Raw genomic sequence first — 288,358 nt, forward strand, 5'->3', positions numbered from 1 at the left:
TAAAGCTAAATGCACATCATTAACAAAATAAATAGGATAGTAAATATGTACAAGTAAAATAGAGTAATAAATCTGTACAAACATATAAACAGGTGCTGTGGGGAGGGGAAGGAGGTAGGGTGGGGGGGATGGGGAGGAGGAGAGGAAAAAGGGGGCTCAGTCAGGGAAGTCCTCCTGGAGGAGGTGAGCTCTCAGTAGGGCTTTGAAGGGAGGAAGAGAGCTATCCTGGTGGATGTGCAGAGGGAGGGCATTCCAGGCCTTGGGGAGGACGTGGGCCGGGGGTCGATGGTGGGACAGGTGAGAACGAGGTACAGTGAGGAGGTTAGTGGCAGAGGAGTGGAGGGTGTGGGCTGGGCTGTTGAAGGAGAGAAGGGAGGTGAGGTAGGACGGAGCGAGGTGATGGAGAGCCTTGAAGCCGAGAGTGAGGAGTTTTTTCTTGATGCATAGGTTGACTGTTATCCACTGGAGATTTTTGAGGAGGGGAGTAACATGCCCAGAGTGTTTCTGCACAAAGATGATCCAGGCAGTAGCATGAAGTATAGACTAAAGTGGGGAGAGTCAGGAGGAGGGGAGATCAGAGAGGAGGTAAGATGAGAGATTGAACCAGCAAGGTAGCGGTTTGGATGGAGATGAAAGGGTGGATCTTGGCGATGTTGCAGAGGTGAGACCCACAGGTTTTGGTAATGGATTGGATGTGGGGGGTGAACGAGAGAGTGGAGTCGAGGATGACACCAAGGTTCTGGGCTTGTGAGACGGGAAGGATGGTAGTGCTGTCTACAGTGACAGGAAAGTCAGGGAGAGGGCAGGGTTAGGGAGGGAAGGTAAGGAGTTCAGTCTTGGACATATTGAGTTTTAGATGGCAGGCAGACATCCAGATGGAGATGTCCTTAAGGCAGGAGGAGACCCAAGCCTGAAGGGAGGGAGAGAGAGAAGGGGCAGAGAGGTAGATTTGGGTGTCATCTGCGTAGAGATGATAGTTGAAGACATGGGAGCAAATGAGTTCACCAAGGGAGTGAGTGTAGATACAGAACAGAAGAGGACCAAGAACTGACCCTTGAGGAATCCCTACAGTAAGGGGATGGGAAGGGGAGGAGGAACCCACAAAGGAGACTGAGAATGAATGGCCGGAGAGTTAAGAGGAGAACCAGGAGAGGATGCAGTCTGTGAAGCCAAGGTTGAATAGAGTGTTGAGGAGAAGGTGGTGGTCCACAGTGTCGAAGGCAGCTGAGAGTTCGAGGAAGATTAGGATAGAGTAGGAGCCGCTGGATTTGGCAAGAAGGAGGTCATTGGTGACCTTCGAGAGGGCAGTTTTGGTGGAGTGTAGGGGATGGAAGCCAGATTGGAGGGGATCAAGGAGAGAGTTGGCATTGAGGAATTCGAGGCAGCGGGTGTAGACGACACATTCAAGGAGTTTGGAAAGGAATGGTAGGAGGGAGATAGGACGATAACTAGAAGGGGAAGTGGGGTCAAGAGAGGGTTTTTTTAGGATGGGGGAGACATGGACATGTTTGAAGGCAGAGGGGAAGGAACCAGTGGAGAGTGAGCGGTTGAAGATGGAAGTTAAGGAGGGGAGGAGGGAAGGGGAGAGAGATTTCATAAGATGAGTGGGAACGGGGTCAGAAGCACAGGTGGCTGGAGTAGCACTTGAGAGGAGGGAGGAGATCTCATCTGAAGATACTGCTGGGAAGGATGGGAGAGTAGCAGAGAGGGTTGAGAGCAGTGGGGTTGGAGAAGGGGGAGGAGTGACTTTGGGGAGCTCAGACCTGATGGAGTTAATTTTACTAATGAAGTAGGAGGCCAGATTGTTGGGAGTGAGGGAAGGAGGATGGGGAGGAACAGGAGGCCTGAGAAGTGAGTTAAATGTACAGAAGAGCTGACGGGGATGATGGGCATGGGTGTCAATAAGGGAGGAGAAATAGTTTTGTCTGGCAGAGGAGAGAGCAGAGTTAAGGCAGGAAAGGATAAACTTGAAGTGAACAACGTTGGCTTGGTGTTTAGACTTTTGCCAGCAGTGTTCAGCAGCTCGAGCATAAGAGCGAAGGAGGCAGTGGCAGTGATCCAAGGCTGTGGGTTAGCGGTATGAGAGCGGCGAAGGGAAAGGGGAGCGAGCGAGTCAAGCTGAGTAGAGAGGGTAGAGTTGAGAGCAGTAATCTGATCATCAAGATTGGGTAGAGAGGAAAGGGAGGTGAGGTGATGCCAATCCAAGTGTATATGAGACATAGAAAGGAGTGGGAGAAGAGGAAATGGGGCTTAGTCAGGGAAGACCTCTTGTAAAGGCTTTGAAGGAGAGGAGAGAGACTTTCTGTTGAATATGAAAAGGGAAGGCATTCCAAGCCAGAGGCAGGATGAGGGTGAGAGGTCAGAGGAGAGGTAGACAAGATAGAAGTACAGGAAGTAGGTTGGCATTAGAAGAGTGAAGTGTGCAGGCTGTGTTATTGTAGGAAATAAGGGAGGTAGGGTAGGAGGGTGGAAGGTGATTGAATGCTTTAAACTTGATGTTAAGAAGTTTCTGTCTGTGGAGGTGGATGGGAAAGCACTGGACGTTCTTGAGGAGCAGGGAAACAAGGACTGAATGGTTTTATAAAAATCCTTGAGAGCAGAATTCACATCTACCAACACTATTGTATTGTACTGTATTGTACAATCCCAAGCGCTTAGTCCAGGGTTCCGTACACAGTAAGTAATCACAGTAAGTAATCAATAAATACCCTTCATTAATTGATAGATAAGAATAAAGTCCTATTGATAGGAGGAAGAACTGAACTGTCCACAGATGGAGGAGGAGTAACGTAGTTCACTTAAGAAATTCCACTGGCAATATATTTCTAATGTAGCAGGGGGCTTTGAGTATGATGGTACTCACAAATACATTTCCTGGAGTCTGAGAGTATGTAAACTTCTATTTTTTCAAAGAAATTGATAAGTTGGCAGTTTAGATGTATGTGTCCTTTAAAAATTCCATTGTACTGTTGGAAAGTTAACATGGAGAAAGGGGCAATAAACATAGAGAAGGTCACTTGCAGTCTTGACTGCAAAAGGAAAATGTTTTGTTTTTTAGAAAGATGCAGGATTCAGAGACAAACTGAATGTGCAATATGAATCATGGAGCAGAAAAAATAATGATTGAACTCTTTATCCCCATGAGGTCTTTCTTCTGGAAAATACTCAGATACAGATTAACAAACAGGGCTAAGAGTTCAGCCCTAGAGAGTAGATTGACTCTTCAAATCTGCTCCCCTGTTGATCTTGCCAAAATGGTCACTGCCTGGGGCATTGTGAAAAATGTGCTCTAAAAGATCTGCTCAAAATAGCTACCCTGGGGAAGCCTGTGCCAACTTGTCTGGTTCTTCCAGGGAAATGGGCAGCACAAGAGAAGAGTCTGCCAGTCCCAGACTTCATTGGCATCATTTTGAAGTGACATTATGCTGCCAGTCTTACATATTTTTTTTTCTTTCACTGAAATATTAAAGTTCAATAATCATAGTACTGCTGGTTGAGTCTGTTGGAAATGTCTTGGCTAAGACATTCTTAAGAAAGATTATTTCAAAGATCAAGTCCCAGTCGACTTCTTCCTCCCTGATTCTAGATTTTATCTCTGGGAGTGGGAGTGTTCAAAGGCACAAAAGACAGTCAACAATCATCTATTGTGGTCATTCACATCATTTCCTCCCAGAGCCAAAATTCAAAGTCATTGTCCAATGTGGCCTTTTTCTTAAAGTAAATTATCATCTTTTTAACACTTCCTACATCCTGATCAGAAATACTAATTCAAAGGTGACTGAGTTCATTGTGGGCAGGGATTGTCACTCTTTATCTCTGTATTGTACTTTCCCAAGTGGTTATTATAGTGCTCTGCATACAATAAGCACTTAATAAATATGATTCAATGAATACATGACTAAGAAGAATAAATAGCCATTTAATCAATCAGTCAAGGGCATTTGAGTGCTTAATGTGTGCCAAGCAGTGTACTAAACCCTTGGGAGTGTGTAGTACAACAGAGTTGGTAGACATGTTCCCTGCCCACTAGGAGGTTATAGTGTAGAGGGGGAGACAGACATTAAAATAAATTATGGATATGTTGATAAGTGCTATGAGGCCGAGGACAAGTTGAATATCACATGTTTGGAGGGTACAGATCCAAATGCCTAGAGAATAGGGGAAATGAGGACTTAGTTGGGGCAGGCCTCTTGGATATGGTGTTAAGATGTTTACGAGTAAAGTTTTCAATAAAAAATACTTAATGGAGCCAGGAGGAAAAATTTAGTGGCCCTCCAAGGGCATCATTACTTAATAACTGTGGATTTTCTGATTATGATTCATCTTTTCTGAATGATGTGTTCATTCTAATCTTAGAAACATATATGGAAAGCTTCTATTGTCTATCATCATTATTGGGTAGGGAATACACAATAACGTATGCAGGCTGTGTACAGAGTACTGTATTATACTAACCTCTTGGGGGTATACAATAAAGTGGAAGAAGTGTCTTTCCTTGAGATGCTTACATCAATTCTTCTAAAAATGTCCTAATCATGCCTAGGTTTAATTTCATATAAGTCAGTTCTAAATGTGCTTTGGAATCTTGGTCTGCACAGGTCTCATTCCCTAGGAAGGAATCTCAGGATTTACTTTCACTGTGCTGAAAAGCCTGGCCTGTTTCTAAAAATTACAGTACTTGTTAAATGCTTACTATGTGCCAGGCACTGGGCATTGAATTAAGCACTGGACAAGTTAATCAGATTGGGCAAAGTCCTGCAATCGTATTTATTGAGTGCTTACTGTGTACAGGGCACCATACTAAGTGCTTGGGAAAGTACACCACAATAATATAGCACACAATTTTCCTGCCCACAGAAAGCCCACACGGGATTCATGGTCCAAGTAGGAGGCAGAACAGATATTTAATCACAATGTACAGATGAAGAAATTGAGGTACAGAGAAAGTAAGTGAAGCGACTTGTCCAAGGCCACATTGTAGGCAATTGGCAGAGCCTGGATTAGTACTCAGGTCCTCTGACTACCAGGCCCATGCTCTGAAGCCACACAGCTTTTAAGACAGAAATGGCCTTTATCTCTCACTAATAAGATTACTGAGCTTCCTTTAAAATGTCCTTAAAGTTGAAATAAATTAAAATCCATTTTGTTCATTTGTCCACTGATATATTAAAGAATTTTAATAGCAACAAGAACATGACCTTACCATGCCTAAATCTCTACACATCTGCCTCAGTCACCCAGTTGCCTTTTTACAACCTTAATTAGCTTTTCATCTTTTATTTCCATGGTGCTGAAAAAAGAATACCCAGATTATAAATCACTAGAATTCCTCTTAGTGCAAATATGCTAAGCATTGTCCCACTTGTTCATATGAAGTGGTAGCAAAATATGCTTCTTTTAGTGAGAAATACCGTTTTACACACACTAAATCCCTATTGTGTCATTAGCAGATACAATTTATTCCAGTGTTACACAGCCTTCTCCTTTCCCTCAGTGGTCCCTAATTAACTTCAGTGAAACCTTTTTCTCCAAATCCTTATCCCTACTGTTCCAAGAAATGCTCTCATTCTCTCCTGGTCTTCTTTCTAATTTTTGAATTCCAAGCACTGTATTCACCATCTCTTCTCTACAATCATTTGCCAAAACTACTTCTCATTTTATTTGATTCAGAAAAGGCTAGGAAGCTAAGGTGTGTAAATTATGGGATGTTAGTATACTCTCCATAAACAGGAAAGCATGGATCATCTCCAAAGGGGGAAGAAGTTGACTCAAATGAGTAATTTCTAGAAGGACAAGTTCAAGGGCAGATTGAATATTTCCCCCCCACCCCAATTCCTCTCCCAAACTGCATCACCTATGCACTGTCAGCACCTACCTAAGCAGAGGTATTAACCACATCCACTACCTCCACAGCACTTGTATATGTATCTTTGGATTCTTCATTTTCCCTAACTGAAACAGTATATTATAAGCTACATGAGGGCAGGGCTCATGTTTACTCACTTTATTGAATCAATCAATATTGAGCTCTTGTTATGTGTAGAGCACTGTACTAAGTGCTTGAGAGAGTACAATACAACAGTATCACAGAGTTGATAGGCTCATCCTCTGCCCATAACGAGTTTACAGCCTAGAGTGGTAGAGAGACAATTATGGATATGTACAAAAGGACTGTGGGGCTGAAGGAGGGGTGTGAATAAAGGAAGCAAATCAGGGCGATGCAGAAGGAAGAAGGAGAAAAGGAAATGAGGACTTAGTCAAGGAAGGCCTCTTGGAGGAGATGTGCCTTCAGTAAGTCTTTGAAGGTTGGGAGATTAATTGTCAGATATGAAGAGGGAGGGTGTTCCAAGTCAGGGGCAGGACGTGGGCAAGAAGTCGGTGATAGACAAGATCAAGTTACAGTGAGTAGAGAAGTGAAGTATGTGGGGTGGGTTGTAGTAGGAGAGCAGTGAGGTGAGGTAGGAGGGGATGAGGTGATCGAGGGCTTTAAAGTCGATAGTAAGGAGTTTCTGTTTGATGAAGAGGTGGATGGGTAACCACTGGAGGTTCTTGAGGAGTGGGGTAACATGGACTGACTGAACGTTTTTGTAGAAAAATGATCTGGACAGCCATGTGAAGCATGGACTTGAGTGGGAAGAACAGGAGGCAGGGAGGTCAGCAAGGAGGCTGAAACAGTAATCAAGGCAGGATAGGATAAGTGATTCAAATAACTTGATTGCTTGATCAGTTTGGAGGGAGAGGAAAGACAGATTTTAGTGTTGTTGTGAAGGTTGAACTGACAGGATTTAGTGAAGGATGGAAGGTTGAATGAATGGGATGAGTCAAGGCTAATACCAAGGTTATGGGCTCCAGAAACAGGAAGGATTGTGGTGCAGTCTAAGTGATGGGAAAATTATAGGGAGGACAGGGTTTGAGTGGGAAAATGAGGAGTTCTGTTTTGTCCATGTAAGTTTGAGGTGTCAGTAGAAATCCAAGTAGAGAGGTCTTGAATGCAGGATGAAATTTAGATTTGGGAACCACCTACAGAAAAGCAGTAGGTGGAGCCATGGTAGTGAATGAGTTTTCCAAATGAGTGAGTGTAGATGGAGAAAAGAAGTGGACCCAAAACTAAACCTTGAGGGACTCCCACAGTTAGGGGGCGGGAGGCAGAGGAGGATCCCGCAAAACAGGCTGACAGCAAGTGGTCAGAGAGATAAGAAGAGAACCAGGAGTGGACAGTGTCAGTGAAGCTGAGGTTAGATAATGTTTCCAGGAGAAAGGGGTGGCTGACAATGTCAAAGGCAGCTGAGAGGTTGAGGAGGATTAGGATGGAGTAGAGGCCAATGGATTTGACAAGAAGGAGATCATTTGTGGTCTTTGAGAGGGCAGTTTTCGTAGAGTGAAGGGGACGAAAACCAAATTTGAAGTGATCAAAGGGAGAATTGGAGGAGAGAAACTAGAGAGAGCAGTTGTAGGCAACTCGCTCAAAGAGGTTGGATAGGAATGGTAGGAGGGAGATGGGGTGATAACTGGAGGGAGCCAAGTGGTCAAAGGGAGGGTTTTGGTTTTTTTTAGGATAGGAGAGAGAGAGACATGAGCATGTTTGAAAGCAGTGGGGAAGAAGCCACTGGAAAGAGATCAGTTCAAATTGTTGGTCAGGGAGGGGAAAAGAGAAATGAAAACTGCTTTGGTAAGATGCAAAGAGATGAGGTCAGAGGCACAGGTGGAGGGGATGGATTTTGAGAAAAGGAAGGTGCTCTTCTGTTGAGATACTGCCGGGAAAGATGGGAGAGTTGATAAAGGGGCAGGGAGGAGGAAGGAACTGGAGAGGAGCAGGGAAGATTTTAGAGAGATCACACCTGATAGTTTCAATTTTCTCAATAAAGTATGTGACTAGGTCATTAGGGGCAAGAGATGGGAGAAGCTGGCGAGCAGGTGGCGAGGAGGAAGGAGTTAAATTTCTGGAGAAACCATTGAGTACAATGGGAATGGATGTCAATAAGGATGAAGAAATAATTTTGCCAGCCAGAGGAGAGGGCAGAGTTGAAGCACACAAAGATGAACTTGAAGTGGAAGAGGTCAGCCTGATGCCTAGATTTCCACCAGCAGCCCTCTATGGCACATGCACAAGGGCAAAGAAAGCAGACTGTGGCAATGATCCAGCGCTGTTGGTTAGTGGTATAAGATTGATGAAGGGATAAGTGAGTGAGTGAGTTGAGTTCAATTTAGAGGATCATGCTGAGGGAATCAATTTGGTCATCAAGGGAAGGTAGTTAGGGTGTGGAGGTCAACCCTCTCTTAACCCCACCTCACCTTCTAGTTATCACCCCATCTCCCTCCTACCATTCATTTCCAAACTCCTTGAACAAGTCGTCTACACGTGCTGCCTTGAATTCCTCAACACCAACTCTCTCCTCGACCCCCTCCAGTCTGGCTTCTGTCCCCTACATTCCACAGAAACCGCCCTCTCAAAGGTCACCAATGACCTCCTGCTTGCCAGAACCAATGGCTCATACTCTATCCTAATCCTCCTCGACCTCTCAGCTGCCTTCAACACTGCGGACCACTCCCTTCTCCTCAACACGCTATCCAACCTTGGCTTCACAGACTCCGTCCGCTCCTGGTTCGCCTCTTATCTCTCCGGTTGTTCATTCTCAGTCTCTTTTGCAGAATCCTCCTCCCCCTCCCATCCCCTTACTGTGGGGGTTTCTCAAGGTTCAGTTCTTGGTCCCCTTCTGTTCTCTATCTAAACTCCCTCCCTTGGTGACCTCATTTGCTCCCACGGCTTCTACTATCATCTCTACGCTGATGACACCCAAATCTACATCTCTGCCCCTGCTCACTCCCCCTCCCTTCAGGCTCGCATCTACTCCTGCCTTCAGGACATCTCCATCTGGATGTCTGCCAGCCACCTAAAACTCAACATGTCCAAGACTGAACTCCTTGTCTTCCCTCCCTAACCCTGCCCTCTCCCTGACTTTCCCGTCACTGTTGACGACACTACCATCCGTCCCGTCTCACAGGCCCGCAACCTTGGTGTCATCCTCGACTCTGCTCTCTCGTTCACCCCTCACATCCAAGCCGTCACCAAAACCTGCCAGTCTCAGCTCCGCAACAATGCCAAGATCCACCCTATCCTCTCTATCCAAACTGCTACCCTGCTTGTTCAAGCTTTCATCCTATCCTGTCTGGACTACTGTATCAGCCTCCTCTCCGATCACCCATCCTCTTGTCTCTCCCCACTTCAATCCATACTTCACGCCACTGCCCGGATTGTCTTTGTCCAGAAACGCTCTGGGCATGTTACTCTCCTCCTCAAAAATCTCCAGTGGCTACCAATCAACCTGCGCTTCAGGCAGAAACTCCTCACCCTCGGCTTCAAGGCTCTCCATCACCTCGCCCCCTCCTACCTCACCTCCCTTCTCTCCTTCTACAGCCCAGCCCGCACCCTCCGCTCTTCTGCTGTTAATCTCCTCACTGTGCCTCGTTCTTGCCTGTCCCGCCGTCGACCCCCGGCCCACGTCATCCCCCTGGCATGGAATGCCCTCCCTCCCAACATCCGCCAAGCTAGCTCTCTTCCTCCCTTCAAGGCCCTACTGAGAGCTCACCTCCTCCAGGAGGCCTTCCCAGACTGAGCCCCCTCCTTCCTCTCCCCCTCGTCCCCCTCTCCAACCCCACCGTCTTACCTCCTTCCCTTTCCCACAGCACCTGTATATATGTATATATGTTTGTACATATTTATTACTTTATTTATTTTACTTGTACATATCTATTCTATTCATTTTGTTTTGTTTTGTTCTCTGTCTCCCCCTTCTAGACTGTGAGCCCAGTGTTGGGTAGGGACCTTCTCTATATGTTGCCAACTTGTACTTCCCAAGCACTTAGTACAGTGCTCTGCACACAGTAAGTGCTCAATAAATACGATTGATTGATTGATTGATTGATTGAGGCAAAATGAGACATGATGATGAGAAAATTGGGTGGGGTCAAAAGATTGGAGGTGTTTGTGGGGGAACAGGATATATTTTCAGGGAGGAGGTGTGTGGGAGAGAAGGCAGGTGAGGAGGTTGTTGTCAGATAGAGGGATTTCAGAGTTTGTGAGGGTAGAATTTGTGCAGTGGTTAGAGATAATGAGCTCATGTGTGTGTCCAAGTTGTTGAGTCCAAGTTAGTGAGTGGGCAAGCGGGGCTGGAGTACAAAGTCAGTGGAATTGAAGAGTGATAGAAAGTGGGCAGCAGAAGGGTAGTCAGGAACCAAAATGGTTCGGAGAGTTGGACATGGGGCCTGCTGAGTAGTAGTTGATTGTTTCTAGAATCTGGAATGGGTAGTAGAGTTGGATGATGTGGACTTTGAAGAAAGGGAAAGAAAGGGAAGGGGGAGGTGGAATGTGAGAAAGCAGCACTGGGGAGTGAGAAGGAAATTGAGGCCTCCCCGTATTCCAGTGAGTCTGGGCGAGTGGGTGAGGATGAGGCCCCTTCTAATAATAATAAAAATGATGGCATTTGTTAAGTGCTTATTATGTGCCAAGCACCGTTCTAAGCGCTGGGGTAGATACAAGGTAATTAGGTTGTCCCACGTGGGGCTCACAGTCTTAATCTCCATTTTAGAGATGAGGGAACTGAGGTCCAGAGAAGTTAAGTGACTTGCCCAAGGTCACACAGCTGATAAGTGGCGGAGTGGAATTAGAACCCATGACCTCTGACTTCCGAGCTCATGCTCTTTCCACTAAACCACACTGCAGCAGGGGAGACCATGTAATCTGGGGAGATCAAGGTTTCTGTCATGCTGAGGAGGAGGAGTGATTGGGTCAGGAACAGGTCAAGGATGAAGTATAGCTTCCCCATGAAGGAGCAGGGGTTCCACAGGCCACACTTGGCTGAGGCTCTCCGGAGGGTGAGGAGGGGTTGGATGGGAGTGAGCTGACCGGTACTGGCATGTGGTGCGGGGATGGTGGTGGGGTTTTAAGGGGCGGTGCTGGGACAAGATAGCAGGGATGGGGTGGGTGTGAAAAAATTGTGAAGAGGGGTTGGATGAAGGAGGAGGAAAGGAAAAGGGTGGTAAGTGAGGTTATCAGCAGCAATAACTACTTAATCAGTGGTGTTCTGAGTACATCACTGAATTGTATGCAAATCCTTGGGCCCTCCCAAGCAAATAGCAAAGAAAATCTTTGCCTAGAGTAAGTGCTCAATAAACACTACTGCAGGAGTGAAAACTCCTCCTGTAGATTGTAAAATACTTTTGGCAGATATCTTGTTTACCAACTCCACCCTATTGTGGTTTTCCAAGCATTTGGTACAGTGAATACAGCATACAGTAAGCATTCAATAAAACCCACTGATTGATTGATCAATTCATTCATTCATTCAACTGTATTTATTGAGTGCTTACTGTGTGCAGAGCACCATACTAAGCATTTGGTAAGTACAAATTACCATCTCTGCCCCTGCTCTCTCCCCCTCTCTCCAGGCTCGCATCTCCTCCTGCCTTCAGGACATCTCCATCTGGATGTCTGCCCGCCACCTAAAACTCAACATGTCCAAGACGGAACTCCTTGTCTTCCCTCCCAAACCCTGCCCTCTCCCTGACTTTCCCATCTCTGTTGACAGCACTACCATCCTTCCCGTCTCACAATCCCACAACCTTGGTGTCATCCTCGACTCTGCTCTCTCATTCACCCCTCACATCCAAGCTGTCACCAAAACCTGCCGGTCTCAGCTCTGCAACATTGCCAAGATCCGCCCTTTCCTCTCCATTCATACCGCTACCCTGCTTGTTCAAGCTCTCATCCTATCCTGTCTGGACTACTGCATCAGCCTTCTCTCTGATCTCCCATCCTCGTGTCTCTCCCCACTTCAATCCATACTTCATGCTGCTGCCTGGATTGTCTTTGTCCAGAAACGCTCTGGGCATGTTACTCCCCTCCTCAAAAATCTCCAATGGCTACCAATCAATCTGCGCATCAGGCAGAAACTCCTCACCCTGGACTTCAAGGCTCTCCATCACCTCGCCCCCTCCTACCACACCTCCTTTCTCTCCTTCTACAGCCCACCCCGCACTCTCCGCTCCTCTGCAGCTAATCTCCTCACCGTACCTCGTTCTCGCCTGTCCCGCCATCGACCCCTACCCACGTCATCCCCCGGGCCTGGAATGCCCTCCCTCTGCCCATCCGCCAAGCTAGCTCTCTTCCTCCCTTCAAGGCCCTACTGAGAGCTCACCTCCTCCAGGAGGCCTTCCCAGACTGAGCCCCTTCCTTCCTCTCCCCCTTGTCCTCCTCTCCATCCACCCCATCTTACCTCCTTCCCTCCCCACAGCACCTGTATATATGTATATATGTTTGTACATATTTATTACTCTATTTATTTATTTATCTTACTTGTACATATCTATTCTATTTATTTTATTTTGTTAGTATGTTTGGTTTTGTTCTCTGTCTCCCCCTTTTAGACTGTGAGCCCACTGTTGGGTAGGGACTGTCTCTATATGTTGCCAACTTGTACTTCCCAAGCGCTTAGTACAGTGCTCTGCACACAGTAAGCGCTCAATAAATATGACTGATTGATTGATTACAAATCGGCAACATATAGAGACGGTCCCTCCCCAATAACAGGCTCACAGTCTAGAAGGGAGAGATGACAACAAAAAAAGTAGACAGGTGTCAATGCCATCAGAATAAACAGAATTATAGCTATATAATAATAATAATGGCATTTATTAAGCACTTACTATGTGCAAAGCACTGTTCTAAGTGCTGGGGAGTTTACAAGGTGATCAGGTTGCCCCATGGGGGGCTCACAGTCTTAATCCTCATTTCACAGATGAGGGAACTGAGGCACAGAGAAGTGAAGTGACTTGCCCAAAGTCACACAGCTGACAGTTGGTGGAGCCGGGATTTGAACCCATAACCTCTGACTCCAAAGCCTGGGTTCTTTCCACTGAGCCACGCTGCTTCTCTACAAATCATTAGTAAAATAGAGTAATAAATATTTACAAATAAAATAGAGTAATAAATATGTACAAATCATCATCATCATCATCATCATCATCATCAATCATATTTATTGAGTGCTTACTGTGTGCAGAGCACTGTACTAAGCGCTTGGGAAGTACAAATTGGAAACATATATAGAGACAGTCGCTACCCAACAGTGGGCTCACAGTCTAAAAGGGGGAGACAAAACCAAACATACTAACAAAATAAAATAAATAGAATAGATATGTACAAGCAAAATAAATAAATAAATAAATACATAGAGTAATAAATATGTACAAACATATATACATATATACAGGTGCTGTGGGGAAGGGAAGGAGGTAAGATGGGGGGATGGAGAGGGGGACGAGGGGGAGAGGAAGGAAGGGGCTCAGTCTGGGAAGGCCTCCTGGAGGAGGTGAGCTCTCAGTAGGGCCTTGAAGGGAGGAAGAGAGCTAGCTTGGCGGATGGGCAGAGGGAGGGCATTCCAGGACCGGGGGATGACATGGTCCGGGATGGCGGGACAGGCGAGAACGAGGCACGGTGAGGAGATTAGCGGCAGAGGAGCGGAGGGTGCGGGGTGGGCTGTAGAAGGAGAGAAGAGAGGTGAGGTAGGAGGGGGTGAGGTGAGGGAGAGCCTTGAAGCCCAGGGTGAGGAGTTTCTGCCTGATGCACAGATTGATTGGTAGCCACTGGATATTTTTGAGGAGGGGATATACAAGTGCAGTGGGGAGGGGAAGGGGATGGGTCAGAGGGAGGGAGGGGGTGATAGGGAGGGGAGGAGGCGGAGAGGAAAAGGGGGGGCTCAGTCTGAGAAGGCCTCTTGGAGGAGGTGAGCTCTCCATGGGGCTTTGAAGGGAGGAAGAGAGCTAGTTTGGCAGATATTTGAAGTAAGGGCATTCCAGGCCAGAGGTAGGATGTGGGCCAGGGGTCGACTGTGGGACAGACGAGAGGGCAGCCCAGTGAGGAGGTTAGCGGCAGAGGAGCAGAGTGTGTGGGCTGGACTGTAGAAGGAGAGAAGGGAGGTGAGGTAGGAGGGGGCAAGGTGATGGAAGGCCTTGAAGCTGAGAGTGAGGAGTTAAGCCGAGAGTGAGGAGTTAATCGATTGATTAAGAAGTTCCAGGATCTATCTCTAACCAACTCAAAAGAACACTTTCTTTTCACATTAGCAGCTATTGTGGGTTAAAAATTAGTCCAGAAGTCCCAAGGAAGAAAATCCAGATCCATGTAGGTAGGAGAGCAAGGATTCAAGTTCAGTAATGCAAGTATACTCTGTGGAGCAAGGAAAGGAGGCTAACTTTGGCCTCAGGGACCATTGCTTCTTTTTAGTATAAGACCAAGATGGGCTAGGCTGCAGTCTTGCAGCATCATCTTTCAGGTACACAATGTGGACTGCATTATCAGTTATGTATTAGTCTTTTCATTCATTCATTCATTCAATCGTATTTATTGAGTGCTTACTGTGTACAGAGCACTGTACTAAGTGCTTGAATCACACACCTGCCTAGGACTCTGAAAATGACTGGCAGTGCTCCATAATATATATATGTGTATATATGCACACATGTATATATGTACATATATATATATATATAACAAATATTTATTTTCAGTATATCACACACATATGCACATATATGTGTATGATATATGTTTGTGTGTGTGTGTGTGACATCTGGAAGCATCTCTCTATAATAATAATAATGGTATTTGTTAAGTGCTTACTATGTGCCAAGCACTGTTCTAAGTGCTGGGGTAGATATAAGGTAATTAGGTTGTACCAAGTGGGGCTCACAGTCTTAATCCCCATGTTACAGATGAGGAAACTGAGGTACAGAGAAGTTAAGTGACTTGCCCAAAGTCACACAGCTGACAAGTGGCAGAGCCGGGATTAGAACCCATGACCTCTGGCTCCCAAGCCTGGGCTCTTTCCACTAACCCACACTGTCTGTCTGTTTGTCTGTCTGTCTGTCTGTCTGTCTGTCTGTCTGTCTGTCTCTCTCTCTCTCTCTCTCTCTCTCTCTCTCTCTCTCTCTCTCTCTCTCTCTCTCTCTCTCCCCTCTGCCCCTCCCCGCTCCCCATCCCCATCCCCCTTTCCCTCTCCACTTCCAGATGTCATATTTTGTTAGGAAATGTAGAGAGCAAGAAGGGCAGTTTCAATTCGAAGTGGTGTCTTTAGATATGTCTTTCTACCTGGAGACTGTTCAATGTGCCTTAATGAGACACATTGAAAGAGAAGCAGCATGGACTAGTGGAAAGAGCCTGGGAGTCAGAAGGACCTAGGTTCTAATTATAACTCTGCCATTTGTCTGTTTTGTGACCTTGAGCAAGTCACTTGATTTCTCCGTGCCTCAGTTACCTCATCTGTAAAATGGGAATAAGACTATGAGACCCATGTGGGACGTGGACTGTGTCCAATCTGATTAGCTTGTATCTATCCCAGTGGTTAATACAGTGCCTGAAGCATAGTAAGCACTCAACAAATACCATTTAAAAAAAAAAGTCCGTTTATCCCCCCCAGTTCTTAGAACAGTGCTTGGCACATAGTAAGTGCTTAACAAATACCAACATTATTACTATTATTACTGAGCTCTTACTGTGTGCAGACCACTGTACTAAGTACTTGTAGAAAACATATAGTTGCAATTTCATAGCAAAAAATTACTGGAACTATTAAACATAATAGAACTATAAGAGTTCTCCCTTTCTGAAGAGCCCACCAGACTGTAAACCCGGTGTGGGCAGGGATTTTCTCTCTTTATTGCTGAATTGTACTTTCCAAGCACCTAGTGCAGTGCTCTGCTTACAGTAAGCACCCAATAAATATGACTGAATGAAAAGGAAAATACCCCTCCTCTCCATTTTGGAGTTGAAAAGAACCCATCTGTTAGTAGTTTTAACTACCATTACCGAAGTTGGCTTTATACTAAAGTTCCCTTTGATAATTCCTATTATCTTTTTTATTCCCCAAAATGTTATATTTCTCTGCATTCCCGGAGATATTTTTTTGAATCCAATTTTATATTGCTAGGGAGAAAGTATTAGCAGTGGCAGCAGAGGACTTTACTGAAAGTCAATGCCATCCCTTTGCATTTATCACTGCCAGTCTTGCTCTGCATATTTTTGGTATTCACCATGCATTGTTAACAGTGATTGTCATGTAATTAAATCACTGCTCATCACAAGAGTCTGCTTTTATGCTGAGATAAGCATCAGAAGTCTGCTGCAGCATCCCCCAGATCAATAAAGATGTTCCCAGAAGGATTACAAAGAGTCTGGGGTTGAGCAGGGCACCAGAATTAATTAGGGATGATTTCTCCTTTTCTTTTTACTTTCAATACATTTTAATTGTTTATCCATTTTCGATGGGTTCTTTTTTTTTTTTTTACTCTTTCCTGATTCCTAGCACTTGTTCAGAAGTCTTCAGTATGCAAACTCCTGTCCCCATTACCATGTACTCCTTTCTAAAGAAACGGACTTTTTTTTTTAAATGGTATTTGTTGAGTGCTTACTATGCTTCAGGCACTGTACTAACCACTGGGATAGATACAAGCTAATCAGATTGGACACAGTCCACGTCCCACACGGGTCTCACAGTCTTAATCCCCATTTTACAGATGAGGTAACTGAGGCCCAGAGAAGTTAAGTGACTTGTCCAAGGTCACAAAACAGACAAATGGCAGAGTTATAATTAGAACCCATGACCTCTGACTCCCAAGCCCAGGCTCTTTCCACTGAGCCACGCTGCTTCTCTAGTACTGATTGATAATGAGGGGAAATAAATAAAAATTAGTCCACCCAAACCATGGGACTGGATTAGCATCACAGAAGTGGGATAGAGAGAGAGACTTCAAACTGATTTGTGACACAGAGTGAAGCCAGAATTAATCTGTGTCAAGCAAAATGCAATGTGTCCCATTTATGCTTCTAGCGAGACTGACTGAAAATCTTTGGGGCTCCCCCCCCAGTGGGGCCCTGGACTCTGGGAATGAAACCCAATCTTTACCTAGATCTTAACCTCTCTTCTTGTGGAGTATGAACAAGAAAGACCTGGGTTCTAATCCTAGCTCTGCCACTTATCTACTGTCACTTAACTTCTCTGTGTCTCAGTTACCTCATCTGTAAAATGGGGATTAAGACTTTGAGCCCCACATGAGACATGGGCTGTGTCCAAACCTGATTATCTTGTATCTACTCCATTGCTTAGCGCAGTGCCTGGATTGAATAAATACCATAAAGAAAAAATTGTCACCTTGCCCTGCTTGGGATGAAGTGGCCCCCTTCACCAGTTTTACCTCTCTAAGGACTTGGAGGGGCTGAATGGGAGGAGGCCATGGCATGGTATCAATTAGCCTTGCTGTGCATCCCTAAACTCACTGAATATCCACAGTTGTTTCTGTGGCCTGCTGGGACTTGTAGTCCAATGCACTAATAAACCGCACAAGGAAAGAAGCAAATCTGCAATGCATAACCTCTACTGAACTCTGAAAGGGGGCAGGGAGCGAAGAGGACCCCAAAACCCATGATGCCCTAGCCTGTTTTTAAGCTCATTTTTGATGTTTTCTCTCTCCCTCCATCCTCCACCCTCTCCCCTAGTTTCCCATAAGTAGCAGGCTCAAATTAATTCATCTACTCGGTAAATATTAGAACCTTAATCTTGGTCAACCTGGGATCATCTTTGGTCCCTATATGTCCCACAAACAGGCAAACTAAAATGAGTCCACCCAGCTCTGGCTTGCTGTAATGATATGTGCAGGAAAAAATGCTTTGGGAGATAGTTAATTGGGAATTTATCTCCCCCTGCTGCAGTTTAGTGAGGTACAAATCTAAGGATGCACTCTGAATAAGGTGTGGTCTTTGATATAGTTTGGCTCTGATCAAGAAACTGAAATACATTTTATCCTTCTTCTCTGCCTAGTTTCATCCCCTTCATGGGTGATATAATTTCAAATACAGATTAACCATATGGAACAAAGACTCAAAAATAAATATTAACCAAATTTAAATTCAGAGCTGTTAGGTTCCAATTTTGCAGTTAAGAGGATATACAGCAGACAATTCTATAATTAATATAGTGTTCAGACCTATTTTTTTAATGGTTTTTGTTTAGTTCATATTATGTGCCAGACACTGTACTAAGCACTGGGGTAGATACAAGCTAGTCAGGTCAGGCACAGGTCATGTCCCATATGGGGCTCACCATTAAACCCATTTTGCAGATAAGGTAATTGAGTCCCAGAGAAGGTAAGTGACTTGTACAAGGTCATTCAGCAGATAAGTGGCAGAGGTAGGATTAGAAGCCAGGTCCTTCTGACTCCTAGGCCCAGTCTCTATCAACTGAACAATGCTGCTTCTTTATGTGTTCACAAATGTGATGAATAGTAGTAGGTCACAAGTGATGAAACAGAAAAAAATATAAAGTCCCTACAGGAACTCTCATATCATTAAATATTAAAATTCAAAAGTCCAGAAAATTTCAATGATCCACTTTTGGGGTAAGTAAAAAATAATGGTCTTTTTCGTATCATAACCACCAACTTAATAAAAGACGGGGAAATTTTAATATTCTCAGTTGTGATGATGATATCTACTGAGGGTCTGCTGAATACAAGGTATTGTACTAAGCACTTAGAAAAGAAGAAAAAAAAGTACAAGACACATCCCCTTTCCACAAGGAGCTTACAATCTAATGTAGGAGACAGGCATTAAAAAATGTCAAAAAATAATTTTACAAGTGCTGAGGATGGGTATAAATAAGTGAATGCATAAATACCAGAGTAAGCTAAACAGTTCATTAGCATTAGGATAATGATAAACAACTGGCAAAGTTTTGGTGGAGAAGGTAGGATTTTAAGAGAACTTTAAAGGTGAGGAGTGTGACTATTAAAACAATTGTACTCACCAAAGTGTTTAGTACAGTGCTCCACACAGAGTAAGTGCTCAATAAATACTATTGACTTCCTGATTGATAAGTGGGGAGGACTGAGGTCTTCTAGGTCAGTCTGTTGTCATTTCTACTGAGCAAAGAGCATACACTCATTTTGAAACCAAGCTGACTGATTTTTCTTGAGTAAATGAGTTGTTATTGGTTGATTTGTTGGTCATAGTGACTAGCAAAGTTTAGTTTGAAAGAGGTGTCAGGTCTTGCCTGAGCATCAGTGCAATTCTTCAGGCCCATCAATCAATCCACTGATGAGCAATGACATTTATTGAATGCCTAATGTGTGCAGAGCACTGAAATAATGTTTTTGGTAAAATAGGAAGGCTGACATATTTTAAGAACTGATGACCATAAGAATGTGTTAAGAGTCTTCTATGGGAGAAGCAGCATGGGCTAGTGGACAGAGCATTGGCTTGGGAGTCAGAAGAACGTGGTTCTAATCCCGGCTCTGCCATGTGTCTGCTTTACTACCCTGGGCAAGACTCTTCACTTCTCTGTCCTCAGTTTCCTCAATGGTACTTGTTAAGAGGTTCTTAAGTCCAAGCACTATTCTAAGAGTTGGGACTGTTAGCTCCATGTTGGACAGGGTCTGGAGCTAATCTGATTGATTTGTATCTGCCCCAGAATTTAGAACAGTAGTTCACACACAGTAAACACTTAATGAATACCATGAAAAAAAATTTAAAAATGTTTGGGGGTGGGGGAAGCGGTGGCAGGTTGTGATTGTGAGTAGGGAAAGGTAATGAAAGACAGAAAATGGACTGAAACTGGCTTCCTGAATGACAGGAACGAAGAGACCACAATTCCCCTCACACCTTACCTTTCGAGGCAGAGCCTCATGGGAGGGATGCTGCCCCACCCCCCAATGACCCTCAGAGTTCCAGCAGCCCCTGTTCCAGCCCAGGAAGGACTTGACCAGTGGCATTCATAATGTTGAGAAAGTCACTGCCACAATCCACAGAAGTGACTTCTGGCACTGTTGATGTGACCCTTGAGGAACCAGAAATCCTGCTGCTTCTTTCAAGTTTCTTTCACCTTTGGTATTTTGTATTTTTCTTCACCTTTCATGCTACGCATCTCTTGCCAACTCCCCCTTTTCCTTATTCTTAGATTATGAGTCCCTTGGGATTGAGGAACCATGCCTATGCCTCATCCATGCATTTCTTTCTCAGCCCTTAGTTCAGTACATTGCATACAGTAAGTGCTTAATATTATTACTACTGCTGATGAAAGTGGCAGGGAGGTTTCTTATGCTTTTGTCACTGCAGGGCTCAATGATTAAGCCTATTATAGCCATCTTTCCATTCTTAAGAGTAGATGGTTCCTTACCTCTAATGAGGTAAAAACAGAGTGGTGAAATTGTTTATGGTTTTAAGCAAGTCAATACACCTGCCACACCCGCTCTAGAACAGGTTTCCTGATCGCCAATCAATTAATCCATAGCATTTATGTAATGCTTACTGTGTGGAGAACACGATTTAAACAGTTGGGCAAGTACAATAGAGGGAAGATATGATTCCTGCCCTCCCAGTTCAAGATTCCGGACACCAGATAATATGACTAAGTAATGGCTATCGTGAGAAGGAAAACTTTATTATTTAATTTTCCTGATAAATAAATTCATCAAAAGAAAAAACAAGGTAGGAAACTTGAGTTGTATTTCTAGAGGAAGACAATTAAAAATCTTGGAAGACAAAAGGAATCATTACCATCTCTAAAATACCCAGCTATCATAACATTGCAGGGGCAGGGAAATCAAAACCCATTAAAAAGCATAAACAAGGCTTTAAGATAACAGTTCCAGATGCTTTCGTTATTCAAATTTTATATGCAATAGGAAACACCAATTACCAAAGTTTCCCATCATATTTTTTCAATTGGAAAACAACATTTACTGAAAGTGTAGAGAATGGCAGCTGATATTTTCAGGATCGAAAAACACAAAATACCAGGCTTTTTTTTTCCCTCTCCATTAACATTGCTTCAAAATAATGTCAGAACTGTATATAGACCTACAACTTGAATGTCAGAAACCATAAAGACTTCTTGACTCACAGACCTGAAGGGCTGATAAATAAGCAATAATTCCACAAGAATTTACATTTTGATGCCAAATCCCTAGGTGGTTTGTGAGTCAAAGGGCTGAAGTTAGGTATGACATGCTAAAGGGGCACCATTTAAGATTTGGTTTTTAAAAGTTGACCAGTCTTGGCAGCAGTACATTTTCAACTTCTTACCTAAGGGAGTCTGTCAGGGTTGCTCATTTTCACTACAGCGCACACACCCACATACCAATCTCTTTTCTTAATTGAGCTTTTTTCTTCCCCACAAACTCATCAGACTCTTTGCTTCTGAGCAAATCTCAACGTATCCTTGCTCACAACTCCCTTCCTTCCCTGCAGATCTCCCTTCCTCTTCAACTTTACCAAACCATGTCTCTCTCCTCTTCTTACAGTTTTAAAAAAAAACCCTTCCTCTTCCTTGGATAATCCCTCCACCCTCTCCCCACACAGGGACTTTCCCTCTATGTTGACTTATACTAAAGGCAATTGTAAAAATTATTTGGTAACAAATATTCTCATCTTTTAACTATTTCATAGCTACTTATTTGTGTAGGCATGTCTTCCACTGATTACAAGCTTCTAGTGGGTGGGAATCATGTTTTCACTTTTTCCCATAAGTGTGACAAATGCATAATAGAATGCTCTTATACAGATACCATTCAGTAGGTTTTGAAAAGCAGTGCAGGCATGGCCAGTCTAGGACCATCCCACAATATGCGCAACCCAAGGATACAATCTGAACTATCTGCTAATTTACCATAACATACTTTTGCTCTGCCCCGATTTTGGGTCCAGTTGGTGCGGGGGACTCAATCCCACTTTGTCCTTCTCAGGTGGTATCTTACTTAGGATCCATTCCATTCCAGAAATGACTGTGAAGCAGCCCCCAGTTCATCCACTCACAACATGACACCATTTTCGATGAAGGTAACCCTGTTGTATTGTAGGGCATACTTGCACCTGGAGTCGGATACTTTCCCTGACTAGCCCTCAATTACCCTACATTCCTTCCCTTCTGTGTTGCTTGGATCTGTACTGTCTCCCTTTCTAGACTGTAAGTTACATATTGGCAGGGATTGTGCCTAGCAAACCGCCACTTGCCTGCTGAGTGATCTTGGGCAAGTCACCTCACTTCTCTGAGCTTCAGTGACCTCATCTATGAATTGGAGTTTAAGACTGTGAGCCCCATGTGAGACACACACTGTTTCCAACCCGATTTGCTTGTAACCACCCAAGCACTTAGTACAGCGTATGCCAATCAATCAATCAATCAATCGTATTTATTGAGCGCTTACTATGTGCAGAGCACTGTACTAAGCGCTTGGGAAGTACAAATTGGCATCACATAGAGACAGTCCCTACCCAACAGTGGGCTCACAGTCTAAAAGGGGGAGACAGAGAACAGAACCAAACATACCAACAAAATAAAATAAGTAGGATAGAAATGTACAAGTAAAATAAATAAATAAATAAATAAATAGAGTATTAAATATGTACAACCATATATACATATATACAGGTGCTGTGGGGAAGGGAAGGAGGTAAGACGGGGGGATGGAGAGGGGGACGAGGGGGAGAGGAAAGAAGGGGCTCAGTCTGGGAAGGCCTCCTGGAGGAGGTGAGCTCTCAGCAGGGCCTTGAAGGGAGGAAGAGAGCTAGCTTGGCGGATGGGCAGAGGGAGGGCATTCCAGGCCCGGGGGATGACGTGGGCCGGGGGTCGATGGCGGGACAGGCGAGAGCGAGGTACAGTGAGGAGATTAGTGGTGGAGGAGCGGAGGGTGCGGGCTGGGCAGTAGAAGGAGAGAAGGGAGGTGAGGTAGGAGGGGGCGAGGTGATGGAGAGCCTTGAAGCCCAGGGTGAGGAGTTTCTGCCTGATGCGCAGATTGATCGGTAGCCATTGGAGGTTTTTGAGGAGGGGAGTAATATGTCCAGAGCGTTTCTGGACAAAGATAATCCGGGCAGCAGCATGAAGTATGGATTGAAGTGGAGAGAGACACGAGGATGGGAGATCAGAGAGAAGGCTAGTGCAGTAGTCCAGATGGGATAGGATGAGAGCTTGAATTAGCAGGGTAGCAGTTTGGATGGAGAGGAAAGGGCAGATCTTGGCAATGTTGCGGAGCTGAGACACATAGTAAGTGCTTAACAAATACCACGATTATTAAATCTACTCTCCCAAGCACTTAGTATAGCACTCTACAAACAGTAAGCTCGCAATAAATACCAGTGATGGGTTGATTGAATGACATCATTCTTGAAAGTGCAGGATAACAATATGTTCATAATCATCCTAAATACCATCTATAACAGCCTTCCCCAATTGATCCCTGAGTGATGCTGGCTCGGTAGCCCTGGCTAGTCCTTATGTAATTGTTTTTGCCCATTCTCTGTACATGTGAATATATAGGTAATCAATTGTAATAATAATAATAATAATAATAATTGTATTTATTAAGCATTTACTCTGTGCTAGGCAGTGTACTAAGTGCTGGGGTGGATACTAGCAAATCAGGTTGGACACAGTCCCTGTCCCACGAGGGTCTTACAGTCTCAATCTCCATTTTACAGATGAGGGAACTGAGGCACAGAGAAGTCAAATGAATTGTGCAGGGTCACTCAGACAACTGAGGGAGCCGGGATTAGAACCTATGACCTTGTGACTCCCAGGCCTGTGATCTATCCACTATACCATGCGCTTCTCTGTAAGCTCTTTGAAGGCAGGGAACAGGTTTTCTGTTTCCACTGTACTTTTCAAAGGGCTTACTACATTGTATTAAATCCAGTGTGCACCAAATGCCATTACAATATCTATTTCCTGTGTCCAAATTTAGATGCTTTCAAAATCAAATAGTCCTCTCTCTCAGTGCCAAAGTTCAAAGAAGCACCAGGTAGTATAAAAGAAATGTAGACACTTCTTTCTTTTCTTAGAAACCATGGGGACAATTTGAGGGATAAACAAGAAAACTCTCTGAAACACATACCTGAGAAAGGCTTCATTTACTCTCTTCTAGAATGTGAATGAAATATCTTAATCAGAATAAGGCAGTTTCATCGACAAAAGAAGCTGAGAACATGTTGACCTTTTTTTGACTGTCTTCCATTAAGTACTACATTAAAACTATTTCACAAGAGCAGAGAACAAAGTATAGTGGATTTTTTTGCTGTTAATAACCCATTATTATGTGCATTTTTCTGAGTCTATATTCTCCATTACCACACAATTGTCAAAGTTGGGAGATACGTTTCTGATTCCAATGTAGAAGTCTTACACATAGATATCAGCACCTATCAGCCCTAAAAAATCAGCTTGGTCTCAAATCAGCATGGCTCAGTGGAGAGAGCACGGGCTTTGGAGTCAGAGGTCATGGGTCCAAATCCTGCCTCTGCCACTTGTCAGCTGTGTGACTTTGGGGAGGTCACTTCACTTCTCTGGGCTTCAGTTCCCTCATCTGTAAAATGGGGGTGAAGACTGTGAGCCCCCTGTGGGACAAACCTGATCACCTTGTAACCTCCCCAGCACTTACACAGTAAGCACTTAATAAATGTGATTAACAAAATCCTTGATAATTCCCTATTCCCACTTACCAGGCTCACCCTCAGGTAATATCATTAGTATAGAAATACAGGCTGTGTGGCTATGCTGGAAAGATTCCAGTTCTTTGCCCGAGGGGGTTCCATCAGGTGACTGACCTCTTAGTAAAAAAAGATGGGAACTCTGTGTTCTGACTATTCATTATAGTTTCAGTGGCGGCAGATGTTCTTGCACAGGAGGAAATATAAGGGCAGATTAGGGAGACGTTCAATGATAGTGAGCAGGAGTAAGTCATGTTAGTAGAATATTCTTGTGGAGGGGCCTGTCATCTCCTTTTACAATCCAGACCCATCTATAATGCCTCAGATATATGCCTCAAATGTCTCCCTTCAAATAATGCCTGACATAGTTTTCTTGATGCCCCTGGACTGTCCTAATCTGGAGGCTAGAAATGAAAGGACCCTGTTTTGCTTGGATGATCCTTCTTGGCACAGATGAACACATAGCACAAACTTGCAAGGCAAAAGTACTGGTCAGAGCCAAACTAAAGCAACATTATTGGCAGTCCCTGAAAAAATAGAGGCATAAACAGAGGTGTGGCAAGGAGCAATCAGAGATAGGGAGTTTAAGTGTTGATCTGGAGGTTCAGATTCAGGATTGCAAATCCTGATAGGACCTGACAGTGATTATTCCAAAGAAAGTGATCATTTTTTGAACAACTCACAAAAGACTAAACATGTTGACGTTTTGTCACATGGAAAGTTAGCTATCTGGTGGGTTGCAATCAAGAAAGGAGTGGCTCTTTTTGAATGGAAGATTCAAGAGGATTATGAGGCAAAAGGCAATATTGAAAACAAAAAGGCAAGCACCAGCACAAGAGGAGAGAGTCTCTATGTTTGCCTCTTATGTTAGGGGACCGCTAATCAGATTCTTCATAGTCTGAGGCATCAAGGTTTGACTATAAGGGGGGGCCTCGACTAAATTATTTAGTTTATAAATAACATTGATGCTTAGGATCCATATAAGATGGAAAAATGGACATTAGTTTTAGGGGCACAAAATGCAGATATAAATAGGGGTTTTGCACTCACCTTTCAGCCATACCAACAAAAATGGCTAGGACTTCACAATCAGCAGGAGCATCTTTGAAAACTATTCCTTAGTGTCCTACAAATATCTTAGAACTCATCTCTCCCAGATATTTCAGTTATTCATCTACATAGTGGCAAAGGGATAGGCTATAGGCCTTCTTGAGTTTCCTTCCAGCTGTGAACTCCTATAACTCAAAAAAGGAGAGCTGGCTTCATAATCAACCAGTGGCATCGATCGAGCACTTTATGCATCGTGGCTCAGTGGAAAGAGCAGGGGCTTGGGAGTCAGAGGTCATGGGTTCAAATCCTGGCTCCCCCACTTGTCAACTGTGTGACTTTGGGCAAGTCACTTAACTTCTCTGTGCCTCAGTTACCTCATCTGTAAAATGGGGATTAAGTTTGAGCTCCACATGGGACAACCTGATCACCTTTACATGTCCAAGACTGAACTCCTTGTCTTCCCTCTCAAACCCTGCCCTCTCCCTGACTTTCCCATCACTGTTGACAGCACTACCATCCTTCCTGTCTCACAAGCCCACAACCTTGGTGTCATCCTTGACTCCGCTCTCTCATTCACCCCTCACATCCAAGCCGTCGCCAAAACCTGCCAGTTTCAGCTCCGCAACATTGCCAAGATCCGCCCTTTCCTCTCCATCCAAACCGCTACCCTGCTCGTTCAAGCTCTCATCCTATCCCGTCTGGACTACTGCATCAGCCTCCTCTCTGATCTCCCATCCTCATGTCTCTCCCCACTTCAATCCATATTTCATTCCGCTGCCCGGATTGTCTTTGTCCAGAAATGCTCTGGGCATGTTACTCCCCTCCTCAAAAATCTCCAGTGGCTACCAATCAATCTGCGCATCAGGCAGAAACTCCTCACCCTCAGCTTCAAGGCTCTCCATCACCTCGTCCCCTCCTACCTCACCTACCTTCTCTCCTTCTACAGCCCAGCCCGCACCCTCCGCTCCTCTGCCGCTAATCTCCTCACTGTGCCTCGTTCTCGCTTGTCCCACCGTCGACCCCCGGCCCACGTCATCCCCCTGGCCTGGAATGCCCTCCCTCCCCACATCCTGACTGAACTCCTTGTCTTCCCTCCCAAACCTTACCCTCTCCCTGACTTTCCCATCTCTGTTGATGGCACTACCATCCTTCCCGTCTCACAAGCACGCAACCTTGGTGTCATCCTCGACTCCGCTCTCTCATTAACCCCTCACATCCAAGCCGTCACCAAAACCTGCTGGTCTCAGCTCCACAACATTGCCAAGATCCGCCCTTTCCTCTCCATCCATATCGCTACCCTGCTCATTCAAGCTCTCATCCTGTCCCGTCTGGACTACTGCATCAGCCTTCTCTCTGATCTCCCATCCTCGTGTCTCTCTCCACTTCAATCCATACTTCACGCTGCTGCCCGGATTATCTTTGTCCAGAAATGCTCTGGGCATATCACTCCCCTCCTCAAAAATCTCCAGTGGCTACCAATCAATCTGCGCATCAGGCAGAAACTCCTCACCCTGGGCTTCAAGGCTCTTCATCACCTCGCCCCCTCCTACCTCACTTCCCTTCTCTCCTTCTACAGCCCAGCCCCTCCGCAGCTAATCTCCTCACAGTAACTCGTTCTCGCCTGTCCCACCATCGACCCCCAGCCCATGTCATCCCCCGGGCCTGGAATGCCCTCCCTCTGCCCATCCACCAAGCTAGCTCTCTTCCTCCCTTCAAGGCCCTGTTGAGAGCTCACCTCCTCCAAGAGGCCTTCCCAGACTGAGCCCCTTCCTTTCTCTCCCCCTCGTCCCCCTCTCCATCCCCCCCATCTTACCTCCTTCCCTTCCCCACAGCACCTGTATATATGTATATATGTTTGTACATATTTATTACTCTATTTATTTATTTATTTATTTTACTTGTACATATCTATTCTACTTATTTTACTTTGTTAGTATGTTTGGTTTTGTTCTCTGTCTCCCCCTTTTAGACTGTGAGCCCACTGTTGGGTAGGGACTGTCTCTATATGTTGCCAATTTCTACTTTCCAAGCGCTTAGTACAGTGCTCTGCACATAGTAAGCGCTCAATAAATACGATTGATTGATTGATTGATTGATTGATCCGCCAAGTAGCTCTCTTCCTCCCTTCAAGGCCTTACTGAGAGCTCACCTCCTCCAGGAGGCCTTCCCAGACTGAGCCCCCTCCTTCCTCTCCCCCTCATCCCCCTCTCCATCCCCACCATCTTACCTCCTTCCCTTCCCCACAGCACCTGTATATATGTATATATGTTTGTACATATTTATTACTCTATTTATTTATTTATTTATTTATTTAACTTGTACATATCTATTCTATTTATTTTATTTTGTTAATGTGTTTAGTTTTGTTCTCTGTCTCCCCCTTCTAGACTGTGAGCCCACTGTTGGTTAGGGACTGTCTCTATATGTTGCCAACTTGTACTTCCCAAGCGCTTAGTACAGTGCTCTGCACACAGTAAGCGCTCAATAAATACAATTGATTGATTGATTGATTGATTGTGATTTTCTTGAACTTTGCCAAGAGCTTCGTATAGTTCATTGCACCCAGTTATCAATACCATCATTACTAAGATGCCAAGATTGTTTCCTAACTCTCCCCCAAAACATTTTCTTTCAGAACCTATGAAAAATCAAGGCGAACAGTTGTAAGCATCAGGAGAACAGAAAATAACACATCTCTGAATATCTTTAGCTCTAGAGATATTTATTTTTTTAACCATTGACCCATGGATTCTTAGGGAGACACATTGCTAAACAAGGCAAAAAACAAGAACCACCTTCAAAAGTAGGGACAAAAGTAACCTAAAACTTACCCCTCTGGCATGTCTGCTGTAAGATCTTGCACTATATTCAAAGAGTAAAATCAGTCAATATCCGGGGTTTGATAAAAACATGAATGATTATAGATCTGCAGAGTTTTCAGTGAACAAATGTTATTATACATGAGCTCTATTTTGGGTAGTACTGGAGCATTAATTGTGGGAGGAAAATGGAAAAGTTATATATTTAGGATTTTGGAAATTGGACAATGAGGTCTCCGCAAACTTCATCGTAAAATGACAGAGTTGCTGGGAAGGAAACACAGCCCTATAGATTGAAAACAGTCGGGAAGACTAAACAAAGGGCAATGATAAATGGCAACAAATCGAGTTGTGGAGACATGTTTAGCGGAGGCCAAGAGGGTCAGTGTTAGATCCGGTCTCATTTTAACAACTTTATTAATGATCCGGATGAAGGAGTAAACAGCTTCGTAATGAAATCTGCCGACGATGCTAAATGGGAAAGTTACTGCAAAGCGCATTCAGGACAGAGATCTAATACAGACTCAAAGAGCCGGATAAATTGGCCTGAAAATAATGGAAGCATTTTCAGCACATCCAAGAATCACAGGGCAGAAGGGGATCACCAGATGTTAACTGGTCCAGCCCACTTTCTCCAGCCGCGTTCAACGAAGCCATTTCAAGCTGATGAATTACTCTTTTCTAAGTGTCCTGGGGAAAGCCTCTTCTTTCTTAATGCAACCTTGTTTTGAGTTTTTATTTATAAATAGCCAACCAAATGAAAAATCACTACTACCCAAAAGGGATGGGTGATGATCTAATCATACCATATGGGACAAGACTGTGACTGATTCTTCAGTAATGTATCTACCACAGCGCTTAGTGTGGCATTTGACATATAGTAAGTGCTTAACAAATACTGATACAATTATTAGTGTTCATGCTGCAATTCAATGCCATAATCTCTACTGTAGAAAGTGAAGAATGTCTGGTTTTACCCTAGACTGCAGTCTTTAACTCTTCCCTATTTTTGTTTCCTTAAATAGTATTTATTAAGCACTTTGTGCCAAGCACTCTTCTAAGCCCTTGGGATAGTTACAGCTCAATCATTTTGGACACAATCTGTGTCCCACATGGGGCTTACAGTCTAAGTAGAAGGGAGAACAGGTATCAAATTTCCATTTTTACAGTTGAGGAAAACAAGGCCCAGAGAGGTTAAGTGGCTTGCCCAAGATCATATAGAAGGCAAGTGGCAAAACTGGAATTAGAATTTCAGACTTCTGACTCTCAGACCTATGCTCTTTCCAGTAGGCGATGCTACTTTGTTAAACTATGTCTAGCCACTCATCTTTAGATGAAATCATCATATTCTTTCAACCTCTGACTGTTCCACCATTTCATCAGTTCCACTGCTCACCTCTGGATCCTCCCTCAGTTTCCACAACCCTCTAATTGGATCCAGAACTCTTTATGATCAGATAAGAATCTTAATTGAGTTCCTCAGAGGAAGACAAGCATAACAGATTTGAGGCAGTTTAGTTTTTGTTACTTGCAATTATTATTAGGGTTCTGATGCACCCTGGGCCGTGAAAGCCAGAACACACTGGGGTCAGCATTTTTCTTAACTTTCTAGGAATGCATGAGCTGCTTTTTTCCATCTTTGGATGATCTGACCCTTATTGGTGTAATCAGTCTTAGGTTAGGCCAAGACAAAGATCACCCGTTTGGATTTTTTGTTACTCAACTGACAATTGTATAATGTAATATTAACCCTCATTTCATGACCCAACACAAATGAGTTGATACATATACTAAAATTCATAGATTTATTGATTCATTTTGTTTTCTGAGATAATAATGATGAGGTCCCTATCATTGCTCATGTGTGGCTGGCAAAAGTACACAAGACAGTTCTGCAGTGCTTGAAAATAAAGATGGATCCCTGCTGCCAATGGGTTCGTATCATCCAGGCTGTAGCTCTCCTTTTGAGCCTGGTTCTCCATACCCCAATCTTCATCCTCTTCTGAACGCTGTACAGCAGGCTGGTGTGTGTGCTGCAGTGGCTCTATAACAATCCATGACTCTCTCATTATTTGGAGACTGCACTTCATTATGACATCATTTCTCAATGGCTTGCATGTGCTCCCTTTCTGTTCCCTGTACAGTAGCTGCCTGAGTAGTTTGCTGCTGACATCTCTCCTCACATGCTTCTGGAAACATGGCTTCAAAACCGGTGAGCTGACCTTGCTGTTGGTCATCTTGTCCTGCCATTTTCTGTTGAGAGGGGTTTGGTGACGAAGCTGGTGAAACTGCTATAATAGCTACAGGTCTTCTGTAGTAGCTACAGGTTTCATAGCCATATAGCTGGTTGGATCATTAACATATTCCTTGGTCTTCAGCTTTGGCACTCACCACTGGTCACGAATGTTTCTTTGCTATCAATAGGTCTGATCAGAGGATTTTGTTGTCCTTCAGTTTAGAATCAGGAGGTGATACAAGGTGTTAAAACCCCAAATAGTGGAGCCACCTTAACATTTGTTCTTAGGTGTTTGCATAAGATTGAAGAAAGGGCCATTGCTTTGGGGGGTATATGAACCACATAAAAGCAAAATAAAACCCAACTGAAAGCACAACCAGAGGATCTCTCAACTGGGACACCCAGTTTAGTCGTGATGAACTGTACTTGGCCTTTTAGCTGCTTTGAGAAGCAGTGTGGCTCAGTGGAAAAAGCACGGGCTTTGGAGTCAGAGGTCATGGGTTCAAATCCCAGCTCCACCACTTGTCAGCTGTGTGACTTTGGGCAAGTCACTTAACTTCTCTAGGCCTCAGTTACCTCATCTGTAAAATGGGGATTAAGACTGTGAGCTCCCCATGGGACAACCTAATCACCTTGTAACCTCCCCAGTACTTAAAACAGAGCTTCGCACATAGTAAGCGTTTTGCACATAGTAAGCATTTAATAAATGCCATTATTATTATTTTAGCGTTCCAAATTGTCAGACTTTTCTAGAATTTGATCTCATCCTCTAAACTGATGCCAGCCTCAAAACTTAGTGTACTCAGGAAAGACTATGAGAAAAAAATAACATTCCCAAAACACAGATACGCAATGAGTAGAAGATTCTAGACTGTGAGCCCGTTGTTGGGTAAGGACCGTCTCTATATGTTGCCAACTTGTACTTCCCAGGCACTTAGTACAGTGCTCTGCACATAGTAAGTGCTCAATAAATATGATTGAATGAAAGATTCATAAACTGTTAAAATTTGACAAAGATAAACTTATTCCTTGAACTATTGACAGATCTACAACCCAGAGGGGAAAAAAAGCCTCTTGTATGAATTAGCATTTTTTTCTTTAGTTGCCAATGAATGGGACATGCATTTCTGTGGAAGTAGGTACTGCATCAAAAATGCTACCGTTCCTTTAATAACTGATAAGCTCCTTCTTCTGTATTTTATTATAATCTAGGGAAGTGAATGATTTAAAGTCCCATTCAGCATGACTTTCACACCTTTAAAATGCTGGTGATGAAAAACTAGGTCAGATGGAAAAAGAATACAGAGGGGAATTGGAAAGATGAATATTTGTTCTTCAACGGTTAGGCTGACCAACAGGCTGTGCTGGATGAGAAACCAAGGGGTTAGCCATGTGAAAATGACATGTCACTGGAGCATTTGGGTGGGCCCAGGAAAATGGAAATGAACTCCATCCCCTATGACCAATGAGAACACAGCTCTGAACATATCAGGGCTATTTTTAGACTGGGTTCAGTGGTATGTCCTGGATGAGGAGAGAAATGCTTTTTGGTAAGTTTTGGAACCATTGAAGAGTTTACAATTTCACTGGGGAGGCAGACATTAAATGAATTACAGGTAGGGGCAGTAACAGAGTGTAAGGGTATGTACATAAGTGTGGTGGGACAGCAATTAGGAAGTAGTCACAAGTGCATATAAAATGGAAAAAGTTTCAGAAAACTTAGAATTTCCCAAACCATGGAAAGTGCTTAAAACTCAGAAGCAGGGTTACCTAATGGCAGGAGTACAGGCTTGGGAGTCAGAGGACCTGGGTTCTAATCCAAATTCTGCCATTTGCCTGCTATAGGAAGTGAGCAAGTTACTTGACATTTCTGTCCCTCAATTTCCTCAACTGTAAAATGAAGATTCAACATTTGTCCTCCCTTCTACTTAGACTGTGAGCCCAATGTGGGACAGGGAGTGTGGCTAACCTGATATCTTATATCTCCCCCAGTGCTTAGCACAACATATGACACACAGGGTTTAGGATATACCCGAGTTATCATTAAAATTACACAAGGAGGCTACCGTATACTATCTAGTTAGTTATGATATTTATTAAGTGCTTACTATGTGCCAAATATTGTGGTAAATGCTGGGGTAGGTACAAAGGTAATCAAATCAGACATAGGGTTCACAATCCAAGAGGCAGAGGGTAGATAAGTACTTTATCCCTGTTCTACAGATGAGGAAACTGAGGTGCAGAGAGGTTGAGTGTCTTGCCCTAGTTCATACAATGGACTATTTGGAGAGCTGGAACGTGAACTCAGTTTTCCTGACTCCCTGCTCCATACTCTTTCCGCTAAACTACGTTAGCTCTCTAGTATACTTCTACCACACAAGTGATGAACTAATATGCACTTGGAGTAATGTCTTATGTATTCAACCCAAGGCGATTCAGCTAAGTTCTTCCTTTGCCTCCTATCTCAAGTGTAAGAAAAGGTACCTTTTAAATATTCACCCTGATCCACTGATCAAGAGGTCCCTGTCATTTAAGGCCACCACACCAGACCTTAAAAATAGTTCCAGGGACTCAATTTCTTGCTGCATACTGTTCTGCTGTGTGGACATTAAGAATAAAAGTAAGAGGCATACAGACCTTTGAAAAATTTTGAAACAAAATAGTTACAATTTTGTAATCACAGATTACTAGCATATGTGTGTGGAAGCTCTTCTAGCTCTTTGACAGCAATTGGTTTCATGACAAATTTCATTTATCTAAATCACTGATGACAAAAGGAGGAAAAAACCCCCATAGATTGATCATTACCACTACAGTCAGGGCAGGATTGGATTATGAACTCTTCGAGAGTAGGGGGTGCACTAGTACTTTTTTACAGTGTTCAAGTACCTGTATACTGCTGTGCACAAAATTGGCACTCAATAAGCAGCAATGGATAATGAGGGACAAATGATCCTCTGTCTTGAAACTTACAGGCATTGGGTAAAGGAATTGATTATACAGTGATAGCGGTTGGCACGGAGCAATCAATCAATCAATCAATCGTATTTATTGAGCGCTTACTATGTGCAGAGCACTGTACTAAGCGCTTGGGAAGTACAAATTGGCTTCACATAGAGACAGTCCCTACCCGATAGTGGGCTCACAGTCTAAAAGGGGGAGACAGAGAACAGAACCAAACATACCAACAAAATAAAATAAGTAGGATAGAAATGTACAAGTAAAATAAATAAATAAATAAATAAATAGAGTAATAAATATGTACAACCATATATACATATATACAGGTGCTGTGGGGAAGGGAAGGAGGTAAGACGGGGGGATGGAGAGGGGGACGAGGGGGAGAGGAAAGAAGGGGCTCAGTCTGGGAAGGCCTCCTGGAGGAGGTGAGCTCTCAGCAGGGCCTTGAAGGGAGGAAGAGAGCTAGCTTGGCGGATGGGCAGAGGGAGGGCATTCCAGGCCCGGGGGATGACGTGGGCCGGGGGTCGATGGCGGGACAGGCGAGAGCGAGGTACAGTGAGGAGATTAGTGGTGGAGGAGCGGAGGGTGCGGGCTGGGCAGTAGAAGGAGAGAAGGGAGGTGAGGTAGGAGGGGGCGAGGTGATGGAGAGCCTTGAAGCCCAGGGTGAGGAGTTTCTGCCTGATGCGCAGATTGATCGGTAGCCATTGGAGGTTTTTGAGGAGGGGAGTGATATGTCCAGAGCGTTTCTGGACAAAGATAATCCGGGCAGCAGCATGAAGTATGGATTGAAGTGGAGAGAGACACGAGGATGGGAGATCAGAGAGAAGGCTAGTGCAGTAGTCCAGACGGGATAGGATGAGAGCTTGAATTAGCAGGGTAGCGGTTTGGATGGAGAGGAAAGGGCGGATCTTGGCAATGTTGCGGAGCTGAGACCGGCAGGTTTTGGTGACGGCTTGGATGTGAGGGGTGAATGAGAGAGCGGAGTCGAGGATGACACCAAGGTTGCGGGCTTGTGAGACGGGAAGGATGGTAGTGCCGTCAACAGAGATGGGAAAGTCAGGGAGAGGACAAGGTTTGGGAGGGAAGACAAGGAGCTCAGTCTTCGACATGTTGAGCTTTAGGTGGCGGGCGGACATCCAGATGGACATGTCCTGAAGGCAGGAGGAGATGCGAGCCTGGAGGGAGGGGGAGAGAGCAGGGGCAGAGATGTAGATCTGGGTGTCATCAGCATAGAGGTGATAGTTGAAGCCGTGGGAGCGAATGAGGTCACCAAGGGAGTGAGTGTAGATTGAGAACAGAAGGGGACCAAGCACTGAACCTTGGGGAACTCCCACAGTAAGAGGATGGGAGGGGGAGGAGGAGCCTGCAAAAGAGACTGAGAAAGAACGACCGGAGAGGTAAGAGGAAAACCAGGAGAGGACGGAGTCTGTGAAGCCAAGGTCAGATAACGTGTTGAGGAGAAGGGGGTGGTCCACAGTGTCAAAGGCAGCTGAGAGGTCGAGGAGGATTAGGACAGAGTATGAGCCGTTGGATTTGGCAAGCAGGAGGTCATTGGTGACCTTTGAGAGCGCAGTTTCCGTGGAATGAAGGGGACGGAAGCCAGACTGGAGGGGGTCGAGGAGAGAGTTGTTGTTGAGGAATTCTAGGCAGCGCGTGTAGAGAACTCGTTCAAGGAGTTTGGAAAGGAATGGTAGGAGGGATATGGGACGATAACTAGAAGGTGAGGTGGGGTCAAGAGAGGGTTTTTTTAGGATGGGAGAGACATGGGCATGTTTGAAGGCAGAGGGGAAGGAACCAGTGGAGAGTGAGCGGTTGAAGATGGAAGTTAAGGAGGGGAGAAGGGATGGAGCGAGAGATTTCATAAGATGAGAGGGAATGGGGTCAGAAGCACAGGTGGCCGGAGTAGCACTTGAGAGGAGGGAGGAGAGTTCCTCTGAGGATACCGCTGGGAAGGATGGGAGAGTAGCAGAGAATGTTGAGAGCCGGGGGGTTGGAGAAAGGGGGGAAGAGACTTTGGGGAGGTCGGACCTGATGGATTTAATTTTGTTAATGAAGTAGGAGGCCAGATCGTTGGGGGTGAGGGAAGGAGGAGGGGGAGGAACCGGGGGCCTGAGAAGGGAGTTGAATGTACGGAAGAGCTGGCGGGGGTGATGGGCATGGGTGTCAATAAGGGAGGAGAAATAGTTTTGTCTGGCAGAAGAGAGGGCTGAGTTAAGGCAGGAAAGGATAAACTTGAAGTGAACGAGGTTGGCATGGTGTTTAGACTTTCGCCAGCAGCGTTCGGCAGCTCGAGCATAAGAGCGAAGGAGGCGGACAGTGGCAGTGATCCAGGGCTGTGGGTTAGTGGTGCGAGAGCGGCGAAGGGAAAGGGGAGCGAGCGAGTCTAGCTGAGTAGAAAGGGTAGAGTTGAGAGCAGTAATCTGATCATCAAGACTGGGTAGAGAGGAGAGGGCGGCGAGGTGGGGTGTGAGGCGTTCCGAAAGATGGGTGGGGTCCAGAGAGCGGAGATCTCTGTGAGGGAGTAATACGGATTTACAGGGGAAAGGAGTGTGAGTGAGGAGGCAGGTGAGAAGATTATGATCAGAGAGAGGGATCACAGAGTTGGTGAGGGTGGACACAGTGCAGCGGTAGGAGATGATGAGGTCGAGGGTATGACCAAGTTGGTGAGTGGGTGAGGTGGGGTGGAGGAAGAGGTTGGCAGCGTCAAGGAGAGATAGAAGGCGGGCGGCAGAGGAGTCGTTAGGGATATCCATGTGGATATTGAAGTCTCCGAGGATCAGAGTGGGCATGGAGAAGGAGAGAAGGAATGTGAGGAAGGGGTCAAAGTCGTTAAAGAAGTTGGAAGTGGGGCCCGGAGGGCGGTAGATGACGGCTACAAGAATCTGGAGGGGGTGGTAGAGGCGAATAATGTGGGCTTCAAAGGAGGGGAAGGAAAGGGAAGGGGGAGGAGGGATAGTGCGAAAGCGACATTGGGGGGCGAGAAGGAAACCGACACCTCCTCCTTTTCCAGTGAGTCTGGGGGAGTGGGAGAAGAAGAGGCCTGCACTGCAGAGAGCAGCAGAAGAGACCGTGTCGTCCGACGACAGCCATGTTTCAGTTAGGGCGAGGAGGAGTAGAGAACTGGAAAGGAAAAGGTCCAGGATGAAAGGAATCTTACTTAAAACGGAGCGGGGGTTCCAGAGGCCACACTTGGCATCAGCTGTCGAGGGTGGGGAGGGAGGGGGAAGGGTGCGAGGGGTGGGGAGGGTTTGGATTGGGATGAGTTGGCGGGGGCCTGGGCGGGGAGAGTGGGAAGGGGGGTGGCAATGGGAAAGGAGAACTGGGATGGGGTGGGGGCGGGGAGAAGGGGAGGAGGGGGGTCGGGAGGGAGAAGCAGAGGACCTGCGCTGGTACAGAGGAATCCTTGGTAGGGGTTGAGGGGGAGCGGTCTTGGTGGGTGAGAGGGAGGGAAACAGCTGGGTGGGAGAGGGGAAGGGGAAGGTGAGGAATGGGAATGGCAGTTGGGAGCAAGGGAACTGAAAGTTCATGGTGAGGTCAGCAGGGCAAGTGACAGTACAGTGGGGGGTTAACAATTGAGATGCAGAAGCAATAAAACAGTAGCAATGATAAAAGTAGGCAATGGCATCACAGGGTGTAGTTGAGCAATCAATATGCTATGGCAATAATAGAATTGGCAAACAATGATGCCACAGAGAGCAGATACAAACTATTAAGAGCTGGAGTAGGGTGGGCCAGTTAAGGGGGGTCAGGGAGCAGAGATACCTGGGGAGGGGAGCGAACAGTCAACTAGCATGGGAGGGCTGAGGAGGTGTGAATGAGGTTGTCGTTAATGTAACATGTAACATGGTGCTAACATGGTGCTAACAAGGTGCTAACAAGGGCTTTTTACCTGGGGGCGGGTGGGGGGAGAGTCAGTCAGGACCGGACCGGGAAGGGGGGGGGGGGGATGAGGGGCACTTTACGGAAGGCCTCCTAAGTGGGGGGGTGGAAGCAGGGGGGGCGTCCGTGGGGGCGCTGAGATGGCGGGAGGGTGGGCGGCCGGGCCTCTCGGGAACGGAGTCCCGGGTGTCAATGACGGCGCTCTGAGGAGAGGAGCCTTCCGGGAGCGGCAAGTCCATACACTTTCATTTGGTGTGTCATATTCCTTCTGGGGCATGGTGTAATAATACAATTTTAATCCTGCATGCCATCACGTATATATTAGTTTCCTTTAATAGGCCATTTTAGAAGGACCTTGCAATGGTAGCACAGCAAATGCATGTTTGCTAAATAAACATGATACCTTCTGACTGCTTAAATTAACTCAAAATTCCATTTAAAAGTAAGGTTTATTGCATTTCAATGTCTCATTTTTTAACATAACAAATGACCCTTTTAAATCATGTCTATTTAAGATGGCAAGTTGACTGGTCTGACCCAAAGGACCTGTATGGAGAGTTCCCTATTCAGTCAGTTAATGAAAAGCTTCCCTAAGTCAGGCTGCAACAAAACATGTCCAATTTTCCTTGCCTTCTGATCAGCCAAATTATTTCATTTTGAAGATTCTATAGTCAAAGAATACTAATAAAGTAGTGGTTCTACTTCTGAATAAGGGGCTATTTTGTTACTGAAAAATTTCATTCAAATGACTGATCAGATCTCACATGTCTGTTTAAAAATGTCTGACAGGGTCCTTACAAAATGACAGACTATGATAAACTAGATGATAGTTGGGAGTGAGACAATGAGGCATTGTTTACACAGAAGATTGAGTAACTACTTTAACAAAAGGGGTTCTTGGGTATCTATTGTATGTACAAGTAAGAGATTTACTGGAGCTTCTATAATTTCTACAAGGCTCCTTCCAACTGGCTTCATTAACTTGAAGTAAATCACATCATGCAGAAATCTGGCTGCACCAGCAAGGCAAGGCAAAGAAGATACAATAAGAAGAAAAACAGACACAAGATGATAATCTTTGGCATTTTTCATAAACATTTTGTTTGAAGATTATTAAATTACCACCTAGAAAAAAAATAGTAAAACACCATTAAATTAGGTCTAATCTTTCTCCAACTTAGTTTTATACATATATACAAAACTGCACATACAAAGTTATGTGTCAGTGAAATACAATTTATATAAACTTCAATTGCATTTGGAAAAAAAGACAATTCCATTCATTTTTGTGTTCTGACAGAATCAGGACTGTTACTTGGGGGGAAAAATAATAACAAAAACCCCAAACTACAAAATGATTGGGTCCAAAGATCAACTAGATAATTATTTTGAATCACTTTCAGATTTCTTTTTCATCTTTGAATCATACTGAGACAGAGTCTTGATTCACCTACCATTCATGCTCAGAACAGTAATGTACAATCTAATAAGGAAGGCAACTGTAAGGAATCCAAGATCCATGTGAAACATTCTGAATTACTATGGAAAATGCAATCCAGAGAATTAGTTAAATTCTATAAGAAATTCCTTTTAACAAGGGAAGTAACTTAGCCTAGTAGATAAAGGAAGGGCCTGGGTGCCAGAGGATCTGAGTTCTAATCCCAGCTCCACCACTTGCCTGCTGTGCGACCTTGGGCAAGTCACTTAACTTCCCTATGCTTCAGTTTCCTCAACTGCACAATGGGATTCAATACTCATTCTGGGCAAGTAACGTTACTTTTCTGTGCCTCAGTTGCCTCATCTGAAAAATGGGAATTAAGACTATGTGGGCCAGGGGCTGTGTCTGACCTGATTTTCTTGTATCCATCACAGTGCTTAGTACAGTCCCTAGCACATAGTATGCTTTTAATAAATACCACAATCATCATCATTATCACCATCACCCCATACTTGTTATCAGTGGGCCTAATTATATAAAGCCATTCTTTATAAAATTTTGAGTTAGAAATATTTTTCATCCTATGATCAAAGTTGAATTATCCCAAGTCTGGTGAAGTGCAGAGAATCAGCACTTTTTCACAGTTAAGGGTGGGGAATGTAAATAACTCTAGCATCCCCCTCTGGTGGCTCTCCATCACCTCGCCCCCTCCTACCTCACCTCTCTTCTCTCTTTCTACAGCCCAGCCTGCACCCTCCAGTCCTCCACCACTAACCTCCTCACTGTACCTCATTCTCACCTGTCCTGCTGTCAACCCTGGCCCATGTCCTCCCCCTGGCCTGGAATGCCCTCCCTCCACATATTCACCAAGCTAGCTCTCTTCCTCCCTTCAAAGCCCTACTGAGAGCTCACCTCCTCCCAGAGGCCTTCCCAGACTGAGCCCCCTTTTCCCTCTCCTCCTCCTCATCCACCCCACCCTACCTCCTTCCCCTCCCCACAGCACCTGTATATATGTTTGTACAGATTTATTACTCTATTTATTTTACTTGTACCTATTTACTATTCTATTTATTTTGTTAATGATGTGCATTTAGCTTTAATTCTATTTGTTCTGATGACTTGACACCTGTCCACATGTTTTGTTTTGTTGTCTGTCTCCTGCTTCTAGACTATGAGCCCATTGTTGGGTAGGGGCCGTCTCTATATGTTGCCAACTTGTACTTCCCAAGTGCTTAGTACAGTGCTCTGCACACAGTAGTGCTCAATAAATACAATTGAATGAATTAATTCTCCCTTCTACTTAGATTGTGAGCCCCAAGAGGGACAGGGACTGTGTCCAAGCTGATTAATGTGTACCTACCCTGGTGCTTAGAACAGTGCTTGACACATTGTAAGTACTTAATGAATACCATTAAAAAAATAACAAAGTTGGGACACAACAATATTTTTCTTTGTCCCCAACTGAAGTTAGCTGAAGAACTGTCCTTCACTTCAATCAATCAGCCAATCAGTGGTATTTATTGTTTGCTTACTATGTGCAGAGCATCATCTGAAGTGCTTGGGAGAGTAAATTTCAACAGAATTTGCGGACACGTTGCCTTCCTGTAATGAGCTTATAGCTGCAGTGTAGTGTTGTCATCGCTTTAAGACAATTTAATGCATATAATGATGCTGAAAAACATCATATGACACAGAGTGATGAAGGCAATGGTCTTTTCAAGTCCCAGTGTTTGTGTTTCCTACATTAGGTTAATCATTTCCCCTCAGGAGTTTCAGAGTGTCCATTGTCGGCAATGAACCCCACACCTGACCTCATGATGGAGACATTGGCTATCTGGCAGAGAAGGACTGATTAAATTCTTCCATGCAATTTTCAGGTAGTCACTGTTGGAACACTCGGTGCTTCAAGCTATTTTTGGAAATCATGGAAAAAACTTGAAAAATTCATATTATCTGAACAGACGATGGATAACAAAGACTTCTTCATTCAGAACAAAAGCCTTCTATGCCCAATGACTTAAATGAAGGAGAAAAAAATCCTTCCAAATCCAAATCTATTAGAAGCATTAAAACAAGTTTAAAGCATCTCCTAGAATGGTGATCAGCGGGGCTGAGGAGTGGTCTCTTGCTCTCTACAAACAGAGGAAACTGACTCTGGTAGTCTGGGCCCAGTTCCGGTAAGATAATGGAGCACTGTCTCTTACATTATGGAAACAATCAGGCCCTGGGTTTCACCTTCTCCAATCTCTGTGCAAAACAAAAAGTGGTTGCTGGGTAGGCTCTCATAAGAGGGAATGGAAGTCTAAAAAGGGGCAACCTTCCAGCACATCAGCTCAGACCAACTGCAATGCTTAGGGTGATCTGGGGCAAGCCAAAAGAAGGGGATGTAGCGTTCCAAAGCCAGTCTGTGATCTACAGAGCACTCCGTTTCTTCCTAAGGGGGCTGTGGCTGCTGTATGGTTTCAATTCAGCATACTGCACCTGTAAAAACAAATAGACATGACGTTTGCCGTTAGGTAACTCTAGCTCACTACAGTGTGTGTTAATGGCTCCCTGAGGACCCACTGAGGGAAACTAAGGAAGGTTCAAAAGTAATGAATCATTTTCTAAACACAGGAACGTGGGGGATTAATTGCAGGAAGGATTTGAAAAGTCATGCATCATTTCTTTAGACCAAAATATTAAAAGCAGATTTTTCTAATGAGATGCATGGGTTTCTATATGCTCTCAGCACTGAGTTTTTTTTCTTTAGTATCAACCTATAAATGCATTTAATAACAGCCTCTCTGGAAGTATTAGAATAACTCAGTGTATGACTGCACAATTACTCTTTTTAGGACACAATTCTGGATATCAAAAATGATATCCAGAGAAGCAGCATGGCCTAATGGAGTGATCCCATGCCTGGGAATCAGAGGACCTGGGTTCTAATCTTAGTGCTACTTCTTTCTTTACTGTGCAACCATGGAGAAAGACAATAACAATAATAATGATGGCATTTGTTAAGTGCTTAGTATATAATAATAACAATAATAATAATAATAATAATGATGGTATTTGTTAAGCGCTTACTATGTGCAAAGCACTGTTCTAAGTACTGGGGGGGATACAGGGTGATCAGGTTGTCCCACGTGGGGTTCACAGTCTTAATCCCCATTTTACAGATGAGGGAACTGAGGCACAGAGAAGTTAAGTGACTTGCCCAAAGTCACACAGCTGACAATTGGCGGAGCCGAGAATTGAACTCACGACCTTTGACTCCAAAGCCCGTGCTCTTTCCACTGAGACACGCTGAGACACGCTATATGCCAACCACTGTTAAAAGCGCTGGGGTAGATACAAGGAAATCAGGTTGTCCCACATGGGAATCACAGCCTTAATCCCCACTTTACAGATGAGGTAACTGAGGCACAGAGAAGTTAAGTGGCTTGCCCAAGGTCACACAGCAGACAAATGGCAGAGCCGAGATTAGAACCCAAGTTCTCTGACTCCCAAGCCCATGCTCTTTCCACTGAGCCACTAACTTTTTGATGCCTCAGTTTCCCCATCAGTAAAATGAGAATTAAATAGAAAAGCTATTAGACTGTGACTCCCAGGTGAGAAAAGAAAGGTTTCCAACTCAATCATCTTGTATCTACCCCAGAGCATAGTAAAGTTCTTGGCACAAGGTAAACACATGAATATCAATCACTATTATTGTTGATGAGGCCAATCATTGCCTATAATACATCTAGTCACAAATCATTATACAAATAAATGACTATAGCAATACTGAGAGGGAGAATTCTACATTTTCCCATTTAAAATAAAATTTCACCAACAGACATATGGTAGCCCCTATAAAGCTAAATTGTTCATTGTGATACTAGAAAATGTTCTCAGTGTAACACCGAAAAACATCTCCTGGGAAAATCCAACTTCCTTTAATCAACCTTTATCTTTTCACCCTTCTCTGTGACAAGATCTGAAATAGGGTTGAATATTCTGGACTCCATTCTGCAGGGTATGCATCCAAAAACCTCCAAAGTGAATTTTCACTGAGACTGTAAACTCACTGAGGGCAGAGATCTTGTCTACTGTCTTGTACTGTACTCTCCCTCCAAGTGCTCAGTATAATGCTCTCCACACAGTTAGAGCTCAAATATCATTGACTGACTCACAGGAATTACATTAGTAATGCTGAAATCCTAAATCCAAAGTAATGGAGAGGGACTGTGAGGTGTTTCTAGTAGAATGTCTTTATATTTTGTATCAACTGCCACAAGTGTTAGCATTTGCACTAGACTCCCCTAGAGTAGGAGATCCCATAGGCTTTAAGATACACTTCCTTCTGGGGTAAAAAAGGTATCAACTTCCTTAGAAGGCTTAATGATGCTCCCAAAGGAAGGCAAAACCAATCAGATGAATGCCGATAACAAGCAAGTTTCTTCGAAAAGCATATGTCATAGGAGAGGCAGTAAGGTCTGGGAGTCAGAGGACCTGATCTGTCACTTGCTTGTTGCATGACCACAGGCAAGTCTATGCCTCAGTTTCCTCATCTGTAGAATGAGGATTCAATATCTGTTCTCCCTCCTACTTAGACTGTGAGTCCCACGTGAGGGCAGGGATGGTGTCTGACCTGATGATCTTGCATCTACCCCAGCACTCAGCACAGTGCTTGGCACATAGAAGGCATTTAATAAATACCACAATTAGTATTAATAATATTAATAATGATGAAAAATACAGTATTAAAAAGTCAGAGACTTCCATTTTCTGAGACCCTAAAGATTGTCTGTTCATAGACATCTGAACACAATTTTATACATACTGCTTTATTATTGGGATTTTTAATCTCCTCAAATTTGAGGCAAGAGGATGGATTATAGCATATAAATCCTATCTCACAGCACATATTGCTTTTTATTGATCATAAATTATTTCATACTGTGTGTATTTATGTGTGCATGTGTGAATTTATAAACCTTCACACATGAAGAAGAAGCATGGCTTTGACCAAGGTACCTCTGACTGTGCTAGAAGGGGAAACTAGAAGGACATTTTCAGGTCTCACCCACAAAGAGGATAATCATGACAGACACAAAATGAAAAGGATAATCTTTCTCCAACCCCCTCCTACATCATCTCCTTTTAGAAGTGGAAAAAAAAATAAGCAAAATCTCCTCAGGCTTTGGCTCTCTGTTTCTATCACTCACTGAGTATATTTTTTTCCCCCTTCAGGGAAGTAAGAGAGCAATAAGGTGACAAAAGCACTGCTCAGTAGCCACTTGGTGTGAGTTCCAGATCATTTTTAAGTAGCTCTTTTTCAGGATAATTTTCCTCAATCATTTTATGCTTTGTTGACAAAGGTTATTTTTTTTCCTTCTTCTGCCTCCCTCCTGGCTTTCCATTCCCCCCTTCATGGATTATCCGATTCCTTATCTCTGTTATTCAAACTGCTTGAGCATTGTATTCTTCCTGTAGAGTGGCTGGCAGTGTGTATTGCTGCTTAAAGCCCTCACTGGTGGTGGTTATTCCTTACTTACCTTTTGAACATCAGACGGTACCCTGGAGAGGAAATCCAGGAACTCATTATTATCGATGGAATAGGGATTTCTGAGCTTCTTAGTAAATTTATTTATGCCTGAAAAACAGAAACACAGGGGCTTTAAAAACACATACACACACACGATTTGCTTGGCCATGAATGAACAAGATTCACAAGTAAAAATTAGTGTGAAAACAATTACAAGACCCCCAAGACATGCACATGTTGCTGTCATGTTGAATCAGTCACAGTTGCCTTTTTGGGGTTGGAAGAAAGAGGGGATATATAATCTACATATCTATATTTAGTTACATAAAAACCACGCTGTTCATGTGCTTTTTTGGAATCTACTGATTAACAGCCTGTTCAACAATGAAAACAAATGTCCCATATGTGAAAGGTTCTTCATTAGCACAAATATGTTTCTGCTTAATGGCTTTGATAAAATGAGGATATGGGATGATAGGGTTGAGCTCAAGAAATCTTTCTTCTCTTTCCTCTCCCACTCATTTATGTAACTCATTTTCACAGGTTATTTTCCTCTTCTTGAAGGGCAGAACTTGACATGATGATTATACTTTGATTCCATGAGAAACTGTGAAAAGTTATTATTGAGAAATTACCATCCTATAGTCGCTAACTCGGTTTATCAATTGCCATAATGTTACTCCCAGTTTGCAGTGGAGTGAATGATAATTTTGGAAGCAGGAGAAGATGATTAGGATGCAGACTGACGATTTGAGATGTCAGTGTGCTATAAACCAACAAAGATGTGACCATAAACTATCTCAAAGTAGAAATCCACATTAAGATTGCTCTGTGGGATTCTTTCATGAGAACTAAGCTCAACAAACTACTGACATCCCTTCTTTCTGAAAAGATACCTGCTCTATGACCTGGGCCTGCTGAACCACGGTCCTTTCACCATGCCATCCTAATTTTCCATGTTCCTGATTTTTAAAAGCAGAAATTCCATAAGGCCTTCTGAGGTCTTGCCTTATGGTGCTTGTTTAATACGGATCACATCTGAAAGCCCTGTCAGTCTAAATGATGTTGAATGGATGCATTTTTTTGTTACACATTTTGAATGTCTCCTACAAAGGCAGAAATAACAGTTTGCTGCTGAACTTTCCTCATCCATGTGAGAGGTTTGATGTTTTCTTATTTCATTAAATACTGGAGTTTCATCTGCAGTCTTGGCTTCCCACATAGCCTTATCCCCCATACTGCCAACCTCTATTCACTTAAGCCGAGAGTGAGATTAACTGCTTTTCCACTGTAAAGCTAATCTGAGCTGACCATTGTCCAGAAGCATAGGATAACATGGGGTCCTGACAGTAAAAGGTTGTTCAAGTAATGGTTCCTTTTCCCCTCGGAGAATGGCTTTTGGGCCATAGTGCTTTTCTCTACCTCCACAGCATGGTTCACATTTTCAGCTAACATTTCCTCAGAATTCCTTTAAACTCAAACATACCCACTCTGCTATTCTGAATACATTTAACTGTAGCATGGGCTTTTTGGCAAAAGATAAACAGACAAGGAAAAATGATGAAGGGAGACAAAGACATACTGAGAAAAGATACATCTTCTATTGTTAATTATATATAGTGTGCACATCTGGAGTCGTTACAATGAATAGCAACGCAAGGATAATATCACATTCAATCAAAACATTGCATTCTTAGTGACAGAGCAGATTATAAACCTGAAAAGCAGCTCAAATGCACCAATAAAGGCAGAAATCGCCCACAATGCATTGTGACTATCCAAAGCAATTTAACAAAAATTAGAATAAAAATCACATGGCAAAGATTAAAATATATAAAAAGGCAATTTTATTTGACAAGGCTTAGAAACTTAAAAGAAAATGGTGCCATCCCCAACTTTTCTACACGGTGAGGCAGTAATTTGCAGTAGTACAGTAGAAGTTCAGAAATTCACAAATGGCCCCAAACAACTAGGGGTGATGGCCTGAGGTGATAAACAAAATGCAGATACTTGTGTGGAAATCATAGGGAAGTAACGTGGCCTAGTACATAGAGCATGGGCCTGGAAGTCAGAAGGACCCAAGTTCTATTCCCTGCTCTGCCACGTGTCTGATGTGTGACCTTGGGCAAGTCACTTACCTTCTCTGGGGTCAGTCACCTAATCTGTAAAATGGGACGGTGAACCCTATTCAGGACAGGGACTGTGTCCAACCTGTTAGTGTGGTGCCTGGCACATAGTAAGTTCTTAATAAATATCATTTTAATTTTAAAAATGTGCTTGGGAGAGTACAATATAACAATATAATAGATACATTACCTGCCCACAGTGAGCTTACAGACTGTTACCAAAGCCCCAATCTGCTTTTTGAGGAAACAGCAGAGACTGTAAACTCCTTGAGTGCAGGGACTACATCTTTGACTTTTATTAAACTCTTCCAAGTGCTTAGTACAATTATCTGTTTGCAGTAGGTGCTCAACAAATATGACAATTAATCACTGTTTGAAATATATGTCCAGAGTGTAATGTATCTTTGATTAAGTTCTTAAGGAAAAAATAAAAACTATCTGAATCACAGGAAGAGGTTGGTAACTCCTGCAGAAGCTGAAGGAGGAAAGAGCCTTCAACAGGAAGTTTATGGCATTATCTCAAGAGCAAGAAAGAGGCTAGTTAGAAAGAGAGGTAGTTATCTTGCAGGCCTCACCTCCCTGCTTTTATCAAAGATGGTCAGTGGTCTTCACTGAAACTAGGAAGGGGGTCATTTATTCTATATAGGGAAGGGAATAGCTCCAGAATGGAATAGTTCTATACAATGACATTTTAGCTGTTTCAGTTATTTCAACACAACAGGATGCACAGTAGCAGATGGACCGCTAAGATAGGTGCCAACCCAGGTGATATTTCACAAGCTAGTGGTCTGAATATGTGGTACTATGGAGCTGCTACGAAAAATCAGGGGATGCCCTAACTCTTACCTCATAAGTTTAATCACATGGGCTCAAACAACTCTAGTTAGCAGGCATCCTTCATTTTATTTCATGAAAAAATAAGATGTTGGTTGTAAGGTCCTTTAAGGCAAGGACTGTGTTAACTAACTGTATTGTATTCTCCTGAGAACTTAGTAAAATGCTCTGCACTATGTAAACACTTGATAAATGCAATTATTCAGTTGATTTGTTAGGGATCTAAGATGGGTGGTTACTTACAGAAAGAGGTCCAAAAACTGAAAAAAATTTCAAAAAGGACTGGAAAAAGGAAAAAATACAATGAATTAACCCATAAAAATAATTGTGATAATTGTTTAGTGCTTACTATGTGTCAAGCACTATCCTAAGCACTGGGATACAAGATAATCAGCTCGAACATAGTCCCTGCCCCTCGTAAGGCTCACAGTCTAAGTAAGAAGAATAAAAGGTATTTTCAGATGAGAAAACTAAGCCGCAGAGTAGTTAAGTGAATTGTCCTGAATCAATCAATTGTATTACAGAGGACTTACTGTGGGCAAAGCACTGTACTAAGCACTTGGGTGAGTATAATAAAACAGAGCAGGTAGACATGTTCATCCCACAACAAGCTTATCGTCCCACTCAGCAGGCAAGTGGGTGGCAGAGCTCAAATGTGAACACAAGTATCCTGAATTCCAGGCCCATGCACTTTCCACTAGGCCAGGCTGCTTCTTCATACCCTAGGCCATACTCTTTCTCAACAGGATTAGGCAAGTAGTTGAAAATTCCACAGCTCAGAAAAGCTACAGCAGGAAATACGGTGAAAGAGCCCCATGTGGTAGTTGGAGACCCAGTTTGAGGAAATAGCAGACACCAAGAGGCAGATACACCCAAGATATGTAGGAGGAAGGGGAAAAATCCAGGGGAAAGGCTTTTTCAATTTCCCTAGTACTTCAGCTCCCTGGTTCATTATCCTCCTGTCTGGTGGGTGGAATAGAAAGAAAATGCAGCCTCAGCTGCTAAAGTGTTGAAATTTAAGAACTTGGATTGCTATTTTGAGGTCAGCCTTTGTTTTGGAAAAGAAAATGGTCATGGCTGTGGCCATGCTTAGCTTTCCTTTGTAGCTTTTTTTCTTCTATTTTAACCAACCCCGTCCCCCCACCCCCCAGCAAATTTGCATTCTAAACCATCAAAGGAAGCTCACAATCTTAGAAAAAGGTAATTTAGGAGTAGGAGGAGTAGGAATGAACCCAGTAGGGCTCACAGGGAAGCAGCATGGCCTAGTGGCTAAAGCACAGGCCTGGGAGTCAGAAGGTCATGGGTTCTCATCCTGGCTCTGCCATTTGTCTGCTGTGTGACCTTGGGCAAGTCATTTAACTTCCCTGTGCTTCAGTTACCTCATCTGTAAAATGGGGATTGAGACTGTGAGCCCCATTTGGGACAGGAACTGTGTACAACCCAATTAGCTTGTATCCACCTCAGTGCTCACTATAGTGCCTGGTACATAGTAAGTGCTTAAATATCACAGTTATTGTTATTATTATTATTTATAGCCCACATATCATGTAAGTTTGGTGGAAACAGATCTGCAAATCTAGGTGAATTAATCCCAGGGAATTTAACAAATTAATGAAAGGCATTACAGGGCAATTGGGTTACATCTGTTTAGTACTCTAGGAGAATGGGATAGATCAAATGAGGGTCAATCAATCCTTCAATATTTATTGAGTACGTACTGTGTGCAGAGCACTGTACTAAGCAGTTGGAAGAGCATAATTCAACAGAGTATAATGATCCCTGCCCTTAAGGATCTCACAATTTGTGGGGGGGGAGGGAAATGGAGAAAGACATTAAAATCACATCCAAGCCGTCACCAAAACCTGCCGGTCTCAGATCCGTAACATTGCCAAGATCCGCCCTTTCCTCTCCATCCATACCGCTACCCTGCTCATTCAAGCTCTCATCCTATCCCGTCTGGACTACTGCATCAGCCTTCTCTCTGATCTCCCATCCTCGTGTTTCTCCCCACTTCAATTCATACTTCATGCTGCTGCCTGGATTATCTTTGTCCAGAAACGCTCTGGGCATATTACTCTCCTCCTCAAAAATCTCCAGTGGCTACCAATCAATCTGCGCATCAGGCAGAAACTCCTCACCCTGGGCTTCAAGGCTCTCCATCACCTCGCTCCCTCCTACCTCACCTCCCTTCTCTCCTTCTACAGCCCACCCCGCACCCTCCGCTCCTCTGCTGCTAATCTCCTCACCTCGTTCTCGCCTGTCCCTCCATCAACCCCCGGCCCACGTCATCCCCCGGGCCTGGAATGCCCTCCTTCTGCCCATCCGCCAAGCTAGCTCTCTTCCTCCCTTCAAAGCCCCATGGAGAGCTCACCTCCTCCAAGAGGCCTTCCCAGACTGAGCCCCCCCTTTTCCTCTCCTCCTCCTCCCCTCCCTATCACCCCCTCCCTCCCTCTGACCCACCCCCTTCCCCTCCCCACTGCACTTGTATATCCCCTCCTCAAAAATATCCAGTGGCTACCAATCAATCTGTGCATCAGGCAGAAACTCCTCACCCTGGGCATCAAGGCTCTCCATCACCTCGCCCCCTCCTACCTCACCTCTCTTCTCTCCTTCTACAGCCCACCCCGCACTCTCCGCTCCTCTGCCGATAATCTCCTCACCATACCTCGTTCTCGCCTGTCCCGCCATCGACCCCCGGCCCACATCATCCCCCGGGCCTGGAATGCCCTCCCTCTGCCCATCCGCCAAGCTAGCTCTCTTCCTCCCTTCAAGGCCCTACTGAGAGCTCACCTCCTCCAGGAGGCCTTCCCAGACTGAGCCCCTTCCTTCCTCTCCCCCTCATCCCCCTCTCCATCCCCCCCATCTTACCTCCTTCCCTTCCCCACAGCACCTGTATATATGTATATATGTTTGTACATATTTATTACTCTATTTATTTATTTATTTTACTTGTACATATCTATTCTATTTATTTTATTTTGTTAGTATGTTTGGTTTTGTCTCCCCCTTTTAGACTGTGAGCCCACTGTTGGGTAGGGACTGTCTCTATATGTTGCCAATTTGTACTTCCCAAGCGCTTAGTACAGTGCTCTGCACACAGTAAGCGCTCAATACGATTGATTGATTGATTGATTAAAATACATTACAGATAAGGGAAGTGGTAGAGTATAAGGATATATGCCTAAGTGCTGTGGGGCTGAGGTTGGAGCCTAAAAATGCTTACCCAAGTTCAACAGGTGAGGCAGAGGGAAGGACAAATAGGGCACGGAAATGAGGATTTAGTCAGAGAAGGCCTCTTGGAGGACACCTTATTTTAGGAGGGCTTTAAAGCTATGGAAAGGATCAGAAAAGTAGAATCACTGGTAAAAATGGGAAAAGGCAAAAGGTGAGAGAAATAGTTTGACATATGGAGAGGGGAGGAGAGAGAACATTTCAACGAAGAGGGAAGGAGGAGAATAAGAGACCTAGGGAGAAGAGCTTATCCTTATGAATTCCAGGCAAACAATAGGTAATCTTGATTGGTTGACTGATTGATAGTTTTATTAGTAAAGGACACTTCGGAGACTTATGTAGACAGTGGTTAATTAATCTCTAAGTCCTCTCAGGCCAGAAAAAAGAAAGGTAATAGACCTAAAGAGCAGCATGAAGGATTTTAGGAAAGATAGCAAATAAAATGAAATGAAACACTCAACATTTGAACCAGTCACCAACAGGACACAGGAAATTCCTTTCTTGATGTTGGGGAGAGGGAAAGGAAAAGCAAAAGTTTTCATCTTGAGTCCTGTATGATGTAGGTGAGGGTTTTTTTTAATGACATTTGTTAAACTCTTACTATGTGCCATGTACTGTTCTAAGGGCTGGGGTATGAGATATAGAGATATGAGTAGATATGAGATAATCAGGTCAGACACAGTTCTTGTCCCACATAGGGCTCACAGTTGAGGTTGGAGAAAGAGGATTAAGTCACCAATTTACAGATGAGGTAACTGAGGCACACAGAAGGTAAATAACATGCCCAAGGTCACACAGTAAAACAATTGATGGAGGGGGATTAGAACTCAGGTTCTCACTGCCAGGCCTGTGCTCTTTCCACTAGACAACACTGCCTTGCCTGAAGGCACTTGGATAAACTAGATAAACACAGGAAGCACCCTCCACTCATAATCCACTCAGAAGAGGCAGCATGTTGTAGTAGATAGAGCATGGACCTGGGAGTCAGGTCATGGGTTCTAATCCTGGCTCCACCACTTGTCTGCTTTGTGGCCTGGGACAAGCCACTTTACTTCTCTGTGCCTCAATTAACTCATCTGTTAAAAAGGGATGAAGACTATAACGTCCATGCAGGACATAGACTGTGTCCAACCCAATTTGCTTGTACCCAACCTGACATTTAATACAGTGCCTGGCACATAGTAAGCACTTAACGAATACCATAATTACTTAAGAGAGGCAGCATGGCCTAGTGGCAAGAGCAGAGGCTTGGGGTCAGAGGATATGGATTCTAATCCTGACTCAGCCATTGGTCTGCTGTGACATCTTGGGCAAGTCACTTAACTTCTCTGAGCCTGTTACCTCATCTGTAAAATGGGGATTAAGACTGTGAGTCCCACGTGGGACAACCTGATTACCTTGATCTACCCCAGCACTTGGAACAGTGGTTGGCACGTAGTAAGTGCTTTACAAATACATAATTATAATTATTATTATTGCAGACACCATTTACTCATTCATAAATCTCATATTTACATCCCTTTCCCACAGGTACTTTCCTAATTCCTCCAAGGGCTTCCAAACTACTATGGTGTTCATGTGGATATCTACAAGAAAATGTTGAAAAAAGGGAGATTTTTCATCTTTCATGGCCTCTTTACCCACCATTCAGCTAACTCCTCCATTCCCCCATGTGAAAGATCCCTGAAATTGAATTCTGCATAGGGCAAAATTACTAGTGGGATGAAGGTGGATTCAATAATGGGCCCAAAATAGACTTTTCACAGAAGGGTGGATAGAAGGGACACTTAGGAGCAGTGTTTCAAGCACATACTCTTAAAGGGCTTGACTTGAACCTCAGGATGAGCAGTGGAAGGTCATTGTGGCCTAGTGGATGAAGCATATATTGGGAGTCCGGAGACTTGGTTTTGCTTGCTGAGTGACTTCGAACAATCCACTGAACCCCTCTACCTGTTTCTTCATTTGAAAATGGGAATTAAATACCTGCACTCCCTCTCTGTAAAGCCATTAATCCCACATGGCATAAGGACTGTTCAATCTGCCTACCTTGTATCGAATCCTGTGTTTAGCACATTGTAGGGTTTCACATGACCATAATTGTTACTAGAGAGCTTTTAAAAGGAACCATTATTACTATGAGCACATAATAATTATGTTTATAGAGCACATTACTATGTACAGAGCACTGTACTAAGCACTTGGGAGAGATCTGTATTAAGTGGTTAGGAAGCAGCATGGCATAGTGGATAGAGCACAGGTCTGGGAGCCAGAAAGTCATGGGTTCTAAGGCTGGCTCCGCCACCTGTCTGCTGTGTGGCCTTGGGCAAGTCACCTCACTTCTCTGTGCCTCAGTTACCTCATCTGTAAAATGGGGATTGAGACTGCGAGCCCCACATGGGACAGGGAACGCTGCTGGCGAAAGTCTAAACACCATGCCAACCTCGTTCACTTCAAGTTTATCCTTTCCTGCCTTAACTCAGCCCTCTCCTCTGCCAGACAAAACTATTTCTCCTCCCTTATTGACACCCATGCCCATCACCCCGTCAGCTCTTCTGTACATTCAACTCCCTTCTCAGGCTCCCGGTTCCTCCACCTCCTCCTTCCCTCACCCCCAACGATCTGGCCTCCTACTTCATTAATAAAATTAAATCCATCAGGTCTAACCTCCCCAAAGTCACACCCTCCACTTCTCCAACCCCCCGGCTCTCAACACTATCTGCTACTCTCCCATCCTTCCCAGCAGTATCCTCAGAGGAGCTCTCCTCCCTCCTCTCAAGTGCTACTCTGGACACCTGTGCTTCTGACCCCATTCCCTCTCATCTCATGAAATCTCTCACTCTGTCCCTTCTCCCCTCCTTAACTTCCATCTTCAACCGCTCACTCTCCACTGGTTCCTTCCCCTCTGCCTTCAAACATGCCCATGTCTCTCCCATCCTAAAAAAAACCCTCTCTTGACCCCACCTCACCTTCTAGTTATCGCCCCATCTCCCTCCTACCATTCCTTTCCAAACTCCTTGAATGAGTCGTCTACACGCACTGCCTCAAATTCCTCAACACCAACTCTCTCCTCAACCCCCTCCAGTCTGGCTTCCGTCCCCTACATTCCATGCTAACTGCCTTCTCAAAGGTCACCAACGACCTCCTGCTTGCCAAATCCAACGGCTCATACTCTATCCTAATCCTCTTCGACCTCTCAGCTGCCTTCGACACTGTGGACCACCCCCTTCTCCTCAACACGCTATCTAACCTTGGCTTCACAGACTCTGTCCTCTCCTGGTTCTCCTCTTATCTCTCCGGGCATTCATTCTCAGTTTCTTTTGCAGGCTCTTCCACCCCCTCCCATCCCCTTACTGTAGGGGTTCCTCAAGGTTCAGTTCTTGGTCCCCTTCTGTTCTCGATCTACACTCACTCCCTTGGTGACCTCATTTGCTCCCATGGCTTCAACTATCATCTCTACGCTGATGAAACCCAAATCTACATTTCTGCCCCTGCTCTCTCCCCCTCACTCCAGGCTCACATCTCCTCCTGCCTTCAGGACATCTCCATCTGGATGTCTGCCCACCACCTAAAACTCAACATGTCCAAGACTGAACTCCTTGTCTTTCCTCCCAAACCCTGACCTTTCCCTGACTTTCCCATCACTGTTGACATCACTACCATCCTTCCTGTCTCACAAGCCCGCAACCTTTGTGTCATCCTCGACTCTGCTCTCGTTAACCCCTCACATCCAAGCTGTCACCAAAACCTGCCGGTCACAGCTCCGCAACATTGCCAAGATCCGCCCTTTCCTCTCCATCCAAACTGCTACCCTGCTCGTTCAAGCCCTCATCCTATCCTGTCTGGACTACTGTATCAGTCTCCTCTCCGATCTCCCATCCTCTTGTCTCTCCCCATTTCAATCCATACTTCACGCCATTGCCCGGATTGTCGTTGTCCAGAAATGCTCTGGGCATGTTACTCCCCTCCTCAAAAATCTTCAGTGGCTACTAATCAACCTACGCATCAGGCAGAAACTCCTCACCCTCAGCTTCAGGGCTCTCCATCATCATCATCATCATCATCATCATCATCAATCGTATTTATTGAGCACTTACTATGTGCAGAGCACTGTACTAAGCGCTTGGGAAGTACAAATTGGCAACATATAGAGACAGTTCCTACCCAACAGTGGGCTCACAGTCTAAAAGGGGGAGACAGAGAACAAAACCAAACATACTAACAAAATAAATAGAATAGATATGTACAAATAAAATAAATAAATAAATAAATAGAGTAAAAAATATGTACAAACATATATACATATATACAGGTGCTGTGGGGAAGGGAAGGAGGTAAGATGGGGGGGATGGAGAGGGGGACAAGGGGGAGAGGAAGGAAGGGGCTCAGTCTGGGACGGCCTCCTGGAGGAGGTGAGCTCTCAGCAGGGCCTTGAAGGGAGGAAGAGAGCTAGCTTGGCGGATGGGCAGAGGGAGGGCATTCCAGGTCCGGGGGATGACGTGGGCCGGGGGTCGATGGCGGGACAGGCAAGAGCGAGGTACGGTGAGGAGATCAGCGGTGGAGGAGCGGAGGGTGCGGGCTGGGCTGTAGAAGGAGAGAAGGGAGATGAGGTAGGAGGGGGCAAGGTGATGGAGAGCCTTGAAGCCCAGGGTCAGGAGTTTCTGCCCCCTCCTACTTTACCTCCCTTCTCTCCTTCTACAGCCCAGCCAGCACCCTCTGCTCCTCTGCCGCTAATCTCCTCACTGTGCCTCGTTCTCCCCTGTCCCGCCGTTGACCCCCGGCCCACGTCATCCCCCTGGCCTGGAATGCCCTCCCTCTGCCCATCCGCCAAGCTAGCTCTCTTCCTCCCTTCAAGGCCCTACTGAGAGCTCACCTCCTCTGGGAGGCCTTCCCAGACTGAGCCCCCTCCTTCCTCTCCCCCTCGTTCCCCTCACCATCCCCCCCCCCGTCTTACCTCCTTCCCTTCCCCACAGCACCTATATATATATGTATATATGTTTATACGTATTTATTACGCTTTATTTATTTATTTTACTTGTACATACCTATTCTATTTATTTTATTTTGTTAATATGTTTGGTTTTGTTCTGTCTCCCCCTTCTAGACTGTGAGCCCACTGTTGGGTAGGGACTGTCTCTATATGTTGCCAACTTGTACTTCCCAAGCACTAAGTACAGTGCCCTGCATTCAATAAGTGCTCAATAAATATGATTGATTGATTGATTGGTAAAGTGCCTGACACAAAGTAAGTGCTTAAACACCCCATCTGTAATTATTATTACTTCAATGTAACAGAGTTGACAGACATGTTCCCTACACACAACATAAATGCAAAGTATCATGCATACGGAATTGCATGGACCCAACAAGTGGGAGGTGTGGTCTTTCTGCTCTAAGCCCAAGTGAATGGACTGAGCCCATTCTAATACGGCCGGAGCCAACTTGTCGTGGAACTGAGCCAAGCTGAGATGAATGGGCCCAAGTCGTGCCCATGCTGGTTTATCCCAAAATGCACTGCCCTCACCTTTGTAATTTCTCTGAAAGGCACAGTACCTGTACCACAGAAGTGTACTAGAGCAAAATCATATAGGTTTAGTGACATAATCAAGGAATTGTGGAGTTGAAAGGAACTCAGAACCCAACTGAGTCTGTTTCCTGCTTCAACAATTGATTCTTCTTCTTCAAGAATGGAGGCTCCACAATCAACCTTGATAACCTAGTGATCAGGAGCTAAAGGGAAGACCCTTAGATCCAACTAAACTATCTTTCTTTAATTTAAATCCATTTCTGCCTGTTCAGTTACTGTTGAGATACAGAAGAAGTTGTCAGCTCACTTCATTAACAAAAACACCATTCAGGCAGTTATATTGAATTCTCCCAAGTGCTTAGTACAGCACTCTGAGCACAGAAAGCGCTCAATACAATTGGTTGATTCATTCATTATGTCATCACCAAGCCTTCTTTACTCTTGTTTGCCCAACCAAAATTATTTTAATTTTTCCTCAGATGATGCACTTTCCCTTAAATATCTGGCTCTGTCCAGTTTTTCAGACCTTAAAAAATGAACTTAACAAAACTGTGCACAATTATTTTAATAAGAATTTGACCAGCACAGAGTACGTAGGAAAGATGCCTTCCAATCCCTTACACCTGCTGTTAATAATCACAGAACCATATTGGCTCTTTGAATATTGGTGTGACATTGCTGACCCATATTTGGCTCAAGGTCAACTATGAGCACTAGGCCTTTCCAATTGTCAGCAACACTAACATGTATTGAGCATCTACAGTGCTGTTCTAGGCACTTAAAGTAGAATAAAAGGCAGCTTCTGCACACGTTTTGCAGCTGTATTTGTGCCCAAGCAGTCTTCTCCCTTCCTATACTGATGCGGCTTGTATTTTGTCTCTATGTACTGCCTTGCACTTGTTGAATTCCATCCTATATTGGTGAACAGTTTTTTTCTCATTTATCACAGCCACTTTGAAGTCTTTTCCTGTCCATCAAAGTGTTAACCACCCCACCCAATTCAGCATCTTCTCAGATTAGATGAGTAGGTTTTTGATTCCTCTGTCCAAGTCATTAAACAAGGTAATGAATAGAACCAGTTCCAGGGCTAATCCCTGTGAGACGGCACTAGCTCTGACCCTTTGGTAGATGCTGAGGGTTAATGATGAGTGAGGGTGGAGTGGTGGGGAGGGGAGAGGGTGGAGTTTAAAAGAAAATACATGGGGCCAAGAGAGTTCAGTTGGAGGTCTGGGTAAAGGGGAGGGCCAATTGTTTCCCCATTCAAACTGGTTCCACTGCCCCATGAATAAAGCAATTCTAATGTGCTTTCCTCATCATGTCAGGGAGACCACCCAGTTACCAATCCACACATTCACAGCTCTGTTTTCATTTCATTCAAGCCTCACCTACAGAATTAAAATCAGTCTTAAAATTTATTGCTGATTTGCTAATTCTTTACTTTCTCCCTTCCAAAGGAAAGAGAAAAACCTAGGATATTTTTGGTTCTAAGTAGTACTTCTCCTTATTTGAAGCACGAACTACAGGGGTAATGATAACTTCTTCACATACTTCTGAACTTAAATACATTTTCAGGGTTTTTTTGCTTATCCTTTATGATCAGAAATGGTGTTAAGGTAGACCTTGGGAGGATGCAGAGCTAAATTTATATCTTCTGTAGAACCTAGTCCATTATAGATGTTCACTAATGTTTTAACCATGATGATTTCAGAAAGGCAGGACTCTGGTGTTCTTGGGGCTTAATTATATTTTATTCTACTCATTTATTGCTATGAAAACTGAATGTGACAATAAATATTAAAAAATTATAGTTTTATTCTGTTAAAAATAATAGCAGGAAAATATACATACAATTGCATATTATATTCTGATCTTATGGACCAGGTGGTCTTAGGTGTCTTAGTTTTAAAGTGTTTTCCCAGATTCATATTTGATTGACAATAATGGCATATTTATAGTTTGTGGTCTCTGGAAATAAGGAGTTGTTTTCTTACTAGGCTATTTGTTACTGGAAAAGTACCATGCAGAACTTACCCCAAATTAAAATAATGTAGCGCAGAGGTATAAAGTACAAGGCAACAGTGGCTACAGCCAGAATTAAGCAGGCCAGGGTCGAGAGAAATGGAACAGTCCAGTTGAATGTGCTTTAAAATAAATAAAAAAAATTAAAACATTTCCTAAAATCATTCAAAGTAATTTGACATTTATTTCAGTTTCTCATGAATGAAAGTATCTTGTTAACTCTGTCCTATGAATCAGAAGAAGAAAGCTCTCTGCCTCTGGTTATTACTGTACATTGAAGCAGAATTATACTAAAGAATCACTCACTAAAGAAAAAAACACTGAATAGAACTGCAAACAGGTTATGCAGCTAAAGTCTTCTATATTTAAGTGTATTGCGTTGACATTTTGGATTCGAGGATCCTTTCAGCTATAAGACTCTAGGTTACTGTGAATCCAACCCAAATAAGAAAATCAAGTGAACACTTTCAGATTCATGAGTATCTACTGATGGCTTGAGGTTTGACAGTTGCCTAGCACGATCCTTTTGAAAAACTCAGAGTGGTCATCCTTCCACAGGCACATTAAAAAGGTTTTCAAATTCAGGAGAGAGACCCTTTAAGCCTTTCTCCAATCAAAGGAACTCACAACTCTGTAGAGCATTATTCTTATTTTCCAGATCTGAACCAACCAATACCTTTGGTTGACTGCATACCTGTCATCCTACAAGGAGAGTGAAGAAAAGGCAAGATAGCTTTGCTTAAAGATGCCTGGCTTCCTGGGTAGAGCTCCATCACAAAGTGGAGCAAAAAGGCCCCCCTTGCAGGTTTAAGAAAAGCAAGATAGCTTTGCTTAAAGATGCCTGGCTTCCTGGGTAGAGCTCCATCACAAAGTGGAGCAAAAAGGCCCCCCTTGCAGGTTTAAGAAAAGCAACAAATTGAAGCACTTGGCCAAGGAAGGACATGGTACATTTGTATCATCATCTATATCACACCAGAGAAAAATAATAGGAGTAAAGTGTGCAGAATCCTTTATGAGTTTTTTTTTTCTGGGATTAGACCATCGGGTGAATAAGGAATGAATTACTCCTAGACATCCTAAAAATCATGTTCTAGTGCTGTGGAATAAACATTTTAAGTCCAGACTATAATAGGTTCTCGGGTGTGCCTACTACAATCATACAACTGTGCAGCTACACAGAACCTAATATTTTCACCATATAAAAAATTATCCTGGAAGTAATGACGGAGGTAGGGATGGAAGTCCTTGGTTAATCTGATGCCAGCAGTGGCAAGGGAGGCTCCTACAACAACCTCCCCCTTATGTCTATCTTTTCCTGAAGCTTCAGTGTTTGCTCTACTGCACCTCCCTTTGTTTTGGACTGGTGACATTTATTGCTCAAATCAGTCACTCACTTGTCCAAAGTTTGGGGAAACTATTTTCCTGGTACATTAACCCTGAATTACAATGGAATTCCTATGGAATTACATATGACATCCCACTTCAATGCCCAACAGATTCTTTAAGGTCGCAGTTATCATAATGAATAGCAAAAGAATTAATGGTAATTGAACACTATGAGTCTCCCTGTATTGCAGCTGGTCAGAACAGTGCCCTGTTCATGGCCCAAAATACGTGCTTCCGATATGAAAACCACAGCTGTGTGGGACAGAGTAGAACGCCAAACAACTGGTAGATGTGCAACTAAGTTGAATCACCCAGTCTTCTTCCTCTCATTCTACACTTTCTTTATACCATCTTTTTCAATCAAATACAATCACTTGCTCATTTAAAGGCCTTAAAATGGAATCTCTCAGCCTCTTTCGTGTTACTGAGGCTCCTTACCACTGCTCCTGATCTTACCTTTTTATATGATTGCTATGGGTTCCAAGGTCAGTCAGTGAAACACAGATGCCTGGAGTTTAGTCTTCAAGCATGTTTGATTGATTGACTACCGGAAGGCAACTGTTACTGACAGGAAGCTTTGGCAAAGACTGGTTAATGGCAGTGTGGGTTAATTCTGCTAAGACAAAGCAGTGGGGCCAAGAAGGGGTCTTTAGACCCAGGAGATTGTATATACAACATTTAAACAGAGATTTTGTGTGCAAATTAGGTTTATTGCACATATATGTAGTCACAAATACTGATCACTAATGCTTCACTAAGCAGGAAACTCTAGCCTCCTGCTTTGATAACTTTCCAGTAAAGAATGTAAGTGGGCAGTGTTGAGCCATAAGACCATAGTCAACAGTGCTCTGGTTTGGATGGCAATGAAATATGGTCATCAACATATCCAACTGGAATACAAATACTATTAGACAGTAACTCTAACCGTTATCAGTTTAATATATTAACTAAAATGAGGGATATTAAGATACTTGTTTAATGAGTAAACATGGTATTGATGACTTTTGATGGGAACAGAGCCTGGTTTTTGTGATGATCCAATAAAAGAAATGAATTGAATATACATTTTAGCAGGAAATCATTTTAACAGAATAATAAATAGAAGTGCTGGTAATGGATAAAATGTTACAAATAATTTATACCTTAATTTTGGCTTTAATATAAAGTAGCTTTGGGGAGGTTCACATTTTCTTCTGTCAGTGTATGACAGGTGCTCACATTACAAAAAGAGGTATACAACAATATAACTGAAGCAAATTTGCATGTGTACTGAATCCTTCAATCTAGAACATTCATGGTTTGAGCAGCCTTATCTCCTACATAACTTTAAAACAATCAGAGATTATTCACGCACACTACCTTCAACCTATGAGACTTTCAAAGCCTAAAATATTTTACACAAAAATACTTTTGCCTGTTATTCAGATGGTTCATTTTCTCTTATAATATAATCTTGTTAACTCAAGTGTTTTCCCTTCGGATTATCCTAGTATTTCAAAGCTCCACAAGACTATTCAAAACTTACTTTTTAATTCTCTCTCCAAAGGATGCAATTTCCTCTAAGATATTTTGCACTGTAGTAATAATGTCTTGGACCATGTAGAGTCTTTCAATTAGCCCCTTTTTCTCAGATTCCTGAAAAGAAAAAAAAATCACTCTACTTTGTTTAATTTTAGTGGACTCTTTATAGAATTGTTCACAAAGATACTCTCCCCCTTTCAAAGCCTTACTGAATGCACATCTCCTCCAAGAGTCCTTCCCAAAGCCCTCCTTCCGTCTTCTCCTACTCCCTTCTGAATCACCTTGACTTGCTCCCTTTAGTCATCTCCCCTCCCATCCCCACAGCGCTTTTGTACATATTTGTAATTTATTTATTTATATTAATGTCTGCTTCCCCCTCTAGGCTGTAAGCTCACTGTGGTCAAGGAGTGTGTTCGTTTATTGTTACACTGTACTCTCCCAAGCATTTAGTACAGTGCTCTGCACACAGTAAGTGCTTAGTAAATACAACTGAATGACTTTCATATTTCCCATTATTATATCATCTACTGTTCTCTTTATTAAGCTTAAACCTCTCCATCCATTCTGGATTATCGATTCTAAGTAACTACTATCTACAAAGTCATCAATGGATTTTGTATTTATAAGAGACATGGCGCTGCCCTCACAGAGCTTACTTTCCAGCATGTTTTCACTGGACCTTTTGCCTAGATGGCAATAATAGAATTAGGAGAGGTTCTTCCCTTAGCACTACTGCTTCTTAATGATGATGACAGCAGGCAGGAAATAGCACCGGTGAAGGTAGCTGAGCCACAGCTCTGGATGGTTTGCCTTCAGAAATGTCAGGGTGGAGAAGAGCCTCCAATCAAGCCCCATGACCTGGGCAACAGGGACATTAGTAATCCAATGGTCGGACTAGAAATTGCACCCTGCCAGTAATGGGAGAGATTAAACTGCCATCTTGGCTCCAGCTTCAGCCTTTTTGGGGCTCCAAGGGATGGGACAAGCTAAGAATGCTTAGCTGTGAGCCCCGTGTGAGACAGGGACTATGTCCAACCTAATTAACTTGTAGCTACCCTAGTACTTAAATACCATGAAAAAAAGACCATGGGGTCATAGGGGGAGTCATTAGCTTCACACCTGTGTGCCAAATCCATAGGCACAATCATTCCCTTCTCCCTCATAGATTCTGGACTTATGTTTGGAAGGCTTAAGGATGGTACTGGGAAATATGTTAAGGCTGGTAAAAAGATTGGCAGGCTTGGAAGACTAATGCAAGCCTTCTTCAGATATACCACCTAAGAGTGCTAAGGCTCATTAGTTCTACAGAGGCATTGTTTTGGCCACTCTTTGGAAAATCGGAGTTTATAAAACTCTTCCAGGACAAGTCTGCACTTGCTGCCCCAAGGCTCGCTGCCCTCATCTGGCAGCTGTATCTACATCATGCTGGCTTTATTTACACATTTCAGATTGAACTAGAAAATGTGGTGATAACACAGTTTAACAAACACAACATTACATCTGCTGCAGCAACTAGGCTTCTTAGAAAAGTAACACTGATTCATTCTGAAAGACATAATAACTATCACACATGTTTTCTTTCTAACAGCACCAAAAATCTATCAAGCACTTTCAGTTGAGAATATCTAATATTCACAGGAAAGAATAAAGGCTGTTAAAAAATTGACAAGACTAAATATGGATTAACAAGCAACATGAAGTAAATAATAGTGTTTCAAAGTGCATGCATTCCTATATTTTTAAAAAGAACATAAGACATTGTCATCCCTTACTCATTTTTGCTGAGTCTTTTTCATACATACATATATGCATGCACACACACACACACACACACACACACACACACACACATGCATCCTAAGGAAGTAGTCTACTATGTGTTATATCATACCTCACCAAATGTTACAAGACATGAAATGGTGAATTTAAAAATCAAGAACTCAGATTTACTGCCATGCATCACCCTGATCACTTTACTATAGGAAAAGAACTGGTGTTCTCAGTGAATTTGATAAACTAGTTATGGCTCCCTCCTCCCCAGTTCCTATGCAAAGAACCTACTAGATCCTAGTTCTTTTTAATAGATTTTGTTGCTCTGATGACCTCAAGTGAGTAATGCACTAAATGATGGGAAAAGTTTAAAACCATCATATTTAAGATATAATCCCTTCTACTTTTTACAATTTAAATATAACTGATTTTCTTGTTTTTACCAATAATTTTTATTCTAAAGCTTAGGAATCCAATCTTCAAGTTTTTTTCCCTTCTCAATTTTGAAATGATTACAGCCCTGCAGGTGGAATAAACTAGTCTTGAGCCTCCAGGCGAAAATTAACACCAAAATGAATTTACAACTGAGAATTAATTATACCATCAGTACGTTACTGTAAATCTTTCTTGAATTCCCTGATTTTAGAAAAGCCTTCATTACTCTATTAATTGTCTAAGCAAAAACAGAGACATATCACCCGAGATTAACTATGTGAGGAAAAATAAATTTTCTATGTTTAAATATTAAGTAGTTTTTGTCAAATGAAGTATATCAATTTGGATGGGCTACATGATGGATACAAAACTCATTCCCAAGTTCTATGTTAAGTGTACTTTTGTTAGTACCCACAGGACTAAGAATCAATATATGTAAATCTACTCTAAAACAAGAATACATTCTTGCAGGTTCACAGTGGTTGTGATGGAGTAAATCAAAAATACATAAATAAGTAAGCCCCAGGATATTAGAACTGAGTGCAAATGAACAGTTGAAGAATTACCAAAGATACTTAGCAGGGCATAGATTTTGAAGGGATATTTGGTTAGGATGAAAAAAAACCCCAGCATTTGTAATAATGAACAGACCATAATACACCAGACATAACTGCTGAAATTTTTGTTAGGGATTCCCTGATGAATGCATCAGGAATTAGCTTTGGATTTTCCTATTACAACACTGTATATATTTCTGTCAACTCACTGTGAATGTTATTAGGACAGGAGAAAATGAAAAATAAATGACTGGGACCATTTCTAAAAGAGCACTTTCTCATTAAGTAGTATTCAGTGTTTGGGAAACAAGCACACTGAGAATTTAGACTTTGATAGCAATTCTAAGTGATATTGTTCTAATTCTTGCAGATAATATGAGGCCCTCATACTACACAAGTAACTTTCACACAATTGGTATTCATCAACACTTTTTTCAAGCAGTACAAGGAATGAAGATGCTAAATGGAAAAATAATGACAATTCATGAATGAAAAGCGGGGAACATTTGAGAAAAAGAAGGAACTAAAAGTAATCTGTGGGTAGGTTTAAACTTTCATGGAAACCTTATATGCCTCAGATAACCCAGGACAATATTGTCCTCAACCTAAAAATAAAGGATGTTTTCCCAGTACTTCTTCAGAATTTTACGTATAAACAGAAGGGTCTTAATAAAAAAAGCAAGCATTTGAAAGTCTTTAGAATTGTTTGTTGTGGTTGTGAAAACATATTTCATTTAAGGGAAATGACCCAAAATCTTGACTGTTGAGGGATTATCCTTTCAGCTTTCACTCATCTCTGTTCAGTGGATTTCATTTAAAGGTTTCACTCTCAAACCTAATCCCACTAAAGTTAATAGTCCTAAAGCCCTTGGGGAGGAAAAAAGTGCTGTCTAACTTTCCCTCTGTGTGCTTTTACCGTTGGTTCATCTACCTGAAAATGGGACTCCTCCACACAAGTGCTGAAGCATTTTCTGAAGCTTTAAGACATGGACCATAAACTCCAACACAGTGAAAAGGAAAGACAACCAAATACGTTATTTTTCCAATAGTGACCAAAAATTTGGGAAAATGGTGGAGGGATAACTCAGAGGTGGAGAGCTAGTCTAAAGGAGTCTTTCTAAAAAATTCTGGTCAATCAGAAATTAGATTTATAGGGTTCCTGCAAAAGTGGATTGTTATTCTCTTAAAGGCTGATGGAGGGTATTCCAAGGTGATCTGGCCATACAGTTTCTAACTTAAAAATCTTCCTACCTGAAATCATTTATTTTTAATGATTTCTGCTAATTACACATTCAATCTGTCACTAAATCCTATATGTTCAACCTTCACAAGATCACTAAAACCTGCCCTTTCCTCTCCATCCAAACTGCTACCACACTAATCCAAGCACTTATCCTATCCTGCCTTGATTATTGTTATCAGCCTCCTTGATGACTTCGATGCCTTCTCTCTCTCTCCACTCCAGGCCATACTTCATTCTGCTTCCTGGATCATGGATATATACATATGTGCAGAATGGTCAGAATCTCTTGGCCCCAGCGGGCACTCTTCCACTTCAAGAACTTTTGTTGCTGTTGAGCTGTGGACCAGAGTTTAGTGAGGGGAGGGAGAATAACATTTACGGAATGCCATATAATAATAATAATAATAATAATAATAATGGCATTTATTAAGCGCTTACTATGTGCAAGCACTGTTCTAAGCACTGGGGAGGCGACAAAATGATGAGGTTGTCCCATGGTGGGCTCACAGTCTTCATCCCCATTTTACAGATGAGGGAACTGAGGCACAGAGAAATTAACTGACTTAGTCACACAGCTGACAGTTGGTGGAGCCAGCGTTTGAACCCATGACCTCTGACTCCAAAGCCTGTGCTCTTTCCACTGAGCCACACTGCTTCTCAATAACCTCCCCCCAACCCCCTGCCTTACCTCCTTCCCCTCCCCACAGCACCTATATATATATATATATATATATATATGTTTGTACGTATTTATTACTCTATTTGTACATATTCTATTTATTTTATTTTGTTAATTTGTTTTGTTTTGTTCTCTGTCTCCCCCTTCTATACTGTGAGCTCACTGCTGGGTAGGGACCGTCTCTATATGTTACCATCTTGTACTTCCCAAGCGCTTAGTACAGTGCTCTACACACAGTTAGCGCTCAATAAATACGATTGAATGAATAAATGAACCTGTTGTTGGGTAGGGACCATCTCTATATGTTGCCAACTTGTACTTCCCAAGCTCTTAGTACAGTGCTCTGCACACAGTAAGCGCTCAATAAATATGATTGAGTGAATGAATGAATGTGCTGTGGGTCTTGGGTAGGGTGAATAAAGAGTGCAAATCCAAATTGAAGGGTGACTCAGAAGGGAGAGGGAGTAGAGGAAATGAGGGCTTAGTTGGGGAAGACCTCATGGGGATGTGCTTTTAATAGGGCTTTGATGGTCTGTCAGCTGTGAAGGGTGAAAGAGTTCCAGGACAGAAACATTATGTGGGAGAGGGGCTTGCAGCGAGATAGAAAAGATCAGGGTACAGTGAGAAGGTTGGACAGGGAATCTACTATGTTATACTGTACTCTCCCAAACGCTTAGTACAGTGCTTTGCACAGATTAAGAACTGAATAAATATGATTGATTGCACCAGTGGTATTACTGTTACGTACTGTTTTTGAACTGCTAATTGCTATTTGTTCTGCAATAAAATCCACAGATTCCTTATCACCAGAAAATTTCATGAATACCCTACAATTCATGGCAGTCTGTCTGGCTGATTAAATACTTCCTTTTTTCCTTTTTGGAAAACTGGTCATAGTCGACCTCTTCTGAAAGAGATAAATGGGAAAAAAAGTCGACTGTTGCCACCTTTCCACAGTCATTTGCCCTCAGCTTGCCTTTCTTGCCTATCAAGGATGGGGCTATTTTACGGATTCCACCATTTCTACGGTTCTCTGAACAGGTATAATTTTAGTCTATTCATTTCTTGATATCCATGTCCTTCAGGTGCACAGATTTGGCTGGTTCATGTGCCTGCACAACTGCTTTTTGAAGAAGATAGCTTTGCCCTTTGGCCCTTTTTTCCCCTCAGATCAGATTCTTACCATTAGTGATCTAAGGCTGTTAAATTTTCATTCCCTAAAATTAATTTTTTAACACACTGTGTTTTCTCTATTAAACTATGGTGATATTTTCCAACAAGATATGTTCAAAGCTCCTCATATGCCTTAAAAACAAATTTTGATTTTCTCATCAGAAACCTGTCTGATGATTTTTAGCCCATTAAATTGTTTTCCCAGCATATATCTTGGTAGTTAAGGCCAAATCATGATTAAAGGCAACTATATTTCTTGGTACAATGCATTAACCGATTTGATTTCAAAGTAGGGCTTTAAAATTCCAGTACAACCTCTTCCGTAAAATTTCCAGTCAGTCTCTATTGGTAATGAAGTGAAAATCTTGCTTTGAAAATTTATGAGTATGGGAGGGTTTTTTTTTTAAGGAAGTTGATGTCGCAATGAAATGCCTACAGGAAATGGAGAAAGCAATGCTCTCTCATTCACAACATGAATAAATTGATAATTAAGGATTGGCTAGAATCCATTTTACTATTAAAGTCTTGATAGTAACATGCCATGGTAGAAATGCTAGCAATTAAATCAATTTAGAGCTAAAATCATATTAAATCAAATTAAAAGGAGCTAAATCAAAATGACCATTTATTTTATTACTTTGAAAATTATCCATAAGCATGGCTTCCATAATATGCAATAGAGAAGTGTTTGGGTGAAGAGAGGAAAGAAAGAAAATTATTAAACTACCCAAGAATTAATCTTGAGAAGTTTTTTCTGAGAAATTTCCCGTTAAAAGGCAACTCTTTACTCCCTTGAAAAAGTTTTACATATAATGTGGCACCAAAAACAATCCTTTCCTAATAAAATTAACAACTGAATCTTGAACTTTCAAAAGGATAAAGTTGTCCTCCCAGGATAGTCACAGCTTTCCTGGTTGAGCATCACAGAACCTCTCTAAAATTGCAGATTACCAATGCTATCCAAACTATAATGAAGACTCAAAGAACTGTGGAAACACTTCACAGGTAGGGAAAGTTCCAGAGACAAAGGAACTCTTATCTCCCTTGAAGAAAGCTAGAGCTATGCAAACTGACAGGACTTGCCCTTCGATAATCAGTTTAAACCATCAAGATACCAACTGTGCATTTTTAATTTTGGTTATGAAGATTATGACAAATTGTAAGGAAAGCAGAAAAACATGCAAAAAAAAAAAAGAAGCATTTTCATTCCAGGTCAAGAAGGTTCAGGTGAGATTGGGGTGCAGGAGACCTTTGTGTTACGTGTGATATATGTGTCCAAAGTCCACCAATCAGCAAGAAGCAGCTTCTACCTAATAGCATTAGGAATCTCCTTACATCATTTTCTCCATGCCCTTATGATTTCTAGTTTTCACTGATATTAACAGCATACAGTGAAATATCCTATGGGGTTGTTGAGCTGGAAAAAGAGAAGCACTAATACAATTATTTATACCTTTTGGAATGATAAACAAGATATTATTGTCTTGAATGACCTTTCCTAAGTAAGGGGTACAGAGCGTTACACAATAGACTCTTGGTTCATGTTTCAATTACTGACCTTTACTGTGTAGAAAATTAATGCAATTTTCATTATAATTCATCCATACAAATAAGGGGCATACTGAAGATTTCTCTGTGCTAAATCTAACACAGATAGAAAATGTCAGCTGCTTACCACTGGATGAACCTGGGTGTTATTTGTTCTCCTGGGCTCTACTCAGTGCACTGGTGAAAAAGCAATGTTTCACCGGAATTAACTGATATTTGAGAATTTTCAAAATTGGACTAGCTTTTAAGAACTTGTTCCAAAGAAATCTCTAAAGATACTAGCTTACCAAAGAAATCTTAGAATAAAACTGCAGTGAAAAATAAAAGGAAGTAGGTGTTCTGAAGTAAATTCTGGAAAATAGTACAGGTTACATCCAGGTATCTTTTGGGGCCAAGAAGGAAAAAGTGCTTTAGTGATGTCACTTCACAACAATCCCTGTTCCAAACAGTAACAATCTGACAAATCCCAGCATTGACAAACTGTAGTCTGGACTGTACATCCAAGACAGCAAGAATCTAAGAATGCATTCATCTCCTGAGGCGATTGTACCAAGGGACTAAGTACGCTTTTATCTTCCAAAGTCTTCCACGATGGTATTTGGGGGTCGGGGAGTGTGGGGAGGAGGAAGGCAATTAAGACTTGTCATTTTCAAGATTGATAGCTTAGGTGGAAGTGAGTTATTCTGCTCTTCTGCTTTTGAACTAAACGTCTGTGCATTTCTAATTTGTAAACAGTTCATCTCTCAGAGGGTGTGTTACAATTCCCAGAAGCATGGTCTGTTATGTCTAACATGCAACAGAATCCAGAACAGCTTCAAGTGCAAGTACTTCGATGCAACACGTTAATGATTGGAAACAGAAACAGTGACCTTGTATGCCATATTACCAACAGATTTCAGTTTCAGAAATTGCTATACTGGGAGAAAAAAAACACATAAGGACTATACTTTCTATTATATACTTTTTGTCATGAGAAAATTTAAAGTGGTGTTATTTTTTTTCTTCAATCTCTTTCACAGAGAAAAAAAGAGGGAGAGAAGACTTCAACATGATCTAATATCCTCAAAGAACACGGATTTAATTGCTATTAATGTTTGGGAATGGACCTTAAAGTTAGCTGTTTTGGGGGTGGGAACTGAAGGAAGTGAAGATTTTTTAGACACATTCATGAATGGCATAAAAGCAACTTGAATCGACATCATGGCTGACAGTATTTCATGTCTCCCACTCAGAAGCAGATTCAGGCAGAAATAGCAATGTGCCAGATTATGTGTTTTATATTAAGAATGTATACTGATATTTATTTATATTTATGTATATTTATATTGAGAATGTACATATATATACAAATACATAAATTATGATGGTAGAGTGCAACAGGGGTACAAACATTCTTTAACTACTGAACCAGGTATTTTGGGAATTCTATGTTCCTTGACATTATAGGAATCCTGGGCCAAGGCAGTAAATAGTGCCTTAAAGTCTAGAGCAAGAGACATGGGTCCTGTTTAGATCAGCCCCTTAAGATGTTTCACCCCAGGCCATTTGTTGTCCTGTCCCTCTGCTAATCTTGAACCTCAAACTGGCAACCTAGGATCATCTCCACGAATGCTTCCCATGCCCTTGGGCATAAATTGTTAAACACTGCTGATGGAAATTCAGAAATCTCATCCATCTCACTTAATCTCACCTGCTTTAACTCTGCCCTCTACTCCACAGAGCAACAATATTTCTCCATCCTTATTGAGTCTCATGCCCATTACCTATGCCAGCTACTCCAGATGTTTACACTCTTCTTTAAATTTCATCTCCCCCACTCCCCCAAATCCCTTGCCCCTAATGAATTTGCCACAAATTTTATCGATGAAACTGAACCCATAAGGTGTGAGCTCCCTAAAATGTCTTATGCTCCACTCCAATGCCCCATTCATCCTCCTGCCTCTTCCATTTTTCCTAGTAGTATCTCAAGAGTCAATTTCCCATCTCTTTTCAAACTCTACCCCTTCTACCTGCATCTCTGATCCCATCCTTTTACTCCTTATCAAAACATTTTCCCCCACCTTTCTTCCCTCCCTGATCACCATCTTCAACTGCTTTTTCAATGACTTCTTCCCCACTGCTTTCAAACATGTTCATGTATTCCCTATCCTAAAAAAATAACCCCCAAACCCCTCCCTTTACCTCATAGTTCCCTCCAGTTGTCATTCAATCTCCCTCTTACCAGTCCTCTCCAAATTTCTCAGGTGACTTGTCTATACCCACAGCCTACACCTTCTCTCCTCCAATTCTCTCAATAACTCCCTTGACTATGACTTCCAACCCTTCACTCAACTGACACTGCCCTCTCAATGGTAACCAATTATTCACCTTGACCTCTCAGCTGCCTTCAACACTCTGGACTACCTGCTTCTCCTGGAAATATTCTCTGGACCACCTTCTTCTCCTTGAAATATTATGTAACCTTAACTTCACTGGACTGTCCTTTCCTGGTTTTCCCTCTATCTCTTTGGCCACTTCCTTTCAGACTCCCCCTTTGCCTCCCACTCTCTAACTGTGGGAGACCCTCAAGGCTCAGTTCTGGGTCCCCTGCTAGTCTCCGTCTACGCCCATTCTCTTGAAGATCTCATTCACTCCCACGGCTTCCATCTCTACACAGATTATTCCTTTGCACTTGGATCTAGGACCTTTGAGCATTTGGTATTCTCCCCACCCTTAACCCCCAGCACTTCTGTACATATCTATAAATTATGTTATTTATTTATATTAATGTCAGTACCCCCCAACTGACTGTAAGCTTTTTGTGAGCAGGGAATGTACCTACAAATTCAGTTGTATTGTAGTTTCCCCAGTGCTTAGTACAGTGATATGCACACAGTAAGTACTCAATGAATACCGTTTATTGATTCCAAATCTAATTCTCCAGCCTGACCTCTCTCATTTGAAGTTTCACATTTTCTTCTCCCTTCAGGACATCTTTACTTAGATGTCCTGTAGATATCTCACACTTAAAATCTCCAAATCTGAACTCCTTAACTTTCCAGCCCCTCCAAACCATCATTGTAAACACACCACTAGTAACCCTGTCTCACAAGCCTGTAACTTTGGCACTACCCCTTGACTCATCTCTCTCATTCAACTAACACATTCAATCTCTAACCAAATCCTCTCCATCCAAACTGTTACTAGGCTGATTCTAAGCACTTACATCCCACCTTTACTATTGCATCAGCCACCTCATTAACCTCCTGGCCTCCTGTCTTTCCTACCTAACTCTCTACCTGGATTTTTTTCTTAAAAAAAAAAACCAGTCCACATTTCTCCACTCCTCAAGAACCTCCAGTGGTTGCCCTTACACCTCTATATCAAACAAAAACTCCTTACTATCAGCTTTAAAGCACTCAAACAACTCTCCCCCTCCTACTTTCATATACAGCACACTACCACTCTCCCCACCAAAGACTTACTAAAATCATGTCTCCTCCGAGAGGCCTTCCCCAATTCAGCCCTCTTTTCCCAACTCCCTTTCCCTTCTGCATCACCTATGCTCATAGATCTGTACCCTTTAAGCACTTGATATTAACCCCCTCACTCAAACCCATAACACTTATGTACATATCCATAGTTTATTTTAATGATGGTCTCCTCTCTACACTGTAAGCTCCTTGTGCGCAAGGAATGTATTTTCCAACTCTGTTCTGACCTACTCTCAAGCACTTATAAGAGCTCTGTAAGAGCTCAAAATAACACACTGATTCTTTAAGAACCTCTCTCTACCTCCCAAGCTCACTGAGGCTCTTCCTGATCAAAATAGTGCAGGGCTGAGCCAGGCAATTCCAAGGTTCTCCTGAATGGAGGGGGATCTCTAATGTGGGGGAATATTTCTGAGGTAGAGTTTGAAACTGGCCTCAAATTGTGCCAAAGTGAAGGGATATATGTTAACAGATTTGATGGCTGAAAGGGAGTTTTGCCCTAGAGTTACTATCTAACATTTGTGTAATCATTACAATGTCATGATTATTTTATTTTGGTCCCGAAGTGTGAAGTGTCAAGTGATGCCTGAGATGCAAAAGGAAAATCATGTGAACATAGTTTCACAACACAGCCCCATACTCAGAGTAAAATAAGTGAATTATTCCTTTCCGTGCTCAGCATCAATTGCTAAACAGGGTGTGACAAACTCCACATCCAGTATTGTTTTGTTTTTAATGGTCAGAAAAGAACCAAATAAAATTGGTATATCTAACTACATTGAGACAAGGAGGTAAAGTGAAAACAGATTCAGTATATGAGAAAACAGTAACAGTAATAATAATAATGATAATATTAATAATAATAATAGTTTTTATTACTCTCTAACTATGTGTCAAGCACTGTACTAAACTCTGGGGGAGATAAAGGATAATTAGGCCGGACACAGTCCCTGTTCTTCATGGGGCTCACAGTTTAAGTTGGAGGAAGAATAGGTATTGATGCCCCATTTTACACGAGGAAAGTGAAGCAAAGAGAAGTTAAGTGACTTATCCAAGGTCATTCAGCAGGTAAGTGGTAGGGCCATGATTAGAATCCAGGTCCTTTGACTAACAAGCCCATGCTCTTTCCACTAGGTCATGTTGCTTTCAGTCAATAAGACTAAAACTATGAATCCCACATTGGCCTTTTCAGCCTTGGGCAGGGATCATGGGTATTAACTCTCCCAAACTCTCCCAAGTAGTACTATGCTCAGCTCATAGTAAGCCCACCACTGATTGATATTTATATGTTTGTCATAGCATAAAATGTCATGCTAGGCAAGGTCTAGACATCACTTAGATCAAAATGAACTTCCACACTGCTCATCTTTGTAAATTGGCACCCAGAGTGCCCCTCCCTCTCTAGTCACTGATGATCTGCCAACTACTATATTGGCAAAATCAAAGCCACCAGGCATGACCTATGAAGAGCTTTCCTTTCATCTACCCAGTTTCCTCCCACCCACTTCCACTCTCTCATCCTTGATCTTCTCTCAAGATATCTCCTAATTGCTTTCAAAATCTACTCCCCCTACCGGTGTTTCTGAATCCATCCTTTCTCACCTTCTAAAGACACTTTTTATGGCATTTGTTAAGGGCTTACTATATACTATATATATACTATATACTATACTACATATTATATATACTATATACTACTATATACTATATATACTATACTATATATATATACACTATATTCCTCCTTCTAGACTGTGAGCTCACTGTTGGGTAGGGACCGTCTCTATATGTTGCCAACTTGTACTTCCCAAGCACTTAGTACAGTGCTCTGCACACAGTAAGCGCTCAATAAATACGACTGAATGAATGAATGAATGAATATACCAGGCACTGTACCAAGTGCTGGGGTTGATACAAGCTAATTAGGTTGGACACAGTCCATATCCCACGTAGGTCTCACAGTCTTAACCTCCATTTTACAGATGAGGGACCCAAGGCATAGAAGTTAAGTGATTTGCTCAAGGTCATACAGCAGACAAGTGGTGCAGCTGGAATTAGAATCCAGGTCCTTCTGACTCCTAGGCTTATACTCTATCCATTAGCCTCCTGCCTGCACTCACTCTTCTTCCCCCAATGATCGCAATCTTCAATGGCTCATTGATGGCTACTCCCCTTCTGCTTTCAAACATGCCCACTGCTCCCCTATTTTAAATAAAATTTATCCACTCCCACTGCATGATGCAGCTATTAATGAATGCCCTTTCCTCCCATTCCTGTCCACATTTCTCAAACAGGTCACTTCCATTTCTTCTCCAACTCCCTTACTGATCTAAAATCTGGTTTCTGCCCACTTCTCTACATGACTTCTGCTCTCTTCAAGGTCAAAATAGATTTTTATTTTGTCCAATTGAAGGGACTTTACCTAATCCTCCTTGACCGCTCAGATATCTCTAACACTGTGACTCACTCCCAGGATACACTACCTAACCTTGATTTACTGACACAGTTGTCTCCTGCTTCTCCTGTTACCTCTATGATAGTCTCATCAGTCTCTTTTGCGGGCTCTTCTTCTGTCTCTTGTACCTATCTGTGAATTCACCTTCATCTTTAGTTATGGCCCTCTTCTTTTCTTCCTCTACACTCACTTCCTAGGTGGGCTCAGCTGCTCCCTTGTCTTTAACTATCACCCTAGGTGGATGGATCCCAAGTTACCTTGGTAATCAGACCTCCCCCTGTCAGGGTCACACCTGAACAGTTTCCAATAATCTACCAGTCTTGACTATGGGAGGGAGAGTCAAGCAGAGGCATATCCATTCCATTCCTAGCTTGGGCAGTGGCTAGAGAGTGGCTAGATTGGAAGGCAATCTGCTACAAGTCAAAACTCACCTGTGCTGGGCCGCAGCAGCATGGGAGAGAATTGAGGGTGGAGACTCAAGTTTACTGCGTGGAAGGAGGTAATGTTAAACCACTTCTGTATTTTTACCAAGAAAACTCTATGGATACACTACCAGAATGATTGCAGATGTAGGTGGCTCATTCTGGGAGAGAAGTGTCCATGGCGTCACTATGGGTCGCAGACGACTCGACAGAATAAGACAAGACAATCTGCCCTCACTCCTTTACTGCAATCTCAGACTTCTTTCTGCCTTTAGGGCATCTTTAAATGAACATCCTGCTGGCAACTCAAGCTTAACATTTGTAAAGCTGAACAAGTCATCTTCCCTCCCAAATTATCTTCTCCAACTACCTTTCTCATCACGACCATGCTCCCCATCCCTGAAGCCCAAAACCTCAGCTTTACCTTGACTCTTCCATTCCTTAAATTTCCAGATTCAGCCACCAAATCCCATCATTTTCTCTGCAAAATCCTCCCAGGATCCACTGCACCTTCTCAATTCAGACAGCCACCACATGTATGCCAGATGGCAAGCTCCTTGATGGGAGGGATCATTTATCCTAATTATAGTATACACTCCCAAGGATTGAGTAAGTGCTCAATAAATACTATGGATTGCTTGAGCCATAACTGAACAGCTTGTTTTATCATTAACTTGGTCTGCTGCTACTGCCCCTTCCCTGCTATGCAATTTCTTACAGACCACAACTCATGACATGGGTTGGGGTGGAACTGGATGGGGGAGATGGTCTCTGATGCCATCCTTCCCACAGACAGTCTAGTAACCCCAGCTTTGGAGTCCCAAGAGGTTTGGCTGTAATCTAACATACCTGGCAAATGGTGGGTTCAGTTGCGGGAGGAGCCGATCCAGAGGAATGAGAAGCAGAGGAAAAATACAATTTTTTTTTCATTTTAGGGCCCCAGCTTAATTTCTCCCAATACTATACATAAACATGAGAATAATACCCTAAAGGCTGGAGTTTATTTATCTCTGAGTTCAGTTTCATCGTTATCCAGTCTCACCTTATCATCTTCTTCATCATCATCATCTTCCAGATCTGTGCTTTCCTAAAAGAAAAATCCACCCTGTGTCAATACTGTAATTTTAGTGACAACTAATCAGTCAAATTATTAATTTAAAAACCTTTCCATTGCATTCTATGGAAGTACTTGTGGTTTTTTCCTTCCATATTGTAAGCCAGTCATTTAAAAGCACACATTTTGGCCAACTGAAAATATGGTTTGAAGCTCAAAACCATATTTACAGATAGCTAAAATGTGTGCCAAGGCAATAAACAATTTCTTGTACACAGTGTCTTTAGAAATGTTGAGTCCAGCTAAAGTTTTAGGGCCATGCCCAGGAGTTTGAAAGCAGTTGGAGTTTACATTCAAGGCCAACTTTTACTGTCTGTAATCAGCTTTGTTCTTAGGTTGACAAATGACCCAGTTCTTACGTTAAGGCTGAGAATTCCATATTCACTTTGTTCTAGGCTCATTGCTACAATGACTGCTCTTTCCCTTTAGGGCCATTACTGAAACATTAGACAGTTGAAAATGCATTAGTCTGACTATAATCAATCTCAAGAATCAGATACAGATTTCTATATGGTATTATTGCTTCATTTTGGTTTCTGTGGTAACTGGTGGGGAGGCGGGGGTGTGTGTGTGGGGGAGACAGAGAAACTTGGAGCACCTGGATTCCATTCAGGTGGTGCTCAACCAGCTGAGCCCATAATAGGGTCTTCCAGATTAGTTTCCCAACCTCGGTTATTTGCTGAGCAGATTTTAATCAAAATAGTAAATTGGTGACTGGACCTAATTCAAGCTGACCCAGGGACTTTCCTTTTCCACGATCCTAGGGAGTAGAGGTGAAATGCTGGGCTGGGAGTTAGAAAACTGGGTGTGTTTTTGTAACTGATCTACTATTTCAGAACGTTGGTTCATCAGTCTGAACAAGGGTTACCACTCCAATGACCCAAAAGGACTTCAAGTTCTTAGAGTGGACTTTGTTCCACCCCCAGTGCCTCTGGCCAGTGGACAGAGCTCAGCATTGTTTTCTGCCCAGAAAACTTGTCGTCATGGAATTTCATATGGGAGGGTTCTGTGCTGCTGCCCAACACCATTATAAATATTCACTGGACACTTGAATGGCACTCAGAGATTCCGAGAAAGAAGGGGAGTTGGGTCATAATTTCCTAAAGCAAAATGAGATCTTTAAATCACTGTGTATTCTTCATTAAGCACTAAATAAATATGATGGATCTTAAATTAAAGATCTGGTCAGGTTGGTAGAGCAATTCATCAATTCAACACAATTTTTAAGTTCTATATTTGTAATTATTTTATCTTAAAAATGTTTAGTAGTGTGCTACTCAGTTTTGGACTGCAAATTCACCTCCAAATAGAGATACTGGATCTCAGACCAGAACTACTTTAAGTTATGGCTCTCTCTTCAAAGTAATGATGATAGTGCCAATAAAACAGTTTAATAATAGTGATAATTATAAAGTTCTTGTTTGGGATCAGAGTACTGTGTTAAGCACTTGGGTAGATGAACAATAATAAAAACAGACATATTCCATGTCCAGGTGTGGGCTGATTTTAAATAGTTGATTTTTGAAACATTAAAAAAAAATCTCTCACAACCTAAAAGGGAGGGAAAGGCAGCTATCTGGAAGCAGCATGGAGTAGTGGCTAGAGCAAGGACCTGGGAGTCAGAAGGCTACGGATTCTAATCCCAGATCTGCCACATGTCTGCTGTGTGACCTTGGGCCAGTCATGTCACTTCTTTATGCCTCAGTTACCTCTTCTGTAAAATGGGGATTGAGACTGTGAGCCCCATGTGGGACAGAGACTGTGTCCAACCCAATTTGCTTGTATTCACCACAGGGCTTAGTTCAGTGCTTGCCACACAGTAAGTGCTTAACAAATACCATAATTATTATTATTAATTATTATTATTCCCATTTAACAGATGAGGAAACTGAGGGTCACAGAGATTAAATGATTAACCCCAGATTACACACTGCAGATCCATTGACAGAGCTGAAATTAGAACTAAGCCCTATGACAGTCATGTACATGTCCAGATATTCTGCTGCATCTCCTATTTGCAATTCATTGTACTGTCTGTCTCCACTACCACACTGTAAGCTGAGGGCAGGGATTGTATCTTCAAAGTCTATTGTATTGTACTCACCCAAGCACTTAGTACAGTGTTCTGCACACAATAAATTCTTGGTAAATATCAGTGATTGACTGACAGAACCCAGGTCTCCTGACTCCCAGTTCTATACTCCTTCCATTAGGCCACACTGCCTAGAAGCAGCAATGTTTTCCATTTATTTTGCACATTTTTTACCATTTTTATAAATCTGTAGCTCAATTTAAGAGTAGTGAACCACAAAAAAATTGTGCTTCCTGCCCATGACCTCCTAAATTATTTGTGCCATTGGAGGGAAACTGATCCTCCTCTATAACCCTGACCCTGTGCCAGAATTTCAGTATCAAACACAGCCTGGTTAGAGTCCCATTTCAGCCAAGACAAATATTGATTTTTGTAAGTAGTACTGAGCAGTTTTAGAAAATTGTACAAATGCCTTGGAAATGGTAATCTTCTGCCTATCCTGGTCAGCCTAGCTCAGACAAGCCCTAGTTGCTTTTGCTCACTAAAAATTCATATTTCTCTTCCATCCCTGGTTCAAGCCAAATTCCCATTAGATCCCAAGAGTTGTAGGGAAGTGCAGTCTGGATAACCCAAAGAGCCGGCCAATTTTCATCTCTCACTTCTACCTTGAGTTACTCAGGGTCATCCAGATGGAAAGAGGTGTCAGTTTAGTATTAATATTCTGTTGTCCTGGTTCTCAGCATAATATGGGTAGCACAGTTAAAGATATACATAATATAAAGATATAAATTACAGACATGATTGTGGGGAATGAGAGGGTGGAGAGAAGAGGGGCCGGGGGGAGGTTAGGACTACTATTTTGAAGTTTGTGAAGGAACTCTTCATTAAAACCCCAGGTTAGAGTCACTGATTGTGATTAACAGAAGGATCTGGCAGAATTGCAGTACTTACGGGTCAGTTGGTGTTTCCTGTAAAACAGGTTGGATATCATTTACTCATTTCAGATTGCATCAGACTGAAAATTGGTACATGGGCTCTTAGCCCAGAGGCAACATTTTTTTCTGTCCAAATCATATTTGAATCAGTTGGGCCAATTTTTAGCTATAGATATTGGGAAATGAGTGTTTGTGGGGGGTTAGTTGTAGTCTGAATGGAAAAAGTTTCTACTAGTGAAAAAAGTGTAAGTGTGAATTGCTTCTTCATGAGTTTTTTTTGTGTGTATTATGTGAATTTATATTTCAAACTGATATACCCGGGAAAGTGCTTTGGTGCTACTCAAATCCTGGCCACATTGAGGGCAATATTTTGGTACTGTTCATGGACTGGATCCTGGGATATATTAAGGAAGATAAAGACCATAGTAAATTGGCAAAAATGACACTGCCTCCATTAGCAGCAAGGAAAAAGTAGAAAAATATTTGGCAAGAGGATTGGAAACTCTTTAATTTCTTTTCCCTTGGTGTAAATTATCCTCATTGGTCCCATGGAGAAATTCTCTCTTTTACTGATGCCTCAAACCAAACACAGATCACATCATTGGTTTATTTCATTTCTGGGCACTTGGCTTTAATAAGGTAGGCTTCAGATCAAGGACAATTTGAAAACTGGTCAAGTAGCAAACATTCTGCTTTTCCCAACAAGTGGATGTAATTACATCAAAACTAGTCCGATAAGCTTTTCAATTTTTTGCAAAGAAAAAGACAGTCTTAATCCAGAGGACTAGAAACAGATGCTCCTTTACCTCTATGTATGTTTGGATTTTAAGTCTTGCTTACCTGCCTGTCCTGGATGTTGCACACTTTCGCTTTAGTGGGTCTGGTGAAGTTGTAAATGAAGAGCAACAATAAACCCAGTGGGATCATATACAGGTCAAAATTCCACACTGTGATTAGAAACACCTGAGAACAAAGAAACTATTTATGTGAAAGAAAAGTGGGAGAGAGAGATAGGGATAGAATATAAAGGCATATCCTTCAATTCCCATAACCTTTTAGGACCCTCATCCGGGACACAAATCTGTCTTAAAAAAAAGTTCTATATTGAGAAGCTTTATTAAAACAAGGAAAAGGAAGCAGCCGGGTATTATTATTATTATTTTTTTTGGAACTAAAAGGAAACAAACTGGCAATGTGTAGAAAGTTTACCCAGGCAGAAATATTTTCAGGAGCAGCCCACTGTGAATTCACATTCACTGAATCTGCTTTGCTCGCCTTATAACTAGGAGAAATTCCAGTGTGGTGATTTGGGAAATGGAGCTGAACCTTAAGCTCCTCTGTTATTATTGAATGGCCTGTGCTGATGCTACCCCAACAATAAATCCCTTCCCCATAGAATAAATCCAGGAGAGGGGAGGGCTTGTAAGGGATTGACTTTTCTGAACACCTGACTTGAGGCAGGATAATACCTTAAGCCATTCATGGCAGAGACCGTCTAGCTTTTTGTTTTGTTTTGTTTTTAATACTAATGATCTCAAGAGATGGAGACTAAGCTCACAAGTCAAGAAGTTTCTGCTTGCTCCAACTGAACTTTCTCAAGCTCTTTTCTAACCCCATCACTTTTTGTTCCTTCTTCTACAGGAATGCAAAGGAATCAACAAATCAACTATATTTACTGAGTGCCTACTGTATGCAGGGCATTGTACTTAGCCCACATGACAGTAAAATAGAGTTAGAATCCCTGTCCTCAAGGAGTAGACAACATAGCAAGGGATTCAGAAACAAATAATTTACAGAGAGGAGAAAAGAAAAATGGATAAGAAGGTGACTAATACATAAATACAGTAGATAAATCACTATATAAAAAAGTGCTGCAGGTATGGTAATTTTGCAAATGGCAGATGACTTTGGGAAAAGAAAAATTGATTGGGGAAGGGTTCCTGGAAGAGTTGCAACTTAGTGCTTTGAAGATTAGGGAGAGTGGTTGTATGACGGATTGAGAAGCAGAATAGCCTAGTGGAAAGAGGACAAATCTAGAAGTCAAGAGACCTGGATTTGAATTCATTCAACTAATAATAATAATAATAATAATAATAATAATAATAATAATAATAATGGTATTTGTTAAGTGCTTACTATGTGCAAAGCACTGTTCTAAGCACCGGGAGGATACAGGTGATCAGGCTGTCCCACAGGGGGCTCACAGTCTTAATCCCCATTTTACAGATGAGGGAACTGAGGCAAAGAGAAGTTAAGTGACTTGCCCAAAGTCACACAGCTGACAATTGGCGGAGCTGGGATTTGAGCCCCTGACCTCTGACTTCGAAGTCCATGCTCTTTCCACTGAGCCATGCTGCTTCTCTCAACTGTATTTATTGAGCACTTATTGTATGCAGACACTGTACTAAGTGCTTGGGAGAGTACAATACAACGATAAACAGTGATGTTCCATACCCACACCAAAGTTACATTAGAGGGATGGATACAGACACTAATATAAATAAATAACAGATAATATGCATAACTGCTGTGGGGCTGTGTGGGCAGTGAGAAAAAAGGGAGCAAGTCAGGGCAACAGAGAAGGGAGTAGGAGAAGAGAAAGGGGGGCTTAGTCAGGGAAGACACCTTGGAGGAGATGTGCCTTCAATAAGGCTTTGAAAGAGAGGAGAGTAATTGTCGGATTTGAGGAGGGAGGGCGTTCCAGGCCAGAGGCAGGATGTGGGTGAGAGCTATGGGACAGAAATGATGTCTGAGTGGATTTTACTGCATCTGCCCAGTATAACAATACACAAATATTGTTGTATTTGAAGGACAAGGGAATTTCAGGCAGTGGGAAGGGCCTGACCAAGGTATTGATGGTAGGAGAGATGAGAGAGGTTCAGTGAGAACGTTAATTTGAGAGAAGCACAGAATGTAAGGGGTGGGTGTATGAGGAAAAGAGAGTGGATCAGTAGATTTCAAAGAGTGTCAAAGTCAAGGACCAGGAGTTTCTACTTGAAGTAGAATGTAACAATTAACCATTTTTTGAGGTATGGGAAGATATTGAGCAAAATGAAGTAGAAAAATGATCTAGGCAGCAGAGTGAAGCATGGACTAGAGAATGGGAAGGACAGAAAGCAGGAAGACTAGTGAGAATGGTGAAGCAAAGGTCAGCCTGGATCAGAAAAGTGACCAAACCAGAGTGGTAACCACTTGGACAGAGAAGAAGGGGTAGATGCAGAAGATGGTGTGAGGAAAAGCCAACACAATTTTATGACAGACTGAATGCAACGTCAAAGAGAGGGAGGCAACAAGGATTTTTATTTATGTTATTCATTAAGCATTTACTATGTGCTGGGCACTGTAATAAGTGCTAAGTCCTCAAAAATCTCCAGTGGCTACCAATCAATCTGCGCATCAGGCAGAAACTCCTCACCCTGGGCTTCAAGGCTTTCCATCACCTCACCCCCTCCCACCTCACCTCCCTTTTCTCCTTCTACAGCCCACCCCGCACCCTCCGCTCCTCTGCTGCTAATCTCCTCACGGTACCTCGTTCTCGCCTGTCCCGCCATCAACTCCCGGCCCACGTCATCCCCCGGGCCTGGAATGCCCTCCCTCTGCCCATCCACCAAGCTAGCTTTCTTCCTTCCTTCAAGGCCCTACTGAGAGCTCACCTCCTCCAGGAGGCCTTCCCAGACTGAGCCCCTTCCTTCCTCTCCCCCTCGTCCCCCTCTCCATCCCCCCATCTTACCTCCTTCCCTTCCCCACAGCACCTATATGTATATATGTTTGTACATATTTATTACTCTATTTATTTATTTATTTTACTTGTACATATCTATTCTATTTATTTTATTTTGTTAATATGCTTGGTTTGTTCTCTGTCTCCCTCTTTTAGACTGTGAGCCCACTGTTGGGTAGGGACTGTCTCTGTGTTGCCAACTTGTACTTCCCAAGCGCTTAGTACAGTGCTCTGCACACAGTAAGCGCTCAATAAATACGATTGATGATGATGATGATGAAGACACAAGCTAATCAGGTTGGACCCAATCCATCTCCCACATGGGGCTCACAGTCTTAATTGCCATTTTACAAATGAGGTAACTGAGGCACAGAGAAGTTAAATGACTTGTCCAAGATCACACTGCAGACTCTTGACTTCTGATTCCCGAGCCCATGCTCAATCCACTAGTCCACTCTGATTCTTGTGCTAAATAATGATAATGATAATCTAAAGATTATAAAGTTGTGAGCTTCATAAAAGGGAAGGATGGTGGTGGTGTCATTTCTGATGGGAAAGTTAGATGGAGGAGAGGATATGGGAGAAAAGATGGAGAGGTTAGTTTTCTACATATTGAAGGTGAGGTGTCAAAGGGACAACCATATAAAGATGTTCTAGAGGTAAGAAGCAATACAATTTAGAGGCTGTGCCAGATAATAATAATAATAATAATGATGGCATTTATTAAGCGCTTACTATGTGCAAAGCAGTGTTCTAACCGCTGGGGAGGTTACAAAGTGATCCGGTTGTCCCACGGGGGGCTCACAGTCTTAATCCCCAGATGAGTTATATTTGGGAGTCATCTAGACAGAGTTGGTAGCTGAAAGCTTGATGAGCTATCCAAGGGAGTTGGGTATATATTTGCTATTCTATTTGTTTTGTTAATGATGTGCATATAGCTTTAATTCTAGTTGTTCTGATGATTTTGACACCTGTATACATGTTTTGTTTTGTAGTCTGTCTCCCCATTCTAGACTGTGAGCCCATTGTTGGGTAGGGACCATCTCTATATGTTGCCGACTTGTACTTCCCAAGTGCTTAGTACAGTGCTCTGCACACAGTAAGTGCTCAATAAATACGGCTGAATGAATGAATGAGTTTAAAGGGAGAAGAGAAGGCAAGATACCAGCAACACCACCTCAGGAGATGGTGTAAAAGGCAGAGTTAGAACCAGGGAAAAAGGCTGAGAAGCTGCCAGAGAAGTGGCCAGAGAGAAAAGAGAAGAATCAGGAAAGAGCTGAGTCAGTACAACAAAGGTCAGATAGTATTCCCAGGAGAAGGGAGTGGTTCACAATATCGAAGACTGTCAAGAGGTCATGGAGAATTAATATAGAGTCTGACAAATTTGGCAACTAGAAGGAGATTGGTGTCATTGCAGAGTGGGTTATCATTACAACGAAGGGGGAAACCAGATTGTATTTGGCCAAGAAGGAAATTGAGGGGTAGGAGGTGGAGGGTGAATACAACCCGTTCTATGAGTTTGGATAGGAATGAGAACAACATGGTGAGCATAACAATAACTTTCTTCAAGCATATGCAAGGTTAAGTCACCCCTTTAGTCTTCTTGTCCATAGATTAAATATAGGATTTTTTTGGTATTCCAACTTACTTTCTACTTTCCATTTTGAACACTCAAGTGGATGGGTTAGAAAAATCAGGATTTTTTTAAAATGAAGAAATGATAATAGCTAAATAGCTAAAAGCTAAATTTATTTCAGAGGTTTAGCAAGGAGACAGCAAGTAAAAATGAAGTTGTGAAAACTACAATTCTGAAAAGTAGGCACTTAGTGCGCAGGTGAATTCAGAGGCAGACAAATTGAAGATATTGAAATTGACAAAAAAAAACCCTCAAATAGAAAGGACGATGGCCAGAGATTCCTTGACCATTAAGCTTCTCCTGGTTCTGAAGCCTAAAGTCCCAAACCAAACTGTGTCCTAGAACTTCAAAAGCAAGACTCAGCCAATCTATAACCTGCATTTGAACACAAAAGCAAAGCACCACAACCACAGGAGTCTCACAGCAACAAATACTATAACACAGAAATAGCCAGAAAGGTCAATCATAGGAGTCCATAGAGAATATGCAGCCCATATATGTCACATAAGCCAATACACCATTATTTCTCCAAAAGGTGACCCGGTAGGCAGTAACAGTGGATAGTTTTCATGGAAACGTCTAGAATAAAACCAGCTGTGACAGGAGTGTCACACCTAGCAGTTCCACATTATACAGCCTTTCTCATGATATCATGGTTCTTCTTAAGAGTGAGGGCAGCTCCAATCTTCTCACCAGCAAGCAGTGAATCCTTGTTCTCCCTCCTACTTAAACTATGATCCCCATGTGGAATGGGGATTAATTATCTTGTATCTACCCAGGCACTGCACATAGTGCTTGCCACATACTTAGCACTTACAAATACCATCAGGAAAAGATGATGCAAACATTTCAGTGTTTGCCTCCACATGCCTTCTACTACTGAAAAAGATTCTCTGGAAATCATGCAAACCTTCCAAAAAGTGAAGACAGGGCACTTGCACCAACTAACAGGGATGTCATTTTAGGAGTCATAGCCATGAACAATGGAAAAGCACTCGCATAAAATGGAATACCTGTTGAAATCTAAACACATGGAGACGTCTCTCTGCTTACACTGCACATATAAAAGCACTTCCTCTATTTACAGACATCTGAGGAAATGTCACAAGATCTCAAAGGTGTCACCATCAGCACAATCTTCAAGATGAAAAGTGAAAGACCAAATTGTGCCCATAAATGAGGTAATTAATTACTGTCAATTACTGGCAATATCCTAGCATGCTCCTGGGTCGGCTACTAAAAATAAATAAATACAACTAACTGAACAACAGAGTTGGTAAACATGATCCCTGCTCTCAAAGAGCACACAGACAAGAGAGGGAGACAGATATTACTATAAATTATGGATATGTATATTAAGTGTTTTAATGTTTTAAGTTTACATTAACTGTTTTAATAAGTACATTAATGTACATATGTATATTATATGTACATTACATGTTGCCTATTTGTACTTCCCAAGTACTTAGTACAGTGCTCTGCACACAGTAAGTGCTCAATAAATATGATTGAATGAATGAATGAAAGTGCTGCGAGGCCAAGGGTGGGGTGAATATCAAGTACTTGAAAGGTACAGATCAAGGTGCATAGGCAATGCAGAAGGGAAAGGGAGTTGGGAGGAAGAGGGCATAATAAGGGAAGGCTTCTCAGAGGGATGTGCTTTTAATAAGCCTTTGAAGAGAGTGGTGGTCTGGTATATATGGAGGGGGAGGGAGTTCCAGGAGAGAGGAAGGACAAAAAGCAAGGAGTCAGTGGTGAGGTAGATGAGATTGAGGTACAATTTATTACTCTATTTATTTTACTTGTACATATTTACTATTCTATTTATTTTGTCAATGATGTGCATCTAGCTTTACCTCTATTTATTCTGATGACTTGACACCTGACCACATGTTTTGTTTTGTTGTCTGTCTCCCCCTTCTAGACTGTGAGCCCGTTGTTGGGTAGGGACCATCTCTATATGTTGCCAACTTGTACTTCCCAAGAGCTTAGTACAGTGCTTTGCACACAGTAAGCGCTCAATAAATACGACAATGAATGAATGAAAGTGAGCAGGTGGGTGTTACAGGAGCCAGGTGTGCAGGCTGTGCAGAGGCAAGATGATTAAGTGCTTTAAAGCTGATGGTAAGAACTTTCTGTATGATGAGACGATAGGTGGGTAACCACTGGAGGTTCTTAAGAAATGGGGAGATGTGAACTGAACATTTTTTTTTAAGAAAAATGATCCAGGCAACAGAGTGAAGTATAGCCTGGAATGGGGAGTGATATTCATTCATTCATTCAATCGTATTTATTGAGGGCTTACTTTGTGCAGAGCACTGTACTAAGCGCTTGGGAAGTACAAGTGGCAACATATAGAGACGGTCCCTACCCAACAGCGGGCTCATAGTCTAGAAGGGGGAGACAGACAACAAAACAAAACATATTAACAAAATAAGATAAAAAGAATAGTAAATATGTACAAAAGTAAATACGTACAAGAGTGATAGACGGCAGGGAGGTCAGTGAGGAGGCTAATGCAGTAGTCAAGGCAGATAAAGTCTTGGATCAGCATAGTAGCAATTTGAACTGGGAGGAAAGGGTGAATTTTAGCAATACAGAAGATAGAACCAACAGGATTTGGTGACAGACTGAATATCTGGGTTGTATGAGAGGATGTCTGCCCACCACAACATGTCTAAGACTGAAGTCCTTATCTTCCCTCCCAAACCCTGTCCTCTCCCTGACTTTCCCATCACTGTGGATGGCACTACCATCCTTCTCGTCTCACAAGCCTGCAACCTTGGTGTCATCCTTGACTCCGCTCTCTCATTCACCCCACACATCTAATCCGTTACCAAACCTGCCGGTCGTACCTTCACAACTTCCCCAAGATCCACCCTTTCCTCTCCATCCAAACCGCTACCTTGTTGGTACAATCTCTCATCATATCCTGACTGTATTACTGCATCAGCATCCTTTCTGATCTCCCAACCTCCTGTCTCTCCCCGCTTCAGTCTATACTTCACTCTGCTGACTGTATTATCTTTCTACAGAAATGCCCTGGGCATGTCACCACCCTCCTCAAAAATCTCCAGTGGTAGCCTATCAACCTTCATATGAAGAAAAACTCCTCACTATTGGCTTCAAAACCCTCCAGCACCTTGCCCCCTCCTACCTCACCTCCCTTCTCTCCTTCTACAGCCCAGTCTGCACACTCTGCTCCTCTGCTGCTAGCCTCCTCACTGAGCCTCATTCTCGTCTGTCCCGCTGTCAACCCCTTGCCCACGTCCTACCTCTGGCCTGGGACGTGCTCCCTCCACACATCTGCCAAACTAGCTCTCTTCCCCCCTTCAAAGCCCTACTGAGAGCTCACCTCCTCCAGGAGGCCTTCCCAGACTTTGTCCTCTGTTCCTCCTCCCCTCCCCTTCAACCCAACTCCCTCCCTCTGCTCTACCCCCTTCCCTACCCCACAGCACTGGTGTATATTTGCACATATTCATTATTCTATTTATTTTATTAATGATGTGTATATATTTACAATTCTATTTATTTTGGTGCTATTGGTGTTTACCTACTTATTTTGTTTTGCTGTCTGTCTCCCACTTCTAGATTATGAGCCCATTGTTGGGTAGGGATTGTCTCTATCTGTTGCCGAATTGTACTTTCCAAGTGCTTGGTACGGTGCTCTGCGTACAGTAAGCGCTCAATAAATACAATTGAATAAATGAATGAATGAATGAATGCTTTGCACACTATACGCACTCAATAAATATGATTAAACGAATAAGTCGAGGATAATGCCAAGTTTACAGGATTGTTTGCTAGGAAGGATAAAGGCATTGTCTTCAATGATGGAAAAGACAGAGGAAGGGCTGTGCAAATTACTTACCAAATCTGGCAGCCTTGAAAATTTCATAAAGTTTCTGAGACTATTTCTCGATGACCTGGCTGGCCAGGTTAGCGTTGAGGGTTCCCTGTCTGATTCACTTTCTGCTATCAATTGGTTAAAGAGGGGATTTGTACTTGGCCCAGTCTTGCTCAATTTATTCTATGAAGCCATGCTGGAAGATGCAACGAGACCTGGGTGGAGGATTTAGAATATGCTTCTGCATCTCTAAAAAAATATCTAACTCAGCAGACTAAAAACAGCATCCGAAGTCCGGGAGATGGTTATTCAAGAATAGGTGTAAGGAAGTAACTCCACCATAGAGGAAAACATCCAAGATGTGCTAATGATTGTCAACCACTTCTCCAAATCAGTCAGGCATTAAGGTCTGATGATCAGTCTAAAGAAAACCAAGGACCTGCACTAGTGAAGCCATACACAAACAACCATGTGGAACATGTCTGCTAATTCTGTTGTATTGCACTCTCCCAAGTGGCTACAACAGTGTTCTACACATAGTAAGCACTCAATAAATACCTTTGATTGATATTGGCAAGGGAGAGCTAAACACTATCACATAATTCTGTTATTTAAGCAGCATACTGACAATGACACACACTTTAGTCCTGTAATATCAACCTACTCACTGTGCCTCACTTTTGCCTCTCTTGTGTTGACCATTTGTTCATGTCCTCCCTTTTGCCTGCCAGTTTCTTCTCTTCTTTCATGTCCAACAGACCACGTCACTCCCCACTTTCAAAGTCCCACTAAAATCACATCTCCTGCAGGAAACCTTTCTTGAGGAATCTCTCAACTCTCCACTGTATTTCCCTCCCTTAATTTGTCATCTACACCCTTGATACCATACCCCCAGGCTCTTCCCCGTCACCCCACAATAACACTTATCTGTATATGGGAAGTAGTGTGGCCTAGCAGAAACAGAATGGCCCTGGTAGTAAGAGGATCTGGGTTCTAATCCTGACTTTGCCACTTGCATCCATGTGACCTTGGACAAGTCACTTAACTTCTCTGTGCCTGTTTCCTCATCTGTAAAACAAGGATTCAACATCTGTTCCCCTACTCAGATTATGAGTCCCATGTCGGGCAGGGAACTGTGTCCAGCCCAATTATCCTGTACCTACCTCAGTGCTTAGTACAGTGATTGGAACATAATAAACACCTAACAAATGCTATTATTATTATAAGGGTATTATTAATACCCTTATATTTGATTGACTTCCCTATCTGTAATTTATTTTACTGTCTCCCACAGTAGAACTTAAACTCCTTGAGAGCAGGGATCATGTCTGCTTATTCTATTGTACCTTCCCTAGTGCTTAGTAAGGTGACCTGTATACAGTAAATGCTCCATAAATACCATTAACTGACAGACAAAATAGTAGAAAACTGAATCAAGAAGGACAGTGCATACTTTGGGACACTGTCATGCAGTGTGATGGCAGTGTTGTATCAGCCTCCAGACTAGACTAAAGGTCTACAGAGCTACAGTGTTGTCTAACCTCTATGGCTGTGAAACCTGAATTCCACTTATGCACCTCTTCCAGCATCTTTAACAGAAACAGTGAGCCCTTCGAGGAACAGGATCTGTGTCTAATTTCCACTTATATATGCTTTCACAGAACTTAGTACAGTACTCTGTACACATTGAGCACCTAATAAACAAACACTATTACTACTACTTAAACTGCTTCATCAACTTCATTTATGGGCCATAATAACCCTGGTATTTGTTAAGCACTTACTACGGGTGTACAGAGGTTTCCACTGGACTCAAACAGTGACAGAAAGAGGCCTTCTCAACTTGTAGAGAACATCATGAGACACCGGGTGCTCTGCTGCTTTTATTTATCATCCCATCTTTTTAATTTTTATTTTATTTTTCCCTATATGTCTTTTACCCTCTATCAGCTCACAGATCTTAAGCCTCTTCAGAGTCAAGGACCCTAACAATATCTCATCCTTATAATTTCTTTCCCATCACTTTTGGTGTAGTAGATAGAACATGGGCCTGGGAGTCAGAGGGTCAGAAGGTTCTAATCCTGGTTCTGCCACTTGTCTGCTGGGTGACCTTGGCCAAGTCACTTCATTTCTCTGGACCTTTGTTACCTTACCTGTAAAATGGGGATTGAGACTGTGAGCACCACGTGGGACAGGGACGGTGTCCAACCTGATTTTCTTGTATCCACCCCAGCACTTAGTACAGTGCCTGGCACATAGTAAGCACTTAACAAATACCACAATTATTACTATTGCTGTTATTATTATTATCACCTAGTAATAGTAATAATGATAATTATAATGATATTTGTTAAATGCTCACTATGTGCCAAACACTGTTCTAAGTGCTGGGGGGATACAAGGTAATCAGGCTGTCCCATGTGGGGCTCACAGTGTTAATCCCCATTTTACAGATGAGGTAACTGGGGCACAGAGAAGTTAAGTGACTTGCCCAAAGTCACACAGCTGACAAGTGGAGGAGCCAGGATTAGAACCCATGACCTCTGACTCCCAAGCCCATGCTCTTTCCACTGAGCCACCCTGCTTCTCTAGTACAGTCCTTTGCCCACAGTAGGTACTTAATTGTTATTACTGTTGGGAAGCAATGTGGCTTAGTGGAAAAAGTCTGGGATTCAGAGGGCCTGAATGATAAACCTGGTTCTGCCATTCATCTTCTGTGTGACTTTAGACAAGTTATTTAACTTCTCTGGTCCTCTGTTTCCTCATTTGTAAAATGGAGATTAAGTATTTGTCCTCCCTCCTAGATTTAAATTGTAAGCACCATGTGGTACAGGAACTGTGTCCGGGTTGATTGCATTGTATCTACCCCAATGCTTAGCATTCATTCATTCACTCATTCAATCGTATTTATTGAGTGTTTACTGTGTGCAGAGCACTGTACTTAGTGCTTGGGAAGTACAAGTTGGCAACAAATAGAGACGGTCCATACCCAACAGCGGGTTCTCAGTCTAGAGTCTTAGCATATAGAAAGGCCTAACAAATACCACAGTTTTTATTTCTATTAAAGGAGGAGTGCCTCTATTTGAGCAGAAGTTTCATAGGGAAATAGAAATATGGAGGCAAAGGGAAAAACAACACAATAACAAACGTGACATGACAACAGGCTTTTGTGCTTTGGGTGGCCTTTTCAGTCACACACTGCTCTTAGATGAATTTCATTGCCAGTTAGTGACTTCTTTGTTTATGAAGGAAATTTAAACCCAGCACATACTCAATAAATTGCCCCAACTGATTAAGCTCTGTCACCCAAGCTTGGAAAATCCCCCAAATTCTAGCATTCAAAATAATTTCACAACAGCAAACCACAATGAAAAAAATTAGACAATTTTTACATTCAGCAGCAAAATAGGATCTCTAAAAATAGAGACTCAGAAGGAAAGGAGATCTTTAGATGGATTTATGCCAGGACATCTATGCTAGGCCTAACCCAGTGCACATCTCATCAGTGTAACAAAAAGCTACTTATTATAGGGGCATAGCTATGGCAGAGATACTAGGTGCCTTATTCAGATCTCTTGACACAAAGGGCAAACCTGATATGTCATCCACAAAACTCAGCCCAGACAGTATGCAGTCACTGCATTGACTACTGGCAGTGCACACAATCAGAAATGATCAACTAATCCTCTTTCAGTTAAAAAAAAAATGGAAATGAAACAAATTAAAGGTTACAGCAAATGAAATTCACAGGTTTTCTGGAGAGGCTAAACAGTCGTATTGATGCACAATTATGTGAACCTACCTACTTTAGACAGATTCTGGGAGGATTAATAAAATATCTGAAGAATGTTCCCTAGAAATAATGTGTTATATTAATGGTACCTAGTACAGTATTTGTAGGATAAAAAAAAACTGTTGGAGATTTAAAGATAAACAAGTGGCAAAGAACTAAGCTGCTCTGAAGACAGGTGATGAACTGAACAACATAGATAGCATAGTTCTTGTGGGAAGGAAAGTTTCTCACTCCTGACTTCCCTACAAGTACTGCAATCTATGAAGAAATGCAATGCCTTCCCTCATATTGTTCAGATCTACTACAGTTCTATTTCTGTCTTTCTCATAACATCTCCTCCCACACCAACTTTCGGGTTCCTACTTTCCTTCCAATTGACCCTTCAGCTCCTCACCATCTAACTTCAATCCCTGGCTGTCCTTATGCCTAAAATAGTCTCCCAATCAACACTCATTAGGCACTTGTTCTACGAAACCCACATCCATTAAAATCCAACTTGCACGGTTCATTACATATATTCCTCACTTTGCGCATTTCGGCTGTCAGCTCTCCTGGACTACAATCTGTATTATCTGTTTTTCACTGGAACTGCTGTAATGCTCTATATATCAACGGTGGAACAATGATCTTAATCATTGTCACTGCAACCTAATTTGCTGAAGAGAAGTATGTCATCAATTCCTTGCTTAAACCTTTCCCAAAGCTTAGAAAGAAGGCCCACACTTCATATAAATTCTAAAGATTAAATAAGCATATGCTTTTTGAAATAAATTTATCCAGAAAGGTGAAGAGGGCTTTTTGGCTACTACTGAAGTGAGAAGGGGGAGCGGGTGGGGAAGGTATTCTCAGCCCATATTTAGGGATACATTTCTAGTCAAATCAGTAACAGTTTTCCTGCCCTGAATGGAAAACATTTGTTAAAATATCAACCATTCTAATTTTTTCCTCATGCACTTAACCATTGTGTATTTTACTTTTCTCGACAGTTTTATGTAATTGAAAATCTAATAGTTGCCTGTGGCATAATAAAAATCTTCACCACACATGAAGCAGGAGAAAGTATTCTTATTACATGAAAGTAAGAAAGCTCCAAAAGGGTTACCCCCACCTTTTTTTTCCTTTCTCCCTAGCAAGGTTAGAGTTTCTGGTCTACAGTTTCTTATTATGTGTGCTTGCAGAAGCTGGTAATTGAGCAGTTTGATTTTTGGTAAATATATCTTTGAAAAATCAACAGCAAATTCTGTGCACCGATTAAGGTTAGGAGGAGAAAAAACACCTCAAAATTTTACTTACTTCTGATAGGGCTGAGCATCTGGAAAGGTCAAAAATAATCTCCATTAAATGCACTGACAAATGTCTTGCTCACTTTTGAGATATAATTGTTAGTACTGGAGGAAGTATCCGTCGTAAGAGTCAGATGGGGATATACTTGTATTATAAGTGTGAAAAATATCCCAGAGAAGTGTTCCTTGACTTTGGTCAAATAAACATCGGGTTATGATTGTGACTAAAAGCTTAAACCAGATTCTTAAAAGACTTACACCCCTATGTTCCCGGTAAAGATGTGATTTCAATGAAGAAAATAAAATGAAAACTCAATACTGAAGCAAATGTATATAATTTGAATTAGCACAGCGTACCATGATAGACTACTGCAGTTCAGTGTATTAACTTACTCCATTTCCAGTCTTCATTCTGGAATGAAAAGAATTAGGTATGCAGTAAGTGCATCCTGGTCTATTTCCAGTGCTTAAGGTTAAGCAAGTGTTTTCTTTCCAGAGTTACTATGCAGACAAGAACCACGGCTACACTTGTTGCAGTAAAGTATAGTCTCTTTGGCTGTGGGTTTCACTTCCCTGTAAGATGCTTCCTCAATAATAGGGTATACTGGCTATTTGGGTTATTCAGGGTCCCAGTCAAAAAACAAAACAAAAAACAAAGATTCCATTGACTACTGAACTGACCCTATCTGCCTCTAAGAAGCAGCAGCATGGCCTAGTGGATAGAGCATGGGCCTAATAATCAGAAGGCCCTCCATTCTAATCCAGCTCTGCCACTTGTCTACTGTGTGTCCTTGGGCAAGATACTTCACTTCTCTGTGCCTAAGTTATTTCTTCTGTAAAATGGGGATTCAGACTGTGAGTGCTCTATGGGACAGGTACTGTGTCCAAGCCGATTATCTTGTATCTACCCCAGCACTTAGAACAGTACTTAACAAACACAGAAAGTGCTCAACAAATATCTAATATTATTATTACTACTACTAAAACACACACAGGTACCAGGAATTATCCTCTAGACCACCCTGTCTCTCTCAGGACATGCCTGATAATGGCCACAACAGCAGCATATAAACCAAAACACTTTCCTCACGTTAAGGTCATGAAAAACAAACAAAAAACGTTCATTTAAAACATGGCAACTACAAATTCTATTTGAGGCCCATTAAATTAAGTTCAAAATCTGTTCTATGGTGTAATCAAAGTACTAAGCACTACTGAAATAGCAACAGTCATTTTTCAGATACATTCTGCATTCCAGTACTCTCAATTTGAAAAAGAACCAGAAATTGGACACAACTGAATACAACTAGAAATTGGAAATAAAGTGACAGGCTTCTTTAGGTCCTGGTCCTTTAAAGTACATATTGGAAATACTAAGACAGGTCTTTGTACCACTAGGCACGCAGATGTTCATGTAAAACCAAAGCCAGAAGATTGTTTATTTTAATAATGCCATTATATGGGCATCCCCAAATTAGGAATGGGGTTGAGGCTAGGAGTTTTCTAAACAATCACCATCAGTTTGACCTAAAAATCCATTCAACTCACACTACTACAGCATTCCCTCTCTAGCCAATAAAATATATACAGCCTTAGCCTGTGACTTTAGGTGTTTTTAGGGAATGTGATAATAATAATAATGCTAGTAGTGGTATTTGTGAAACACTTACTATGTGCCAGACACCATACTAAGCGCTGGGGTGGATACAAGCAAATTGCACTGGACATAGTCCCTTTCCCATGTGTGGCTCACAGTTTCAATCCCCATTTGACAGATGAGGTAACTGAGGCACAGAGAAGGAAAATGACTTGCCCAAGGTCACACAACAGACAAGTAAAGAAGCCAGGATTAGAACCCATGACCTTCTGACTTCCAGGTCTGTGCTCTATCCACCAGGCGATGCTGCTTCATAATCCTTAGCCTCTGCTATTGCTCTTATTATGAGTTAATTACTGTAATATTGGCCTTCAGAGAGTAAGGGTGGGAACAGAAGTGGAGGGAGGGTAAAGGAATGAGAAAGATTTGGGGAGAGAGATATAGACATAGAAATACAGTGTAAACACTACTCGCATACTGCAGTTCATATGAGCCCAGAGTAAATTCCAATAATTATTTTAAAGATTCATTTCTTGTTCTCAGTAAAAAAAAAAAAAACCCTAAAATCCTTCAAGACACAATCCTGTTCAACATATTCTGTACTAAAGAACAGCTCTAACTTTGCAAGTTGAAAGCAAGGGCAGTAGAGACATCCCAAGTGTTTTAGTAATTAAATGAATATGCATAATGAACCATATGCCCAAAGGGCCTGTTCTTCATGTGGGCCAGATTTTTGTTTGAATTTTTAATTTTTATATACAGATGAAACATTCAGTGTAATACACCAACAGTGTGAGATAACATGAAATATGAAAAAGTGAGAGGAAGACTGCCCATGTGAAAGGATGAACAAGATATACTAGACAAATTCTTCCCTCAGATTTTGATTCAAATTTGTTTCTCACCCCTCCAGCAAGTGTTCTAGTCATCCGCTCAGAGTCTTCATAAGATACACATAAAGAATACGGTGATGGCTTAATACAGTTTGACTAAGATGCTGTGCCATCAGCTGAAAAGTGGAAAAATCCCATAGTGGAAGCTGATGGCTTCATTTTATGAACATCCTCCTTCACTCACTACTAGTACCACCATTTTGAACTCTAGAAAATCCAACTTGGCTCTTTGTGAAGCATATGAAACTGTTCTTGTTCATATCTATTAGAAACTTTAGAATTTATAGAGAACTAGATGGCCTAAGGGATAGATCACAGACCTGGGAGTCAGGACCTGGGTTCTAATTCTAGCTCTGCTAACCTGTCTGCTGTGTGACTTGGGGCAAGTCACTTAACTTCACTGGCCTCAGTTACCTCATCTGTAAAGTGGCTGTGAGCACCACATGGGACTGTGGGACATTGACTGTCTCTATACGTTGCCACCTTGTACTTCCCAAGCACTTAGTACAGTGCTCTGCACACAGTAAGCACTCAATAAATACTACTGAATGAATGAATGAATCTGATTAACAATGGAGCAGAGGAGTCTGCAATTAATAATAATAATAATAATAATAAGTCTGGTATTTTTTTTTTAGCACTTACTATGTGCCAGGCACTGTACTAAGTGCTGGGGTGGATACAAGCAAATTGGGCTGGACACAGTCCCTGTCCAGTGAGGGACACACAGTCTCAATCCCCATTTTATAGATGAAGTAACTGAGGCCCAGACAAGAGAAGTGACTTGCCCAAGGTCACACAGCAGACAAGTGGCAGAGCTGGGATTAGAACCCAGGTCCTTCTGACTCCCAGTCCCGGGCTCTATCCACTAGGCCACGATTAGTAGGCATTCATTTTTCATTGTGATATCTTTGCAGGACCTTAAGATCCTCCAACTTTTACAGAGATGATAACATTGTCTCTTCTCAAACATGCTGTGGTCCAAATGGTTGTGACTTCTACATCTCCCCAACTTCCATCAGGGAGATGGGCCTGGTATCCAGAGGACCTGAGTTCAAATGCTGGCTCCACCACATTATACTGCTCTATTATGTAGAGAGCAGTCAACGCAAAACTTATTTTGACTTTAAATGATCCAAAAATCAATCAATAGATTGCATTAATAGAATGCTTATTGATTGCAAAGCACTGTACTAAGTGATTGGGAACATATAACATAACAGAGTTCCCTGACCAAGAGAGCTTAAGTCTAAAAATGGGAGACAGATATTAATGCAAATAAATACATTATGGGTATGCAGTATTCTTCCTAGAGATGCCCATCTTCTAGATGCAAGCAGTATACACAGGATGTAAAATGGATTCACTCCCACCTTAGATGATTTCAAGAGAAATAAAACTGGGTTGTAAATAATGTCACTCATTGCTTTCAGTACTAATTCAGGGTTTATGCTTTTGACACAGGCTAGGTTACTTGATCTACTGGTCTCCGCGGAAAGACGGATACACTTCAACTACTGTCAGAAGACAAAAATTGACAAGAAGTCTCACCTTTCCCAACTGTTTAAATCCTTTAAGGAAGTGTTGGAGCAATTAGAGAGGGAGTCTAATCTTTGCACCATGCATTAAAACTCTCAGACCTCACAGACAATAGATCAGACCTCCGACACATAATGCTTCCCTAAGGCTTTTTAGCTAGAGTGGTTGATCACATAGTCACTCTGAATGTGTTACTATAGGTATCCATGTGTACGACAATATTCATAGTGCCGTTCATAAAAACTATCTTCTCTGGTCCTCATGAGGCTTCCAACCAGAAAGTAAGAAACCCACAGCAAATGTCTGCAGCCATTTCTCTTAAAGAAAAAAAAATTCAGAGCAATCCTCACAAATAACATTCTGTGTTTTTCTACCATTTATTTCTCTGCTTGGAGCTACTAAAGTATATTCCACAACAAGGTTGAATTATATTCTAACCACAGAGCTAGGCTTTTAGTGCTTTAATGCTATTGTTCTTTAAGCCAAAAAGAACCATACAAGTAACTAAGAAAATATTGGATTTTGATATACGTGACTCAGTGGTAAGAGCCCAGGCTTTGGAGTCAGAGGTTATGAGTTCAAATCCCAGCTATGCCAATTGTCAGCTGTGTGACTTTGGGCAAGTCATTTAACTTCTCTGGGCCTCAGTAACCTCATCTGTAAAATGGGGAATAAGACTGTGAGCCCCACGTGGGACAACCTGATCACCTTGTATCCTCCCCAGCTCTTAGAACAGTGCTTTGCACATAGTAAGTGCTTAATAAATGTCATTATTACTATTTTATGCAATGTTACAACGTGCACTCAATGCAATAGAAAAGGAGAGACGTATACTGTGAGCTTTTAATTTTTCAACTATTCAGCAGGTTGCTCTGGTCAAGCAAGAATCTACTTCTTGACAAACCAATACTATTCTAATTGAAAATCTCACTCTGAAAGCATGGTTTTCTATGTTTAATATGAACATTTTAAAGACCTGCATGAGACACAGCATGGCCTACTGGATAAAGCATGGGCCTGAGAGTCAGAAGGACCTGGATTCTAATCCCAACTCTGCCACTTATCTGCTGTGTGCCACGGGGCAAGTCAGTTAACTTCTCTGTGCCTCAGTTACCTCACCTGTAAAATGGGAATTAACACTGTGAGCCCCATGTGGGACTTGGGTCATATCCAAACTATCCACTCCAGGTATCTACTTCAACACTTAGTACAGTGCCTGGCATATAGAATAGACATTGGCCAGCTACTGATGGAATGAGGCCCTGAATATTGTTTATATTATATATTATAAATATAAATTAAAGTGTCAATATTACATATTTATAAATCCATTTTGCAGGGTTTTCAATAACATGTCTGCACTCCACCCTTCTACCCTTTGTAATTGTGGGTGGGGAATGTGTCTAAGTCTATCATATTGTACTTGCCAAAGCTCTTAGAACAGTGCTTTGCACAAGTGCTCAGTAAGTGACTGACTAATTAAAAGGGGAAACTGAAAAGGACTGACTAATTAAAAGGGGAAACTGAAAATGGAATTCAAGAAGGGCAGACATACTTTTTTCTTATCATAAGAAACACTGAATTACCCTTAGTGTTATCTTCCAAGACCCTACTGGATTTGAGGTAGATACCAGTGCTCTATGAAATGTTCACCTGCTTCCGAGAGAGAAATCCATGTAATTTGCACAAGATCATCACACTTGTCAGTTGATGACACTATACAGCTGAAGCCTTAAAGTATTTATACCAAAATAATTATATCTCCCTACAGTCAACACATTTTCTCTATGTAAATGTGCCCTGAAAAGGTATTAAAATTATACAGAAAGAAAATGTGTTCTGAAAATTAGTTATATATTTAAGCAATTCACTAAAGAAAAATACAAGACAGAAGAAGCTTCTCCAGAACTTCTGAACCTTAACTAGCAGAAAAAACTGATCTTATCTCACTGACTGTTCTAACTTTGCTTTATAATGCTTTAGTTTGTGGTACTGAAATACCGAAAAAGATTGGAACCAGATATTTTCTAAAGTGTTTGTAAAGAAATTGCATAGCAATATCATCCCCTCTCCTTGGATAAATAGTTTTCTAGGGATTTTTAGTCCTATTTAGATAACAGTAAACCTTAAAGAGAAAGCAAATGTACTCTAGATGCAATTGGATTTGATAATATGATTTGATATGGGGTCTTAGCTGGTTATTACTTTATTACTCTCCTTCAGCAACCTCATTTCCATGGCAGAGGGCTTTTTTTAAAAAAAAAAACATATTTGTTAAGTGCTTTCCACGTGGTAGGCACTGTACTAAGGGCGGGGTAGATACAAGTTAATCAGGTTGGACACGGTCTATGGTCCCATAGGAGGCTCACAGCCTTAATCCCCATTTTACAGATGAGGTAAATGAGGCAGAGAGAAGTGAAGTGACTCACCCAAAGTCACACAACAGACAAATGGCAGAGCCAGGATTAGAACCCAAGTCTGGGATCTGGGTGCCAGTTCACTCTGAGTTTACACTCTACAGGAAGCCCTATTGTGGGCAGGGAATGTTTCCGTTTATTGCTATATTGTATTCTCCCAAGTACTTAGTACAGTGCTCTGCACAAAGTTAGTGCTCAATAAACATAATTGACTGACTTCCTGGAGAGTGGATTCAATCCCTGCTACGCGCAGCAAGTTCTAGCAGCAGGTGAAAAATAAAAAGTTGAAACAGACTTCACAGTTCATTTTTGCCACAAGAAATCTAGTCCAACTCAACTTTAGTTCACATCTTACAAAGATCTTGTCCTTTCTGCATGAAAATCAACTAGTCTTGTCAAACTGACATCCCAAAGTAAACAGGGAAAGATCACAAAACCAAGCAAAAGATTGCAATGCATTTAATTTTATTCTTTACATTTTGCCAGTGGTCAAAACTTGTGAAAACTGTTTCAGGTTGATGGGGGAAAAATGCTTGACTAAAATAAATAGTTTAAAGGATGACCTTCAAGAAAAGGCCTTTAGAAATGTACAACAGGATTGTGAGCATTCATGGGATTATATCGCCACCTACAGGATTTCCCTCTGATTCGAACACCAGGTGGAAAATTGGTGTGTGTAGTATTTGGAGTTTTTTATTTGATCCTTTTTTTCTCCTTAAAAAAATAATTAGAGCATTCTACTTTCCTTTGAAGATATATAGAATCAAGAGGATGTTTGTGTTCATTTTAAAAGTAGAATAGAACCTTTAATGAATCAACGATAAATAGCAAGAATCAAAGTAAGTTCCAGCATGAAAGCTCAAGAGCTGCAACTTCTAGCAACGTGTTCATCTCATTCGTAATGTTGTGAAACACCGAATTTCTGCAAATGTCACACATATTTCACATTATGAAATAATTAAAGTACATAAAATTATTTCAAGGTCCAAGAACTTATTATAGCGCTCTGCATATAGTAAGCACTCAGTGCATATGATTGTTTGATAGTTCCTGCCTGGCATCTGTGGGATAAGCCATGTTTATGTTCTAACCAAAAGAGCTACTTCACTGCACCCATTTTCAGCATCTAAGTGTGTGTACAATCATGAGGGAGAAAAGGAGGAAGCATATAAACATTTACTGAAACCAAGGCTGGGGTTATTTTTGAACCTGAAGTTTCCGTTACTGTAATTGCCCAGACCAAAGTGAGCAACAAAAATTTTAGTATTTTCAAAAATCCCATGCTTGCAGAGTCCTGAAACAAGTCTCCCAAATGACATGGATTTTTCATAATCAGGACAAAATGCCTGATAAGTAAAATTCAATATGCACAGTTACCTGCCTACTCATAAGTTAGGATTTAATATCTCTAGTCCTCTGTACAGAACTCCCACTGATTCATAAATTGGAAGGGAGACAGGAGAAAGCAAGCCACAGAATAAGTAGGCATATTTCCAGGCAATGGAATTTCATCAATTATTATTGACATTAATAAACTAGAGGCCAAAAGCTGACTTGTACTTCTGATGATCACAAAAGCTTTCTCTGTCTCCCAACTTATGACATAATGTGGGAAGACTTTAGCTACACCAAGAAGGGTGTGATCTATTTCCTGGGCAATTTGAGCATCCATTGACAGACAGGGAAAAACAGAACTAAGAGATATCGAGAAAAAAACCCAACAAAAACTTCACACATTTAAAGTAAAATACATCTATAAAACTTCTAATTAATAATTAAACTGAATTTGAGGAATACTAGAGTTTTTCAAAATAATCATTAAATGGCAAAGGACACCAGATGTGTAGTCACCTGGTTATATTTAGAGTTTTTAAAAAATCACATGAAGTTGGCAACAATTTATTCTGTTTCAATCATGCATACTATTCTTTTTAAAGTCAGGCCAATAACCATCTCCAATAAAATGTAATCTGTAGCTCCAAATGGTTAAGACCAAGCAATTGAGACTTTAAAAGGGCTGGGGGTGGGGAGGGGGACTGCGAAGTCTTCATAAATCAAATAGCTAAAGTGAAACCCACTGTAGTAAACTCTAACCAGACCACAAAGAGGGTTTTTCTTCATAAACATCAGATCAGGCAGATAAAATTATTACCAAGGCTCTCTTGTAACTGTCACCTGTGGTGGATATAATTACAGGCTACCGCTTCAAGCATGCCCACATCATACAGCAATAAAAGGACCTGCGGCTTGCCAAGACCAGACAGACAATGGAGAACACATGCCACCTGACGAGAGCTCAAAAAAGATCAGCCAGAGAGACTAATAAAAATGACACCTTAGAAACAAATGACAAGGCTTGGACCACAAAAAAGGCAATATCAAATTAGCTGGAACTATAAGTGCTGAGTATAGTTCTTCAATAGGTCATAACTCCAGCAGGAAAGATTTGAAACATTCATTCATTCAATCATAGTTATAACTGTTTTCACATACATGCGGGCTTCTTTAAAAAAATAATAAATCGAAATATTCTTTTCATTTTGGGGTTGTGGAAAGTCTTTGCACATCCAGGTGTTCTCACATAAAAACAAACAGGGTAGGGATGATGGAGGGAGGGAGGGAATTCTCCCAGATTTGTACGCAAAATAATATCTTCAACCATTTCAATTTTCCAGTTTGTGATTCTCTATGCCTTGTTTCTCCCTCTCATCTCTTGCCGTTCCCAGCTTAGACATCTCCCCTTTTCCATAGGTTAAGGGATGGACAAAATGAGGGAGGAAATGACTCTGGTGAAAGAAAGAAAAAATGGCACAAGACAGAACTGGTGGCTTCGATAGCTCTTTAGGATTATTTGTGGGTTGTATTTATTTGTGCTAGTCCTGACTGGTGTGAGAAGGTCACTGAAAGATGTTGTAAAATAAAAGCAATCCCCAGAAACAAATGCTTTTCTTTGTTTCCCTTTTTTTGTAAGCACTTAGTACAGTGCTTTGCACAAAGTAAGTGCTCAATAAATATGAATGAATGAATGAATGAATGTATGGACTAGGCAAAGGCTAGAGCTCAAGATCCAACTTGACTGAAAGGGCTGCCTTTATTCCTGACATACAGGACCGTTTGCACAAGGGTCCTCCTGGGATGAGAAAACACGGTTGTCCTTAGTGGGAGTTTCGCCTGATTTGGGACTGAAGATAATTCCCATAGGCTTCCATTACACTGCATCTGGTGACAAAATTTAGCTGTTGGATATGAGTTGTAAGAGTCCAGTTAGACAATAAGGCCTTCATTTTTCAATCAAAAAACAGTTGAGAGTGTACATACTAAGGCATCTTTAAGGCACTGGTATTTCCCCCAGCCAGCAGGATAAGGGAGTTAATTCTATATATTGGATTTGAAGGCATAGAACAAAAGGCTTTGAAACATTCATTCATTCATTCAATCATATTTATTCAATCATATTTATTGAGTGCTTACTGTGTGCAGAACACTGTCCTAAGTGCTTGAGAGAGTACAGTACAATGATAAACAGACACATTACCTGCCCACAACGAGCTTACAGAACACCGGTATCTTTAAGCCTGAACGCTTGAGCACTTTTGAAAAAAAAAACACCACTCAGTTAAGGGTAAAATCTCCTTATCGTGGCAGAGCATGGTTCAGGACAGTTATGAGGAATGTTTAGTAACTATGTACATCCTAATATCCTGAAGATTAGAAGGTTGGAGATGGACTATGACTATAACTAATGCTGCTTTTACCAATCAACTTCTTCCTTTCAGGCAGAAACTCCTCACCCTCGGCTTCAAGGCTCTCCATCACCTCGCCCCCTCCTACCTCACCTCCCTTCTCTGCTACAGCCCACTCCGCGCCCTCCACTCCTCTGCCGATAATCTCCTCACCGTGCCTCGTTCTCGCCTGTCCCGCCATCGACCCCCGGCCCACGTCATCCACCGGGCCTGGAATGCCCTCCCTCTGCCCATCCGCCCTCTGCTCTCTTCCTCCCTTCAAGGCCCTACTGAGAGCTCACCTCCTCCAGGAGGCCTTCCCAGACTGAGCCCCTTCCTTCCTCTCCCCCTCGTCCCCTTCTCCATCCCCCCATCTTACCTCCTTCCCTTCCCCACAGCACCTGTATATATGTATATATGTTTGTATATATTTATTACTCTATTTATTTATTTATTTATCTTACTTGTACACATCTATTCTATTTATTTTATTTTGTTAGTATGTTTGGGTTTGTTCTCTGTCTCCCCCTTCTAGACTGTGAGCCCGCTGTTGGGTAGGGACTGTCTCTATGTGTTGCCGACTTGTACTTCCCAAGCGCTTAGTACAGTGCTCTGCACACAGTAAGTGCTCAATAAATACGATTGACTGACTGATTGATTGATTTGCTATTTTACTAACCCACAGAGTGGGAGACTGCACAAGTATTTTATAATTCCAACTTCCATTCTAATAATCAACAGGGACTTTGAGTCATTTCCTACACCCAGAGAACAGTAAAAACATTTAGACTAGCTCTATTAAAAAGGACAACATAGGTTTTGAAAATTTTGAATAGGATTCTTAAAATGAAGAGCTCTTCTACACTAATAATGCAGATTAGAGGTGTAAATGCCAATGATTTCTCCCCTAGCATATGGATCATTTGCAAAATGCCAGGACATTCTCGAACACACACACACATACACACATGACAACAAGAACAAAGAAAATAATTTACTTTGTCAAGATAGAAACAACCTAAGCATCAAAACAAGACTGCAAAACTTGGGTCTTCCACACATCACTGAATCCAAAATTGGAAAATGTACAAACCTGAGTTACACCACACAGGAATTTAATGGGAATTTGGCTTTGTAAAATAATTCTGCCAGGTGTTCTGACAGTTTACCTTGATGGGTATTATGGTATTGATAAATGCACATCTGTCAGATTTTACAGTGGACTTTTAATCTCTGAAAATTCAACACAATAGCATGGCACAGGGGAATTTAGCTTGAAGGGATTTACCCCAATCAGGAGAAGGATATTTCAAAAGGAGAAGATAAAATCATGTAATTCGGGAAGGTTCATAATAATAATAATTCACTCATTCCTTCATTCATTTAATCGTATTTATTGAGTGCTTACTGTGTGCAGAGCACTGTACTAAGTGCTTGGGAAGTACAAATTGGCAACATATAGAGATGGTCCCTACCCAACAGCGAGCTCACAGTCTAGAAGGGGGAGACAGACAACAAAACAAAACATATTAACAAAATGAAATAAATAGAATAGTAAATATGTACAAGTAAAATAGAGTAATAAATATGAACAAACATATATACAGGTGCTGTGGGAAGGGGAAGGAGGTAAGGCGGGGGGATGGGGAGGGGGAGACGGGGAAGAGGGAGGAGGGGGCTCAGTCTGGGAAAGCCTCCTGGAGGAGGTGAGTTTTCAGTACGGCTTTGAAGGGAGGAAGACAGCTAGGTTGGAGGATGTGCGGAGGGAGGGTATTCCAGGCCAGGAGGAGGATGTGGGCCGGGGGTCGACGGTGGGACAGGCGAGAACGAGGCACAGTGAGGAGGTTAGCGGCAGAGGAGCGGAGGGTGTGGGCTGGGCTGTAGAAGGAAAGAAGGGAGGTGAGGTAGGAGGGGGTGAGGTGATGGAGAGCCTTGAAGCCGAGAGTGAGAAGTTTTTGCCTGATGCTGGTTGATTGGTAGCCACTGGAGATAATAATAATAATAATAATAATAATAATATCAAAATTGTGGTATTTATTAACACTATGTGCCAGACATTGTATTAGGTGCTGAGGTGCATGTAAGCAAATTGGGGTGGACACAGTTCCTGTCCCACGTGGGGCGCACAGTCTCAATTCCCATTTTACAGATGAGGTAACTGAGGCCCAGATAAGTGAAATGACTTGTCCAAGGTCACACAGCAGAGAAGTGGTGGAGCTGGGATTAGAACCCAAGACCCTCTGACTCCCAGACCCGTGCTCTAACTACTATGTCATGCTGTTCAATGTTGCTTTATCGGAGAAGCCTAGAATTGGAAGAGCAGGAAGGTGGCAAGTAGTGAAAATGGTTAACCAAAGTAGAAAAGAGAGGAATCAGGCCTGTAGTATCAGTGCTGTAGAAGAGGGTCTGAGGTGAATTAGTGGAGTTGGAGGTTATTTGGGGCTGAAAACTAGTAGGTAGCTGACATAGATAAAATTGAGATGTAGTGGCAAAATCTGCAGATTACAGGCTTTTTTAGCATATCAATGCTCCAATTTTAAGCAAGACTTCCATTTAGATGTTTTAAAACATGAACAAAAAAGATTTAGAAATAGCAATGGATGGTGTTCTTTTTAATTTTCAGTAGATTATCTTTTTAATTCAATTACTATAATTTCATTAAATGCCAAAATTACTGTTAATGCTTGAAAAGCTGTCAATAGAAGGTGCAATTATGTTGTATGAAAATCATAATCATAATGTGCAGTGAGAAATCATTCCTCATAAAAATAACTGAAAAATGAACTTTTAATGTGTTTTTTAAAAATATGGTGTATGGATACTGCCCAAATGCCTCATCTGGAACATTTCCATGCATGTTACAATTTTTATCATAAAACTGAGATCACTTCAATAGTTCAAGACACATATTTTGCTAATAAATGGGAACCAGAACTCTCCCTGGTAGAAGCATTTGTGCTAAGTGAGAAACTGAAGAGAATTATCCCCTATTACATGGAACACACTGACAGTGGTGTAAAAGATATAAACTGAATGGTTAGCCATTTCTACCTTCACGTCCATATCACGCCTATATCACTCTTTGGGGAAAAATACTAGACTGCAAATTAATCAAATGGATTTACCCTCAGTTATGAAGAAACTGGTGTTGAAACAAATGAAAAAATGGATTAAAAATAGATTGTATATTGGCTATACAAATTACAAAGCCTAAAGAACTTGAACAAATCCTTATTTAGATAAAATTTCCAAAACCATACTTTCATTTATTTGTTTTGTTCTTTTTTTCAGCTGGAGAAGCAAATCATCCTGCATACCTTGCCGACGTGTACTTCCCAAGTGCTTAGTAAAGTGCTCTGCACACAGTAAGTGCTCAATAAATACGATTGATTGAATTAATGAATGAATGAGGAATAGATAAACAGGGCCAGTTTCAAAATATATGCAAAACTTTCAGTAGGGACTAGTGAAACCCTAGTGTAGATAGTTTTTCATTCCCTTGCTTCTGCCTTGTCAATCCATCTTTCTCTCCATCATATATCTTTCTCTTTTTGTGATATGCTTTCTCTACCTCTCCTTTCCTCCAAACCCCATATCCCTATGGGTGTGGGGATAAACGTCAGCTGTCAGGCTTCAATCAGTGGTATTTATTGAAAGCTTACCATGTCCAGAATACTGTACAAATTGCTTGGGAAAGTACAATACAACAGAGTAAGTAGACACAAACCCTGACCACAAAGGAGCTTTACAATCACACAACTGTGAACATCAAGAGGTAATTTGTTGCTTATTCTCAAAGTAGCAGATCACTCAGAAAGTTGTTTGCAAAGTGAGGGTGTGCCGTCTTTTAAACAGTTTAATATGACAAATTCAGCCTCTATTTACTCATAAAATCATGTAAGTTGTTCATGGGCAGTAAAGCTTTTTAAATGGAGGCATATTTTATATGTATATATAAGCATACAATATACACATTTTTCTTTAGACTTAAAAACTATATTTTACTGATGAATAATAACATGACTTCCTCGGCCCTCGAGCATTAAAGCTCAACAACTAGCCTGAAAATGCAAAAGTAATAGGAAAATGATAGAGCAACCCAGAGTGGAAGTCAAAGATAGAGGAACAAAAAGTTACTTATGATCATGCACATATTTAAAAGATTCCATAGTTAGTCTTTCAAGTGACCAGGAATTTATTTAAAGGGAAAGGGAGCTGCCTTTCTTTTTCCAGGCCCCTTTAATTCATTAATTAATTCAATCGTATTTCTTGAATGCTTACTGTGTGCAGAGCACTGGACTACGCGATTGGGAAGTACAAGTTGGGAACATATAGAGACGGTCCCTACCCAACAATCAATCAATCGTATTTATTGAGCGCTTACTATGTGCAGAGCACTGTACTAAGCGCTTGGGAAGTACAAATTGGCATCACATAGAGACAGTCCCTACCCAACAGTGGGCTCACAGTCTAGAAGGGGGAGACAGACAATAAGACAAAACATGTAGACAGGTGTCAAAATCATCAGAACAAATAGAATTAAAGCTATATGCACGTCTTTAACAAAATAAATAGAATAGTAAATATGTACAAGTAAAATAGAGTAATAAATCTGTACAAATATATATATATATATACAGGTGCTGTGGGGAGGGGAAGAAGGTAGGGCAGGAGGGATGGGGAGGAGGACAGGAAAAAAGGGGCTCTGTCTGGGAAGGTCTCCTGGAGGAGGTGAGCTCTCAGTAGGGCTCTGAAGGGAGGAAGAGAGCTAGCTTGGCGGATGTGTGGAGGGAGGGCATTCCAGGCCAGGGGAAGGACATGGGCCAGGTGTCAACGATGGGACAGGCAAGAACGATGTACAGTGAGGAGGTTGGTGGCAGAGGAGCAGAGGGTGTGGGCTGGGCTGTAGAAGGAGAGAAGGGAGGTCAGGTAGGAGGGGGCGAGGTGATGGAGAGCCTTGAAGCCAAGGGTGAGGAGTTTTTGCTTGAATCGTAGGTTGACAGGCAGCCACTGGAGATCTTTGAGGAGGGGAGTAACATGCCCAGAGCATTTCTGCACAAAGATAATCCGGGCAGCAGAATGAAGTATAGACTGAAGTGGGGAGAGACAGGAGGCTGGGAGATCAGAGAGGAGGCTGATGCAGTAATCCAGTCGGGATAGGATGAGAGATTGAACCAGCAGCGTAGTGGTTTGGATAGAGAGGAAAGGGCAGATCTTGGCGATGCTGTGGAGGTGAAACCGGCAGGTTTTGGTGATGAATTGGATGTGTGGGGTGACCGAGAGAGCGGAGTCGAGGATGACACCATGCGGGCTTGTGAAACGGGAAGGATGGTAGTGCCGTCTACAGTGACGGGAAAGTCAGGGAGAGGACAGAGTTTGGGAGCGAAGGTAAGGAGTTCAGTCTTGGACATATTGAGTTTTAGATGGTGGGCAGACTTCCAGATGGAGATGTCCTGAGGGCAGGAGGAGACACGAGCCTGGAGGGAGGGAGAGAGAGCAGGGGCAGAGATGTAGACTTGGGTGTCATCAGCGTAGACATGATAGTCGAAGCCGTGGGAGTGAATGAGTTCACCAAAGGAGTGAGTGTAGATAGAGAACAGAAGGGGACCAAGAACTGACCCTTGAGGAACCCCTACAGTAAGGGGATGGGAGAGGGAGGAGGAGCCCGCAAAGGAGACTGAGAATGAACGGAGGGAGAGATAAGAGGAGAACCAGGAGAGGATGGAGTCAGTGAAGCCAAGGTTGGTTAGTATGTTGAGGAGAAGGAGGTGGTCCACAATGTCTCTTCAATATTTCTGAGTGGACAAAATTAAAGGACATCCCCAAACTATTTTCTCCCCTTTCTAATAATTTCAATTCATTCCTTTTAGCCCCTAAAAAACACTCATATAATGGTTCCATGGAAAGAAAATCTCTCATTTCATTTATGAATCCCGCTTACAACAACCCCTCTATCAAATCATTCTAATGCCTACTACCTAGTACCTTTAAGTTAAAGTTGTTTTCCATTTTTGAGAACAGAAATACTGTTCCAAACACAAACACATACACATTCACACATTCTCAATTCTATCCTGGGGTCAGAGTGCACTCTGTCAATCTCAGAAAAATCATCTCTCACATGTGTACCCAAATGCACCGGTAGAACTTTCGACATAACTGCACACCCGGCAAATTTGAATCCGGGGAGATTACTTTTGTTTTCCATTACTGATCTCAAGCTGATGTATAGTAAATCTTCTAAAGCTAGAATACACCAAACAGTACTCCACAGTGTTTAATCTTTATGTCCTCCAGAAGACAATGCATTAGACAGGAACATGCGAGACAAAAAGTTACACAAATTCAAGCCTTCTCCTCTTCTTAGGGCACCTCCCAGGCTGCTTGCCAAATGATATAATTATAGTATTTGTTAAGCTTAAAGTATTTGTTAAGCATTACTATGTGTCAACTGCTGTTCGATGTGTCTGAGGTAGATACAAGTTAATGAGACTGGATGCATTCCCTGTCCCATATGAGGCTCCCAGTCTAAGTAAGAGGGAAAGCAGGCATTGAATTCTAATTTTACAGATAAGGAAACTGAAGCACAGAAAAGTGAAGTGAATTGCCCATGGTCGTACAGGAGGCATCTGGCAGAGGCAGGATTAGAATGCAAGTCCTCTCACTCCCAGGCCCCATGTTCTTTCCACTAGGCCACTTTACTCAATCAGCTCAGTATAGTGCGGCCTAGAGGATTGAGCATGGCCTTGGGAGCTAGAAGGACCTGGGTTCTAATTTCAGCTCTGCCACTTGTCTGCTGTGTTACCTTGGGCATGTCACTTAACATCTCTGGGCCTCAGTTACCTCATCAGTAAAATGGGGATTAAGACTGTGAAATCCATGTGGGACATGGACAGGGTCCAACCTGATGAGCTTGGATCTACCCCAGTGTTTAGTACAGCACCTGCCACATAGTAAACCCTTACCAAGTACCATAAAAAAATCAATGAATGCTATTTATTGAGTGCCTTCTGTGTGCCAGCACCGTACTAACCGCAAAAGAAAATACAAAACAACAAAGATGGTAGAGATGTTCTCTGCCCACAAGGAATTTACATACTAGAGGAGAGACAGACATTAAGAGGCATAATAGGCAGTATGGCTTAATGGAATAATTGGAGGGAGCCATGGGGCCAAGAGGGTGTTTTTTTAGGATAGACACAAGAATGTTTGAAAGTCAGTCGATCCTATTTATTGAACACTTACTGTTTGCAGAGTACTGTATTAAGTGCTTGGGAGAGTATAATATAACAATGTACCACTTGGGAGAGCAGAGGGAAAAAATCCAGCAGTTGAAGAAGGCAGTTGGGGGGTGGGGGGGGAAAAGGACAGGACAAGCATTTTTGATAAAGTGTGAAGGGATGGGGTCAGAGGCATATAGGTGGAGTGGGTAGATTTTGAGAGGAGGTGGGAGATCTCTTGCGATACACTGCTTGGAAAGATGGGAGAGTCAAGAAGAGGGAGGGACTGGAGAAGAGCAAGGGAGATTATGTCTGATGGTTTAAATTTTATCAATAAAGTATGTGGCCAGGTCATTGGGAGAAAGAGTGAGGGTGGAGACCGAGGGTTTGAGGAGGGAGTTAAACATCTAGAATAGCTGATGCAGGCAATAGGTATGTGAGTCCTCAGGTGCTCCTTTTCACAATGCCTCGCTTTACTCATCTGTAGCAAATGCTCTCTGAAAGGGTCTAATCACAGGGCTCCAGAACCAATCACAATCATACAAATTCCCAAACAGCGAGACCAAGAGGGGGAATCCTTCAAAACATGCTTAAAGAGTCTCATAAATGCCCCACACAAATCTTTACTTTGGACCACCAAGAAAGAATTCTGCTACCTTTCATAGCTGGCCAAGCATTGCAAGCACAATGAAAATGTCACATTACCAAATCAGGAACAACTCCTAGTGCTCTGGCAGATTGTGTGAGACTGCAGCCAGGGTGAGAGCAGAAGGATGGAGAGGAAGAAAAGCAGCTGAACCGTGTGGAACAAACAGGTGGAAAACTTGGCTCGGGCTTTGAAGATTTTGGAACTATTTGCTGACCAGACCATTTCCTGATTAAAATCAGGTGGCTGACCTTGTGGAAGGCAGACTATTGCTGATACAAAATGGCAAACAGTATGTTAGGGGCTCACTACCTGAAGTTCTTCAAAGGCAAGAAAATAGGACCAGCTGCCTATGCCTATTGCCCTATCTCCCAGGGTTACCACTGGTCTATTCATTACCATCATTCTGACAGTCCTTCCCAATTCCTTTCCAACTCCTCCTCCACTATGGGTACACCTAGCTCTGACAGGATTGTGGATGGTAGTAGGAAGCAGCATGGCCTAGTGGATAAAAGCACGGGATTGGGAGTCAGAAGGATGTGGGTTCTAATCCTAGTTCTGCCATTTGTCTGCTGTGTGACCTTGGGCAAATCACTTCACTTCTCTGTCCCTCAGTTACCTCACCTGTAAAACAGGGATTAAGACTGGGAGCCACGTGTGGGACATGGACTGTGTCTAGCCTCATTATACTGTACCTACCCCAGCACTTTGAACAATGCCTGGCACATAATAAGCATTTAACAAATGTCTTAATTATTATTATTATTACCATCATTATGCACTCATGAGCAGAACATTCCCATGCTCTGACTCTTCCAGTTGCCTCCTGTGTGACCATGGACAAGTCACTTCACTTCTCTGTGCCTCAGTTTCCTCATCTGTAAAATGGGGATTCAATGTCTGTTGCTCCTCTTGTTTAGGTTGAGGGCCCCATGTATAACAAGGACTGTGTCTGATCTGATTACTGTATCTACCCTGATTCTTAGTAAAATGCTTGAAACATAGGCTCTAAACAAATGCCATTATGATTATTATAATTAGATGAGTAGGAGTTGGGGGAAGGGATGGTTCTGGTTGCCTTAGCTCTGAGCTCCTTAGGGATTAGATCCAGTTCTGCTCCACAGGGTGAAAATCTGGAGCCCAGGGAAATCCCATCACAAGATATTAGGAAGAGGGAACCCAGGCCGATACTTGATCAGGTCCAATCTAACTTCTGGGACAGTGGAGCCGATTTATGCTCAAGGATGTATCATGCCAGTAGGCTTGTCCCTATGCACTCCTGGGGCTTTTCTTGGTGGGCATGTGTGGGTGGGGGTGGGGGGAAGAAGGGATGGGTGTGTGTGTCTCAGAGAGAGAGAGAGAGAGAGAGGACAGAAAGAGGGAGGCAGAGAGAAAGAGAGATGCAGAGAGAGAGAGAGAGAGAGAGAGAGGGAGGGAGATGAAGAGTGAGAGAACACACAGATACTTAGAGGCTGCCAGTGCCTACAATTCTCTTGGTCCTAAACCTACTGATGGAAGGGCCTAAATGAATGGACAGCCTAGGCCACTCTGTCACAGTCCGAGACCAACCTGCAACTATACAAGGTGTTACCACCAATGTAGGCAGGCATAGCTTTGGAGAAAACCCCTGTTGAAAATTGAAGTGCAAAGAGAACTCAAAAAATCAGGCATGGAAAAACCTATGCAGACAACCTGTATAACTTCTAGAAAGGATAGCTTTTTCCCTTAATTTTGTCTAGACAGGCTTTGTTGGAAATGGCATGGTGTGCAAAAGACAACACCTGTTGGATATTTTCCTTCCATCTAACTTGGACTTGGGTCCAACTGTGCCCTTTCTTGGATTTTTAAGAGACCACAAAAGCAAAGGAGTTTGTCATCAACTCGATGGGCCTAAAAAAATCTGAAAGTACTTTTCCTAAAATGTAGGAATTTTCCCTCTTAAGATCCTTGGCTAGAAAGTTAGACCCAGTTGACCATCTTGGAAAAATCAAGAAATTGGCAAGCTCTCCATGCTGCAGTCATCAGGCTGGGGGTCATTTTGCTTTCAGACTCCATTCCCCTTTACTTAGCCAGCCTATTTCTACTCTTTATTTTAATCTTTCCTCAAATCAGTCCTGTAGTCCATTAATCATTTCTGTCATTCTCTTGGAAATACCATCAGCAGATCAACATATTTCTGTTTCGGTGGAACTGTAATGCCTGAACCAAACTGTGATAGTCTAGTCAAATGAAAACCCTCTGCTCCACTCAGGGACCAACAAAGATGCTAAGTGAAACAGCTAAGTGAAATGTATTGTCAGCTTCATTTTCCTTTTCTGTTATGAAGTGAAATAAGGATCTGTGTGGGAGGTTTTGAAACGATTTGGAGAGGTAAAAGTGGAAGCAGAGGTACAGAGACTCCGAAAGCACCTACAAAACCCATTGGCTAGAAAGGATGTGGGGAATAAAAGAAGGAAAACAAGACAGAGAGGGAGATGAATTTAAAATGCCACTATAAAACTATCTGAATTAAAACCACTACTTTAGAAATTTACTGAGCATATATTTGGATTCAAGAGACCTTTAGGAAAAAAAAAGCTTTGGGAGTTAACTTTCACATGAAGAGATGCACTTACCGCAAATGCTATTACACTTCTCAATGTAGATTCCCACTGGAAACAGCTTTTAAGGAATTGTAGTGTGTTCCATATTGCCATGGTAATTTTTTTCACCCGGTCAACATCCCTGGATAAGATCTGACAAAATAGTTCAAAGAAAATGGGAAAAAGAAAAAAAAGATTTGAATGTCCCAAAATTGCTCCTGCATCAAGTCCCCAAATCATTCAAATCCCTGCCCTTCAATAATAATTCATCTTTAGTCCCCAGATTTCTTGAGGTATTGAAATTTACATTTCATCACTCATTACCCATAGGAGAAAAATGGAAAACAAGCTGTCTTGAGAAGGGAAACTTGTTAATAGATCTTGAATCCTCGATGCATAAAACTCCACTTTGTTGGGAGTAAACTAAACAAGATGTGTTTCCGTGGGTGATGGCCAGCTATATGTAGGTCTTCAGTAGAGATTATTAAAATGTCTCTGACCCACTTTTAAAATTGATCCAACTACAGAAAATGAAAGATTAGAAACTAGGAAACAGTTTGATGAGTAAAGGACTATGTATAAGGACTCTAAATGTCAAGTACCAATTCCATCACGTGATTAACAGTTCTCCTATTCTTGTGCTTGTTCCCTAAAAACACCCACTATGTCAATCAATCGTATTTATTGAGCACTTACTGTGTGCAAAGCACTGTACTAAGCGCTTGGGAAGTACAAGTTGGCAACTTGTAGAGACAGTCCCTACCCAACAGTGGGCTCACAGTCTAGAAGGGGGCCACTATAGAGCCTTTCCTCATTTTTCAAAAGAGTGGAATGTAGGGAAATTTCAATTTGTTTTCAGAAGAACTCCTACACTCACTTCAGCATACCTTTTAGTTCCAAGCTAATATGGTGAGAGACTATTTTTAGGTTACTATTGGGGCTATATGAATCAAGTGTTTGAAGGCTTTGTTTCAGAAGATCAGTGCCTCTCTCGAACAACCTGGTCAATAGCACACAGAAGAGGATAAGATGCTTTATGGATATATTTAACTATTTTATGTAATCCACAGCTGCTCACTGCATAGGAAGTGGGGGAAGTAATGAACACTTTTTAAAAAGGGACACTTTGTTCTTTGTTACACAACTGAAGAGGGACAATGGGTAAAGAACAAAATCCTGCACTGTCTCTGAATAGTACAGGGAGGGCCTTTGAAAACGAATGCAAAGGTCACATTAAAAATTTGGTGTTTCCTTTAGCACGACCTTATCTTTTTTTGTGTGTGTGGAAATGATTAAGAGAAGATCAAGGGCAGCAGATACAAGATAGTTAAGACTCAAAACAGCATTGGCACAGGGCCTCATAACAAAACCCAAAAGCTGCCAAAGAGGCCATGGGTGGAAAATTCTCATGAGGAGACTACCGCTGACCCTGAGTCCCTGAGTAAGAAACCTGGTTCAAAGGGCCCATTTTAGTACTGGACTGCAATAACATCCCACTGGTGGTGACAGATCATGGAAGAGGGTCAGTGGCCAGAGTGTACATCATGGCACAGAATGGTTGAGGGTTAAGGCAGGTTAGATGATTACTGGATCAAGATTTGGATCTTGCAGTGTTCAAAATGAACTTTCACTTACAATGAAGCAGATATAAGGAAGAATCAAGATCTGATGACTTCAGTGTTCACCAAGATAAATACATAAAAATAGTACCATCCTACTACCGTGACAGCCCTGAGTTAAAAAGACACGCCTACACTCCTCTGGTGCTGGCTGAGAGCTCACAGCAACAAATTACCTTTTTTGAAAGCCTGCGGCTATCTTCAATTAGACGGTTTTCTCGTGGTGTGAAAGTTCTGATACTTGCTTTCACCTAGAAAGACATTGTTGGGAGATAACATTTGCATTAAATGCCTTTGCAAATCAAATAAATATCATCAGAAAGTCAATGAAACTTTAGATTTCCTGGGCTACAATACCCTGACCTAGAGTGGTAGAATATATATACATATATATCTCTCTACATAGAGAGAGATATATATGTATATATAAATAATATTTTTGAAAACACTACTCCAGGCGTATAACTTCACAGGCTTGAAGGTCATATTGCTCTTACCAAAGGTTGTCTCTATACTGATCAGCTCTCTCGAAAGCATTATCCCACCAAGCCAGCTCTATATATTTCAACTTTAGCAATATTGCCTTTAACCCTACAACAGGCTTTACAGGATAGTAAATCATCTCTGAGTGGCTCTTGAAAGATTCTTAATTTCATCAGATATCTGGACCATGATTCATCCAACAACAGGGGAATCAAATCTGAAGATTTAATCCAGCCTCAAATTTATATTTTTTGTTACATTTTTTATGTACATTAACTTGTAACACTGTGCAGTTTGGCATAGCATGTACCATTAACTCCACAAAACTCTCAACAGGAGGAGATCCCAATTCTAGGACTGAATTCTTCACTGAAATTGCCCTCTCAGAAGTCACCAACTATTTCCATCTTGTCAAATCCAACAGCCTCTACTCCAGCTGCCTTCGACACTGTCATCCACTGCCTTCTGCTAGAAACATTATCTTACCTTGGTTTCACTGACACTGAACACTACCACATTGATCCAAGCACTCATCCTATACCACCTCGACTACTGCATCAGCTTCCTTGCTGACCTCCCTTCCTTCTGTCACTTCCCCACTCTAGTCCATACTTCGCTCTACTGCCTGGATCATTTTTCTTAAAAAAAAAATTCAGTTCACATCTTTCTATTCCTCAGAAACCTCCAGTGGTTGCTTATCTACCTCCACACAATCTGAAACTTTTTACCATTGGCTTTAGAGCACCTCATCAGTTTACCCTGTTACCTTCCCTCACTGATCTCCTCCTAAAGCCCAACCCACACACTTTGTTTCCTTAGTGCCAGTTTGCTCATTGTGTGTCAGTCTCATCACCAATCCCATTCCCACATCTTCCTTCTGGCTTGGAACTCCCTCCCAGTTTATACCTGACAGAACATCACTCTCCCTACTTTCAATGTCTTATTAAAGTCACAACTCCTCCAAGAGGCCTTCTGTGACTGAGCCTTCATTTCCTCTTCTCCCTCTCCCTTCTGCATCACCCTTGCACTTGGCTTCGTACCCTTTATTCACCCCATTCTCAGTCCCATATCACTTATGTAACAATTTATTTATTCTTATTAGTGTCTATCTCTCCCTATAGACTGAAAGTCCTTATGGGCAGGGATCAAGTTTACCAACACTGTTACACTGCACTCTTCCAAGCACTTAATAAATACAGTTCTCTGCACACAGTATGCACTCACTAAATATACCTGGTTGATTGATCAATCAAGCGATAAGCTTTAGAAAGCTGGGAAATGTTCATCTTTTCCCTTCTAGGTGTAACCAGGGTCTGGAATACTTAATGTCTTCTTTCTGTGTTTATAGCACAATTCCCTGGCATAGGCACCTTAGGAAGTTCACTACCTATCTTAGAGAGGATTACAAAATTAGACTTACCGGATTATATATGACATCCATCTCCAAATAGATAACTCCTTTGGAAGCTTGTTCTAAATCTTTATTCTTCAATACATAACAACTTTGCTGTCCATCTCTAATCTACCATAAATAAAAGATAAAATACTTATTCTTGTGCATTCTCATTCAAAACCTTCAATATGGCAAAACCCCAAGTGCAAAATGACTACTGATGAAAGGACTGTTAAACTGCAGATTAAACCTATTACAGCACAACTTCTAATGCAACAGTGCTGCCATTTGTAGAGGCAAGGTGCAACAACAGCCTACTGAAAACTCTAGTGAGCGAACCAATACACTCATGGAAAAGAAAAAAAGTAAAAATTAACTAAGGTACAACTGATTTTAAATGGACTTTTGCAATACATGTGAATTGCCATATTTGTGCCAAGCACTGTACTTAGAGTTTGGGTATATACAAAATAATCAGGTCAAAAACTGTCTCGGTCCCATCCATTCATTCATTTATTCAATCGTATTTATTGAACACTTACTGTGTGCAGAGCACTGTACTAAGTGCTTGGGGAAGTACAAGTCGGCAACATATAGAGACGGTCCCTACCCAACAGTGGGCTCACAATCTAGAAGGGGCTCACATGGGGCTCATATACTAAGGAGGCGGGAAAACAGACATTTACTTTCCATTTTACAGATGAGGAAACTAAGGCACAGAGAAGTTAAGTCACTTGCCCAAGGTCACACAGTAGGCAAGTCACAGGGCCAGGATTAGAACCCCACTTTTTCCACTAGGCCACTCTGCTTCTCCATAAGTTCTAAATAAGTCCTAAAAAATAAGTTTATTAAAAACGGAATGAAGACTATTGACTGACCAGGCCCAATCCTGGTGAAAAAACTGTGTTAGCCATCACGGTAGTTAGGCTCTGAAATAGCAAAAGAATCAGCATTCACAGAGTACCCAAATATCCCTGCCGTTCAGAATGTGTGTCCAACACCAATCTGCACATTGGCCTGGGTGTAGTAGCTGTCTATAAAATAAACATCTCGCTTTCCACTTTGGAAACTATTTGGCCCAAATTGAGACATTCTCCACTTCAAATCTGATGGCAGAACTGTTTTTATTATACACTGTAGTATGTGCATTGATTAAACATTTGGCTTTTTAGGAAGCATACCAGTTAATTCTAAATGGCAACAACATAAAACTGCAGTTCACCAAAAGCTCAATTTGGGGCCATAATGATCAAAGATTAAAGATAACAAGGAAAATCTGAGGGCATGAAGTTTCCACCATATTAAAAACGTCTACTGCTACTGTGGTATGAATGTAGTTCATGCAATTCCTATGAACAGTGATGGAAATGAGTAAAACCGGTCACTCAGGGAAATAGGTAATTTCACATTACAAGGGAGAGGTCACTTTCCTTTCCAAGGCTGCCCCACCTCCTTTAGATAGAATAGCTTTTCAGCAAAAAGATGGTTTTCCTGGCCAGTGGTTAAGAGGAAGGAGCTGCCCCATAAAGAACTCGTTTCCTTCCTAAACACTGGCCAAACAGGATTCTCAGTTTCCGCTTTTCACCACAGAACAGTTAAGAGAACACAGGACTTTTTTTTAAGTCCAGATGAGCCCAGCAATATGGCAATCTAATTTTGGACCTACTCACTCTTCTTAGATTCAACCTGCGGTTATAGTCTCCTCACCTTGAAATTTTCAACTTCTCAGCCATGTACATAGGGCTGCCCTAGGCCAGCACAGTGGTGAGAAAATAAGACCTTTTTTCTTCTTAAGCCTGACTAAAGTGAGTTCATTATCACTGAGTGTAAGTCAAAATCTGAGTCATTCAAGGTCATTTAAGAGCTAAAGTGAAAGTTACTCATGTCACCAGCCATTTACCTACCACTTTCTACCTTTGAAGGATGCCAAAAATCCAAACTAACAGATCTTTCAGACAGCTTCTCCAGGTATGTTTTAAAACCCTCTCAAATTATATTTTGAGCAGAATATATTTTAATAACATTTGCAGGTTGAAATAATAGTCAATTAAATCCTTAAAAATGTAATGACAACAGAAATGCCAATTTTGGGTCAGTGTGATGACTCTCCTCGATGTCAACTTTAATGATTATCCTGGATCATTTAGCACCCCTAAGCTTTCTCACTGTATTTTTCCCACCTGTAATCATCATCATCAATGGTATTTTTTGAGCACTAACTAGGTGTACAGCACTGAACTTGGGAGAGTACAACAGAGGTGATGTATGTTCTCAGGCCACAAGGAGTTTACAGTTTAGAGGATTGTAATCGAGTATGGACTTCAATAAAAACATGCTCATTTTTGCTCTTTGACTTAAAACACCGTGAACAGTCAGAAAAAAAGGCTGTGCAACTCCTCTGCTCTAGTTCTGTTTCTGTCATCATTAAATTTTGTGTGGGGCATGGGTCTTGGAAATACTCAATTCTAAGTGTTGAAAACACAAAGACTTGTTTTAGAGCTGGTGAGGTGAACTTTTTTTTAATTTTTAGGGGTCATGCATTCATTTAGTGGGAAGAGCAAGTAAAACCTATACAACAGAGTTTCATAACAGAACAAACCATTTTTTAAGGTATTGTACTTCTATTGGATTAAGAAGTGCTACTGTACTTCACTAAAAATTTACTGATGCAAACCATTACCAGTCAAATCAATAGGAAAGATAATCAGAATTAATATCAAGGAATAAAACCATCAGCTTGGTTTATGTAGAGAAGATGTGCAATTATAGTTAATCCACCCCTAAAGATTCATATTGATTTCACAATTTTTTGACCTTCACGAAAAAAAAATTGGAAATAAACTAACATTATTCCTTCATAGACTTTAGTTGAATTGAAAAGGAGGAAAACATTATAATTTAGCACAAGCATAATAACCCAGATTGTCCAAACCCAGTTACCATCAAGCCAGTAGTAACATCTGTTCATCATAAAGACTGCAGTGGTTAATATTAGACAACAGTGGTCTAGGAGAGCTTGGGTTACGTTTCAGAGCACATAGAGCTAAGTTGTGACCCATTATAGGGGAATGAAGTAGTCCAGACAGGCGAGCAATGCTATTAAAGTATTATGTTCTGATTTTGCAGATGCAACTAGCATGCCCATCCTAAAAAATGGTGGATTCCATCTGTGCTGCAAAATTCAGTCCTTTACATACAGTAAGTCCTTAATAAGTGCTGTTACTACTTGTGCTAGTAGAATCTTGACTTGTTAGCCAGCTACTTGTATGTCTGTACCTGTAATAATAATACTTGTAATAATAATAATAATAATAATAATGATTAAGTGTTCACTATGTGCCAGGCAGTATTCTAAGCACTGGGGTAGATATGGATTAATCAGGTTGGACACATGGAGCTCACAGTCTTAATCCCTATTTTATAGATGAAGCAACTGAGGTAGAGAACAGTGCAATGACTTGCTCAAGGTGACCCGGCAGACAAGTAGCAGAGCCAGGATTAGAACCCATGCCCTTCTGACTCCCAGGCCCGTGTTCCATCCACAAAGTCATGCTGCTTCCATTAAGCAACGGTTTGCACAATGTCCTGTATGAGACTTTTCAGTCACACACAGACTCATAGGTCAACCTCACTCTCAATGTCATCTTTGACCACAAAAGGCAGCTTCACTGCTGTACCGCTAAAAGGCAGTAAAACTATGAATTGATGAGGACAAGATAATTTAAAGATAGGTTGAGTCTGTTGATTTCCAAGATATCTGGAGTAATAATAATAATTATGATAGTAATTATTATGGTATTTGTTAATTGCTTATTATGTGCCAGGCATTGTACTAAGCACTAAGTACTGTACTAAGTGCTGCATGCTAAAGATCTTGGGACTACGCCTCTCAACCGATTCCCAAACACCCTGGCCTCTCAGGAGCAACCTTAAGGACATCAAGAGTGATAGCTGGGGCTCGACTGAGTAGCAGAGGAGTCCGGAATGCAGAATGCAGGAAAGCACATGTAGTGAAATAGGGATTGTTGTGGTGGAGATGGAGGCAGGATGAAAAGCCCCGACGCTCCAAAAGAGGTATAATCCAACTAGCCCTAAACAGGTACTCCAAATTTTTCCCATAACACCCTTGCTCCACTCAGGCAAGCTTGTTATGTGGGCTGTTTATTGGAATTATTACACTCGACTATTATATTACGACTCCTGTATTAAGGAAATCTCTCTATGTTACCCCCACCTTGACCAGCATGGTACACGTGATTAAAACTGTCTCTTTCAACAAACAAATCATTTTTGATCCAAAGAGATGCAAGGTGGAGAAAGGAGGTTCCCTAATTCATTAAAGGTGCCTTATCCAAAGCATGTAATGAAAACAAATGTTGTCAAAGAAGCAGTGTGACCTAGTGGAAAGAGCCTTTGAGTCAATAAGGACCTAGATTCTAGTCCTAACTGCACCACTTGTGTGCTGCGTGACCTTGGGTAAGTCAATTAACTTCTCTGCTCCTCAGTTACCTTATCTGTAAAATGAGGATTAAGAGTGTGAGCCCCAAGTGGGATATAGACTGTTTCCCACCTGATTAGCTTGTATCTACTCCAGTGCTTAGTACAGTGCCTGGCACATAGTAAGCACTTATATACCATTTTTTAAAAAACCCTCGATGCAGTCATAGCTATATGCCAAGTTCCCTCTACACTGTGAACTCACTGGGGGCAGGAATGTGTTCATTTCTTGTTATATTGTACTCTCCCAAGCACTTAGTACAGTGCTTTGCACATAGTAAGCGCTCAATAAATACAACTGAATGAAAGGGCACCAAAATGATGTTTGCGAAGTTTTTATCTGTTTCTGTTGTTTGACACCTTTCTCCATCCTTAATTACCCCAAAACATCTCTAGTTTTCCAGTTAACCAAACTCACACAATTTATAAGCCAGTTTATATATGAAAAGGTGCATGCCCACCTCAGATCCTAAATAGTTCCATACTCTACGGTAAGTAGGATCAAGCCCAATGTTTTCCATGGACAGTGAGTGCCCCACCAAACAGTGATGTGCTGTCTGCTGTTGCTGCAGAGGCTGCACAGAGATACTGTGCCCCCTCAATTGGAAAGGTGCCTAAACCACTGCTGTCTTACCAAAGATGCTTAACTAAATAACTCTCTCTGCCTGATGAACTTTAGAAGATTGCTATCACTCATCAATCTTTCAAAAGTAGTCATTTACATGGATAAGATCTCACTGTCCTATTGAAGATACTACTGTCATAATTATTATTGATCCTATTATAATGCACTTTTAAAATAGTCCAACATTAATTATTGGATATTAACTACCATTTTCTGATCCCTGGAGAATATGTATATTTTAAATATTCATTTACATGGATAGGCTCTTACTACCTGTAGCATCATCTCTGAAAATTGATATGCATATATGGGGTGTGTGTGTTACGTGTGTGTGTGTATACATATCAATTTTCAGAGATGATGCTACAGGCAGTAAGAGCCTATCCCTGTAAATGAATATTTAAAATATATATATTCTCCAGGGATCAGAAAATGGTAGTTAATATCTAATAATTACTGTTGGACTACTTTAAAAGTACATTACAATAGGAGCAGTAATAATTATGGAAGAGTTAATAAGTATCTTCAGTGGTAATCACTGAGTCTTAATATATGTGGAGCACTACACTAAGTGCTTGGGAGAGTAAATACAGAGTTAGAAGACAAATTCCCTGCCCACAAGGGGCTTACAAGCTAGAGGGAAGCCCTCTGACACTAATTATTCATTCATTCAATCATATTTATTGAGCACTTAATGTGTGCAGAGCACTGTACTAACCACTTGGGAAGTACAAGTCGGCAACATATAGAGGCGGTTCCTACCCAACTACGGGCTCACAGTCTAGAAGTGGGAGATAGACAACAAAACAAAACACGTAGACAGGTGTCAAAACCATCACAATAAATAGAATTATAGCTATATGCACATCATTAATAAAATACAGTAGTAAATATGTATAAGTAAAATAGAGTAATAAATCTGTACAAATATATACAAGTGCTGTGGGGAGGGGAAGGAGGTAGTTCATGAGCACTTACAATAATAATAATAATGGTATTTGCTAAGCGATTATGTGCTAAGCACTCTTCTAAATGTTGGGGCAGATCAGTCAATCAGTGGCATTTATTGAGCCCTTAACCATGTGCAGAACACTGTACTAAGCACTCGGGAGAGTACAGAACAACAGAGTTGGTAGACATGTTTCCTGCCCCTATCTAGCTCTCAGTCTAGATATCATTTAAGAAATTTAGACAGGCCTTGATCCACTTGGGGCTCACAGTCTTAGTAGGGAGAACAGCAGATGAGGAAAGTGAAACAGAGAAAGTAAGTGACTCGCCCAAGGTCTCAAAGCAGGCAATTGGCAGAGCCAGGATTACAAACCAGGTCCTCTGAGTCCCAAGGCCTTGACCTTTCCTTCTCTACCATGTACTCGGGAAGCTTAGAGAAGCAGCGTGGCTCAGTGGAAAGAGCCCGGGCTTTGGAGTCAGAGGTCATGGGTTCGAATTCCGGCTCCACCACTTGTCAGCTGGGTGACTTTGGGCAAGTCACTTCACTTCTCTGTGCCTCAGTTCCCTCATCTGTAAAATGGGGATGAAGACTGTGAGCCCCACATGGGACAACCCGATCACCTTGTAGCCTCCCCAGCGCTTAGAACAGTGCTTTGCACATAGTAAGCGCTTAATAAATGCCATAATAATAATAATAATAATGATAATAATGTACTATGAACTGATAACCTTACACCTACCCAAGTGCTCACACAGTACCTGTCCCATAGGGGGCTCACAATCTATCCTGTTCCTATTTTACAGATGAGGAAACTGAGCTCAGAGAGGTTAAGTGATTTGTGCATGGTCACACAGCAGGCCAGTAATGGAATGGGATTTGAAACAGGGTCTTGTGTCTTCCAGTCCTGTAATCTCTCCACTATGTTATGCTGCCTCTTCATTACCCACAACCTTGGTGTCTTCCTCAACTCTGCTCTCTCGTTCACCCCACACATCCAATCTGTCACCAAAACCTGTCGGTCTTACCTCCGCAACGTCGCCAAGATCCACCCTTTCCTCTCCACCCAAACTGCTACCCTGATGGTTCAATCTCTCATCCTATCCCGACTGGATTACTGCATCAGCCTCCTCTCTGATCTCCCATCCTCCTGTCTCTCCCCACTTCAGTCTTTACTTCATGCCGCTGCCCGGATCATCTTTGTGCAGAAACGCTCTGGGCATGTTACGCCCCTCCTCAAAAGCTCCAGTGGCTACCAGTCAACCTACACATCAGGCAAAAACTCCTCACTCTCCGCTTCAAGGCTCTCCATCACCTCGCCCCCTCCTACCTCACCTCCCTTCTTTCCTTCTACAGCCCAGCCCGCAACCTCCGCTCCTCTGCCGCTAACCTCCTCACTGTGCCTCGTTCTTACCTGTCCTGCCATCGACCCCCTGCCCACGTCTTCCCCTGGCCTGGAATGCCCTCCCTCCACACATCTGCCAAGCTAGCTCTCTTCCTCCCTTCAAAGCCCTACTGAGAACTCACCTCCACCAGGAGGCCTTCCCAGACTGAGCCCCCTCCTTTCTCTCCCCCTCCCCACGCCCCCCACCCTACCTCCTTCCCCTCCCCACAGCACCTGTGTATATGTTTGTACAGATTTATTACTCTATTTTACATGTACATATATACTATTCTATTTATTTTATTTTGTTAGTTTGTTTTGTTTTGTTGTATGTCTCCCCCTTCTTGACTGTGAGCCCGTTGTTGAGTAGGGACCGTCTTTGTATGTTGCCAACTTGTACTTCCCAAGCACTTAGTACAGTGCTCTGCACACAGTAAGCGCTCAATAAATACGACTGAATGAATGAATGAATGAATTACCCTAAAATAGTGAGTGAATTGACTGCTACATTAGTCTCATTGGATAATCTTGAGTGGAATTAATCATCTTACCACATGACACTCATTTGTCACAATCCTACACAAAGACATATTCTTAGTTTCGTTCAGGAAAAAAATCATTTGAAATATTATAAATGTATCTATTCAAATAATAAATACAACACCTCACACGCTTTATACTGTAATTTTTAATTGATGCCCCTAAACATCAACAATGGTAACATACATACTTAAGACAACATCTCCTCAATTTGCTTCTTCCTCTCCACCTAAACTGCTACCATACTGGTTCAAGCACTTATCATACCATTCATTCATTCAATCATATTTACTGAGCACTTACTGTGTGCACAGCACGGTACTAAGAATTTGGGAGAGTACAATATACCTCAAATATCTCCCATTTATTACCCAACCACCTCAGCATTAAGGACAAATTCCTCACTTTCAGATTCAAGACACTCAAATAGCTATTTCCCCCTTACTTTCACTCCTCCCCCACAAACCCAATCCAAACACCACCACCTGCCTGGAACTTCCTCCCCTTACTTATTTGGCAGATCAGCATTTTCTGTATCTCCAAAGCCTTACTAAAATCGTATCTCCTCCACAAATACTTTCTGGACTAAGCTCTCATCCTTTCACCCTAATTCTCCAACTCTAACACCTCTCGATCAATCAATCGTATTTACGGAGCAATTACTGGGTTCAGAGCACTGGACTAAGTGCTTGGGAAAGTACACTATAACAGAGTTGGTAGGCACATTTTCTGCCCATAATGAGCTGATAGTATCCCATCAATGTAAGTCTTATCTACTAAGCCCTTGCTGTGGCCCACCACTCCCCGACCCTTCATGGCCAGAGCATCTACAAGCATGTCCTTACATTCAGTTGCTCCCCACGCCTGTAATTTATTTTAATGTCTGTCCGCCCCTATTGACTGTAACCGCTTAGAAAACTGGGATGACTCTTCCAGACGTATTGCACTACCCCGCATGCTTAGTACAGTACTAAACATACATACCATTGACTGATGCTTTAAAATAGCAGGATCCTTTTCAAACATGCTTAGTGTGTTTAATTGGACACTGTCAGTTTGAGGAAGAGTAAGACACATTTAAGCATCATAAAGGATTGCAATTTGAAAATGTACCTATTGTACCCAGTCCTAAGCATGTTTTTCATCCAAGTTGAAGGGCCACTAAAAAAGTCTGCAGCCTCATAAAAGGAAGTTTGAAACATTTAAAGCAAATTATGGCATTCTCCACTCGAAGAAATCCATTCTGGCTTTGGATGCAGAAGCAGAAAATGCCATCCACCTTTCCTGAATTCTGAGGAAAATGACTATAGGGAAAAACAAAAAAAACAGTTTGGCTGTTGCATAACACTGCAGGAACTGTTCATACAAGCATGCAATATAAAATTTATGCTGTTTCTGAATAGTGTGGAGTTGAATGTATGTTTTATATAACTAATGTGTGTATCTGAGCATGTAAAGTGGATATAAAGGGGTGATCAAGTGTGAAGAGGGCTTTAGTCTGAGGTCTTGCAAGAAATTCTCCTCAGTGTACATCACTCTTGACCTCTTTTGTGTTGAGTTTTGGGAATTAATGAACACATTCACTGAATTGTTTATACAAATGTTCCAGGTAAAACAAATGTGACAGAAAATGGTACTGATGTAGCAAGCCAATGCTAAATCTATTAGGCAGCACTTTACAGACTGCTTGAGAATTTTAACGAACTAGTAAATGCTAAGATTGCATTGACAAGATGTTGAAAAAGATAGGGCTTTCACATAGCGAGTGGTGTGTTTTCATTGTTCTCATCTCAAAGAAAGTTTCGGGGTTTTTTTTTTTTGGCCATTGATTTTAGAAGCTTCATGGGGTATATAGCTTTGATACTGTGCCTGTGTCACATATTGATGACCTGACAACACAGTTGGATAAAATCCAAGTACATCACCATCCTTGATGTTTGCAAAGGGTAATGGGTAGTCCCACTGGATAGCCTGTACAAAGCATTTGAAACTGCTGCTTCTCCTTCCAATCTTTATCAATAATGTAGACAGCTATATAGCTGCACGGAGCAAAACTCACCTAGAGCAATTGAGAGGATTGAGAGAGAAAGTGGTGAGAAAGAGAAAGAGAATGAGATAGTTTAATTCACTCCAACAATAAAAGGTTAAACTGCTTTGAAGAGAGGAAGAAAGCAGTCACATGAATGAAGACTTTAACAATCCAATTATCAGAAACTGAGGTGAACAATGTTCAGGAACCATATGTTGGCCTGCAGACACTATGCCCAGATTTTGTGTTTAATTTCTAAATGTTCATTCTCATGATCCAGGGATATACCAGTGCAAATATAGAATTAGAACGCCCACTGCACAGATAAAAGAGAGGCGTAATAACAACAACTGTGGTATTTGTAAAGTGCTTACTATGTGCCAAGCACTTAAGCACTGGGATAAACTGGACACAGTCCCGAACCCACATAAGGCTCACATTATAAGGGAAAGGGAGAGCAAGTATTTAATCCCCATTTTTATAGATGAGCAAAGCGAAGCACAGAAAAGATAAGTTATTTGCTCAAGGTCATATGGCTGGCAAGTGGCAGAGCTGGGATTAGTAGAAGTAACAGTATTTATTAAGGGCTTACTGTGTGCAAAGCACTGAATTAAGCACTGGGAGAGAATACACTGGCAGGAATTAGACACTGTCCCTATCCCTCATGAGAGGGTGGGGGTAGGATGACACAATCTTAAACCTAGATTACAAACTCGGTCCTCTGAATCCAAGGCCAAGCTTCTTCTAAAGTTACTTGTCTAACATGGGTAAAGACACAGATAAGTCATAATTAAAAGATAGCACAGGACAAAACATTACCTTGAATAGATACTGAAGAGTTGGCAGTGAAACAACTAGTAACCAGGTAGACCAGCTCTAAAACATAACATAAGCAATGGCATTACTGAGCCACTACCTAGTCCAGTCAATTGTTCTTTTTCTAATTATAGTAGCAAGATGCTTGGATAAATAATGTGATGATTACCTTCATGACCTCCATCTAGACTGTAAACTCATTGTGATGTCTACTATGTTGTTGTATTGTACTCCACCAAGCGCTTAGTACAGTGCTCTGCTCACAGTAAGCACTCAATAAATATGATTGACTGACTCTATCCTAATGGCTAGGATGGACAACATAACATCTCTAGCCTTTTCCTCCCATAGCCCAGTATGAATCTATTACCCATGAATTTATCTATTTGGAAAGAGCATGGGCGTTGTAGTCAGGCACCCTGGTTCTAGTCCCAACTATGCTACTGGTGTGCTGGGTGACTTTGGGCAAGTCAGTTACCCCCTCTGGTCCTCAGCCTCATCTGTAAAGAAAGACTGAGAGGCTCACATAGAAGGGGATTGTGTCCAATTGGAAAACCTTGTGTCTACCCCAGCACTTAGGATGTGATAAGTGTTTAGTATAGACCATAATCACAATCCATACTTCATGCTGCTGCCCGGATTATCTTTGTCCAGAAACGCTCTGGACATATCACTCCCCTCCTCAAAAACCTCCAATGGCTACCGATCAATCTGCGCATCAGGCAGAAACTCCTCACCCTGGGCTTCAAGGCTCTCCATCACCTCGCCCCCTCCTACCTCACCTCCCTTCTCTCCTTCTACTGCCCAGCCCGCACCCTCCGCTCCTCCACCACTAATCTCCTCACTGTACCTCGCTCTCGCCTGTCCCGCCATCGACCCCCGGCCCACGTCATCCCCCGGGCCTGGAATGCCCTCCCTCTGCCCATCCGCCAAGCTAGCTCTCTTCCTCCCTTCAAGGCCCTGCTGAGAGCTCACCTCCTCCAGGAGGCTTTCCCAGACTGAGCCCCTCCTTCCTCTCCCTCTCCCCCCTCCATCCCCCCGCCTTACCGCCTTCCCCTCCCCACAGCACCTGTATATATGTATATATGGTTGTACATATTTATTACTCTGTTTATTTATTTATTTATTTATTTTACTTGTACATTTCTATCCTACTTATTTTATTTTGTTGGTATGTTTGGTTCTGTTCTCTGTCTCCCCCTTTTAGACTGTGAGCCCACTATCGGGTAGGGACTGTCTCTATGTGATGCCAATTTGTACTTCCCAAGCGCTTAGTACAGTGCTCTGCACATAGTAAGCGCTCAATAAATACGATTGATTGATTGATTGATTACCTAAGGTAATTCAATGAATTCACCACCAACCATGATGAAGCTTTTCCTGTTGTTTTGAGCCTCCCAGCCATCTGCAAAGTAGTTTACCTCCTCTTGATATGGAGAAATTTTTACATTCAACGTCCACCTGGCAAAAGCCCTCACCCAGATATTACAAATCCCAGAGATTGCCTTATTACTGACATGTGTTTTTGATCTTTCCTTTTTTTAATTCATTCATTCACTCAATCAATCATATTTATTGAGTGCTTATTGTGTGCAAAGTACTGTACTAAGCACTTGGGAAGTACAAATAGGCAACATATAGAGACGGTCCCTACCCTACCAGGGGGGCTCACAGTTTTAATCCCCATTTTACAGATGAGGTAACTGAGGCACAGGGAAGCAAAGTGACTCACCCAGGGTCACACAGCAGACAAGCGGCAGAGTGGTGATTAGAACCCAGATCCTTCCAACTCCCAGGACCATGCACAGAGTACTCGTTGACATCAGCAATTTTAACACCTTGGAGGAGTCAATAAATGGTGTTTACTGGGCATTTACTGTGTGCACAGCACTGTAACAAGTGCTTGGGAAAGTACTAATTCATTTATTCAAATGTATTTACCGAGCACTTACTGTGTGCAAAGCATGAACTAAGTGCTTGGGAAAGTACAATATAATAACAGACACATTCCCTGATCACGATGAGCTCACAGTCTAGAGGGGGAGACAGACATTAATATACATAAATAAATTTAAAGTATAAGCAGATTTACATGTAAGTGCTGTGGGAATGGGAGGGAGGATAAATGAAGGGAGCAAATCAGGGCCATGCAGAAGGGAGTGGGAGAAGAGAGGACGGCATAGTCAGGGAAGGCTTCTTAGAGGAGTACAAAAAAGTACAAAACATGGGGGTTCGAAAGATAAGATGCCTGCTCATAAGGACTTAGACTCAAAAAGCCATACGGTGGCAGATGAAGGCAGCTCTTCTCTGAGCCTCTTCCTCTCTGCCATTACCTATTGACTGATTAAGGGATGGAGTTGAGGGAAGCTAACAGTTGGTCAATTGCTTCCATCCACTATCCTCAAGTAGAGCACCTAATGAAGCCAAGTTGAAGTCATAACTGCCTCAAGGCTGATGGACTTACTGTTGCCTGTTGTTGGGTAGGGACAGCATATGTTGCCGACTTGTACTTTCCAAGCGCTTAGTACAGTGCTCTGCACACAGTAAGTGCTCAATAAATATGATTAATTGAATGAATGAATGTTGGAGGATCTCACTTTTACCATCTGATGTGAAGTGTGGATGTTGATTTACTTGCTCACTATGTGTGAGAGTCAAGTGTGACAACTAAGGTAAGTGCTAGTCTTCAAACTCTAGAGAAAGGTGGACACTCCCACACTCTGAAGACTACTATTATAACCTGAGGGTTGATGCCTTGGGCTCATCTACTTGATTTGGCAATCTACTTCTTTGCATTGGCCTTTGCGTTGTTGAGAAAGTGTGCTGCTTAGATAGCAGAATTCAATAACCATTTGCACCTCTGAATAATCAAATACATTTTGTAATTGAATGGAGGAATTTCCAGCTACTGAATGGTATTCTTAAAGCTTGCTGTTAGTTAACAGAGCTCTGCCAATTTTACAGATTTGTTCGTAATCACTGAAGGATTCCTTCTGTGTGAGTGCTCTTGTTGAATGAGTCAAGGATTTGATGATGTTTAGAGTTTCCTGAGTTGGAATAGTTTCTACAAGGATCAGTAGCATATTCCAAAACTAGCTTTCAGACCTCTGAACCTAATTTCTACAATTTTTGTATAGAATAGTTTTATTCCACAAATCTGTTTAAACCTAGAGTGATGTGAAAAAAAGATGAGGCAAGGAATGCCTTAACTCTGAGCAGCCATGGAATAGCTTTATAAACTTGATAAGCATTACAATTTGTATACATTCCTTTAGACTGTAAGATCCTTCTGGGCAGGGAACATTTCTACCATTCATTCATTCAATCATATTTACTCAATACTTACTGTGTGCAGAGCACTGTACTAAGTGCTTAGGAAGTACAAGTTGGCAACATAAAGAGACGGTCCCTACCCAACAGTGGGCTCACAGTCTAGAAGGGGGAGATAGAGAACAAACCCAAACATATTAACAAAATAAAATAAATAGAACAAATCTATACAAATAAAAAAATAGAGTAATATGTACAAACATATATACATATATACAGGTGCTGTAGGGAAGGGAAGGAGGTAAGGTGGAGGGAATGGGGAGGGGGAGGAGGGGGAGAGGAAGGAGGGGGCTCAGTCTGGGAAGGCCTCCTGGAGGAGGTGAGCTCTCAGTAGGGCCTTGAAGGGAGGAAGAGAGCTAGCTTGGCGGATGTGCGGAGGGAGGGCATTCCAGGCCAGGGGGGGAATGACGTGGGCCGGGGGTCAATGGTGGGACAGGCGAGAACGAGGCACGGTGAGGAGATTAGCGGCAGAGGAACGGAGGGTGTGGGCTGGGCTGTAAAAGGAGAGAAGGGAGGTGAGGTAGGAGGGGACGAGGTGATGGAAAGCCTTGAAGCTGAGGGTGAGGAGTTTTTGCCAACTCTGTAACCTTATACTTTCCCAAGCACTTAGTACAGTGTTTTGCACACAGTAAGCACTCAATGAATAAGATTAACTGATTGATCAATTCACCAGCAGTATAACCTAATGGATAAGGCACAAGCCTGGGAGTCAGAAGGACCTGGTTTCTAATCCAGGCTCTGCTACTTTTCTGCTGTGTGACCTTAAATAAGTCACTTAACTTCTCTGTGCCTCAGTTTCCTCATCTGTAAAATGGGGATTAAGAATGTGAGCCCTACATGGGACAGGAATTGTGTCCAACCTTATTATTTCATATCTACCCCAGCACTTTGTACAGTGCCTAACATATATTAAGTGCTTAACAAATATCATAGTTATTATTATTGTTATCATCATCAATGTGGTGCTTTTCCAACAAAGCCATCAAGGCCAATAATAGTACTTCACAAAACACCCAAAAGTAATTGGTTCAAATCTCCTAATTGATGTACTGAAGTGTTTACTCTGCCAAGAGCGAATGTGGGCAATCTTTTGGCTTGCTCTTGCCACGCTCCATATTAGTACTTAGTAGCCATTTTCAGCATTGCAATGCATAAGACCTACCAGCTACTCTCATTTGCCCTGAAAGACTTCCAGGGAGACAAAGAAAGGGCCAAAATCTATCTAGGTGGAGCTCTCAAAAAACCAAAAGAATATAAAGTCCAGCTTAAACAGCTACATGACCCAATCTTCATAAACTGACACCCAGAAACTCCCAGCCTAACATTTTTTCTCTACGAACCCAGTCTGCCCCTGATCACAAAGAGCATTTGGCAGGGGCAGATCCTATAGGAAGGAAGAGCAGATGCTCTAGTCTTTCTTTTCCAGGAACATCGGGGATATGAGGATTTGAGGAGGAATTAGCAAAGTGATCAAAAACAGAATAAAAGATGTTAAGAAGTGCACTATTTCCGCACTCTTCCCCCAGTAAACATCAAATGGCACTTCCTGTAAAGCTGACTAATTTCATTTTAAAATTAGATCCTGGCTCCATCCACTAAAATACTCTAAATGGTTTTTTAAAAAATATGTCTTACGAGAAGAAATGTAGAAAGCCACAGTGGCTGAAAAGGTGCCATTCGGCTGCAAAACAAATCACATTACAAGTTGGCTCAGGAACGAGCATAATTTCTATACATATTTATTTTGGAACAGGACACTGTGTACACACATACCCATCAGGTTGATTAAGAGTTGTCCAGTCGCTAACATACTGCTCCTTCTCTATTACCATGCAAGGGAATGTTTTCCTTTCCTCTTTTGGGTAACTTCTATTTATTTTGGGAAAGGCACATGTCCTCCGTTATCTTCAAAACATTATCACACCATTTACCCTTCTGGGCAGCCTTCCTAATCCTACTAAAGTTAACCAATTGTTCCTATCAAAAAGTGTATGCCATGAGAAAGTTGTAAACGTCTGAATATAACAATGGTACATTATTATTATTATTTTTATGGTATTTGTTAAGCGCTTTGTGTCAAGCACTGTTCTAAGTGCTGGGGTAGATACAAATTATTCAGGTTGGACATGGTCCCTGTCCCACATGGAGCTCACAGTCTAGGTAGGAGGGAGAACAAGCATTTAATCCCCATTGTACAGATGAGAAAACTGAGGCACAGAGAAGTGAAGTGACACGTCCAGAATCACACAACAAGTAATTGGCAGAGCAAGGATTAGAACCCAGGTCCTCTGACCCCCTAGGCCTGGGCTCTTTCCACTAGGCCACAGTGCTTCCCTACAACTTCAGCAATTCTCTTCATCACATCCACTAACAAGTTTACAGTCAGTCAACCTATGAAAAACTACTTTCTAGAAGAAAATGGTGATTTGGAAAAGGGGGCATTTTGCATAAAGCACCTCGTCAATGATTGGCCGTTTTTAGGAAAGTGAGTCTCATATATCCTCCTTGCCACACTTTTGCCCAAATTGAAAGCTCCACCTTAAGAGAGGAGTTAATAGTTCCAAGGGCACAGCAAATGATCTTTCTTCCCAGTGACTCTAAAGTTAAATGGAAAAAGCAGAGGTTGTCAAATTTATAGCATCAAGGAGTCTCGGAAAGCCTGCCTGGGAAATATCCTGGTATTGTTTATCGCCATATCAGGGTTATTTGATTCAAATATGGAAAGAAAATGTCATTCAAGCCCAATGAATCCCATCATCCCAGAACGATACACGAAGCGTATATCATCAAAGATAACTTACAGACAGCAAGGGGATGGCAACTTTTCCAAGGAAATCAGGTGGTTTATCTCCATCTTCATCAAACACTGTCACTTCCAGTACATCATGGATGTCTTTAATAGAGCTACAACAGGAAGCAAAGAATGAGTTATACATAAACACACTCAAATGAAGCCTGCTCCATGAAAATCTGAAAACACTACTTTACCAATTAAGCCTGTATTTCCTTGGAGTATAAAACTACCATTTAATTAAATTCTAAAAATGAAATCAAAAGGGCTGTATTCCCAAACCTTCCATCACAGCAGATTCATATATCTCTATGAAAACACACACACACACACACACACCACACCCCCCAACCCCTACACTACCCCACCCCAACTTTGCTTCTGTGACATTCCTCTCATGGACAAGAACTCAGCGGTACTAATCAAAGAAAAAGAATGAAAATATATTCGTAAATCAATCAATCAATGGTATTTATTGAGCACTTACTATGTGTAGAGCACTGTACTAAGTGTTTGTGAGAGAAACACATCAGGATCCGCAAATTATTTATTTATATCAATGTCTGTCTCCCCCTCTAGACTGAAAGCTCATTGTATTCCGGAATAAGTCTACCAACTCTGTTGTATTGTACCCTTCCAAGTGCTTAGTACAGTGCTCTGCACACAGTAGTGTTCAATAAATACCACTGAATGATTGATAGGAGGGTGGAGTTATTGAAAACTAGTTCAATTTAAAATGGTAGGAAATCACTTCCTTTATTTTGATTTTAGTGTTGAAGACCCCTTTTTCAATATTGTAAACAATCAAAAAGTTCACTTTAAAATGCTAGAAACTACAGAGAAGAAACATAAAGCATTTGCAGTTCCATGCAATCTTGATCTTCTCTTGAAATGACTCTCCATCAGAATCAGGAGAAGTCAGTGTAAGCTCAGGTAAACTGTAGTGAAAACCAGTGAATCTCAGCATCTGGCAATTAACCAGACCCTACACAAAGTTGAACTTACTTCAAATGGATTATTTTGTTTTTTCTACCATTCCAACCACCCTCTTTCCAAATGAACTCCATTCTTACACATAAAAGGCCATTACTCTATAGCAATAATGGTGTTTAGCACTTTCTGTGTACTAAGTGGTGGAGCAGATGTAATATTAACAGATCAGATACAGTCCCTATCCCTTTCCCTGAGAGGGAAAATAGGTATTTTATCTCTACTTATGAGGTACAAAGAAGTTAAGTGACTTGCCCAAAGTCACACATTTGGCAAGTGGCAGAGTGGGGATTAGAATTGCCACTCATTGCGGGCAGGGAATGTGTCTGTTATATTGTACTTAGTATGGTGCTCTGTACAAAGTAAGTGGCCAATAAATACAATTGTCTAACCCAGGTCCCCTGAATCCCAAGACCATGATCAATCCACTAGGCCACTCTGTTTCTCTCAGAACCCTAACAAAACTTGTACGCTCATCACAGCAATAGAACACTTATTACCCAAGCCTGACACAATCATTCAACTTTATGCCAAAAGCCACAACTTCTAAAACAGGCTGGGAAATATGAAAATCCCCGGCTTCCTACTAAGCATTTGGTTTGGTTTGAAAATTTTGGCAGCGGAACACTAAAGACTGGGTGGTTCATATCTTTGGAATTAGATGAGCCTTTGGGAACTTATGAAAATTCAAGGGTGGGGTGGGCTTTCCTAAATATAATGCTGTTTATGGGTTTTCTAGGCTTAATGTGCTAATCGCCAACTCACTTGGCTGGATGCCAAGTTTCTACCTGCAGTTCTCCCTAACCAAAAACTAAATTATCCTGGATTCAGAAAAGCTGATTCAGAGATTGATTTAGTAATTAAGAATCCTTTTCTTCAAATATTTGGGTTGCTCACTGGCCTACCATTCTAGTCTGACTTGAATATATTATGGGATGAAAGAATCAGAGGCTTTGAGGAAGAGCAGAAACTAGGGTGCTTCCCTAAAGTACACAGAAATAGTGAGAATATCCTTGAGTCTACCTGGGAGTCCTACATTAGACCAGACCAGACCAGACCAAGTCATTCCACAAGGCAGTAACAATATTAAAACTTGTAGTCTTTGTTAAGCACTTACTATGTGCCAAGCACTATATTAAGTGCTGGAATACATATAAGATAATCAGTTCCCACAAGAGGCTCAGTCTAATTAGGAGAGGGAACAGGTGTAGGATCCGGCACTACCATCCTTCCTGTCTCACAAGCCCGCAACCTTGGTGTCATCCTTGACTCCACTCTCTCATTCACCCCACACATCAATCCGTCACCAAAACCTGCCGGTCTCACCTCCACAACATTGCCAAGATCCGCCCTTTCCTCTCCATCCAAACCGCTACCTTGTTGGTTCAATCTCTCATCCTATCCCAACTGGATTACTGCATCAGCCTCCTTTCAGATCTCCCATCCTTCTGTCTCTCCCTGCTTCAGTCTATACTTCACTCTGCTGCCCAGAATATCTTTGTAAAGAAACTCTGGGCATGTCACTCCCCTCCTCAAAAATCTCCAGTGGTTGCCTGTCAACCTACAAATCAAGCAAAAACTCCTCACTCTCAGCTTCAAGGCTCTTCATCACCTCACCCTCTCCTACCTCACCCCTCTTCTATCCTTCTACAGCCCAGCCCGCGTGCTCCGCTCCTCTACCGCTAACCTCCTCACTGAGAGGTGAGCTCTCAGTAGGGCCTTGAAGGGAGGAAGAGAGCTAGCTTGGCAGATGGGCAGAGGGAGGGCATTCCAGGCCCGGGGGATGACGTGGGCCAGGGGTCGATGGCGGGACAGGCGAGAACGAGGTACGGTGAGGAGATTAGTGGCAGAGGAGCGGAGGGTGCGGGGTGGGCTGTAGAAGGAGAGAAGTTAAGTGACTTGCCCAAGGTCACACAGCAAGTACATAGTGAAGCCAGGATCAGAACCAAGGTCCTCTGACTCCCAGGGATGTGCTCTTTTGACTAGGCTACGTTGCTTATCTGTAGCCAGCACAGTTAAAATTCCTCCATGATCACAGTTGGATCACTTGCTGCTCCCTCCTGATACTTACAACGTAAACACTTTATTCCACTCGGGATTGAGGTTCTTGTAAACTGTATGCGTTTGAAGCCTATCGTTGCCCAATTCCAACAAGCAGAAAGGGTCACTCTTTCCTGGAATGAGATGATTTAAGGGTTAAAGGGCTTATCATGACCCAAAACACACCCAGAAAAGACAGTCTCTTGAAATAAATTGCCAAGACAACTGCTCTGTGCTGTGAGCTCAATGCAATCACATCTACCCAGTGACTATTTTAAGGTTCCCTTGTAGCTATTTTACTCACCATTAGGCTAATCCTTCCTGAACATGATGAGTCATGGGCCAGAAGGTCAAATTCTGAGTTTGCTATTCTAACCCCTATTCCATGACCCTACCTAGCAGCCATCCTTATTTAATATTGAGGATTTCTGGAATGTTGTAATGTAAGATGACAATCGTCAGACCTGAAAAGAGGCCCAGAGGATTAAAATTTTTTAAAAAAAGGAAAAGGAAAAAATAAAGGAGGAAGGGAGATGTACAAATATCTTACATCTCCAGCCCCAACCTCCTGTCCCTGAAATCTTGGATTTTTTTTTCTGCCTTCAAGACACCTCCACTTGAATGTACCACCAACATCTCAAACTCAACATGTTCAAAATTGAACCACTCATCTTTGCTCCCAAACTCTCTCCTCACCATGGACTTTCTCATCACTGTAGACAACATGTCTCACAAGCCTGCAACCTTGGCATTATCATTCATTCATTCAATCGTATTTATTGAGCGCTTACTGTGTGCAGAGCACTGTACTAAGCACTTGGGAAGTACAGGTTGGCAACATATAAACACGGTCCCTACCCAACAACGGGCTCACAGTCTAGAAGAGGGAGACAGACGACAAAACAAAACATGTTGTCAGGTCAGGTGTCAAGTCACCAGAATAAATAGAAGTAAAGCTAGATACACATCATTAACAAAATAAATAGAATAGTTACTATGTACAAGTAAAATAGAGTAATAAATCTGTACAAACATATATACAGGTGCAGTGGGGAGGGGAAGGAGGTAAGGCGGGGGGATGGGGAGGGGGAGAGGAAGGATGGGGCTCAGTCTGGGAGGGCCTCCTGGAGGAGGTGAGCTCTCAGAAGGGCTTTGAAGGGAGGAAGAGAGCTAGCTTGGTGGATGTGCGGAGGGAGGGCATTCCAGGCCAGGGGAAGGGCGTGGGCCGGGGATTGACGGGGAACTGGGGCCCAGAGAAGTGGGGTGACTTGCCCAGGGTCACACGGCTGACGATTGGCGGAGCCGGGATTTGAACCCATGAACTCTGACTTCAAAGCCTGGGCTCTTTCCACTGAGCCATGCTGCTTCTCTTCCTCCTCCTTCTTCTCTTCCTCCTCCCCCTTCTCTTAATCTTCCTTCTCTTCCTCCTCCCCCTTCTCTTCCTCCTCCTCCTTCTCCTCCCCAGTGACCATCCCTCAAGGACCCCAAGCAGGCGACATTAATAGTCAATCTCCAGTAGAGACAGGAACTAGGCCTCCATAACCTATTCTGAACTCCCCTTACCATCCCTAGGTCGGGTCACTCTCCCGGGCCCGCACCTCAGGCCAAACTCTCCCCAGGCCGCCCTCAGGTTTGATCCCCGCTTCCACCCGCATTCCCATTCAAAGCATGGAGACAGGCTGCCCAGGCCAATGGCTCAACTAGGCCAGAGAACCAAGCACTCAGCTCCCCAGCGGGGCAGGGCAGGAAAGGGCATAGCAGCCCAGGACAGGATGGGGAAGCTGCCCCTCAATGCCTACCCCACCCCATCCCTCTTCTAGACTGTGAGCCCGCTGCTGGGTAGGGACCGTCTCTATATGTTGCCAACTTGTACTTCCCAAGCACTTAGTACAGTGCTCTGCACACAGTAAGCGCTCAATAAATATGATTGAATGAATGAATGACAGGCGAGAACAAGCACAGGAGGTGAGTGGCAGAGGAGCGGAGGGTGTGGGCTGGGCTGTAGAAGGAAAGAAGGGGGATGAGATAGGAGGGGGCGAAGTGATGGAGAGCCTTGAAGCCAAGAGTGAGGAGTTTTTGCCTGATGTGTAGGTTGATTAGTAGCCACTGGAGATTTCTGAGGAGAGGAGTAACATGCCCAGAGCGTTTCTGCACAAAGATAATCCGGGCAGCAGCATGAAGTATAGACTGAAGTAGGGAGAGACAGGAGGATGGGAGATCAGAGAGGAGGCTGATGCAGTAATCCAGTCGGGATAGGATGAGAGATTGAACCAGCAGGGTAGTGGTTTGGATGGAGAGGAAAGGGCGGATCTTGGCGATGTTGCGGAGGTGAGACCGGCATGTTTTGGTGATGGATTGGGTGTGAGGGGTGAACGAGAGAGCGGAGTCGAGGATGACACCAAGGTTGGCAGTGCCGTCTTCAGTGATAGGAAAGTCAGGGAGAGGGCAGGGTTTGGGAGGGAAGATAAGGGGTTCAGTCTTGGACATATAGTTCAGTCTTGGACATATCCTCATATCATTTCTTTCACATATTCACATATTCAGCTAGTCACTAAATTCTGTTGGTTCTTCCTTCACAATTACCTCAATGGTCATATCTACCTCTACATTTGGGCTGGCCTCCTCACTGACCATCCTACCTCTGGCCCCTTCCCTCTTCAGTCCATACCTGACTGTGCTGCCTGGATCAGTTTTTTTCTGAAAATTGTTTAGCACACATCTGACCCATGACTCATCCAATGTTTGTCCCTCCATCTCTGCATTAAGCAGAAACTTCTCACCATTGGTTTTAAGGCACTCTCCACTCTTCTTATACTTGCTCCTTTCACTCTACAACCTAGATTGCATACTTCACTCTTCTAATACCAAACTACTCATCATGTTTTGCTCTCATCTCTCCCACCTCTAACTCTTTATTTACACTCTCCATCCTTCCTCTTTCTGATTTACCACCACTTTCCCCATATTCAGAGCCTTAGTAAAATCATATCTCCTCCAAGAAGCCTTCCCTTACTAACTGCCCCTCTCTACTTTCCCTCCCACTACTTCACCTTTAAACTTAGTCTCTCACCCTAAACACTCAGGTATTCACCCACCCCCACAGCACTCATGTACTTCCCATAGGTGTAATTTATTTTAGTGTCTATCTACCCCTAACCAAATGTTAACCTCCTTGAGGGCAGAGATTATGCCTAACTTTACTGTTCTCTCCCAAATGAAAAATGCAGGGCTCTGAACAGAAGAAGTGCTCAGGGCATATCGTTGACTGATTGAACTTTATCTAGAATTATTCCCACTAATAGTTGCAAATGTGCTTTCAATCCACAGCTGTCTAAGATAACTACCATCAAGATTCATGGCCAGGTAAATTCCTGTGGCGTGGGACTGTACCTACTATTTGTCTTCTCCCAAGCGCTTGTACAGTGCCCGGCCGAGTAAGCACTCAGTAAATACTACTGATTGATTGATCGGCAGGAACCAGCCTAGTTCTCCCAAATCCCCTATTTTGCAGGGAAAACAAAAAACACTGCTTCCCCTGCACCTCACTCCTTGTGATAGCTTTCATCTCCATTGATGTGTACATATGAGAGCAAATGCTACAGAGTTAAATGTCCAGGTATACCAAGCCTCTGTGATTTGATTCTTCAACCAAAACTACATCAGCTACTTAACAATTTGTCAGGCCATTAGTAGGTGTCAGCACTTACCCTCCAGAGGCACGAACATGACATCCGATCAGCACTGGCTCTGGTGAAGCAGTCTGACACTTTTAATGAAAGCCCCTGGGTTACTCTACAGCAGGGAAAAATTCACTGGCATGTCCTTTTGAGACACTGGTTTTCTATCTGGCTCTTGAGCTGTGCAACGAACACACTTCTGGCTATCCCAGCTAATGAGGAGCAGACATCTACTTCCCAAATAGGAAAATTTTGCAACATGTCTCTGAGGAGTGCAATGAACGAACCCTTAGAATGGTCAAAGCACATCAACGTGGCATTTGTTAATATGACAGGTAAAATACGCAGAAAACTATATGGCAAAACACACAATTCGATTAATTTGTAAATCGATTTGTGAATGTTTCACCCAGTTAGCTTTCCCTCCTTAAAATAACCTAGTGATTTATAAGGCTCATTATACAACCAATTCAAATTACTCATCCTTTTTTACTTCATGCCTTTTCTGAATTATCTTTTCGGTTATTATGAAATACACTGTGGCCTAGTGGAAGAAGCACGGGCCTGAGAATCAGAGGCCCTGGGCTCTAATCCTGGCTCAGTCACTTGTCTGCATTGTGACCTGGGGTAAATCACTTAATGTCTCTGTGCCTCAGTTCCCTCACCTATAAAATGTGGGTTCAATATCTGTTCTTCCTCCTATTTAGACTGTGAGCCACATGTGGCATCTGATTATCCTGTATCTACCCCAGTGCTTAAAAAAGTGCTTGGCAAATAGTAAGCATTTAAGAACTATAATTATTTATTATTATTATTATTATTATTATTATTATTATTATTATTATTATTATGTCTAAGTTTGCCACGAGGGTCACAAATTTTCACAGAGGTACACATCATCAGTCCTGCATCTGAGCCTGATGTTACAAGTGAAGCTGACTGATACACCATCTCCAGGCTTGGCCACCACTCTCTTCCATCCCAGCCTTCAATCAATTAATGGTATTAATTGAGCATGTACTATGTGCAGAACACTGCCCTAAGTGCTTGAGTACAATGCAATGGAATTAGAATTGTTATGTACTTTCCCTACACATAACATGTTTATGGTCTAGAGGGGTAGACAGACATTAATATGAATGAATAAGCAATTTATACTATATAACTATAGGGTTGGGGGTGGGGTGAATATCAAATGTCAGAAGGACCTGTATTCTAATCCTGGCTCTACCACTGGTCTAGTGTGAGATGTTGGTTAAGTCACTTCTCTATGACTCAATTACCTTATCTGTAAAATGGGGGTTAAGACTGTGAGCCCCATGTGGAACAGGAACTGTATCCAACCTGATTTTCTTGTGTCTCCCCCAGTGCTTAGTACAGCGCCTGGTACTTAGTAAGCACTTAACAAATACCACAATTAGAGTGCTCTGCATATAGTAAGTGCTCAATAAATATAACTGACTGAATAATAACAATTATTATCATTATTATTATATTTGTAAAATGCTCACTCTGTGTCAAGCACTATTCCAAGCACATTTCTAAAGAAAGGAATGCCTAGCTCATCTCCTGCTTACCACCCTCCTGGCTATAAAGGAGGAGGGGAAAATGTTGCCTTGGGAGAGTGGAGGCAGGGGGCATCCTCTCTGTTAAACATCAGGCCCTGGTGGTCCTGTGTAAAAGGAGGGCCAAGGGTCACTGCTGCTATTAATCTACTAATTGTATTTATTGAGTGCTATCTCTGTGCAGAACACTGTACTAAGCCCTCAGAAGAGTTCCCTCCCAGGTGTGTGAGAGCCCAAACAATCCTACTCTATAATTTTATGTTTTGAATAATGTTTTTGGTCAACAGTCTTTGAAAGCAGCACTTTTGGACATACCAAAAAATTCATTGAGGGGGAAAAGGCATTTCATGTTGACAAAACCACTATCCACATCATCGAAAATTGGGAAACAAAAATCGAAGCCACTTTTGTTTGAGGTTGTTCCTGTTCATCGAGCATATTTATTTCCTCATTTACAGTAGGGCACAGAAAAATTGTTCCAAGTAACTTTTTGTGATGGGGGCAAATTTTGAAAAGGCAGTTGACTAAATAAAATGAAGAATTTCACTTATTTCTTGAAGTTGAGAAAAGTTGCACAGTAGAAAAATAGAGCACCCGGCCAAACATTGGTGGCATTCAAAATAATAATTACCTTAAAATTCAGACTTAATTAGTGATTGGGGAATGATATACAGCACAAAATAATTTTTCTTTTTTAACGATATTTGCTAAGTGCTTACAACATGCCAACTGCTAAACACTGGCATGGTTGCAAGCTAATCAGGTTAGACACAGTCCATATCTCATGTGGAGCTCATGGTCTTAATAACCATTTTACAGATGAGGTAACTGAGGCACAGAAAAGTTACATGACTTGCCCAAGATCACACCGCAGACAAGTGTTGGAGCAGGGATTAGAACTCAGATCTTTTGACTCCCAGGCCCCACAGCTTCTCTATGTAATTTCCTATAGTATCTATCACAGTGTTTGGCCTAAAGTGGATGTTTAATAAATACTGATTATAAGGAACTTAATTTGTATGTGTGAGTTCAAAATATTTCCATGACTGGTCACCCAACCAATCATTCTGGGGTATTTCTTGAGTGCCGATGTGTAGACCATTCTACACCATAATAACATTTTGTATGGACTCAATACTAATTCACACAAGCTAAAACGTCATAAATATTCCAAAGATAATTTGAAGTTGTACCTTTATATATAGATTACATAGTATTTTTTTCTTTCCATAAGGAGAAAGCTTTGAGAAGCAGCGTGGCTTAGTGGAAAGAACACGGGTTTGGGAGTCAGAGGATGTGGGTTCTAATTCTGGCTCCACCACTTCTGCTGTGTGACCTTGGGCAAGCCACTTACCTTCTCTGTGCCTCAGTTACCTCCTCTGTAAAATGGGGATTAAGACTGTGAGACCCACGTGGCACAACCTGATTACCTTGTAACTAACCCAGCACTTAGAACAGTGCTTAGAACTTAGAATAGTGTAGAACATGACCAAGACTGAACTTCTTATCTTCCCTCCCAAACCCTGCCCTCTCCCTGACTTTCCCATCACTGTTGACTGCACTACCACCCTTCCTGTCTCACAAGCCCACAACATTGGTGTCATCCTCGACTCTGCTCTCTCGTTCACCCCTCACACCCAATCCATCACCAAAACCTGCCGCTCTCACCTCCTCAACATAGCCAAGATCCACCGTTTCCTCTCCATTCAAACTGCTACCCTGCTGGTTCAATCTCTCATCCTATCCCGACTCGATTACTGCATCAGCCTCCTCTCTGATCTCCCATCATCCTGTCTCTCCCCACTTCAATCTATACTTCACGCTGCTGCCGGGATCATCTCTGTGCAGAAAGGCTCTGGGCATGTTACCCTCCTCAAAAATCTCCAGTGGTGACCAATCAACCTATGCATTAGGCAAAAACTCCTCACTCTCAGCTTCAAGGCTCTCCATCACCTCGCCCCCTCCTACCTCACCTCCCTTCTTTCCTTCTACAGCCCAGCTTGCACCCTCCGCTCCTCTGCCGCTAACCTCTTCACTGTGCCTCGTTCTCGCCTCTCCCGCCATTGACCCCCGGCCCACGTCCTCCCCCTGGCCTGGAATGCCCTCCCTCTGCACATCCGCCAAGCTAGCTCTCTTCCTCCCTTCAAAGCCCTACTGAGAGCTCACCTCCTCCAGGAGGCCTTCCTAGACTGAGTTCCTTCCTTCCTCTCCCCCTCCTCCCCCTCCCCATCCCCCTGCCTTACCTCCTTCCCCTCCCCACAGCACCTGTATATATGTATATATGTTTGTACATATTTATTACTCTATTTATTTATTTTACTTGTACATATTTATCCTATTTTATTTTGTTAATATGTTTTGTTTTGTTGTCTGTCTCCCCTTTCTAGTCTGTGAGCCCGCTGTTGGGTAGGGACCATCTCTATATGTTTCCAACTTGTACTTCCCAAGTGCATAGTACAGTGCTCTGCACACAGTAAGTGCTCAATAAATACGACTGAATGAATGAATGAATGGATGAATGCTTGGCACATAGAAAGCGCTTAACAAATACCATAAATATTATTATTATTATTCAAATCTTGTTCCTGAGGTGATAAAATTAGATGAACTGCTAAATTCTGCAATATAATATGGAAACATTTCAAGTGCTGTAAAATGGGGATTAAGACTGTGAGCCCCAGCGAGACAACCTGATCACCTTGTAACCTCCCCAGCACTTAGAACAGTTCTTTGCACGTAGTAAGTGCTTAACAAATGCCATCATTATTATTATTATTATTATTATTAAGTGCTACCTTCATAAGGAATTTCCCAGCCTCAATCCACTGTTTAAAGCAAAAGCAGTAGAAACAACACTTCTACATTTTCTGGGAATAAAAGATATTAAGTTACTCTATGCAATGACTATGCATAGAAGGTCAGTGGGGACCACTGGCTTTCTCATAATAAATCTGTCCATTTTTCATCCTTAATGGATCCCTTTCCCCCACCCCTGAAAAATCACAATACCATACTGGCATAGGCAATTGCACATATGATTTCTTCTTGCGGCTCTGTAAATTATATAACTCCAAAGAATCTCAGACTTCAGTTCATGAATTTTACTAGGACTCTACATGAAAGTTTACCTCTTTCAATCCATAGTAGAATCACAATCAATTTGTGGATACTTTTCCAAGACACATTGACTTTTTGTTAAAAGAATGGGGAATGAAATAGAGCCCCAACAATCTAAATCATCTCATCATTCAGCATTCAGAGCAGATTGCTAATTACACTCATGTAATATTCCTCCTTCTGACTGATACAGTAAAGTAACTTTACATGTGGCCCCAACTAATTCTTCTCTGATTAAGTAAAAGATCACCTCACTAAGGCTGAAGCCAAAGTATTTGCTCAAGTCTTAAAAAAAAGTCACAAGATAATCTGAGATTCTCATTAAGGACAGGGAATGCAAATAACTTTGCTTCTAAAAATAAAGTGCAAAATAGCCTATAAATGTGATTAACTGCTGACAAGTCTCTTTCCCTCAATCCAATATATTGATAATCCAGTCTGTAAACAACCCTAAGCACCCAGGTAACAGCAGGCAGCAAGTAGAAGTTTCAGCCTCTGGCCCACGTCCTTCCTCTGGACTGAAATGCCCTCCCTCCTGAAATCCACCAATCACTCTTCCCCTCTTCAAAGGCCTACTGCAGTTGCACCTCCTCCAAGAGGCCTTCCAGACTAAGCCTCCTTTTTCCTCAGCTCCCCCTCCCTTCCACAGCACCTTGACTTGCTCCTTTTGCTCTCCCTGCCTCCCCACCCCACAGCACTTACATATATATGTATATATCTATAATTCTATTTATTAATATTGACACCTGTTTACTTGTTTTGGTGTCTGTCTCCCCCCTTCTAGACTGTAAACCCAGTGTGGGCAGGGATTTTCTCTCTTTATTGCTGAACTTTCCAAGCGCTTAGTACAGTGCTATGCAAACAGTAAGCACTCAATAAATATGACTGAATGAATGAATAGAATGAAGTTTGCTTCTAAAAGACTGGGACATTATGTCAAACTTTCAAGAACTGTTATTTGCTAATTGTAATCAGGTTTATAATCACCAGGAAAAAGCAGGCAAATAAAGCTCTTTAAATCACTATACCAGAGTTACTACCTATTGGAGTTCAGCTCTTATCCCTGATGTTGATACAGAATAATATGGTAAGGGGGATAGATGGAAAAGCAGTGTAAAACCATATCCACCAATGTTACTGCTGTGAAAATATTAACATGGGAAGAGAAGTTCCTAATTGTAAACAAGGGATATCATTAAGCAGAATATCTTTTCCTAGTAAGACATTTAATACATACAAAGGGTCCTCAGACAAGAGACTATCCATATAAATCATTAACTAAAAGGGGTAATTTGTTAAGGGTGAGGAGAGGGAAGAATGTACTATACACACCCTCAAATTAAGGGTTTATATACAATTATCTTATCCTAGCCCTGCAGAATAAAACTAGCACCATAAGCATGATGCTGCCATACACTTTTTATAAATTACAAGAAATACACTTCTTCTATGGTTGATGTGAAGTAATTCTACTACTAAATATGTGACAACCCTCCACTACAGCCATCACATATTCCAATTCTAACAAAATAAACCCTTTTTCCTGTTGGATTATTTGAGATTTTCTAATTGTGGAATCAACATTCCTTAAACAAAGGATAAAACAAAGACATGGCCTGAAGACATTTGCTTAACTCGACTGTTTATGAATCTGTTTGCTAAGTAGGTCATTCAGGAGCAGAAACAAGAAGAAAATGCAGAGCCAAAAATAAGCCACAGGCAAACAGATGAAAAGAAGAATACTCTATACCTGAGAAATCTGCAGCTAAGAGATCTAATGCCTTTAAAACTTTCACTTGTAAAAAGCCAACATCCTTCACATCTTTCAGGGAGTTCTGGAAGCCCTGGAACAAAAGAGATTAAAAAGGATTAACAAAATACCAGTAAAATAATGTCTACATTCATTTCAGGAATGTTTTCTAAATTTGTCTTACAGTTTCCAAAGCCAAGGTATATGCAATAGGTCATATATCTATATCTGTCAAAGGTATATACATGAATATGGTCATAGTGAGTCAAAGGCATCTTCAAGGGTTAACTAACCAGTGACTTTGCAGTTGCCCTAGAAAGGCACTGATATTTTGTCAGTGTGACCCTTACTTTTTTCACATCTTCACTGAAATTGTCTTATACATTCTTTTTTCCAACTTGGCCAATGGACGTGAGGGGATCTGTCTCCCTTCAGTTCCCATGATCCCCTTCTTCCACTGCACACATGCACCTGGAAATTCAGGGATGTCACCATTCCACATTGCTTAAAATGGGAAAGTCTCAGATAGAGGTTACAGTAGATTTATTCTACTAAATCTCTACTTTAATTATTTTCTTAAAAATGTAATGTATCATAAGAAACTTTCCTCTATACTCATAGCTTAGGCACATGAACCAGGTAAATACTCAGAATTAGAGATCCACATTCCACGGGTGTATGTTCATCAGTATAATATGAGAAATACCTTTCTCCTAAAAATTCAAACAAGTTAACAAATAGTTTAATTTCATCTGTCCATAACCACACTAACCTTTATGTGTAATAACCTCCTTCATGAGATAAACCATTAAACTATGGACAAAGATCCCTTTTATGCAGTTTTTCAGATCATATCTTGGTTTCAACTTAAAAAGAAAAGTGACATAACACTGCAGAGCACTCACATATTGCTGGGATATCTGCTTTCTCTCACTGGGGTCTGCCAAAGGACAGACACATAGATCAGAGATAGACACTCCTGAGCAGGGCGTAAGTGTGATCAGCATAAGTAGTGACCCCAGTTGGTTTTCCAGTGGCAGTTCTAAACAATTGGCTTGCTTGAGTGGCAGTACCGCAATGTCCACTTTACACCTACAGCGATTTCATGAATCAAAAAAAAAAGTGATTAAACCTTGGCTTCATTAGGACATTCAAAGTCGCTAGTTTTATTTTACAACCCATTGTGTTCCTTGGACCAATTTTTCTTGGAGGTCTTACTAAGCTTGTACTCTAATTTATAGCCAAGTCTACTACAGGGGAGAGAAGGTGAAAGACATTCTCCTAGTTGGTGATGCAAAATGTCAGTGTGACACTCTATGATGGAAATGGGGAAGACGCAGGGAGGTAGTCAGATTTAAAAAAAGTGGAAAGACAGAGAGAATACGATAAGATTTAGATTGAATGTGATAAAATAAAGTTACTGCAGAAATTAACTATTATTAACCTGACTATATTTTATAGCTAGTCTGCTTTTACAAATACATAAAACAAAGAATTAGGGCTTAAAAATGGGACAAAAAAATGGCAGTTGAGTTCTGATGGAGAAACCATTTTCTACCCAATTAATACCAACTGGCAAGGTTTTATTTAAAGAAAACTTGTTAAGGTGTTTTATTAATAGGCAAAGATTCCAAAGGGGTCCCCCAGGTGGGTTTCTTCTGGGTAAATGGGGCATGAAGTGCTGTTGATTGATTCCATTTTAGTTACACTGCCAGAGCAGTTTGTACCCATCTGCTATAAATTGCATGTTTTCCGCCTCTTAACAGCTAATTTTCTGGGAATGTTGAAAACCTCAAACACATTTCAGTACAGAAACTAACACAAAAAGGTGGCTGACGTGGTAAACCATTTTATTCATTTGGTCACTGAAAAGGTCCCGGATTTGCTCAGATCAGGCGGAACTTGGTTTCTATTCTGACAGAGTCTCTGCAGCATTTCCCTGGAGCATGGTTTCATTGGCTTCATCATCCTGTCCGGAAATAATTTTGGCTCCTTTTGCCCTCAGAAGAAACTTGGCAGGACTAGCGCGGGGGAAGAGGAGGGAGATGGTTTTGGAGAGTGAGGTCAAAGAGGGGCAAAATTGAGATTTGACCCACTCTATGTGGCTAGGGACCAGCATAAGGGGAAATGCGTCAGCTGGGTTCTTAAGGACAGCTGAAGATATGGGTGCCAGTGAATGAGGGTGCTCTCTATCTGGAAATGTATTTCCTTTAATCAATCAATCATATTTATTGAGTGCCTGCTGTTCGCAGAGCACTATACTGAGCACTTGGTAGAATACAATGCAACAGGAGTTGGTAGACACATTCCCTGGCCACAACAAGTTTACAATCTAGAGGGGGAGACAGACATTAATATGAATAAATGTTACAGACATGTACAAAATTCTGTGGGGCTGAGGTGGGGGGTGAATAAAGAGTGGAAATTCAAGTGCAAAGATGATGCAGAAGGGAGTGGGGGAAGAGGAAACAAGGGCTTAGTTGGGGAAGACCTCTTAGAAGAGAAGTGAAGGAGAGGTGAGTGATGGTCTGTCGGCAATGAAGAGGGAGGACATTCAAGGCCAGAGGTAGGACATGGGAAAGGGGTCAGTGGTGAGATAGATAAGACATAGATAGATAGGTACAGTGAGTAGTTTGGCATTAGAGAAGTGAAGTGTCTGTTGGTGCAGGATCTCTGCCAAAATCAGCCTGGGAGCAAGGACTTGGGTCTGCCCTCAAGAACAAAGCCTCTCACAACTGTAGGGCCTCATTTAATGAACCATAAGAATGGTCCTTCCAATTGTGTTCGGGGGGTGTTTAGTGGACTTTACTTGGGAAAAGATGACCAAGTATTAAGAAAACCTTTTCCAGTGCCAGGTACCAGAAGAATCCAAGACCTTAGGAATGTGACTCCTACCTAACCTCATGGTCTAGAGAATCAGCGTGGTTTAGTGGAAAAATTCTGGGCTTGGGATTCAGAGGTTGTGGGTTTTAATCTTGGCTCTGCCACTTGTCAGCTGTGTGACTTTAAGCATGTCACAACTTTTCTGTGCCTCAGTTACCTCATCTGTAAAATGGACATTAAGACTGTGAGCCCCAATTGGGACAATCTTTTAGACTGTGAGCCCACTGTTGGGTAGGGACTGTATATGCTGCCAATTTGTACTTCCCAAGCGCTTAGTACAGTGCTCTGCACATAGTAAGCACTCAATAAATACGATTGATTGATTGATTGATTGACAATCTAATTACCTTGAATCTACTCCAGAGCTTAGAACAGTGCTTGGCACATAGTAAGCGCTTAACAAATACCATCATCATCATCATGGCCAGCATCCTGACATGTATTCATTAATGTTTTCCCAGTTTCTGGACAAAATAGTCAACTTTCAAAAATAAAAGGTTAAACTGGCAGTTGACTCAGACTATGCTTCCAAATCTGCCTGGGGATTTTACATGTGATACAATGAAGTTAGCCACACAGTTGCAGTTTATCTTCATAAAATAAACTACTTCCTCTTTACCTAATAATGGTTGGCAGTAAAGCCAACTCTTCTGAGACACTAAGTTCATAGTCGACTTATAAGTGACATTTAATTATTCCTACAGGTGACAATGTGTAGATGGTAGGCTTGAATTCCACTCTGTTTATTCAATCATTTTAAAGTGCTCACTTAATATATTTCTGGACCAGCTAAAATCTACCTTCCAGAAGATCTTTATTCTGTTTCTCATTGATCTGACATTCTCAGGGCTGGGGAAATCCAGTATGAAAACACAAAATTGAAAATACGCATTAAATGAGATGAAGCTACAGATAAATACATCTCACAGATAGACAAGAAGACTGTGTCTTCTTTCCTCCAAACCATCAAGTGGAAAATTCATTTCAAATCAATTTTAAATAGACCTTAGCAGAGGAAAAATTTTATCTCTTATAAGTGCTTTAAGGAGATAATTAGATTCAACATCAAATGACATACAAAAGAGGTTTTACTGTTGTTTTTCAGATGTTCCAGATTTAAAAGACCTTCAGGTTTTTTCCTATAATAAAATTTTAGCATCTCTCTCCTTTAAGGTGCCGAATGAGGAAATATTATCAAATCTTTGGTTGAAAAGAAAATTGTATAAGAACTGGAGAGTTTAGAAATCAGGAACAATAGGCTAGAATCTCATTAGGTGATGTCTAGTATGTAGGGAGTGGGGCGTTCACTCATGGATAAAGTTGCCACAGTCCACTATATGAATTTCCACACTACTATCAAAGTTCTAAGGAATGGGAAAAATAATTAAATACCCAATTTTATAAGGAAGGGAATATACTTAAAAAATTTTTGTTCCCCCTGACTTTCTTTTCTTCCTATGGTTTATGACTAACTTCTGTGCAAAATTACTGACCCCTTGTGCTTATTGGGCTTCACTAAATAATAACTGTGGTATTTAAATAATAATTTTGGTAGTTGTTAAGTGCTTATTATGTGCCAGGCACTGTACCAAGCCCTGGAGTGGATACAAGTAAATTGTGTTGGACACAGTCCCTGTCCCACATGGGGATCACAGTCTCAATCTCCATTTTACAGATAAGGTAACTGAGGCACAGAGAAGTGAAGTGACTTGCCCAAGGTCACACAGTAGACAAGTGGTGGAGCTGGGATTAGAACCCATGACCTTCTGACTTCCAGGCCTGTGTTCTATCAACTATAACACACTGACAGATGTCCCTTCTGTTATCAAAGTGTTTTATCTGAAACATGGTTCACCTTACCCACATAATTAGGGATGGTCTTCTGGAATATAGGGAAATAGGCAAGATGGCACGAGTGGAGTTTTTGCACTCCAAGCATTGCGCCAGACTTTTCCTAGCGGCCTAGTGGAAAGAACACAATCTAAAGAGTCAGAGAACTTGGGTTCTAATTCTGACCTCTGCCACTTGCCATCTGCGTGACCTTGACCAAGTCACAACCTCTCTGTACTTCAAATTCCTCACCTGTACAATCGAGATCCAATAACTGTTTTCCCTCCTTTAACTGTGAGCCCCATGTAGAGCAGGGACTGTCTGTCCTGATTATTTTCTATCTACCCCAGCTCTTAGCACAGTGATTGGCCCATAGTAAACACTTAATAAATACTACAATTATTATCACCTGGCACAGCTACATGCCTCAAAGATCACAGAGGAACCAGAAGTTTGGGGGGAAGCTGAACTTCATATCTCAGTTAAAACCAATTTATTTTCCTGTCTTCTTAAGAGCAGCAGGAGGATGGCTCATAGTTGCAAGGAGTCACATGGAGCAGATTTGGGACCCATGAATAGCCAAACGAGGACTGGAAAGCCTGAAAAGCCAGAAAAGCCAAATTGATAAAATTTTAATTCAAATAAATTTTGTTTTGGATTCAAATCCATATATTCCCCAGCATATGGGAAGTGGTGTGGCCTAATGGTTAGAGCACAGGCCTGGGATTCAGGACCTGGGTTCTAATCCTGGCTGAGCCACTTGTTTGATGAGGACCTCAGACAAGTGCTTTAACTTCTCTGTGTCTCAGTTACCTCATCTGTAAAATGGTGATCAAGCCTGGGAGCCCCATCTCTTAGCATTTCATTATCTTGTACCTACCCCAGCACTTAGTACAGTGCTTGGCACTTAACAAATACCATATAAAGCAAAACAAACAAACAGAAAATGCTTAAAGGGCATTAAGTGTAAAATATCACCTATTCTGGACTTTCCCAAACAAAATTTTAAATGCCCAATTTTTCTGGATGTATCCTACTTTTTATTCATTCAACTGTATTTACTGAATGCTTACTGTGTGCAGAGCACTGTACTAAGTGCTTAATGGCTCCTTCAGCACATTACATTCAGTTCCGCTGTAACAAATGTTTTTAATGTGCATTTGGGCTAGAATATGATTATGGAACTAGGGAACAGTCTTCTGACAACGTTAGCCTGTTCGATCCAATGTTGTGTGCTGCTGATGAGAATGCTTGTTCCCAAGCAGCGTGGAATAGGAAAGCACTACCATACACATTTTTGCTTAATGTGAGGTTTTGCATGAATGCAACTCTTACTTTATAGAACTGGGAGCATATGTGTTCCCATGACCTCATTCTAAGCATTCTCCCAGAAATCTAGTTACATTCAAAGCAGTTCTCATTCTCTGCAAAAACATCTCTATGGACCTGTAATGTGCTTGAACATGAAATATAGGAATCCAATCATTTAAACCTGGAACAATAAGCTAAAACATATATAAAGGTTTCTACTGTAGAGAGAAAATTGATATATACCCAAATACAACATGTTTAATCTAGCATTCCTACAGAAAAAGGAAGCTGTGTTTACTACTGACTCACTGTTTTTATTTCTACATAATTGGGCCAGAACCTCTGTGTGAGAAAACTTCACACCTGGTATACTATATATACCATTAAATGCCTTAATGTCTTCAGGTCATGAGGGGAACGTTTGCTATGCTGCACTCAACTCATCTACAGCCCCATATTCCTTTCCCTCTCCCCATATCTTATGCCTCAGCACATCTATCATTTCCACAACCCACAAGAAACACTGAGTGTTCTTTACCCACCTAGTCTCTCCTATACCTCCCACTGTAAATAGCAAAAGGCAGTTTAAGGGAGAAACAGAAAGCTACTTTTTCAGGCATTTGCGATAGCACTTTTTTCTTTACCATTCTATGTGCAGTTTCCTCGAATCTTTTGTTCTCTGTCCAGCATGACTATCCCTGGTTGAATTCAATTTTCATTCCCTTCTTAGATATTACAGAGAAGTCAGGAAATCTCTGGATGCAGGCAAGGTTTGAATTGAGATACACAATATCAATCAATTGCATGTACTGAGCACTTAATATGTGCAGAGCACTGTAGTAAGTGCTTGGGTGAGTACAATACAACAGTATAACAGACAAATTCCATGGAAACAATGAGCTTAGAGTCTAGTGGGGGAGACAGTCATTAATATGAATAAGTAATGTATTATAATTTAAAGATATGTACATAAGTGTTGTGGGACTGGCACAATATTCTTCATTTTTCTAAGAAAATCTTCTGGCTACGTTTCCCCATTCCTCAAGAACCTCCAGTGGTTGTCCATGTACCACCACATCAGACAGAAACTCCTCACCATCGACTTTAAAGCACTCAATCACCTTGCCCCCACTTACCTCATATCACTACTCTCCTACTACAACCCAACCCCACATGCTTTGTTCCTCTAATGCCAACCATCTCACTATACTGCGATCTTGTCTATCTCGCTGCCAACTTCTCACGCACATCCTGCCTCTGACCTTTAACACCCTCCCTCTTCATATCCAACAAACGTTATTCTCCCCACCTTCAAAGCCTAATTGTAGGCACAGCTTCTCCAAGAGGCCTTCCCCGGCTAAGTCCCTCATTTCCCCTCCTTCCACTCCCTTCTGTGTCACCCTAACTTGCTCCCTTTATTCATCCCCCTCCCATGCCCATAGCATTCATTCATTCAATCGTATTTATTGAGCGTTTACTGTGTGCAGAGCACTGTACTAAGCGCTTGGGAAGTACAAGTTGGCAACATATAGAGACGGTCCCTACCCAATGACGGATTCACAGTCTAGAAGCATTTAGCACTTAGGTACATAACTGCACTTTAATTTATTTCTTGTCTGTCCCCTGCTCTACACTGTAAACTCATTGTGGGCAGGGAATGTGTCTGTTATACTGTTATATTGTCCTCCCCCAAGTGCTTAGTGCAGTGCTCTGCACACAGTAAGCACTTAATACAATTGACTGCCTGATGATTACCGTGACTTACTAATAATCCTGGACAACACCAGTTGGCAGAACCACCACTGCCAACTAGACCTAGCCAACAGCCGACCTGGCATTATAGGAACAGAGTGGGAGGAGGTAACGGCAGTGGAAGACAACTGGAGGAAACTTCTTCCTGTCCACTCCCAGGAAACCCCTGTCCAGGGCCAGAGGGAAGAACTGAGCTCAATAAGCTGAAAACATACATTCACCCACAATCTGCATTTTCTTTTCCCTTCACTCATTTTGTATTCCTCTGGTGAGTCTATGAAGAAGACACTAGGGTCCAAATAGCATCATTTTTTTTTATATCTAGTATCTGGTCCCAATTTGGTCCCTTTATAATCTACATGCTGATACAGCATTGCTCCTGCCCTCTCATTTGCTCTTCTCCCCCTCATTAATTCTGCTGCATTTTAATGCTTTAATTCAATGCATAATTTTACTGTATCAGGCAGCCAAATCTGCCAGAGTCTTACTTGTCATGATAGCTTTTAACCTCGTATTCATTACCATAATTCTATGTTTTATACTGCAGAATGGTCAGCTTTTAACTTAAATGCAAGGACAGAAAATAGAGCAATAGCTTTAAGGGCAGTAAATCTCAGGAGCTAAGGTAAAGAAGGGAAAGAAAAAAAAAAACACATCCAGGAGAAAAACTGTGAATGTGTCAAGTCTGGCCATAAAAAGCAGATTGTCGATTCATGGGAAGGCTTTGGGCCCATTTTGTTTGTCCAAAGAAACGCTGCAACCCAGAATCTCTACCAGTTATGATCCATGAGCAAACCCCTCTGGTGATGTAAACTGACTGAAGGCCAGCTCAACTTTTTATGACAAAGACTAGGAGTTGTGTCTGAGGATAGATAGCTAAATTAGGTCTATGGATCCTCATTCCAGAATTCTCCAGATAGAACTGGCTAGGATTTAACCAGTCATTATGGTTGATTACCCTGAAATAATGGTCTGCTCTCCCCAAAACACATCATTTGATAAAAATTATTTTTAAATCTAGTCCTAGTGAAATTCAGAATTAAATTCTGCAATGAGAAAGCATCATTTCACTACAAAAAAGGTTGGGCTTAGTGAGAAAAATGTGAACATGTTACTTCCCTGTTTTGAGAGAGAGAGAGAGAGAGAGAGAGGAAGAGAGACAGACAGACGCGAAGAGGAGGAGGAGGAAAGGGAAAGTTGTGTGTGTTTGTGTGTGTGTGTGTGTGCGTGTGTGTGTGTGTGTGTGTGTGCGTGTGCAAACTATAACTGGGTTTAAAGGGAAGCTATGGCAAGTTAATTTGGGGTTGTTCTAGACTAAACCATCATTCCCACCACATCTTCCAGATACAAATTCAAACAACCTTGTGACCAAAGCCTGTGTCTGATTTTTGTTAATCAGATCATCAAACTTAGCCCTGGAGTTTGAACTTCAGAGGCTTTAAACAGCAACTCGTAAAGACTCAGAGTTTGTTGCTATTCTATCCAATTTGTGGAACTGATTAAATCTCAACATTGACCATTATCATGTTTGGAGAATCCTGTTCGACTGTGATCACCAGGGCCTTCACAGTCCCCTCAGCTGGATTCCGACTAGAGTTTCTACTGCCATATTTTCCTTGGGTAGTTACATATAAAGGATGGGTAACTTTGGTTCCAGTTTGGGATTATACAGATAAACAGCCCCAAATTAAATTTCATGAGCAAAAAAAACCCCTTCGTCTAATACTGTACACAGGATTCAACACTGTACCTACAAGTCAAAGTCATCTCCGTTACATGAGAAAACAGTTTAGAATCCCAGGATTGGAAAGGATCTTGGAATGTCATCTAGTCATCATCATCAGTAATGTTTGAGTGTCTTCTGTGTGCAGGTGCTGTACTCAGATGCTTGGCAGATCACGAGAGAAGTAAAAGACACAGTGCCTGCCCTTGAGGAGTTTGCAATCTAATGGGTATTTTGCAATTTAGTCTCTTGGTTCTAGGAAGGATCTTACCAAAACCTTCCTTCATAGATTGAAATCTGCCACAACTCTCAATAATAATTTCAGTTTCTCCCAACTGTACCAGGAGAGATGTTTGGTGTTGTTCTCTGCTTCACTTACAGCCTTTGGGCCTCCTTCCCATCCTCAACAGGGAAAAAAAAAAGGAATCACACCTTCTTTATTTTTTGTTAAGGTATTTGTTAATTGCTTACTATGTGCCAGGCATTGTTCTAAGTGCTGGGGTAGATACAAAGTAATCAGGTTGGATAAAGTACACGTCCCACATGGGGCTCACAGTCTTACTTCCCATTTTACAGATTAGATAATTGAGGCACAGAGAAGTTAAGTGGCTTGCCCAAATTCACACAGAAGAGAAGTGGTGGAGCCAGGACTAGAATCCAAGTCCTTTTACTCCCAGGCCTGTGTTCTATCCACTAGGCAATGCTGCTTCTCACCTCTAATGTTTTGTTACCAATACTGATTTAAATCCCACCTGAATCTTCGCTTCTCTAGTTGACCTTATCTCAAATGCATTAAACTTTCTTCTGAATGGTCCATTTAACAACACCTTAGTAATTATCAGAGCACTGTTCTGCATCTCCTCTTAGTTATCATTTTGCATAAGCTGCAGAGAAAAAAAATCAGACACAATCTTTCATTTGTTCATTCATTCAATCGTATTTATTGAGCACTTACTGTGTGCAGAGTACTGTACTAAGTGCTTGGGAAGTACAAGTTGGCAACCTATAGAGACAGTCCCTACAGTTAGGGTCTAACAAATTACCTACTGATTTCTCCAGGCTACAATTTTATTTATTTAGAAGTCCATATCTTATTCTGAGACTAAGATCCAATAATCCTGATGTCACTGTTCAGAAAGAGAATACTGGGCTAGAGGGGCCAGAGTTCTGACCCAGTAAAGTCATTTCTGGTGGTTTTTGGTTTATCTACTACTGAAGTTACAAAATCTTGACAAACCTAAGAGAAAGTCATGAATCTGGGTTGCTCAATGTGAGTTTCATTGGGGGCACGTTCCTTAGAAAGACTCAACTTCAACTTATATCAATTAGCTGCAAACTAGCATTTTGAATCTGGAAAGGGTGTGACTCTTCCTACCTGTTACAGGATTTTTGTGCTAGTAAATTGCACTGCTACAGAGTGTTTTCCTTTAATTGGACACTTTCCATTTAGAAATTTGGGATAAGGTGAATCCAGGTTTCCCTCCCTTTGAAAGTCTAAAATGAAGACCCAAGATTTTAATTTAAAAAATAGAAAGTAAACCCACAAAGGGTATACAACTTAAACTATTTTGTTTGTCCAAAGAAATGCTGCAACCCAAGATCTCAAGAGCACGGGCTTGGGAGTAAGAGGTCATGGATTCAAATCCCGGCTCCACCACTTGTCAGCTGTGTGGCTTTGGGCACCTCACTTAACTTATCTGTGCCTCAGTTACCTCATCTGTAAAATGGGGATTAAGATTGTGAGCCCCATATGGGACAAGCTGATCACCTTGTATCCTCCCCAGATCTTGGAACAGTGCTTTGAACATAGTAAGTGCTTAACAAATACCAAAATTATTATTATTATTATTACCAGTTATGATCCATGAGCAAACCCCTCTGGTCCCCAGAATGGGCAAAAAATGAATCATTTTAGAGAAGGATTTGGCCCCATTTAGTAAGTTCAGTGGTGAGGAGTGCACTCTGACTGACTCCCAGGAGAGAACTTTTATCTTCTTACCTCAGGAGAGGAAAAAGGAAAAGGATGCAAAAAAATTATATCCTTTGGAGCCCAAGGAAAGGAAGGCCACTGTGATCACTAGTGTAGGTATGATTCTTACTGGCAAACAGGAAATATCTAAAATAATAAATGTATGCCCAAATGACAAAACAGTGAGAAAATGGCAACTCTTAAAATATTTTCTCTATGTGAAGAGGCATAACATTTAGGTGGAAAATCTTTCCTATTGTGTCAAAGGAAATGTGACATCACAATGACATGTTAAGTGAAAGGGTATTTGTTCTTTACTCATGCAAAGAACATTCTAGTTATCCATCACTAAAGGACATGATTTTTCCTGGCCTGGCTCTATATAAAAGACAAAGTGCTCCTCCTCTGACTGATTCATTCTTACCCTATGGGAACACTAAGAGTCTATGGCCTGTAGGCCATCCATCATCAGTGGTACTTAATAAATACTTACTACATGCTGACACTGTACTAAGAACTTGAGAATAATACAAGACTTGGTAGACATATTGCCTGCCCTCAATGAGCTTACACTTTAGAAAGGGAGACAGATGTTAATATAAATACATGATTTATAATATATAATTTATAGATATGTATGTAAGTGTTGTGGGATTGAGAGTGAGGCGATTATCAGATGCTTAAAGATCACAGATCCAAGTGTGTAGACAACACAGAAGGGAGAGGGAGCCGGTGTAAAGAGGGATTAATCAGGGAAGGCCTCTTGGAGGAGATGAAACATTAATAAAGGTTCGGAAGTGGGGGGAGTGGTGGTCTGGCATATATGGAAGAGGAAGGAGTTCCTTGTGAGGGGGAAGATGTGGGAAAGGGGTCGGTGGGGAGACAGATGAGATTGGGGGATGGCGAATAAGCTGGCTCTAGAGGAACAAAGTACGCAGACTGGACTGTAGTTGAAGATCAGTGTGGTAAGTTAGGAGCAGGTGAGATGATTGAGTGCTTTAAAACCAATGATAAAGGAGTTTCTGTTTGATGAGGAGATGGATGGGCAATGATTAGAGGTTCTTAAGTAGTGGGGAGGCAACAGCAGAATACCAAGCAAGGATTCCATTCAGAGGTAAAGTGGATAGAGGCAGGAGTGCCAGGGGATAGCAGAATTGGTTCTCACTGATGTTTAAGGGAGACAGACTTTTCGAGGTTCTAAGAGGCCCCCATTAATTCTGTTTATGGATGGATGGGCAATGTGGGAGCTGTTCCAAACAATGGCTCTGAACGTTTCCTGACTTTCTTCTTCAGGGGCTGGAGCATGCCCACTGGGAGGTTCTAACAAAAATGCTTAGGCCCAAACAAGTGCCAGAAACACTTTGGCTTTATCTGCACCTTCAGAGTCACCATGACCACGACTGTGGAAGGGGGGTTGGACATAGAGCTCCCTGCCTATTGTCCCTGAAGCAATTTTTTTCTGCTCCTGAAAGTGAAGATGTGACCCCTCATTCTCAAACACTTCCCCATCCAGCAGTGAGCATAATGAAGGTTAAAGATCACCATGGATCTTTCAAGCTTCCATATACCATCCCCATCAGGGAAGTGGCTGAGGGCACGGAAGAACGGTAAGTAACATGGCAATATCCTGGGATGGCCACATAGAGCATGGTTCAATGGGTAAGGTCCCCAAAACATTTATGTTTTAAACATTTGGGAATTTTGTTTATGAATATATTTCCTACATGTCCAACACTGAACTCCTTGTCTTCCCTCTCAAACCTTGCCCTCTCCCTGACTTTCCCATCTCTGTTGACGGCACTACCATCCTTCCCGTCTCACAAGCCGGCAACCTTAGTGTCATCTTCGACTCCGCTCTCTCGTTCGCCCCTCACATCCAAGCCGTCACCAAAACCTGCCGGTATCAGCTCCGCAACATTGCCAAGATCCGCCCTTTCCTCTCCATCCACACTGCTACCCTTCTCGTTCAAGCTCTCATCCTATCCCGTCTGGACTACTGCATCAGCCCTCTCTCTGATCTCCCATCCTCGTGTCTCTCCCCACTTCAATCCATACTTCACGCTGCTGCCCGGATTGTCTTTGTCCAGAAACGCTCTGGGCATGTTATTCCCCTCCTCAAAAATCTCCAGTGGCTACGAATCAACCTATGCATCAGGTAAAAACTCCTCACTCTCGGCTTCAAGGCTCTCCATCACCTCGCCCCCTCCTACCTCACCTCCCTTCTCTCCTTCTACAGCCCACCCCGCACCCTCCGCTCCTCTGCCGCTAATCTCCTCACCGTACCTCGTTCTCACCTGTCCCACCATCGACCACCGGCCCACGTCATCCCCCGGGCCTGGAATGCCCTCCCTCTGCCCATCCGCCAAGCTAGCTCTCTTCCTCCCTTCAAGGCCCTACTGAGAGCTCACCTACTCCAGGAGGCCTTCCCAGACTGAGCCCCTTCCTTACTCTCCCCCTCATCTCCCTCTCCATCACCCCCATCTTACCTCCTTCCCTTCCCCACAGCACCTGTATATATGTATATATGTTTGTACATATTTGTTACTCTATTTATTTATTTATTCATTTTACTTGTACATATCTATTCTATTTATTTTATTTTGTTAGTATGTTTGGTTTTATTTTATTTTGTTAGTATGTTTGGTTTTGTTCTCTGTCTCCCCCTTTTAGACTGTGAGCCCACTGTTGGGTAGGGACTGTCTCTATATGTTGCCAACTTGTACTTCCCAAGTACAGTGCTCTGCACACAGTAAGCGCTCAATAAATACGATTGATGATGATGATGATGAGGTCTCCTTTTAAATTAAGAGGTATTAAGAAGCAGCGTGGATAGAGCACAGACCTGGTAGTCAGGAGGACCTGGGTTCTAATTCCGACTTTGCCACTTGTCTGCTCCATGACCTTGGGCAAGTCACTTAACTTCTCAGGGCCTCAGTTACTTCATCTGTAAAATGGGGACTCAGACTGTGAGCCCCATGTGGGATAGGGACTATGTCCAACCTGATTAGCTTCTATCTGTCCCAGCATTTAGTACAGTGCCTGGTTTGTCACAAGCGTTTAAACAACACCATAAAAAAGAATTGGAGAAAAAAATGGTAGGATGAGAATTAGAATTTTCTAGATATCATTAAGGCTTTGTACAAAACTCAATGCTGCCTCTGAAAAATCCCCAATCACTTCAGAGACTGGGATATATCCCGATGCAGGTATGGCATTTCACTGGGTTGACTCATATTTCTCCTCAAATGTCTACTGGATAATAATCTGAAAGCAATACTGTAGGGTAAATACTACTTAAATTAATAGAATTGAGTACCAAAGAGTGAAGATTTTCCATCCAAACAATTTTAGTATGGAACATCATTCTTGTTTTAAAAAACAAACATCTCCCTCTGTTTTAAATAGTAATAATGGCTTTTTTTTTTAGAAAGGCTCCTTTATTTACCCATTCTAAGATACACTGGGAAGTTAGCACTCAGAAAATCTCTCCAATAAAGAGAAACATCCATTAAAATATTTGATTGGTAGAACTATATCAATCAATCAACGATAATTACTGAGTGTTTACTGTGTGTGGAACAGCATACTAAGCACTTGGGATAGTACAACAGAATTGGTAGACCAATTCCTAGCCCACAAGGAGTTTAAAGTCTAGACTGTTTTCTTATTGGAAGCAAATATAAAGCATACAACCAAGCTCAGTTATTACCATTTGTGTAGCTGCGACTGCACACCTTACACCAAACATAGTTTTACAAAGCAATAAACCACAAGCAAGTGCACATTGTTTTCACATCACTTTAGCTAATATTTATAAAATTGAAGACTTACGTCCCCAAGCGTTCCTCGTGTTTTTTGTTATCCTTCCCCCAGACCTCAATGTCCAATATGCCCATCCTGTCAGAGAAGTAGTGAAAATCAAACTGTTCCCTCCACTGAGGATTTGCACTCTTACACAGTGTCTAGAAAACAGGCAGTTATAATATTTATTTTCTTAAAACATCATTTGTGTATGCAGTACTTATTATTATCAACTTAATCTATGAAAATGCAGGGGAACATGAAATTTAACTATATAGGAGAATCTCTCTCTCTCTCTCTCTCTCTCTCTCTCTCTCTCTCTCTCTCTCTCTCTCTCTCTCTCTCTCTCTCTCTCTCTCTCTCTCTCTCTCTCTCTCTCTCTCTCTCTCTCTCTCTCTCTCTCTCCTCTCTCTCTCTCTCTCTCTCTCTCTCTCTCTCTCTCTCTCTCTCTCTCTCTCTCTCTCTCTCTCTCTCTCTCTCTCTCTCTCTCTCTCTCTCTCTCTCTCTCCCCGATTCTGGGTGCATTGAGCTGCCACCCAGGAGGATAAAGAGAGAGCTATTTCCTTCTTAGCCTTGCATCCCTATGAAACACATATGTTTAAAAAACACACAGTCAACAATAGTGAACCGGACTTCACATACAATTGTTAAAGTACAAATGACAGCTCTCCCATAGAAAGCATTGTGTCTGCCTATTCATTGCTAAGAAAGTATTGTATGCATTGACATATCCTACAAGCAATTGTTTTACTACAGAACAGTTATTAACGAAAATGCAAACTGAAGATTTTTCTAATAAAGCATTGGCACTATAGAGCATCTGTCAGGGATATTAAAATATTAACTTTCAAAAGACACCCAGGATGGGCATAATTTCCAATCATTTTTTTTCCCCAAGTGCTGGAGAACAACCAGAGGTTACTGAATGGTTAAAGGACTGGAGCGGGATCACACTCAGGAGAACACTAAGCTGTACTTTAGATGAGATGCGAGGCATCCAAATGGCAGCCCAAATGCTGCAACCCACAGAATGAGCTTCTTCAATTCAGGGAAAAAAAAAATTTTAAAGAAGGGGAAAAAATATAAAAAACTAGATGTGGATTATGTTTATGTGCAACGCCAGATTTGAATTAAAATTAAATAGACATTTTAACTCCTTGAACATTTTAATCAGATAACAATAAAAATGACAATAATAATAATTGGGGTACTTGTTCAGCATTTACTATGTGCCAGGCACTGTACTAAGCACTGCTGTAGATACAAGCTAATTGGTATGGACATGGTCCCTGTTCCACATGGGGATCACAATCTTCATCTTCATTTTACAGATGAGGTAGCTGAGGCACAGATATGTCTAGTGACTTACCCAAGTTCACATGGAAGACAAGTGTAGGAGCCGGGATTAAAACCCAGGTCCTCTGACTCCCAGGCCCATACTCTATCCATTAGGCTACGCTGCCCCCCAACCTTCCTCTATATATATATACATATTATACGACATCACAAAAAAAGAGAGAACCAGCGTGGCTTAGTGAAAGAGCACAGGCTTGGGAGTAAGATGTTGTGGGTTCTAATTCTGGCTCTGCTACTTGTCAGCTGTGTGACTTTGGATAAGTCATTTAACTTCTCTGTGCCTCAGTTACCTCATCTATATAATGAGGATTAAGACTGTGAGCCCCACATGGGATAACCTAAACAGTGCTTGGCACATAGTAAGTGCTTAACAAATACTATTATTATGATTAATAACATTAATAATAGTAATAATTGAACCTCATTAACAGAAACGTATCAATGGTAACATGAGCTGTTGGCTTATCCTGAAGTGGGCACCTCGTACAGGGAGATAATGAGATTGACTCCCCATTATAAGAGGAGAGGGTGATACGTGCAAGAGCTGCTGTGGAGAAAACCATCTCCCTACTTCTCTATTTGAAGAAGGTGTATAGTCTACTCACTTCACCCCAGCCAGAGGCCTGCACTATCACCACTTCCTCCATCTCTTCCCTGTATATATTTTCCAGGCAGGTGGAAGGGCCAGAAAAGGAACAGAGTAGAATCACATGCACTGCTGGTCAAACACTATGAGTATGTCCCAGCCAGATCTCTTAAATGTTCTGTGCTTTGGTCAGGAGCATTATTATTATTTCCATGGTACTTGTTAACCATTTACCATTCAACAAGCACTGTACCTACTGCTGGGGAGGATACAGGATAATCAGATCAGATACAGACTCAATCCTACATGGGGCTTGTTGAGGAAGGGAGAACAAGCACTGGATGCCCATTTACAGATGAGGAAGCCGAGGCATAGAGAAGTTATTTTGGGGGGGTCACACAGCAGGCAAGGGTCAGAGTCAGAATTAGAACTCAGATCCCAGGCCCATACAGTTCCACTAGGCCACACTGCTTCCCATTATTTGGTGTCCTTGAGCTATGAGTAGATCTCTCTAACCACCCATTAGACTGTAAGCTTCTTGAGGGAGAGGACCACGTCTAAGAACTGTATTAAAATTTTCCCAAACTCTTAGTACAGTGTTCCGCACAAACTAAGTGCTCAGTAATTATCACTGATTGATTGTCTGATCCCTGAGTAATAGTCTGCATAGGCCAGCCTTAGGCTTCTACTCACTGCTTCCTTGTGGGAAGAATGAGGCTTAATTTTTGGTGTCTAATGTAGTTCCCGAACTATTCTAACATACGGGTGGCAGGAAGAAAACTTAGCTGCACCCAACATTGCTTACAAAAATCCAAATCATGGTAATCACACACTTATCGCCACATTTCACCAAAGTTTATGGGAGCTTAGTTCAGTAGGGCAGGCCAGGCTAACGTTTGCTTGTCTACAAAATAAAGAGCTTCTAAACAACAGTATCAGATCCAAAGTAAAGAAACCTTCTTGTCACTTTCCTCTTAATCAAATCCTAACTGGCTTCTGAGGGACACTCCAGCGGTAGACACTGAGACTCTTTCTAGGCCTCATTCTGGGAACTGTTACTTATTTTTTAGTATGGCACTCTCAAGTGATAAACTTTCTAAACTTTCTTCCTTCAATCTAGCTCATAAATTGGCCTGCCTTTGCTCACTGGCATGTGGTACAAATTAATTATCATAATTAAGGGGCTGGGGTTTCCCTAAATAAATTATAAACAGGGATTGTGGCAGACATTAAAAAGGCAATGGATATGCAAATTGAAATGGAAATCAGGTTAGTCAAAATGTATTTCTTTTCAGCCATTCCAATCCCAATTTTATATATATATATAATATATATTAATATATTTTAATATATATTAATATATTTTATATTAATATAAAATATATAAAATATATATATATTTAAAATAAAATTCAAGTCCCAATTCCTTGCCTTCTCATGTCACTTGTTCTAGCTCAACTACATAGGAGAAATAGGCCTGTGTAAACAAGAGCTGCTCTTTCTTGTCTATGCCCAGATAATTTAATCAATCAATCATTTTTACTAGGGGCTTATTGTGTGCAGAGCATTGTACTAAGTGCTTGAGAGTATACAGTATAAGACAGTTGTTTGAAAGGTTCTCCTGCCCACAGTGAGTTTACAGTCTAGAGGAGCAGGCTGGTAAAAAACAGAGAACTGAATTACATCAATCATATTTATTGAGTGCTTACTGTGTGCAGAGCACTGTACTGAGCACTTGGGAGACAACCATATAGCAGAGTTGGTAGACACATTCCCTGCCCACAATGACCCAGATGTAACAAATTATTAGCAGCAAGAAGTGGGCAGTTTAGGAAACACCATCTATGACAAACTCCAAAATGTTATTGCCAAATATTTTTTAATTATTTGATCATCTGGTGGTGTGATCATTTTTCAAACAGTTTGAGAGTTTTAGAAATAATTACTATTGAAAAGACTTCTGAAAAAGAAAGAAAATACATTATATTGGAAAAATCAGTGGGAAAATGGCAGTCAGTGCCATTTCTATTATTCATTGTATAATGGCGAATCCCTGATTAATGTTCTACTTTCACGGCCCTAGTTCACTAAATATTGCCCCCAAATTATAACCCCACAGTAAATTTGCATAAAGAACAGAGTTCATTTAATTGTCCGATATTCATCAATACATTTTTGATTAAGTATGCATTTTAGATTATTTTTCAAACATTCAGTTTTATAACCTAGCAAAGCATCTTAACATCCTTAAAGCTTCCAGAATTGTCCAAACTTACCTTGCTCTTATATTTCTGATCGCCGAATTTTAACAAGACAAATATCTTTGTTATGGTTCCTCCAGGAAGATTCTTCCCTTCTAACAAAGTGATACTGATGGTCCCATTCCAGAGTTGGTACTTCCTTAAGGATTCTGAAAGTCGGAGGCTTCGAATCAAAGAGGACTAAGAAGATGAAATGGACAAATGTGTTTTAGCTGAATCTTCAGAGTACATGCATTTCAGTTTGTGGAATGCCATTTACATTACTGCTTATCAAAAAGTGATTATTTAACTATTTGTTTTAGGATCAGTTAACAACAATGCAATGAAATATACATATATTTTTTTCTGTGTGTCATTAATGTCAGTGATATATTAAACATTGGTCAATCTTCTAGCAAACACTAATCTATGTCTTAACAGGAAATTTGGTATCTATAACCCCCAGTTACATACATTTATATTATTTTAGGGAGCAGAAGAAGAAAGGGAAAAGGGTTTGTAATGTAATGGGGAACAATAATGATTTGCCTCAAACACACAATATTTTGTTTTCATATTTAATTTAAAATTCATATTTCACTGCATATCAAGATTCCCTTTGCCACTACTGAAATGTTAGTCTCCTAATAGTGCAATCTCAACGGCAGGTATAGAAAGCAAACAAAACAAATCAGGGAAGTTATTGTTCTCCTTGGAAAAGACCACAACTTATTATGTACTGATATTTATATTTACCATTAATGATGACGATTCATAAAAAGAGCCAATACTTGTTATGGAAATACAGAGAAAGATTGATCAAAGAGCTTAACAAAACATTACTTTAGCATAGGAAAAGACAGATACATAAATGTTCTCTTCAGAGTTCAGACTTCTAAAAATGAGAAGCTGCAGTGAGAGGCAGCATGGCCTAATGGAAAGAGACTGGGCCTGGGAGTCAGAAAACCTGGATTCTAATCCCAGCTCCACTACTTGTCTGCTTGTGTGACCTTGGGCAAGTCACTTCACTTTTTGTGGATCAGTGGAAACTTGCCTGGGGGTCAGAGATCATGGGTTCTAATCCTGGCTCTGCTACTTACCAGCTGTGTGACTTTGGGCAAGTCACTTAATTTCTCTGTGCCTCAATTACCTCATCTGGAAAATGGGGATTAAGACTGTGAACCCCATATGGGACAACCAGATTACCTCATATCTCCCCCAGCGCTTAGAACAGTTCTTGGTACATAGTGAGTGCTTAACAAATACTAACATTATTATTATTATTATTCTCTAGGCCTCAGTTATTTTATCTGTAAAATGGGGATTAAGACCATGAGCCCCATTTGGGACAGGGACTGTCTTCAACTTGATTAGCTTGTATCTAGTCCAGTGTTTAATGCAATGCCTGGTGCTTAACAAATACCATTTAAAATAAATAAATGATATTGACACCCCATTTGTTCCAGTTCATCATGATTAATGTCTATTTGAGTGAATATTTGTGCTTAAATGATTTCATAATACTGGGATGGAAGTGAACTGCTTTATGAATTCACTGTTCAAATTTTAATAATAGATGGTGATCAGTGTTTTGCCTTCAGTTGTCTTTTTTTCATGGTATTTGTTAAGCATTTACTATGTGCTAGGCACCATATTAAGTGCTGGGCTAGATACAAGATCATCAGGTTGGAAACATTCCCTGTCCCACAAAAGGCTCACAGTCTTAATCTCCATTTTATAGATGAGGTAACTGAGGCCCAGAGAAGTTAAGAGACTTACCCAAGGTCACACAGTAGACAAGTTGTAGAGCCTGGATTAGAACCCAGGTTCCCTGATTCCTAGGACTGGGCTCTTTCCACTAGACCGTACTGCTTCTCATAGCAGTTTCTCCTCACAGTAGTTGCTTTTCAAAAGTCAACTCTGCAGGGAGCATTTGTGCATCTATTTTTTCTGGTGCTAACATAATGTTTCGTTAGGCTCTTTGATCACTTTTGTATCTACCCCAGTGCTTAGTACAATGTGGAAAAGAAAGGATAAAGCACTTTTATCATCATCTATTAAATTTAAACAGCAAATTTTTAAAGCAGTTTGTTCACTTCCATCCATCAGTCCAGAATCATTCAGAAACAAAGACTCACTCAAACAGCTATTAGTCATGAGTTACCACAACTAATGGGGTATCAGTGTCATCTACAAATGTGGTTTTTTAATGGTACTTGTTAAGAATTTACGATGTGTCAGGCACTGTACTAACTACTGGGGCACAAGGTAATTAGGTCAAACACAACTCATGTCCCACACGGGGCTCAGAGTCTTAATCCCCATTTGCAGATGAGGTAACAGGCACAGGGAAGTTAAGTACTTGCTCAAGGTCACACAGCACACAAGTGTTGGATCTGGGATTAGAACCCAGGTCTTCTGACTCCCAGGCCCATCCTCTATCCACAAGGTCAGTCTGCTTCTCATACTTATTCAGATAAAATAACTGCCACACATGGGGTAGATGATTCTTAGTTCTATGACATTCAGAAAAAAAATCACACACTTGCAAAGGATCTCTCCAACTACCTGAGCCTTCCTTTCCTTTTGACATTTGAAGTTGTGGGGTGGGGGAGAAAAAAAAAATAACAATCCGGCAGAAGAAAAAACAATCCTGCATTGCTCTCATTCTCTAGGGACATTCCTGGATTTACACCATTCAGAATCAAAAGTTTACCAAACAAAAGCACAAATAACTTTCAAGGGCTTTTTACTAACTCATTAAATATATGAAGACCCTTGAATCCCACCATCCACATTAAGACAATTCTAATTAAACACTTTATTTGGCTTATCGGACACAACAGGCGGAAAATCCTACTTTTAAAGAGAAAATGAGATTTTGATTCATAAATCCAGCTGCAACATTTTTTAAAAAATTGCAGTTGCCATCCAGAAAGCTAAAACATGACTGTTCCCATGGACATACTTCAAAGTCCCGGCAGATATATTCCTCCCTAAACACTGCAACTATTTCAAAATCCTTTTTATAAAAAAGGGAGTAATGTCCACAGGGGATCAAAGGGCATCCTACAGTCTGGCAATTGCCTAAGAAAAATGGCAGTACTTCCATGAAATATGCCCTAAAATAATTTTGCGGCTGGGTATGTCCTAATTTCGAATTGGATGTTTATCTTGGAAAGGCTTCTATCTAACTTGTCCATAAAACAGCTCCACTTAGCTCTCTGAGTCCTGTGAAAATGGAATCCAAAGCTGGCTATTAAAGGGGCCTAGAGATTGCTTCCATATGGCAAAACAGCATGGGAGTGGGGACTGAGGCCTACAGCAGACACAGCTTGGCTTGAGCTCCTGATCTATCCATGGACACTCATTGCAATACACTGTAACATCTGGATTATTGCTTGTAATGTCCCTGGGAAATATCCACTTCCCATCAAAGCCTTTATCTATCTCAGTCGTACTTTGAACATTTTAGGACTTTTAACGCAGTCATGTTAGATGTGATGTACTCGCTGCTTTAAGTCCAAGATTTTTTATTTTTTTAATTTATTTTAAATAAGGGTGGGAGAGGAGGCACTTATTTGTGCAGTTCTCAGAGAGTGGAAAAAAAACTTGCAATTTTTCCACTTAAATATGTTAAAAATGCATGTTAAAAGCTTCCATTTGTTCTCTTCTAAAGGGCAATTTTATTTTGCAAACTCTCATTTCAGTTCCTTAATGAACCTATTGTGCACATTCCGCATCCAATTCCTAAAAGCAGTAAGAGTCTTTCTTTGGGGGCAAAGGATCTGGGGTCATGCTGTGAGCTGCCCAGGAGAGCAGTGCTACATCACCAACCCCAACCTCCTTCCTACCCTCATAATAAATTATCCCATCCACACCAAACCACTATACTGGAGAACTTGGATTCTTGAGCCTAGTCTGAGACTTTTGGGGATTTGATTTTCACCCTACCCTCAACTCCACAGCCCATATGTACATATCATGAGACTGTGAGCCCCGCATGGGACAGGGACTGTGTCCAATCAGATTTGCTTATATCCATTCCAGCAATTGGTACAGTGCCTTGCACATAGTAAGTGCTTAACAAATACCATAATTACTATAATTATTATCTTTTTAAATTATGTACTATAAATTATTTATTGACATTAGGTCTGTCTCCCCCTCCAAACTATAAGCCCATTATGGGCAGAAAACATGAATGCTACTTCTGCTGTACTGTACTATCCCAAGTGCTTAGTAATTTTAGGCACAGAGTAAACCCTCAATAACTGTCACTGATTGGTTGATAGTCCTTGGCAACATATAGAGATGGTCTCTACCCAACAACGGGCTCACAGTCTAGAAGGGGGAGACAGACAACAAAACAAAACATATTAACAAAATAAAATAAATAGAATAATAAATATGTACAAGTAAAATAGAGTAATAAATCAGTACAAACATATATACAGGTGCTGTGGGGAGGGGAAGGAGGTAGGGTGGGGGGATGGGGAGGGGGAGGGGGCTCAGTCTCAGAAGGCCTCCTGGAGGAGGTGAGCTCTCAGTAGGTCTTTGAAGGGAGGAAGAGAGCTAGCTTGGCGGGTGTGCAGAGGACGTGGGCCAGGGGTCGATGGCGGGACAGGCAAGAACGAGGCACAGTGAGTAGGTTAGCGACAGAGGAGTGTAGGATGCGGGCTGGGCTGTAGAAGGAAAGAAGGGAGGTGAGGTATGAGGAGGTGAGATGATGGAGAGCCTTGAAGCCGAGAGTGAGGAGTTTTTGCCTGATGCGTAGGTTGACTGGTAGCCACTGGAGATTTTTGAGGAGGGAAGTAACATGCCCAGGGCATTTCTACACAAAGAAAATCTGGGCAGTGGCATGAAGTATAGACTGAAGTGGGGAGAGACAGGAGAATGGGAGATCAGAGAGGAGGCTGATGCCGTAATCCAATCGGGACAGGATGAGAGATTGAACCTGCAGGGTAGCGGTTTGGATGGAGAGGAAAGGGCAGATCTTGGCGATGTTGCGGAGGTGAGACCGGCAGGTTTTGATGACGGATTGGATGTGAGGGGTGAACGAAGGAGCAGAGTCGAAGATGACACCAAGGTTGTGGGCTTGTGAGACAGGAAGGATGGTAGTGCCATCAACACTGATGGGAAAGTCAGGGAGAGGGCAGGGTTTAGGAGCGAAAATAAGGAGTTCAGTCTTGGACATATTGAGTTTTAGATGGGGGGCACACATCCAGATGGAGATGTCTTGAAGGCAGGAGGAGACATGAGCCTGAAGCGAGGGAGAGAGAGCAGGGGCAGAGATGTAGATTTGGGTGTCATCAGCGTAGAGATGATAGTTGAAGCCGTGGGAACAAATGAGTTCACCAAGGGAGTGAGTGTAGATAGAGAACAGAAGGGGACCGAGAACTGAGCCTTGAGAAACCCCTACAGTAAGGGGATGGGAAGGGGAGGAGGAGCCCACAAAGGAGACTGAGAATGAACGGCCGGAGAGGTAAGAGGAGAACCAGGAGAGGATGGAGTCTCTGAAGCCAAGGTTGGATAGCGTGTTGAGGAGAAAGGGGTGGTCTACAGTGTCGAAGACAGCTGAGAGGTCGAGGAGGATTAGGATAGAATAGGAGCCATTGGATTTGGTAAGCAGGAGGTCATTGGTGACCTTTGAGAGGGCAGTTTCGGTGGAATGTAGGGGACAGAAGCCAGATTGGAGGGGGTCAACGAGAGAGTTGGCATTGAGGAATTTGAGGCAGTGGGTGTCGACGACTCGTTCAAGGAGTTTGGAAAGGAATGGTAGGAGGGAGATAGGGCGATAACTAGAAGAGGAGGTAGGGTCAAGAGAGGGGTTTTTTAGGATGGGGGAGACGTGGGCATGTTTGAAGGCAGAGGGGAAGGAACCAGTGGAGAATGAGCAGTTGAAGATGGAAGTTAAGGAGGGGAGGAGGGATGGAGCGAGAGATTTCATAAGATGAGAGGGAATGTCTTCTGTGTGGCCTTGGGTAAGTCACCTAACTTGCCTGTGCCCTGATTACCTCATCTGTAAAATGGAGATTAAGACCATGAGTCCCACGTCTGTGTCCAAACTGATTAGCTTTTACCCACCCCAAGGCTTAATACAGTGCCTGGCACATAGGGAGTGCTTAACAAATACAAAAATTAAAAAAAGAGAAGCAGGCTCTAGAAATATGGACAGCAGGGCACTAATTCCAATTCCACCTGCAAGGGCTTCAACATCAGTGATGGAAGAATCTTCCAGGCCCTTCCAAAAGATTGATGGGCCCAACAGGAAATCTGAAAAATAACTGGCTAACTAACACAGGGAGTGAAGATGGCAGTTGTTTCCAAGGCAATCCCCCCATGGGTTATGCTTTACGGCACCGCGTTGACACTATGCTGCTGTCTCTTGAGGCCATAAATGAATCCTGCCCATAAAAATAACTTTTGTCTTGCACCCACATCCACCTACATTCTCACTGAATTCTGCTGCCCAGTGTGAATGTGACTTAGGGGAAGAGAGAGGGTGGGCTGTGCTCATACAGTCCATCATTCTCAATGTGTGGACCCCATTATCATCAACATCACTTTCCCAAATACTTGGGTGACTTGTTTAAACAAAATGAGTTTCTTGTGATCACTGGAGGATCAAAGATAAGACATGGACCACTTAAGAACAAAGGAAAAAACTCTGCACTGTAGAATCTGAACAAGTCTAGCCATAAAATCAAACTCTGGACAAAATATACTGGGGTTGAGCAGAGGACATTCTAAATCCATTCCCTGACTTGCCACCATCTCTTGGTTTGATCTAAGCCAAATACAATGTATCCTGCTTTCTCAATCTTTATAAAAAAAGATGAGTGTTCTTATTTTTGGAAAACACTTCTTGATTATCAAATAAGTGCAATTACAGAGAAAAATGTAGATTTCTGTGTGGTAGACAAACCATAAATCCTTAAAGGGATAAAAGTTTAGGAAGAGAAGTCATGAGGGACCAATAAAAATGAGGCAAAACTTATTAAGATCTAAATGGAAACATTTTAATTCACTGTCATAAAACCATCAGAGGAAACCAGTCGGATCATGGAGTAGTCTTTTAAACAAAGTAATGCCACCGTTCAGGAGTTTTAAACTAGAATCTAGCTAGAGCAAAAGCCAAATTGGATAATGCTATACTGGATTACATACATACAGGCAGCTTTAATAACATCCTAGTACAACTATACAGGATGTCATTTCCCCTCAGGGCCGCTGTCGACACTAAGTAACCAGGAGAATGAGGAGAATTAAAGCTGTCTAGGAGAAACATGGAGCCGACGAAGGAAAGTGTATCGTACTGAAAGACTGACTCCCTTTGATGGGCAATCATATAAGGGGTTAAAGAAAGAGCAATCAGTTTATAAAATGTTTCCTTCAAATGTCTCTGCTTTACTTTTATCATGGGAAACCACTCTACCCTGTCAACAACTTTTATGACATGAAGTGAGCCTACCCATACCTTCCCAGAGCAGACCCCAACAGAGGAAACACTAAACAGCTTCTTTAAGTGCCTGAAAAGATTCTCTGAGGCATAAATCCTAATAGCATCTATATAAGTGCACAACATGGATTTTGTAACAGTTTTTTAAAAATATAAAGAAAAAGGATTTTGGTTATTTTCTGATAATGACACCTGCAACTAAGATTTCTAGATAAACTATGTTCTCCATACTTGAAAAATGTTTTAATGGGAGGTTTGGCCTACCTATCAATCAAAAGTTTTTATCTTTAAATAATAGTACATTGACTAAAGTCTACACTAAATCTACACTTTAAAAAAAAATTTATAGCAGTTCTCAGAAGTTAGTCAAAGAATGCTCAGTTGTAGAGAAAGACACTGTGAGTAAAACAAGTTTGTCCCTAGGTGATTGGGTTGTACTGTCGAGTTATCTGTGAATTATGGTAAATACTTGGTTTGCTGAAGGATACTAATAGGATGAGAATAGTAATGCCATCTTAATCATAGGAAACATGTTCCAATTGTACAGGGAAAATGAGGAGCAAAGCAAAATTATTTACCCCTGATTGTGACCTGCTACTTTTCCCACCTAACTTGTGAAAGGCTAACAGGTAACTATTACAAAACTATTCCTTGGTCTGATGTCCATAAAACAGAACAAAATGAAGAATTCAGTTAAAGAGAGCCTCTGCTTGTTCCTTCTCAGACTGATGTCTATGACTCTGTCCCCAAACAACCAGGGATTTTCTTCATATCAGCCCTTCCTCTGCTTTCCACTTTAGCAAGGTTAAAAAGCATCCTGGCTTCCTTATTTGGCTGCTCTTTGATGTTGGATAAGTCACTTCACCTCTCTGGGACTCAGTTTCCTCATCTGAAATATGGGGATTAAGACAGTGAGCCCCATGTGTGATAGGGACTGTACCAACCTGATCATCTTGTAACCTACTCAAGCACTTAGTAACCTCCCTGACACATAGTGAGCGCTTAACAAATAACATAATTATTATTATCATTATGAAAATCATGGAGTCCTCTCAATGTTTAGAATGCTGGGAAGGCTGTGGCCACTGGGAATACTGGGCTTCGAACCACAAGGAATCTGAAACTCTGCTCCTCTATCTTCCATGCCCTATTGCTCTTTGTCCATTTAATGTTATCTTTATTTTGTTTGATTGTTGTATACTTAATACTACATATCCATCACCAACCTCCTCTCCACATCTTCAGGGCCCAGGTACCATGTTTAATTCCCACCCTTGTATACTTGCTCAGGGGTTATCCAATTCTTGAAAGAATAAAAGAATGGGACCTACTCTTCATGGGTTGTTGAGAATTTGACTGGCTCTCTCAATGACAGCGTATTCATTAGGAGTGCAGAACTCAGAGACGTCTTCTGGAGACAATATCCTACTTACTTCCTTTGTACTGCCAAAGAAGGAGGAAGGCTGCTTTAAATTATGGGGGTCAATGGGTTCTATCTATACAAGGGAATCTTCTTCCATGCATGTGAATGAGTGGGTTGCTAGACTTCGAATTTAGTATCCACACACACACACACACACACACACACACACACACACACGAAGTAATAATAGTAGGAATAGCACTTATGGACTACCCCTTGGGTGCAGTGTACTGTACTAAGGGCTTGGGAACTACTGAACAAAGAAGTTCCCTGCCCATATGGGGTATACACTTGAATAGGGGAAACAAACATAAAAATATTTAGAAATAATCAGAATAATTTAATGGATAATTGAAATAACATATGAGCCTAAGTGCTGAGGATAGGTATACATAAGTACTAGGGATGGTTGTTTGGTTTAAACAACTTGTGTTGAGTAGCAATTGGGAAAGGCTTCTCAGCAAAGGTGGGAATTCAGAAGGGCTTTGAATATGGGAAGGACTATGGTTTTGTTAGATTTGGGAAAGGAAGGTGTCTAAGCTGGGGAACAGTATCAGTGAGGGGATGGAGCTGGGAGAGTCAACAAGAGCAGGGTTTAGATTAGTGTGGAAAGAATTAAAATAGCAAGGTAGTGAGTAGCAGATGAACAGAACAGTTATGTAAGGTGAGGTAAGCTGGTAAGACACTTGAAGAGCAATTGTGAACAATTTTTGCAAAATGCAGAGACAAAAAGGAAGCCAATGGAAGATTTTGAGGAATGGTAACATGTTTACCAAATGGTGCTTCAAGAAGATGAGCTTACAAGACTATAAGCTCACTGTGGGATGGGAATGTGTCTGTTTATTGTTATATTGTAGTCTCCCAAGTGCTTAGTACAGTTCTCTGCAAATGGTAAATGCTCAATAAATACAACTGAATGAAGCTATATGTGGTAAAGAGTAAAGATCAGACAGGGAAGAAGGTGGTGGCAGGGAGGCCAGTGAGGAAGCTGATACAGAAATTGAGCATTAACATGACCAGAGCTTATTCTAGGGTGGCAGCCATTAGGATGAAGAGGAAGGGGTTGATCTAGGAGGTGGTTTGTGAAAGCAATGCTAAGAAACGTTGAATGGTTCTGGAAATGGGTCCCGGGTTCCTTCCGGCTTGAGCAGGTCCAGGTATAAGGCTCCCAAAATAATAATAATAATGGCATTTATTAAGTGCTTAGTATGTGCAAAGCACTGTTCTAAGCACTGGGGAGGTTACAAGGTGATCAGGTTGTCCCACGGGGGGCTCACAGTCTTAATCCCCATTTTACAGATGAGGTAACTGATGCCCAGAAAAATTAAGTGACTTGCTCAAGGTCACACAGCTGACAACTGGCGGAGCCGGGATTTGTACCCATTACCACTGACTCCAAAGCCCATGCTCTTTCCACTGAGCCATGCCGCTTTTCTAAACTCACTGTGGGGAGGCCCAGAGATACAAAGGAGCCAATTCCAAATCCATTTCAGAGGTATTGACCCTTCTCAGAACTCACAATAAAGTGCTTAATGGGAAAACAAGTTTCAAGGCTGAACTAGGCCTCTAGAAGGCACTGGCAAAAGGTTGCTGAAAGCTTGTTTGAGGGAGAGATTGTCCCACTGTATCAAATTCCTTTCCCCTCCCCGCTTCATCTCCAACACATTCCAGCTCTTCCCATCTGTAAAACACTTCTGATACCATATTTCCTCAGGAAGGTCAGGTCTGAGTGATCCCGAAACTCTCCACCTTGTACCCTCCCAACTGCCACTGCAGCCTTTCCCCAATCAATAACGTTCATTGAGTGCTTACTATGTGGAAAGCACTGTCCTAAATTATTGGGAGAGTAAGCACTTAAATTGCCATAACACCCATAGCCCTCAGGAGAATATCTTACACATAAGAACATATCTTACAGAGAAGCAGCGTGTCTACGAAGAAGCAGCATGGCTTAGTGGAAAGAGCATGGGCTTGGGAGTCAGAGGATGCGGGTTCTAATCCAGGATCTGCCACATGTCTGCTGTGTGACCTTGGGCAAGCCACTTAACTTCTCTGTGCCTCAGTTACCTCATCTATAAAATGGGGATTAAGACTGTGAGCCCCATGTGGGACAACCTGATTACCTTGTATCTACCCCAACGCTTAGAAAAGTACTTGGCACATAGTAAGCGATTAACAAATACTATCATCATTATTATTATTACTATTACGTGTAAATTACTACCCTAATTAATAATTTAAAGTCTGTCTCTCTCGCTAGAATGTAAACTACTTGAGAGAAAGGCTTATGTCTTGTAACTCCTTTGTACCCTCACAGGGGACTACCCCTGTGATGGGTATCTGGCCTGCCTTAAGATGGATTCATGAGAACCATCCAGCCCCAATTCTACCTGTGTTGAGCAGGATTTTCCAGAGCATGTCATTAGTACAGGGTAGGCCTCAAAATGTTGCCCCAAGTCTCTTCCACCACAACACAGACCAAACACTTTGCTCCTCTAACACTAACCTACTCGCTGGACTTATATCTCACCTCTCTCACTACCAACCCCTTGCCCACAAGCTCCCTCTGGCCTGGAAGTCCTTCTCACTTTAGACTGCAAACTCCTGGTGGGCAGAGAACGTGTGTACCAACTCTTTTGTTTTGTAATAATAATGTTGGTATTTGTTAAGTGCTTACTATGTGCAAAGCACTGTTCTAAGCTCTGGGTATCTCTCCAAAGCACTTAGTACAGTGCTCTTCACACAGTAAGTTCTCAAAAAATACCACTGATTGATTCATGTCTGATATACCACCACCCTCCCCATCTTCAAAGCCTTATTAAAATTGCATCTCCTCCAATACGCCTTCCCCAACTATGCCCTCATTTTCTCTAGTCCTTTCCTTTCTGCATCACCTATGCACTTGGATCTGTATCCTTTAAGCATATGGTATTCATCATGCCTTCAGCTCCACAGAACATATGCACATATCCTCAATGAAAGTGCTCAATAAATGCCACTGATTGATTGACTGATTGACTGATTTGTGGCCACTATGCTGTTTGTAGACCCTGGGCCACTTATGCATCCTTGCCACTGCGTGTTGGAGTCACTGCTCACTAACAGTATTGCACTCTGTTAAGTACACACAAACGTATGTCTGTGTGGCACTTAGAATACATTTGAATGGTGTGAGGAGGGAGCTGGGTCTCCATTTCTCTTCCCTGAGAAATAGGACAAGGGCAGTAACTATATCTTTCATATACCTACAAAACCTGACCTATGTGAGATAGAAAGAGCAAAGCTTTCACCGTTCCTAATTCTGTGATGAGCAGGCCAACTGAACCTGGTTATTTCCACTGTACTTAAGAATGGATGAAATGGAGACACAAGAAGTGAGACACAGGAGATGAGACATAGTGGCCCCAAACCCCCATAGAAAAGCCACAGTCAGAAATAGCAGCATTTTGATTGGCAAAAACTTTCAAGGTCATGCTCCTTAGGGGAGTCAGCCAGCCTTCAAATGCTGTTGCCCTCTGGGGAAGGGAAGTCATTGAGGAAATTGAACTGATGTGAGCCTACCAAGTTCGCGCAGAGCTCGGTGGCACCTAGGCTTGCCCTGTGAAATGAACACAAGATCCGAATACTGGCATGGCCAAGGAGTGTTTCTAGAGAGACCCAAGTGCACTGAGGCAAGCAAACTGATACACTGAAGGGACAGGCAGAGCCCGGGACCTTACTTTGTGATTAGACAACTATGAGGATTTTATCTAACCTTTCACACAATTTGCTCAGTCAGTAAAGGCTGATGGCATAAATGGCAATGGAGGAGCTGGTAATTGAATTACTTGGATCTTAGGTATGCAGTACTGTAGGTCAGGGGAAGACTTCCCCAAGCCAAACACGCTTATTTACTTGATGGTCAACACTTAAGAAAGGCTGCCTGTTTGAATACAGGCATCTAATAGCACAGAACAAGGTGAGTCACCTCTGAGAGGCAGAACAAGATACAAAGAACTCAAAGTAATTTATAAATTTCTTTTTAATACCAGATACCATGCAACAAATTGGCAAAGCAGGAAAGAAGGGAGAGGGGTTATTATTCATGTCTTACATCTACAATTAAATACAGAAGCTCAGTGTCATTTTTTTCTGAACCTATCTTCTTTCTAGCTTACATAAAAAAAACAACAAGGAGAAGGACAATTAGATAGTGAATTGACAATGAATTGGAGTTTGGATTTGGTATTCCAGCACTTAGAACAGTGCTTGGCACATAGTAAGTGCTTAACAAATATCATCATCATTATTATTACAATTTTTTAAAAAAAACAAAGACTAGAATGGACATTGAAATTACTTTTCAGAAACAATCTTTAAGTATTTCATATTAAGTCCAGAATGAAATATCAGGAAAGGGAGAGAAACCACAATGGTACTAAGGAAACTCTGATGTCTTAACACACACATTCCTTAGGTTAAAGCCACCATGCCTGCATCTTGCGCCCATTTTTGCTGCAATGGTAGAAACATGGCCAAGTTATTACTAAAATAAAACTGAGGTGAACAAACCACACTGCAAACTAGCCTATTCTCTGGTAGTACTAGTACTCAGTCCAGTCAAAAAGGTTTTTAAACCTTTATCTTAGCCACTCTCTTCACTTAGATTTACCTTCCATTTCAAATTTCTCAGGTGCATAAAAACAAAATGTGGAAATTAGAGTTGTTCTGGAAATGTGCCAAAAAACCTCTACTAAGAGTGTACTGGCATAGTATAAATATACATAGATTTGTGTATGAGTAACTAACTTTGTGGATGCTAATCTGGGCAGCTCCTGTATAGCCCTCTCAACAAAGCCAATTCAAACCAGGGTCAAAATCAGTATACATATGTGAAAGAGCAGGTCTGTGTGTAAATAAGGTTTACACCTGTTACAGTCCCCACATTTTTTAAAAAATTCCCTATACTATCGTGATAAAAAATAATCCTCTAACAGTGAAACAAAGTAATACTGCTCTCCAGGACCCTTGTTTCCTTCATATATTTGGTATCTTTATCCAGTACATCAACATTTCTTCTTCTCCACTGCACTTCTTCAGACATGCTTTCATAACCTCTCATGTCCTCCCTGAGCTCCAATATTCCCCAAGCTCACAATTTTTCTCTCTCGCCTGTATGTTCTTCCACAAACTGCCAGTGCTGTTCCACAGACCAGAGTTCCCTAACTAAAGATGGTTATTGATGTACAGTACTAGTGTTTTAGTGCAGTAGCAGAATCAATAAACTAAAAAATACTGCTTTGTCAGATTTTCCCAAAGCATTCTGGGAAATTCTTTACTGCTCTGGATAGCTGTAGGAGCTCTCCTTAAGAGAATATGTCAGTGCAGCAACTGGGCCTTTGACAATGATAGCTGATGCTCTTCTACCCTCTAGTGACTGTAATGGAATAAAGCAAAATGCTTGTTTCGGGAATTTGGAGAGAAAACGGATGCTGTTGCTTCCCCTAACCAACATCGTTACTTGGCATCTCTTAATTATATTTAAAAGGATTCTCAGATGTTAGCCAGAGGCTTGGGGACTGAATGACCTGCCAACATGACATAAAGTCTTATCTCAGTTATTTTTAAAGAGTTCAAAATGCAGAGATTACATATAACATAAAGATAACAACAGACAGAACTTTGGCTCTTAGGGTCCCAATCAATCAATCAATCAATCATATTTATTGAACGCTTACTGTGTGCAGTGCACTGTACTAAGCGCTTGGGAAGTACAAGTTGGCAACTTATAGAGACAGTCCCTACCCAACAGTGGGCTCACAGTCTAAAAGGGGGAGACAGAGAACAAAACCAAACATACTAACAAAATAAAATAAATAGAATAGATATGTACAGGTAAAATAAATAAGTACAAACATATATACATATATACAGGTGCTGTGGGGAAGGGAAGGAGGTAAGATGGAGGGATGGAGAGGGGGACGAGGGGGAGAGGAAGGAAGGGGCTCAGTCTGGGAAGGCCTCCTGGAGGAGGTGAGCTTTCAGTAGGGCCTTGAAGGGAGGAAGAGAGCTAGCTTGGCGGATGGGCAGAGGGAGGGCATTCCAGGCCCGGGGGATGAGATGGGCCGGGGGTCGATGGCGGGACAGGCGAGAACGAGGTACGGTGAGGAGATTAGTGGCAGAGGAGCGGAGGGTGCGGGGTGGGCTGTAGAAGGAGAGAAGGGAGGTGAGGTAGGAGGGGGCGAGGTGATGGACAGCCTTGAAGCCCAGGGTGAGGAGTTTCTGCCTGATGCGCAGATTGATTGGTAGCCACCGGAGATTTTTGAGGAGGGGAGTAACATGCCCAGAGCATTTCTGGACAAAGACAATCCGGGCAGCAGCGTGAAGCATGGATTGAAGTGGGGAGAGACACGAGGATGGAAGATCAGAGAGAAGGCTGATCCCTTTGTCCCAAAAGGACAAAGCTTAAAAGACAGATCTTTTCTGGAGCATCTACATCCAATAGACTAAAAATATTTCTCCTGACAACTATTCGTAAACACATATCCATATGCATATACTCACATGTATAGAAGTACAAGCACAGATGGAGAAAGAATGATCTGGACAAATGAACTTCAGGTTATAGATATAAAGGTGTATCCACCAAAGTAAATATAAAAAGAAAAATCACAAAATGAAGAAACTGAGTCTCATTTCTTTCTGCCTTCAGGACGTTATTGCCTGGGCACCCTGCGGCCATCTCAAACTCAGCATGTCCCAATCTGAACTCCCCATCTTCCTTCAAAACTCTTTCCTCCCCATGACTTTCCTATAAACTGTTGGCATCACCATCCTCAGTCTTGCAACATTGGCATTATCCTTTATTCTCTTTCAACCCATATATTCAGTCAATTCCTAGATCTTATAGATTCTATCTTCACAACATCTCTGGAACGTGCTCCTCGCTTCCCAATGAACCTGCTACTAAACTGTTTTTTTTTTTGGTTTTAGAGCTATTTGTTCTGACGACTTGACACCTGTCCACATGTTTTGTTTTGTTGTCTGTCTCCCCCTTCTAGACTGTGAGCCCACTGTTGGGTAGGGACCATCTCTATATGTTGCCAACTTGTACTTCCCAAGCGCTTAGTACAGTGCGCTGCACACAGAAGGTTATCAATAAATACAATAGAATGAATGAATGGTTCAAACATCTGTCATATCCTCTCTTGACTACAGCATTGGTTTCCTCATTGATCCCCCTGCCTCCGGCCTCTCCCTTCTCCAGTCCATACTTTGTGCCACTGTTTGGATCATTTTTTCTACAAAAATGCACATCTGACTCCTGCAATGGTTGCCCACTCACCTCTGAATCAAGCAGAAACTCTTCACCATTGGATTCAAAGCACTCAATCCTCTCTCCCTACTACAACCCAGCCCACATAATTGGCTCCTCTAAGATCACCCTACTCATTGTGCCTTGCTTTTGTTTCATCTGCCACTGACCCCTTGCCAACAAGTTCTCTCCTGACCAGAACTCCCTCCACTTTCATTTGGTATTGGTATTGTTAAGCACTTACTCTGTGCCAGGCACTGTAGTAAGAACTGGGGTAGACAGAGGCAAATAAGGTTAGTCACACTCCACGTCCCACATAAGGTTCACAATCTTAATCCACATTTTATAGAAATGGTACCTGAGGCATGGAAAAGTTGTGACTTGCCCAAGATCACATAGCAGACAAATAGAAGAGACAGGATTAGAACCCCCTCCCACCTCCTCCCCCTCCCCATCCCCCCCCCCACCTTACCTCCTTCCCCTCCCCACAGGACCTGTATATATGTTTGTATGTATTTATTACTCTATTTATTTATTTTACTTGTACATATTTATTTTATTCATTTTATTTTGTTAATATGTTTTGTTTTGTTGTCTGTCTCCCCCTTCTAGACTGTGAGCCTGCTGCTGGGTAGGGACCATCTCTATATGTTGCCAACTTGTACTTCCCAAGTGCTTAGTACAGTGCTCTGCACACAGTAAGTGCTCAATAAATACGATTGAATGAATGAATGAATGAACCCAGATCCTCCATACCTGACGGACCAGCACTCACTCCATCTTCAAAGCCCTAATAAATGCATATCTTTTCCAGGAAGCCTTCCATGACTAAGCTAATAATAATTGTGGTATTTGTTAAGCCCTTACTATATGCTAAATACTGTTCTAAGTGCTGGGGTAGATACAAGATAATCAGGTGGGACAAAGTCCCTGTCCCCATATAGGGCTCACAGGCTTAATCCCTATTTAACAGATGAGGTACCTGAGGCACAGAGAAGTTCAGTGACTTGCTCAAGGTCATACAGCAGACATGTGGTGGAGCCAGAATTAGAAATCATGTTCTCTGACTCCCAGTCCCATGTTCTTTCCACTAGCCCATACTGCTTCTTAAACTCTCACCCCCAACTCTACTGATGCCCCCCCCCCGCCCCCCCGACTCCGCCTTATCTATGCACTCAGGTATTGTTCCCCTTGCCCTCCTCCGATGGCCAGGGGCCTCACGCATGGAACCTCTGCTGCTGTAGGGTATCCCTGAGCTACCAAGGTGATTCCTTCATTCATTCGACTGCATTTATTGAGCACTTACTGTTTGCAGAACACTTTACTAAGCACTTGGGAGAGTACAAAACAACAATAAACAGTGACATTCCTTGCCCACAACAAGCTCATCTTTTCCTCCAGCTCCAAACTACAGTCTGGGTTGAGCTCCGTGGTGAGGGGGGTGAGTCCCACAGCATGGAGAGGGGGCTCAGAGCTGCTGCAGGACATCTCCAACCCCACCCTATTGCAGTCTGGGACTGACCCTAGCAACCCATGTTTCCTCAACATTGCTTAGTGGTGCCCCTCTACCCACCCACCGTCAGGCCACGCTCCAAGATGGCGGATGGGGCCAAGAGGTAGAGATCAATGGACCACTGGAAGGGGGACTAATCAGAGTGGCTCAGTGGAAGGAACATGGGCTTTGGAGTCAGAGTTCATGGGTTCAAATCCCAGCTCCGCCAACTGTCAGCTGTGTGACTTTGGGCAAATTACTTAACTTCTCTGGGCCTCAGTTACTTCATCTGTAAAATGAGGATTAAGACTATGAGCCACACGTAGGACAACTTGATCACCTTGTATCCTCCCCAGCACTTAGAACAGTGCTTTGCACATAGTAAGTGCTTAATAAATGCCATTATTATTATTATTATTATGAACAGGTACCACAGACTGAGGGATGTCAACATTCTGCTCAACTGACAAAGAGAAGCCACAGAACCCAACTGACAGCCCAGGGATTAATAAGAGTTCACTCACATGGGAGCATCTTTGGTGTCAGTTTAGGGCGGGATAAGGCAAATACACAGATGTTTTTACACCCCACCTGCGTAAGTGGCCCATGTTCACAGTACCTGGACTGAAAGCCTGGTCCCAGGAGTGCTGAGACCTCCTGGGAAGGAGTGGTATGGAGTGAGCTGTTGCCTCTGAAATTCTCTGTACTACATCTCTCTGCCACACCATCCCACCACCCACAGAACACTTACGTACATATCCTTACACTAGGTTGCTTCTTTAATGTATAATCTATTTTGATGTCCGTCTCCTCCACTGGACGGAAGGCAGGTATCATGTCTATCAGCTGTATTTTACTTGGCCTAGCAATTAGCACAATGCTTTTCAAAAAGAACTCGATAAATACCACACTGACTGTTTGTATGTGTTTGATAGAGTGAGGCTTGAAAGGAGTAAAACCAAAAGGAATTTTTAGCATGACCCAATTGATTAAATAACAAAGCTACAGAATTCTTCTATGCATTACATTTTTTGGCACTTCCTATCTAGCAAAATAATAGTGTTAGGGTTTGTTAGGTTGCAAGCTTCATACTTATTTCAGGTAAGGGTTTTTTTCCTGACCTGAAAAATCCAACCTTACAACAGAGTGATGGAAAATGTCACATTAGCCACACACTTGAATTTCACCAAATTTTCTGTTCAGAGCTAAAGGTTGGCAATTCACTGTACATACATAAAATTTGATTGTTTTATAAAGAAAATATTTTAAGTAAATCCATCCATTCACATGGTATCCATTCTAACCACAGAATGTTACTCACATGAGTCTTTGTTTTATTTACCAAAAAAACCCAATGAAATTAATGTGCAATGTAAAACCTTACATTAAGGAAATAAACTAAATACAACTGAAAATAAACTAGACCCAAAGAAAGATATCTCATTTGCAGAGGAAGGCAACTGGAATGTCATCACTGAAACTAAATGTCTGCTAAAGGGAGGGAGTGTTTAAGTTTGAAACAGATAACCATCCCCATCAGTGGTATTTGAGTGCTTATCATGTACAGAGAGTTTAATATCACAGAATTGGAAAGCACATTCCCTGCCCACAATGAGCTTACAGTCTAAGGGATACTTCACACCAAATATTAAAACTGAAAAAGATAACTGTTATGTGATCTAAGTTGGATAAAGTAAGGAATGGCTAAATTGGTTTTAATTGAGAAGGGGAAAAGAAAAAACAAGCACAATTACCTTATTTGTACTTAGTCTCTTCTGATGTGACCACCTCTATCATTGGTTCCGAAAGGATATTGAAAAGAAAAACAAACATCAGGAGGGAAAACAAAACAAATAAAATAATTAACAAAACAGGCTTTGGTTAATCACATGTAGGTTGCTAGCTAAAACTTTGGTTAGTATACTGACGGTGAAGATAGTATTTATTAAGCACTTACCATGCACCAAATACCGTACTGATCTCTAGGGTGGAAACAAGGTAGATAAAGGTAGAGACACAGTCCCTGTTCTACATGAGGCTCCCAATCTTATGAGAAGGGAGAAGTGACATTATAAACATGTCACTGGATCTGGTATTAGGGTGCAATTGTTTCAGCTCCCTAGATCAATATTCTGTCCTTTTCCAAAGAGGTTAGTAAAGTCAGTTTCTGAATAGTTACCTTTGTCTTGTGATAAGGATCAGAACTATGTCCAGCACTACACCCTAGATTTAGGTATCTAACTGTAATAATAATGATGGTATTTGTTAAGCGTTTACTATGTGCCAAGTACTATTCCAAGCACTAGATACAAGGATACAAGGTGATCAGGTTGCCCCATGTCGGGGCTCACAGTCTTAATCCCCATTTTACAGATGAGGTAACTGAGGCACAGAGAAGTTAATTGACTTGCTCAAAGTCACATAGTAGACAAGTGGCAGAGCCAGGATTAGAACCCAAGACCTCTGACACCCAATCCTTCCTTGATTATTGCATCAGCCTCCTTGTTGACCTCCCTATCTCCTGCCTCTCCCCTCTCCAGTCTATACTTCACTCTGTGGCACAGATGATTTTTCTACAAAAACATTCAGTCCATGTTTCCCTTGTCACTGAAGAACCTTCAGTAGTTGTCTTCCACCTCCGCATCAAGCAGAGATTCCTTACCATAGGTTTTAAAACACTTGATCATCTTGCCCCTTTTGTATCTTACCTCCTTGATTTCCTACTACAACCTAGGTAAGACAGTTCACTCCTCTAATGATAACCTACTCACTGTACCTTAATCCCATTTGTCTCTCTGCCAACCTCTCATCCAAGCCCTGACTCTGGCCTGGAATGCCCACCCTCCTCATATCCGACAGAAAATTACTCTCCCCAACTTCAAAGTCTTATTAAGGGAACATCTCCAAGAGGCCTTCCCCAACTAGGCACTCAATTCCTCTTCTCCCACTCCCTTCGTGTCACCTTTGCACCTGGATTTGCAGCCTTTATTCACCCCTCCCTTAGGCCCACGGAACTTATGTACATATCTGTAATTTATTCATATTAATGTTAGTATCTTCCTCTAGAGCTCATTGGAGGCAGGGAACATATCTACAAACTCTGTTATAGTGTACTCTCCTAAGTGCTTAGTACAGTGATCTGCACACAATAAGTGCTCAATAAATGTGATTGATATATTCATAGTAGAGATATTTTTATGGTCCATTATTATGGCATACAAATGCTTTTAGTCTTTGATATAGTTACAAAAATGAATAAAATGCATTATATCATCCATTAAGGTTTATCTGAATGAACAGAACTTTTGTACCCAGTGTTTTTCATGTCTCTGAGAATGCATAACTCATTACGTACTGAAACTCTTTTCTTATTGTATATGAAAATTACCACTACTTCTAGCAGTGAGTTAACTGCTTCTAAAAACCCATCAAAAATTAAATTTGAAAGTTTTTCAGGTCCCGGAGACCATTTTGCTCAGCGTCTCAGGAACAGAATGGAATATTAATCTTGAAAAAGAACTGGAAAAATAACCCAGGGAAATAAAATATTCAAAATCTGGGTCAGTTCCTAACATAAAAAAATTAGTCTAATTCAGTCAAGTATGCAGGGAAAACATGACATCTCCTAACAGTAAGAAACTTCACTATAATCCTGTTTTAACTCATTTGTCTTGTTAAATCTGCTGAAGTTCTTTCACAATTAAAATTATTTTCCAACAAAATCTTTTCATTACAATACAAGGAAACTCCACTTTGGCTAGTTAACTAGCTAACTGGTTGTTGAAACACAGATAGGTTCTGGTGATTACAACTTAATTATGTATCTAATTGAGCACTCTACATATGTTATTATCCCTGGAAAAAAATGTCCTGAAGTAAATGACCTGTTTTCCCTCTAACACAAAGAATTTAGAATCTTGGGGTGTGGCAAGGAAACAGAGCACATATTTTAATAACAGTGAATAGAAATACATTAAAGAAATTGTTTTACTTAACGAAAAAACAACTCCACAGTTCCTCTGGTCCACTTACTCATTTAGCTTTGCCTGAATGACCATGGGTATTTCCAGGGGAAAGGACACTGAGATAAAGGGAGAAAGAATGAGGGAAGGATTGAAAACACTTGGCTGTTTTCTAAATGGTTTAGGTGTCTTGGGAGTCTGTCCAAATTTCACATGGCTCCAGACAGAGAACTTCTGGTCACTACTGGCAGGCTATTAATTGAACTGGTTGTGTAGGATGTCCTGTCAGTCAACTGTCTGGGTGCCTGGTGATGACCTCATTTGGACTTGAGCAAATTGCATGGAAAGATTTTTCAAAGACTGTAAGTTTGTCATTGGCAGGGAACATGTCTACCAACTATGTTAAATTGCTACAATGGATTCTCTCAAGTGCTTTGTACAGTATTCTGCACACAGTAAGCACTCAATAACTATAATAGATTGATTCAAAGGAGAGGAGAGAGGGTTAAAAAGGTATGCATCAAGGACATTGCACTCTCTTGGCTCCTGGCTCTAACCTAATCTATTATGAAGGTGAAAGTAGTACTATGATCTGGAAGGTCACTGAAGCCATAACTAAAGACCTCCACTGGAAACATACAAGTGGACACTTAAACTTTGATGGGCAGAGTGTCCTTGAGGTGAAATTGAGAATTAGCAGCCAGCTAGGGACAGGCAGCTGCTAAACTTGGATTTTATTTCTAAAGTATCTTCTAATTCTGTTTAGTTTACATTGTCAGAGCCAGGGAAAACAAGATTGTGCTTCTTTTTTTCTAATAGAATAAACATTGTTTTTTTTATCTCTTTGCTAGAGAGTGGGGTGGACTGTACAGTTGGTGCAAATTCAAACTCTGGGGAATACAGGCTCAGGCCCTGGGGAAGAAAGCTGCGCCTTATGGCTTTCTTGAATGGCTAGTTACTAAAACCCCAGGGGTACCTCTTGGAGTGTTTCAAACCCACTGAATTGTTGGTTGTTGGAAGCTACCTACGTGGGGAGCTTAATAATTGTGGTACTTGTTAAGGGCCTACTATGTGCCAAGCAAGATAATTACAATACAAGATGATCAGGTCAGACATAGTCCCTGAACCACCAGGAGCTCACATTCTAATAGGGAGGGAAAACAAGTTTTGAAGACCCATTTGACAGATGAGGAAACAAGCACAGAGAAATTAAAACACATTCCCAAGGTCACTCAGCAGACATGTGGCAGAGCTGATATTAAAACAGAGGTCTCCTGGCTCCCAGGCCTGTGGTGATTCCACTACGCTATGCTATCTCCCAACACTTGCAAGGAGCTGGCTGAGTGGCCTTCCCCCGCCACTTCACACTCGACTCCTAGGATCCGCTGCATGGGAGAGAGGTTGTCGACTTCCATGCTACCACGACACCCATCAGCCTCTCCCCAGTCAGGAGGGCGAGAAGGCCATGGGGCCTAGAACACTGTAAGACCACAGCTGTGAGCTGTGAGCTGTGTCTGAAACTCTGATCCTTTAGTCACAGGACCTAGGGCTACTGTCCTTTCTATCAACATCTCTAACTCATGTATGCTTTATGTTTTCACTGTTTCATCTTTCCTTGTATGTCTGCTCCCAACTCTCTCTCTCCCACACCTCACCTCGTTTTCAGATTATGGCCCCCTTAAGGCAAGTAGCCATGTCTTACCCCTTACCTGTTAATTTTTTCCTCAGTTTCTTAGCACAACATTTTGTGCACAATGGGCATTTAATAAATACTATTACTGCTGCTAGTATTACAGGGCTTTTCAAACTTCATGGGTTCCAGAATGTTCCATTCCAGGAACAGACTGCAGTCTTGACAGATGGTAGTCATGAGTTGTGTATCACTACAGTGCATGCAGATTTTTCAAGTGAAATCCATGGCCCTGAACCTCTCCCAGTTCACTCAGGATGTCTAATTGTTTTCAGTTTGTATGCAAATCTTTAAAAATATTGATGTTTTAAATTGAATAGACATGCACTATAATGCATGTCCCTAAATAACAATTCATGAGATAATGCTTTCCCTTTAAGTGACATCAGCCTCCTCTCTGATCTCCCATCCTCCTGGCTCTCCTCACTTCAATCTATACTTCACGCTGCTGTCCGGATCATCTTTGTGCAGAAATGCTCTGGGCATGTTACTCCCCTCCTCAAAAATCTCCAGTGGCTACCAATCAACCAACGCGTCAGGCAAAAACTCCTCACTCTCGGCTTCAAGGCTCTCCATCACCTCGGCCCCCTCCTACCTCACCTCCCTTCTTTCCTTCTGCAGCCCAGCCTGCACCCTCCGCTCCTCTGCCGCTAACCTCCTCATTGTGCCTCGTTCTCGCCTGTCCTGCCATCGACCCCCTGCCCACGTCCTCCCCTGGCCTGGAATGCCCTCCCTCCGCACATCCGCCAAGCTATCTCTCTTCCTCCCTTCAAAGCCCTACTGAGAGCTCACCTCCTCCAGGAGGCCTTCCCAGACGATCCCCCCTTACCTTTCCCCCTCCCCATCCCTCCCGCCCTACCTCCTTCCACTCCCCACAGCACCTGTATATATGTTTGTACAGATTTATTACTCTATTTTACTTGTACATATTTTCTATTCTATTTATTTTATTTTGTTAATATGTTTTGTTTTGTTGTCTGTCTGCCCATTCTAGACTGTGAGCCTGCTGTTGGGTAGGGACCATCTGTATATGTTGCCAACTTGTACTTCCCAAGCACTTAGTACAGTGCTCTGCACACAGTAAGCGCTCAATAAATACGATTGAATGAATGAACTGTAGCCCAGGCATTCATTGTGAAGTTTAATGTAGCAAATGTTTACAAAAGATAAGCTCTCAAACTAACGTCACTTTAAAACCCAAACCTACTACTATTAGCATCGTATCAAAGACATGTTCAATAAATCTCTCATGATTTATCTGCCTAGAGCCAGTCCTGTATTTGCTATTAAAATCCCTGCATGCAGTCACTTAAACACAGTGCATTTGGGGGTTGAGTAATTATTCTAATTTATGAACACTTTAAAAGCTGACAACAGCATTTTAAAGCATATCATATGGTACTTGATATACAGTATGATGCATTACGTACAATTATACTGCAAACAATTTCAATCTTGTGGATGTTTCAAATATCTGATCAGTTATTCGCCCAGATGTACAAGCAGTTAGTGCCATGGGCGCTGAATAAATGTTAATTGACTGAATGATTTTGACCCCCTCCCCCACCCATCATAAACACACCAAAGAATCTAAAAACAACTTCTCACTTAAGAGGGAAAAATGCATCTGGTGTATTTTTAATACGAAAATTAAAAAATAACCAAATAAAAAAAAAACACACACCAGCTCACCCCAGTTAGAAATTTTGCTTTTAAATGCACTCCATGTAACATGCCTGGGAATTACATTTCACTTTAATACACATATTTAACCTAAAGCCTTTGTTTATCAAAGTGTTAGATTCATTATCCAACACCTAATAAGCCACTGGAACCCTTCAAAGCTTTCCCAAACCATGAAGTAGTAAATTTTTCTAAGGGGCCGACTTTTGAAAAGTTGGCTTGCTAAGTCACTTCAGCGCTACAAAGCTAAGCAGATGATTGTGTAAACCAGGCTGGGAATGTATTATTGGAGCCTACTCTTAAGTCTGTCCTTGTTCCTTGAGCAACTTGGGGAAATCAAGTAATGGAATTCATTGAGTGTCTAATGTTTGAAGAGCACTGTGAACTTCTTGGCCCTGAGAATTTCAGCTTACATGCTTATAAAACCAAAGTTTATCCTGGGCACTGATAACATTTTATGGATGTTAGCCCTTTCTGAGACTTCATACGGAGGAAGTGGTCAGGGCATGTGTCAACACTCGAGCCACAGTTCTACCCCTAGGTTTCCTGATCCCTCATTAGTTCACAGTGCTTCCATCTCTGGCCACTCTTCTGTTGCTCTCAGGGCCCAGTAATTTCACCTTGTCTGCCATTCAGCAGATGAGGGGCAGCTGCAGGAAAGAAGCAGCAAGAGGCCTAGGACAGCACTGTGGACCAGGAATTAGTGGCACAGTGGGTAAGAAACACAGCAGAGAACCCAAGAGCCACTGAGCAAGCTTTTACTCATGGCATTCACTTCAGAGGCTGGTGCGACCTCCCTCACCACACTGTCTAGCAGAAAGCTTAAGGCCTTCCTAGACAAGATGAGCAGTCCAAGATTCACTTTGTGATAAACAACAGGTGGTTCTCTTCCCCACCATATTTGCTGATTAGGAATGTGCCTTCTATTTGCCCTATCACTTCTCTCTCTATCAAACCATTCTACAACTTATTTAACTCTTTCACTAGGCACTATGGCCTAGTGGAATGAGCTCAGCCCTGGGAGTCAGGGAAATCTGGGTTCTAGTGCCAGTCCAGCCACTTGCCCACTGGGTGACCTTGGGCAGGTCACTTAAATCATCTGTGTTTCAGTTTCTTCATCAGTAAATACATTTAATTCCTGTTCTTCGACTCCCATTGACTGTGAACCTCAGGTAGGGCAGGAATGATGGGCTCATTGCCTCCACAGTGCTTGACCCATAGTAATCCCTTAATACCATTATTATTATTGTTTATTATCATTATTCTCAAGCCTTCCTTCCTGATGTGGGAATTCATTAAAAACAATCTGTGCCCTCACCTTTCAAGATTTTGTAAACTCGTTCTCAGCCTTTTCAGCCTGATGACTTCTAATCATTCTCCCCTACCCATTTTAACTGCCTTCTCTGTTTCCTCTGGATTGTCACTCCTTGAGGTGAGGTGTCATGTCTACCAACTCTGTTACACTGTAGTCTTCCAAATGTGTGCAACAATGTTCTGCTCACAATAAGCAATAAAATACCTCTGAAAGTTTTGGAGGCCTCTGATGCCAAGGTTAAAATATAGGCCTAGCTCAGAGGTGAGGCCTCAGTTACTTCATCGGTAAAATGAGGATTAAGACTATGAGCCTGATTTGGGACAGGGATTTTGTCCAACCAGATTATCTTGCCCAGAGTTTAGTACAGGACCTGGCACCTGTAAGCCCTTAGCAAATACCATTAAAAAACAATGGCACTTGGTAAATGTTTACCATGTTCCAGACACTGTATTATTGCTGAGGAAGCCACAAGGTAACTGAGGCACAGATAATTGAAATGACTTGTCCAAAGTCACATAGTTGACAAGTGATGGAGCCAGGATTAGCACCCAGGTCCTTCTGACTCCCAAGCCCATGCTCTATCCACTAGGTGCGTTGCTTCTTGGTGGAGGAAGGAAAAATGGGGGAAATAAGCAAACGCTGAAAGGATTTTTTAATGGAATTTGTTAATCAATAGATTAGATTTATTGAGTGCTTACTGTGTGCAAAGCACAGTACTAAACATTGGGAGAGTACAATACAATAATATAACAGAGTGGGTAGATATGTTCCCTGCCCAGACTGAGCTAAATGTCAGACACTAATATAAAAAAATTACAGACATGTACATAAGGGCTGTGGGACTAAGGGAGGGGTGAATAAAGGGAGCAAATCAGGGTGATGCAGAAGGGAGTGGGAAAAGAGGACATGAAGGTTTAGTCAGGGAAGGACTCTACTAAGCTATGTTGCTTCTCTAGGCTTTCTACAAAATAATCAACTTCGAATTTACTGACTAGATTTTTCTCACTTTTAAACTGATCTATGAGAATTTACTGGATGAAACAAAAAAGTCCAGTAGAGTACAGCTACTATAACCTTTCAATCAATGCCATTTGTTGAGTACTTTCTGTGTGGAAGAGCACTGCACTAAGCACTTGGGAGAGTACAATACTATAGGAGTAGGTATGAGAAGCAGCGTAACCTGGTGGAAGGAGCAAGCACCAGGGAATCAGACAACCTGGGTTCTAACCCCAGCTGCCCCACTTGTCTCTTGTGTGACCTTGAGCAAGTCACTTAACTTCTTTGTGTCTCAGTTACTTTCATCTTTAAAATGAGGATTAAGACTATGAACCTGATTTGGGACAGAGACTTTGTCTGACCAGATTATCTTGCCCAGAGTTTAGTACAGGACCTGGCACCTGTAAGCACTTAGAAAATACCATTAAAAAAAATAAGTAGGTGTGATCCCACTCCACAGAAAGCTGACACATTAGATGAATTTATACACTATAAAGTAGTATTACCTAAAAGCTACTATGAAAAAAGGAAAGCCACATTTGTTTGTAAATTTGGGTTTTTTTTGATAAATCCACTTTCAAAAAGATTCCATAAGTGTTTCAGGAGGATTAGATACAAGACTGCAGGTCAAATTTATTAGGATTGCTTAAAACCTCACATTGTATTCAAAGACTAAAACCTGGTTTTGAGGTTTTTTCTTTCTGCCTCTAGTTTTTTGTTACTTTTAGAATCTAACTTGCTACTTGGATCTAATCAGGGATAGATATTGTTTACTCTTTCAATACATGATAATAAACTACATTTCCTGAATATAAAATAATTTTATAGAATGCAGAATAGATCTAATGGAAAATACACACTTTAGTATGCCATTCATTACTTAAAGATCTTGAATGGGTAGTAATCTATACTTGAATTGATACAGTGCATATTTTAGCAGATTCCAAGCATTCTGAATTACTTCCTCAAGAAAGAATTGAGAATGAAAAATTTTTTAAAAGCACGAACACACCTCCCAAAATGGAGCTCAGATTCTCAGAACTGGAATATCTAAACCCAGGAAACAACCATAGCGGCAATGTGTTAACTGCTTTGAAAGAAGTCAATCAACAATCATACTGATGAGCAAATAGAATCTCGCCTAAAATAATTTTTTCATATGACCTAATATTGGTATTAAACTTACATATTGCTTTCCTATACTCATCCATCTATAGAGAAACAGATTACTTTGTGATAAATTTGCTTAACTACTTATTGTTATATTGTACTCTTCCAAGAGTTTAGTATACACACTCTGAAAAGTGCTCAATAAATACAATTGACTGACTGACCAAATAATTCCTGAAGGTATATGCCTGGCTCTTGTCACAATGGACTAAAAGGCACTGGAATGTCAAACTATAAAATATGCTATGCTGGAAAATGCTGTGTTTCCGAGGAGTTTTAAATTAAGTATTAAAATGTCTTCTTACAGGTCTCTTGAAATCCCCTTGTTTGACTCCCAGATTCAAATTTAACACAATCACTCCCATGTCATCTTCTAAACTATTTGGATCTTCCAATTTTAAAATATATTCAGTAGTTCTAGAAAAAAAAAGATTAGAGCATTAGTGACTTTAAGGTTTTAGACCAAGTATTTACAGTTAGTATTTTAAAGCAGAAAAATGAAATGAACTATTTTAATTGTGATTAAATTCTGTAGCCCATTATAATTTACCAAGTCAAGTTTGATATGAATATGTATGAAGTTTTGTGAACATTCACAGTTCTGTTTTAAAATTAAAAATTATTCTTACTGAGTGGCCATACTCCATATATAGATCCAAGTTAAATACACAGGAAACATTAATAATGTTGTAGTTATTCAGTTACTTCTATCAGTTCAATTGCAATTATAATTTCATCATGAGTATTTCAGTACCTATTGAGTTCAAGTTCACTAAGGATTATAAATGCAGAGCCCATGAAGTCAGATGTAGTTAGATCTCGGTCATATACCTAATTGGGAGAGAAAACAAAAACAAAAACAGCAAAATATTCTGGCAATATGAGATTAAATTTTTATCCACACAAATAATATTCAAGTTTACCGATAACACAACTAACACTGGAACCAGGAAGAGATCACTTTCAATTCTAGAATTTCACCTAAACATCAGAAATGAATTTTACAAAGCAGGAAGAAAAAAATATTTGTTTTACTGCCATTTTGTTCATAAATTTTTAACTGAGAAAACATAACTAATTTCATTGTTTTAGTCAGATGGAAAGGCACTATGCAAATATTGTAAAGCAACTACATTCTGAACAAACAGTTTTCAAGCCAGATGTTTTAGCAATTGGTGCTTGAAACTGGTAGCTTAAAGCTCTATTAAATATAAAGTTAGTCTTAATGAGAAAGACTTTACTACATGTCTCCAAGGCTTCACAGGTAATAATTCTTCCACATTCAGTAAGTTTAATGCACTCAATTAAACGATTACTCTAAGAGAATTTCTGTGGACTATAGTCCAAATCAGACAAAAAAAAAAATGCAATTTTATTGTATAGCATAGAAGCTTTTGACCTAGATTCATCAAACACACATTGCCTGAGTCAACTTAATCGCAGTAGTAGCTTTTCAAAATTAATTTTTTGAAAAAGAATAAAATTGAAAGTGTGAGTTAATCAGACTTTGGATAAACTAATAGATTTCCAGAGCTACCAGGAGTTATTACTATTATTATTATTATTATTACCTTAACATGCAGCTTTTGATCAAGGCTCTGTATTGGCAATAGAACTATTTCATCCCAAACTGGGTTCAGGTTTTTATATATGACTTTGCTTTTGTATAAAGTCTTCCCATTTAGTTTAAATTTCACATATGGATCACTCGTACCTTAAAGAAAGAGGGAAGGAGAAAAAAAAACAGTCATTAGCACAGAAAATTTTAAAAGTCAAATATAACTTTCCATGCATTTTCATAATTCACAGAATTCCATGAGACATGTTATTTTGCCCTCACGAAAATCTTGAGGATCCTATGTGGGAAAGGAAGAGGAAGGTAGAAGGCAAAAGAGAAAGAGGTGGGTGGGCAGGGAGAAAGAGAGTGGAGTTTCATGGACAAGAACAGCACTTTTTTTTTTTTGGAATTCAACAAATAAAAATTCACAGGCACCAGTTTATGCCATCCTGAATTCATAGGGGAAAGACACACCTCCTAGGAGCAGCAGGATGCCAACAAACGGAAAGAGACCATTGTAGAGAACTTGGCCAGATGGTTGTTGCAATAGCACCTGCAGATTCTCAAAAATTCCAAGTCTCTGAAGCCCCCGGGAAGCAGAACATAGGCAAAACGATTCCAGTTAGGAAAGGGAGCAAAAAGATTATAGTGACAAAGTCGCTAGCCCCTTGGATGTTCTGCACCTGGAATAAGGCAGCATGCAAATTGTTTCCCTGCCTAGCTGAATTTCAAGCCACTCAGCTGGCCACAGCTCTGCTCTGTCATGAACCTCCCCTATGGTGCTTTCAAACTGAACCTAAAAGGAAGTAAGCAACAATCCGTACCATCTCTCTATCCTATGGTGATAGCCAACATGAGAAAACAGAACCAAGATGCATTTTTCTAAACATCTGAACAAAAGAACAAAGCCTGAATTGACTATATATGCCAGGTGATGCATCTGAGTGATTTCAACTGATCATTGGTAAATATGACTTTTATTAACCAAAGATTCAAATGCTCCTAAAGGGATTTTTTTTTTCCTTGTGTTGCCCAGAGGATCATCAAAACTACTTTCAACTATTTGGAAATAGTTCCCCCAAAAAGAGGAAATTAAAATTGTGCTGTAGCTGCTTCTATATGCTACCAGTCACATTTCTAAGACACATGATCAACTTTGATAGACTGAGATGACTTGATTACAAGTCAAATGAAGACATTCTCTTCCAAATAATTATTCCATTCTTAATTCCTCATCAATACTGCTGCTCTATCATGTTCTTTAGTTGCCTTTTCTATTTGATGGTTCAGCAGAAAAAAGCCACATATTTAGAAAAAAATAAACTATAAATCCTCAATTATTCTGTCTGGAAAGATGGTGACTTCTTGGCAACGACTGGCTGTGGTAAATAGGAGCTAAAGCACAGAGAAAACAGACAAATGGAGAGAAAGATACAGAAAGAGAGAGTGAAAGAGAAGAAAATATCCAATAGTATGCATATCTAACAATTTCACATACTCAGAGATTTAAGAAGTTTAGGGAAGGTGAAGTGGAAGAGGAGGGAGAGAAGGGGGAGAGAGAGCAAGCATACCAAAGTCTTTATAAAAAACAAAAAAGATCATATTAAGGACAGAGCTCTGGGTATAAAAGTATATTGAATGCTTTCAAAGCCTTTCTACAGAGCAGACTAAGCAATTCTCTCTACCCTTTCCCTTCCACTGTAAAAGAGAGTGCCTCCTATAAGTAAAACTTTAACAATAACTCTGATTTATATATATGTATATAAAGATGTTATATATGCATGTCAATATATATTATATATATACATATATATGCAATCTATATAACATGAAACAGTGAGAAAAATATAATAAAAAGAGACTTTAATTAAATGAAATTGCCACTCTGGGATCAGACCATCAGGCCTGTCAGCTTACTCTCAAAATAAACATCTGAAAACCAGGCCTCAGTGGTGTCACTTGCTCACAAGCAAGGCATACTGGGTAGTCCCTAGGTATCTTGACAGCTACATAATGTTCAAACAGTTTCACAGGTGAATGGCGGCACTTGTGTGAAAGAAAATATTAATGTCTGGAATTAATAGAAAAAGGGATGACGGTTTTCAAAGGCAAATGAGGAAAGCAAGTGTCAAGTTAATACAGTGTTAATTGTTATGGAAAATAATTGAAAAAGGGAGAACATGCAGTGGATTTCTCTCAGGGTAAGAATCTCCCTGTCAGGAAAGTAACATCTCAACTAGGCAGGTTTCTGAAAAGGGGTCAGCTCCTCAAGAATGCAATGCCCAGACTATACACAAGACAAGATGACTCCTGAATAGATGCACTTAAATATTTCTGTTGGGAGCTTCACAAACAATATGGGCCTGGGGTATTATGGAGATAGAACCAAAGTGGAATTCAGCCTTGAGATGGCACCAGTGGATTAGGGGACTGGGTCGTAGCTGAACTGCATGATTATTAGTAGATTGTTAGAAAAAAATGTGTATCTCTTTGGTTTTCAAAGTTAACATGGTGAAAGCCTACACATATATTGTATTTCTCCTTTCTGTTTTTAGTATTTATTATTATCTGCTAAAGACATTGTTCTTTTACCACAAGGGGCTCCCAATCCAAGAGTAGAGAGAGTATTTCATCCCCATTTTAAATATGTCAAAATCGAGGCCCAGAGAGATTAGATGATACTCTTAAAGTCTCACATTATGGCAGATCAGTGGCAAAACTGGGATTAGAATATCTCAGTCCCATGTTCTTCCTGCTGGGTGATTTATAATGTTAATGTTAAGAGGAAAGAGAAACTAGAGAACAGAAACATACTCATTATAAACATTAATGTTAATGTTTATAACAACACTACTTCTATTCATAGAATGGGAATAATAGTATCTACCATGTTCAGTATTAAGGGCCTGGGTGTAAACACTTTGGGTTGTTTAGAAAGAAAGAGTAATATAAAACCAAAGTATCACTGTTAATGACAACTTCCCCAGGTACAGTTCCTGAGCCCATAGATGCTACTTCATGGGGGCCATGAGCTCAGTACCATGGACTTGGCTCCTATGGGAGTAACATTATTAGCACCATCCCCACAACTTCTGGGGCAGGGTGGGCATCCATAACCAACTCACCCTGATGACTGGAGTTGGGAAAGGACCAGAGGTACAGCTTAAGTGGTGGTTCCACCACAGATCCCTTCTTGCAACGATGAAAATGCTACAGCCATGGTTTGGGTCCTCATGGGGCACGAGGGATAAGCATGGGTGGGGATTCTCATGGCCCAAGTGGGATCCCCAGAGCAGGGAAACAGCATACACACTCCACAGAACACAGGGCTGTGAGGCTTCTACCACGATCAGTATCATGATCCACAACCATGGCAACACAACAGAATTGTTTCTGCTGTGGCAGGAGCCACATTATAACTGGTAGAACAAGATCTGGGAAAAAAGTATGGTAGATCCAATGGTGCTGAGACAACACAATTAATCACTGGTATTTACTGAGTGCTTACTGTATGCAGAGCACTATAACAAGCGCTTGGAAAATAATAGTATAGAAGAGTTGTAGGAATCATCACACAGAGACACACACGCACATGTGTCATACCAAGATCGTTTCTCTACCAGGACAAAATCAGAGGTGTATTTGGGTAAAGATAAAGTAGATCCAAGCAGCAAATTTTGTGAGACAGAAAGCTCACAACTGTATATTGTCCCCCACCCAGATTTTCAGTTTAGGAGACCATACTCATTCACTCAATTGTATTTATTGAGCGCTGACTGTATGCAGAGCACTATATTAAGCACTTGGAAAGTACAATTCAGCAATACGGTCTTATCTCCCAATACTCTGTCCCAGACTTTAAATGTTATTTCTGTTTCTTCCCGTTCTCTGTCAATGTTTCCAGGAGGGAAATAGAAGTGCAAGGGCTTCAGGTAGAAAAAGTCACAAGGTCATGGGTTCTAAACCTGGATCTGCCACTTGTCTGCTGTGTGACCTTGGACAAGTCACTTCAATTCTCTGGACCTCAGTTACCTCATCTGTAAAACGGGAATTGAGACTATGAATCCCACATGGGACAAGGACTGCATCCAACTCGATTTGCTTGTATCCACCCAGTACTTAACAGAGTGTCTGACACACAGTAAGCACTAACAAATGACATAAACATAATTACTATTATTATTCCATCCCACCATCTTTGTGTGCTGTGCACCCTTAAACTAGACATAAAGTCCCTTTATTTCTGCCTCACTGGATGAGGCAGAATAATATAGAAATAATATAAATAACCCTCTAGACTGTAAACTCATTGCGGGCAGGTAATGTGTCTGTTGATTGTTATATCGTACTCTCCCAAGCACTTAGTGCAGTGCTCTGCACACAGTAAATGCTCACTAAATACAACTGAATGAATGAATGGATGAGGGGATAGGAAACTCGGCTCCAGCCCACCTTCCTACAACTGGTCAGGATAAGAGAAGGGGTATTGGTCAAGCACAAGGATAAGGTGACCAAAGTATATCAAGTGTTGACAGACTGCACAGGGGTAGGGTTTGACTCCTAGAGGCCTGTTTGGATTTTTTTTTAAAACGATATTGGTAAAGTGCTTACTCTGAGCCTGGCACTGTACTAAATGCTGAGGTAGATAAAAGCTAATCAGGTTGGACCCAATCTATGTCCCACACACTCTTATTCCCAATTTGACAGATGAGGTAACTAAGGCACAGAGAAGTTAAGTTACTTGTCCAAGGTCATACAGCAGATAAATGGTGGAGTCTGGTTTTGAACCCAGGATGTTTTAACTCACAGCCCCGTGCTCTAACCACAAGGCAACACTGCCTCTCTGGGCTGAGCTGGCTAAGATGTAGGCCAGCCCAAAACACAGAGATCGGTCCCCAAAGCATTCCTAGGCTGACCCAGGGTTTCAGCTTAGGCTGAAACCAGAGCAGACCTCTAGATTCCACTTAGAATAAATGCAAACCCCTGGTTGTCCCATAATGAACTCAGATCAATCAATCTTTGTGTGCAAAGTATTGTACTAAGCACTCAGACTGTAAGCTCATTATGGGTAGGGAAAGTGCCTGCTAAGTCTGTTGTATTGTACTCTCCCAAATATCTACTACAATGCTGTGCACATAGTAAGTGCTCAATAAATACCACTGATTGATTGGGAGAGTACAATATTACAGAGTTGGTAGACATGTTCTATGCTCACAATGAGCCTACAGTTTAGGGGGTGAAGACAAGCAATATTATAAAGAATAATTATAATTAGAAAGATCCTTTGTAGTCCTTTGGACCTGGGCCCTGCTCATGCCATGGAACCAACCTGGGCCTTGGAAATGAGTGACAAGACACTGGGCAATAAGTATTATATTTTCTGCCTCTTGTCTCTCACAGTCCATTTCTCCAACCTGCTCTCTGAAAGAACCTATGCCTTCAAATTCTTACCAAAAAGTTAAATGGGAATCTCTGCCTCGAAGCAATCTCTTTATTTCAAGGGTGAATATTCTCCACAAACACCACCATGTTGAGCTACCTGGTAGGTAACCTCTCTTAGTATCCCCCTGCCTCCTAATGTACCTTTCAGTACTTCTAGCCCCCGATTTCTCCAGAATCACCTCAGTTTAGGTATCAACTTCTCTTTCTAGTGTGGCGGTAAAAATGAAGTGGGATTCTTAGGGGTGTGGGAGGGAGGGGAGGGTGAGACCTGGAAAGAGACAGTCTTCAGAAAGTTAACAGGTCAGAAAGCCACCACTTTGGCTGAGAAGGCCTGATTTGGAAACTCTCCAATCCTGGATGAATCAGGTTATGAGTGCAATTCAAAGCTGTGGAGGCAAATTTCTGTACTGAGCTGGCATCTATGCACTTCATGGAGCCTGCAGTGAGTAGAGCCTGCATTAAACTCTAACTATATAAAAAATGCCAAAAAATTAAGCCACAGCCTATGTCTTTCCTCTGAAGCTGTGGGCAAAAGCAGTAATATTCTGAGGAATATCCCACTTCTCTCATACCGAACCTACAGCAAAATGATAGATAACAAATATCATCTTCCCTACCAAGCCTTGTCCTCCCACTGACTTCCTCCTCACTGTAAACAGCATCACCATCCTTCCTGTCTCAAAAGCCCAAAACCTTGTAATTACCCTGTTTACCTCTCCCGTTCAACCCACACATTCAGTCTCATTGTGGGCAGAGAACATGTCTATCAACTCTGTTGTACTGTACTCTCACAACTGTTTAGTACAGTGCTCTTGCACATAGTAAGCACACAAATAAATACCACTGGTTGATCTGTCACCAAATCCTGTGGTTTCTACCTTCACAACAGGGCTACCGTCTGCACTTTCCTTTTGAACCAAACTGCTACTTTGCTAATCCAAGCATTTATATCCTGCTTTATTATTGCACCATCCTCCTCGCTGACCTCCTTGCCTCCTGTCTCTCCTGACTATAGTCCATTTTTCACTCCTGAGCACTCAAATACCAATGCCTGGACCCTTTATCTTAAAAGAAAAAAATCAGTCTGTCGCCCCCACACTTCCAGAACCTCCATGTTTCCCCTTCCCCCTCCACAAACAGAAACTCCTTACCATCAGATTTAAACCACTCAATCAGCTTTCACCTCCTCTCTTATCTCATTGATTTCCTATTGCAAATCAGCCCACAATCTTCACTCTCTGCTAATGTGATCCTATTCACTGTAGCTCAATATCACTTATCTCACCACTGATCCCTTGCCCACGTTCTATCAGGCTCCTTCCCCCTTCATATCTGGCAGACGGTCACTCACTCCACCTTCAAAGGCTTATTAAAATCACATCCTCTGCAAGAGGGCTTCCCATACTCATTCACCCTACTCCCTCTCCCTTGTGAGTTGCCCTTGCACTTGGATTTGAACCCTTTAAGCCCTTGATATTCACCCCACTCCCAGCTCTTTATCACTTAGGTACCTAGAGATAATTTATTTGAATGGCTGTCTCTTCCCATTTAGACTCTAAGATCCTTTTTTTATGGTACTTGTTAAGCACTTTAGATGTCAGGCCCTGTTCTAAGTGCTGGGGTAGATACAAGGAAATCAGTTGGAAACAGTCCCTGTCAATATGGGGCTCCTACTCTTAATCCCCATTTTACATGTGAGGTACTAAGCACAGTTAAGTCACTTGCCCAAGGACACACAGCAGACAAGTGGCAGAGCCGGGACTGGAACCTGATTGCCAGGCTGGTGCTCTATCCACTAGCCCGTACCTCTTCATGATGTGGGCAGGGAACATACCTACCAACTCTGGTGTATTATACCCTCCCATGTACTTAGTACAGTGCTCTGAACACAGTAAGTTTTGAATAAATACTACTGATTGGTTGAATATGGTTCTTCTTTTCTGTGGTCTCTTATTTTTTGAGGGAGGGAAAGCAGAGAGATAGGTCAGTGGCCTGAATTAGTTATTATGAACATCAACAAGCTTTGGCTGTTGGCTTCCAGGAAGCACTGTGGCCCCGTGGGAAGATCATGGACCTGGGAGTCACACGTCCTGGGTTCTAATCTCAGCTCTGCCACCTACCTGCTGGGTGACCTCGGGGAAGTCACTGAACTTCTTGGTGTTTCAGTTCTCTCATTTCCAAAATGAGAATTCAGAGCCTGTTCTCCCTCCTACTTAGAATGTGAGTCCCATGTGGGAACTGATTACCTTGTGTCTACCCCAGAGCTTAGTGCAGTGCTTGGCACATAGTAAGTGCTTAACAAAAAACATTTAAAAAAAAGTCTAACTTTCTCCCACAAAATGTGGAATTAGGGACCTCAAAGGTGTTTTTGTTGGGACACAGCTTGAAACATTATTGAATTCTACAGATTTGGAACACATAGATCTCCCTCCCACGTGCTTATTTGTCCCGCTACCTGCTGCAAGTGTTGCAAACTTGCAGATATGATTTCAGGTGGTAGGTTGACCTCACCACTGTCCACTCGTGCATTTTAGCCACATAGGACTGTGAGCAATCTGATTAACTTGTATCTACCCAGTGCTTAGAAAAGTGCTTGCCACATAGTAAGCACCTAAATACCATAATTATTGTTAACTCATTCCAGGTTCCAACCTTTCTCCCCCAGGCTTGAATAAGACTGATCAGGGGTGCCATTCCTACAAAACAGGAAGGCAAAATCCAGAGGAATCTTATCACGTTTTTAAGGCACTCAATTAGTTTGCTTATCCCTACCTAGCCTCACTCCTCTTTCACTACAGCCTAGTATGCACACTTCTTTCCTCTAATGCCAACCTACTCACAGTTCCTCATTCTTGTCTCTCTTGCCATAGATCCCTTGTTTGCGCTCTCCTTCCTACCAATAGACCAGCACTCTCCCGATCTTCAAATCCCTAACCACATCTCCTCCAGGAAGTCTTCCCTAAGTACTCATCTCCCCTTTCTGCATCATCTATGCACTTGAATCCAAATACTTAGGTATTTGCAATCCTCACAGCATTTATGTGCACACTTATCCTTATACTCAGTTGCCTCCCCTACATGTGACTTATCTTAATGTCTGTCTCCCCAGCTAGACTGGAAGCTCCTTGAGGGATCATGTCCATTCATTCATTCAATCGCATTTATTGAGCGCTTACTGTGTGCAGAGCACTGTACTAAGTGCTCGGGAAGTACAAGTTGGCAACATATAGAGACGGTCCCTACCCAACAGCGGGCTCACAGTCTAGATGGGGGAGACAGACAACAAAACAAAACATATTAACAAAATAAAATAAATAGAATAAATATGTACAAATAAAATAAATAGAGCAATAAATACGTACTAACATATATACATATATACAGGTGCTGTGGGGAGGGGAAGGAGGTAAGGTGGGAGGATGGGGAGAGGGAGGAGGGGGAGAGGAAGGAGGGGGAGAGGAAGGAGGGGGCTCAGTCTGGGAAGGACTCCTGGAGAAGGTGAGCTCTTAGTAGGGCTTTGAAGGGAGGAAGAGAGCTAGCTTGGCGGATGTGCGGAGGGAGGGCATTCCAGGCCAGAGGGATGACATGGGCTGGGGGTTGACGGCGGGACAGGCGAGAACGAGGCACGGTGAGGAGATAAGTGGCAGAGGAGCGGAGGGTGCGGGCTGGGCTGTAGAAGGAGAGAAGGGAGGTGCGGTAGGAGGGGGCAAGGTGATGGAGAGCCTTGAAGTTGAGGGTGAGGAGTCTTTGCCTGATGCATAGGTTGACTGGTAACCACTGGAGATTTTTGAGGAGGGGAGTAACATGCCCAGAGCGTTTCTGCACAAAGACAATCCGGGCAGCGGCGTGAAGTATGGATTGAAGTGGGGAGAGACAGGAGGATGGGGGATCGGAGAGGAGGCTGATGCAGTAATCTCTACTGCAGTAATGTCTACTTGCTCAGTTGTCCTCTCCCAAGCGCAGTAAAGGGCTCTGCACAAAGTAAGCATTCAATAAATGCCACTGATTGAATGTCAGAGAGCAGAAGGTTTATCTTTACAATGCCGTTGTCCCACTCTTTGCTTCCATCCAAATCACTGGACTCATTCATTCAAACATATTTATTGAGCACTTTGTGTAGAACACTGTACTAAGTGCTTGGAAGGTACAATTCAGCAACAGAGACATCCCTGCCCAAAACAGGCTCACAGTCTAGAAGAGGGGAGACAGACATCAAAACAAGTAAACAGACATCAATAGAATTATAGATATATACAACATTAATATGAATAAATAGAATTATAAATATATACATATATACACAAGTTCTGTGGGGCCAGGAGTGAGGTAGAGCAAAGGGATTGAGTAGGGGTAAAGGGGAGGGGGAGAAGAGGAAAAGAGAGGCTTAGTCTGGGAAAGCCTCCTGGAGGAGGTGAGCTTTCAGCAAAGCTTTGAATGGGGGAAGTATGATTGTTTAGTGCATTTGAGGAGGGAGGGCATTCCAGGCCAGAGGTAGGATGTGGGCCAGGGGAACATGGTGGGACAGGGAGGGACAGGCGAGAATGAGGCATAGTGATAACATTAGCACCAGAGGAGCAAAGTGTGAGGGATGGGATGTAGAAGGACTTCTAGCTCCTCAGCCGAATCTCCTAGCTCCTCAGGGGATTGCCATCTGTTCAGACAACCCACCAACAATCAGGAAACCCACCCACCCGAGTCAAGAATGAAAGCAGTCAGGTTTTCCGCAATCTTAATGAGAACAAAATCATCAGCTACAACATTAATTGCCAACTCTTATGTGTAGGACCCACTAGAGGCTTGGGAACATACAAAAAGAAAAATAAGTGATCCCTGCCTTCAGGGAGCTTACCCTTGGGGACAGCACTGCTAGAGTGACACACTGCAAGCAATTAACTGCACCCATTCCACACCCCCACCCCCACCCCTTAAAATGTGTTTGGGCCACTCAACTACAAAGAATAGGTCCACTTTACAAAAGTGGTTTAAAAGTAGCTGGGGATGAGCAGACTTTGGAACCTGCTCTTAAGTCCTGCTTTAAACATCGACCCCTGCCCAAGGCAGAATGCTGTATGGTGAGGTGTTGTTGAAGGTGACAGTAATAGTAACAGTAATAATAATAATAACGATAATGACAACTTGCTTACTGGGTGACCTCAGGAAAATCACTTAACTTTTCTGTGCCTCAATTTCCTCAACTGTAATTAACATCTGCTCTCCCTCCTACTTAGACTTTGAGCCCCATGTGGGACAGGGACAGTTTCCAACCTGATTAACTTGTATCTACCCCAGAGCTTAGAAGAGTGCTTGACACACAGTAATGCTTAAATCCAATCACAATAATAACAATTATGGTATTTATTATGCACTTTGCATTTTACTAAGTGCTGTACTAGATACAAGATCATCAGATCAGGCACAGTTCCTGTCTGAAATGGTGTTCACATTCTAAGTAGGAGCGAGAATAAGTACTGAATACCTACTTTGCAGATGAGGAAACTGAGGACAGACAGCAAGCAAGTGGTTGAACTGGAATTAAAACCCAGATTCTCTGGTTCCCAGTTCTAGCTATTAACTTAATGGCAGAGGTCCTTGTTTTCTCAAGCGTGCAATACACATGAAATACACCTAAGTAGAAGGGGCGAAAATGTTAGTTTGGGCTCTATAAAGTCTCCTGATTCTGCTCCTATGAGGGAGAAGCAAGCTGTTCAATGGGCATTAAAATACTTTATTTTGTTCGTTTCGCATCACTTTACAAGGGCCACTAGAGGGTGATAGTGCTATTCAGCATTTCTCTCATACTGTGAATTGGAACTAAAAACCTCATCTCAGAAACTGTGTTCAAACTTAGATACCACAACTTCCAGTGGCACTGGAAGTTTTTGCATGTGGTTTCTGCTTCTGAATGGAGATTCCCACACCCTTCTACTTAGAAGTCTCACCTTTGGTCTTTCTCAGCCTTGCCCATCTCATTTCCCCAGCTCTTTCTAAGCCTTAAGACAATGCATCACTGTTCTGAGCATTCAAACTGAGTCATAAACTCATCAGCTAACTCTGCATTTACACTTTTTACAGCCACCCTTACATAAATATTGATTTAAGTACACTATTTAATCATTTTGTCACCTTTCCCTACTCTTGTTATAATCGTTTGATCTCCACCCCCCTCTGCCACTCACAATAATGTGTGACTTTCTATCCCTCTGGCTTAACTGAAAACTCCTTGAAGGCAGTCTTCATCACTCAGTGGTATTTACTGAACGCTTACTGTGTGCAGAGCACTGTAAAAAGTGTTTGGGAGAGTACAATACTATACAGCCTATATAGACTGTATGTTTATATCTCTTTCTACCTCCACTGTATTCTCCCAAGGATTCAGTACAATTTTCTGAGTAAATAAATACTACATACTCACTGGTGAAATCATAAGCAATTCACTCCTGGGTCTGAGCCCTGATTCACCTGAGAAGCAGCGTGGCTCAGTGGAAAGAGCCCGGGCTTGGAAGTCAGAGGTCATGGGTTCTAATCTTGGCTCCCCCACTTGTCAGCTCTGTGACTTTGGGCAAGTCACTTAACTCCACTGTGCCTCAGTTACCTCATCTGTAAAATGGGGATTAAGACTGTGAGCCCCCACATGGGACAACCTGATTACCGTGTATCACCCCCCCAGCGCTTAGAACAGTGCTTGACACATAGCGCTTAACAAATACCATCGTTATTATTATTATTATCCAGGATTCTAGCTCCATTAAGGGCATCTGGGGATGCCTGAAAATAACTGTCTGATGATTGCCCTTCTTGACTTTCATTTTGTGACTAGGTAATCCAGCATTCAAAACGTTGCCCTCTTATATTCCAAAATGACCCCACAATTCTTCAGTGTTAATGGTATTTTGGATCTACCCCACTTCACGTTGTAACCATGCACTGCGCAAGGAAGAATACCTTTTAGTCTGGAACCTCACTTGTTTAAATTTCCCTAGTCCTGGTGCTTCCCAAATTGTACGTCAGATTAGAACTGGGAAGCCATTCTCTGAACTAGGGCAGTACTTTGGGATTTTTATGCCTATTGCATAGCTCCTGATTATTAATAATAATAATAATAATGATAATAATAATGATGGTATTTGTTAAGCGCTTACTATGTGCCAAACACTGCTGTAGATACAAGATAATCAGGTTGTCCCACGTGGGGCTCACAGTCTTAATCCCCACTTTACAAACAAGGTAACAGGCACAGAGAAGTTAAGTGACTGGCCCAAAGTCCCGCAGCTGATAAGTGGCAGAGTCAGGATTAGAACTCACGACCTCTGACTCCCAACCCCATGCTCTTTCCACTAAACCACACTGCTTCTTGCACTCTCACTTCCTTAGACTTTGTGATTAGTGGGGTGAGGGACATGGTGGGGTGGAGAGGGGAAGAAGGGAGGAAGCAACTGAAAACACAAAAAACATAATTCAATTTCCCTGCTGCCTGTTGCACACATGTGCTAATGCTTCTTTTACAGTAACACAACTAGCTGGGTAGGGCAAACTCATCTGGAAAGGGAAGGAGTGGGTGTAGTGCTATGATTAGCAGGGATGTGTATCCCCAAATCTTCAGAAGATGCACCTTTTTAGATCATGTGTGTTTAGTTTCTCCCCCGATCCCCACAGTTGCAAGGAACAGGTCTGTCACACAAAGGACAAGTCTCCCAATGAAAAGCAAAAGTTGCACCTCATCATAGGAGAGAAGAGTACCAAGGGCATTATACAGATGAGGGAGTGCCATGCCTCCCAGAGATACTGTGGGGACAAAATGAGACGATTGTTGTGAAATTGCTTTGGAAAAGTAAAAGTGCTATCCAAATTAAAAATGCCATTATTCTGTTTTTATAGCACTTCGATGATTTAGCTTCCAATACTCCAAAAAAATAAGCTGATGAAAGCTCTATTTCCTAGTTGCATCTGAAGTTCTGTTTTGTTCTGTGATAGGTAGTCACACAGTTCCTCCCAAGATATTATGAATCATATCCTGCTTTCAAAAGCCTCACTGAAAGCATTTGAAGTGGTCTTTCACCAGAGGCAGGTGACTGATTTTTCAATTTACTGCCACCCAGTGGAAAAAAATCCAAGTCTGCAGCTAAACAAACATCTAGCAACAATCTTTCAATTAAGTTTTTGAGCACTTACTGTGTGCACAGCACTGTACTAAGCACTTGGGAGAGTACAGTATGACAGAGTTGGTAGACATGATCCCTCCCCACATGGACCATCTGCAAGTTTGGGGACTACTGATAACTGATAACCTCACCTTCTAGTTATCGCCCCATATCCCTCCTACCATTCCTTTCCAAACTCCTTGAACGAGTTGTCTACACGCGCTGCCTAGAATTCCTCAACAACAACTCTCTCCTCAACCCCCTCCAGTCTGGCTTCCGTCCCCTACATTCCACGGAAACTGCCCTCTCAAAGGTCACCAATGACCTTCTGCTTGCCAAATCCAACGGCTCATACTCTGTCCTAATCCTCCTCGACCTCTCAGCTGCCTTCGACACTGTGGACCACCCCCTTCTCCTCAACACGCTATCTGACCTTGGCTTCACAGACTCCGTCCTCTCCTGGTTCTCCTCTTATCTCTCCGGTCGTTCTTTCTCAGTCTCTTTTGCAGCTCCTCCTCCCCCTCCCATCGTCTTACTGTGGGGGTTTCCCAAGGTTCAGTGCTTGGTCCCCTTCTGTTCTCGATCTACATGCACTCCTTTGGTGACCTCATTTGCTCCCACGGCTTCAACTATCATCTCTATGCTGACGACACCCAGATCTACATCTCTGCCCCTGCTCTCTCCCCCTCTCTCCAGGCTTGCATCTCCTCCTGCCTTCAGGACATCTCCATCTGGATGTCTACCCGCCACCTAAAGCTCAACATGTCAAAGACTGAACTACTTGACTTCCCTCCCAAACCTTGCCCTCTCCCTGACTTTCCCATCTCTGTTGACGGCACTACCATCCTTCCCGTCTCACAAGCCCGCAACCTTGGCGTCATCCTCGACTCCGCTCTCTCATTCACCCCTCACATCCAAGCCGTCACCAAAACCTGCCGGTCTCAGCTCCACAACATTACCAAGATCCACCCTTTCCTCTCCATCCATACTGCTACCCTTCTCGTTCAAGCTCTCATCCTATCCCGTCTGGACTACTGCATCAGCCTTCTCTCTGATCTCCCATCCTCGTGTCTCTCCCCACTTCAATCCATACTTCATGCTGCTGCCCAGATTATTTTTTTCCAGAAACGCTCTGGGCATATTACTCCCCTCCTCAAAAATCTCCAGTGGCTACCCATCAATCTGCGCATCAGGTAGAAACTCCTCACCCTGGGCTTCAAGGCTCTCCATCACCTCACCCCCTCCTACCTCACCTCCCTTCTCTCCTTCTACAGCCCAGCCCACACCCTCTGCTCCTCCACCGCTCATCTCCTCACCATACCTCGTTCTCACCTGTCCCGCCATCAACCCCCGGCCCACGTCATCCCCCGGGCCTGGAATGCCCTCCCTCTGCCCATCCGCCAAGCTAGCTCTCTTCCTCCCTTCAAGGCCCTACTGAGAGCTCACCTACTCCAGGAGGCCTTCCCAGACTGAGCCCCTTCCTTCCTCTCCCCCTCGTCCCCCTCTCCATCCCCCCCATCTTACCTCCTTCCCTTCCCCACAGCACCTGTATATATGTATATATGTTTGTACATATTTATTACTCTATTTATTTATTTTACTTGTACATATCTATTCTATTTATTTTATTCTGTTTGTATGTTTGGTTTTGTTCTCTGTCTCCCCCTTTTAGACTGTGAGCCCACTGTTGGGTAGGGACTGTCTCTATATGTTGCCAATTTGTACTTCCCAAGCGCTTAGTACAGTGCTCTGAACACAGTAAGCGCTCAATAAATACGATTGATTGATTGATTGATTGATTGATTTTCAGGTCACACTCAAAACAGTATTAGACAAAATGTGGACAGGTGAATTCAATTAGGGGAGAACGTTCCCTCTTATTGTAATTGAATTCACCTGTCCATTTCTTACTAGTTTTCACTACAGAGTTAATGCAAGGATATTTTCATAAAAAGTCTTCTTGTTCACAGACCATCAGCATCTGGAAACAGTTGGAGTAGAACAATTTTAGGACGTCATTGTTTTTAAGAGCCGAGTCAGCGTTTCCAAAGAGGAAGTTGCATGTACATAATTTTCAATCAATTAGGAAATGGATAGTTTGGATTTTGTGTGTGTGTGTGGGGGCGGGGGGTAATCAGAATGCAAAGTGGCTACTTTGAACGTGTCCTACTAATTTGATACAGTCCTTGTTACAGTGTGTCCCAGGATGTTGGAAGATCAATATTTAAGCATTTGAATGAATCTGATTTCCTTGCCCAAAATAAAACAGTGTATTGACTGTGATCCTAACATCAATATCAGTGTGTAAACATAATACAAATTATCTTGCTACATCCTTAGAAGAAAATGCTCTGTCATTTATAGAAGAGGTGTAGGGGGATAGTGAAAGCTACTGAGAGCCACCTCCTCCAAGAGGCCTTCCCAGACTGAGCCCCCTTTTTCCTCTCCTCCTCTCCATCCCCCCAGCCATACCTCCTTCCCCTCCCCACAGCACCTGTACAATTTTACTTGTATATATTTACTATTCTATTTATTTTGTTAGTGATGTGCATTTAGCTTTAATTGTATTTATTCTGATGACTTCACACCTGTCCACATGTTTTGTTTTGTTGTCTGTCTCCCCCTTCTAGACTGTGAGCCCGTTGTTGGGTAGGGACTGTATATGTCGCCAACTTGTACTTCCCAAGTGCTTAGTACAGTGCTCTGCACACAGTAAGCGCTCAAGAAATATGACTGAATGAATGAATAAGAGTATTAGCAAAATTCACAAGGATTAAGGGGATACCATTCTGTGATCCCAAAAGTTTTTCAAAGTGGAGAAGCAGAGAAAAGGAGAATCTGAAGAAAGGTTTTGCAGAGCCCTGGGAAAACCTGGTACTTTAATCCTTTAATCTGTCACCAAATCCTGCCGGTTCAACCTTCACAGTATGACTAAAATCCACCCTTTCCTCTCCAGGCAATCTGCTACCACGTTAGTCCAAGCATTTATACTTTCCTGCCTTGATTACTCTATCAGTATCCTTCCTGATCTCCCAGCCTCCTGTCTCTCCCCATTCCATTCCATATTTCACTCTGCTGCCCTGATTGTTTTTCTACGCGACCACTCAGTCCATGTTTCCCCACTCCTCAAAAGCAAACAGGGGTTGTCCATCCACTTCACCACCAAACAGAAACTGCTTACTGTTAGCTTACCTTGTCCTCGCTTACCTTACCTCTCTGATTTCTTAGGACAACCCAGCCCGCACACTTTGGCCCTCTAGTGACAACCTTCTCACTGTACTTTGATCTCATCCATGTCACCGATCTCTCGCACATGTCCCACCTCTGTCCTGGAACACCCTCCCCCTTCACATGTGACAGACAATCACTCTTCCCACCTTCAAAGCCTTATTAAAATCACATCTCCTTCAAGAGGCCCTCCCCTACCAAACCCTCATTCCTCTTCTCACATTCTCTTCTGCATTGCCCTGGAACTTGGATTTGCACACTTCATTCACCCCACCCTCAGTCCCACAGCACTTATGTTCATATCCTTAATTCATTTATTTATATTAGTGTCTTTCTCCCCCCCCCCCTTAGAAAATAAGCTCAATATGCGCAGGGAATGTGTCTGTTAGGTTGCTGTGTTGTACTCTCCCAAGCACTTAATAAGGTGCTCTGCACACAGTAAGTGCTTATTATGATTGATTCACTATCTTCTCCAGCTTCAGTATTGATAAATAACTTTTGTCTACTCCCCTATTAGATGACAAGTTCCTTGAAGACAATGAATGGGTTTGCTGTTATGTACTCCCTGACATTCTCAGTACTTTGTCTAGCACTCATTTGGCATGCAATAAATACCACTAATTACTGCACTGGTAGTTGCAGGAATCTTCAGGGCAGTCATAAGATAAAGTATAGGAACTCTCCCCATACTCTTCAATCAAACAATCATATTTATTGAGCACTTACTGTATGCAGAGCACTATACTAAGTGCTTGGGAGAGTACAACACAACAATATAACAGACACATTCCCTGACCACAGTGAGCTTGCAGTCTAGAGGGGGAAACAGGCATTAATATAAGCAAATAAATTACAAGTATGTACATAAGTATTGTGAAGCTGGGGGCAGGTGAATAAAGGCAGCAAGTTAGAGCGACGCAGAAGGAAGTGGGTAAAGGGAAACGAGGGTTTAGTCTGGGAGGGCCTCATGGAGGAGATGTGCCTCCAATAAGGCTTTGAAGGTGGGGAGAGTATCTGTCTGTCAGGTATGAAGAGGGAGGGCATTCCAGGCCAGAGGCAGGACGAGGGCGAGAGGTCGGTGGCAAGATAGACAAGACTGTGGTACAATGAGTAGGCTGACGTTAAAGGAGCAAAGTGTATGGGCTGGATTGTAGTAGTTGAGTAGTAGTACTTGAAGTTAGGTGGGGGGGGCAAGGTGATTGAGAGCCATAATGGTAAGGGGTTTCTGTTTGATGTAAAGGTGGACATGTTGGATAATGCCATCATAAATCGATCAATCAAACTTAGTGAGTGCTGTGTGAAAAGCAGTCTATTAAGCTCTTGGGAAATTACTCTCCCCCCACTTCAAAGCCTTATTGAAGGCAAATCTCCTAAAAAAGGCCTTCCCTGACTAAGCCCCACTTTTCCTCATCTTCCACTCCCTTCTGCATCACCCTGACTTGTTCCCTTTGCTCTTCCCCCTCTCCCCATCCCAGAGCACTTATGTATATATCTGTAACTTTATTTGTATTGATGTCTGTCTCCCGGTCTCTAGACTGTAAGTTCGTATGGGCAGGGAATGTGACTGTTTATTGCTGTACTGTACCTTCCCAAGTGCTAGTACACTCTGCACATAGTAAGTGCTCAATAAATACAGCTGAATGAATTGACTGAATGAATGAATACAAAAACGGAGTTAGTAGACATGTTTCCTTCCCATGATGAGCTTACGGTCTTGAGAAGACAGATATTAATATAAATAAAGTATGGGTATGTACATAAGTTTTGTGAACTGAAGCAAGGGGGAAAAGGGTACAAATCCAACTGCAAGGGAGATGCAGAAAAGGGAATGAAAGAAGAGGATATGAGGATTTAGTTGGGGAAGGCCTCTTGGAGGAGATGTGCTTTTAATAAGGTTTTGAAAGCGGGGAAAGGGATTGTCGGATATGAAGAGGAAGTTCCAGGTTATGGGAAGTATGTGGGAAAGGGGTAGGCAGCGAGATAGAAGAGATCAGAGCATAGTGAGTAAGCGGGCACTGGAGAAGAAAAGTGTGCAGGCTGGACTGTAGTAGATCAGTGCAGTAAGGAAGGAAGGGGGTGAGGTGATTGAGTGTTTTAAAGCCGATGGTGAGGTATTTTTGTTTGATGTAGAGGTAGATGGGCAACAACTGAAGGTTCTTGAGGAATGGGGAAGCATGGACTGTATATCAGCAGCGTGGCCTCATGGAAATGGCACAGGTCAGTGAGAGGACCTAGGTTCTAACCCTAGCTCTTCCACTTACCTACATTACCCTGGGTGAGTCACAGCTTCTCTGTGCCTCACCTTCCTTATCTGTAAAATGGGGATTCAATACATATTCTCTAGATGGTAAACTCTTTGTAGGAAGGGAATATATCTGTTTTTTGTTCTATTGTACAGTGCCTTGCACACAGTAAGTGCTCAGTGAATACGATCGACTAATTATTCTCCCTTTTTTTAGTGTTATGTGGGGCAGGGACTATGCTCAACCTGATTACCTTGCATCTACCCCAGCATTTAGTACAGGGCTTGGCAGAATAAGTGCTTTGCAAATGTTACAAATATTATTGGAATTAGTCTTCATAGGAAAGTATCTTTCAATCAATCAATCCAATTACATTCAAACTGACTGAGCCTGCAGCACTCTCAAAGGTCACTAATGACCTCCTTCTTGCCAAATCCAACAGCTCCTACTCTATCCTAATCCTCCTCGACCTCTCAGCTGCCTTTGACACTGTGGACCACCCCCTTCTCCTCAACAAGCTATCCAACCTTGGCTTCACAGACTCCGTCCTCTCCTGGTTCTCCTCTTATCTCTCCGGCCATTCATTCTCAGTCTCCATCGTGGCCTCCTCTTCCCCCTCCCATCCCCTTACTGTAGGGGTTCCTCAAGGGTCAGTTCTTGGTCCCCTTCTGTTCTCTATCTATACTCACTCCCTTGGTGAACTCATTCGCTCCCACGGCTTCAACTACCGTCTCTACGCTGATGACACCCAAATCTACATCTCTGCCCCTGCTCTCTCTCCCTCCCTCCAGGCTTATATCTCCTCCTGCCTTCAGGACATCTCCATCTGGACGTCTGCCTACCATCTAAAACTAAATATGTTCAAGACTGAGCTCCTTATCTTCCCTCCCAAACCCTGTCCTCTCCCTGACTTTCCCGTCACTGTAGACAGCACTACCACCCTTTCTGTCTCACAAGCCCACAACTTTTGTGTCAACTTGGACTCCGCTCTCTTTCACCCAACACATCCAATCTGTCACCAAAACCTGCGGGTCTCACCTCCACAACATTGCCAAGATCTGCCCTTTCCTCTCCATCCAAACTGCTACCGTGTTGGTTCAATCTCTCATCCTATCCTGACTGGATTACTGAATCAACCTTCTCTTCCATCCTTCTGTCTCTCACTGCTTCAGTCTATACTTCACTCTGCTGCCAGGATTATTTTTGTACAGAAACGCTCTAGGCATGTCACTTCCCTCTTCAAAATTCTCTAGTGGTTGCCTGTCAACCTATGAATCAAGCAAAAACTCCTCACTCTCGGCTTCAAGGCTCTCCATCACCTCGCCCCCTCTTACCTCACACCTCCCTTCTCTCCTTCTACCACCCAGCCCGCACCCTCTGCCGCTAACCTCCTGTGTCTCATTCTTGCCTGTCCAGCATCCTTTCCCTGGCCTGAAATGTCCTCCCTCCACACATCCGCCAAACTAGCTCTCTTCCTCCCTTCAAAGCCCTAGTGAGAGCTCACCGCCTCCAGGAGGCCTTCCCAGACTGAGCCCCCTTTTTCCTCTCCTCCTCCTCTCCATCGCTCCCCCACTCTGCCCTACCTCCTTCCCCTCCCCACAGCACTTGTATATATTTGTACATATTTATTACTCTATTTTACTTGTACATATTTACTACTCTATTTTACTAATGATGTGCACATAGTTATAATTTTATTTATTTTAACGGTTTGACACCTGTCTACATGTTTTGTTTTGTCTGTCTGTCTCCCTCTTCTTGACTGTGAGCCCATTTTTGGGTAGGGACCGTCTATGTTGCCGACTTGTACTTTCCAAGCACTTAGTACAGTGCTCTGCGCACAGTACGCACTCAATAAATACGATTGAATACATTAATTCCCCAGTGCTTCAGACAATGCTTGGCATATAATAAAAACTTTGTAAATCCCATCATTTTTAATGGAAAAGTACAATTCCCATCATTAAAAGTCCCAACCTGGATCACAGTGACTCCCAGAAATACCACTGAAGCTCCCTCCCTTCCTCTCCAAAACACTTTCTTGGAATTTGCTGACATTAACTCTCAGGACACAGGTGGAAATTAGCAGGTAGCTAAGATGGCCAATAGCCCAAACTTAATTTGAAGGCTAATAAGTAAAAATAAAAAAGGAAATGTGTGACTCTGCAGTTTGTTTAGGTGTTAACTGTATAGGCTCTGTCAGTTTTTTTCAAGAAGTTGATAAAAGCAAAATATTTACACATCTTTAGAAATGCAAGTCTTCCCTGTTTTTAAACCTAGGTTCTCTCTGTGTACCTAAAGAGGAGGTAAAAAGCAAGAAAAGATAAAGAAAGCAGATTAGTTCAAGTACAATGTGGAGAGGAAAAGGTGCAGATAAAAATGTCACAAATGAAAACCAATTCTTACCACACCGATCTCTGATGACTAGGTTCCGGCCTTCTTTGAGGTGGATGGTGAGGAGATAGGCAAAATGACTGGGGAGGGAACTCAAGTCATCACTGGCTTCCTCAAAAGTCTGGAGAAGAATGAGAATCTAGTTAACTTCATTGCAGACCTCTAAGTGATGTGGTTCATATGAAAGAAAAACTCAAAGTCTTGATAACACTGAGGGGAAATAAAGTCCCTGAAGATATAATAGAGCCCAGTGGTGGAACCCAACATCACATGTTCTAGTAACTACACTCACTCTTAGCCACTTTCTATAATACTTACCTCCAGATCCAGGTTAGTGGAGTTCTGAAAGTTGAAAATTTGGAATCATTAGAGGATCACAATTTGCTTATTAACCTTACATGGTAGCTTTATTTTTAAAGTTTACTGAAGCACATCTGCCCACATCTCTATATTTCTTTAATTTAAAGTGAGTGGGCAGAGCGGCCGAGGAGGCTCCAAACCAAAGATTCATTTGATCCTATTTGCCGAGCGCTCGCCCTGGGCAGAGCGCCGGACTCGGCCCTTGGGAGAGTCTGTCCCGATGGACCCATCCCCCGCCCACAACGGGCTGATGGTCTAAAAGGGGAGACAGACTGAGCACCCTCCTTCCTCTCTCCCTCCTTCCCCTCCCCACAGCACCTGTATATATGTATATATGTTCATACAGATTTATTACTCTATTTTATTTGTACATATTTATTTTATTCATTTTATTTTGTTAATGTGTTTTGTTTTGTCGTCCGTCTCCGCCTTCTAGACTGTGAGCCCGCTGTCGGGTAGGGACCATCTCTATATGTTCATTCATTCAATCATTTTTATTGAGCACTTACTGTGTGCAGAGCACTGTACTAAGCACTTGGGAAGTACAAGTTGGCAACATATAAATATGGTCCCTACCCAACAGCGGGCTCACAATCTAGAAGGGGGAGACAGAGAACAAAACAAAACATATTAACAAAATAAAATAAATAGAATAAATATGTACAAAGTAGAGTAATAAATACATACAAACATATATACATATATACAGGTGCTGTGGGGAGGGGAAGGAGGCAAGGCGGGGGGAAGGGGAGGTTATTGAGAAGCAGTGTGGCTCAGTGGAAACAGCACAGGCTTTGGAGTCAGAGGTCATGGGTTCAAATGCTGGCTCCACCAACTGTCAGCTGTGTGACTTTGGGCAAATCACTTAACTTCTCTGTGCCTCAGTTCCCTCATCTGTGAAATGGGGATGAAGACTGTGAGCCCACCATGGGACAACCTCATCACCTTGTCACCTCCCCAGCACTTAGAACAGTGCTTTGCACATAGTAAGTGCTTAATAAATGCCATCATCATCATTATTATTATTATTATATGGCATTCTGTAAATGTTATTCTCCCTCCCCTCACTAAACTCTGGTCCACGGCTCAACAGCAACAGTAGTTCTTGAGGTGGAAGAGTGCCCATTGGGGCCAAGAGATTCTGACCATGCTGACCCAACAACCACCTTCAGGGTCTCGGTGGCAGTGTGGAAACCAAGCTGGCTGCCCTGGGTGGTGAGGGCTACCGCGGCACCTATGGAGCCTGACTGGCACATAGTCTTCTAAGGCTCTTCAACGCAGCACGTCGCTTGGTCCAACTTGGACTTCCCAAGCGCTTAGTACAGTGCTCTGCACACAGTAAGCGCTCAATAAATACGATTGAATGAATGCATATTTTTTCTATTTATTTTGTTACTATGTTTTGTTTTGTCTTCCGTCTCCCCCTTATAGACTTTGAGCCCGCTGTTGGGTAGGGACCGTCTTTATATGTTACCAACTTGGACTTCCCAAGCACTTAGTACCGTGCTCTGCACACAGTAAGCGCTCAATAAATATGACTGAATGAATGAAAGAATATTTTTTCTATTTATTTTATTTTGTTAATATGTTTTGTTTTGTTGTCCGTCTCCCCCTTCTAGACTGTGAGCCCACTGTTGGGTAGGGACCGTCTCTATATGTTGCCAACTTGGACTTCCCAAGCGCTTAGTACAGTGCTCTGCACACAGTAAGCGCTCAATAAATATGACAATGAATGAATGAATGAATGAATGAAAGCACACCACAGTAAATTTAAATTGTCCTAGCTAGATCATCTTCAGTGAGGTTTATGTCTTACCAAGTAATCAAATCTAAATCCATCTTTTCCCAGAAATAAGGTCTTAACAGGGTGCAGCATAGATAAGGGAAAGCTGAAAATAAAACCGAACTCAATCTAGCCATCCTGGATATATTTGTGGAGGAATATTTACCCAGGGTCAGAGAACTAAATACTTCCTTTTATTAAAGATCGACACTCACAGATTGCTCTTCAAAAAGCTGAGAGGTCATGGAAGCATCCAAATCACTACTTCCACCTGGATTCTGTCACAGGAATAAAAAACACACACACAAAAAAAAACCATAATGACTGGAAGGAAGGAAAGACACAAAAACAGAACAAAATAAAAAACATCCCCCCTTTTTCCTGAGAACAATTTGATCATTATGGAAGCAAAGAGATCACATTACTTCGTTTAGGACAGAATATTTTGGCCAACCTCAACTAGATTTCCTATTTAAGGTAATCGATCATGTTTATTGTACGTTTACTGTGTGCAGAACACTGTACTAAGTGCTTGGCAGAGTACAAGAGAAGCAGCATGGCATAGTGGATAGAGCACGGGCTTGGGAGTCAGAAGGTCATGGTTTCTAATCCCTGCTCCGCCACTTGTCTGCTGTGTGACTTTGGGCAAATCACTTCACTTCTCTGTACCTCAGTTATCTCATCTGTAAAATAGGGATTGAAAGTGGGAGCCCAATGTGGGACAGGGACTATGTTCAACCCGATTTGCTTGTAGCCACCCTGGGGTTTAGTACAGTGCCTGGCACATAGTAAGAACATAACAAATACCATAATAATAATTATTATTATTACAATAATAGAGTTGGTAGACATGTTCCTTGTCCACAGTGAATTTACGGTGTAGAGGATCAATCTTATTTATTGACTGCTTACTATGTTCAGATTACTGTACTAAGTGCTTGGGAGAGTGCAATATGACTAACAGACACATTCCCTGCCCACAGTGACCTTACAGTCTAGATTATGTGACATGCTGACCTTTGGTAATAACTAGAAGGCCAACTGTATGGCACTTGTGGCTGGCATTAAATTTCTGGACCAAGTACCAGCCACCAAGGAGAAAGAAGGGAAAATTCTATGTTTAGAGGGATGATGCAGGATGAGATATTGCAGGAGCCTCAAAAGATGGAAACATGGGTGCTTACAGGATGGGATTAGCAAGGTAGCCTAGTGGAAAGAGCACAGGCCTGGGAGTGCTCTAATCCCAACTCTACCACTTGCCTGCTACCTGACTTTGGGTAAATTATTTAACTGTGTTGCAGTTTCATTTGTAAAGGGGAGGTTAAAAATTTTGTTCTCCCTCCTACTTGGACTGTTAGACCAACTTATCTTGCAGCTACCTAAGTTTTTGATACAGTGCTCAACACACACTAAGTGCTTAACAAATCCTATAATTATTATTATTAGTAGTAGTAGTACCATCAGTATATAAGGCTTTGAAGGCTCAATTCCCAAACTAAAATAGAGACAGGAAAGCTATCTTTCAAAAAATATGACCTCAAAGCCCTTGAAAACACACATATACACACATACAAAATTTTCCTCAAGCTAGTACACCATGTCCACTAAGACATAAAACAGTCCTTTTGCTACGTGTGGACGACCCTGAGAAATAAACTATCAATAAGTGTCCACAGGGTGAAGTATTTTCCTTTGTTCCCTTATTTGACTGTGTCAAATTATTAAGGGAATTGCCCAGTGTTAATTTAATAGGAAATTAATCTTTTATTGGAAAAAGGAAGGTTCTTCCATTTTTCAAGGCTTTAGGTAAGAATGAGGCCAAGAAGTGGGAAAATCTATTGTGTTTGGATCACTTCCCAGAAACATCTTGCCAGAGCAGAATGGACCATTTTTTTTTTTGGGGGGGGGGAGGTTTTTTAAGTGCTTACTATGTACCAGGCACTGCTTTAAATGCAGGGTACGTACACCATTATCAGGGTGGGCACCATCTCTGTCCCACATGGAGCTCACAGTCTGCACACAATAAGTGCTCAATAAATATGACTCAATGAATACAAAATAATCAGGTTGGAACAGTCCCCGTCCCGTATAGGGCTCATAGTCTTCATCCCCATTTTACAGATGAGGGAACTGAGGCACAAAGAAGTTAAGTGTCTTAGGGCACACAGCAGACAAGTGGCAGTGTTCTGAGCCTTCCATTACTGGAGTCTGTTTAGACAGTTACATAAATAGCTATCTTTGTCCGGCACAACTGTGGACAATGCTAGACTTATACAAGGTGTGTGCAATGACTTTTTGTGGGGAATTAGCAGAACTGCAACTCGAATGAAATGTGATTTAAAAAGTAGACACATATCTAACTTTACAGATGAGGTAACAGACACAGAGAAGTGAAATGATTTGCCCAAGGTCACACAGCAGACAAGTGGCAGAGCTGGTATTAGAACCCAGCTCCTTCTGACTCCCAGGTCTGAGCTCTATCCACTAGGCCATGCTACTTCTCTAATTTTTCAAGGTCTCTACCTGGTAGACAGCTCAGTGCCTATGTACTTGTCTTTTCCTTGAAAGGATCAAGATCAGAGTTGAAGTATGGGGACTGGGATCTATAGCAGTACAGAATATAAGGTTAAAAGCAGGGATTTGGCCTTCAGAGAGACTAGTTTTGGACAAATGGCCTCAGGAGGTTATAAATAATCTCCTCCTAGCTTTGCCAACCAACTCTGAAGAAAGATTCTCCCAAAACCAAGCAGAGATGCTTCAGAGGCCAGCAATTATTTCATTTACACACCATTTCAACATGCAATAACTCTTATCTTTAAAACAACTGAGAAATTAAATGTGAAGAATAGAATTAATTTAACATTATGATGGAGATTTTATTCACTGAGAAGGCACAGAATTTAAAGTTATAGTTCCCACAGCAACTGTAACTGTCACACAGTTACATATCCATATATAAATGTATTAAGGCAAGAAAATGATTACCTTACAGAGTCATAAAAAATACAACATATGAACAAGCGGGCCAAGTTACAGCTACTGGGGGAACCATAATTTTGGATTTTCTGACATGGGAAAAGCCTAAAGCATAATCTTTACAGCAAAATGGTTCCAGAATCCTCATGTTCCCAAAGAACAATTTCCTTTGGGCACTAAGTATCCCGCTGATCATCATCTCCATTGGTTTGGAAAAAAAAATACAAAAACATTATTTTAAAAACCTGATAGCACAGTATTTCTCAGACTGAGGTGTGACCCTGCTGGAATTTCCTTTGCAAATGGTGAAGGTGACAGAATGTGTCAGTACTGAACTCCAAATAACAGTGGGTGGTGGCACTGTCACAATACAATGAACACCACTGATGAAGATGATAGATGGACAACAGCTAGCCATCGACACCTCAGTTTCCCGAGTTTTCTCCTCTGCCGTCTGCCTCTCCCAGACTTCAACATCATTTGCAATATAAAAAAGACTAAAGCTATATAACTGTTTGAGGACTGAGTCTACAAGTCATCATCACCTCTTTCCTTCTAAAAGCCTTTCATCCCACCTTTCTTCTCTCTCTAGTACGGATAGAAAACTTTTGGATGGCTCCTTTCCTGCTTCCTTCAAATATGCTCAAGTCTCATCTAATAATAACAATAATAATAATATGGATGGCATTTGTTAAGCGCTTACTAAGTGCCAAGCACTGTTCTAAGCACTGGGGGAGATACAAGGTAATCACGTTATCTCACGTAGGGCTTACAGTCTTAATCCCCATTTTACAGATGAGGTAACAGGCACAGAGAAGATAAATGACTTGCCCAAAGTCACACAGCTGACAAGTGCCAGAGCTGGAATTAGAACCCATGACCTCCGACTCCCAAGCCCATGCTCTTTCCACTGAGCCACGCTGATACTATACTATCTATACTAACAAAGCCTTCCCTGGACTCACTGCATCCTTCACTCATCATCAGGGCCGCATTAATGAAGCTGGGGCCACACTCCTCCCTGACCTTCAATGATATGTGCCAACCGATCATCTTATTGACCCTTGACTCTGTGCAGAGCCTTGTATTAAGTACTTGGAAAAGTACAGTAGATAAAGAGACACAATCCTGAGGAGCTTGTAATCAAGAAAGATGGAGGATAAATAAATTACAGATACGGGAAGTAACAGAGTACAAGGATATATTCAAAAGTGCTATTGGGGTTTCTCCGAAATACATAACCTTGGCATTATCCTGGACTTGCTGCTCTCTTTCAACTCTCCCATCCAACCTGTTGCTAAAATCCTGTGGGTTTTACTTGACAAAATGCCTTGGATCCAGCCCTTCCTCTTCATTCATAACGAAGCAGCATGGCTCAGTGGAAAGAGCACGGGCTTTGGAGTCAGAGGTCATGGGTTTGAATCCTGACTCCGCCACATGTCTGCTGTGTGATCTTGGGCAAGTCACTTTACTTCTCTGGGCCTCAGTTACCTCATCTGTAAAATGGGGATGAAGACTGTGAGCCCCACGTGGGACAACCTGATCACCCTGTATCCTCTCCAGCGCTTAGAACAGTGCTTCGCACATAGTAAGCGCTTAACAAATGCCAATTATTATTATTATTATTATTATTCAAATAGCAACACTCAAGTCCAGACATTTAATATATTCCAACTAGACTGGAGCAGCAGCTTCCTCAGTGATTCCATAACAATATTCCATGTACATATTTATTACTCTATTTATTTATTTATTTATTTATTTTATTTGTACATATCTATTCTATTTATTTTATTTTGTTAGTATGTTTGGTTTTGTTCTCTGTCTCCCCCTTTTAGACTGTGAGCCCACTGTTGGGTAAGGACTGTCTCTATATGTTGCCAATTTGTACTTCCCAAGCACTTAGTACAGTGCTCTGCACATAGTAAGCGCTCAATAAATACGATTGATGATGATGATGATGATGATGATAACAAGACCAATATCTGACCAGAATCTTGGGAAACAGTAGTTCACACAAAATGTGGCAGTTCAGAGAACTGAAGGCATTTCAGTTTCACACATGCTGACTTGTTTCCTGATGTTTCTGTTATGCGGTTTCAGAAACTTCTCATCTGAGGTGACTGAATTGATGTTCTGTGGTTGGAAAGGACTCATGACACTCCGCTACCTCCCCCCATACTTCCCCTCCCCCCCCGGCCAAACACAGACTTGCCTATTCCTTATTAGCTTGTATCTAATAAGGGGTCAGTGCTTAGAACAGCGCTTGACACATAGTAAGCGCTTAACAAATACTGTAATTTTTTTTTACTCCATAGCAAGAGCATTAAGGAATGAGGCTAACTGCTTGCCATTCACAACTACTAGCTTAATTAACAAGAACGGCTGCCTTTGCTGATCAGTCATCATTGAGTGGGGTGGTTAAGCAGACTGGTGAAATAAGCTCGTCTTTTAGTCTGTAAACTTGTTGTCTAGACTGTAAACTTGCCCTTTAGACTGTACACTCATTATGAGCAGGGAATGGGTTTGCTAATTCAGCTGTATTGTACTCTCCCAAGTGCTTAGTACAGTGCTCTGCACATAGTGAGCAGTCAAAAACTACCATTGATCGAAGGAAGACCAAATTTTCAGATGCCAGGCCAGAAACAGGAAGTCCATGGAGTAGGACAGAGCTTCTGATTCCCAATGAAATTTAAATTTGTTTGATATGACCTTCATTTCTACAGTATAGGACCCCTAACAATGGTCCCTGAATGAATGGCAGGACCCTTAGAGATCCCCTGCCAAATGCAGCACCACAGCATTCATTCATTCATTCAATCGTATTTATTGAGTGCTTACTGTGTGCAGAGCACTATACTGTTTGGGAAGTACAAGTTTGCAACATATAGAGACGGTCCCTACCCAACAGCGGACTCACAGTCTAGAAGGGGGAGACAGACAACAAAACATAGTAACAAAATAAAATAAATAGAATAAATATGTACAAGTAAAATAAACAGAGTAATAAATACATACAAACATATATACACATATACAGGTGCTGTGGGGAGGGGAAGGAGGTAAGGCGGGGGGGATGGGGAGGGGGAGAGGAAGGAGAGGGCTCAGTCTGGGAAGGCCTCCTGGAGAAGGTGAGCTCTCAGTAGGGCTTTGAAGGGAGGAAGAGAGCTAGCTTGGCGGATGTGCAGAAGGAGGGCATTCCAGGCCAGGGGGAGGACGTGGGCCGGGGGTCGATGGCGGGACAGGCAAGAACAAGGCACAGTGAGGAGATTAGCAGCAGAGGAGTGAAGGGTGTGGGCTGGGCTGTAGAAGGAGACAAGGGAGGTGAGGTAGGAGGGGGTGAGGTGATGGAGAGCCTTGTGTATGGTATCCATAATTTACTTATATTAATATCTGTCTACCCCTCTAGACTGTAAGCTCCTTGAGGACAGGGGATGTGTCATTTTTGTGTTGAAGTCCCCCAAGCACTTAGTACAGGGCCTGCAAACATTAAGTGCTCAATAATACCACTGATTGATGCTCCTCAATGAGCAAACCAAGGATTTTTTTAACGGTATTTGTTAAATACTTACTCTGGGTCAAACACTGTTCTAAATGCTGGGGTATGTACAAGTTCATCTGGTTGGACACAGTCCCTGTCCCAAGTGGGGCTCACGGTCAAAGTTGGAAGGAGGAGGATTTAATCCCCATTTCACTCTTTCACTCCTCTCACCTCCAATTTTTTTCAGTCAATTAATGGTATTTACTTAGTGCTTACTATGCACAGAGTACGGCATAAAGCATTTGGGAGAGTACAACAGAACTGGTAGACATATTCCCTGCCCATCCAATCTCTCATGTGTGACTCACTAATCAGTCTCTATTTTCTTCTTCCTTCTCATTTCCATCACTCACTCTAATCCTCCATTCTGCATTTATTGATGGGTCCAGGTAGGGGGGTCTGAATGTGAGGAGGCATGTGCGAGGGGGAGATGAGGAGGGGGGAGATGGGAAGAGGGGGAGATGGGAGAGGGCAGTCATAGTTAAGGTTGCATGGAATATGTGACCAAGGTCTCCTGGAACTGGCCTCATTGCAGTGTGGGAGGGTGGAGTTAGAGCTATTCTATTAGGGGCTGTCCATAGAGGGTACAGCAGGCTGCAGTAACAAGGGGCAAGTTGATTCAGAGAACACTGTGCCTTCTTAGCTGACACCGGATCACAGGAAGATGAGATGCAGTCAAGAAGCAGAAGCAGAATGTATATGCTGATTCTATGTTGTTTTCCTCTGATAACACCCCTCATTTAATAATTGCTCCAGCATATTGACAACTCAGGACCAGTGAATTTGCCTCTGTAAGTGATTAACATCCAGAGAAGTGTTAGCTCATCTGTTGGAGCACATCCTATAAGCATCACTAGTAGAATGTAAAAGGAAAGGTTACTGAACATCAAGGAAGTGTAGAAACAAAATCATTAGGAAAGTGTAATAGAGCTGCCTTGCCTTTGTGGGGATGAAAACCCCCCCACAGAATCCCACTTAATCCAGGATAGTTTTAACAGATGAAAATATAATTAGAGAAAGGGTGTAATTTTTTTTCATGGCACGCCAGTTGGCTCCAAATGAACAGAAACATTCAGTAAATCAATACCATATGAACTTCAGTTCTAAAATCCAAGGATCACAGAAATAATTCCAGCCCCATATTTTGCAAAGTCATGATAATGGAAGCCACTCACTAACCTCGATATCTTCTGTTGTTTCACCACTCAGAGAAAGCGATTGGGTTAGATCAAAGATGCCATCACTGGATGCCCTCCTCTCCAAGACAGAGACATACACATCTTCGGGATCTGTTTCTGCCACACTGCTATCAACTCCCTCTTCCAGACTACACTGAAAGTCAACTTCAGATTGCCTCAAGGAACCGCTGCTGCTTTTCTGGGACATCCCTGCTGTAGAAAGGCAGCTGGGGACAGAAGTGAAAGGGACTTGTTGCCCTGAATGTCCAGCTGGGGCTAGAGACGTGGCCTCCAGCAGGTCTGGAACTGAGATACTCAGGCGCCGGTCCAGCTGATGCTTTTTCTGTAATGTGATAACTTTGTTGGAGTTTTTCTTTATTTTCTTCTTACTCAAGTTCAGTAACAGAGGTCTTGTCCTTTGCTTCAAGGAGCCCCAGACCGAAGATTTGTCCAGATCCATAATCGGCGACTTTTCCACTAGATACTTATCGTCTCTGTTGTGTGCCTCAGCTCAAAATTATTTCAGTGAATTCTGTGGTGATGAAAGAGAGAGTGTAGGAAGAGTGGTCATTCATTGGGGAAACAAACAAAAGCTACCCAAATATAATTACGTTTCTTGTCGTAAGCAGAAGACTTCGGTCCAAACTGCAGGATTTCCACATACAATCATCAATGATACTTACTATGTGTAGAGTACTATACTAAGCACTTGGGAGAGTAAAATATAACAGAATGGGAAGATACGTTTTGTGTCCACAATGAGTTTATAGTCTAAAACACAGACTTAATAAAAAATAAGTTACTTAATTTCTTACTGTACTAAGCACTGGTATAGATACACAATAATCAGGTTGAGCACAGGTCCTGTACTACATGAGGTTCACACTCTAAATGGGAGGGAGTATAATTTAATCTCCATTTTACAGTTGAGCAAACTGAAGCAGAGAGAAGTTAAGTGACTTGCCCAAGGTCACACGGCATCCAAGTGGCAGAGATGGGGTTAGGACCCAGGTCCACTGACTCCCAGACCCATGCTCTTTCCACTAGACCACAACGGTTCCCTAAATGGACATTGATATAAATTACAGAGAAGCAGCGTGGCTCAGTGGAAAGAGCCCAGGCTTGGGAGTCAGAGGTCATGGGTTCTAATTTCGGCTCCACCACTTGTCAGCTGTGTGACTTTGGGCAAGTCACTTAACTTCTCTTTGCCTCAGTTCCCTCATCTGTAAAATGGGGATTAAGACTGTTAGCCCCACTAGGGACAACCTGATTACCTTGTATTTATCCCAGGGCTTAGAACAGTGCTTGGCACATAGTAAGCACTTAACAAATACCATTATTATTATTATAAATATATTCATATTTTATGGGCAGGAGCATATATAAAGTATTAGCATTTAATCCTACAGTTTGTGAGGAAATGAAATTTTAGGAGGGATGGTAAAACTATGTTGTCTTCATCACAATAACACAAGCCAAGTAAAAGCAATGCCCAATTCTGTGGACCATAAACAAACACACAAGAAATAGAAATGAAGGCAGAACTAGACCTTTCCCTAGAGATGATCTTACTTTTTAAACTAAATGAGATTTACTAAACTCATTCAAATAGTTTCAAGTGTGGGGGACTTCTCATTCTCTAAACACTTCTCTTTCTAAACTGGAGTGTTTATTCTGAAAGTTCATTTCCCACTCACATCAATCAGAATTTCATCTCAACAATGCTCACACCTTTAGGAATTATATTTGCCTTGAAAAAAGGGAACTCAAACACATGAAGAAAACTTCTGCAGAGGTGGCTTGTTCTTGCCAACACATCTGAGACAGAGAAATAACAGCTCAAATTCAGAGTGCCAAGAAACAAAGGCAATCAAGGCTTTGAATTTATAAACTTAACTGAAAACTCTTGAAAGAAGAAAGTGCTATGAATCCCACACAGGAAAATATAAAGAACCAATGTTGACTTCATTATGCCTACATTTTCAATTGCCACACAGGATCGTGTGTACCAACCCTACTGCACTGAACTCTTCCAAGTACATAGTATGGTGCTATACAAACAGTAAGAGCTCAATAAATGTCACTAATTTATTGATCATGGCCATGTGATCACAAAGCCAAAATAATAGTAAACAATGAATCAATCAGTAACATTTACTATGCGCCTAATGTTTGCAGAAGGGAAACTACTATCCTTAGTACTATTGTTAGAGTTAGTACACATGATCCCTTTCCTCAAGAAACTTACAATCTAGCAGGGAAACACCAAAATACATTACAGATAGGAAGAAGTAATGTAAAGATTAATATGTAAATGTTACAGCTGAGGGTGAGCATGCAAATATTCAAGTGACATAGAAATATGTGAAATGGCAGTTGGTAGATTTAGAGGGGAATATAAGATTATATTCAGTTAACCATTTAAGTTTAGAACCTGAATTGAGTTCTAGCCAGAGAAGGGATAAGGGAGGATGGGGGTGTTGGGGGAAAGGGGGAAAGAAGCAATTTAAAACAGTAAAAAAAAAGCAGTACTTGGTAATGGACTCAGTGTAATAATAGTATTTATTAAGTTCTTACTGGGTGCAGAGCACTGTACTAAGCACTGGGAGAAAAGACACCGGTGGAAATTAAGCATGGTCCCTGTCCCTCATGAGGCTGAAGGATCAATCAGAAACATGACACTGGAAGAAGTCCTTGAAAGAGGTCACTAATGTCCTAAGGAAGAAATGAAGAAAAGGGGTGAGGACAAAAGCTGGGTTCCAAGACATTGAGGAGAAGCTGAGAAAATTTTTTAACATCTGAAATCAAATTAGACTCAGATTAAAGGTGCAACAGAACTTCAAGCTGACTTTAAATGGATTTAGAATGCTTCTGGATCTGGAATGAATAAGACACTTGTCCTTCAATTTCTCAAAGCTCTCTGACTACATGATGCAGGTAATTAATACTCCCACCCAAACCTAATGTTTGTTTGGGGATATCTGGTTAAAACACAGAGCCCTGAAGAACTTGCATCTGTTTTCTAAGGACTTCTTTTCTTGCAGCATCATCGCTAGATAGCTACTGTTCACAGCTTTATCTGAAGGGCTGGAACACTTCACAGGAATCACTGAATCCAAGGTGCTCTTGCACTTGAAAAGTACACATACTTGTGTACAAACCTAACTCCGCAAATGAAAAGATAATTGGAGATTTATGCTCACCTTAACATCTACAAATGACATTCAACTAGTTATCAGAAGAAACTTCTGGGCACAGAAAGCTAAAACACAATAACGATCTAGGGAAAGACACTATCCTCAGAAGAGTCTGAATCACTGTCCAACAAGACATCTCCAGCAAGTTACTGACCAAGAGAAGTAAATTCTGTCCTGGCATAGTGGTGATGAGGAAACAAGCTCTTCAATCTGCACTGACACTGTACTATTACATAAGAATAGTATTATTTGTTACAGTTCTATGCCCAAGACAGTCAATGCTATTTATAGAGCACTTGCTCTTTGCAGAGCACTGTACTATGTGCTTGGGAGAGTCCAATACAACAGAGTTGGAAGTTGATCTTACAGTCTAGAGGAGACAATATTCCCAAAAAGAATGGGGTGGAGGTGCAGGGAGGGGGAAACAGCTTGGTAAACTCTGGCCTTAGAAATCAAGTTTCTGCAAGACCCACACCACAACTTCCATCTTATCTAAGGGGACAAGGGAAGTATCTAATATTAACAGGACTGAAGCTAGAAAGGCTTTATCTAGAGCTTTGAAATGACACAGATTTGAATCTTCTTTCTCATGGTCTTCTTTAAGTGCAAACTCTATGCAAAGGGTGTGCTTCTGCTATTTAAATATTTCAAAACAGAGTAGGAAAGCAATTACTAGCCAGGGTATGTCATTATTTGTACAAAAGATCATACTCTTGTTAACCACCAATCTAAAATTTTCCATTAGTGGGAAGAGGGCTTCTCAGTGTATCCTGTTAAAAAAAAATGTGCTCAATATATTGAATATATATATCACGTCTTCCCACTATGTGATAGGTAAGTGCATCTTAAATTTCACAAAGGGATTATTCTAAGGATAGCAATTTACTTTAGCTGAGATAATTACTAGGATTATTAATCCACAGGTTTGAGGGTGCAGATTTATCACAAGATTGAGAGAAGAAATTTTCCTCAAGACATTACACTATGCTTATTCAATAAGTGCATTATTTGAGGTTACATCCCGTTTTTTTAAATTTGTGGATTCAGCTTTCACCAAAGATTGGCCCATGGAGTCTGGTCTCCATTGAGTGAAACTAGATTAAGCAATGTTCCTGTTCTTAAAATTAACTGAGATTTTGTTTGTTTGTTTGTTTTTCCCCCAATTAGAAGGTCCAGATCAGTTTGCCAAACTGCTAGGGTCTTAGAATGTGTAAGAAATGGATTGCCAGTAGCGTCTCTTTTAAGCCACACTTGTAAATAAAAGTCAATCAATATTATTAGAGCACTTTGTGTGCACACCGCTGTATTAAGTGTTTGGGAGAGTATGATACAGTTGAAAGACACAATCCCTGCCCACAAGGAGTTTACAGTCTAGAAGAGAAGACTATAAAAGAAATTACTGATTGGGGAAATGGCAACTGGGGGTGCTGAGTGTGAGGTGAACAGCAAGTGCTTAAGGGGTATGGACTACAAACAGGAGGGAGGGTGACTATGGTGGAGAAATGAGGGGTTAGTAATGGAAGCCCTCCTGGAGGAGATATGATTTTCACTGGCCTCTGAGATGGGGAGAGTTATAGTTTGTGGGATATGAAAGGGGGAGGACCTGTCAGATATGAAAGGAGAGGGAGTTCCAGGCTAGTGGGAGGACATGGGCAACGGTCCTCTGCTCTACCCACTTCTCTGCCCCACAGCACTTATGTATATTTGTACATATTTATTATTCTATTTTTTTATTAATGATGTGTATATATCTATAATTCTATTTATCTATTTTGATGTTATTGTTTTGTTGTCTGTCTTCCCCTTGTGGACTGTGAGCCCGTTGTTGGGTAGGGACTGTCTCTATCTGTTGCTGAATTATATTTTCCAAGTGCTTAGTACAGTGCTGAGCACACAGTAAGTGCTCAATAAATACAATTGAATGAATGAATGAAAGAAAAATTATATTGACAGAGTGAGTAGGTTAGTGTCAGAGGAGTGAAGTAGGCGGACTGGGTGGCTGTAGGAGATTAGCAAGGTAAGGTAGGTGGGGGAGAACTGGAGGCTTTAAACCCAATTATAAGGACTTTGTGTTTGACATGGAGATGGGTGACAGCCACTGGAGGCTTTTGAAGAGTGGAGCAATGAAGGCCGATTTTTTTTTAATGATCTGGGCAACAAAATTAAGAATGGACAGGAGAGGGACAGAAAAGGAGTCAGGAAGATCAGGGAAGAGGCATACACAGTAGTCCATGCAAGGTGTGATAAATACTTGATCAGCAGTAGTAGTTTGAATAGAAGTTTGGAAAGCATGGATTCTAGAGATGCTGTGAAGGTAGAACTGTCAGGATTTGGTGGCAGACTATGGGAGTTGAGAGAAATGCCTTGTAGAGAACACTAAGGTTTCAGGCTTTGAGGTTTCAGAAGAACATCCACTTAGAGATGGACTGAAAGCAGGAGGAAATATGAGACTGCAGAGGAGAGAAGACAATCTGTGAATCATCTGTGTAGAGAAGCTATGGAAGCAAATGAGTTCTCCAAGGGAGCTGGGGGGGAAATGGAGAATAGAAGGGGACCCAGAACTGAGCCTTGAGGGCTAGAGGATGGGGGCCAGAGGAGGAGTTTGTGAAAGAGACTATAAAGTAGCTGTTAGAGGGATATAGGTGGTCCACAGTATCCAAAGCAGCTGAGAGGCTGAGGAGGAGTATTAGAATGGAGTAGAGGCCACAGGATTTGGCATGAAGAATGTGACTTTAGAGAGGGCTGTTTTTAAGGAGTGGATGGGGCAGAAGCCAGATTGCAGAGTCTGTGTGATATAAAAGTGGAGGAAGTTCCAGGCAAGGGGGAGGACAAAGGATTATGGAAGAACCACATTGTCACCATCTCCAATCCCAGTGAGCAACTCTATATTGTCAGAAATACTTGCAATGCAACCAGCCACTCAAAAAGAAACACTAAATCATGAACTCAGGAGTATGAATATCCACGCATAGAACAAACAACCCACATAAAATTATTGTGGGAGGCACATTCTTTGGAATAATTCAGCAATGATTAAAAGAATAATGGGGAAAGGGTCAGAATCCTGCAATACAACTGGTATTTAACACCTTGAAAATAACCTTCTGACTAATTTTTTTTCTTAATTCCCTGCCATCCAAAATACCTAACAATCTTAATTAAAAAAATAAGATTTAAAAAATTCTTGGAGACCTTCTTCACTGCTTCAGTAACACCATTTCCTCCCACCCGCTGCAAGAGGTGCAAATGAAACAGACCTTGAGTGCTTCCAGGGGAAACGAGAGAAACTTTTGTGACAGTGTCTCCCTGGCTCAGAAGCACAGAAAACTCAGCATTGGACTGGAGCCGCCATGAACTGTCCCCGTTACTGCTGAGAATCAAATCAGCCATGCATAGCCAGTCCAGTGGTTTATCCTCAGGGCAGAGCCCAGGGCTGGGAAATAAATACCTGCAAGTAGGCAGTCTAAAATGAATCAGTAAGTCATTCAATCGTATTTATTGAGTGGTTACAGTGTGCAAAGCACTGTACTAAGTGCTTGGGAGAGTACAATACAACAATAAACAAATATATTCCCTGACCACAGTGAGTTTACAGTCTGCAATCACTGGCTGGTGGCTGAATGGAGGGATTGTCCCATGGACATACTACCAACCAAGAAGGAGCTTAAGGAGCCCTGGACAAAGAAAACCAAAATGGAGAGAAATTTTTGCTCCTTCTATATAAGGACGTTTCTCTTATCAACTAATTAACTTTACTGAGCACTTACTGGGTGTAAGTATAGCACTTTACTAAGCCCTTGGGAGAGTATGATATAACATAGTAGACAGATTCCCTGCCCACAAGGAGCTTAAAGTCTAGACGGGGAGAGAAATGCGAGCCACGGGAACTTCAGAACTGAAAGGAGAGGAAGGAGCTGCTAATAATCTGATTAATCCCACTCTCCTCTCCCTTTTGGGACATAAGTAGTGTGGGGGAGTGTGAAGTACCCCCACAAGGCTGTGAAACTCCTAGAGGCCAAGGATCATGATCCACTTACTCTACTTAGTAGATACTAAGCAATTATTTAGTACAGGGCTCTGCATAGAGTGCTGATAGAACGGGAAGTCAGAAGACCCAGGTTCTAGACCCAGCTCTGCCACTTGCCTGTTCTGTGACCTTTTGCAAGACACTTCACTTTTCTGCCTCAGTTTCCTCATGTATAAAATGGGGGGAAAATATATCTATTCTCCTCCTCCTTAGGCTGAGTCCAACCTGATTGTTTTATATATACCCCAGGCTTGATATACTGTTTGGTACACAATAAGCACATAAAAAATCTAAATTATTATTATTAGGGAGGATGATTCAGGTAGGAGCTATTATTTTGGGACTGCTTATTTTAGTGCTTCACTCTAGAGACGTTCTTCACTAACATCTTGCCCTAAAAATTGCAAGCTTTATCTTGGGTGTGCCTCTATCAGTGGCCTGAAAATCATAATAAAAATAATAATAATGAAAAATAATTCTGATACTTGTTAAGCACTTACTGTGTGCCAGGCGTTAAACTAAGGGTTTGAGTGAATACAAGCAAATCACATTGGATACAGTCCCTGTCCCATATGGAGTTCACAGTCTGAATCCCTATTTTATTGAAGGGGTAACTGAGGTGCAGAGAAGCTAAGTGACTTGCCTCAGGTCAAACGGCAGACAAGTGACAGCGAGAATTAGAAACTAGGTCCTTCTACTCCCAGACCCGTGCTCTGTCCACTAGACCATGCTGCTTCTGCACTTGGCATGATCATTTGTGGAAATAAAAAGTCCACTTTCCTCGCTATTTAGTTTCCAAATGTAAATAGTTCTTATTTTCCAAAAAGTTATTGAATCTCAACTCCTTTAAGTGCAATTTTTCCTCTAATTTTCCCAAAAGGCCCTTTTAATTAGGATATTTAAAAATGGCAACATGAGGAAAGGATTTTAGAGTAATTTTGCAGGTAATAAGATAGTCAGGAGCAAAAGATGCTAAAATATATAGTCTAGAAAATATGCACAGCCCAATACAACTCAATAGCACAAAGTCTACCAAAGGTGCCAGCTGGCCAGATTTCGGTTTAGGAACTATGGTAAATTTGTCTGCAATCCAGGATCACTCATCCTCTGCCCTCTGGCAGAGGAACTGGGCCTCTACCCATCAAATTTGGGACAATAATACATCCCTAACTGCAGATCTTAATGGGTAAAAGGAAGGAATGAAGGCAATATATATGAGATATATATGTATAACCCTAATCATATACAGTATAAAATATAACATAGCTATATATATATATATAATAATAATAATAATAATAATGGTACTTAAGAGCTTACTATGTGCCAAGCACTATATACAGATGCACTACATACACTAATGCCTAATAATGCCCTGCTAGAAAATGAGAAGATACCAGATTTCCAGAGACTCAAACTGAACGTAGCAGGCAACACGGCAGGTGCAATGGTGGCTGTCTAGATTTTTGGGAACATCTATTCTGAAAGGGATCTGAGGATAGATACATAAATATTGGCTTACTATTGATGGATGTACAAGTTTTGATAAGGGGAGAAAACTGAAGGAGCTATGGTAATTCTTCAGCAATTGCCAGATACTCCCTAGAGTTAAGCACTACCTGGCACAGATGGCTCCAAGGCCCCTCTGCTATTCCCCTCCATTGGAGGGAGGAACACAGTGCAGTTGAGGGGAGAAATCCAACATGAGATGGGCAGCAAGTCAGGTGATATTGAGGTACAGAGAGAAGGTTAACACTAGAGGAGCAAAGTGTGCGGGCTGGGTTGTAGAAGGAGAGAAGCAAGGTGAGGTAGGAGGGGGCAAGGTTGTGGAGTACTTTAAAGCCAGTGGTGAGGAATTTTTGTTTGATGCAGCGGTGGATGAGCTACCATTGGAACTTTTTTAAGGAGCGGGGTGACATGTCCTGAAAGTTTAGACAGGAAAATGATCTGGGCAGCAGAATGAAGTAAGGACTGGAGTGCACAAAATGAGGTGTTGGAATGCAGTTGGTTAACTAACATTGAAGCAATGCTCATAACACAGTTCCTATGGCTGGGCTGCGTGAGGAGAAGGAATTATCTTACTGTATAGAGAATTGGAGGGGGTTCCTGAGGGCACAATAAATGATAAAAAGACACAGTGAAGCAGAGTTATACATATTTGTCCTTTATCTTCAAGGAACACTAGAGGTGAAGCTCACCTATGAGTGTGTGTGTTCCTGAAAAGCCCAATGTGGAATACACCATCCTGATCACATTGGACATTCAAAAAGGTTGTTCCTTGTTGAGTTGTATTTAATATTTGTAGCATCTGCTGAGGTTTTCTCTTTTGCCTTTGTCTCTTTTTCCATATGACGATTTGGCTGAAAGAGAGCTATTCCCTCTCTGGCAGTGCATTTTGCAGGTTCAGACCTCAGCAACATACTCCTATTTTTCACATAGGATGCAGTATTGTCTGATTTTTCTTTAACCATAAATGCTTTCTTTACCCTCCTTGCTTTTGGTTTCCCCAATTTCAGCTCTCAGTTCGGATATCCTTTTGCTTCTCCTTCTCCTCACGTGTCCCACCCAGCTCAGCTGTATTAATAAAGAGAATTGCTTCGGTGCTAGGAGACAGACTACATTCCCAATGTTCATTGTTCATGAACAATCGCACAGAGCAGTGGAAGACCTGTTGTGTGACCCACTGTGGTGCAGCCATCTTGAGAGGGAATGTTTTGTGAAAACTGGGATGTCAGAAGGCAAAGGCATAAAGAAATTTAACTTTAATTGTAAACAATGTAGGATGGGGTGTGAGTTGCATGAAAACCCTAAGACCTAATTATCAGTAATGCCATCTTTGAAAACTAAAAATACATATAAATATATATATACCTGTATAATTATACACTTGCAAAGGTGTGCGTGTGTGTGTCCATTTTACAGGTTGAGGCCCAAAAACATTGTGACAATGAAATATAATAATAATAGTAGCAATATTTATTAATTGCTTATTATGTGCCAAGCTTTCAGATACATATGAGAGACAGTAAACCCATTATGGGCAGGAAGCATGAAGCTAATTCCGTCATATGGTACTCTCCCAAACAGTGTAGTTCTCTGTACAGATTTGGTGCTCAATATATACCACTGATTGATAATCAGATCTGACACTGTCCCTGTTCCACACAGGCTCCCATTACAAGAGGAAGGGAGAACAAATATTTTAAACCCCATTTCATAGAGGAGGAAACTGAGGCAGAGAAAAGTTAAGTGACTTGTCCAAATCTCATAGGGGGCAGTCAGGACTAGAATCCATATTTCCCATCATCTGGTCTTGTGCTTCTTCCATCATGCCATAATGCCTCCCCACATCAAGTTACAATGGGAGAGCCTTTTCCTGTCATTCTCAATCAGAGCTCAATCTGCTACCTGTCACTGGAATCTAATATTGGCACAATTTCTCCTCCCCACTTAAAATTAATTCCTGAATCTATAACAACTATCATCATTGCATTTATATAACACTTACTATTGTGATATACATGGAGGCAGAGTTCACTATCGTTCTTAATTTGAAAATTATTTTATTTTTCATTTGTCTATTTCAAGCTAAGATGCAATTCTGGATAGAAGTTATTGCTTCTAGAGAGCAGGCAGGGAGCTCGCAGACCAAAACAGCAGAGCAAATTTAAGAAACAGGATTAAATTGATCCCTTTTCCTACAAATAATGTATCTACCTGAAAGACATTAGGATTAAAGAATCAGATTAATTTTATAGTTAGTCAAAAATAATGGGTTCCCAGGAAATTACTGAAAGTCTTTAATTAGTGGTCCTCAATGGCTATACAGTGACATCACAGTAAGACTAATGCTGACTCATACCAAAAACGGTCATGACAAAAATTGGTTCTGAAACAAGAAAGTTAAGCACACGATCATATCCAACCTCCTCTTTCTCTGAGCATCACTTAGAGATTGCTTAATTTTTTTTTTCCACTTTGGGGAAGAACTCACAGGGCACAGATTTGAGTGAGAAAGGAGAAATTAGGAGGGTCTTAACCTCACCTAACACTTTAGGGTAGTTAATTCCCAGAAGCACAAAGTGGAAATGATGCCAATGCACCCAGGAAAGAAAGAGACCCTGTGGACATTCAAAACTGCCACATGAACACAGAAAATGGTTCCAAGTGTCTCTGGTTGTCAACTGCCACACATGAACTAGACACCTACGTCTAGGGAATTTTTTAAAAAAGACTCCAGCAAGTACAGATTTCTTAAAATCCATGATTTCACTCTGAAAAGAAAAATCTACCTTTAAAATAAACCTACACATTTTATTGCCACCAAACTGTTACCCCAGTAGTTTTTAATTTATATAACCCTCTTAGGCACACTGTTCCAAAATATTTTCCCAAACTACAGCAATGTCCACCAAGTACGTAACACCCACACATTATACAAGGAACACGTAAAACATGTTTATACTGCCTTTGAACAGGAAAGGAAATACAATAACGCAAGCACACACTTAGGAGTTTTTTCTGTGGGTTACCTTAACTAATGTCAACAGCCATTCTGAAAGCTTCTAACCTCAATATGTCTACATACTGGTATTGTATAAAAAGGGGAAAAAAAAAAACCACTGAGCTTCTGCTTTTTTTTCCTTTCTTTTTTATCCCACGCAAATGAAAAGAGTGCTTGAGTCAAAATACTAGTAATTGTTGCTGTATTTATTGAGCACCCACTGGTGTTATTTATTTAACCACGTACTTTCCTAAGTGCTGGAATATATACAAAAAACTCACACGATACTGTCCAAGAGGGAGGAGTGCAGATATTTAAACTCCATTTTACATTTAAGGATGTTGACAGAGAATTGAAGTGACTTGCTCAAGGTCACACAGAAGGTTAGTGGCAAACTTTGTTTTAGCACACAGATCACCTGACTCACAAGCCAGTCTCTATCCACTAAGCCACACTGCTTCCTTCGGTGCAATGGCACTTGGGAAGTGCATAATGAACAAGTAACACATTCTCTTCCTACAGGGAACTTACATTCTAAAGAGGAAGGCAGACAAAATATTTAGAAACAGAGTAACCAAAATGAATAATTCAATTACACTTAAATAACCATATAATACCATATAATATGTAAGGGCTGAGAACTGGTATACATAAGTGGGGAGAGGCTGAGGGTTATAGAGGCCGACAAGGAGGCTGAAACAATTCTTTATTTCTGATATCACCAGAGCACTTACCAAATCAGTATTGGCCATTCATTTATTCACTGAATTGCATTTATTAAGCCCTTATTGTGTGCAGAGCACTGTAATAAGTGTTTGGGAGAGTGAAGGCACATCTCCTCCAAAAGGCCTTCCCAGACTAAGTCCCATTTTTCCTCATCTCCACTCCCTTCTGCATTGCCCTGATTTGCTCTCTTTGCTCTTCCCCACTCCCAACCCCTATGTACATATCTATAATTTTATTTATTTGAATTGGTGTCTGTCTCCCCCAACTAGATTGTAAGCTCATTGTAGGCATGGAATGTCCCTGTTTATTGTTGTATTGTACTTTCCCAAGCACACAGTACAGTGCTCTGCACACAGTAAATGCTCAATAAATATGACTGAATGAATGAATACAATATAACATTTAACAGGCATATTCCCCCTCACACCCACCACCACAATAAGCCTACAGTCTAGAGGGGAGACAGACATAATATAAATTAATTACAGATATACACATAATTGTTGTGGGGTTGGGTGGGGGGATAAATAAAGGGAACAAGTCCAGGTGATGTAGGTGAAGAGGAAAGGGGGCTTAGTCAGGGAAGGCCTCTTGGAGGAGATGTGCCTTTAGTAAGACTTTGAAAGTGGGGGTAGAGTAATTGTCGGTCAGATTTGAGGGGTCACAAGAACTGACCTGGGAGATGGGTAGTAAGAAAAGGCAGGCTATGGCCGTAAGGTGAATGTAAGACCTGAAGGAGTATATGAGTCAAGACTGATGGCGAGGTTGTTAGCTTCTGATACAGAAGGGATAGTATTATTATTTGAGACAGGAAAGTTAGGTAGAGGAGTAAACTTAGGAGGAAAGACATGGCCCGGGCTCAACCCAGAACTAGCTCACCAATCTTAGAGTACGTGATCTAGCCAAAGCCAAACATTGAACCACACTTGAGTGGTCTTTCAGAACTTCCACAGGCCATGCCCTCTCCTAGCTTTCCCCTCCCACTTTGGGCTAAGTTCCACCACGAGGTCAGGCTGAAGTCATACACCCAAGATGATATCAACAAGGCTCCAGAAGCCTACAGTCAAATCACCTCAGTAGTATTCCCCTACAGTGTGGCCTGGACCAACTTTCTGTTTGGTTTAGCTCACTTCGGATTCTGTGTGAACCCAGGCTAAAAAGAGTCAGATAACTTGGTCGATAGCTCAGGCAAGTCTAGGTTGGACAAGTCATTCCTGATTTATGTAGAATTCAATGGAGTGGAAATGGGATACAGAGATACTAGATTTGCTAACACAGGCCATATGATCAATCAATCAATGGTATTTATTGAACATTTACTATGTGCAGAGCACTGCCCTAAGCACTTGGAAAAATACAATCCAACTGAGTTAATGGACATGGTTCCTGCCCACAATAAGCTTTTAGCCTATTGGGATGACTTCACATCTAGAGCATTCTCCCAGAGATTCACAAAACAAACCTGATCTACCTAAATGATGGGTGGATCCAATACCTTCAAATCAATGGATTTGAATAAATGAACCACACCACCATCCTCCCTGTTGCAGAAGTCCCTAACCTTGTCAATTTTGCCACTTATCTCTCTCATTCAACCCAGACATTCAATCTGCCTGAAAATCTCCTTTCCATCCAAAATGCTACCATACTGATCATGCCCAGCCTTGACAATTGCATTTGTCTCCTCACTGACCTCCCTACCTCCTATTTCTCCTCTTTTCAGTCCATACTTCACTCTGCTGGCTGGATTATTTTTCTGAAAAAGTATTAGTTAACATGTCCCCACTCCTCAAAAACCTGAACTGGTTACTCATCCACTTCCTCATCAAACACAAATGCCTTAAGATAGGCTTTAAAGCAGTCAATCAGCTTTCTCCCTCTTGCTTTCCTACAACCCTACCCGTTCAAGCTGTTTCTCCTTCATCAACCTATTCTGTATATCAATCTCATCTATCTTGCCACCAATGTTTGACTCATTCTCCCTCAGGCCTGGAACTCCCTCTTGTTTTTTTTAATGGAATTTGTTAAGCACTTACTCTGTCAAGTACTGTACTAAGTGCTGGCATAGATACTAGCTAGTCAGGCTGGACACAGTCCATGACCCGCATTAGGCTCATCATCTTAATCCACACAGAGAAGTTAAGTGACTTGCCCAAGTGACTGCCAAGCAGACAAATGGAAGAACTAGGATTAGAACCCAGGTTCTTCTGACTCCCAGACCTGTGCTCTATCCACTAAGCAACACTGCTTTCCACTTGAATCTGCTCTCCCAGTATTTTGTACAGTGCTGTGCACACAGTGAGCACTTAATAAATACTATTCCTACTATTTATACTACTCAAAGAGCTGAGGATTTAAGGAGATTCAACCACCCTCACTGGACTCAAGACTGAAGACAAATTTAAATCAATTTATGAAGCATTTCTACCCAAACTTAAATGGTTTCAAGATAGACAATCTGTAGTCAAGTAATCACACTGTAACCTTTCCAGGCCTTGCCAATCTGCTATGTGCCAACATTCTTCCTGCCACGATGTCTCCATTATGCTGTACTGAATCTTTCCAGCATCAGAGAGGACCCCAGATTACAAGAGCAAAACTGCAATTTTCTTGATTGAGAAAAGTTCAATATTACTTTTAAGTGTGCATTCCCTTAAGCCAGCTTGATTGTAATGTAACATTACAGAAGCATCGCCTAATGGCAAGAGTATGGGCTTGGGAGTAGGAGGATGTGGGTTCTAATGCCACCTCCACCACTTGTCTGCTGTGTGACCTTGGGCAAGTCACTTCACTGCGACTCAGTTACCTCATCTGTCAAATGGAGATTAAGACTGTGAAATCCATGTGGGACAACCTGATTATCTTGTATCTACCCCAGAGAATACAGCAGTGCTTGGAATATAGTAAGTGCTTAACAAATATAATAATAACAATAATAACCTCTCTTCCAGAGATTATGACAGTCTAAGGTGAACTACTCAATGATATGAGTGCTTTTCTGTTCTGCTCATTTTGCTGTGAGCTCTGGCCTCAGGCCAAATACACTGTTAAAGTTATTTCTCTCTAAGCAGCATTGTCTAATGGATAGAGCACAAGCCTGGGAGTCAGAAGACCTGGGTTCTAATCCCAGCTCCACCATTTGTTTGCCCTGTAACCTTGGGCATGTTACTTACCTGTGAGTCAGGATGGCCGAGCGGTCTAAGGCACTGCGTTCAGGTCACAGTCTCCCCTGGAGGCGTGGGTTCGAATCCCACTTCTGACAGATGTCCTTTTCAGGGCTTAGAACAGTGTTTGGCACATAGCAAGCGCTTAACAAATGCCATCAATCAATCAATCAATCAATCGTATTTATTGAGCGCTTACTGTGTGCAGAGCACTGTACTAAGCGCTTGGGAAGTACAAGTTGGCAACATATGGAGACAGTCCCTACCCAACAGTTGGGCTCACAGTCTAAAAGGGGGAGACAGAGAACAAAACCAAACATACTAACAAAATAAAATAAATAGAATAGATATGTACAAGTAAGATTAAATAAATAAATAGAGTAATAAATATGTACAAACATATATACATATATACAGGTGCTGTGGGGAAGGGAAGGAGGTAAGATGGGGGGATGGAGAGGGAGACGAGGGGGAGAGGAAGGAAGGGGCTCATTATTATTATTATTATTATTATTATTATTATTATTATTACCTTCTCTGTGCATCAGTTACCTCATCTGTAAAAGGGGGATGAAGACTGTGAGCCCCACGTGGGACATGGACTGTGTCCAACTCGATTACCTTGTATGTACCCCAGTTCTTAGAACAGTGTCTGGCACATAGTAAGCACTTAACAAATGCCATTAAAAAAAAAGCCTCCTCTTTTCCCCTCCTCCTTTCTCAACAACACATTCACTTCAATCCATAAACCCCTCCCTGCAAAAGAGATGATAGAAGGTCTTGGATTATTTACATAGGCTAAAATCTATCGACTTCTCAAACAGAGCAACATCAATCAACCATGTCTTTTGAAAGCTTACTGTGTGCAGACCCCTGTACTAAGCACTTGGGAGAGTTCAACATAACAAAGTTGGTAGATACATTCCCTGCCCACAAGAAGCTTCAATCTCCCCACTTTGAATATAATCTTCAGAAGGTTTTGCCAGGAATTTATGAACTTGAGGATCACTTGATTTTCAGGCTACATAATTGACAGTTACTTTTCATGAAGTGGAGGGCTCTGAAAAGATCTTATCAAATCAATCAATGGTATTTATTGAGTACTTACTATATGCAGGTCACTATTCTAAGCACTTGGAAGAGTACAACAGAATTATCAGAAATGTTCCCCACCCATAATTACCTTACAGTCTAGAGAGAGCTAGCCCCTTACTGGTAGCTTTGCTATGTAAGATCCTGCCCTTTAGAATATGAACCAATAGCCATTTAGTGTCAGCAGAGAATCCAGAATTGCTATCGCTTCTCCTTGTCACACTTCCCCCACAGTAATAATAATAATGATGATGGTATTTATTAAATGCTTGCTATGTGCCAGGCTCTGTTCTAAGTGCTGGGGTAGATACAAGGTAATCAGGTGGGACACAGTCCCTGTCCCACATGGGGCTCACAGTCTTAATCCCCATTTTACAGATGAAGTAACTGAGGCACAGAGAAGTGAAGGACTTCCCTAAGGTCACACAGGAGGCCTTCCCAGACTGAGCCCCCTTTTTTCTCTCCACCTCCCCATCCCCCCGTCCTACCTCCTTCCCCTCCCCACAGCACCTGTATATGTTTGTACAGATTTATTACTCTATTTTACTTGTACATATTTACTATTCTATTTATTTTGTTAATAATGTGCATCTAGCTTTATTTTTATTTATTTTGATGACCTGACACCTGTCCACATGTTTTGTTGTGTTGTCTGTCTCCCCCTTCTAGACTGTGAACCCGTTGTTGGGTAGGGACCGTCTCTATATGTTGCCAACTTGTACTTCCCAAGTGCTTAGTACAGTGCTCTGCACACAGTAAGCACTCAATAAATACAATTGAATGATCGAATGAATGAAAGTGACGGAGCCGGGATTAGAACCCATGACATTTTGACTCCCAGGCCCATGCTCTACCCAATACACCATGACCCACTGTTACCCATATAACTCTGAATTTAGCATACTTGAGTCAATAATAATGGAACCAAAATGTTGTAGAATATTAGTGCTACAATCAGATTCCTCAGTGAACTGGGAAAAATCTGGACTGCTACCTCATTGTGGACAGGGAATATGTCTATCAACACTGTTACATTGCACTCTCCCAAGTGCTTAGCTTAGCACACAGTATGTACTTAATAAATACCACTGATTGGATGGAACTGGGTCTCCCAGGATACTTTTAAATAAGACTAGTGGAGTTCCAAGGAAACAATGGAATTGTTCCAGCACTACAGAGGCCCCTAACCTTGGAGCTAACCCAGTAGAGTCCTGATAATCCCAGGCTGCTCTGGAGTGCAACAGGACATAGCTGTGAACCAATGAGGAGTTCCGATCCCCTAGGTGGGATTTATTATCTGTACCTTGGACGTAATTAATCCCCTTCCACCACCACCCCCCACCGCAAATAATTCTATAACATTTTCAGCCCTTCGGTCATTATTGTCCCAACGTCCCAACACTCCAGGAACATTAACAGTATTACAATGGGCTCAGTGTTACATAATTACACAGCATCACTATATTTGAGAAATATCTTTAGTAAAAATTAAATATGAGGAATGAGTTGTAAGCTAGTTGTGGGCAGGGAACGTGTTTACCAACTCTGTTGTAATATACTCTCCAAACTGCTCTCCAAGCTGGCCTTGAATAGCAGGGGAATCTCAGCCTCGCAACTGCCTCTCCCTACTAGGGCTGGAAGAAGCATGGTAGTAATAAACTTGTCTCCGACATACCCCTCTTTTAAAAAAAAAACACAACACAGAGTTTGTGAAGTTTTTCTTCCACAGTACCTACTGCATAGCTAAGTGATGCTCTTTGTAACAGAACACTAGATCATGCCCTATCTAAAAAACATACCTAAAAAAATTGAAGCATGCATAAAGATGGCCACTGACAGCACTGAAGAATACACAACCCCCCTTCTGATGACCCTTCTCCCCTTTCCCCTGCCCCAAAACACCACAGAAAATACAGAGCATCATTTGCAAACCTGCTCTTGCACATTTTATTTACACATTCATTTGCATATTCTTAATGCATATTCTGTACCAGCCTCCTTGCTGATCTTTCAGGCTCCTGTATCTTCCCACTCCAGTCCATACTTCACTCTGAATCCTGGATCATTTTTTTAGAAAAACGTTCAGGACATGTTGTCCAACTTTTCAAGTAACTCCAGGGGTTGCCCATCCACCTTCACATCAAACAGAAACTCCTCCTCCTTCAAAGCACTCAATCACCTTGCCCCCTCCTACCTCACCACTCCCTTGCCTAGCCCACACACTCCACTTCCTTCTTACTGTACCTCAATCTTATCTATCTTGCTCCCCACCCCTTGCCCATTTCCTGCCTCTGGCCTGGAACACCCTCCCTCCTCAAATCTGACAGACAATTACTTTCCCCACTTTCAAAGCTTTATTGAAGGCACATCTCCTCCAAGCAAATTGGGTTGAACACAGTCCCTGTCCCACCTGGGGCTCACAGTCTTGATCCCAATTTTACAGATGAGGTAACAGACACAGAGTAGTTAAGTGACTTGTCCAAGGTCTCACAGCACACAAGTGATTTTTGTTAAACATTTACTCTACTAAGCCCTGGAGTCCACACACAGGGAGCCCAGGCCTTAGAGACACAGATTCAAGGCAGCCTAAACTCCTCATGGAATATGCTCATATTAACCCACTGAATCCTGGGAATAAGGGGTCTAAAGTCCCATAGGATCATGACACCCCCCCAAGGCCTCATAGAAAATAAAAGGACCTAACTCTGCTTACTGTACTATTTACCTGCTCATCATTCAGAGTTCTGAACATTCTGCTAAAACCCAACTCTTGCAGTGAGATAATACTAAATCGAGCCAACAAAAGCAATGCCATTTGTGGAAGACAGAGTCAACACACACACACAAGCAGAATGGGAAAAATGTGGTTATGTAAAAGTACAGCAAAATGACCTAGACGCCACTGAGTCCTATAATAATGATGGTATTTGTTAAAAGCTTACTATGTGCCAAGCACTAAGCGCTGGGGTAATAATAATAATAGTAATGGCATTTATTAAGCACTTACTATGTGCAAAGCACTGTTCTAAGCGCTGGGGAGGTTACAAGGTGATCAGGTTGTCCCACTGGGGGCTCACAGTCTTAATCCCCATTTTACAGATGAGGTAACTGAGGCACAGAGAAGTTAAGTGACTTGCCCAAAGTCACACAGCTGACAATTGGTGGAGCCAGGATTTGAACCCATGACCTCTGACTCCAAAGCCCGTGCTCTTTCCACTGAGCCACGCTGCTTCTCTAAGCATAGATAGATCCCCATTTTACAGATGAGGGAACAGGCAAAGAGAAGTTAAGCGACTTACTTGCTCAAAGTCACACAGATGACAAGTGGTGGAGCCGGGAGCCCATGACCTCTAACTTCAATCCATCAATGGCATTTATTGTGTGCTTACTATGCACAGAGCACTGTACTAAACTATTGCGAGAGTCCAACAGAATTAGCACACACATTAGCAGATGAATTAGCAGATGAGTTTACATTCTAGAGTAGTAGAGAAGCAGCTTCGCCTGGTGGCTAGAGCACTGACCTGGGACTCAGAAGGGCCTAGGTTCTTATCCTGGCTCTGCCACTTGTCTGCTGTGTGACCTCAGGCATATCAATTCACTTCTCTGTGCCTCAGGTGCCTCACCTGTGAAATGGGAATTAAGACCATAAGCCCCGTGTGGGACAGGGACTGTGTCCAACCTGATTAGCTTGTATCTACCCCAGCACTTAGTACAGTGCCTGGCATATAGAAAGCGCTTAACAAATACCAAAAAAAAAAGAAGAAAAAATAAAGAAAATTTTCTTTCTTGTACAAACATGAACCATCAATGACGTACCATTATTTAGGGACTACCAGGCTACTTTCCCATGAGTTTGCTATGGTTTGAGTGGCGAGACCCAACTATGAATATTAGCAGCACTAGCATGTATTGAGCATCCGCTGGGAGCACTGAACCATACTGATTTGGGAAAAACAAAGCAAAGAAGTGGCACTCTCAATCAAACAATGATATTTGTTGAGTGCAGAGCACTGCCTTCCAGCAAAACAAGACTACACTATAATTGGGCAAATTCTTGAGATATTTATTCAGTAGAGGTGATGTGTTGCACTGGAGCCATCCACACTCTCTTGCCCACTTCCACTGTGATCAACAGCAGGTGTTACATGTTAATGGAACTACATACCATGTGTAGGCTGGGGAGGGTTTTGGGGTCCTCTTTAGCAGTAGACACTGCTAATGCCCTCATCCATTTCACAGATTGTTAAAGAGCATGATACACATATCCTCTGTTCCTGCAGGCTTTTGCAGCAGGGCATGACAGAGGAGCAGTGTAGCATATTGGAAATTAGTCAATCATATTTATAATAAAAATAATAGTAATAATTATTATGGTATTTGTTAAGCACTTACTATGTGCCAAGCACTGTTCTAAGCACTAGGGTAGAAACAAGGTAATCAGGTTGTCCCACGTGGGGCTCACAGTTTTCATCCCCATTTTACAGATGAGGTAACTGAGGCCCAGAGAAGTGAAGTGACTTGCCCAAAGTCACACAGCTAATACGTGGAGGAGCCTGGATTAGAACCCACAACCTCTGACTCCCAAGCCTGGGCTCTTTCCACTAAGCCATGAGCACATTCTTGTGCAGAGCACTGTACTGAGTGCATAGGAAAGTACAATATAACAGAGCTGATAGACTCATTCCCTGCCCACAAGAGAGGTTATAGTCTAGAGGGGGGAGACCGATATTAAAATAAATTATGGATATGTAGGTCACTATAGTGCTGTAGAGCTGAGGGTGGGGTGAATAAAGGATATAAATCCAGTGCAAGGAGAACGCAGAAGGGAGAGGGAGTTGGGGGAATGAGTTTTAGTCAGGGAAGGCCTCTTGGAAGAGATGTGCTTTTAAAAAGACTTTGAAGGTGGGTATTGGACATGGAGGAGGGAGCTCCAGGCCAGAGGCATATGCAAGAGGAAGGTGGCAAAAAACAGCAGATTGAGGTTCAGTGAGTATGTTGGCTTTAGAGATGCAAAGTGAGTATACTGGGTTGTAGTAGGAAAGAGTGCAGGCCTGGGAGTCAGACAGCCTGGGAGTCAGACAACCTGGGTTCTATTCCTGGCTCTGTCACTTGCTTTGTGTGACCTTAGGTAAATCACTTCACAGCTCTGTGCCTCAGTTTCGTCAGCTGAAAAATAAGGAATCAAAACCTATTCTCTCTCAGACTTGAGCCATGAGCCCCAGGTGAGACCCATTTGTCCTGATTATTTTTGTATCTACTTCAGCACTTAGTAGAGTGATTAGCACATAGTGAGTGCTTAACAAATACCATGACTAATATAATTACTCCTATGTGACTAGCCCTACTAAACGTAATCTCTGCTCGCCCTGAATGGAGGAATACAAAAATGACTCAAAATGTGCCTGCCTCACCCAAATGAAACTGGACTCACCAATGTACGATACTGCCAAGATTTTATGGGGCAAAAGAATAAACAAGCTTCTTAAAAAAAATAATTCATGTAGCTGGAATGTATGACCCGAAGGCAATCATTATACTTTACAATTGATGGGACTCTTACTGGAGCACAAGGTCCCCATCTGGTTTTACCATGTTTTGAAAAGTTTTGAAAGGCCATTGAAGTACAGGTTGATGGCCTATTCTGGGGGTTTATGGTGTAAATATTAATTTGTGGTTTTAAATTTCTACTTGAATGGTCTTGCCTTCTTTTCAATTCTATCTCCAATTGAAATTTTATTTGTTAGCAACGATGTGTAATTGCAGTTTTAGCATTCTTCAAAGGACTTGAGCAGAGTTCCCTTTTGGATTCTGGCCCAATTTCACATCTCTTTTATTCCTTTTGAACTCTTAGATTGTAAATCAATCAATCATATTTATTGAGCGCTTACTGTGCGCAGAGCACTGTACTAAGCACTTGGGAAGTACAAGTTGGCAACATATAGAGACGGTCCCTACCCAACAGTGGGCTCACAGTCTAGAAGGGGCAGAAAGAGAACAAAACCAAACATATTAACAAAATAAAATAAATAGAATAGATATGTACAAGTAAAATAAAATAGAGTAATAAATATGTACAAACATATATTATATATATATATATATATATATATATATATATATACAGGTGCTTTGGGGAAGGGAAGGAGGTAAGGTGGTGGGGCTGGAGAGGGGAAGGAGGGGGAAAAGGAGGGGGAGAGGAAGAAAGGGCTCAGTCTGGGAAGGCCTCCTGGAGGAGGTGAGCTCTCAGTAGGGCCTTGAAGGGAGGAAGAGAGCTAGCTTGGCAGATGGGCAGAGGGAGGGCATTCCAGGCCCGGGGGATGACGTGGGCCGGGGGTCGATGGCGGGACAGGCGAGAATGAGGCACGGTGAGGAGATTAGCGGCAGAGGAGCGGAGGGTGCGGGGTGGGCTGTAGAAGAAGAGAAGGGAGGTGAGGTAGGAGGGGGCGAGGTGATGGAGAGCCTTGAAGCCGAGGGTGAGGAGTTTCTGCCTGATGCGTAGGTTGATTGGTAGCCACTGGAGATTTTTGAGGAGGGGAGTAACATGTCCAGAGCATTTCTGGACAAAGACAATCCGGGCAGTGGCGTGAAGTATGGATTGAAGTGGGGAATCTTTATGCTTGTCACTCTAGGTATTTTAGAATGGTGACCCCTGTCATGAAATATGACAGTCTAAAAGCCTGTTCAAGGATAATTCTGTAGATAACTACTGGCTTCTACCCAGAAGTAGAAGTCACTGTTTGATAGTGCTGTGCTGACCCTTGAAAAAATCTCCTTGCCTGCATATGGTCTACTCTAATATGCCCATATTTTTCAGCCTCAATCTAATTGTGCGGGGGGGAATGTTAATTTTTCCATTGTTGTTCTAGTTTTTTTCATTTCTTATTTTTTTGTTTTTAAAGAAAAGGGAAAGGCTCTCCCTTTCTATGGCTACCCTGCACCCCACTGAGGGAAAGCACTGTGGTAACCACTGTCTTTCCTCCTGCCACTGAGGGTCTCTGCTCCCAGTAAGCTCCATTCAAGCCAGGCTAAGATAAAACTGCTCCCACACACTCTCGGATTCTTCCATGATCACCGAGACGTTGAAGCTATTTTGCCCATTTGTCTGTGGTGTGCTTTAACCTTTCATCGCTTCTGATCTGTCTATCTTGAATCCCTTCTCCCCACTTAAACTTTTATTCATAATAATAATAATAATAATCATGTAATAAGGATGATTTTTGTTAAGCGCTTACTATGTGTCAAGCACTGTTCTAAGAGCTGGGTAGAAACAAGCTAATCAGGTTGGACATAGTCCCTGTCCCACATGAGGCTCACAGTCTTCAGCCTCATTCTGCATATGAGGAAACTGAGGCACAGAGACATTAAGTGACTTGCCCAAGGTCACACAGAAGACAAGTGGCAAAGCCGGGATTAGATTTTAGATCATGAACCCCACAAGGGACAGGGAATGTGTTTAATTTCCACCTGTGTATTCTCTTCCAACACTTAGTACAGTGCTTCATATGCTGTAAATGATTAACAATTATTATCACTACTACTGTGGAACTAAGTTTTTTTTCCTTATGTCATACAAAATAGGTAGTATTTGATGCCAATATGGCCACTGAGATATTCTGTTCCATGACTGTATTAGTTCTTTCTAGTAGCCTTCCCACAATGCATGCTACTATGCAAAGGAGGACCATTTAAGAGAGTGTGGATGGCTCAGCACAACCATCACCACTACTGCAAAAACAAATCAAATGCATTTCCTGCTACCTGTAGGCATGTCTCTCCCCTCTTTAATCACTGGTGTTTCTGAGGAATGCTCAACCTAAATGGTTAAGGATCTGGTAAAGAACAATGAGAATCAGCATGACCTAGTGGAAAGAGCATGGACCCGGGATCAGAAGACCTGGGTTCTTATTCTGGCTCTACCACTTGTCCGCTGTGTGACCTTGGGCAAGTCACCATGTTCCCTCTTTTTAGATGGTGAGGCCCATGTGGAACAGAGATTAGTTCTGGTCTGGTTAACTTGCATTCACTTCAGTGTTTCATACAGATCTGTAGACTGTATGCTTGCTGCAGGCAGGGAAGGGGTCCCCAACTCTGTTGTGCTGTACTACGGCAAGCATTTAGAACAGTGCTCTGCACATAGGAAACACTTAATACCATTGATGATGATGATGAGAGCTTGGCACACAGTAGCTCTTAAATATCATCATTATTATTATTAAAAGGGGCCTTACTCTATATTAATGGATAAAGTGTGCAAGAAGTCCCCTTCCAACAACACTCACACCCATGGATACAATTTCATCACCTTCATAAGGCAGTCAATAAATACCATTACTCTACTATTTCAAACTGAAAGACAATCTATAATTCGAAGATTATAGGAAATAACTGACTGGTTGTCAACAATGCTTCCTCTCTCAGGCACTCCTGAAGGAACCGGATTAATGACTGCAACATTTCCGCTCCACCAGAATGGGGGTTGGGCAGGCTCCATGGGGAACAAACAGCTAACACCCTTCGCCTCCCCAAGACACTGTCTACTCCACAGGGAGTGCATGGGCTCCACCTTTCCTAGGGTAGTGAGGAAAAGAAGCAGTGTGGCCTAGTCAGGGGACCTGGGTTCTAATCCCAGCTCTGCCACATATCTGCTGTGTAACCTTGGGCAAGGCACTCAACTTCTCTGTGCCTCAGCTATAACATTTGTACAATGTATGTTAAAGCTATGAGCCCCATCTAGGACCTGGACTGTGTCCGACCTGACTAGCTTATATCTACTATCTGCCTCGCACATAGTAAGTGCTTAATAGTAAGTGCTCACAAGCTCACAAGCCCGCAACCTTGGTGTCATCCTCGACTCCGCTCTCTCATTCACCCCTCACATCCAAGCCGTCACCAAAACCTGCCGGTCTCAGCTCCGCAACACTGCCAAGATCCGCCCTTTCCTCTCCATCCAAATCGCTACCCTGCTCGTTCAAGCTCTCATCCTATCCCGTCTGGACTACTGCATCAGCCTTCTCTCTTATCTCCCATCCTCGTGTCTCTCCCCACTTCAATCCATACTTCACGCTGCTGCCCGGATTGTCTTTGTCCAGAAACGCTCTGGGCATGTTACTCCCCTTCTCAAAAATCGCCAGTGGCTACCAATCAATCTGCGCATCAGGCAGAAACTCCTCACCCTCAGCTTCAAGGCTCTCCATCACCTCACCCCCTCCTACCTCACCTCCCTTCTCTCCTTCTACAGCCCACCCCGCACCCTCCGCTCCTCTGCCACTAATCTCCTCACCGTGCCTCGTTCTCACCTGTCCCGCCATTGACCCCCAGCCCTTGTCATCCCCCGGGCCTGGAATGCCCTCCCTCTGCCCATCCGCCAAGCTAGCTCTCTTCCTCCCTTCAAGGCCGTACTGAGAGCTCACCTCCTCCAGGAGGCCTTTCCAGGCTGAGTCCCTTCCTTCCTCTCCCCCTCGTCCCCCTCTCCATCCCCCCATCTTACCTCCTTCCCTTCCCCACAGCACCTGTATGTATGTTTGTACATATTTATTACTCTATTTATTTATTTATTTAATCTTACTTGTACATTTCTATTTATTTTATTTTGTTAGTATGTTTGGTTTTGTTCTCTGTCTTCCCCTTCTAGACTGTGAGCCCGCTGTTGGGTAGGGACTGTCTCTATGTGTTGCCGACTTGTACTTCCCAAGCGCTTAGTACAGTGCTCTGCACACAGTAAGTGCTCAATAAATATGATTGATTGATTGATTAATAAGTACCAAACCACTGGCGTCAATTGCTCAGCAAAAGCAGCACCTGAGCAATGCTAAACAAGCTTTTGTAACCAGTTGGAGCGACCTCTCCTATCTCTATCTTTAAAAGTAATTGCCTGAACTGCATCAGCCTACTCTCTGATCTCCCATCCTCCTGTCTCTCCCCGCTTCAGTCTATACTTCACTCTGCTGCCCAGATTATCTCTGTACAGAAACACTCTGGGCATGTCACTCCCCTCCTCAAAAATCTCCAGTGGTTGCCTGTCAACCTACAAATCAAGCAAAAGCTACTCACTCTCGGCTTCAAGGCTCTCCATCACCTTGCCCCCTCCTACCTCACCTCCCTTCTCCCTTCTACAGCCCAGCCCCCACCCTCTGCTCCTCTGCTGCTAACCTCCTCACTGTGCCTCGTTCTCACCTGTCCAACCACTGACGCCCGGCCCACGTCCTTCTCCTGGCCTGGAATGCCCTCCCTCCACACATCCGCCAAGCTAGCTCTCTTTCTCCCTTCAAAGACCTACTGAGCTCACCTCCTCCAGGAGGCCTTCCCAGACTGAGCCCCCTTTTTCCTCTCCTCCTCCCCATGCCCTCCCACCCTACTTCCTTCCCTTCCCCAAAGCACTTGTATATATTTGTAAAAATTTATTACTATACTTATTTTACTTGTACATATTTACTATTCTATTTATTTTGTTAATGATGTCCATACAGCTATAATTCTATTTATTCTGAGGATTTTGACACCTGTCTACATGTTTTGTTTTGTTGTCTGTCTCCCCTTTCTAGACTGTGAGCCCGTTGTTGGGTAGGGACCATCTCTATATGTTTCCGACTTGTACTTCCCAAGCGCTTAGTACAGTTCTCTGCACACAGTAAGTGCTCAATAAATACAATTGAATGAATGAATGAACAATCTTTATTTTGCTGAGTCGCATGGCACATCCAACTCTGCCATTATCTACAATTTATTTTGGTGATTATGCAAGTCTAAAAGGATGCCCCTAACAACCACCTCCTCCTCCATATGCCTTTTTCATCCAGGTAATGGAAGAAAGAAGAAAACTTTTCGAACCTCTTAAAGGCTGTCTCAATGTGTGGATTTTATTTTATACCACATGGGTCTCTTTCAGAGCATTCATGGAGAACAAGAACATTACTTCCTAAAATAACATATGGTACAGAAAATCTCTCTTAAAAAAAAAACAAACTGGGGCTCCACCCAATGCCCTTACAAGCTGTTATATAACAGCAGGCATACTGTATGTGGCAGGAAAGGAGCTGGGTAGCGAAGTTGGCTACTTCTTCCGATCTGGCATTTCACAGCTTCCTCTAGCTCCACATTCAACAGGATTACATAAAGTTGTTTACTTTCTTGCCAGTAGGCTCAAAGGCTACAAATTGTACAAATTGTACAATTTTTTACATGTATTTGGAAGCAACCTAATTAATAGTCTAACTTCATCTTCTCCAACCTTCAAGAAATGGCTAGCTATAATGATGGTTTAAATTAAACACTCCTAACATCATAAATTAGCAACTTTGGTCCTTTGGGTCAGTTTCACCCTCAAAGAGCATTCCCCCAAGGGAACTGTTTGTTTCAGACATTAGCTTAGGACTTTCCCTTGAATACTGTCCTTTAAAAAAGAGAACAAGGACTGAATCTACATCTAATCAATGTACTGGAGTTAATTCCATTCATAAAGTTTGCAAAGCCTCGGGATCACATTTGCTGCCGGCAGCTCATTTTTCAGAAAAGTGAAAAGCCAGCACAGAGTGACACCAGCTTCCTGTTCAGTAAGACAATATTTACCTTCTTCCATTAAGCGAACACAACACTTCACGAATAAAAACATTTTTTTCTTCAATAAACATCAGAAGATGGTTTCTGCTGACTTTCAAAATGGGGACCCGGTGAGGTACAGTGTACTTTCTGATTCTTTTACTCTAATGACCAGAAATTCAGTTCTTCACATGAAACCATCAGTGGAAAGATAGTGTCCCTCGGGAGTTTTACCGTAACTTTAATTTCATCCACAAAGGGAACATAATGCCTTTTCAAAAGACACTTGAAACATCCCACATTTTAGATGGTGATTAAGTAAAGAGCTAGGGTAATTGAGAAATGAATGGGCTTTTCAATCTAGAGAAAGATGGGCATGTTATCTTTATATAGAGAATCATTCTGAGTTCATATTAAATTCAAGAAATGTCAAAAGCAATTTCAATCAGTGGTTGTGGGGGAGGGAAGGGAAACAAGACAGGCAACATATATCCAGGTTGAGAATAATCAAAGAGGAGTTATAATAGTGAATTGAAGGAACTCAATAGTATTGCCTGCTCTGTGACCTCGGATAAGTTAGTTGTCTGCATTTCGGTCTCCTCGTCTATAAAATGGATATTAAATATCTGTTCTTATTCCTATTTACTATGAGCCCATGGGGGACAAGGACTGTGCCTGACTGGATTATCTTGCATCTTCCCCGGCACTTAGTACAGTATTTGGCACATCTAAAGAACTTAGCAAATACTACAGTTACTATTATTGATCACTTCTTGGGACTCAAATAATAGTAGCACCACCACTATGCCATTCTAATTCTTTCTCCCTCCCTTGCAAATTTGTGTAAAAGGGGAATGAACACACACACCCCCACACACACCCCTCCCCCCCCCCCCCCACACACACACCCCGCAGCAGTAGCAAACCTGGAAGGGAATTTCCCAGTCTTTGAAAATAATTTTTGGATCACAGAGGTGCCAGGGACCTTGAAGGCTCAAACTACCAAAGGTTAGACTACAGTCCTTGGTGTAGTAATTCTGGCCGAAGTCCAAGAGGACTCAAGATATACTTTCAGTAGATTGTTCAAAGAGAAAACTGTACATTGTGGCTCTACATATCCTATTCACAAGCTTCCCCACATTTTTATCCTACCTTCTGCAGATGTCCTTGGAGCCCTAAGAAATCAGCCATGGGGGTGAGTATGAAGAGACTGAGAGCTTGTTGTGGGCAAGGAATCTATCTACCAATGCAGTTACATTGTTCTCTCCCAAGCACTTAGTATGGTGTTCTGCACAAAGTAAGTGCTCAGTAAACATCATTGATTGAATTATGGCAGGGAAACAGGTATCAGTTTCGCCCTTCTCCGGAAATACAAGAACACTTTTTATTCTATAAAAATGATGTGTTAGCAGTATCAATTCTTCTGAATTATGAAGAAAAAACTTTGACCATAATAAAACAGGAAATAATGTTTTTTCTTGATCTCTTCTGTGATCACTCTCTAAATTGGAACATCCTTGTAAACTACATAACCAAAGGTGCCTATTGATCTATTGAGCACTTTGTGCCGAGCACTGTACTAAGCATTTGACAGAGTACAACAGAGTTGGCATACACATTCCCACCCATAACAAATTTACAGTTTAGAGGCTGTCTACAGTCTACTTCATGGAAAAAATTGAAATCACAAAGGTGTAAGTCCGCCAAGGTTTCTCCCTCACCACCCCAATTCCCTCCCACATCTATCCTCTCAAGAGGCGATCTGACTGCTTTCAAAATGAACCTCCTCCACCTATGCCTCCAAACTCTCCTGATCCCAGCTTACAAAAACACTTTCAAGTCAACCATCTTCCCAAGCCAACCTTCTAAATGTACCTTCCTTTCAACTATTCCACCTCCATCCCCTTGCTCATGCTGTTCCCCCAGCTTGGAACTCCCAGAGAAGCAGTATGGTCTAGTGGATAGAGCACGGGTTGGATAGAGCACAGGTCTGGGAGTCAGAAGGACCTGGATTCTAGTCCCAGTTCTGCCTCTTGTCTGCTGTGTGACCATGGACAGGTCACTTCACTTCTCTATTCCTTCATTACCTCATCTGTAAAATGGGGACTATGACTATGAGCCCCAAGTGAGACAGGGACTATGTCCAACTTGACTGCTTTGAATCTACCCTAGTGCTTAGAACAATGCCTGGCACATACTAAGTGCTTAACAAATTCCATAAAAAATAAATAAAAAACTCCTTCCCCACATCCAACAGCACTTAGTACAGTGCTCTGCATACAGTAAGCGCTCAATAAATACAATTGAATGAATGAATACCTCACCACACAAGCAAATCCTTCCCAAAAAACCCACCTCCTCCAATAAACTTTTCCTAATTAAATTCCCCGCAACTCAGCCTTGTCAGCCAACTCCAGTACTTTTATTACATATAAGTATTATAAAGCATATATATACATACCCACCTAAGTACTCATGCATATATGTCTGCTCAGTCTATGAATTTTGACCACTCTACTTGTAATATAATGTAATATTAATAATGTAATAATAATATAATGTAATGTAACTTATATGTTTGCCTCCCTGATTGGAGTATAACCTCCTTGTGGGTAGGACACTTGTCACTTTGTTATTCTCTACTTCTAGGGTGTCTGGTACAGTGCACCCCAATAGGTGGGAGTTCAATAAATAGTAGTAACAATGGTGTATGTTAAGGGCTTATTTTGCACAGAATATTGTACCCAGTGCTAGGGAATAATACATGGATAAAAACCAGACAGACATTAAAATAAATTACAAGTAGGGGGAAGCAATAGAGTATAAGTGCTATCAATCAATCAATGGTATTTAGTGAGCACTTACTGTGTGCAGAACAGTGTACTAAGCGCTTGGGAAAGTACACTACAACAGAGGTGGTAGACAAATGGAAGGAGGGGAGGGGGAGTACCCAAGTTTTTAGGTGATACAGAAGTGCTGAAGTAACAATAGGGAGTGATATGGGGTGGAGGAAAGACCAATTGATCAGGGAGGAGATGTGATTTCAGAATGGCTTTGTGGTTGGGGACAGCAGTGGTCTGCTGGGTGTGAGATGAGAAACTTCTGGGCAGAAAAGAAGGTGTGAGCAAGAGGTTGGTGACCAAAGAGACAAGAATGAGGCACAGTAAGTAGCTGGCTTGAGAGGAGGGAAGTGTGCAAGTTGGGGATTTAATGGCTGGCTCTGCATCATTGCTTTGTTGCCAAATAATAATAATGATGGTATTTGTTAAGCGCTTACTATGTGCAAAGCACTGTTCTAAGCGCTGGGGAGGTTACAAGGTGATCAGGTTGTACCGGGGGGACTCACAGTTTTAATCCCCATTTTACAGATGAAGTAACTGAGGCACAGAGTGGTTAAGTGACTTGCCCAAAGTCACACAGCTAACAGTTGGCAGAGCCTGAATTTGAACCCATGACCTCTGACTCCAAAGCCCGTGCTCTTTCCACTGAGCCACACTGCTTCTTAGCCAAATGTTTAATTGCTAACACAAACAGCAATAAAAGCACCTTAGTGATTCTTCAGATAATTCAGTTTGTGACAACATCTCTTGTTACCATTTGATTACATTTTAAAGGAGAAAATTGGACAGATCTGGGATAAGGGATTAGTTAAAAGGATAAATTAGTTGGAAATTTCAAATAGTCATTTACTACAAATTCAATGCATAGCCTACACAAAACCCTCAGTTGTGTCTGCTCAATATAAATTTAAAAAAGGAAGACAACATATTAGTATGAGCATCGTATCTATTTGACTGTATTAAAATAATTTTTCTACCAACACAATCCTGCATTTGAGGTTCCAGCCATTTCAATTCCAGTCCTGTCTCAATTACTGTTTGACTGCAAGGCTCCAAACAAATGAATATCAACTTCCCTAGGTATAATATCTGGCCTCAACTCATTATTGTCAAAGACAGAATCAAATTATAAATTATATTTTCTTTCCCTTATTCCATTTATAGAATGATTATCAGGGCTTACATTTTCAGAACCAGTTGCTCTTAAAATGAGGATGAAAAACATATCTAGGTGGGATGCAGGATTGTGAGATGGAGAAATGGCTCTCCAGATTCTACTGAAATTCAGGAACAAGACACCCCAACACCAGTGCATCCATGGAACCATACTCAGTTGTCAATCAATCAATGGTATTTAAGGTACACTAACTGTATGCAGAGCACTGTACTAAGCACTTGGGAGAGTATAAGAGAAGCAGCCTGGGTCAGTGGATAGAGCACGGGCCTGGGAGTCAGAAGGTCAGGGGTTCTAATCCTGGCTCTGCCACTTGCCTGCTGGGTGACATTGGGCAAGTCATTTTACTTCTCTGTGCCTCAGTTATCTCTTCTGTAAAATAGGAATTGAGACTGTGAGCCCCACACAGGACAGGGACTGTGTCCATCTCAATTTGCTTGTATCCACCCCAGTGCTTAGTACAGTGCCTGAAACATAGTAAAAGCTTAAATACCATCATTATCATTATTATTACAATGCAACAGAGTTGGTGGATCAGTTCCCTGCCCATAAGGATCTTAGAGTCTAGAGGGGGGCACAGACATTAATGTAAATAATCCACTGATTTAATTTGGATAAGAGGAAGTTGGGCCAACTCCAGCTTTCCTTCCATAATGAATTTGAGCCTCTGCTATTTTAAAAGCTGCGGATCATCCTTGTACTCTTATAGGCCTTCTCATACATATGTCTATATCTCCAAACCTTAATACCTTTGAAAATATGAGTATAATCTTCCCCTCCATACATATGCACAAGTATCTTGGTTTGATCAAACGTATATACTAACACCTACTGGGTTCAGAACACTACTAAGCAGTTGGGAGAGTACATTAGACTTCATAGACATGAGCTCTGCCTCAAGGAAATTAAAGGAAATAGAAACTCCTCTTATTCCCACTCATACCTTCTCCTCCCACTGACTTTCCCATCACTGTAAACAATATCCCCATCCTCCTAGTCTCACAAGCCCATAACCTTGGTATTATCCTTGATCAACCCTCTATTCAACCCACATATTCAATTGGTCACTAAATCCAATTGGTTCGACTTTTCCAACACTGCTAAAATCTGCTCTTTTCTCTCCATCCAAACTGCTTCAATGTTAATCCAAGCACTTGTAATACCCGGCCTTGATTACTGCATAGCTTTCTTGCTGACGTCTCTGACTCCTTTCTCTCCCTACTCTAGTCCATACTTCACTCTGCTGTCCAAATCATTTTTCTACACAATCATTCAGTCCAGGTTTCCCCACTCCTCAAAACCGTCTAGTGGCTGTCTATCCACCTCTGCATCAAACTGAAACTCCTTACGTTGGCTTTAAAGCACTCAATCACCTTGTTTTTTCCCTTACACCCCTGTTCTCCTACTACAATCTGGCCCTCACACTTCACTTCTCTAATGCCAACCGACTCACTGTCCCTCAGTCTCATTTATCTCACCAATGACCACTTGCCCCCGTCCTTCCTCTGGCCTGAAACTCACTCTCCTTATCTTCAAAACCTTATTAAAAGCACATCTCCTCCAAGATACCTTCCCTACCTAAGCCTTGATTTCCTCTTCTCCCTCTCCCTTCTGTACTGCCTTCATATTTGGATTTGCACCCTTTATACATTCCTCAGCCACACATCATTTATGCACATAACTGTAATTTATGTATATCAATTGTCCGTCTTCCCCTCTAAACTGTAAACTTGTTGTAAGCAGTGACTTGACTACCAACTCTGCTATACTGTACTCTTCCAAGAGCTTAGTATAGTGCTCTGCAAACAATAGGCACTCAATAAATAACACTGATTGAAAACTCCTCACCCTCGGCTTTAAGGCTCTCCATCACCTCGCCCCCCTCCTACCTCACCTCCCTTCTCTCCTTCTACAGCCCAGCCCGCACCCTCCACTCCTCTGCCGCTAATCTCCTCACTGTGCCTCATTCTTGCCTGCCCCGCTGTCGACCCCCGGCCCACATCATCCCCCTGGCCTGGAATGCCCTCCCTCCCCACATCCGCCAAGCTAGCTCTCTTCCTCCCTTCAAGGCCCTATTGAGAGCTCACCTCCTCGAGGAGGCCTTCCCAGACTGAGCCCCCTCCTTCCTCTCCCCCTTGTCCCCCTCTCCATCCCCCCAGTCTTACCTCCTTCCCTTCCCCACAGCACCTGCATATATGTATATATGTTTGTACATAGTTATTACTCTATTTATTTATTTATTTTACTTGTACATATCTACTCTATTTATTTTATTTTGTTAATATGTTTGGTTTTGTTCTCTGTCTCCCCCTTCTAGACTGTGAACCCACTGTTGGGTAGGGACTGTCTCTATATGTTGCCAACTTGTACTTCCCAAGCACTTAGTACAGTGCTCTGCACACAGTAAGTGCTCAATAAATACGACTGATTAAATAGAAAGGAGAAAGAGCACAAGAACATCAAACAACAGTATTTACTGAGCACTTACTGTGTACAGAGCATTGTTCCATGTGCTTGAGAGGGCAAAATAGAATAAATTGGCACAATCTCTTCCCTCAAAGAGCTCACACTGTAGTGGGCAAGACAGGTATTTCATTAAATTACATGTAGGGGAAGCAACCAATTGTATAAAGAGGTAAACATAAGTTCTGTGTCTATTGGGGAGGGGAATGAGTACCCAAGTGCTTAGAGGATATGGATTCAAGTGCATAGGAGGAAAAAAGGGATTGGGAGTGGAGAGATTTTACATTATAATTTGAAGCTTAATGCCTATCATGTTGAGCAGGACTAGTTGAAACCTATTTTTCAGATTGTTTTTCAGATTGTGATCTTGCCAAGTGACAGGGACTATATCTAATCCCCCTCCCCCCCCATTAAATCGCATTTATTGAGCGCTTACTGTGTGCAGAACACTGTACTAAGCGCTTGGGAAGTACAAGTTGGCAACATATAGAGACGGTCCCTACCCAACAATGGGCTCACACTGTATATTCTTTCCCAGTGCTTAGTTCAATGCTCCACAAAGGAGGAGCTTAATAAAGACCATCACCACTATATTGCTTCAGGATCCCGAAGAGGATAAATACAAGGACTTCCATGGCAGTCTGGCACAACAAAAACTATTCTTATCCATACAGAGAGGGGGATTATTTCAGGTGGAGAGGTGTATTATTTCAGGTAAAATACTAAAATACCCATCCACCTCTGTGGAGGAACAAGGCTTGTCTTGGACTCTCTGAGTGCCATTCAGGCAGCTGTCCTGAGCAGCCAATGAAAATAATCCTCAGATCGGATTCAACCTGAACAGCCAATGACAATAGTCTCCAGATCACATTCATCCTGAACAGCCAATGACTGTGGTCATTCACAGCCAATGTCTGTGGTCATTCACTCCTTTGCCTCAGCAACAGGCATCTCATAAATGATGCAGTACACTTATCACCCATATGCACCTTACAGAATAATAATAATAACAGTAATTCTGGTATGTGTTAAGCTCTTACTATGTTCCAGGCACTGTAATAAATGCTGGGACAGATACAAGATAATCGGGCTAGACACAATCCCCGTCTCACAAGGGCTCACAGTCATAATCCCCATTTTGCAGATGAGGCAACTGAGGCACAAAGAACTGAAGTGACTTGCCCAAAGTCATATAGCAGGCAAGTGGCAAAGCTGGGATTAGAATCCAGATCCTTCTGACTCCCAGGCCGTGCTCTATCCCTAGGCCATGCTGCTGAGAAACATCAGCCATTTCAGCCGAAAGTTACAGAAACATGCAACATTATAACACCTATAAATGAAATGGTTATAGGTTTTCATCACAGAAAGAAACAGTGCCACTGTATCCTATATGATGTTGAATATAAATAAAGCCAGGCAGAGGACCCTAGTTATAATGAACACTTCAGTATAACAAGAGTCTTAATTAGTGTGCACGCACTTCTACCAATTAAATCTTGTACCCTGTTCAAAAGGGGGAAAATCAGAAGTAGGCAAAATAAATTCAATATCCATGGTGGTGACAACTGATTTAATAAGAGATAAACATGATCAAGAGCAATTTAAAACAATGAGTCCTCTCAGTCTTCCTATATTCTGTCTGCACTTGCAAGATAAAATGTCACATTTCAAATAATGAATTTCATTAATTCAAATGGTCTCAAATCACTTGGTATTTGACTGGTGGGTTTATTTGCCTGTTTTTATGCTGGACTGTCCAATTTTCAGCTGTTCTGACACCTTATTCAGTATGAATTCAGCATCAGATACTGTTGTATCAGTATTTTTATTTTCAGCACCCCACTGTTTGTCTTTGAGTTTTACTAAGTGCCAAGCACTACACTAAGGGCTGGGGTAGATTCAAGATAATCAGGTCCGACACAGTCCCCATTCTACATGGGGCTCAAAATATTAAGGGGAATAGAGAAGCAGTATTTAACCTCTATTTTAAAGATGAGGAAACTGAGGCCCAGAAAAGTTAATTGACTTTCCTACAGTTGCATGGCAGACAAGCGGTGGAGCCAGTATTAGAACACAAGTCTCCTTGCTCTTTCTACTTAGCCATGATGCTTCACCCTCTCTGAGTTCTGGGGCCCCGAAGAGATGGCTGTTTTCAGAGGGACCTGGGAGGGGAACATAACATTTCTGGAATGACTGGTTGGGGAGTCAGAGTACTCCAGAGAACCATCCCCTCTGCCCGCCCACCAAGTTCGGGCAGATTTGGATGGACTGGAGAGAATTGCCACAAAAATGGTGTCCATATGATGTCATGCTATATTGCTTGCCATGAGTGACAAGGTTCTTTTTTTTTTTTGAGTGCCACCTCCAGCCACCCTCCTGCTCTTTTTTTTCTCCCCGTGATAATTACAGGAGACAGCCATTATGGGCAAAAACAACAAAGTCAGTCATTTTATGAATAATTGACATTTATTGAATCATGTTTAATAACCCATGGAAGACTACTTTTCCAAGAACAGATCATTTTCACATTAAAAGCCTGGAAGGTTTCACTCATCTTCCTATTTCAGCCCTTTTTATATCCATTTCCATAAATAAACAAAAATCAAAATACATTATTTTTGCCTACTTTCCTCTTAATGCTCCTGTTGGCTCCAGATTTTATTTGTAGACACTTATTTTATTCACTTAGCTCAAAAGTCACCTACGTCATCAGTTTCCAAAGAAAAACACTAAATTCACCTAGCTAGATTCTGTTTCCAATATAATGCCCAAATGTGACATCTTAGGAGAGGCTGGTAACTTTCCTTCTTATACATTTTTCTGGCTGTGGACAGAAGACATTAATTTTAAAATACACGGTTCACAGCCTCTCACCTATTTTCCAACGTTCCCTCACCACACTTTTGATTTTAAGGAGCTTGGTGACTGCAGAGAGGGCACGGAATATAACCGTTCTTGCACAGGCAGAAAAGGCTAGGACAGAGTGGATGAAGAGAAGCAGTGTGCCTAGTAGAAAGAGCACAAGCACGGAAGTCAATTCTAAACCTGGCTCTGCCGTGCCAGCTGGGTGAGTGACTCTAGGTAAGTAGTTTAATTTAGCTATGCCTCAGTTTCTCATTTGTAAGATAGTAGATTGAATACATTGTCTCCCACCCACTTACACTGCGAGTACCATGAAGGACAAGGACTAGGTCTTACCTGGTTAACCTTAACCTGTATCTGCCCCAGGTCTTAGTTTGGTACTTGGCTTTAAAGCACTCAATCAACTCACCCCCTCCTTTTTTTGGTTAAGTGCTTACTATGTGCACAGCACTGCATTAAGCATGGGTCTAGATACAAACAATTCAGACTGGACACAGTCCATGTCCCACTTGGGGCTCACAACCTTAATCCCCATTTTACAAATGAGGTAACTGAGGCACAGAAAAGTTAAGTGACTTGCCCAAGGTGTTGCAGAAATCAAGTGGTGGAGCCAGGATTAGAACCCAGGTCCTTCTGACTCCCAGGCCCATACTCTATCAACTAGGCCGTGCTGTTTTGTTACCACCAACCTTACCTCACTGATTTCCTACTACAAACGAGCCAATACACTTTGCTCCTCTAAACATGAACCCCTCACTACACCCCAATCTTGTTTATCTCGCTGCCGAACCCATGCCAAACCACTCTCCCCACCTTCAAAGCCTTATTAAAATTACATCTCTTCCAAGACAACTTCCCCAGCCAAGCCCTCATTTCGCCTACTCCCTCTCACTTCTGTGTCACTTATGCCCTTGGATTTGTACCCTTTAAGCACTTGATAATCACCTCAGCTCCACAGCACCATAATCATAATTTAACACCTGCCATCTAGACTGTAAGCTCCTCATGGGCAGGCAATGTGTCTTCAACTCTGTTACAATGAACTCCCCCAAGGGCTTAGTACAATATCCTCCACACAGTAAGTGCTCAACAAATACCACTGATGGATTGGCACAAATTCTTAAATACCAAAATTACACAGTGCTTTCATCTACTTATTTTATTTTGTTAATATGCTTTGTTTTGTCGTCTGTCTCCCCCTTCTAGACTGTGAGCCCACTGTTGGGTAGGGACCGTCTCTAGATGTTGCCAACTTGGACTTCCCAAGCGCTTAGTACAGTGCTCTGCACACAGTAAGCGCTCAATAAATACGATTGAATGAATGAATGAATGAATTTGGTCTTCCTCCACAATATTTCCAAGATCCACTCCCTTCTCTCCAGCTAAATGATCACTATGCTGATTCAAGTGATACTCATATCCTGGCTCGACTATTGCATCAACCTGGTTATGCAATAAATACAATTGAATGGATCTCCCCACTCCTCAAAAGCTTCAAATGACTGCCCATTCTCTTCACATAATAATAACTGTGGTATTTAAGTATTCATTATGTGCCAAATATTGTACAAAGCACTGTGGTAGATACAATATAAGCCAAATGAATGAAGTCCTTGACCCACATGGGGCTCTCAGTCTGAGGGGATAGAAGAACAGATATTTTATCTCCATTTTATGGATGAGGAAACTGAGGCACAAAAGTTGTGACTTGCTTACCATCACTGCAGGCAAATGATAGAGTTAGGATTGAAACCCATGTCTTCACAATGACATACTGCTTTTCTAAGTAATAATCCCGTACTTCTGACCACAAGGAACACACTCAGTCAGCTATCTCCCTCCTACATACGCACTGTTTGCTCCCACTGTTTCCCAACTTACATTCTTTGTTCCTCTCATACTAACTTCTCTGTGCTTCATTCCTCCCACTTCCCCCTACTGCCTGGAACTCCTCCTTTCTAATTTAACGGAGACTGTCCCTCCCAATTTCCAAATCCCTTCTGAAACCACCTTTCTTCCAAGAGGCCTTCTCCAGTTAATTTCTAATTGCCACTCTTTATACTCCCCTGCTACTGCCTCTCCAGCACTTCTCTACTCAATAAATTATCAAACTTCTGTAGCTCTTTTGCACGCATCTCCTTTTTCTTTTTCTTCTTCTTCCTGGCTGTAAATTAATTTGGTGTCTCTCTCCCTTGCTTGAGTGACGGCAGGAATCATGTCTACTGATTCCCAAACACTCATTGTGGGCAGGGAGTGGGCCTGTTGTACTCTCCCAAGTGCTTAGTACAGTGCTTTTCAAAAAGTAAGTGCTCAAATATGATTGACTGACACTTAGTACAGAACTCTGCATGCATTAAGTGATCAGTAAATCAATATCATCTTCATGACACCAACCCACTGCCTAAGTCTTCCTCCTGGCTTGAAACAACTTCCTCCATTCCAAACAGACCACCCCTCTCCCCATTTGCACAGTCATCCTAAAGTCATATCTCCTCCAAGAGGCATTACCCAACTACGTCCTCTCTTCCCCACATAAGAGAAGCAAAACGGCCTTGTCAAAAGAGCCCAGGCCTGGAAATCAGAGTACCTGGGTTCTAATCCCAGCTCTGCCACATGTCTGCTGGGTGACCTTGGGCAAGGCACTTAACTTCTTTATGCCTCAGTTACTTCATCTGTAAATAGGGATTAAGGCTGTGGGACATAGACTGTGTCTGATCTGATTGTCTTATATCTATCCCAGTGCTTAGTACAGTACCTGGCACAACGAATGGCTTTTTTTAATGAATGACAACGAATGCCATTAAAAATATGAAATAAAATAAAAAACCCTCCCTTTTGTTTGGTCTATGAACTTGGGTCTGCTTCCCTTAAGCACTTTCATATCATCCCCTTCCCAAGACCTATAGAAAGCACTTAATATAGCAGTCTGCACACAGTGCTCAAATACCATTAGATTAACTGATTTTTTCTATGGCTACGGTGAGAAAGGTTGCCAATTGTCTGCATATATCAATCAATCAATCGTATTAATTGAGCGCTTACTGTGTGCAGAGCACTGTACTAAGCGCTTGGGAAGTACAAGTTGGCAACATATAGAGACAGTCCCTACCCAACAGTGGGCTCACAGTCTAGAAGGGGGAGACAGAGAACAAAACCAAACATACTAACAAAATAAAATAAATAGAATAGATATGTACAAGTAAAATAAATAGAGTAATAAATATGTACAAACATATATACATATATACAGGTGCTGTGGGGAAGGGAAGGAGGTAAGATGGAGGATGGAGAGGGGGACGAGGGGGAGAGGAAGGAAGGGGCTCAGTCTGGGAAGGCCTCCTGGAGCAGGTGAGCTCTCAGTACGGCCTTGAAGGGAGGAAGAGAGCTAGCTTGGCGGATGGGCATAGGGAGGGCATTCCAGGCCCGGGGGATGACGTGGGCCGGGGGTTGATGGCGGGACAGGTGAGAACGAGGCACGGTGAGGAGATTAGCGGCAGAGGAGCGGAGGGAGCAGGGTAGGCTGTAGAAGGACAGAAGGGAGGTGAGGTAGGAGGGGGTGAGGTGATGGAGAGTCTTGAAGCCGAGGGTGAGGAGTTTCTGCCTGATGCGTAGATTGATTGGTAGCCACTGGAGATTTTTGAGGAGGGGAGTAACATGCCCAGAGAGTTTCTGGACAAAGACAATCCAGGCAGCAGCATGAAGTATGGATTGAAGTGGGGAGAGACACGAGGATGGGGGATCAGAGAGAAGGCTGATGCAGTAGTCCAGACAGGATAGGATGAGAGCTTGAACGAGCAGGATAGCAGTTTGGATGGAGAGGAAAGGGCGGATCTTGGCAATGTTGCGGAGTTGAGACCAGCAGGTTTTGGTGACAGCTTGGATGTGAGGGGTGAATGAGAGAGCAGAGTCGAGGATGACACCAAGGTTGCGGGCTTGTGAGATGGGAAGGATGGCAGTGCCGTCAACAGAGATGGGAAAGTCAGGGAGAGGGCAGGGTTTGGGAGGGAAGACAAGGAGTTCAGTCTTGGACATGTTGAGTTTTAGGTGGCGGACAGACATCCAGATGGAGATGTCCTGAAGGCAGGAGGAGATGCGAGCCTGGAGAGATGGGGAGAGAGCAGGGGCAGAGATGTAGATCTGGGTGTCATCAGCGTAGAGATGATAGTTGAAGCCGTGGGAGCGAATGAGGTCACCCAGGGAGTGAATGGTTTGTACAATAAGCCATAATCAGCAGTGTCCATAAACCCATTACATAGATCTTGATATCAGTGGACAAATGCAGTCACCACACCCAGGGAAGTGGCAGGAAGAATTCTGGGCACACCACCACTGCCACCTCCCCCTTCAGAGCGGCCGGTGCCTGAAGGTGAAATGTGCTATTAGTCCAGACAGCTGCACTGGTGTGAACAGCCCCCTTCAACACCTGCTGCTTTTGTTCTGACAGTAAACTGAGAGTAATTCTAATTCTTTATTGGTAAACCTCATTCTCAACATATAAGAGCCCTGATAGAGAGAGGCACAGACCCATGACATCCAATGTTTAAATGACCAAGATAGATGCAGAAGCTTCTGTAAGAGAGGTTATCTACTGTCAATCCCTCCTTGTGGTTGTCCCCTGCCCTCCCCAGAACTAGGTAGAACACATGCAAATATTCGAGCCAGCAGAGGGTCCAGGGGCCACTGCCAGGCAGACACTTGCCTTTTCTCTGTCCCTCAGCAGTGCTGCTACTTCTGGAACTATGCCATCCCCCTCCTGAATCTGCTGAGGATATAAGAGGAGAAAACTGAGGGGCGGCGGGGATGAGGTAGATCGATACCATTCTCTGCATTCTCACTCCAACAGAACAGCACCCAAGATAAACAGATCTACACCAACTAACCTCACTGATGGTGTGTTTCTTTTCCAAAGAAATACGCACCAAATACCTGATTTCCAACAGAACCCAGTATGAAGAAACAACACTGAAGCCACTACACAGTTTTCATAGACCCGACAAAAGCACCATTGGCCAATTCTGGCTCTGGAAATTAGTAAATTATTTGACTCCCTCTGAAAGGTCCATCAAAGTTCTGAGATTACTTCATAACAGCACGGCTGGCTAAGTCAAAAAAATCAGCTTGCTGTATCTGAGCAATGCCCCACCACCAACGGAGTAAAGCAGGATGAGTTAGGAGCTCAATCTATTCAGTGTATTATTTGCAGCCAAGCTAGAAGAGCTAACGAAAGATCTGAGAAGCAGCGTGGCTTAGTGGAAAGAGCACAGTCTTGGGAGTCAGAGGTCATGGGTGCTAATCCTGGCTCTGCCACATCAGCTGTGTGACTTTGGGCCAGTCACTTAACTTCTCTGTGCTTGTTACCTTATCTGTAAAATGGGGATAAAGAATGAGCCCCACATGGGACAACCTGATTATCTTGTAACTAACCCAGCACTCAGACCAGTGCTTGGCACACAGTAAGCACTTACATACCATTATTATTATTATTATTATTATTATTATTATCTGACAACTGTTCAGAATACACTCCTGCATCTCTGTGAAACTCTTCCAACTCAACAGACTTTGACTTTCACCCAAAGTCCTACAGGCAGTCGGTTATTCAAGCATCACCATATGTAAGGACTGTACCCTAGAGCCACACACCCAAGAAGACACACAAATGACTGCAAACTGCTTCAACAAATCAGGCGGGTATTATGAGCTGACAAGATAGCTGAAGAAAACCACAGTGATGTAAGAACCAACTCTAGAGAATATTATAGTGATATATCAGCCTGCATCAGGATATATACACAACCAAAAATATATACTGAAAACACCAAAATGAAAGCAGTCCCAATCAATGATCAATAATATGACAGATTATGAAACAGAAAACTGATGAAGGCCAACACATCCTTTGGAACCGAGGAGCAGTGTGGCCTAGTGGAAAGAGCACAGGCCTCGGAGTCAGAGGACGTGGGTTCTAATCCTGGCTCTGCCAACTGTCTGCTCTGTCACCTTGGGCAAGTCACTTAATTTCTCTGTGCCTTAGTAACCTCATCTGTAAAATGGGGATGAAGACTGTGAGCCCCACGTGGGACAGGGACTGTGTCCAAACTGATTAGCTTGTATCTACCCCAGCACTTAGAACAGTGCTTGGCACGTAGTAAATGCTCAACAAATAGCACAATTATTATTACTGCTGTTAAAAAGATTTTGGTAGCAGCATGGTATTAGGCACCAGATCAAATTAAAGATCCAAAGAACTGTGGTGCTATCCAATCCAATCTTCTCTACAATTAATCATTCAATGGTGTTTATTGAGTACCTACTATGTGCAGATGCTGCAGTAAGCACTTGAGAGAGTACAACACAATAGTGTTGGTAGGTGTGAACCCTACTCCAAGAAGCTTACAATCTAGTGGGTCTCTATTACTGTGAGTCCTGAACCCCACATAAACACCACGGTCAATTCCTTGAACAGTGTAACTGGTGTCATTTACAGGCTCGGCTCAACAAACGTCAAGGAAGGAACACAAATGATAATCATTGTTTGTACTGAACAATTAAGTTCTAGCACAAAGTCAGTTCCCTAACATTGACAACAGGCTTGCCTTAGTACAGCTATGCAGAATGGGACCCGAATGGAGAATGACTAACAGCACAACACTCAAACAATTGCTACTGCAAACAAAAGCCTGCTGGGAAACAGAGCAAGGAGGGTGGAGGAAATGTTTTTTAAGGACACCATAAAACAGCTTCAGATAATGCTGCATCCCAAGAAAATCAACTGCCAAGGATAGACCAGAATAGAATAGTGCAATCAAGAATCAAGAGGTGTTTTGAGCAGAACTGGGTAAGGACAGAGAGACAAGAGAGCAAAAGGGAAAACAGCACCAGGTGCAGCAAACAGAACATCTTTTTACATGTATAATGGGGCTAGGACTGTGAGTCCTACATTGGCTTTTTCAGTTATATACACACTGACAGAAGATGAATGTCACCATCAATGGAGTTTCTTTGAACACAAATTACTGTAAATTAAAAAATGGGACTCCTGGCAGTGAAACTCTATTAGTGTGAGTGGGTGTGGCTGAAAAGACATACATGATTGACAACTGATTGCCCACTGGGAAATCTGGAGTGTCCTTTGCTGTGTAGATACATTCATTACATACTGTTTTCATTTTTTTTTAATGGCATTTGTTAAGTGTTTACTATGTGACAGGCACTGTACTAAGTCCTGGGGTAGGTACAAGATAATCAAGTCAGACAGGATCCATGGCCCACATGGGGCTCACAGTCTTAATTCCCATTTTACAGATGAGGTAACTGAGGTACACAGAGTGAAGTGACTTGCCCAAGGTCACACAGCAAACGAGTGGAGGAGCAGGGATTAGAACCCAGGTTCTTCTGACTCCCAGGCCAATGCTCTATCCACTAGGCCACGCTCTGCTTGGTTCTTTCCAGACTCCTGATCATCTCCTGCCAGGCTAGGCTGTCAGCTGTTGCCAACTCCCAAAAGCCCTATGTTATTCCAAAGTGTAAAAAACTGTTTTTGTTACCTAGAATTCTGTTCTGCCAACTTTTTGTATTTGCCCAGTTTTGGCTCACTCTGTAATATAGCTCTTTGAGAATTCTACTATTACTCAGTTCCTCCTCTTCAATGTCACGCCAAATGAAAATGTGTGCAAAGTACATTACCTCACAGCTAGTGAGCTGATTGCACAATAAAATTTCATTTACCTACAGATCCATTTTTTTACTCTCTCCTCATTTATCTGTTAATTATTTTGTGTCCAGCTTCCCTGCCAGACTGATAGGTACCTTGAGGGAAGTGATAGTTGCTCAAGAAATACTATTGAAAGGGTAATGGTTAGCGATTTTATCTTCCCCTTTGATTCCATCTTCAGCTTGTAAGTGACTGGTGAAACTGCAAAAGATGCTAGATCTAAATATCTTCTGACAAATTACCTCCTCTCTGAACACCCTTCCACTAATGATTCAGGGATCATAATCTAAAGAAGCTGGATAAGTCTCCCTTCTATCAGTCAATGAATGGACGCTAGGAGGTGGAAGGAGAAAGAAGAAAGCCTGGCTAAGTAGCGGGACTTCTGAAAAAAATCCAGCACCTTGCTCATGGTTCTGACTTCTACTTCACCAGATCAAACCTTACTGATCACCAATACAGAAAGGGTTGGGGGGAGGAATTGACTAATTGATTAAAAGGGCCACAGGGAGAGGAGAGTGCGATGATTTCTCCAGAGACTTGCCCAGATTAACCCACATTCTTGCAAAAATAGAAAGTAATAGCATGGCCTAGTAGAAAAGACACCTGGCTGGGAGTCAATGAAACTGTCTTCAAGTCTTGACTGACTCAACTTCTGTGCTAAATTGGATAAGTCACTTGGCCTCTCTATGCCTCAGTTTCCTCCTTTGTAGAGTGGGGATAAAATGTGTTTCCTCTACCTCAAACCATGGGTTCCATGTGGAATGGAGTCTGATTCGTGTATCTACCCCAGCACTTTCCACAGAGCTTGGCATACAGTTAGCACTTCATCATTATTTTTATTATTGTTACTAATACAGTTGAGGACTAGGTAAGCCACAGAACCCCAACATATTCTGGATGACACCTGCTGTAAAGTGAGAATCCTGGTTTGGGCTCTCAATCAATCAGTGGCATTTACTGAGTGCTTACTATGAGTAGAACACTGTACTAAGCACTTGGGAGAGTGCAATTATTATTATTATTATTATTATTATTGTTACAATGGCTGGTAAGCACTTACTGTGTGTCAAACACTGTTATAAGTGCTGAGGCAGACAAGATAATCAGGTTGTACATAATCCTTGTCCCACATGGGGCTCACAGTCTAGGTTGGAGGGAGTACAATACAGAAGAACTGGTAGACGCATTCCCTACCCAAAAGGGGTTTACAGTCCCTTGACACTCTAATCCTCACAAACAGCCTTTCTTTCTACCAAACCTCATCTGGAGGGGTGTGAACTAGTGGAAAGAGCACGGGCTAAGGAATCAGAGGACCTGGAATCTAATAATAATAGTAATAATAATAATAATGGTATTTGTTAAGTGCTTACTAAGTGTCAAGCACTGCTCTAAGTGCTGGGAAAGATACAAGGTAATCAGCTTGTCCCACGTGAGGCTCACAGTCCTACTCCCATTTTACAGATGAGAGAATTTAGGCACAGAGAAGTTGAGTGACTAGCCCAAAGTCACACAACTGATAAGTGGCAAAGAAAGGATTAGAACTCACGACCTCTGACTTCCAAGTCCAGGCTCTTTCCAATAAGCCACACTGCTTCTCTAATCCTGGCACCACCATCTGCTTACTGTGTGGCCTTGGGTAAGTCACTTAACTTCTCTGTCAGTCAGTCATATTTATTGATCACTTACTGTTTTCAGAACAATGTACTAAGTACTTGGGGGAGTACAATTTAACAACAAACAGGCATATTCCCTGTCCACTATGAGTTGGGCCTCACTTTCCTTGTTGGTCAAATGGGGATTTAACACCTCTTCTCTCTCCTACTTAAATAAATCTTATCTTACTTTCAGACTAACCATTGTCATTTACTGATCCTTAACATGCCTTGGGTTAACCAACAACTAACCACATCCGTTTACCAGTTTTCCTCATGTAACACTCTCCACGTTTCTTCTCTGGTCCAAGGGTAGATTTCTGGCAGACTTCTTCACTTGATCTGAAGAGGAAAGAGCTCTGTCCTATGTGTCTCCTTCATGACATTCTCCTCTGATCCTTCCCTGGAATGGCTGAGCTCTAATTAATGTCAACAAGTGAGCTGACCAATTCAAGAGTGATTGACTGGGCATGTAAATGAGCCTTTCCTGAGTCCAAGTGTGCCTCACAGAAGAAATCAATCAATCAGTTAATCAATCAAGCACTTGATTGACCAATTCAATCAATTGACCAATTCAACCAATTCAACTGACCAATTGACAAGCTGACCAATCAATTGACCAATTCAACCAATTCAACTGACCAATTGACAAGCTGACCAATTCAAGAGTGATTGACTGGGCATGTAAATGAGCCTTTCCTGAGTCCAAGTGTGCCTCACAGAAGAAATCAATCAATCAGTTAATCAATCAAGCACTTTACTGATTGGGAGAGCACAATCAGACAGAGTCAGTAGACAGGTTCCCTGCCCACAACGAGCTTACAGTCGAGAAAGGAAGATTCATTCCCTCAGTGGAAAGAGCATGGGTTTTGGAGTCAGAAGTCATGGGTTCAAACCCCGGCTCTGCCAACTGTCAGCTGTGTGACTCTGGGCAAATCACTTAACTTCTCTGGGCCTCAGTTACCTCATCTGTAAAATGGGGATTAAGACTGTGAGCCCCCCGTGGGACAACCTGATCACCTTTGTAACCTCCCCAATGCTTAGAACAGTGCTTTGCACACAGCACTTAATAAATGCCATCATTATTATTATTGTTAATTTTATTCGTATTTATTGAGCGCTTACTGTGTGCAGAGCACTGTATTATCTTGAGAGAATACATCATGTATTCTAAGCACTACTGTACTCTCCCAAGCAGTACTCTGCGTCTGGCAGGTACTCAATAAACACTATGGATTGATGGTAAGAATCACCATACATTTATTCCAGCAAAACCAGAGGTAAGAAGAGGTGAATCATGGAAGAGTTCTTTGACCTGAAACCACCCAATATTTATATCTCATTGAAACTGAAATGAAATAGGGACAACTAAGCCAAAAGCCACGCTATCTTGAAGAAATTTAACTTTAGGAGGGCCAAGTCCAAGATAGATCACATGACTCATATTGCCAAATGCCAGGTTCCCGGGAGTGGCTCCATTATATATCCCAGTTACGGGGCCAAGCACTGAGTAAGGGTAACATCATTTTCCACTGTAACCCTACTTTGCCTCTCTGTACCATACCCATAATCACCTGTAGAAATTGGGCAGTGCCAGATCCATTAGCACGCTACCTTGACTGGACTCCTCCCTCCCATATACTCTTGCAATTGTCATCCAATTATTTCCATTTAGAGTGATTCCTTGTCCTTTCTGCACTCTCATGGCCAATCCCAACTAGAAATTCAAGTTGATCTCAACCAATGACTCTGACATTCTGAATATTCACCTCAAGTTCACCCTTGCATTATAGCCTTGAGCATGTAGTTTCCTTTTCCACCTTTCATTCATTCATTCATTCAATCATATTTATTGAGCGCTTAACTGTGTGCAGAGCAATGTACTAAGCGCTTGGGAAGTACAAGTTGGTAACATATATAGACGGTCCCTACCCAATAGCGGGCTCACAGTCTAGAAGGGGGGAGACAGACAACAAAACAACACATATTTACAAAATAAAATAAATAGTAAATATGTACAAGTAAAATAAATAGAGTAATAAATATGTACAAACATATATACAGGTGCTGTGGGGACGGGGAGGAGGGGGCGAGGAAGGAGGGGGCTCGGTCTGGGAAGGTCCCTTGGAGGAGGTGAGCTCTCAGTAGGGCTTTGAAGGGAGGAAGACAGCTAGCTTGGCGGATGTGCGGAGGGAGGGCATTTCAGGCCTGGGGGAAGATGTGGGCCGGGGATCGATGGCGGGACAGGCGAGAATGAGGCACAGTGAGGAGGTTAGCAGCAGAAGAGCGGAGGGTGGGGGCTGGGCTGGAGAAGGAAAGAAGGGAGGTTAGGTAGGAGGGGGCGAGGTGATGGAGAGCCTTGAAGCCGAGAGTGAGGAGTTTTTGCCTGATGCGTAGGTTGAATGGTAGCCATTGGAGATTTTTGAGGGGAGTAACATGCCCAGAGCGTTTCTGCACAAACATGATCTGGGCAGCAGCGTGAAGTATAGACTGAAGTGGGGAGAGACAGGAGGATGGGAGATCAGAGAGGAGGCTGCTGCAGTAATCCAGTCACGATAGGATGAAAGATTGAACCAGCAGGATAGCGGTTTGGATGGAGAGGAAAGGGCGGATCTCGGTGATGTTGCGGAGGTGAGACCAGCAGGTTTTAGTGACGGATTGGACATGAGGGGTGAACGAGAGAGCAGAGTCGAGGATAATAAAATAATAATAATAATATAATAGGTTTTATTAAGCGCTTACTATGTACAAAGCACTGTTCTAAGCGCTGGGGAGGTTACAAGGTGATCAGGTTGTCCCACGGGGGGCTCATAGTCTTCTTCCCCATTTTACAGATGAGGTAACTGAGGCACAGAGAAGTTAAGAGACTTGCCCAGAGTCACACAGCTGACAATCGGCACAGCTGGCATTTGAACCCATGTCCTCTGACCCCAAAGCCCGGGCTCTTTCCACTGAGCCACGCTGAGAATGACACCAAGGTTGTGGGCTTGTGAGACAGGAAGGTTGGTAGTGCCATCAACAGTGATGGGAAAGTCAGGGAGAGGGCTGGGTTTGGGAGGGAAGATAAGGAGTTCAGTCTTGAACATATTGAGTTTTAGACGGCAGGCAGACATCCAGATGGAGATGTCTTGAATGCAGGAGGAGACGCGAGCCTGAAGGGAGGGAAAGAGAGCAGGGGCAGAGATGTAGATTTGGGTGTCATCAGCATAGAGATGATAGTTGAAGCCGTGGGAGCGAATGAGTTCACCAAGGGAGTGAGTGTAGATAGAGAACAGAAGGGGACCAAGAACTGACCCTTAAGGAACCCCTACAGTAAGGGGATGGGACGGGGAGGAGGAACCCGCAAAAGAGATTGATAATGAACAGCCGGAGAGATAAGAGGAGAACCAGGAGAGGACAGAGTCTGTGAAGCCAAGGTTGGATAGCCTGTTGAGGAGAAGGGGGTGGTCCACAGTGTCAAAGGCAGCCCCAGCACTTAGAACAGTGCTTTGCACATAGTAAGCACTTAATAAATGCTACTATTATTATTAGGATAGAGTAGGAGCCATTGGATTTGGCAAGCAGGAGGTCATTGGTGACCTCTGAGACGGCAGTTTCGGTGGAATGTAGGGGATGGAAGCCAGATTGGAGGGGGTCGAGGAGAGAGTTGGCGTTGAGGAAGTCGAGGCAGCGGGTGTAGATGACTCGTTCAAGGAGTTTGGAAAGGAATGGTAGGAGGGAGATGGGGCAGTAACTAGAAGGGGAGGTGGGGTCAAGAGAGGGCTTTTTTAGGATGGGGGAGACGTGGGCATGTTTGAAGGCAGTGGGGAAGGAACAAGTGGCAGAGTGAGCGGTTGAAGATGGAAGTTAAGGAGGGGAAGAAGGATGGAGCGAGAGATTTCATAAGATAAGAGGGAATGGGGTCGGAAGCACAGGTTGCCGGAGTAGCACTTGAGAGGAAGGAGGAGATCTCATCTGAGGATACTGCTGGGAAGGATGGGAGAGTAGCAGAGAGGGTTGAGAGCCAGGGGCTTGGAGAAGGGAAAGGAGTGACTTTGGGGAGCTCAGATCTGATGGAGATAATTTTACTAATGAAGTAGGAGGAGCCTACTCCTCCTAGGAGGATCGTTGGGGGTGAGGGACGGAGGAGGGGGAGGTACAGGGGGCCTGAGAAGGGAGTTAAATGTACGGAAGAGCTGACGGGGATGATGGGCATGGGTGTCAATAAGGGAGGAGAAATAGTTTTGTCTGGCACAGGAGAGGGCAGAGTTAAGGCAGGAAAGGATAAACCTGAAGTGAACGAGTTTCGCTTGGTGTTTAGACTTTTGCCAGCAGCGTTCAGCAGCTCGAGCATAAGAGCGAAGGAGGCGGACAGTGGCAGTGATCCAGGGCTGTGGGTTAGTGGTACAGGAGCGGTGAAGGGAAAGGGGAGCGAGTGAGTCGAGCTGAGTAAAGAGGGTAGGGTTGAGAGCAGTAATCTGATCATCAAGATTGGGTAGAGAGGAAAGGGAGGCGAGGTGGGGTGTGAGGCGCTCAGAAAGCTGGATGGGGTCAAGAGAGCGGAGGTCTCTGTGACCTGCCTTTCCTCTGTCATCTGGATTGTTTCTAGCTCCTTGGTTGGTTAATTTTGTGATCCACAAACAAAATTTAATCCTGATGCTGGCGTTAGGAAGGTGCTGGGTCCAGTGTCAGTCCTTGATCCTCACATTTTATACCATTTTTTGTTAATGAAAAAACCTCTTCCAGCAGAAGCTCACATTCATAAAACTCATCCAAGCATCACCTGTTCACCAATTCCTATTCTATGGTTGGGTAAAATGACTTGGGTGAGGTAACCTTCAAGGACCTCTTTTCTCCCTCTGGACTGTAAACTCATTGTAGGCAGGGAATATGTATCCCAACCCAGCTGTATTGTAGTCTACCAAGAACTCAGTACAGTGCTCTGCACTTAGTAAGTACTCAATAAATACCAATTGACTGAATTTAACCTTACTTGCCTTTGTCCTGTTCAGCTTCTGAGGTGAGAATCCAAGTTTTGGATCATCTCTCCTGCTCAGGATCCCTTATTTCAAATTTCTATTCTCAGTCTATTTAGAATAAGGAAATATTGAATTGTCATGAGGAAAAGTGGTGGATCTGAGTTGTGGCAGCCTACACTTTAATATGCCTAAGTGAATCAGGAGACTTTGGAGCTCTGTATCTCAATAACCTCTTGACCTATTTGCTGTTCACTTCTCACCAAGGCTTGAGTAGCTACTTCAGTCTCCACAGATTGGACAAAGAAATGCTCAGCACTGCTCAGTCTGTCAACCAATCAATGTTATTCTCCAAGACCTTCCATTAACTGAGCACTGTAGCAAAGAACTTGAAAGAGTAACATACAATAGAGTTGGTAGACATAATTCCTTCCCACGAAGAACTTACAATCTAGTAGGAATCAATCATATTTATTGAGCACTTACTGTGTGCAAAGCATTGCACTAAGCACTTAAGTACAATATAACAGAGTTGGCAGATGTGTTCCCTGCACACAGAGAATATACATATAGAGGGAGACAGACAGTAAAACAAACTACAGATAGGAGAAGTAGCAGAATGTAAGGATATTGGGAGTCAGAGGTCATGGGTTCTAATCCTGGCTCCACCACTTGTCAGCTGTGTGACTTTGGGCAAGTCACAACTTCTCTGTACCTCAGTTACCTCATCTGTAAAATGGGGATTAAGACTGTGAGCTCCACGTGGGACAATCTGATTACCCTTTATCTTCCCCAGCACTTAGAACAGTGCATGGCACAGAGTAAGCGCTTAACAAATACCATTATTAGTATTATGATTATTATATGAGCTGTGGGGCTAGTGGTGGGGTGAGGTTTTTTTTCCTCATTTGTGAAGCGCATACTATGTGACAGGCATTGTACTAAGCGCTGGGGGGTAGCAGCGTGACCTAGTGGATAGAGCACGGACCTATAAATCAGAAGGTCATGGGTTCTAATCCTGGTTCCACCACTTGTCTTCTGTGTGACCTTGGGCAAGTCACTTCACTTCTTTGTGCCTCAGTTCACTCATCTGCAAAATGGAGATTAAAACTGTGAGCCCCATGTTGGACAGGGGTAGATGTTCTAAGCATCTACCCTAATGCTTAGAACCCCGATGCTTAGAACAGTGCTTGGCACAGAGTAAGCGCTTAAAAAATACCAGAGTTATTCAGATTGGGCATGGTCCCTTGTCCCACATGGGACTCACAGTCTTAACTGAATAACAAAGGGTGTAACAGGAACAGATCAAAGTGCATAGAGGACACAGGACACAGTGATTGGGGGGCAGGGGCGGGAATGAGAGGTTGGTTAGGGAAGGCTTCTTGAAGGAGATGTGATTTTAGTAGGGCTTTAAAAATGGGGAGAGTGGTGGTCTGTAGCATATGAAGGGTGTGGGAATTCCAGTTCAGAAGGAGGGAATGAGAAGGGGGACCACAATGAAAGAGACAAGATTGAGATGCAGTATATACATTGGCATTAGAAGCGCAAAGTATTGTAGGCTGGGATGGAGTGGAAGGTGAGTGAGGCAAAGTAGAAGTGGGAGAACTGGTTGAATATACAGAACAAGGAAGCTAACCAGTTCACAGGAAGGTTATTTGTTTTCCCTCTGGCCAAATTCTACAAACTACTTGTAATTCTAGGAACTACTTCAATCAATCAATCGCATTTATTGAGTGCTTACTGTGTGCAGAGCACTGTACTAAGCGCTTGGGAAGTACAAGTTGGCAACATATAGAGACAGTCCCTACCCAACAGCGGGCTCACAGTCTAAAAGGGGGAGATAGAGAACAAAACCAAACATACTAACAAAATAAAATAAATAGAATAGATATGTACAAGTAAAATAAATAGAGTAATAAATATGTACAAACATATATACATATATACAGGTGCTGTGGGGAAGGGAATGAGGTAAGATGGGGGGATGGAGAGGGGCACGAGGGGGAGAGGAAGGAAGGGGCTCAGTCTGGGAAGGCCTCCTGGAGGAGGTGAGCTCTCAGTAGGGCCTTGAAGGGAGGAAGAGAGCTAGCTTGGCAGATGGGCAGAGGGAGGGCATTCCAGGCCCGGGGGATGACGTGGGCCAGGGGTCGATGGCGGGACAGGCGAGAACGAGGCACGGTGAGGAGATTAGCGGCAGAGGAGCGGAGGGTGTGGGGTGGGCTGTAGAAGGACAGAAGGGACTGGGAAACCTGAAAGGGAATACTTATGATGTGTTGAATAAATACTTTTTTAAAAAGCTGATTCCACAAACACACAAGGCACTTAGTACAGTGCTCTGCACATACTAAGTGTTCAATTAATATGATTAAAAATTTAAATCACATCTGACAGTAAACTAATTTTTTTAAAGAAACATAGTACTTCATTTGTATGCACCCACACAGATGGCAAAAACCTGTTAGGACAAAGCCACAAAAGGGAAAGTAATTTAAGATTATGTAACAACAAGTTAGATACGTGTTAGCAAAATTACATTAAGGCTGGATGTTACGTGTCAGATTTCACAGTGATGAAGTTGCTGTGTGTATCCCACTCTCCTACTAGCTATTTGAAGAATTGCTGTCTCATTCTCAGAGGCTTCTCTGTCTCCAGCCTCTCCTTAAACTTCTGTACGAAAGGGAAGAAGTTGGAGCAGTTTCACATTTCCGGAAAACAACTATATCCACACAAGCCTAGGAAACTTTAGAACGACAGTCTGAATATTAACAGTTTTGTAGACTTTCTAACCTGATTATCACTGTGAGAGTGATCCACAGGGTAGCCTCGGTTCTAGTGCAACAATGAAAATGAATTGAAGACACCATCACAGGAGTTCGCAAAAATACCTAGCAAACCCTAACAGTGAATTGTTCTTGGGTGAGTGGGACAGAATCACCACTAGTCCTTACCAAACAATAATGGAGGCTCAGCTGATTCCACGGAAATCTTCCAGAGTTGCACACAATAATTGAGAAATTATATTTTTGCATTGCCTCATCTGTGAGTAGAGTGAAGCCTAAATTTCTGCTCTTCTAGAGAGCTCAAAACTGTATTCCTCTGCTCCTTGTATTTTATGTTTTCTTTGTGTTCTTCCTCCCTTGTGAACCTGACCCCTATGTCCTCTCCCTTACCAAATTCTTAGATGACAAGCTCCTTGAGTGCCTGGGACCATGCTCAATAAATATGATTGATGATGATGATGATGATGATGATGAAGATGGTCATTTTTACTTATGTATTTTTGGCCCATAGTAAGTTGTTAATCTCTACCTTTACTACTACAACCACAGCCCTACTTCAAAATGTGTTTAGCACTCTAGCTTGCAAACTTGATGAGGGCAGGGTTCATGTCTACTAAATCAGTCAAACAAACATATTTATTGATCTGTGTGTAGAACACTGTACTAAGAGCTTGGGAGAGTACAATATAACAGAGTTGGTAGACACGTTCCCTGCCTACAGTATAGAGGGGGAGACATTGATGCATATCAATAAATTACAGGTATGTAATTATAATAATTAATTATGGTATGTGTTAAGTGCTTACTGTGTGCCAGATGCTGTTCTAAGCATTGGGATGGATACAAGCAAATCAGGTTGGACAAGGTGCTGCAGGGCTGAGACGGGTGGTGAATTAAAGGATCAAATCAGGGTGATGAAGAAGGGAGTGGGAGAAGAGATAAGGGTTTGGTCAAGGAAGACCTCTTGGGAGAGATGTGCCTTCAATAAAGCTTTGAAGGTGAGGAGAGTAACTGTCTGTAGGATATCAAAAGGGAGGGTGTTCCAGGACAGAGGTAGGACATGGGCATGAGGTCAGCGATGAGATAGCTGATTTCAAGGTACACAGAGTAGGTTGGCACCACAGGAGTGAAGTGTGTGGGCTGGGTTGTAGAAGGAAAGCAGCAAGGTGAGGTAGAATGGGGCAAAGTGATTGAGTGCTTTAAAACGGATGGTAAGGAGTTTTGTTTGATATGGAGGTGTATGGGCAACCACTGGAGGTTCTTGAGGAGTGGGGAAACATGGTGAAGGTTTTTGTAGAAAAATGATCTCGGCAGCAGAGTGAAGTATGGACTGGGGTGGAGATAGAAGGTAGGGAGGTGAGCAAGGAGACTGGTACATAATTAAGGTGGGATAGGATAAATCCTTGGATTCATGTGGTAGCAGTTTGGATGGAGAGGAAAAGGCAGACTTTAGAAATGTTGTGAAGGCTGAAACGACAGGATTTGGTGACATCGATTATGGGGGTTGAATGAAAGAGATGGGTCAAGGATAATGTCAAGGTTACAGAATTGTGAGATAGAAAGGATGGTGGTGCTGCCTACCTGTCCCCACCTATCTCACCTCCCTTCTCTCCTTCTACAGCCCAGCCTGCACCCTCTGCTACTAACCTCCTCACTGTGCCTCGTTTTCACCTTTCCCACCGTTGACCCCTGGCCCACGTCCTACTTCTGGCCTGGAATGCCTTCCCTCCTCACATCCGCCAAACTAGCTCTCTTCCCCACTTCAAAGCCCTACTGAGAACTCACCTCCTCCAGGAGGCCTTCCCAGACTCAGCCCCCCTTTTCCTCTGCTCCTTCTCCCCTCCTCATCACCCCTACTCCCTCTACTCTACTCCATTACCTGCCCCACAGCACTTGTGTATATTTGTACATATCTATTATTCTATTTATTTTATTAATGATGTGTATATATCTATAATTCAATTTATCTATTTTGATGGTATTTATGCCTGTCTACTTGTTTTGTTTTCTGTCTCCCCCTTCTAGACTGTGAGCCCGTTATTGGGTGGGGATTGTCTTTGTTGCCGAATTGTACTTTTCAAGTGCTTAGTACAGTGCTCTGCACACAGTAAGTGCTCAATAAATAAGACTGACTGAATGAATGACTATAGTGATGAGAAAATCATGGAGGAGGGAAAAGGGTTTGGGTGGGAAGGTAAGGCTTTCTGTTTTGGACATGTTAAGCTTGAGGCGTCGGTGGGACATCTGTCTTAAAGGCAGGAGGAAATGCGACACTGCAGGGAGGGAGAAAGATCAGGTCTGTAGGTGCAGATTTGAGAATCATCCACCTAGAGGTTGTAGTTGAAGCCATGTGAGTGAAGGAGTTCTCCAAGGAAGTGACTGTAGATGGAAAACAGAAAGGGACCCAGAACTGAACCTTGAAGGATTCCCACAGAAAGGGGGTAGAAGGCACAGTAAGCATTCAATAAATACAATTGAATGAATGAAAGGCAGAGGAGGAGCCACAAAAAGGACTGAGAATTAATGGCCAAAGAGATGGGAGGAAAACCAGGAGAGTACAGTGTCAGTGAGGCAAACGTTGGATAATGTTTCCAAGAGAAGGGGGTGGTCGACGGTGCCAAAGGCAGCTGAGAGGTCAAGGAGGATTAGGATTTAGTAAAGGCCAGTGGATTTGGCAAAAAAGACATCATCCATGACCTTTGAGAGCAGTTTCTGTGGAGTAAAAGGGACTGAAGCAAGATTGGAGGAGGTCAATGAAAGCATTGAAGGAGATGAACTTGAGACAACGGGTCCAGACAACTCACTAAAGGGGATTGGAGAGAAAAGGTAGGAGAGAGATGGGGCAATAAATAGAGGGAGCCATGGGGTCAAGGGACGGTTTTTTAAGGCTATGAGAGACATGTCCATGTTTGAAACCAGTGGGGAAGAAGCCATTGGGGAGTGAACAGTTGAAGATGGTGTTCAGGAATGGAAGAAGGGAGGGAGCAAGTGCTTTAATAAGGTGCGAAGGGATGGGGTCGGTTGCGCAGGTGGAGATGGTGGATTTTGAGAGAAGGCAGGAGATCTCCTTTTGAGATACTGCTCGGAAAGATGGATATTAAATCTAATGTACCCTCCTAAACACTTAGCACAGCGTATGTGCTTAGTTACCACTGATAGTTTGACTCATTTGTATAGAGAAATCTTCCAATAGGAAGCAAGCGAAAGGGAAACCAAGATTGCTGAAAACCTATACCCCCAAAATTAGAATGATCATTTAAGAATAATTATGTTTTTAGGCTTGACACATTTGGCAATCTAGACAACAGGACTACAAAATTAGATGTCAAAAGTAAAAAAAAACCTGTTTTAATATGTTCAATAGAAACACTGAAAATTACAATATATTTTCACCAGGCAAAAATGGGATTTTTCTTAATGAGCTCTATATAGAGACTAAGTATGAAATGAAAGATGTAAACTGATCATGGAGAGCCCCTGGCAAACAATGATTTACAGGCAGACAGAATTTGTGGGAAGAGGAAGAAATAGGTTAAACTGGCTCAAAACCAATTTACTTGTAAATTACCAGTATACTTTACCTTCATAACCTTAAAATAAAGGAACCCTATTGTTGTTACTTCAAAGAAGTTATTGTCCATCTCCCCCTTCCATTGTCCTTTTTTATAGTACTGTTGGAAGCCCTGGGGCTAATACAAGATAATCAAGGTGGACACAGTCCCTGTGCCACACTGGCCTCACAGTCTTATACCCTATTTTACAGATGAGGTAACTGAGGCCCAGATAAGTAAAGTGATTTTCCCAAGGTCACACAGCAGACGACTGGGGGAGCTGGAATTAAAACTCAGGTACTCTGACTCCCAGGTCCGAGTTCTCTCCATTAGGTCAGGCTGCTTCTCTATTGTGTGCCTTCTGTGCCAGCCCAATCTTGTGAACTGCTAATACAAAGAATTTCACAAGAATTCCCCTCCCTAATTTCCCTGGAAACAAAAATACCTATTTGCCAGATTTAAGAGCTTGAGGAGAAAATACATGGAAGAAGCAACTTGTCTAGGCAAATTAAATAACCACTACTGGACCAGCCTAATGTTTCGGAAAAGAGAAGCTACAAAATACAGAGGAGTAGATGATGGTCCAAAGAGAGAGGTCACTCTTAAAAAGATGAGGAGATATTTAGGAAAATAAATGCAGGCAAAATATAGGTGTCAATAGAAATCTGTAAATTTTTCATCCAGAGGTATAACCAAAGAGTTGCTGCAATTTAGATTTATAAATCTCTCAATTTGCATAGTTACAAGTCACCACACCATGTAAAACAATTACTTTCAAAATGGTTTTGACAAACTAGAAAATGAGTGGGTTTTTTTAAAGTTTTGATTTTATACCTGGATTCTGAAGAAATTTCTCCTTATTCAGTTTTAAAGGAGTAAACTCCAGTTTCTGGTGGAGGTATTCCATTATTGTTAGTCCGCTCTTTTTTGTTTCACAATTAAAGAACAACTACAACAGGTAATAAGTTCCTTGTATTACACAACGTTTCACTTTTTATTTGTATCTCACCACTGATGGTGATCTGGTGATCAGTCATCACCAGATTTATAATAAAATATATTGGGAATATTAAAATAAATCCTTTAAAAATCAACCACTTAGGAAATTCCAGTCAATCATTTGTATTTACTGAGCACTTACACAAAGTTCCCTGCTCACGAGGAGCTTACAATCTAGAGGGGGACACAGACATTAACACAGATGAATTGTAAGATATGTACATTAAGTGCTGTGGGACTGTTTGTTACAATAGTAACATTAGGCAAGGATTCTTTAAAACCAAGCATTTCAATTGTCAATTGTTAAGCTCTCCATTATTAGACTGCTCTGGAACTGCATAATGTCTCTGCACTAGTTGTTTTTTTCTCTTGTTACTAATCAATTTCATTGTCTTTGGGATTGAACACTATGTGGGAATGACCTCCCACCCGCATAAGCTAAATTCATCTGTTTTTCTGAACACACTCCTCTCCAAAGAATATTCTAAAGCAATAACTGAGAGCTACACATAGTATGCACATCCAACTTCCTCCCCTGATACTGGGGTATATTAGACATTGTCATAATGAAGACTAGGATTTTGGAAGGCCCCAAAATACATCATGAGACGTGGTAGTTTCTGGGGTACTATTTATCTTGTAATCGCTGATGGATCAAAGGCATTTAGGTCAATCCCTCAAGGGAATAGAGCAACTCAGAAAAATCTAAAAGGATTTAATTTCACCTCTACTGCATAAAAAAACTATGCATAAAAACTCTGGCCCCATTTCACATGGGCAATAACTTGGTAATGATTAAGCCACTGGGTCCCCATCAGCAAGCTTCAGTTCCCCTATTAAGCACCAGTAGTTTCTGCCTCTTCAAAACACAACTCTGTGTTTATTGACCACAGGCTACATCACAGGTGCCCCAGTCTCCAGCATGGCTTGGTGGATAGAACACGGACTTGGGAGTCAG

General features: G+C 42.1%; 1 protein-coding gene and 1 non-coding gene across 3 annotated transcripts; one reads left to right on the forward strand and one right to left on the reverse strand.

Annotated features, from left to right (window-relative positions):
• Positions 1 to 40,271: 40,271 nt before the first annotated feature.
• Positions 40,272 to 228,690, reverse strand: MCTP2 (multiple C2 and transmembrane domain containing 2). 2 transcript variants are annotated; one of them, XM_038746270.1, is made up of 22 exons: positions 228,164 to 228,690; positions 220,683 to 220,745; positions 218,337 to 218,445; positions 196,893 to 197,035; positions 196,076 to 196,152; positions 195,627 to 195,738; positions 186,260 to 186,295; positions 166,871 to 167,035; positions 162,683 to 162,813; positions 148,289 to 148,475; positions 147,384 to 147,477; positions 137,306 to 137,408; positions 134,255 to 134,357; positions 117,314 to 117,415; positions 115,587 to 115,661; positions 113,825 to 113,944; positions 79,736 to 79,858; positions 75,857 to 75,901; positions 61,067 to 61,176; positions 58,168 to 58,277; positions 44,432 to 44,529; positions 40,272 to 41,387 (listed from the first exon to the last, which is right to left on the reverse strand). In XM_038746270.1, exons 1-22 carry the CDS (start codon positions 228,620 to 228,622, stop codon positions 41,319 to 41,321), a joined length of 2,634 nt encoding a protein of 877 aa, XP_038602198.1. In that variant the 5' UTR covers positions 228,623 to 228,690; the 3' UTR covers positions 40,272 to 41,318. The 2 variants fall into 2 exon arrangements, with proteins under 2 accessions (XP_038602198.1, XP_038602199.1); XM_038746271.1 differs by lacking the exons at positions 186,260 to 186,295; positions 195,627 to 195,738; positions 196,076 to 196,152; ... (2 more) ...; positions 220,683 to 220,745; positions 228,164 to 228,690 and having other exon boundaries at positions 162,683 to 162,748; positions 166,871 to 166,943.
• Positions 228,691 to 243,795: 15,105 nt separating this feature from the next.
• Positions 243,796 to 243,878, forward strand: TRNAL-CAG. Its single transcript has one exon. It is a non-coding gene; the product is annotated as a tRNA-Leu (tRNA).
• Positions 243,879 to 288,358: the final 44,480 nt, after the last annotated feature.

The sequence above is a fragment of the Tachyglossus aculeatus genome, chromosome 5 (genome assembly GCF_015852505.1).
Source record: "Tachyglossus aculeatus isolate mTacAcu1 chromosome 5, mTacAcu1.pri, whole genome shotgun sequence".
NCBI lineage: Eukaryota > Metazoa > Chordata > Mammalia > Monotremata > Tachyglossidae > Tachyglossus > Tachyglossus aculeatus.

Bases quoted from the DNA above. Each gene is read 5' to 3' on its own strand.
- MCTP2 (XM_038746270.1), bottom strand. From the start codon at position 228,622: ATGGATCTGGACAAATCTTCGGTCTGGGGCTCCTTGAAGCAAAGGACA. The intron at 186,296-195,626 runs GTAAGAAGACAT...AACCAATGATAG, and splicing joins AAGGGGATTTCAAGAGACCT to AGGTGGTCACATCAGAAGAG. The intron at 137,409-147,383 runs GTATAGAGTATT...ATCTCATTCCAG, and splicing joins CTTAGCTGCAGATTTCTCAG to GAAAGAGTGACCCTTTCTGC.